The 222,111-nt window shown below is 37.5% G+C and overlaps 1 protein-coding gene, 1 non-coding gene and 1 pseudogene across 5 annotated transcripts; 1 reads left to right on the top strand and 2 right to left on the bottom strand.

Moving 5' to 3' along the window:
• Positions 1-22,634: 22,634 nt before the first annotated feature.
• On the bottom strand, positions 22,635-22,705 carry TRNAG-CCC (transfer RNA glycine (anticodon CCC)). The gene has a single exon. It is a non-coding gene; the product is annotated as a tRNA-Gly (tRNA).
• Positions 22,706-40,856: 18,151 nt separating this feature from the next.
• On the bottom strand, positions 40,857-87,120 carry LOC139671433 (coiled-coil domain-containing protein 178-like; annotated as a pseudogene).
• Positions 87,121-89,884: 2,764 nt separating this feature from the next.
• On the top strand, positions 89,885-221,668 carry ASXL3 (ASXL transcriptional regulator 3). Of its 4 annotated transcripts, XM_071554596.1 has the most exons (13): positions 89,885-89,979; positions 115,610-115,692; positions 116,439-116,441; positions 147,561-147,669; positions 149,027-149,138; positions 158,582-158,703; positions 170,995-171,112; positions 172,008-172,127; positions 176,447-176,610; positions 202,053-202,149; positions 202,619-202,724; positions 208,462-210,403; positions 212,894-221,668. In XM_071554596.1, exons 1-13 carry the CDS (start codon positions 89,926-89,928, stop codon positions 216,560-216,562), a joined length of 6,699 nt encoding a protein of 2,232 aa, XP_071410697.1. In that variant the 5' UTR covers positions 89,885-89,925; the 3' UTR covers positions 216,563-221,668. The 4 variants fall into 4 exon arrangements, with proteins under 4 accessions (XP_071410697.1, XP_071410694.1, XP_071410696.1 ...); XM_071554593.1 differs by lacking the exons at positions 89,885-89,979; positions 115,610-115,692; positions 116,439-116,441 and adding an exon at positions 145,711-145,720; XM_071554595.1 differs by lacking the exons at positions 89,885-89,979; positions 115,610-115,692; positions 116,439-116,441; ... (1 more) ...; positions 149,027-149,138; positions 158,582-158,703 and adding an exon at positions 163,434-163,715.
• Positions 221,669-222,111: the final 443 nt, after the last annotated feature.

The following is a 222,111-nucleotide window of genomic DNA, read 5'->3' as shown; positions in this document are numbered from 1 at the left end:
TGTCTGAAATTTTTCACTTAGTTCTTCAGCTCTCAAGCCTATACATATCATGCAGCTGCATTCAGGCATTAATTACCATTTTTCAATACGCATGTTTCAGACTTGCACTAGACTTTAGATTACATTGAAACAAATTCTGAGAAATTTTGTTTAAATTCCCATATCCAACACAGAAAATGCAGAAAAGAGTTTCTTCCAAATTAGAACAGCATCCTTAGCAAAAACCCCCAAATTATTACTAAAATACTATGAGTGAAGAAATTATAATGAAAGCTGGTTTGTAATCTTAGAAAAAGCCTTTGCCTTTGTAGAAAAATAATTACTAATTACTTTAAAAGAAAAATTTAGACCTTTACAATAATTCTCACTCATGCTGTTGAAAATACACCAAGGGTTAATTTGCTTTTAATTATTATGTATATGTCTTGTTTTCAATGAAGAAACATAAAACTATCCCTTAAAATTTCTATTAACCTTCTACTTTTACATCCATTTGACTTTCACTCAGAGTATTATTACTGTCATTGCACCCAACCTCTAACTATGCATATTCCTCAGAAGACAAGGTATGTTACTTCCCTATGAGCCAATAAAATCAGTGGGATGGTTATTTGGGTAATTCTGCCGGCACTTCCCACAGGACAGCATATAAGTTGATATGCTAAGACTACCCAGGAGCATGGAGTAAGATTCAAAAGTCTATCTTGTAACATGGGAGTCCCACAGACCACTGTAACACACTGTTGGAAGCCACTGAGTCAACTAATTAAAGACAATTTTATAGCCAGACTATTTGTTATCCATAGCCTACACTAACATGGAATAGCCTACAGGGAGCAATGGCTCTCTAGCTTTTAAACCCCCCCTCTATTGTCATGTATCTTTAAATGTAATTTGAGTGCTTACACAGACATGCAGTAACAAAGCTCTTCAGTAACATAAATAATGATTAACAGTATTTTTTGAGAGATGGAAACTGCTCTGAAGGTATTAGTGCAGCAAGACTGAAAAGAATGACTAGAAGGAAATATAACCTAAAAGATGAATAGCAAATGATATAAGAGACCCAGTGGATTTTACCCAATACCATGATGATAAACAGGCCCCTGGATCTAATTCTGTTTTTTCCCTATTTCTTAATTCAGCTTTCTGCAGTAAATTATCATATTTTTATAACAATCCCTTCTGAAATATACCATTTTGTAGATTATTTCATTAGTAATACTTTCAATATCTGATGAAACAACATATCACAACTAGCTGTTAGAACCGGACATGGATTTTCTGATATATTATCCCCCAGACTGAAAATGCTTTTCTGTGAAAGTACTCATAGGAACACAACAATTTGTTTTAAAATTAAAAAGATTTAACTTAAGGTAACAACATTCTCATCAAACATTTGCAGACTAAATGTTTTTTAATAATAATTCATAAAAAGCTTATCTTAATAGCTATCATTTTTAAAGTAAATATTTTTAAAGTATATTCCTCCTTTTTAAAACTTTCTGCATTATGATAAGGAGACACTACAGTTGTTCCATTACGGGAATTTCCATGTGTCCTTTTATATAGAGGAGAAAGTCTCGTTCAGTTTTAGAAGAAACATTGCTGAACTTGGTGCAATTTAAAGGGAAAATGCTAAAGAAATACCAATTTATTCCCATCTTCTTTCCCAGTATCTGCAACAGTCAATTTTTTAGCAGAAGACTAATGTTAATTAATAGAGTTAGGAAGTTATGATATTGCTACTATTTCAAAGGAAAAAGAAATTCAAAGTATTAGATATTTGTTAAAGTTTTGGTTATTATTTAACACGTTTATCAATAGTACAAATCTGTATATGCAGATAACTCCAGTTAAAGATTTATGAATCTGCACTTCAGAAAAATATTATCATGTGTCCAATAGCAAATACTAATGAGGACAAAGTTTAACATTTCAAGACAGTTTTGGTCATTCAAAATGTCTTGCTCAATCTTCAAAAAGCACAGTAATCATTTTTACTGTTACTTTAATTGAAAGTACAATAATCACATTAGCAGCAGAAAATAAGCACAAGCAGACTTGTTTTGAGGTTAAGAAAACAAGGCACAACATAATCATTCTGAACGTGATCCAACACTCATTACAAATTGTTATGTCAAAGAATTCTTATCTGTGTGTTTAATACAACACATATCAGCACTGAACCAAATGGCAATATGATAGTTTGGGGACTGTACTGTCTCTGTAGAACAGGAGGTAATGAAACACTGTGAGAGTAGTTACAAATAGCACAGTGATAAAATAGGTCTATAAGGTAAAACTTCCTCATTATACAAGTAAATGTCACCCCATTCAGCAGCATGCCTCTAGTAAATCAAAAGGCACACCTTGTATTAACTGTGACTTTTGCTACATTTATGTGCCACAGTGTTATCACTTGGCAGTCCTCTCTCCTGTGAGCAGACAGACTCCAGAAGGTCTGCAAATCAACAGCTCAACTTTCCATCCAAATCACACATGATGTGTGCTCCTGCAAGAACCAGGCACACAGATGCTTCTGCTTCACATCCGTTTCATTCCTGATCATGAATAGAGGATTTCTATCCCTCTGCACTGTAAAGAGTTAACCCACAAAATTTCTTCCTCTGTCTGTAGCTGTGCTGAAGTATCTGGTTCCTTATGAAGATTCTCTCATTATCAGGACCACTCTTCATTTCTCTTCACACTTCAACTCCATTTCCCTTCATGATGCCGACAAGAACAGTACTCAGTTTTCTCACCACCTACTTTAGGATCACCTTGTCTCTTGACAAGAGATTGTTTAATTTCATTTATGGATTTAACAGTCCCATCTAGTCTCCAGGAGAGAGGGATTTCTTGCTTGAATAAATATGTCAGTCTCTTTCCCCTTCCTGTTAAGCTAATTCCAAACTTCTCTTGGAAAAAAGTTCTTCCTTCCTCTTGTTCTTGCTTACTAGCTCTTACCCACCCTCACAAATCCTACACTTTTATTGCAGGACATTTTATTGGACCTTTTCATAGACCTCAGACTGGGATTTTCCATCTCACTGGTCTTTCCATTTATTACTGCATCATTCTCTTGTGCATAAGGTGTAATGGTTCATACCTGTCCATCTTAAAAATGAGATAATGAGGATGACTTGTAATTCTGACCTCCAAACTGCAGTGCTAACTGTGCACCTCTAACTTTTTGTACTGAAATGTACATGTGCATTTCTCCTTAAGTAGGGAACTACAAACTATTCATTTTTCAGAGTTAAGAGTTTCTTGCTTAAATCTGGCCCTGAATGCACCAAAGCAATCAACAGCACTTCTCCCAAACTAAAAGATATAACTTATGTTAAGTTGCATGAGATTTTGTGTTCACCTTAGCTGTGAATATATATGGCAGTACCATATATACTCACAGCCTCTATAGGAAATATCCACTTCTAGGTTTTGCAGTTCAAGAGACTTGGAACAAGTATTCTAATTTTTTCAACTATCAAGACAGGCAGTTCTCATTCTCTCTTGTCTCACTAGAATTTCTAGAAACCCTAGGTCAGAACCTCTTGAACTGCTTCCTTTAATCTGTACTCCAGAAGTTAGAGCATTGCTTTTTTCTTTCTTTCTACCCTTGGGCAGAAATTATCCATGCCTTTTCTTTGTGCTTTAACCTTTTCTCATACTGTGCCAGCTTATCAAGGAGATTATTAAACGCCATCTGAACATTTTGCTGCTTAAACATCACACCACTTAAAAGTTTCATTTGAAAGAGAAAAAAATCAATGAAGTAATAAAAATATTCTGCTACACTGTTGTTCAGTCTTTACTTGTATACTTTAATTTTATAGTAGATAAAATAATGTCTTCTCACAACTAAAGCTACCCTTAAAAAAAAAGAGCTATATTATAGAGCTCATCATGAATGTTTAGACCACCTAAAGACATTCTGCCTATCAATTCATGTCCAGTGAGTCTATTGAGATACATAACCTTCACAATTTTAAGAAACAGCTTGCACTTTTAGAGAACAGACTGGTTCACCACATGTAAAATATCTGCTTGAATAATGATATAAGATATAGAATGACCCTATAGCCAGTGCTATATGAGTTATTTATTTATATTTGTTATTTATTGGGACTGAAAGTGGGAGCTTTCACACCATTTGTGTAATATTTTGTTTCTGTCTCTGTCCGTACCTAGTATGGTTGCTTTAACCTGTACAGACTGAACATGCAAAGTTCAGCCATTTTCAGAGATTTTCCCTTTGTACTGTAATGTAACAGTTAGCTGCATGATAAAGACCATATCACAATGTGCACACCAAAAAGGAAACTCAAGAGGCAAGTTTAAGCCTACTTTTTCTAATTTTAAGGTTTTGTTATGCAAAAGCAATGTTATTTTAACACTCAAATTTTTTTTTTTAATTTAAAAACAGTCTGAGAAAGGGAAAAATCTGTCATGTACTATTCGACTGACTGCTCAGGAGCCATTCACAGTGTCAGGAGGGCAACAGCTGGGACCAATAACAAGCTCTTAACCTCCTTAGTGATTAGCTGATACTTGACAGAACAGATGCATTTAGGACTTTCATTTTTAGTTCTAAATTCTGAAGGTCACAAGTCTCTTCTGAGAGTGTTCAGAACAAGAGATCTCTTTGTAGAAAATTGAAGCACCTAAGGCCTTCTCTGAATCTAAAGAGGAACTTAGTTAACCTTCCAAAATTACCTAGAGCTCCTTTTCACTGAAATACCCTTCCAGCCTTCCTAATCTTAGTACATCCCCACATCTCACTTCCTGCCCTTATTTCTTTTCCTAATGGAGCTGTGGACACACCATACAGAAAGTGATGCACATAAATAGTGTGGGCTCAAAAAAAGCAAAGGTGCTTCTCACACAAACTTTGAATTCACAGGGTTTGCTCATCATCCTCCTAATTTAATTAGCACCAAACTCCACTGAGATAAAAAGAACTGAGTGAATGTATTTCATGTTCATTCTTAACTTCAGATATAAAGACATGTCTTTGTCTCCTAAGAGTGCAGAAACAATTTTTCAAAAGCCATTGGTATAAGACGATTTCTAGATGGGATACCTGTGATACGTCATTTTCCCTTGGTTAGAGTTGTTTGCTAGTAAACTTTATTGTGGAAAAGTATTTAATTCAAGCTGATGCCATTTTGAAACCATTTTTTCAGTGTTTCTATATCACTCTAGTAGCTATTAGTCTTTTTATTGGATTAATCGTAAGCAATAGTAAGTCAAAGAGCTGTTATTCAGAGAAAGATGCTACAAAGTATCCATAAAAGGACAACAGTGAGAACTGAAAGCAGAAGTAGGGACTAATTTACTACAAATTTCTCCCCCAGTTCAGGCTGCCAAAAAAATGAAAATACAAGCCAAGAGTAAATGTTAAAACAGGTAATCTGTTGTTCCCAGTTCTTCTACCAAGTCAGACAGGTATCAGCACTTTTATGAAAAAAAAAAAAAAAAGACAGATTGATTCAAATAAATAAGAATATTTGATATTGAACTATATGCATGACACAAAATATAACAGAGAATGGCCAGTAGAGCAGACTTTGTTAAAATAGATTGATGAAATGCCATGTGATATATCCTATAATTAAAAACATTAATAGAAGAATAGAAGAATAATAGGGTAGCCTGAGAGAATATTTTTTCTGCATATTGTCATCATTAATCTTCACTAATGAATAGCAGTAAGCAATGAAAAAAGACTAGCAACAACCTAAGTCTTCCTCTCCTTTCCCCCTTATGCACAGAGTCTGCTGTGACAACCTGAAGGTATAAGTGCACTGTCCATTTCAGCATGTCACATGGTGGAAAAGTTTCTCTGTGCTGTGCCTTTTGTATTCAAAGAATGACAAAAAGTAACACTAGCCATTGGGACGCATAATAAGAAAGGCAGAGGGAGGTTTGGGGAGGTTTTTTTGACTGTAGAGTTTTTAATATTAGATGAAATCCCCCAAACCAGGTTCTTAAAAAAGTCAAGTTTTCTTCACTTTACAATTTTAGGTCTAGAAGTTGTAGAGTTTGCAAGAAAATTCCACTTTGAAGAGACAAACTTCCTGACTACAGAGAAACAAGGAATTGCTGGAATGAACTTTCATTGCCACTTTATGTTGGCATTATCCCTTTCTTCTCTGAATCTGAAGAAAACACTGACTACAGGCTAAAGAGCTATGAAAAATGAGGAGATTTTTCAGTCATGGAAAGATGCCCTCAGTTCCTGAAGTCCACTAAGTTCCACTGCACATTGGGTTCCTCTGGATCATTCTGTTTGAATCAAGTGCCTGCAAGAAACATATCCAGTCCCACATATTCAGCCAAAAGAATTACACAGATTTTTTTATGGAATAATCTCTCAAAGATCTTTCAACATCTACAGTACGTAAGTGAAGGACATCACAAAAAGAGAGCTGTACTATAATAATGTAAGAATCACTTTTTTACTATTTAGTCACCCTGTACAATTCAACAATTCGAGCTGTTTTCTTTTGACACTGCACAGCAGGTTCACCTTTATCCTTGAAGACTGAGCCTGCTGTGCAATCAGCATATACAGCCCTCCAAGGCTTGCATGGCCTAGAAGACAGCCTGCATTATCAGTTGGATAGAGCCCTTTGAGACTATTTTCAGGAATCATCAGTCACAGTAAGTTTAGGTCCACACTTCTTAAACCAGAGAAGATACAAAGTGCATGGAATCCTCCATTAACTGAGGATGTAACTGACCATGAATATTATCAGATTTCTGAAAGTAATTTCAAAGCCCAAAATTCACTTTGGTAGAGAGACAGTCTATCATGAATAACTTATACAGGTATGTTTAAACTACAAGCACTGATCAGACAAAAATACTCTCAAATTATTAAGGAAAAGTGCATATTTCCTAGAAATAATACTGAAAATAACAACACCATCTTTAGTAATGAAGTAGAATTGTTAATTTATTTTTATTAAAGTAATTAATTATCTCTTAAAATTCATACATTAGGTAGGTCTAATTTCAAATTAGCAAAAGCTTTTTCTGTATTGTCTATCTGGACTTGCTTCATGTTCCATAAGTAATTTAAGTCTTCGAGTTCAGTTTTTAGATTTTTCATAGTGTGATAGTTTTTAGCAATTTGACTAGGAATTAAAAAAAAAAGAAAAAAAAAAAGGAAATGGAAAAAAAGCATGTAAATTAATTCTGGCAAGATTTCCAAATACTGTATTTTAAGCACATGGTTATGGACAACAATTGATGTCATTGTATACCCAAAGAAAAGAAAATTCTTTCAGAAGGGACAGTTAAAACAAGTAAGCAACAGGTAGAATTGCATTTCTGGAAGAGAACAGCTTCTCAAATCCAGTGACAATTCTCCAACTTGTTGCACAAATATTATATTATATATACACAGATTTTATTATGGCACTTGTATTTTCGTAATTGTCTATGTTCTGTGTAGGTGTATGCATAATTGTAGACCACCATCTTCATAGAATACATGTCATTTTTATTTTTGCCACTATATATAAATTTCTTGCAAATAAGCACTGGCTTGCTCAGCAAAATCATTATTAATAACAGCAAAAAATAACAATTTTTGCATATGATTCAAGTCTTGGACTATTTATTTCAGTGTATGCAGAGTCAATGCCTTAACTGGTAGCTTTCATTGCAACTACTTACAAAATGTAATACTGTTTTAGGCAGATACCTAAAACACTTGACTTTCAGGAAAAATCAGTATTTTTAGTTGTCATTCCCCAGAGCACTTCTTCATTTAGTTGCCTAACCAGAGAGTTGTCCTCTTTTAGATGTCAAGTTTTTCATAACATAGTTTCCTGTACTCCAGTGTCTTGGGTTCAGCTGGCAAAACGCCAACTGTTCAGGACAGAGTGAAAAGGGTTCTTCCTCCCCCCAACCAGCCAAGGGAAAAAAGAAGAGGGAGAGAGAGAAAAAACCACTTCAAACTAGGTTTATGCTGAAACAAACTACATGTATTTATACAGAAAAGAGAAAATTAAGAGGAAACTACAATATAACACACACTTACACAAGTTATGTATAACAAGAAATAATTTCCTACTTCCCAGTAAACACAAATTCTACCATTTTAACTACAAATCATTCTAGAGAAGTCAATTCTTCAGAGACAGACTTAAGCATAGAGAAAAGCTAGGAACAAACATTTTACTTCCTTAAGATAACATGATGTTAAGCCGGTGCTCCGGGCTTGGGCCTCCCCATCCCTCCTGGGACAGCAGAGTGTCTTGCTGGGACCACAGCTGTAAAGCAACTGAACAAGCCACACCCACACACCAGCTCTTACCCCTTTTGAGATGATGCAATATGGTATGGAATACAATATTACTGGCTAGAAGAAGTCAGGTGTTAGCTAGCTCAGCTCAGCTCAAGTCAGCTGACAATTCCCAGGCCTAGCTGAACTTTTAAAACCTAAATTTAGGCCCATCTGGCCAAACCCATAACATCCAGACAGTGGAGGATTAAAGCACAGAGAATGACACCTGAACTCCTCCCTACTTTCCTCAGGTGCAAGAACACAACTTGGAGAGATGCTGACATTAAACTGATTAAAACCTTTAAATTAAAGTGTTCTTACTGTCCACAGAAGAGAGGTTAAATTGCTATGTGATGAATGTGATGAATGGCTACAGGACACAAAAAATGTGAAAATTCATGACACAAGAAAACTCTACTTTCAAAAGCAAGAGTATCTGGTAAACAAAGCTGCAGCTTCCCTACAATGAACAAGGTAAACATAAAGCACTGTAGCAGTTCAACAGTAATAAACAGGTGGGAGTCTTCTATTTGGGTGATACTTGTAAAGTGGTCTTGCTGCATTAGATTTTGTAACCCAGACTAATGGGCTGTAAGCAGCTATGTAAATGGGTTAAATTAAGGGGGAGAAAAATACCTTTTGATTATCCTTATATATACAAATATCATTTAAGTGCACACATGTATAAATACAATATAAATTTCAAGACCTCACAATTCTGTAGGCAAAGAATGCATCACACCATTTTAAGATCAGTATTTTAAATAATTCTTCTTCAGATACTGCTCCATTTTTCTGGAGGTGTAGCCTCATGCGTAGTCTAAGGATCTTTTTCCTTATGAAAAGAGTGCTTCTGAGAGGTATACCTAAAAGGTACCTATAAAAAAAAGGGAGGAATCAAAGCATTTCTAACAGAATATGTGAAGGTGTGCTTGGTTTTGCAAGAATGAGAGATTTTGAAGACCTTTGAACATTGTAAAAGTATAATAAGTATCTGTATGGGATTAAACGAAAATGTCATGTTTCTGGGAGGAACACAATCATTAGAAAGAAAATGAAGATATGATAATTAATGCAAATTCCGGTGTAACTGAACTGCCAGTAGAGAATGTCAGACCACTGAGGGAAAGCTTTAAGTTCAGTACCAGGAATGCTTGGTGAAATGTGATAGCCCATGATATACAGGATATCTGTATGATCTCTCCTGGCCTAAATTTTGCAAATAATTAAATCTTAGATTATTAATATATCAGGGCAAGATATAAATATGCACAAAAAGAAGCCATGGCATGTTTCTTGTCAAAGACTTAGGTTCATATTTCAGCTGTGTTAGAACAAAACTGCCAATGAAGAACAATTTTGCCTCTTTGACTTCCTGCACCTGTTTCAGGACTTTTTAACCTGAAAATGCTGGCTTTCAAGCATATGGAATACCAGCCATGGAGACACCGCAATCTGGTACCTGTTATAGAAGACAGAGAGTTTGCCACCCATTTTCAGAATAGACAAACAGGAATGGTTAGATAGTCTACAGTCTGTGATCCAAATATTGATTAACTGAATATCTGCACCTTATGGCTTGCATAACAGTCCAGCATCCTGCTTAAGGTGAATGAGTCCCTTGACACTTGGTCATTCAGCTGTTCAATAAATGGGCAATATTCTTCACTCTTCCTAACTGCTGAACAAAAACTATTGTTGTATTATGAGGTAGAATTCATATGCTGTTATCTAGGTGTCTAGCTTTTAGACATTTAAATGTCAGCTGACCAAATTAAGTCACTTCAAGTTCAGTCACATGACAAAGAAGCCTCCACATTGACATTCACTTTGCTTTAAGATAGGTAAGCTATGAAGCATTGAGTGAATTGCTTGAGCAGTTGAAAGTTGGAGACTATATTACACATGTACCAAGAATAATATAGAACTGAACTAATTTCTTTCATAACATCATTTAAGTTACACACTGGACAAGCTTTAAACAAGCCAATGTCTAAATCATGGGAGACCATTAATATTTCTGACTATAGCTTTAAATAACTTTTTCTTAAAAACAATAGCACATGATTATCAGAATCATATCATGTAATCCTGCACAACTAGAAATAAGACTTGTTGTTAAAAGTAAAACAGCCATTTTTATAAAGCCCTGCTTTTAAAAACTTTCAAATTCTATAATAAAGAAACTGTATCAGGCTCTAGGATTGCAATATTTAAGGTATCCAAGTACTGTTACCAGTTCAAAACTCTACAAATCTCATAAAATAGGGTTTGTATGTTGATTTACTTCACTTAACCAGGACAGTCCTCTAATACTACTCCAGAACAGCAACTCAAATATTGCTCAAGTAAATAGAGGTTACAGTTCTTTACAGTTACTAGGAAAGGCAGCATTAAAATGAATAATTAAAAAATCCAGGACATGAATGCCCTGAGAAACACTGTGGAATTACTGACTATCTGTATGCTGACTCATTAGTCATTTTCACATGTTCCAAGATCTATTGGTAAACCTGCAGTTTGGTAGAGGACAGTCTTTGACAGGAAGGGATGTATAAACTCCATCTTCCCTGTCAAATTTATGAACCTGTGTGAATCAAGTATTTTCCCAATGTTTTGTTTAAGATTCTGTCTTCTATAAGAAGTCTTGGAGTTTTTCAATATAAATTACAGGATTCCAAAAATCTGCTCAACATGAACGTGCTTTTTTTCTTTTGTAACCTATGTGACTCCCTTTTGATGCTGTAGTATCTAACAAGTTTATATGATATACAAGTACAGGAATTATAAAAATGAACAGAATCTTAGAAAGAAAATAGTTGTTTCTTCTAATGCTTATAACCATATTTATAAAAAGCAAAGTGTTCAGTAATGAAATCCAACCCCTTTCATGGATTATACAGTTTACTGATACAGCAGATATGAGCTATCATTTACAAGAAGATGCCATCTGCTGAGCAAATACACAATCAGCAGGCACTTCCTATTACACTGGAATTTTTTGTTCTTTATTGATTTTCTTCCTTGCATTTCTAAAGTCCCTCAAGCAATCTGAGCCACTGCAGCAAATGAAGAAAGCGAAGGACTTCTCAATGACCCCAATATCAATTCTGCTTTGTACTTTATGCTGTCTCAAGGCTACGCGCCTCATAGGTTAGTTCAAGCAAGAGAGAGAAAGTAGTACACACAGTGTACGTGTGTATATAGTTCAAAGGCAACTGTGTAGAAAGGGCAGCCTAACGTTTGAGATTAAACATACTACAAAAAAGTATTACAACATTAAACATACTTCAATACAAGCATTAAATTATTCACCTTTATGTCATTTAATTGTTGCTGTATAATACATTTTTTGTTTTTCTTTTTCAACTTGTTCAGTTTTTTCCTGCTTTTTATTTAGCTCATGTACTTGCTGACCTGAACAGGAGAGCTTCTGGAGAATTCATGCATAAATATATGTGTTAGTATTCAAAAGTTATTGTTCTACATTTATAGATAGCAGAAAAAATATTGGTCAGTAAATACTACAACAGTTGCCATTCTTAAGCTTACTTTTATTTTCCCTTCCATACCCATTTTTCCATCACGTAGCCTTACATACTTCATTTGAATGAAAAAATAAGCTTTTCAAAATAGAAAACACCTCTGCTACTTCACGTAGTGTTTCTCATCTTACGGGGGAAAAAAAAAATCTAAAGAAAAAAGTCACTGCTTACTCTGGTCCCCATGTTTCTTTATTTCTTTCTGCCAAAGAAGTAAATTTCTGAAATCAAAACATGTATTTAGAATCATTTTCATGGAATGCATATAAAGGGCAACGTAAAAATTTATTAGTTATTCTCACTACCTCTTGCAAGTCTAAGACAGCTAACAAAAGGAAGAAGAAAATAAAATATTGCAATATCTCATTTTTTCTTTTTCATTAAGTCACTCTATTATTAATTGGCACCTCAAGAAAAAAGATTCTAATCTATTTTATTAATTTCATTTGCATCATTAATATGAGCAACAAATGTTAAATGAAAGAAATTATTATTAATACATGTAGTAAGGAAATTTTTACATGAATTAATAGGCTTAAATAAATTGTATAATATTTACATTATTCAATATTTAAATTCCATTTAGAAGATATAAAAATATTAAAATAGGTGTTTATATTTTCATTCTAAAACAGTAAGTTAAACCTGTAATCATGAGAAAGTTCTCCCTGAAAATTGCCAGTCTCTTTTGGATATCATTTGCATACAAATCTGCTTGTGCAAACTCTGTTTGCAAGCTTTTAACACAGAAGCAAATACACGGGTGTAGCCCATGATGTATAACTTACACCACACCTCTCCAGGTTTCCAGGAAACTAATGATGTGATCTTTGTCACATTGTTTCTACTTACTTTCAGCTGGGGAAGGGCTCACAACATTAGTCATTGCCATTAATACCTTGTTTTGAAAATACTATTAGCTAATAGAAGAGTTTTTAAAAAAAATTTTCAAATTGACTTATTAAATCTGCAACAAAACTACCCATAATCCATTATTGAACTCAAACTATTCAACATCCCCCATCTCGCCTCCAAAAGTGAGGAACTATTGCAGATTGTGTCAAGAGACCTTTAACAAAGTAACACTAAAAATATCAAGATGATATCCCATGACAAGTTATGTACTAGTAGTTGGGTTGAATAACAAAATGATTAACCTACAGACCAATTCTCCAAGAAAAACCCCCTCTTGTTGAAGCAGCAGCAATTGCTGCACCTGGGCTTTGAGAAAAAAATAAAAAATCCTGTATCTAAACTGAACAGGCTCAATAGATGTTGATCTTACTTGATGGTGAGAATGTTCTGTAAAAAGTATATGGCTTACAGAAAACTCCTTAACTAATAGCTAGTGTTGCTTCCTATTGACTTGGAAATGAAAATGAAGGCACTTTGGTTTTTCTTTTCTGGCAATAAGGTCCAGTGAAAATGTCCTCTTCTTTTAGGTACTTATGGAATAATCACTTGTTTCACACTGATTACTGTATTTTTATTTTCAATTCTGGTCCCTAACACTTTTATTTTCTTGGGGGGGTGTGGAGGGGGGGGGATAAGGGCAAGGGGAGGGAGAGGAGAGAGGGAGGCTTCAAATACCTTTCCTATCATAAAACAACTTGTTACCATGAATAATGCATGCCCACCTAATAGATGTCCACCTATTCACAGGAGGTGGGGCAACTCAGTCAGAAGGACTCGTTAGCAAGGATTTGCATGTTTCATCATGGAATATGGAATAAAGGATTTAAGTAGTAGGCAAAGCTTAATCTACGCATAGTGATAGAAGGACAGCCTCAAAATTTAGTGTTGCTTATTTGTACAATTACCAGTGCAAAAGTCAAACTCTGTTTCACTTATGATAGAAGACTGAAAGCAAATGAAATTTTCCCCACATTTCCAGTTGTTTTCAGAGCCTTTTCCCAAAAGAAGAAAAGGAACAAGGACCTGTTTAAGAAAATGACATACAAAAAGTCTAAAGAAAAGGTATGGAAATGCTCATAATAAATAAATAAATAAAGGAGGAATCTGCAAATAAAAGTTGAGGGATATGGTTCTCCATGCCTACTCCACTCTGGGGAGGCCTCGCCTGGAGTTCTGTGTGAGGTTCTGGGGCCCTCAACAGAAGAATGACATAGACCTGTAGGAGTAAGTCCAGAGGTGATGAAGATGACCAGAGGGCTGGAGCACCTCTCCTACAAAGACAGGCTGAGAGAGTTGGGGTTGTTCAGCCTGGAGAAGAGAAGGCTCTGAGGAGACCTTATAGCAGCCTTCAGTACCTAAAGGGAGCCTCAGGAGAAATGGAGAGGGACTTTTGACAGGGGTATGTAGTGATGGGACAATGGGCAATGACCTCAAACTGAAACAGGGAAGGTTTAGACTAGATAGTAGGAAGAATTTCTTTACTGTGACGTTGGTTAGCTACCTAAAGTCTCATGTTTATAAGACTGCTAGTCAAGCTAATCCACATACTGTCAAGCGTTTTTCAAAAGTAAACACTTTGTTTTCAAACTAACTGATTTAGATAACATTGTGCAGTTTACCCTCTGCTCTCTGTTATCATTGATGTGGCACTCCATAGAAGTGAAGCTTTCAAAGATCTAAAAGACCACCAGATATAAAAGAGGAAAGTTCAATTAGTATTCCATTGGAGCAAGTCTAGACAATAGGTTATTCCTCTGAAATTTTTCCCATAATTTTTACCTCAGGAGGGTTAATACCACTGGTTTAATCTGCAAATATGAGGAATAGGCTATTAGGTCATCACTGGAGAAGTGAAATAAAGTGGCTCTCTTGCCATACTCTAAAGATGATAGAGGGAATAAACAAAAAAAATGTCATAACAGTAAGAATGCTGTCCTAGAAGTAAAAATAAATGCTTGGAAGAGAAAAATGTCCTTAATTAAGCCAATGCAAGTAGGTTGAGGAACAGTTTTTAATACAAAAATCTTCTGTTTCATTTTTTTTTATTATAGAAAATGGATTTTTCATAAGAGGAAGAAAAACTTTGTAACAGTAGCATCTATAAAGCAGGGAAGTGAAGAAGGTCACCGGCACACCATGACTGGGGGCTTATCCATGAGTTGCTATCTTCACCTTGAATAAGCAAAGAATTACACAGAAAACAAGAAAATATTCCCTCTTCTAAGAAAACAGAACCCCACAGTTAGACAGAAAGATTTTTCTAAAAGAGGAAGCAAGAAAGGCCAAAAATAAGGTTGGAATTTCACTATCCTACTCTCCTGACTATGGACTTCTTTTTCCTCTTTCTTTTTTTTTTTTTTTCTCATAATGACAAGTAAAAAAGCGCTATTGAGCAGTGCAGGCTATTACTTTTGCCCCATGGCTGTTTTCAAATGTATCTTTATTTCTAGATCTCTCTGATCTCTCAAACTCTTCTATGCTCTTCACATCTCCATAGAATCATACAATCACAGAATGTTAAGGGATTGGAAAGGTCCTTAAAGATCATGTAGTCTTGACCTCCCATGCCATGGGCAGGGATACTGTGGGAAGATGCTGAAATAAATTCCAAAAACATCGCTGGGCAAACGCCTTTAAAAACTCACGAGACTACGTTTTAAAAAGCAGTTTTTCTGGTTCTGTCACCCTGCTTAGTTCTGTTACCCTGTCTGTGCTGGTTTGATGACCACCACACCCTGTCCATTGTGGACCTCGAGCTTCTTTGTTAATGTAGTTTTCAATCCCCTGATTCTGTTCCTAGTTCTGTTACACCACACCCAGCCAGTCCTCTTTGTGTTCCCTGGAGGCCTTTTGTTCCCTTGATGACCCAGCTATTGGGCTGGATTCCTCTGTCTTGGGCCGGGCAGTGCCCGCCCTTGCTCAAGAGCCCTGGGGTTCTTGGGGTTTCCAGGCACCCCTTCTCCCCTCTCTGTTCTGTTACCCCGGTGCCTCGTGACTGGTGGGGGGGAAGGGGCAGGCCGGGGCCCCAGCCAGCCCTGCCCCTGTCCCAGTTCTATTGGTTAATGGACCTTTAACCCTGCCTTTTCCTCAGTTTTCACCCAATCCTGCCAGACCTGGGGACTGCCCCAGGACTGGACATTACCTCGTGGTTTTTTGAATAAACAGTTTTACCCTCCTGCTTGCAACTGCCTGGAACTCCTTGTCTCTGTCTCCCGTCTCTGCCCCCCTTGGACAAAGGGGAGAGCAGAGAACCCCTTTTTCTTTTCCCTTCAACGCTGCATAGGACACTTCCCACTAGACCAGGTTGATCGAGGCCTTATCCAACCTGAACGTTGCCAGGGTTGGAGCATCCACAACCTCCCTGAACAACCCATTCCAGTGTCTCACCACTGTCACAATAAAGAATTTCTTCCTAATATCTAACCTAAATTTCCCCTCTTTCAGTTTGTACCCATTAACAGTTGTCCTATCACTACAGTTCCAGATGAAGAGTCCCTCTCTGGCTTCCCTGTAGTCTCCATTTCTAAACGGGAGATGTAGATACAAGATTCTGTTATTGAACTCTTGCACAGTTCAAAGTCACAGAATGGAAGAGAACAAGTATTGTAACAAAAGGAAATGGAGACTGTCACTGTTCAAAAGCAAATAAAAAAGGTTTGGACTTTTCTCTCTCTCAAAAAAACCCCCCAACTAAAAAGGAATTAAAACCACAGAAGGACTTCTGGTCATGACAGTAAATCTTACATTCAGTTCTAAAGAAAAATAGCCTTTGGCAGCCTGGGAGTAAATTTCTCCTATCTGAGACCTTTGCCAAAGGACCCAAGGGGGGTTCTGACTCAAGGACTTAAAGACTGCAATGCCGCCCTCCAGTTTTGAACCTGTTCTTTTGATCCCACATGATGTTGGATCAGAATCCAACATCAGAACACTTGCAACAAGGGAGTATTTATTTCAGGATGAGCAGGAAGGAACAGTGGAGCCAAAACAGCCCTGTATTTCATAATGGTAAGAGTGGGAGTGTTAATAGTAGAGGTATTTTTCCCAGAGGTATTACAGGTCTCATCTATAGGAAGGAAGAGATGATGAATCTCAATGACACTCACCTACCAGCTATGAGAAGGTTCTCAGGACTCATTATGTGGTGGTGCGCTAATGATGAACCACAGAAATATTTTCCATTTATTAAATGGAATGTAATTAATTGTACTGTTTTACCTAAGAAAAAGGCAATGCTTTTACTTTATGTAAGGGATCTCTGTGCAGCCAGTGTGGCTTGAGAATTGCACAGTCATTATCACTGAATCCTGACTCCTCATAGAACGTGCACAACAATAGCAACTGGAAATCTATTACTCGCCTGTCTTTTGTGGACAGGCACCACTACTGACACATTCAGTACAAGGTCAGTTCAGAAGCTGCTGATTTTTCCAGGTGTATTGGATTTGTGTGGTAAAGTTCTGGTAGCAGAGGGGCTAGAGGGTTGTTTTCTGGGAGAAGCTCCCAGAAGATTCCTCCATATCCAATAAAGCCAATGCCAGCTGGCTACAAGACAGCCCTTCTGCTGACTGAGGCCAAGCCCGTCAGTGACAGTGGAAAATGTAGTTACGAAGTGGGACAAGAAAAACACCTGCACAAGAGCAAATTCAAGCCAGAGAAAGAATTGAGAATAAGCAAAAGCTACAACTCTTCAAATACCACGATCAGTAGAGAAGGTGCTTCAGGGACAGAGCAGGGATTCCTCTGCAGGCCAGGGGGAAGATCATGATGAGTCAGGCTGTTCGCCTGCAGCCCATGGGTGCTTATGGAGGAGCAGATATCCACCTGCAGCCTATGGAGGACACACCATTGGAGCAGGTGGATGCAAGGAGGAGGCTGTGACCCTGTGGGAATCCCACACTGAACCAGATTTGATGCAGGACCTATGGACCCATGGAGAGAGGAGCTCACAATGGAGCAGGCTTGCTGGCAGGACTTGTGATCACCCAGGGAACCCACACTGGAGCAAGCTTCTCCTGAAGAACTGCACCCTGTGGAAGAGACCCACACTGGAACAGTTTGTGAAGAAGTGAAATCTGTGGAAAGAACTCTTGCTGGCCAGTTTCATGGAGGACTTTCTCATGCAAGAGGGACCCCACAATGGAGCAGGGGAAGACTGTGAGGAGTCCTTCCCCTGAGGAGGAAGGAGGATCAGAGACAACATATGATGAACTGACCACAGTTTACTCACCATTCCCCATCCCATTGTGCTGCAACAGGGAAGGAGGTAGAGAAAATCACAGGTAAAGTTAAGCCAGGGAAGAAGGAATGGGTGAGGGGAAGGTGTTTTAAGATTTGGGTTTATTTTTCATTACCCTACTCTGATTTGATTGTGAATAAATTCATTTAATTTCCATGAACCAAGTCTATTTTGTCCATGATGGTAATTGCTGAGTGATCTCTCTCTGTCCTTATCTTGACTCATGAGCCTTTTCCTTCTATTTTCTCCCCTCTGTCTGGCTGAGGAGGCGAGCAACAGAGTGGTTTTGATGGGCATGGGATGCCCAACCTGGGTGAATCCACCACATCAGGAAACTTTGAGGGCAACACTGACTCTGATTTTCTGGTATCATAAGGAAAGAAGGAGTGGTCTCTGGAACGTGGCTGCTCAGACAGAAGCTGTATCTTCCTTCTGACAACCCCACTTTAAGGCCTATATCTCTTGCTAGTGATATGAATGCAGAGATTAAGGATTCCTTCTGATAATGGTCCTGGAACTTTCAGTTTTGCTTGAGGCTTTAAGACCTGGTAATTATTCAAACAGTTTTGATATAGCCACTACCCATGCTCTTGCAGAAGACAGCTGATGGAATCCATCTGCCAAAGGATGGATGCAGGTGGAACACTCCTTTTGGTGATGCCAAACTTGGGATTTCAGGCAGAGAAGTGAAAGAAATATCAACACTTATGTGAGGATGCTTGAATCACTGAAGTTCAGAAGAAAAGAGCTACATTTGACAATCAAACGGACACCAAACTCTGTTGTGTGAATTTAGCAGTTCCTATCAGGAGAAAATAAGTGGTGTAAGGGCCACCTAATTTTACATATGCCTACATCAGTATAAGGTATGGTAATGGTTTTATTGCAGTCTCTACAGAAACTGAACACATATATACACATTCAAATAATGTTATATATGGATTATCAATAAAGGCTTTTTATCTTTTAAAACAAACTGTAAATTATTTTGAATAACTGGATACAAATAAAGTGTTTCATGTTTTCCTGAGTATTTAAATTTTCTAGCTGTTAAACAGTAGCCATGATTATTTAGCAAGAGCCATAATCCTTTTATATGATTTGCTCACAAGGTACCCAAAGCTAATTCATGGTAGAAAGAAGGTAGAAGAAGAATTTAGAGTTGAAGCAAAATGGTTACTGTCATAATTGCCAGGATCACTTTTTAAACTCCTTTTTGATCTTGCACTTCTATTTGACGATTCTGCTCCAAATTCTTGGGGAGAAAAAAGCCTTATACAATGCATAAGAAAACAAGTTAATGGCCAACAACAACAAAAGGGTAACCCTAACACCACAGTAAAGAGTAGCATAGCTTTTAATTTTTTTCTCAAGTATCATGAAATTATATTTAAAAAAAAGAAATTCCAACAGAGTCTCAGCCACAAACAGGTAAATAAATAAAGACCATACTATAACAAGTAACAGTATTTTCTAGATTTAATGTAATTTTCTTTTGGTAGCTTAAAATAATTATTTACAGAAAGAAGCTGAGCTGTCTTACCACCCATACTTGCACTTTGGAAGTACATATGCTATCAGCACTTGGAGAGGGAGGTTTCTGCATAGGAAGTCAAATTTCTCCCAAATGCCACATACCTAAGAAAATACAAAAGCAGGTGCCAAACATCCACCCATATTCACAAACTCCAAATCCCAAAGATTATTAGGAAGTTCAAGGAAATAGAAGTGACAGAGATCATTGTTCTTGTGGAAAACACACTCTGTAATCAATGATAAAATCTGTATTTCCAGATGAAATTTTATACATTTATTCCAAGGATAACTTATGTCCATGGCACAACCTCCCCCCTCACACCTTCTTGCATATAGTGCATCTGAATCCAAATCCTGAGTCTGTCAGACAACATGTGGCATCTGGACTGCTCTCCAAAATGCAGGAACATACTAAATGAGTACTGACAGCATTTGCTGATTGCATGAGTGTATTTTGACTCTATTCAGTAGACCAAGTACATAGTTGAACTGGTGGTTAAAGACATGCACTTTGTTCAGACACACAAGGGGGTAATTGCTCTAATAGAATACTGGCAGAGACCAAGGTGTCAACTATAAATTTTACCCTCATTTATATTATCATATTCAAAATTCACCACTATCCAACTGCTGCTTAGGTAGAGAGGAATCTCAGTCTCTGTGCACTTCAATCACACTTACCTTTAGCTTGCAAATAGCTCTTGCAATTGGTCGCCTTCCCTGTGTATGTTTTCATGCGTATATGTATGCTTTAAATACATATATGTTTTATATATAATCCATAGTATATAATAAATAACTTATATATTATATGTTGTATGTTATACAGTATATATTAATATAAACCCCATGCTTTTGCTAGTTCATTGTAACTAAGAGTTTATATGTAAAATATAGCAAGTTACCTTAAATCTGTTGGCAGACTGGTCATCCAAGTGACAGGAATGGAGTTGTTAATTAACTAGGACACTGAAGTAACATAAGTGGTGCAGGAAAGTAATTTTATTACTGAAGGTACAGCCATTAGTAATGGCTTCATGTAGAATTTAAGTTGGCCACCAAGTAAACCACATTATCTACAGAAAGAAATTCCATCTCTTACTAAAAAATGTATAGCTTTGAGATACATTTCTGACTGACTATACCTGGGATGATAACACCAGCTATGTCTTGCGGTATTGGGTTTGTGTGGCTAGGTTTCAGGAGTGGGGCTACAGGGGTGGCTTCTGTCAGAAGCTGCTAGAAGCTTTGGGAAGTCCATACTGACTACTCTTGATGACCTTCTTGGCCTTGGAAAGTGTTCCTGGAAAGGATTAGCTGCTCCATCACCTTTCTGTAGGCTGAGGTGAGTCTGACTAGCCTGTAGGTCCCTGCATTTTTCTTCTTGCTTTTCTTGAACATAGGAGTAACATTTGCCTTCCTCCAGTTCCCAAGCATATATCCCAGTCACTCAAAGATTATTGATAGTGGCCTCACAATGACATCAGCAAGCTTCCTCAGCTCTCATGGGTGCATCCCATCAAGGGCCATGGACTCACATATGTCCAGTTTGCATAAGTATTCTCTGACCTCATTCTCTTTAACGAAGGGTATGCATTCCTTGCTCCAGCCTTCGCCTTTGGTCTCTGGGACCTGGGATTTCTGAAGGATGACTCTTGTAGTAAAGACTGAGGCAAAGAGGGCATTCACTACTGCTGGCAGCCTTTCCCATATTCTGTGTCATTAGGCTCCCTGCCTCATGCAGCGATGGGCTCATATTCTGTATCTTTCTTTTGTGATCTATGCATGTACAGAAGTCCTTCTTGTCGTCTTTGATATTTCTTGACAGACTCAATTCCGTTTGGGCTTCAACTTTTGTAACTGCATCTCTTCATGCTCAGACAATGCTGTTGTATTTCTCCCAGGTTACCTGTCCCTGCTTCCACCTTCTACATGCTTCTTTTTGCATCTGAGTTTTAGCTGGAGCTCCTTGTTCATCTAAGCAAACCTCCTGGCATTTTTGCCTGACTTCCTACTCATTGAAGTGGACTGCTCCTGTGTTTGAAGGACATGATATTTGAATATCAAAGAGCTTTTTTGGGGCCCCTCTTCCCAAATATAATATAAACCCAGCAATAATGGATGAAAGTGGTAAGAACAGCCCTTTTACCTGAAAGTGTCAAAATTTTTCACAGAGTCTCAGTTCATCTTTCCTATGATAAATGGCCTTGTACAGGATACTTCATACCAGTGCTCTGGTACAGGTTAGTTGTATAGCTCATGAATTCAAATTACAAGTATTTGCTCTTTGTAGAATTCTTAGGTCACACAAAAAAATTTTAGTTCATTTGCATACAAACAAACTTTCAGTAGAAATTAACTGTTTAACAGAAGTGAATTTAAAACACCACTCAATTACAGTGTTGGATTACACAGAAAAATCCAAACTGAATCAACTACCAAAAACCTACAGATAAACACTGATACTGCTTTAACTGACAGAATAAAACTTCTATAACCTCAGAACTTAGTATTTTTTCAACTGAATGTTTCTTTGAAGGAGAATGGGGTCACTTAAAAATAAACTGCTACTACCACTGATTATCTTCTGAATTAGAATGATAAGCCTAAATGGTATTGTAAGGACCTTCAGGGGACACACAACACTATTTCTGATACCTATTCTGCAAACCCAGAGGAAATTGGCACTTTTCACACATTTCCTTAGCTGAATTAGTGGTCAGAGTATTTCTGTCAAAGATCAGCTTCTTTAATACAGGGCATCATTAGCATAGTAAAAGAAAGGAAATTTACAAAACCCAAAGACTGGTCAAGGACTAAGCATTATGGATTATTTCATACTTGCACGCAGACACATTGGATATTTCACTTTCAGCCCATGTGAACTGCTAGTTGTTAAATATACAGTTTTGCAGTTTAAATAGTCCTTGAAACACCTGTAAGAGAGTGCAAGCCCACAGCAACTTTATTACCCTTCCCAAAATTCAAGTAACAAAAAGCACAAAAGAAGAGAGAACAAAACACATTGCCTATATGCATCTTGGTGAACTACACCCAACATGTATAGGCACTACAAAGGGTGGGAGCTGGAGGTTTCCCTTGCACCAGCTGGGAATCAAACCCAGGTCGCAAGAATGGGAATCTTGCATGATACCACTACACCACTGGTGCTTCCCTTCAATCTCCAAATAATCTAATAATGAGTCATTCAGTGTCATTTCACTCTAATCTACCCCAAGTGATGGATTAACAAGAACTTCAGTTACGCTGCCTCAAAGGCGGGTCATAACAAGGACTATGTAGGAAAAAGAAATCTCTACCAGAAACAGATTACCTCAAGACCACACTGAAAAAAGGTCACTGGACAATTAACTACTCACCTTGCCTAGGGAAGTTTTTATTACAGAAAGTAGGTCCATTTCTACGGGCCTCTATTTTCTCACTGAGAAAATATGATATCCATTTAAAAAAAATGGAGAATGTAGAACACACTCTCTCTCTAACACCAAGAAAAAGCACAGGATAGGAAATGAGACTATTCAAATTGCATATGCCTCTGGAATCTCAGATGAGCATGAGATACATTTCTTGTTTGTACTGCATGCTCTAAATGCAAGTATGCAAGGACAGATACACTGCCAAACTTTCTAGGAGGAACATCAGAAGACAATTCTGTATTTTGCAGCCTCATAGGAAATGGACAGTCACTCTTTTTTAGTCTTGTTGAAGTAACCTGCCAGGGCTCTGTTAGGCTACAGTTAATCAAAATAAGCACTCAAATTCTTAGAATAATATGATACAGTGTGTTGACTTACAGAATCACACGCAGATGGAATCTAGCAATTCCATACAACACTGCAAATCTTCTCCAATATGAAATACCATACATAAATCACAATGTACTCAGAAAGGAAAATTAAAAATAAAGTGAGATTACATTGAGAAATTTTGTGAAAGGTTCGAAAAGTCTCAGAGTATCAGATTAATGATCTGACATGCAAAATATCTCCAATATAAGGTAGGAGATTAGTGGCAGACCAAAGAATTTAAAGATTTCTGAGCAAAGCCAAACATCCAACCTCTCTCATAGCACTGAATGGCAGCCCCTCAACTACATTTAGTTAAAGCCTTTGCTTAAAACACCTCTTATGAAATAAAGAACTCCAAAAATATAAAAGGGGACTTTCAAATAAAAGGCCTGCAAACAATCCTCTTCCTTTCTCCTTACACTCAGCAACACTCAAGAGGAACGCACACAACTTCTAATTTTCACGAGGGATTAGCATTTGCTTTCTCCCCAATATGTTATGTGCTAGGTCAGTGGTCTTGAGAGTAGAATTGAAAGTGTGTAAGGGTTCCCATAAAATAGCATTCCAGGAAATCCTTCCAGGAATTAACTTAAATTATCATAAGAAAGTAATAGATAGAAATCTGGGATTGTACCAGGCTGACTGAGAATCCTTTTTTTCCCACTAAAACAAGATTTAAAAGGTAATACTTCTGAATTGAATTCTATATTGTCTACATTCATTATTTCAGACTAAATGGCAGCCTGAAAAGATACTTCCTCTTCAAAGGATGGCTTTAGATCATCTTTTAAAGAGATAAATAGATCTAGCTCCTGGAATCCTTCATTACTGGGAGCTTGTCATAGCCAGTCTCTGGGTCTTGAATCTGAACTTTCACATTCATTTCTTGAATCCTTGAAAATGTGGAAGGACAATGATCAGGATGTACTCACAATACTAACTATGTAAGAAATAGACAATTCTCTAAGGATCTCTCGTGAATATGCCCAGTCTTTCTAGAACCCCTGTAAAGTTTTAGTGCACAAGATGGTCTCAAGTAATAATGTTTCTCTAATCTGTTTTCCAAGAACTCCCCTCTCAATCCTGATTCTCCATATTTGTCTGTATATGTTCTTACAAATCTGAGTTTCTTCTCTCGGCTTACCACTTAATACTTCCGAAAGGGGAAAGATCTCTCTCCATTATGACAGGTATGACGAAATAAAAATTTTATCCTCCAATAAAGATATCAATGAAATTGAAAATAATAAATTTGGAAAGCTCTGTCACTAATTTTAAAATGTTCTAATAATCCCTTAAGTAGCTCCATCAACATCAGAAGTAATGAAGCTTGGTTTATTACCCATTTGTGTCCCATCATTGATTTACTTTGGTAAGTTAAGGTATGAGTTCTGACTTAGACCATTAATAAGAAGTTTGAACATAGCTCCTCCTTTCTTTCATCTTTTTATCCCCTCCCTTTTCCCACACCTTTTTGTATGGCATTTTTGGATCCAGTAAGGAATGTTTTCATGCTGACAGGATGTATTTATTCAACTAATTCATCAATTTCTACAAATTTGTAAGAATCTAATTATCTTCAAGAAATTTTCTTTTCAGATAACTTTGCTGAAACCAGGCAATAAAATCCAAAGTTTCTAGGATAAAGAAGATAATGTGTCAGATACATAAAACCAGCATATACCTATTGTTCAAAGGAAGAAGTAACTAAAAAATGGGGGGTTTTGCCTGTGATATTACAAATACATTATTATGTACAATATAGTTTAAAGCATAGCTATTTGGAATCAATACACTGAAGAGCTGCAAAATATGTGTGCATAATATCTTACTACTTTCAAAGAAAACAGAGAAAAGTGGTATTTCAGATTCTATGTTTATAAACATCACATATGGAAAAAAATCCTAAAAGCTTGTACTGAAATGTTTCTATGACTGAGGTCTCTGTTAATGAAAAAAGAATTTCAGAATCTTCCACAATGCATATGTTTTGGGATTTACATAATTTTAGCTATTTTTCTTTCAAGTAAATATAAAAAGTTAGATGATAAATTTCAGCCTGAAATGATTTGAAATTATTGGAATGTAACATTACAGATAGACTTAAAATAAAATTATGGTTCACTTTTACAGGCATGTTTTCAGTGAAAAAATTAAGCTTGTTTGCTATATTTATGTTGCAGGCATTACCTATTTCTTATTTTTTGCAAAACTCTTCATTTTCTCCCTCAAGTTCTTATTTTTTACTTTTCAAAACCCTCCAATGCTTCATTAATATTCAGAATCCTTTGCTTTATATTCAATAGATCACTTTCCTTGGTGGATTTCTAATGAACATTAAATCATTAAGATACCTTTAGTACGAGTTCAAATTATTTCAGGTCAACACAGAAAATTCAACTATGCAAGCATTTTTACTTAATTTATATAAAAACAATTTTTAAAACGTACTAATTCTTCCACAGCTTTTATAATTTCTGAATTAACATCTGATATTTTCACACTCTCAACTCCTTGGGCTGCTATTTTATTATTCCAATAGTCTATCTGAAAAAGATTTTATAAAGAAAAGTACACACTCACAGCCTGATAATTCATAGGTGATGTAGGTGGTATAATTAAGTGGAATACCTTAAGTTTCTCAGCCCTAAAATTTCCCTTAATATCTCTCTTCCTTCACAGAATCCTGCAGAGATTCATAGAATGGTTTGGGTTGGAAGTGACCTTAAAGATCATCTAGTTCCAGCTCCCTCAGACATCTTCCACTAGACCAGGTTTCTCAGGGCCCCATCCAACCTGGCCTTGAACACTTACAGGGATGGAGAATTCACAACTTCTCTGGGCAAATCAAGGATGGAACAATCACTGGAGCTTAAGGAAAAATGAGGATGTTAGAGAAGGAACCATCTACAAGATAAGGAAACCATCAAAAGTGGCTTTAGATAGATAAAGACATAGCTGTTCAGCCTAGTGAACTTTGTTTCCCTCACCTGTCCTTCCTCTGCAGAGGCTGGAACAACATTGCTATCCCAGCAGAACTTACCTATACAATTCACATTCACATAGTGATAAGAGTGTACTGGAATATGCCCAGACAGCAAACAATTTGTTTGGACTATCAGTATCAAAGTTGACAAGGGTCTTAGAGACTACATGAGTGAAGACCAGGACAGAATTAGGACACAAGTACTTTGAATGGTATATAATTTCCTACTGTTTCTTCTAGCATATGACAAAGAACAGATTTACATAGGACCACTGGTGACTAACTCCCATCAGCTAGGGAGGGAAACAATACAGGCTTTTTCTTGTTATCCTGACCAGAATATCACAGCTCTGTTGTACTTCCTCAAGATTCTGCCAACTGTTCTTCTATGGCTGTACCTTCCTAACTAGCTGGATACTGAAAGTCCTAACCTGAGTGGTTAGGGATCACAATGCGTGATCTGTGAGAAAAGAATGGCAACAAAACATCTTTACTAATCTAGAAAAAGGAGATGAAAAAGCAAATTATTAAGGCTCTCATTATGTAAAATATTCTAAGAAATATAATGCTCCAATCCTGGCAGCGTTCAAGGCCAGGTTCAATGGGGCTTTCAGCAGCCTGGACTAGTGAAAGGTGTCCCTGCCCATGGGGCTGGAACTAGATGATTCTTAATGTCCCTTATAAACCCAAACCATTCTGTGATTATAAATGTACTTCAGGGGAAGCATGAGAAAGACAAAGATAAATTGGCTACACCTACAGAGGAAAAAAACCCATCTGACTGAATATGAGTGAAATGTCCCAGTTTTTAAATTGCAAGTATATAGGAAAAACATTATTCAAAATGTTTTTCCCTCTTTCAATGTTTTCAGAAAAAACATTTTTGACAGGAATGACTTGAAATAATGTCACACTATGCAGGTAATTAATGAAGACAAAAGAATAAAGGAGTAATAGTTAAGTAGGAGATCAATTTTATAAGAAGGGTTTCTTCTTATCTTGGAAAAGCAAAGCCCATGTAGATACAGAAAATAGATTTAATGCATACAGATATCTTTTGTAATGTAAATCTGAGTAACATCATAAAAAGAAAACTCAGAGTCGTCCTTACAACGTCAAAAGTTGAAACACTCCTAATAGGTCATATATAAAATTTTAAAACCAGCATGAAATAAAACAAGAAAGAAGAGTAAGGAAAAACGATGTTAAAAAACATGAGTTCACATCACTCATTCTGTCTTCAAACTTGTTGCTGTGTATGACAATTGTCATGTTATAATTTGAATCCAATTCTAACCCCACTAAAGTCACTGAAAATAATCATAATATGTTCCTGATTTCTAAACTAACTCCATGACCTCAGCAACTTTTCTGTGATGATCAGAAGAATCACTTTGAGCTTTCTGAATATTCAATATTATTTATAACTATTTATTCCATTTGTTGCTTTAGCCATGTTTTTGAACCAAATTGACAATAACAAATCAGCTTGATGCTACACTTAACTCTGGCTTACCTTTAGCATAAACTTAGGTGGTCACCTAATTGAACAGTCCCGTGTTACACCTTACCCCTGTTGTGCATGTCTCTCTTTCTCTTGCCTTGGTCTTATACCCAGTTTGTACCTGCTGAAGTATGTCAGGGCATCAAACCCAGTTGAAAATACAGGCAGAAAGAAAAATAGAAGGGAAAAGAAAACAAGACTTACTAATAAGTATTGGTTCTATTTGAATATAATTTTGTTCTAGATATCAGTTGGTAGCCATTGCTGGCATCAGTAACAGGAAGAGTACTGTAATACACATCTGGACAAAGAAGACAAGAACATGTCATTGGTGCATGTAATATGACTGTATCTTTACTTTTGCAGGGGAGTGCTTTGGGTTTTTTTGTTTTTTTGTTATGTTCTGGGCATGTTTGGTATGTTCAGCTTCTCAGATATCTCCACCTATATGCTGGATTCCACTGGAGCATTAGCAAGCCCTAGCACAAGCCACAATGGTATTGGGCATGTACAGGAGAATGAATTTCATACTTTTGTTACACTTGTTTATATACGCATACATACGTGCACATTCTGTTGTGGGCATCTAAATCCTGCTCTAGGCCTTTTCAACTAAAACAAAATAATGAATGAGTGGGTTCCATGGAATCTACCACTCCTTATTTTAAAATCCATATTTGTGTTTTTACTTTTACAGAGGACCTTAACTCTTAAAGATACAAAATATTCAGACATTCATGTACTTTTCAATAAAAGATACTCATTTACTTGTGTGTTTATAAATATTCAAGACTCACTTTGCTGTTCCAACATTTTGCATCTTCCTGGATTTCTGCTTTTTGCTTCACTAACTCCTCAAGGTGTTTTTCATCCTTTATAATCTTCTCCTCTGTTTCTTTTAACTTCATACAGTATTTGGTCCAAATAAATTCAGAATGCTTTAACTCGTTCCTAATAGAAATACACAGAAAGTGAACTCATTTATTTGGAAATATTCCAAGGTAGTCCCTCTCCATAAAGGAAAATGTAAATCAGACATGAATTAGTAAAGATTTATTTTGATTCTCTACTACATTTCTTGAACAGGTAAGCATGAGAGAATTTCAAAATATCTACCTTGGCAGGTTCATGTAATTTCAGCCAGATATCAAAACTACTCGTGCTACCAGTTCACTTACACTTATACAGCCTGCCAACATTGGGTCTCTGTGCAAGTATTGGTGTAGTTAAACACAAGGCTTTGTTTCATACCTCACACAATTACAAAACAACACAGAAGACAACACTCTGCTAGTGGCTGAATCTACTTCAGAGCCATCTTCACTTAGTCAACCCACTTCACTGTAATTTTTTGTACGAATGTCAGTTGTAGGGTAAATTTTTTACTGACCTCAATTTTTCATGTTAAAAGGAGCTTGTAGGCAAGGTCAAAAGAGGGGATAAAGACTTTACTTTCAATCTGAAAAGTGGATTTAACAGCATCATAAAAAGGAGAATTTGCCATAATTGCAGAATAAGATAATAAGAACTACAACAATTGGCAGGAGAACACTCCTACATGACATATTTAGGCCTTACTATAGGCTGAAAACAGGTATTTTGTTACATCTGTGTATGGGAATGGATTTAGCAAAAGGCAAAAGAAATAGAGGCATGTCAGGTTAAAATTTGACAACATCTGCTAATGTTTGTACCTTACTTTCATTATTGTTTTAGCAGGCAGAAGAAAAGTTTCCTCCATGCTCCTCAGAGAACTATCCTGGTCAACAGCATATTCCAAAGTGTGCCTTAAATGGCAAAATAAACCCACCCCAGCAGAACAAGGACCAACAGTAGTTGAGTTTTACATCTATCACATTACAACCCTAAAAAACCAACAAATGTTGCATACTTAAATGCAGTAAGACAACAGAAAGCAATCATAATGAGGGTTCGTCACTAATTCAAGAGCCATTACTACAAGACTATTTGATAGACTTTCTTCCTTTACTTGCTTCCAGGGTTTCCTCTAGTGATGAAGTAAAGATTTACTTCACCAAGTGTCACAGAATATATATTTAGCAATTTTCTGAGTTGCAGTTGTCTCATGAAAAATTACAGCACTATCAACCACAACATGTACATGTAAAAGTAACAGAGTGTGCTGTATGATGTACAACAGCCTCAGTATTTTCAGTTTTGTGCAATCTTCATCATTTTCTCAGTGATGGCACTGAATATAAAGAAAAGAATATGAACTGTAGAACAGTCTTTCAAGTCTGTGCCACCACAAATCTGTCTTTCTCACACCTATCGATCCCACATGTTATTCTAGTTCTCCTCAGATGGCAGCTGAAAGGTCTACTTCCTCTGTAATGCAAGCATGACTTTAACTACCAGTCTAGCAGATAGCTGGGGAAAAAAATTTAAAAGACACGGTAAGAAAAATAAATAAAAATTCTTCACTGAGGGACTAAAAGAACGGATTTCTACTTGACTTTGTCCTGAAAATGCTGATATTCCTAAAAACATCGGTATCATTAGTATTTTTAGTTTAATTCACAGTCACACAAAATAGGTCACAAGGTGCAGTCTACATCACTCTCATGTGGTATGAATAGGAAATCATGTAACTAGGTGAAACAGAAGACATACATGGCATATTTCTGTCCGTATAGATGAGTAATTTCTGGTGTTATTTACCTATTGCCATTATTATGAGTATTTTACTTACATTATGATTTCTTTCAAAAGAACAAAGAAATTTTAATGCACCTCAGAACAAAGGCTTGTTACAGGAGAACACCACACTTCCTTTCTTGCAAATGAAACAAACTCTAGAGCCATGATTTGCACCAAGACTACCAAAACAAAACAGAAAACACTGCCCTATAACTGCTAAGCCAGCTGACAGCTATGACAGAGTTACAGAATTCTAGAGGGAACTGAAAAAAACTTAAATAAAAGACTTTCAAAAAGTGAAGTAGTCATAAGGCAAGATAAAGAATTCAAATATTAATAAAAAATGCAGAAGTTAAGATTAAATGATCAATTTTCATTGAAAGAATAGTTCAAAGCATGGTATCTCAAAATCCCATGTGTTGCTTTGATATATTTACAAATTATGTGAAAGGGCAAGGACTAGTGAAATTAAAACTCCGCATACAATGTGATTACAATAGGCAAGGCCAAAACAAACTAAAAAACTTCAGAAAAATTTCAAAACAAGCTAAATAACTCAGGGACAAAACAATACATACTATTTAGTGTCCAACCTCAAAGCCAAGGAAAAGATCAGAGAAATTAAGTACATATTAATATTTTAAATGAATGTTTCTCACTGAGAGAAACATACACATATTTCCACAAACAGCCAGAGAGTCTACTCAATCTTTAGTGAAGTTAAAGTAACTAAAAAGGTTAAATTAAGTAAGAAATGGGATGGGAAATATAAGGAAAAAAAAAAAAAAGAGAGTAATAAGTTCCTCTTAAAGCCAGTGCCATGGCTTAATTTGGAATATTGTTTGTAATACCTTTCAACCCATTTCAGAAAAGTATATTGCAGAAAATAAAAGAAATCTGAGGATATCCTGAAAAGGTCATAAAATACAGAAGTCTTGGAAAAGCACATTGAAAAGAGCAAAAGTTGCTTTAAAAAATAGAAAGGAAGAATGAACAAAGTAAAAGCCCTAAGTAGCAGAGAATATAGCCTGATGAAGGAGGTTGGTGTGCTGGTTTAATGTAAACCAACAGGAGAAATGAACAAAACACAAGTTTATAAAAATATTACAATACATGCAATGATACAGGAGAAATTGGTTTTAACCCACAAAACCTTGATGTATAACCCAGCACCCTGGGGCACAAACAGAATGGTGTTTGTTAGCCTCAGTGCTGAGCCCAATGTGGTTCCACTGAGTCCAAAGCAAAAGCACAAAAAACCCCCTGTTGGTGAGGATGAGGGTTGCAGACTGGTTAAGAGTGGCAGTTGCAGCCCTGTTGAGGTTCTGGTCCTCCTCTGGATCTGATGAATCGTGCTAGAAGTCCCCAAACCAAAAATTATATCTGCTCAGGTTCAGGTGGGAATGCCCAGTACCTCCCCCAGGGTGAGGAGTTTCACAATGGGTGATTTACTCTGTGAGTCATGGAATATTTTTGGACTCCTTGATGGCCCATTAGCAGATATGCCCCTTCAGGCTGGGTGTGAAGGTGCTAATGCCTCCCCAGAGACAAGTTATCACACCTGAGTCTTGGTGTGAAGGCAGGAACACTTCCTTGTCTCACAGAGTTCTCTAACACCCAGCTTGTAGCCTGAGGGGTCAGGTGTGCCCTGGACAGCTGCTGCAGATGATCCATTATTAACTGTGCATCAGAAATGACATAAAAGATGTAGAATACACGGTTTTGTTTACACTCACACAGTAATTAACTGGTCCTAGCTGCTTTAACTAGGACAGTTGGCAATACATGGCAGTATTTATCATTGCATACATTTTAGGGCTTAGACTCCAAAAACTACAGCCATTTGCCTACAATAGGACAAAACCAAAGAGCTGCTGATCACACTCTGTAAATGTGAATTGATAAGGAAAGAAGTTTAATAGTAGGTATATGATGGAGTAGTAAAAAAAAAATAGAAAAGAAAGTATGCTTTTAACAATTTTTATTCTGGTATTACATGATAAAATCACCTCCAGCAATGGTCATTATAACCATTGCTAACAACATCTACCAGCATCTACTAACTCAGATGAGCTGATAGAATACTGGATATGCCAGTGGAACACTAAACTGACTTGCAGAGTATCTGAATCCATACTAATAAATCACACAACGTTTTTGGTAATACTACTTACTCAGTACCTGATCTTTCCTATAATTAAAATCAACATGAGGTTTACAGTGAGCTTAACCAGTAACAGAATAAGGGTCCATGCTGTCTGATTTCTCTCAGATGGAACTCATGGAGGAGATAATGAGTATTTGATCAGATCATCTCCATATACATATTTAAGCTATAATTAAAATTCCAAACATTGTGAAGACATTGTGAAGCTTGCATTCGCAGGCTCAAAACATCAACACAAGCATTATTTCACACATCTCTTCTTTTGTTTAGACATACATAGTGACATTAATTGGAGAATTATTTTCAGAAGTCACTCCCGCTTTGACAAGTGTTATGACAAAATTCTGGTTTTGGATTTTGTATAATAAAATGCTTCCAATTTAGCTATATATCTGACTACAATTTTAATTTGTCCTATACTAATATTCTTTCCAGAGTCCAAACTTTGCTCTGAAATTAAAAAGTTAAGCTTTAGTTACCTAAAAATAAATGCATTGACTGTGAATCTACCTTAGAGGTAATAAAATATAATGAGCACAAATACCTCTAATATAATGTCAGAATTAACCTGAACTCAAATAAAAACAAGACCAAGAAATTAACTGTAAATTTTTGAATCAAAAATGGAAAAATTCAGACATGAGGACAGAAGAAAAAAGTCAGAGATGTCTAGTGTTGTTATCCCTCTTAGAGAAAACGAATTTTTTTTATCCTATACTGACTCATCTTTTCTGAGGCATAGAGAGTTTCGATCATATTAGAGGTGCATACACTTTGTGAGTGCAAAACTGGAAGTTCTTGAGCAGCAACATTGTTTGAGTAAATGTGTGTTACCCAGGATGCCTCCTGTTTCCATATTCATGGATAGGCTTCGCGAACGAAGATTTGAGAAGGGCACTACCCATGCTTGCTGCAAGCATGCTGGTGGCTAAAAAGGCCAATACGGGATAGGCAGGTTCGGTCACAAAAGGCACAGCGGAACGTCTCCCTAGGTGACACTGGCAAGGAACGGTTCTTTCTGCGTTGTCTTTTCTCCTCAAGACTGACTCTCCGTGCATTCTCAAAGGAAGCAGCAGTGTTGTGAATGGTGTGTCTCCATGAATCCCGATTGGAGGCCAGAGTGGACCATTGGTGGCAGTCAATATGGCCCAGGCTGAGGTGTTGTTTCAGGGAGTCCTTGTATCTCTTCTTCGGGGCTCCTCTCTTGCGGCAGCCGGTGGCGAGTTCACCATAGAGCACAATCTTCGGAAGGCGGTGATCCTCCATCCTGGAGACGTGCCCTGCCCAGCGCAGCTGCGTTCTCATCAGCATGGCCTCGATACTGCTGACCCCTGCCTGTTCAAGAACAGACACATTGGTCACGTAATCAGACCAGTGGATGTTTAGGATTGAACGGAGGCAGGCAGCGCTGATGGAAGCGTTCGAGAAGCCGCAGGTGGTGGTGGTAGATGACCCAGGATTAAGACCCATATAAACGAGTAGAGAGTACAATGGCTCTGTAGACACTAATCTTTGTACTTTTCTTCAGGTGTTTATTGGACTAGACTTTTATATGGAGTTTTCCGAAGGCTCTGTATGCCTTTGCCAACCTGTTGTCTATCTCTTTGTCAATCTTACCGTCTGAGGAAATGATACTTTCCAGATAGGTGAACTGCTGGACTGACTTAAGCTCTGAATTGCCTATGGTGATGTGAGGATGATGGAAGACTTCTTGAGGTGCAGGTTGGTAGAGAACTTCCGTCTTCTTCAGGCTGACTTCCAGACCAAAAAGCTCAGCAGGGTGTTAAGCGCTGCAGAGCTGCTTCTGTGTGAGCAATGAGGGTGGCATCATCAGCAAAAAGCAGCTCACGGACAAGGTGATTCAGGGTCTTGGTGTGGGCCTTCAGTCGCCTTAGGTTGAAGATGCTTCCATCAGTACGATATCGGATGTATATGCCGTTTTCTTCATCGAGGTCTGCTGTGGCTCTTTGGAGCATCATGCTGAAGAAGATTGTGAATAGAGTTGGTGCAAGAACGCAACCTTGTTTCACACCACTGGTTATTGGAAAGGGCTCAGAGAGTGCATCGCCATATCTGACTGGTCCATGCTGATCCTCATGTAGCAGGATGATCATTTTGAGGAACTTGGGGGACATCCTAAATGTTCCAAGATCTGCCACAGGCCTTTTCTGCTCACAGTGTCGAAAGCTTTGGTGAGGTCAACGAAGGTTACATAGAGACCTTTGTTCTGTTCCCTACACTTCTCTTGCAGTTGTCTGAGAACAAACACCATGTCTGTGGTGCTCCTTTTGGCTCTGAAACCACACTGGCTTTCAGGTAGAAGATCTTCTGTAACAGTGGGTACTAATCTGTTCAGAAGTATTCTTGCAAGGATTTTACCAGCAATGGAGAGCAAAGTAATACCTCGGTAATTTGAGCAGTCTGATTTTTCTCCTTTCTTCTTGTACAGGGTGATAATGACTGCATCACGGAGATCTGGTGGTAGTTCCCCTTGTTCCCAGCAACACACAACAAGCTCGTGGAATTTGGCATGGAGTGCTTGACCTCCATGCTTCCAGATTTCAGGTGGAATTCCATCAACCCCAGCTGCCTTGCCAGTTTTCACCTGCTGTATGGCCTTGAGTATCTCTCCCATAGTAGGGGCTGCATCCAATTCATGTTTCACCGGTTGTTGTGTAATGTGCTGAATTGCTGAGCCTTGGACTACACGGTTGACACTGAAGAGAGTCTGAAAGTGCTCAGACCATCGGTTCAGGATGGAGGTTTTATCTGTTAGAAGCAGTTGACCATCTGCACTGAGTAGGGGGCTTTGAACCTGGTGTGTGGGTCCGTACACTGCTTTCAGGGCCTCATAGAATCCTCTTTGGTCACCCAAATCTGCGCATAGTTGTGTCTTTTCTGCTAGGTCGAGCCACCATTTGTTCTGGATGTCTCGAAGTTTCTGTTGGAGCTTACTGCATGCAAGATGAAAGGTGGCTTTTCTTATATGGCAAGATGGCTGAGCAACGTGTGCTTGGTGAGCAGTTCTCTTCTTCTTCAGCAATTCCTGGATCTCTTGGTTGTTCTCATCAAACCAGTCTTTGTTTTTCTTGCAGGAGAACCCTAGGGACTCTTCAGAGGACTGCAGGATGCAACTTTTAATATGTTGCCAAAGCGCTTCAGGAGAGGGATCTATGGGATTATCTTTAAGTCTAGTTTGAAGGTTTCCCTGGAAGCTGTCTCTCACTGTGGCTGTTTGAAGATTGCTGACTTGGAGCCTCCTCCTTGGAATGCCGCCTCTCTTTGGTTTGGACTTGAAGTGGAGGTTAAGTTTGCAGCACACAAGGTGGTGGTCTGTTTGATATTCTGCACTCGGCATCACTCGAGTATGACGGACATCACTGACATTTCTCTGTTGTACTAAGATATAGTCAATAAGGTGCCAGTGCTTGGATTGAGGATGCATCCAGGTTGTCTTCAGGCTGTCTTTCTGTTGAAAGATAGTGTTGGTGATGGTGAGCTGCCATTCTGCGCAAAACTCTAGCAGGAGGCGTCCGTTGTCGTTGCAGTTTCCAACACCATGTTTGCCCAGGACTCCTTTCCAGGCTTCAGAATTCTTACCTACTCTGGCGTTGAAGTCACCAAGGATTATGATCTTATCATCTGCAGGAACATTTTGGGTGAGGCGGCGCAGGTCTGTGTAGAATTTGTCTTTTTCCACTGGGTCAGCTTGGAGAGTTGGGGCATATACGCTAAAAAGAACAACATGTTGCTTGTTGTGTAGAGGGAGGTGTAAGGACATAATGCGATCGGAATGACCTGTCGGCAGATTTTCAAGTTTGGAGGCAATGGAGTTTTTAATCATGAAGCCAACTCCTGAAAGGTGTCTTTCGGTTTTGGGTTTGCCTGACCAGTAGAGTGTGTAGCCAGCACCATGTTCTTTAAGGTTGCCTTCCTCATGAAGACGAACTTCACTGAGAGCAGCAATGTCAATGTTGAGCCGTGACAGTTCGTGGGCAATTAGAGCAGAACAACGCTCAGGACATCCACTATCCCCAGTATCAAGCATGGTTCTGATGTTCCAACATGCGAGTGTTAGTTTGAGCACACCTTTGCAGGCAGGTGTATGCCTTTGAAATCTCTTTGTTTTTGTTTCACCGCATAGAAGATGCCGGTTGGCCGCGGTTATCCAAACGGGTGTGGAGATGAGCTTTGTTTAGGCCACCTTTGCTAGGACCCTCTCTGTGTGGAGCAAGCAGTGCTGTCCCTAGAAAAGGCTGCTTGGTCATTCAGGATGCTGCCGCAAGAGGCTGTCATCTCCGGGGTCAAGTCTCTAATGACCCATATCCTGAACCGCCTGCATGCAGGGTTGGGTCTGCGGCTTCCAGCTGCTTCCTATCACCTGCCGTTTTCGACCCTCACCTGTCGCTACAGGGCTTTGCAATGTGGGTGAACCCTTCAAGCCTGTGCAATGGATTTTTTAGGTGAGGCACAGTGTGCGCAGAACTGGCCCCACTCTTTACTCCTAAGGTTCATCTGCCACGGCCTAGCAAGCTTGGACGGTGACAGCGAATAGCTCAGGACGTAGGTTTGGTTAGAGTATCCTTCTCTTAGATGGATGGCCTTACAGGGCTAAGCGAGCTCCATCTGCCTGGGTTTGGGGTTGGAGTTGTCCTTCTCCTAGGATGGTTGCCAGATGGCTAGCGAGCCCATCCTGCCTGTGGACACACTTTGTCTGACCCTTCAGCTGAGACCTGTCTGGCACGGGAGACCCTACCGGTGGCACAAACCACCTCCAGCATAGCTCTCAACCTCATGAGGGCATGCAAGCTTCTCCGCCACGACAAGGGGGTGTCCCCAGGGAAGGTTTCCATATTAAGGTATAAACATATTACAGAAAGAGTTACGATCCTTCTTTACTTTTACTGTTTACTGCTGAAGACAAAGAGATCCATAGTAATGTGAAATCTTGAAGAAACAGGAATATTGCAGCTAAACAAACTTTCTTTGTTCAGGAATGTGTCAGTGAGGTTTCAGCTCTAGCTGACTCTCAAGCACAGATTTCCCTGGATAGCAGACAGCAAAAGCACCAGTCCTAACAGCCAAAGTAAAGTTTTCCTGATGTTGATACCTACCACAAAATACATGGTAAGAATGCTCTGTTTTGCAAAAGTCAGTGTTACTTTGTACTTCAAGGTTTAATAATTTGTAATATTCTGAGGTAGGCACCAAGTATTCCTCCTGTGTTACTGAAATAGGTGTTTCAAGTTCCAGAGCACTAAATAGGTTTTGAAATAAAATTGCCAAGGTGTTATGATCTAAAGCAACTGGAAACAATACAACTTACCCCCTCTATTGTAATCAGGCACAGCTCTTTACTATGGCATATTGAGTACCATAAAGGGTAAGGAAAACAGTCACATTTAGCAATTCCAACCATTTCTTGAAGAAAGAATTCAAAAGATAATTTAAAACGGGGAGAAAATGTCTACAACCACTGTAGCCTCTTCTTTATGCCCCTTTGAGTGTGGGTCCTTTCACAGAGGGGGCCAAGATACCTTACCCCCAAATTCTACTGTGTGCCTTGTTTTATTCTACCATATATTAACAAAGCACTTGACATATAGCTTAAATAGTATAAAAATTCTTTCTATTTGGTACATCAAATAAAAAGGTCACTCACAATATCCCAAGGTCTCTCACATGCTCGGTTATTTGAAGTTTTGGCTTTAGCCTTCATGGTAGACAAGCCTACAGAAGATGTTTCACTGACTGAATGCAGGAATTACAGTGGGCTGTGTCTAAGTATACTGGTTTTGGCTGGGATACAATTAATTTTCTTCATAGTAACTTTTATGATGTTGTGTTTCGGGTTTGTGCTGGAAACAGTGTTGATAGCACAGGAATGTTAGTAGCATTTACACAGGGTTAAGGCCTTTTCTGCTGTTCACACCACCAGAGAGCAGGCTGGGGGTGCACAAGGAGTTGGGAGGGGACACAACTCAGACAGCTGACCCCAGTTGACCAAAAGAATATTCCATAGCATATGCTCAGCATATAAAGTTGCAGAGAGGAAGGAGAAAGGGGGTCATTTATTCAGAATAATAGTGTTTGTCTTCTCGAGCAACTGTCAGATGTGATGGAGCTTGGCTTCTGTGGAGGTGACTGGACACCTGCCTGTCCATGGGCAGTGGTGAATGAATTCCTTGCTTTACTTTGCTTGTGTGCATGGCTTTTGTTTTTTCTGTTGAACTGTAATTATTTCGGCTTATGAGTTTTCTCATTTTTGCCCTTCTCCTCCACACTCTCCTGGCTCGGGGGAAGCGAGCAAGCACCTGTGTGGTGCTCAGCTGCCTGCTGGGGTTAAACAACAAGCCATTCATACTGCTTACTTTTTCTATTTTTAGAAAGTCTGACAAGCCTGTAAACAATGAAAATGACCACATTTATTTCTGCTAGTAACAACTTCTAGAGTTCGATGTTTTCCTGGCAAAGATGGGTTGACACATGGCATAAGATTCTTAGATACATATAGATGAGAAACATCTTTGGCAAACAGCATTCAGTGAGCAGAAGTGAATAACAGCTTTTACAGATATTCCACCTGTGCTGGTTGTAAGAGTAGCTCTTGTAGTTCACAGTCATATTTGGAAGCATAAAGAGCGTGACAGCATTCTAGAATCACCTAGTTATCTAGCAGACACAGAGCATCCCATCTCTTTGAGGAATGTAATGCTGCTGCCAGGAAATTTTTGGAAATCCTCCTCTACAAATGATTAGGGAGTATATTGTGTTCAAAGTACTTCCTGTCAGCTGAGTGGATAAGTGCATGGAAACTGACATCCTGCAGTAAGAGAATGGCAGTGCCTTCATTTTGGCACTAACCTGAGATGCTAAATGAATCTTCAGATAACAGACATTCTTCTAAAGTCCTCATTTCTTTAAAAAATAAGAAATTCATCTCTGTATTTCTTCATCTCTGTAATTGTTCCTTTACAGCTCTTAGGTAAACTAATGAGGCCAGTGCTATGTTGGTACAAAGAAATTAAATGTGAGCAATTCAGATCTATATGGACCCTGTGAGATTGGAGCAGCTACCAGCTGAGAATCAACAAGGCCACAGCTGCTGTTGACCAGGAAAGGAGAAATCACTCCCTGGGAGTTCTCAGCGACTCCCCAGAAGTTTCTCATGAGAACTCCAACTTTCTCACAGGACTCTGGAGGTGTACCTGAAAACAACCAGGATGAGTTCATCAAAACATTGGACTTGTGAGATATGGATTATAACCAATTAAAGTTTGTAGTTTGATGGTGTGAGGTTCAATTTAGCCAATATATATACCTATATAAACCGTGTGCAGTGTATAATAAAGGTCTTTCACTTTAAACCATAATGGCTTGTTGGGTGAAGTCCTTTTCCTCCCCTTATAATTGCTTTAGCACTACAGCGAATTTGAATGAAAATGATCCTTTAAGGAGAAACAGCCAATGGGAGTTAGATGGGACAGTCCCTTGAAATGATTTTGCTAGAATGGGAAATTAACATTTACTGATATGAGGTTAAGAAGGACACAAGTTTGCACAAAGAACTCAACCATTAGCATTAGTCTTACTGCCTTGAATGCAGCATCAGTGAGCAGGACAGGTTTTCAGCCATTGCTGAATATGAGGCACTTTATAACATTAACTTTCTGGAATGTCAGAACAGTGCATGCTGACCCAACACAGGCAGTGCATAGCACAACTTGACTTATGAAACCAGCATATAAATTCCTACCAAATCCTGGTAGTTCTGAGTGAATAAGATGGATTAAATTTCGTGATTTACTATGGAATTTGCATATTCCAAAATTACCATGCAGAGTTTTTGAAATACCTGATACTTGCTGTGACATGGTTGTGGTAGAGAAATATCTGCTACAACCACTCAGGTTATTCTGAAAATATACTGATGTCTTTCAATTATGCCTGTAAGTTTTCCTCATGTCAGATGAAAAAGAGCCACTGTGTTATGTGCTTCTTTGCCAAATAAACATGGCAACGAGCCATAGGCACATGCAGCAAAGTTGAATGCAACCTCCTACCAAATATAAAAGTACTTGGTATTCTTGTTCTTTGGTATAGTTATTCTTGGTGCTGACTCTTTGTATATTCAGCGACAGAAAGGAGACAATACCTGTCCATTAGTGGTGTGTTATTCTTACTGTAGCTCTACTTCATAGTCTGTGGGTCAATTTTTTCATTGCCTATTGTATTTCCATAAGTTCACAATAAACATCACTGTATATTTTCGATGTCTAAGAAAATGAAACAAGTTTTATAAAAGATGTTATATAATAATCTTATATAACATTTAAAATAAAATATAAATTCAGGATTTGACTGTTTCTTGGTAGTTTAAAAATTGATGCTTAAACATTAAGTCCCAGCAAAAGACAACAGAATGTGTCGTAAAATTGCATAATAAAATGCTAGCAAGAGAGTTTTCATTCTGTTACAAAACTTTGAAGTTATTTTGAAAAGGTGGCTACTTTCATGGGAAGATAGTGACCTCTGGAGCAGAAAGAAAGAAATAATGTGCAAAGAAGTAACTGAGTTTTCACCCAGTATTCTGACAAAATCATCACTGAAACATCTCACAGAGACTCTGCAAGTCTGTCAGTCACCTCTGTAAAGGAGCCTGAGAAAATGCAGAAAATGACCACAATTTTCAGCAGTATAAATAGTATTGAGATACTCAGTTTGTAACAACTCTCAGATAGAGACCTGCATGTTTGTTGCCTCTGGTTTTTAAAATACTACAAATATAAAAAAATAACATGATATAAAATATTTGCTGTAATCTATCCCTTCCCTACTTATACTAGTTTTTTGGATATTAAAAACTAGAGATTCAAAATTAAATAGTTGTTTTAATTGCAAAGAAAACTAAGTACCAGCTGCTTTTTTTAAGGCCGAGGGACAAAACCCCCAAACCTGAGTAGCAAACAGTACACAAATTAGAACACAATAAAGGCCACAAGTAATTTACTTGACAATTAGTATTTCTGTTGAAAGTAAATATATAAATAAATACATATATAAATACATATAAATGCAGGAACACCAAGTCTATCTTCTTATGATACGTAATGTCACTTTTTTCAAAGACAGAAAAAAACTGCTTTGAAAAAAAATTATTCAAAATAGTCTTTAGAAAAAAATATTTGAAGTCTACTTTCTATGTTGCATTTTAGTACATCTTAATATTTTAACTGCATACAATATATTTTAAGGCATGAACAAGAAAAAAGGATATAAAATTAAAACAAAACCAAAAACATTACCAACTTGATATTTAATTAGTATTTCAAATATATCTCATAGCACTGGTAGAACTGTGAACTGTTTCCTAAGTCAGACCTAATTCATGATAATTCTCATGTTTGTGTAATAGGCAACTAACTTCTTCATTTTAGAAATATTTTAACATGACTGTGAAGCCTTCCAAATATGAATTTAAAATAAAACAAAAGAAACAATATTATGAATCACCTACAGAAAAATAAGCCATTTTAAACTGTAAGTACCTTTAAAAAAGAGACATATTTTAAATTTGGTTTACAGAAAATATATAGAAAACAATAATTATTTACTAACATCTGAACTTGAAGGAACACAGTATCCCCCAAGTTTTAAAAAATCAGTTTAAACTAGATGAAAATTTGCTCCACTTTGATTATTTAGTCTGGCATTATCCACATAAGGCATTTATTATCAAAAAGACTATATTATTATCGATATTACAATCAACAAATACCATAAATAAATTAGGAAAAATGTACATCAGCATCTAGGAATGGTTGAATGTTACAAGATTTTTTTGACAGCTTCTGACATCTCCATATTCTGAAACACAGATGTCTGTGAGAAATGTGAGCAGAATCTATGCAAATATTAGATATGTGCCTTCTACCTTTCCTGTGAAAAAGCTTACACTAAGTCAACTTACAAATTTAGAATTACTTTCCATGTATGCTTAAGAGACATTTATTCAAGGCCATCAGCATTATCCTTCTGTCTGCATTGAGGGCCTGTACATAGTGGTACAGGCACAGAGTCCACAGTCTTTGCCTACAAAACTTAGAACAGACTTTGGTACTTCCAAAAGACTACTGTTCTCTGAAAGGGTATGCACACGTGTAGTGGAAAGGCTCTAAAAGAAACATCTTCATATGGTTTGTATTTACCTTTTAATACACCAGTAACGCATCCTTCACAGCTTCATGCTCAACATTCAGCTTTTCTTCCAGCAGAGGGCTGTGTTTCTTCATGAAGTATATATCCTCCCGAATCTCTCTCTTGGCTGTTTCTTAAATATTTGGGTTTTTACCTGTGGCAGCTGACAGTTTTACAATCGTAGCTCCAAGGTACCTTGAACACACATTTCATATTCCGTTAAAAAGAGAATTAGCACAACAAAATATGAGTATCAGAATGACACCATAAATACCCAGTGAGATTAGGAAATATGTTATCGTAGTACTAAGACTGTAAACTATTGTGAAAACCAAAAAAAAAAAAATCACCAAATATTGCATTAGGATTTGAACTGTTTTATAAACCCATACTTAATTATCCTAGTATGTAAAGCCAGGCACGGGTTTGGTTCCTGAAGGAAATGAAAACATTTAGCCTTAAGGCATATCTATTAAGACACAAGAACAGCTCTACCAAGCTTCCTAGCCTCCAGCTATGTTGATGTATGACATATGTTGATGCAGAAGAAGAACAGGGCAAATATAGATTCCACATCCTTTTAATACAAAAACTGTTTTCCGTTCAGGGACATTTCCTGAACCAAACGTGGTTTAAAGAAAGCTAAACTAAGGACACAAACTCAAAGCCAATAAAAAAACAAACAAACAAACAAACAAACAAACAAAAAAAAACAAAACAAAAAAACAAACAAAAACCAAAACCAAACAAATCCAAACAACAAAACACATTCGTGTTGCCACACAGAAGTGTGTCAGCCTTAATTCAGTTTGTTGCATTTACTTTTCTGACTTTAGCATAAATTTCCTATGGGTGTTTGCAAGAAAATATGTGACTAGACCATTGGTTGCTGAATAACAACATATATTTTATCTTGCTTAGAAAAAAACCTCTTGTTAGACATGGTGTTCTGCAGCAGCTGGTGGCAAATTTATTGGTATGAAACTAGTGAAAGTAAAGTAAGATTATCAGATGACAGGGAAAAAAACCCAGATAATATCTCAAGAGCAGTAAACTTGGCCATAAATATGAGAGAGAAAAGCACATTTTACTGATGTAAAAAATACTTTGAAAGAAGTTGTGGAACATTCAGTGAAGTCCCTTAACACTCAATAAATTTTGCTATGTTAACAAGACATAAATCACAAATTTGCAAAATTATTATTTTCTACTAAAATTTAGAAAGACATTGCGTGAAAGTGACTTTTCTACTTTGTGCAAAGTGATGCCTAACATTAAGATGAATAAAATGTGGACTACATTGGATTTTTGTTCTGCTACAAAGAAGGTAATTTCTGAGGAGAGGTTACATCACTGTAATTACCTCAGTGTGCTACAGGACATAGAAGCAGCAGGAGCTAGGAGCGATGGAAATCAAGGTAAGTTTGAAGAAATAAAAGGATTTAGTGTCTACTCTGAATGGGTCATGCAAACTCTTAATTAATCTCCTGTGTTTTTAATAGTTAGATTAGGGATAATTATAACCTCCCTGAGGGTCTTTTCTCTTTATCCTCAAATCCATGTTAGCATATTTTTTATCTTACAGATAACACTATGAAAAGTTATAATCCTGAAAATTACAAATTCACTCCAAGGACATTACATCATACTGGCATAGCCCACTGATAAATCAAGGGAGAAGAAATTGGTAAATTTTCACAGCCAAATTTCATGCTGTTTTATTTCACTTAAAAATATAAAAATAAAAGAACACTGTATCATTAATTAAAGTAAACAAACTTTCGCGGAGAGAAAGGACTTCACCAACAAGCTTATGAAGTTTATAGTGAAGATCTTTTATTTCACACAGCACACAGTTTATATAGGGTTAGAGGTACATCTTATTGGCTAAAAAGGTCTCACCCCAACACCCTAGAACTTCTAATTGGTTAAAAGCCTATATCTCACAAGTCCAGTGCTTGTATTACCTCATCCCGATGTTTTGAGGTCCATGTCCAGAGATCAGGAAGGCAGTTGAGACGTTCTCATGAAAACACTTGCAAGGAGTAACCATTGCCTACTGGACAAACAGCAGGTGTGTGTCCTTGCAGGCTGAAGTATCTGCATGATTCTCACAGAGCTGAAGCAGTTTGGATTGCTCAGAAATTCACTTTTTGCAAGCAATCTCACAACAATTAATTATATTAACAGAACTGAAAAAATGGTAATTATATTTTACCATTCTAAACTTTTGATGTTTGTAGGAAATGCTAAACAGTAAAGTAAAAGCAATAGAAATGCATAGCAACACAGAAAGATGATTTGCACCTGCATTCACTATAGGTAAGAACATCAAATAGTAAAAAGTAACACCTCTGCAGCTCAAATCCCATCTCACTGTGCTGAAGAATAAAAATTATAGTATCAACCTTCTCCTATTGCAGTCCTTTACTTCTGTAAAACTGACCTTTCAGTTGCTATGGGATTTGCTCCTGAAATCATCTTCTATCCTGTCAATGATTTTTAGTTCTGATTCTTTATTCAATCTCCTCCTGTTTTCAGGGCTTCATAAATTGTCCTTAAGATGCAATCTCTACAAACTGCTGTACCTTAACACAGGTTTCTAATTTCCAAGTCAAGAGCTAGCCATTTGCTAAAACAAACAAACATTTTTCTCATATGTTGTTAAGGATGTGCACTATTTGACATTTCAGCTTCATGGGCAGGGGCAGGAAGCATTTGGGACGGTCTTGCCTCCATTATACACTGATCTTCACTTCATGTTCACCCATTAGTAAACACAGTCATGGGAAGTTCTTGCACTGTCGCCGCACTCTGGATTGTGAGATATTTGTCAAAAATCTCAGGGTGATGTGCCCCAGAAAATGCACAGAGTACAGCTGTGATTTTACATCCAGCAACTTACTAAAACAAATTGAACCATTTTCTATAAGCCTAGGTTCAGACAGTACCCATGAGCAAGAACACAAACAGCAAACTAAGTAGCTTCTTTCTCCCTTTTATTCTTTAATTCTATTGTGTTCACCTGTTCACCACAACAATCTCAGAATCTGGAAGTTCAAGGATACCTATCAATAGTTATGTCAAACAGTTTCTATGAAATATTTGAATACTTTGTTAAAATTTATCATGTTTTAATTTTTCTCAAAACAAATTATTGATTTATTTATGGTTGATTCTATACCTTAATTTAAAGATAGTTTTATAATTATGTCTCATCTTCTCATTTCTTGTCCCAAATTGAGTACTTATTATCATCTTAAGTGTCTTCCTTACACTTATGTTATTTCTCCAGCAATGCTGAACAATCCCTAGTACTTCCTTTTTCTCTTTTTTTTTTCCCAGATATTTATCCAAGCATACCAAATTCAGAAGGAAAATATTGTACTCTTATTACAGTAAACAAAAGTATAGTGATATCATAATTTTTACTCTTGGTAGTGAACAGACTGAAAATAATGTGTATTCTTAGCTTCAATACCAATAGCACTTTGCATGACTGCAAGGAGTTGCTGAAGCCTCCAAAGTGACATACAATCAATTTTCATGCCAAGCTTTTTCCTTCACTATTTCTTAAACTCCAAAGCTTTTTCCCCCTCCTCATGATCAGCCTAGAGCTGCTTAATTAGCTCCATAACTTCCAATAGCAAAGATTCTCTTTCCTGCTTCAAAGTTAACTTCTTTGCCATCTTTAAAAATACATTAAAAATATTTTTTATGAAAGCTTAATCATATGCTCTTTAGTCAAACTTCATTCTCAACACAAAGATGGCCTGTTCACAGTAAGCACAACTTGTTAAATTTCTGTCTTTAAAAATACATTATAATTTTTCCTTATGAAGGCTTAAACACACACTCTTAATTCCAGCTTCTTTTTCAGAATAAAGCAACCCTCTTCACACCTATCAAGAAAAGCACAACTAGTTACAAATGTAATTTTCACATTCAATAGCATTTTCATCGAGCTTATTTCCAATGCAAAATGCAACTAAAATGTATTAATATACATGGTGCAAAATTTTCATTTGCCTCTTTGCTTGGATAGGTAATCATCCAAATAAGAGAACAGGCTCCCAACTGTCTCAATTTTTCAAGAATACTTATGTAATTTCATTTTTCTAAGTAAGTTTCAAATACTTCAATAAAATCTTTGGAGACCTAAGAATATTCAGTATAATATCTCAAAAGCACTGTTTTGCTTGTGATACACAAAACCATCTTTGCAATCTGTGACATTTGCCAATCAAAAATACTTGGATTTTTTGTTGCTTTTGTTTTGGTTTGGTTTTTTGGTTTTTTAAATAAAATATTATTTGAGGACATCATCCCTTGTCCTGATCTACAAAATTTGGGAGTTACGTAAGCTAGAGTCCAAGACATTTCTGATTTGATTCCACAGTTAATTAATTAATTTCCTAAATTATTTTGATTAAAAACAGCAAGCATTGAAAAGAAGAAAAACTATTTAGTATCTGGAGTGAAATATTGTCCTCACTGCTGTCAACAAAAATTTTATCACACAATTTACTGCAGATGGGATTGCCTCAGGCTAGTAGTACTTAAAAGGTTGCACACTGGTTTAAGAAAAATTGCACACAATCTCTTTAATATTTAAAACTTAATTTAAAAATGTATACTCTGACTAAAGACGCAAACTGTATAAAACAGTATTCTGCATTGGGAATATGCTACAAATACTCCAGTACAGCAGTGGTCTTATCTCTTTTACAGAAAATAAGGGCAAAAAAATAAAGTAATTCTAGAATTTCAAACAAGCAACAAAAGTAGCTTAGCTAGTTCAAATCCTGGACAGGTTAAAATACAGTCTGGATCTAAATACAGAAATGTAAATTATCTTCTTGCAAACAGGATGGCTGAATAGCACTTAATATAGCATTAAAATGTATATGTGTTTCAGCTTGACAGATGACACATACAGATTTCAAAGGATACTCACATCATTTACATAAGACATAGAGCTGGGAACAAGCAACCGCTATTACAAATGCAAAGCACATATTAAAAGAGGATAAGTAACTTTTATCACTCTGACTGAGCAGTATGAAATATTGTTACTCTCACAAACTACATCAGGTTCTCTAAAATCCAACTTAGTGGATAATCACCACCAGGTATCTTCAACAGATTGATCACTGAACTGTTTTGTTATCCTGTGTGAAAAAGCCAACTGTCATTAAAAAAAATTTAGACTGAATTTAAAATAGCTTTGTTAAGTAAATAAGACAAAATTTACTTCCTTGAATCTTAGACATTTAGATGCTGGTTAATTAAATAGAATAATTGCAGAAGAAATACTAATATCGCAATTCCCATATAACCCTCATACTTCCTTAAAGAAATACAAGAAACAGATTTCTTTACATCTTATACTTACACACTTTTGTCCTCGTACTAAGAATTTGCCAAAGGGAAACTATTGCAGAAAAGCTGGTATACTTTCCAAGTTCTAAACATACAGGAGCAATACACGCTACAGTTTTCAGATTCTTCTAAGCAACAGAAGCATTTAGTGCTCTACCTGTGTAGACACAGGTACACATCAGATGTAGTTTCAATTTTATCAGTTTGAGGGAAGTCATCAGTTGAGGGTCAACAATGAAAAAATAAGATTTTTTAGATATGGGAAGGAAATACAATCAAGGCACAAGGATTAAATCAATTTCCAACAGATAGGCTTTTGAAACCTGACACCCAAAAGCAGAGAGGAGGAAGACTTTGTTGAAATGAGATCAGGACAAAAATCTGGAACTGAGAGAAGAATGGAGTAAAACAAGAAGTCAAAGAGGAACACAAGCAAATTATAGCCTCATGCAAACTTAAGAGGCTCATTAGCCTACTTCAGCTGAAAACAAGTGAAGGAAAGATAACTGCCACCCACTTATGCCCACATATGCAACTTAAAGAGCACATGCAGGTCCTTCATGTGCAGCTAAGAAACAGAATCTGTGCTCAGTGTTACATCACATGTACATGCTTGAACATATATCTATCTATTTGAAAGAACTCCACTTGGAAAAACTCCACTAAATAGTCCATTTACCATGAAGAAATAACAAGCAAAAAGCCTATGCCAAAAATAGACCAAGATAAATACTACTGAAGCTTTCTCAGATCAGCACAAAATATATCAAAATTACAAGGATTAGGAAAAAAAGCCCTCTGTGCAGGACTGGAAAATAGTCAGACATTGGGCAGGAAAACTGGGCCATGAAGAGATACCAAATTAGATACAGAAGCCGGAGTTTGATAAACAGGAATTGGATGAGTAGGCAAATACAGAATAACTCAATAGGTCTGTCTTACATGAAGTAAAAATATGCAGGGAAATACAGAGTTTGTTGAGCAAAACAGCCGGCACAACAAGCTCAGTCCATGAGATATAAAGATTAAAAAAGGAGTTTGTAGATGAGAATGTAACTAGAACTACATCATAAAGTACCGTGCATCATGAAACACTTAGTCACAGACTCAGACTTATTTTTTGCACTTTCTGAGTACCTACTTTGAAATATACTTGCATTGTATTGTATTGAATCCAAGGCTTAGGAAAAAAATATGTAACTTTTAGAAAAAGCCTGATTTAGTTTTTAATTTTAAAATCACGTTTTAAATTTATGTTTTCAAATTAATTTTAAATTTATAACCTTTATAGATTCTGTATATATTCTACATTTCTCCACTCCAAAATTATCTATAAAAAACCTCCCAATTCTTCAGCTTGCTATTTTTCATTAGGATCTACATTCTATTTTGATTTTAACACGCATTTTCTCTTGCTCTCTAACTTTACTAAAGTGTGATTCAAGGGAATTTTTTCACTCAAACACAAAAAAGTTTTTTGAAGTAATCACAAATAGCTAGCAAACTACACTGACAACAGAAAAATCATGCATTTAATAATGGTAGGAAGCACAGAAAAAATCAGGAAAGAAACATATTTTAAAATCTTGGGGTTTTTTTCCACATCTTATTATAGCATGTGATGAAAAAATGGCCTGTCCATTCCAACATTTTTCCTACTTGCTTTCTTAATCCTTGTGTCTCACCAAGCTGAAATGAGGGTAAACTGATGTCACTATTGAAAGGCCTCAGAGTATTGTGAATCTTTGTATATTAAGTAACAAAAACTTGGAAGAGATTTGGAAAATACACACAAGACTTACAGAAACAATTTTAGCTAACATTAAACATCTGGACATGTCAATGATTATCCAATTCACCTATACTGATGACAAAATTATGACATTGAAATAATTTCACTATTTTCTAATTATTTTAAATAAAGGTGAATGAGGCAATATACATTTTCCAATCAAATTAATGTCTATACTGTAAATCAAGCTGTGACTAGTTCATACACCTTGGATTCTTCTAACACATCTTCTGTAGTTGCGGAAATTTCCCTGCAGAGTATTTAACAGCATTTGTGGAATACTAATCTAATACAGCTTTCCTAATGTATTTCCAGCTGCTGTGATGACTTTACTGCCAGTATTGGAGATAAATTATTTAAATATAACTTGTCTGTGCAGGCAGCTATCAGATCTTTTTGCTGCAGCGTAGACATATGCAAAATTTATTAACATTTGGAAAACACTTTTCCAGTAAAAGTGAATTATTTAAATTGTACTAATCATGTTCTCAAAGAAGTTAATGGGAAGTTTTTATAGTACTTTAAAATTATATATACATTGGACTCATTCTTCACCTACTGACCCATTTTTTTTAACTTTCCTTTATTATTGTTTCTATTCGTCTCCATTTGACTCTCTACTCAGAAAAACTATTTTGCAGATGATATCACTGAATCAGTTTGACTATGAATCATCATACATGAGTCTATTAATCTTAATGATACATGGATATTACATTATGATATTGGGCTTATATTGATTGTGATACAATAGTTTCATTTGCCAATATGGTTAAGTAGATGAAAAACATATCACGACCAGTAAATTAAATTTCTGGGCACTGTTTTGGGAAGTACATTGTATATAATTTTTTTTATAAAAATCAACACAGTAATTCTAATTAACTGTATATGTTTCTATGAAGATAAAAGGCACTTGGCCATTTTCAACTATAAATATACCTGTTGAAAGCATTTTTCCTCCTTTAACTCTAACTCTTGAATTTGATGAATAATTTTGTTAATATAGGGTAATGGAATATTTACAAAAGCACAGGGATGTTGCCTTGTGGTGATCCACTTGTTCTTGTCAGGAGAAAGAAAGAGAATACAGGTTACTAAACTTCAGGTGCAGACTGATATCAGATTTTCTCATACCTCCTTTGTTTCCTTTAATTAGCAAATTTGTTAGCTTTGCTCTTGAAAACGACTACGAGAATGTAACAGCCACATCTATTACTATGCAACAACTTGCTTAAAATCTCACTCCTTTTTAATACAATCTCAAATACAAGGAGGAAGATTAAAAAAATGCTTGAACAATATGAAGGAATATTTTTAAAGAGGGCTAAGGTCAAAATAAAATTTGGTATCACTAATTTTACATAATTAATCCCAAATGAATCAATTTTTACAATTTTACATTAGTCCTCAGCAAGGATTTTATCCGAACAGAAAAAATAACACAACCCAAAAAGGCAAAGATGGCAGCTACTATAGAAACACCCAGAGCAAAACTGAAAAGGTCACAAGGCCTTAGAGACAAGCTTACAATACTATTATGTACACAATATTTAGTTCCAGCAAATGTTTGATTCAACCTTATGAAGGGGTGAAGTTCCAGAACAGTAATTCCTGTGATAGGAATTTAAAGCCACATGTCATAAATGAACTGTTTTACGAGAACATGTGGATTCCACAATTATATTTTCTTTAAACTCTGTTAGCCTTGTAACTACATAAATAAATGATGCTCTGTCACACTATTGAATGTTAACCATTGAATTAATACACAGAACAGGAATCTGATTGCAGAGGTCACTAATGAAAGGTGTCAGGAACCAGAACAAGACACTGAAACCTAGCAGCACAGCTATTAAAAAATCTAAGAAGCTGTCCTACAAACATGAAACATTAACCTAATTAAAGTCAGGGGGATACAGTGCTTCAATGTGCCTTGGAGATGAACCAAAAATAATAATAACAGTAATAGGAATTAAATAGTAAAAGAGAACCAAATGATCTTCCTGTGTGAGGATTTTTAATTTTTTTTTTTTTAAGAATAATCTCAGTGTTTTAACTAAAGTGTCAGCCTAAAATATTAAAAGTCTGTATGTTACATAACAGTCTTTTACTTAACTTTAAAAGTAAATACCCTACTGGAATGGAAGAGATGGTTTGCATATTTTGTTTGAAAAGACGGCCCACTAAAATGGATAAGAAAACCTATTTCATAGAATATTGCTCTGCCTGTTTCTAGAGCCAGAAACCTTCACAGGATGTCTGCACAGCCCAATACTAACAAAACATATATAAACTTTGTATTCTTCTTATACCCTGAGGCCCAACACAGTTCAGATTTTAAGATCAACATTAATTTCACTTAGTTGCTTCTACTGTTATGTGGTTATATTTATTTTGTTTACATCACTAATGAAACTAACAATACAGCTATTTAAAATTTAAAAAAAGAGAAATTTTTGAGGCGCTTTAATTAAAAAGCATTATTCTCTTACTGCTTTGGTCTTCCTTGGTATATGCAAGCAATTTTACATACAAGTCTAATCTCTTTATAAAAGCAAGCTAGAAATATAAAGTGGAATACGTCAGTGACATATCAAGGTTAGCAAATCCATTTTCACTTTTCCTACTGAGGGAAAAGCAACAAGTAAAAAGTTGATGTCAGTGCAAATCACAGAGTGGATCCTATTTAAGTAATGAAATTATGGTTAAAAAGCAAATAAAAGTCAAAACAACACAATTTCAACCTATGCGATCTGGGGTTTTAAATTACAGATTTTATTTGGGATCCTATCATGGCAGTGGTAATCAACAGTAACTGGAAAAATGTGAAAACAAAATGGATAGCCTATGAAACAAATTTTAATTAAGAAACTGTCAGTTGAAGGGATGTTCTTAAGCCTTTAGTCTGAAACATTCTTATCTCGGTGGAAAAGAGATATTTAAGAGTGAAAAAAACCCCTACCTATTTGCATGTAAACATATAACTCAGATTTACTACAATAAAAAAACCACCAATATTATTTATTTGTAATTTACATAATTCAGAAAATAATACTGGCTGAAAGTTTAGGTAGTTAAGTCTCAGGACCACATATTGAGGTAATTTACCAAAATTCTTTATCACCTTCCAGGAAGAAACCTTCTGGATGGTGCAATTGGCATATTAGTGGTTCCAAGTAAATTGTGATTTCCAATGATTATGAATGTACAAAAACTGACCAGTAAAAAAATCAAAACCACCCCACACCTATGTTACAGTCTTCATCAACTTCAGATAATGAAAATAAATTTCAGATAAATTATAGATTTTAGCATTCTGTATTTTTGTGGGAGCTCTATGAAAAAAACAGAGATATGTTTATTCCCAGCTCTCTGAAATGGAAAATAGCTGCCCAACATTCAAACGGAATGGACAGTCAGAGAAAACAAAGAGAAAGATCAAAATATGCCCCTCACATTCTCCACAGCTCAATTTACTGTTCCACCAAACTCAAACTCAAGTCTGTTGCAAAGAAATGTTAGAAGAATGAAAGCGTACCGAGCTTGCCAAAAGAAATGCTGATCTTTTACATGCACTCTCATGTGCTGCAATGCAGAGAGGGTTATTACCACAATAAACTAACTGACTTGGAAACTCTGAGCAATACCAAGAAAATGTTTCAAACTAAAGCTATGAAAAAGGTATTTTTAAATTAAATTTATAATTCATGTAACAAAGTTTCAAGTCACCATATTTTCAACTATGCAATTCTTCTCAGTATATGTATGGAAAATGCATTATATGAATCATTCTTGCATGCCATTTGCACATTGATACTTTTTTTTCAAGTTTGGTGGCTTTTTAAATTTTATGAAACAATTATTTTCAATGGCAGAATTCAGTGCTGTTCAAAGAAATATGCTGATTTGGCAAGCAGGAATTTTTAACTGTATCTGTGACAGGATGTCAGCTTCTTGGACTCTGCAAAGTGAAATTGTAATCTCCTAAAGGCTCATCCTGACAGTCAGACCAGATGGACCAATAAAACTCCAACAAGGAATACAAAAGAATCTGAAAAAAGTATTGACAGACAGAATAGCTCTAGAGAAAGGAAGAAAGCTGAGAAAAATACTACATATGAAAGGCTGAATTCAAGAAGAAAAGCTTAAGAAACAAGTTTCAATTTGTTGTTGCTTATATAGCCAGTAATATGTCCAGGTCAAGATCTGAACAGACTATTACCTGGTAGGAAAGTGAGCATGTGTGAAGGAAAAGGTGAGAACATCACTTGCCTGTTAAGCATTCAGTTATGCAACACAATGTGAGGCATTTCACTGTACATAACAACACATTTAAAAGCAAAAGATAGAGAAATTCACTGCTGATGACAAAAGTATCATTTCATTTAACCAGCACATAGTTCATTTAGAGTCTGTTGACAATCTCAGCTTCAATATATATAAATATTCACAGAATCACGGAATATGCTGAGTTGGAAGGGATGCCCAAGGATTACTGAGTCCAGATCTTAGACCTGCACAGGACCATCCCCAAGAGTCACACCCTGTGCCTGAGAGTATATTACATTATTTAGGTTGACAGTTGTAGCTATCAAAATACAAATAAAATATATTTTATATTGTCTTACACAGAAAAAATAGGCCAAATCCAGTGAGTTAGCACTCACACTTCTGTAACATATACCTCTGACCTTGGGGAAGTGTTATTCTGCACAAACTATTTTACAGAATTCAAACTAACTTTCTTACTCTGACAAAGATAAACAGTAAACAAGTCATATTACTACACTACAACATTTAAAAGTCATTCTGTGCAACACTATAAAGAAGAACAAAATAATTGAGAATGTTTCGTTACACATGCATATTTACATACTTAGCAAAATATATGTACCTGATATATTACTAAATATGAATGTAATTAAAAGCAAACACATAAGATATTTTAATTACCTTCTTGGTACTTTATTATAACAGAAATAATTTGTCAGCTGCTAAAAATAAATTTCTAATACCAACACCTCAAACACAAGGATGAGAAACTAACATAATTTTTGTTAAAAACAAAATTCTTGGTAAAATTTTTCCAGTGAAGAGGACCATAATCCAGATGTCAGTATTTCTATTCACATAAGATAAGCTTGTTCTACTGTTTCTCATCATAAATACCATTCCTCAGGCACAGACTTGGGATATTCCTAAATATGCTTCAAAAAAACCCTTATTCTGTAAGAACCTTTTTCTCACTGACTTCCACACTTACCTCTTCAGCAAAAGACTAATTCACCATGAAGTAAGTAAGTGCAAATTGAGACTATCTACCTCATATGAACAATAGCTATGGCCAAATATTTGTTTAAAATGTTCTTATCAATCCCTGCTCCACTGTGACTATGTCATTTGTGTTGAAATTTTTCCTCCTTCCACAAAATGCAGTCAGGCTAAAGAAAAATTATAAATTAATCATAGTTAAAAGGAGCTAACATTCCATGAACAATCTTCACTTTATCATTTCCTGACTTCCAAATGTTCACTTTCTGAACACACAGTATTTTACCACTTTATTTTGGGTTCCTGGAATTTCTTGTGCAACTTATGCCTGTCCTCAAGTGATGCAGTGAATTCTTTTAACCACTTCAGAATACACAGAAAGAGATTAATATCTCTGAAATTATTCCCCCAAACCACAGTTAGTGCAGATATTTCAAAATAGTACATGGTACTGCTTAAATAGAAATTTTAAGCGCTAAAATCTCTTATAGTCTGGCCTCCCATTTGATAACAAGGCTTCATGGAGAATTTCATGGGGTTAATATAAACCACCAACTATAATAAAACTATAAGAACTGCTATTGGAATCAACAAAGAATGGGAAAAATTCCTTAAGTCCTTTCTGTGCTTTATTCTTTTCACAGGAACAAGATCCCAAGAACTAGCTCCTTATACCAGTCACTTTAAGCTTCAGGAAAGGAATTAAGATACTATAATACACTCTCACAAACTTCTAACAATATTCAAAACTAAAAATATTATAGCTGAGATCTCAATGCTATCATTAAATACCTGAAATAGTTCTGCATCAAAATCAATTTAATTTTTTTCTCAGTATTCCAACATTCTTGTGATTCTTCCCAGCTAGTCTGCCCCTCCAGTAAACTTAATCCCTATACTTTTTTCCACACAACTAAGCGGAACTCTGAACTGCAAACAAACAAACCGACTCATAGACAACTACATAGGATGAAAATCAAGGACACTGGAAATTTGTAATATATAAGGAAATTCAACCCAGATATTCAGTGCCATAGGCATGAATGATTCACTTTGGCTTTGTCTCTACATAATATTGACTTCCACCTTTCTGACATGAATTCAAAAAGATGAATTATACTTCTATCAAGAAAATAAATACCTTAATACTAAGAACATATTTTATGACCTGGGTTCATATAAAACAACTATCTCTGACAAAAGATGCTACTTAATCTTCTGTTTCAGTGTCCTTCTTCGCACATTCCAAGGCCAGAAACCAAACAACTAGAGAAGTACTGTTCTTTCTTTTTATTATTCCTGGGAGGTCAAAGATACCTCACAGTAACAGGAGAAATCTCCCTGCTCAGGCAAAAAAATCTTATGCAATTGTTAGAAATGAGCATTAAATCTGCTATTACCACAAGAATCATCCAAATAAGTTTTAAAGATGATTAGTACCAATGTTCATGCTACTAAGCATGCTAGTTTTTTTGATCTGTTCCCTTACACATAATTAAAATATCATGTATTATAGCACAATATTTTTGTAAAGGTTATTTAATCTTAAATCTATCATCTTCTATTCTGTTGTATATGTCTAAATGAAATACAGTGAATTTCTGTTACCATAGCAACCACAGAACTGAAGAAATTTAGTTTTGGCATAATTGCTGCATATGTTCATACAAATCACATCTCTTATTCTGAACATTAGAAATGAAGACACTTCTTAACTCCATTTTTTAAAAATAGAGTAATGAAGAAACAAAAAATGAGATTATTTATAGACATAATGCAACTTACTCTTGTTTAATTCTTTAATTTGCTTTTCTTGTATAATTAAAGTATATTCTTGCTTCTATGAAACCATTAGTTAAGTATTGTGTAAGTTATCTTTTTATACTGATAATTAAGCCAGTTGTCATTAAATTCAAATTATTATTTTAGAATAATAAATATATTATTAGTCATACATCCAGAAAAAGCTAAAGAAACTCCAGCAAAAATAAACACACCCAACAGCCTGAGCCAAACTTATTTTCCTTTTGTCACTTGCAATGAGATTCACATTGAATAAAGACAAATTTATTTGTATCTTTAATTTCAAGAAACAATAGAAAAGGAAAAAGCACTCCAGGCATGCTGAATCTAAGTCTTACAACAGCATAATTTTCTCAACAGCATTAAAAAACACGTATTCAGCAGGAACAAATTAACTGAATTCAACCAGTCTATGAATGATCTAATTCCTCTCCAGTTCCTTATCAGCTCCCAGAATGAATCTTAAATGTCTCAAAAAAATCCAACCCCAAACAAACCCACAACCCCATGGGACAGATGAACAGTAGGGCAGTGGGTCTTCTACACTTTTACTTCAATGCTAGAATTTTTTCATCCTTTCCCTTCTCTAGCTTTGTTTGCTCAATAATTTAGTACTGATTGTATTGTTTTAGAGCTACCTTATACTTAACAAGTTTATTATCACCAGTACCTCTCATTTTAATATTCAGAAATACAAACAAAACTAATTTCAGAAAAAGTTTGGTAACACAGGACAGATAAACAGGCAAATATATCATAGTTAACATCAATACAGATCAAGCTTTAAGTCTTGGAAACTTAAGTTTTTTTCTAAGCTGTCATGTACATTGACCAAAAATGTGCAATCATCCAATACACTGCAACAAAGAAATGCAAAGTAGAAGTCCAAGAATTTGTTTAGCACATGGTATCATGCTTCTAAATTGAAGTACCTACACTATCCTTTTCAGTTCACCTTATCTCCTCAGACTTTCCTGGCATGAATGGGTCAAGATCTTAATGTACTTGTGTAACTGATCCACACAAATTTTGAAGGATATAACAGGTTTTCAGAAAAAAACCCAATAATAAAACAATGAAAATGGACAAATGAAAGTTCACAGTACTTGAAATAGTCCCTGTTTTTAAAGAGATTACCACACTGATGTTGCAAATAACGGAGAAACAATGCTAAAAACACTTTATAGCATTCCTATAACCATTAGAATCAGTGAAGTCTGGTTTTCCATTGATGTATGTGCAACATTCCCTCACAGAAGCACCAGCTCCCTTCAGTGCCACTGAGCCTGACCAACCTAACTTCCTTTGCTATTCCCTTCTGGGCATGTTTGGAGCTTGACTGGCTGTCCAAGACATGTTTCAATTAGTCAGATGACTGCTACCCTACAGAATATATAAATGGCTCATTTATAACTTCTTTCTTTCTGATAAGGACATAATTTGGGTCTGCCAATTTTCCTGAAACTTGGAAGAACTTAACATCTTTGAGACTCCTAACCATCTGTCAAATCTGGTTGGAATAGACAAAAGCTATTGGAGTACAGGCACATATATAGGGACAGCATATACTTTGTTTTCTCAGATACACAAAAAAACCCCTCTCTTTATTTGGAGGGTCCTTACAGTGACTGCCCTCATTTACTTAATAATCTTCCCATCAAACTCTATTTCTCAATGTTCTTAAGCTTCACTATTTTATAAGTAAAACACATACAGGCCAAAAAGAAAAAAGATAAGATCTTGTACATACATAGTAAAGAACAATACAGAAAAAAAAAGACAAAAACAAGTGAGAGAGCAAAGCAAGAGACTGCTGGCAACAGTGAAGAAAAGCATGTGGGATAGTGTATTCAAGGAATTAAAGGTGCTTGTAAGCAAAACTAGAACACATATTACACAGTAGGGAAATAGAGCAAGCAAAAAGATTCAAAGGTGACAAAGAAAATGAGAGCTAGATGGGAAAAAAATAGAGAGACTGACAAAGCCTAATTGCTAAAATTGGGATGGGACAATATGAGTAAAAAGTACAAAGGATCTGTAAAAGAAAAAAAGAAATTGATAATTTAATTAAGCATTTAGGAAATTCCATGGGAGAGAAGAAGGGGTGCAACTAGGCCAAGAAAGAATTTTCTCTTCAGTGATAAGTGTAGACAAAAGTGAAAACTGATTCTATTTGCAAAATAATGCCTCGATGGATTGAAAGATCCAAGGCAATTTCAACTAAATAAACCATTTCTGACAGATGCATGTCAAATCTGTTTTAAAATCTTTTAGTGACAGTTTCTAAAAGATGTCTAGGCAAGCTTAAACCAAACTTCACCATCTTTGTGATTAGTTAGCCAACCTAATGTATAATATAATCTCCTTGTCACATCTGCATGGACCCAGAAAATAACAGATTGCATTCATCTTGTAAACAACTTCCTAAGCATTTGAGAACTGCTATCTCTTTCCTTCTCTACCCTAAACAGAACAAATTCTTCCAATATTTTGCACACACATCCCCCTGCCCCAGAGATTATACTTTCCAACTGTTTTCCTACTGGTCTTTCTCCAAGTTCTCTCCAGCTGGTCCATACCCTAAGATAGCCACTCCATTTCTAAGCCTTCCACGCTGAACCTAAGAAGAATGGGCAATGCTTTTGGTTTCATATCCTGATAAAATTCTTTCTTCTATCACAACAGCAAGACATTGGTTTTCAGGTTTAGCACTGCAACCTACAAAACTTTTTGTATCTTATCTAGATTTTTCTTGTTCTCTGTACATATTATTTCTGCTTATGGATAGTACTTTGTACTTGTTCTTACTGATTTACATCCTATTCTCTGACTTCTCAAGATTAGTCCAAACTCCAAATGACCTTGTCCTTCAGAATGCTTGCAGCTCCCATCCATCAAGACATTGTGTCCCAACTGAGAAAGAATCATGTAGTTAGTGCTTGCAGTCAGCATTATTTCACTGTTACATAGTGTCATGCATAAGACATGGTTTCAAGGCTTCTATGCTCTTTTGAAGAAAAAAAAAGAGAAATAAACATTTTAAAATGCTGATCCATCTCTATTTGATTTCCCATTTTAAGCCACATGTATTTTATTATTTTATGTTTCAGAGTGACTTGAAGTTAAATAGCAATTTTATCCTTTATATATATTATATAAATAGTTTATTTGAAAAGATTGGAGAAACAAAATCAGTTGAAAATTTGGCACGATCATGCAATCTATTTAAAATAAAAAAAGGAACACAACACACCACTAAATAACATGAAATTGCATCTGTGTGTTTTCTAGTTTGAAGAGAAGATCTTGCCAAATTCCAAATTGAGGGCTGAGTAACTATAAATGCATTCTTGTTCAGTTGGAGTTAAATGCATTTTGTGGCACTGCTCAGATCCTAGCACCTAATTAATTCTTGATGCTATATAGACATCTTGTTTTAAAAGAAAACTAACAGAAAAATATTTTTAAATTATACAGTCTCAGACTCCATTTTTATAAGAATTCAACATTAAAGGAAAGACTAACTTACACTAAAGAATAAAGCTACATTAAGAATACATTCTTGTAACTGTCATGCAATACAACCTTTAGAAAAGGAGAGCTCAGAGAAAAAGCTCTGCATGACAGGAAAATAAAGCAAAATAAAATAATTTTAAAAAAAGAGGAAGAAAAAAACAGCTAGAAAAGTAGAAATATCCCCAAGTTAAGTGAAGGTGCTGCTCACTCAAACCAATTCTTTCTCACCATGTATCTTCCAAAGTGAGACATCTTAAACCATAAAATTTTTTCTCTAGGAAATGTGATCATTATCTTTACTTGGTGTTTGTGCCCCATTTTAGCAATTCAACTTAAATTTTCAAACAAAGCTAAAAACACAGTAAAATGAATGCTTAAACAAGTTTTTAAAGTTTATATGAGATTTTGCTACATATTTGAGCAAAAAGAATATGAGAAATACTTTTTTTCTGTATTTACTTTGTCTCTACATTTCTTCTTCACCACAGATTTGCTCTCAAATAGCTAACAGTTCACACTATATACACAGTTCAAAGGTCATGTAAACATCCATTTTTTGCAAGAGAAAGAATTTTAACTTCTTCTCCATAGACACAAACTGTTATAATGTATAGTGATTTTACTCTCCTTGACGGGAGTGATCCACCATGCCAGTGCAAAGCCCTTTTAGATGCATACGGTTAGCCTACAAATTGAAATAAAATTCTAACATCACCCTTCAAAAGGGGACACCCTCATTCTGTTGTCATATCAACATTCTCAGATCCACCTGTCCTATTATGCAAAATATCAAACCTGAAACAATTGTCCAGAGTGTAGTTACTGCTATCATGTTTTCTTTTCACTTATATGAAAGCTCTTTACAGAAAGGCTTACAAGAGACCGCCTTGTACTGCTGACTATCATATCTACACTTAATACCACATCTTAAAATCAGGTAAACTGTAATCTTACACAGGCTGTATGCTCTGAAAAGATGAGAACATTTGCAAAAATTGAGAGCCCTGCAGTAGGCGAGCAGGCTTAGGAGACATATGTGCCATTTTTGTACATGTAGTGGCACCATCTCGCTAGAGACAGCCATGCTGCAACTCCATGAGGAATAATCTTAGAGGACTAAAAATCAAACACCTCCAAAACCTTAGTAAATCTCTCAATTCCCAAAGTGTACTCAAAAAAAAAAATCAGTTTTTCAATCAGGACAATTTGAAAGAACATGACCAGTCCCAAAATGATTACATACTGGATTGTCATTTGGGATCATGACCAGCCCCGCAAATTTCAATATACATTTCAAGAAGGGATTTCTGCTCAGGGTATATTCTGCTGAAGCACAACAGTCAAGCCCACAGGTGCTGGTCCCATAAGCACATCCCTGGGAGTGTTCAAGGCCAGGCTGGGTGGGGCTCTGAGCAACCTGTTCTAATGGAAAGTGTTCCTGCCCTTGGCAGGGTGCTTGGAACTAGATGATATTTAAGGTCCTTACTAACCCAAACCATTGTATAATCCTTGAGGGAACCTTGGAACCTGCTCCCTTCTCCACTTCTGCCAGATCAGAGCTTTCCAGCTTGCAGAGCTTGCATGGCCAGTGCTCTGAAATCATCTCAATTTTACATATTTCCAGTTATAACTTTGCTGCTGAGGTTGATTGCACAATGAAAAGTTCTAAAGGTCAACAGTGCTCCATGGTCCAAAATTTGGTAACTACTGTCTCAAAGGAGAAAGTCTGTCTTTGTTTAATTATTTCCTATATGCATTATTAGCTACTAATAGACCTGGTCCACTTCCCATGGTTGCTGCCAGTCCTGATTATTAAAATCCAGCCCCGGAAATTCTTGCATGATGTGAAAAGCATTTTCACACAAATTTAAGTACAGATTAGGACTCATTAAGGGCTCAAACAGCACTCAATGAAATCTGCTTCCCTCATGAGAAGTATGTGCTCAACCTTCCATACTTCTCCTTTACTTTAAAGGCAGGAGGTTAAAATTAAGTTAAAGGAATAGGTGAAGTGTGTCTTGCTTGTATTTACTCCTAGATTGACCTTTGTTTTCTCTTTCAACACATTGTACCATATGAGGTAAAAAAAATTAATAAAAGAAGAATAGACATTTAGGAGACAATCCAAAAGCCCCCAAATCACTTTGTCTTGCATTCTGGATCTTTCTCATCACTTTGAGTAGTCTTAATTTGAATTCTAACATGTATGACTTCAGCTTGTGTGTTTTTAATGAGAAAAAAAAAGAGAGATGATGAAGTCTTTACCTTACCTGACTTTATTTTCTCGGTGTGGTCTTGGTAAAGACAAAATGGGACACCTCTAAAGTAATCACATAAAAGCAGGGGATTCAAAAATCCTCATATTGTTAAATCTAAATCATACAAAGACGAACTATAACTGTATTCTGTTGTCCCAGCAACATCTGGGTGAGTGCTGAAATACTGGAGTCACAGATGGCTCCCAAACCTGAAGGAACACCGTCCAGTTTCTGTGTACTATTACTTTCATGCCCATTTAAGTATCAAAAGGATAAAAAATTACAGATGTGTTATTATTACTAAAATTATTGCAAGTAAATTTACATCAAGCTACAAAGCAAATCTAAGAGCTATTTGTACAGGTGTTACAACAGCATCTGAAAAGAATGGCAATATCAGCTACACATCTTCCTTCACTCTTCTGATGGGCTCCATTAGGGGCACATGCCAGTACTGCCATTAATCTCTTGTATTATATTGTGGGTTCAGCATGTAGGTTCCTCATGGTAAATAGAGGAGCAACTTGAAAAGCAGCCTAAACAACATTTATCTCTCCTATAATGTTGTATTGAGATAGATATCTCAAAATAAATACTCTTACGGAGAACAAAAAACAACCTTCAGTACCCAAGAAAGCTGTGAGGCAGCAGTTATTGGGGAATAAATAACACATTTCAATATTTTACAGGCTTTGAAATCACAATTTTACCCTTCACAAAAACTAAAGAAAGGAGATAAGTACAGGTGATAGATACCGCATTTTTACTTTTCCAGGCTAAATTTAGGACTTCAGATCCCCAAGCTGTTGCACATATTTCTCATATTTTCATTTATTACTTCTTATTTGCAATACACAACATTCATTTTCATCTAGGCTTTTCCAAGGAAAAAAGAAACTACCTGAAGCAATAAAAGCCACTCTATTGAGTCACAAATATATGACAAGTTTCACCATTACTATGCTTGACCTTGTGGAGTAGTTATTGATCTTAGTAACCATTGTGAAACAAAGAACATTATGTCTAACCTTCTGATTGCTATCATAAGAGTACTGTGATCATTCTTATTTGTAGATTTGCCAAAAATCTAAGAAAAAATCATTTAGATAGATGCCAGCCATCAGTTGATACTTTTGAAAAATTTAGATGTTGTTACTAAAAACTGGATTTATCCTGAATTTTAGTGTCTTTGTAGCTAGGTGCATAATTTATTCATAAAAGGGAATAAAGCTTCAAGAGTGTATTAATATATTCATTAATCTCATACAAACCATTGTCTGGTGCTTTTTTTTTCCTTAGAATAGCATTAAGATTACTCTTACAGTTAAACACTGAAAGTTAGGATTTAAAAATTGCTGAAAAGAAGCAGGACTAAGTACATAATGTTTTAAATGTGTAGAGGTATATTAAGAAAAAATATAAAGTTTTGCAGTTATGGAATTAAAAGCATTAAGAAAACCCATGTAGATCATCAACTCCTAGTTAGTGTGTTCATCATCATGGCTAGGCTTCGCGAACGAAGATTTGAGAAGGGCACTACCCATGCTTGCTGCAAGCGTGCTGATGGCTAAAAAGGCCAATACGGGATAGGCAGGTCCGGTCACAAAAGGCACAGCGGAATGTCTCCCTAGGTGACATTGGCAAGGAACGGTTCTTTCTGCGTTGTCTTTTCTCCTCAAGACTGACTCTCCGTGCATTCTCAAAGGAAGCAGCAGTGTTGTGAATGGTGTGTCTCCATGAATCCCGATTGGAGGCCAGAGTGGACCAGTGGTGGCAGTCAATATGGCCAAGGCTGAGGTGTTGTTTCAGGGAGTCCTTGTATCTCTTCTTCGGGGCTCCTCTCTTGCAGCAGCCGGTGGCAAGTTCACCATAGAGCACAATCTTCGGAAGACAGTGATCCTCCATCCTGGAGACGTGCCCTGCCCAGCGCAGCTGCGTTCTCATCAGCATGGCCTCGATACTGCTGACCCCTGCGTCTGTTCAAGAACAGACACATTGGTCACGTAATCAGACCAGTGGATGTTTAGGATTGAACGGAGGCAGCGCTGATGGAAGCATTCGAGAAGCCGCAGGTGGTGGCAGTAGATGACCCATGATTCAGACCCATATAAATGAGTAGAGAGTACAATGGCTCTGTAGACACTGATCTTTGTACTCTTCTTCAGGTGTTTATTGGACCAGACTCTTTTATGGAGTTTTCCGAAGGCTCTGTATGCCTTTGCCAGCCTGTTGTCTATCTCTTTGTCAATCTTACCGTCTGAGGAAATGATACTTCCCAGATAGGTGAACTGCTGGACTGACTTAAGCTCTGAATTGCCTATGGTGATGTGAGGATGATGGAAGACTTCTTGAGGTGCAGGTTGGTAGAGAACTTCCGTCTTCTTCAGGCTGACTTCCAGACCAAAAAGCTCAGCAGCCTCTGCAAAGCAGGATGTTAAGCGCTGCAGAGCTGCTTCTGTGTGAGCAACGAGGGCGGAATCATCAGCAAAAAGCAGCTCACGGACAAGGTGATTCAGGGTCTTGGTGTGGACCTTCAGTCGCCTTAGGTTGAATAGGCTTCCATTGGTACGATATCGGATGTAGATGTTGTTTTCTTCATTGAGGTCTGCTGTGGCTCTTTGGAGCATCATGCTGAAGAAGATTGTGAATAGAGTTGGTGCAAGAACGCAACCTTGTTTCACACCATTGGTTATTGGAAAGGGCTCAGAGAGTGCATCGCCATATCTGACTGGTCCATGCTGATCCTCATGTAGCAGGATGATCATTTTGAGGAACTTGGGGGGACATCCTAAACGTTCCAAGATCTGCCACAGGCCTTTTCTGCTCACAGTGTCGAAAGCTTTGGTGAGGTCAACGAAGGTTACATAGAGACCTTTGTTCTGTTCCCTACACTTCTCTTGCAGTTGTCTGAGAACAAACATCATGTCTGTGGTGCTCCTATTGGCTCTGCAACCACACTGGCTTTCAGGTAGAAGCTCTTCTGCAACAGTGGGTACTAATCTGTTAAGAAGTATTCTTGCAAGGATTTTACCAGCAATGGAGAGCAAACTAATACCTCGGTAATTTGAGCAGTCTGATTTTTCTCCTTTCTTCTTGTACAGGGTGATGACGACTGCATCACGGAGATATGGTGGTAGTTCCCCTTGTTCCCAGCAACGCACAACAAGCTCGTGGAATTTGGCATGGAGTGCTTGACCTCCATGCTTCCAGATTTCAGGTGGAATTCCATCAACCCCAGCTGCCTTGCCAGTTTTCACCTGCTGTATGGCCTTGAGTATCTCTCCCATAGTAGGGGCTGCATCCAATTCATGTTTCACCGGTTGTTGTGTAATGTGCTGAATTGCTGAGCCTTGGACTACACGGTTGACACTGAAGAGAGTCTGAAAGTGCTAGGATGGAGGTTTTATCTGTTAGAAGCAGTTGACCATCTGCACTGAGTAGGGGGCTTTGAACCTGGTGTGTGGATCCGTACACTGCTTTCAGGGCCTCATAGAATCCTCTTTGGTCACCCAAATCTGCGCATAGTTGTGTCTTTTCTGCTAGGTCGAGCCACCATTTGTTCTGGATGTCTCGAAGTTTCTGTTGGAGCTTACTGCATGCAAGATGAAAGGTGGCTTTTCTTATATGGCAAGATGGCTGAGCAAGGTGTGCTTGGTGAGCAGTTCTCTTCTTCTTCAGCAATTCCTGGATCTCTTGGTTGTTCTCATCAAACCAGTCTTTTTTTTTATTGCAGGAGAACCCTAGGGACTCTTCAGAGGACTGCAGGATGCAACTTTTAATATGTTGCCAAAGCGCTTCAGGAGAGGGATCTATGGGATTATCTTTAAGTCTAGTTTGAAGGTTTCCCTGGAAGCTGTCTCTCACTGTGGCTGTTTGAAGATTGCTGACTTGGAGCCTCCTCCTTGGAATGCCGCCTCTCTTAGGTTTGGGCTTGAAGTGGAGGTTAAGTTTGCAGCGCACAAGGCGGTGGTCTGTTTGACATTCTGCACTCAGCGTCACTCGAGTATGACGGACATCACTGACATTTCTCTGTTGTACTAAGATATAGTCAATAAGGTGCCAGTGCTTGGATTGAGGATGCATCCAGGTTGTCTTCAGGCTGTCTTTCTGTTGAAAGATAGTGTTGGTGATGGTGAGCTGCCATTCTGCGCAAAACTCTAGCAGGAGGCGTCCGTTGTCGTTGCAGTTTCCAACGCCATGTTTGCCCAGGACTCCTTTCCAGGCTTCAGAATTCTTACCTACTCTGGCATTGAAGTCACCAAGGATTATGATCTTATCTGCAGGAACATTTTGGGAGAGGCGGCGCAGGTCTGTGTAGAATTTGTCTTTTTCTGCTGGGTCAGCTTGGAGAGTTGGGGCATATACGCTAAAAAGAACATGTTGCTTGTTGTGTAGAGGGAGGCGTAAGGACATAATGCGATTGGAATGACCTGTCGGCAGATTTTCAAGTTTGAAGGCAATGGAGTTTTTAATCATGAAGCCAACTCCTGAAAGGTGTCTTTTGGTTTTGGGTTTGCCTGACCAGTAGAGTGTGTAGCCAGCACCATGTTCTTTAAGGCTGCCTTCCTCATGAAGACGAACTTCACTGAGAGCAGCAATGTCAATGTTGAGCCATGACAGTTCGTGGGCAATTAGAGCAGAACAACGCTCAGGACATCCACTATCCCCTGTATCAAGCATGGTTCTGATGTTCCAACATGCGAGTGTTAGTTTGAGCACACCTTTGCAGGCAGGTGTATGCCTTTGAAATCTCTTTGTTTTTGTTTGACTGCATGGAAGATGCCGGTTGGCCGCGGTTATCCAACCAGGTGTGGAGATGAGCTTTGTTTAGGCCACCTTTGCTAGGCTCCTCTCCGTGTGGAGCAAGCAGTGCTGTCCCTAGAAAAGGCTGCTTGGTCATTCAGGATGCTGCCGCCAAGAGGCTGTCATCTCCGGGGTCAAGTCTCTAATGACCCATATCCTGAACCGCCTGCATGCAGGGTTGGGTCTGCGGCTTCCAGCTGCTTCCTATCACCTGCCGTTTTCGACCCTCACCTGTTGCTACAGGGCTTTGCAATGTGAGTGAACCCTTCAAGCCTGCGCAATGGATTTTTTAGGTGAGGCACAGTGTGCGCAGAACTGGCCCCACCCTTTACTCCTAAGGTTCATCTGCCACGGCCTAGCGAGCTTGGACGGTGACAGCGAATAGCTCAGGACGTAGGTTTGGTTAGAGTATCCTTCTCTTAGATGGATGGCCTTACAGGGCTAAACGAGCTCCATCTGCCTGGGTTTGGGGTTGGAGTTGTCCTTCTCCTAGGATGGTTGCCAGACGGCTAGCGAGCCCATCCTGCCCGTGGACACACTTTGTCTGACCCTTCAGCTGAGACCTGTCTGGCATGGGAGACCCTACCGGCGGCACAAACCACCTCCAGCATAGCTCTCAACCTCATGAGGGCATGCAAGCTTCTCCCCCGCGACAAGGGGGTGTCCCCGGAGAAGAGTTAGTGTGTTATCAACTAAGTATTTCCAGTCAACATCTCTACACCTTTGTTACAACCTTTCACCCTCATTAACAAGTGAACTAGGAGTTTGACAGAACTAGGAAAATCCTGCAGATGTGCTATATGTCACTATTGCATGAATTTTTCACAGATTTATTTTATAATCCGGAGAATGTAAAATGAGACAATAAAGTATACTGCAAAACCACACCATATTCTGAAATACAGATTATTTTACACTTCTGTAGGTTTCTTCCACTGTCAAAACCTGCTTTCTTTCCCTTTCTTATTGTCAGTAAAATATATGCTAGATCAGCCCATAAAGGAAGTGCAGATGGTCTGCATGGTGTGTGTTGCAGAGTATGAAGAGTTTAAGATATGGGACCAATTTTGCCAACACATGCTGCATACACTGGAAACAGAAGCTGCAAGAAGCCACGCTCATCACACTGAATGCTGAATTGTGATACTGAAATTCAACGTCCACTTCTATAATCTTCCCTTCTGCAACATAACAGAAATTTATACAAGAATGACAAAAAACGCCTATGAAAGGAAACATAGCGTTATGCATCTTCTCCACTAATGGAGGAGATAAGAAAACAAATATTGGAGAGATGTTAAGCCACATCACAAGCAGCACTGGGCCAACATCCATAGCAGTATTTACATACCTAATTGCTAACTAGGAACTTAATGCTTTCACTTAGACTGAAGTGCCTAAAACCATCTACAACTCAAAATTTCAGCGCCTGAGTTTATACTTCTCTTGTGCCACCTCTCTGGTCTCCATCTCAAGAAATGGAATGGAGTTGCTCAGTCTGATTTGTCTAAGTGGCTGAAATTTACTTGAACCAAAGCATTGCTAAAATAACTCAGCTTTTATTCCCTTCATTTTCTCTTCCTTTTCATGCTTCATCACCAATAATTAGATGTCCAAATTGTGTCTTCAATTACATAGATGAGAGTGTAACTGACTTAACACAATAAGAGCTTAACACAAACTTATTATAATTTAACACATATATAATAGCTTAGCACAAATTTTGACAATGTATAAACAGAAGATAGTCCTACTCACCCTCAATGCTAATAGGAACATATAAAGTTGACATTCCAGCTCAACTACTTGTTAAATGCATTGGAAATGTTTCAGCAGATTCAAGAAGAAAGTTTATTTGTTTAGCAGCACCCTATTTTCATTAAGTACATTTTCAGAACAAAACCTGAGGTTTCCTTTTAAAAAGTTTTTACATTTTCAGCCTCTATGCAATATTTTAACAATACAGGATTGTCTTATGTGGGAAAATAGAATGCCCCAGTTTCACTTCATAATGCCTACTTTCTACAAATGAAGTAGTGCAAAATTAATTGTACTTAGCATAATGAGTTTCCTATTCTGCAACTTTGAGAAACTCCTAATGTGATGCAGGAACATTTAAGTTATTCCTATATCACACTTACAGCTCGTCATATACTAAGTAGAGTGAGAGAAAATTAAATGTACTGTAGGATATACAAATGTTGTCCAATCTCCAGTTTTCAAAGTACATTTCAGGGTAAAATGTGAATAATACCTCAAAGCAGCTGTATTACTGGAAAGAGCACTAAACAGCAACAGGGGTTTTTGTATAAAAGTTCAGGTAAAAGCATTAAACAGAGATTTTTTTGGAAGGGTTTTTTTACTAAAGATGTGCTGTTTTAAATGTAAACTGACAGAAGAAATGAAGCCAACACAAAAGAGATTATAAGTCAGAGTTACAACTTAATAAAAGTATTACAATAAATGCAAGGATACAAAGAACTTTTTTTTACCAACAAAACCCAGAAATATAACCCAGCACCCTGGGGCACAAACAGAATGGTATTTGTTAGCCCTTGTGCTGAGACCCCTGCATGGTTCTCCTGAGTCCAAAGTAAAGGAAAAATCTGTTGGTGCAGATGATGGTCGCAGTCTGGCCAAGAGTGGTGGTCACAGTCCAGTTAAGGTTCTAGTCCTCCTCTGGATCCTGCAAGTGGTAAGGAAGTCCCCAAACCCCAACATTATGCACCCTCAGACTCAGGTGGGAGCACCCAGTACCTCCCCCAGGGCGGGGAGTTACACAGTGGGTGATCTGACTCTGTGAGGGGGTGTTTTTGGAATTGTTACTGTCCCATTAGCAGACACGCCCCCTCAGGCTGGGTGTGAAGGTGCTCACGACTCCCCAGAGGGGAGTTATCACAGTTCTTATCTCACAGGCTTCTCTAACACCCAGCTCACAACCTGAGGGATTGGGTGTGCCCTGGGCAGCTGCTGCAAATGGTCCATCATTAACAGTTCACAGAAAATGACAGAGAGGGTTTAGAATACGCAGCTTTGGTCACACCCACACAGTGATAAACTGGTCCCAGTTCCTGAACTAGGACAGCATCTTACAGACTACTCTATGAAATGTATTTTTCAATTTTATAATGGTGTGCTACAATTATTCAGATTACATTAATAACTACAAAAGACTAGTCAGATGCAATCAAAACAAGCCATTTAAGATCATTACTCTAGCAATGGAGACAACTTTCACATGAAAACTGGAGGGAAAAGATTTTCTAGTGAGTTATAAAACTCACATTTTTTTATTATGGTCTCAAAAATGCTGTATTTAGCCATGCTTAAGAGGCAGGTAGAACCAGAAGACCTCCAGAGGTTTCTTAAAACCTCAACTATTCTGTGATTCTGTGTGAAATGCTGAAGTATTTCAGTAAAATTTGGTGAGGCATAGTTTTAATACCTCAAGGAATTACACATGTAAGTTAGAGACAAACACTAGGTATTGGTTTCGTGCATCTGGGTTGGTTGCTTCATTATTGGGTTACTGAATAGAAGCAGTCAGCTGTATGAGGATGTCTATAAGATTTTATTTTCTTTCAATTGCTGTAAAACAAAAATTATGTTACAGCACAAACAATATGTTTAATTTAGCATAAACCTTTTTTTTAGTATAAAAAGACACAAATTTGCTTTTTATGTCTCATTCCCACCACATATATTTTTCACTTTGGCTGAGAAGGCAAATAGTCAATTATTTATGAAACTCTCTTTAGAACACACTGCAGCTATGACAATGCTGGAAAGCCAAATATGCTTAAAAACAATATCTTGGCTGCCTAAACTAATACCCTTGTACATCATTGTTATTGGGGCCCCTCTCAAAACTGCAACATTTCATGTGCAAAACACAAGCTCTTTTACCAAAAGGGACTTTTTTCCCCAGGGTTAGCTTGTCTATATACATAAATGCCATTTCTGTTCCATTCTCTATCTATAAGAGGGATTCTGGATGACACTTACATACTTCTATCCAACATTTTTTTTTAATTCCTGTAATTCTAAAATAATTGTCACTAAACAATTAGAGTTTCTCACTTGAGTCAAGTTGGTTTGCATTGAACAGCTGCTAGAGATCATATCTGGTATCAAAATACATGGTACATGAAGACAGGCATTGTCTTCTGACCGTTATGAGGTGAGAGATGCAAATTTTTGTGACAGAGCTGTTGAAACTCAGAAGCTGTTGCTATGAATTTAAAAAGGAAAATTCCCCACTCATATCTGAGCAGGAAAACAAGATGAAGCATGTGAAGATAATACACACAAACGCAGGCTACAGGCATAATATACACAAGGTAATTTAAAGTAGACAGTAACAACCAAGACATTAATAATAGATTTGGAAGTGTTTCACTGTGTAGAAGAACATAACACTGCTTGTAAAACTATGGTTGACTTTATATTCATTTAAAGGTAATTTATGAATTGGAAAATTCTGAACTTAAGACTTAAAAATAACATAAAAATCAATTTTTGAAAAATAAGCAAAACCAAAACATTAATTAAAACCAGCTGAGCATTCCTTCACAAGAAATACATCTGTGTAGAAGAAATCTTAACATATGAATCTGTGTTTCTACATAATCCAGAACATGTACATTAATTAATGATTTTCAGCACTCCTAATTAAAAATTATCCATCCACTACTAGCAGCTCTTCCTTTGATTCAGTGTCATTACTTCCCTTTTTAAAATTCTTACTTTGCAACAGTGTAGTATCACCAATCTTTATCTGAAAAGGCACACCAATACCACCATGGACAAATGTTCCACAGGCTTTAGTTGAGACTAAAGTGTGAATTAAAGTACACACACTTCAAAACATAAAAAGAACACATACCCTGCAAGCAAATTTTTAACCTAGAGGAAGTTATTAGAATCAGTGCAGAAAAACATATGTATTCTTTCCTTTCTGGTCCCCACTCAAGATCATCACTTCCTTGACTAAGCACTCCTATAAGATGATACTGAGCCAGGAGAGGATCCTGAATATATCTTAGATTACCATAATTATACACAGCAAGCAGCTGCATGGTACTGAGTTGTCAGCAGGGGTTAAACCATGACAATATTTATGCACAGTGTAATAATAACAGCAGCAGAAGGCAGTGGTGTAAATTTGAGATGCTTTCCCATTTTTTAATAACATTTACAATACATTTAACAATGAGAAAAATGGCAAATATAAACACCTCCCAAAGTGTGCTCCTGGCAACCAGAAGTGGTTATTCACTTGGAAGCTATATAAAAGCTGAAGTCTTGCCAATAATTTCATCTTATCTCTCACATATGGCAAACTATAATATTTTAATTATTTATTATATGTCTTAAATTAAGCTTAAGGGAAATACTTAAAGATGGATAAAAAGAATAATTGTTTTCATCATATTCTTCATTATTTTTTAAACCAAAACTGATATACTCAAACATTCATTTCCCCATTCTGAATTGTCATTCAAAAGTTGTGTCATAGAAACTCTAATGTCTTAAAATTCTGTAGTTTTGATGAGCTACCAAGAAGAATGCAGATTAAGCATCTTCCACATTAGTGACTTTCAAGAACACAATTGTGTTTTCGAACTATCAGCATGTAGTCTATATAATGCAAATAATTAAATCATATGTACTGACAATAGTCCAGGTACTTGCAGCAATGATGCTCTTAGATCTAAAATTGTATTTTACAGTTTGAGCTCTCATTAAAATAGCCTCCATAGAAAAAGTTATAAGGGATCCAATAATAAAAGAGACTTTTCCAGAATTTGAAAAATCTGCAATGAATGTAATGAATTTTTAATCTAGTGAAGAATTCAGATAAGTCTAAAATGCATGTTATCTGTTAATGTTTGTTTCAGTTGGAGAACGTGGCATTCTTATTTTGGATCATTATCTTCACAGATACTACTGAATAATAAAATCATATTTTTCTATTCGTTTCTGTTTTCATGATATATTATCTGGGAAGAGCACAAAACTAAATAATATATACGTAACAGATTTTGAGAAAGCATTCTAAAGGGTTTTGTTATGTTATGGACAAAGAGCAGCAGAATTTACTTATTTTGACTTTTATGCTCATGAATGCTCACTATCTATATTGTCTAGAAGTATATTTAATAAAAGAACAAAAGAGAAAGGAAAAAATGGACCTTGTATGTATATTCACACATTCAAGCATGTGAACTACTAACCTGCTGTCTTAATACTTGCAAAACTTGTTAAACAGATTCAGAAGTAAAATCATATGTTTATCTCAAAAGTGAAAATGAAGCCATGTAAAAGTTTATTACATGTTAAAGAAATGTTCCATTTCTCTACAGTAAATAGGAATGTACTTAGTAGTTTGGCAATACCACTGCTGTAGCTTCCTCGTATTTCAAACAAAATTCCTTTCCTGGATAAAAATGTTCCAGTGTAAAAGCCTCCTAGGACCTTTCATTTAAAAAACGCTGCAACAGATACAGATGAATTAAAAGCTGCTCTAGATTGAGTAAAATAAAATTATCTGACAAAAACTACGTGCTCTCAGAAACTGCTAACATTACTTGGACTTTGATAGTGGAAATGTTTTTCCAGAAGTTCTGTAGTGGTATAGCTAGAATTTTTATTCCATTAAGATTCACTATTTTATCATCTGGATTTTTATGTTTGTTGAAGCACAAGTGAGAACTCAGAGGCATCCTGAAGATTCAGTCTACAGGAAGCCCAACAGCAGAGTCTTGGGAAGAGGTGTTTGGCTGCTGAATGAGTTATCTGAAATAAAATGGGAAAGTAAATGCAGCTGGAATCTGAAATATCTATTTCAAATAAAATGTAAATTGGCAGGGAGAGGGAATGCCATTCTAAATCAGAATCTACAAAACCTGAGTTCATATTTCCACCAACATGGTATTTAAAAATATAAATCAAATTGAAACCTTTTCCTTTAATAAAGTCAATTATTTTCTGTTGATGATACAGACATCCATTGCTTCAACACCAAAATGATATTTTCAAGTCCCCAAAATATTCCATTCTAAATTTATCTTTTCATTTCTCAAAACAGCTCTTCTGTAATGTTTTCACAGTCTACAAAAACAATATCTACATAAAGTAATGCTCTACTGGTTCCGTGAGCATTCAGAAAGAAATACGTTACCTATCACATCTTCATTTGTGGGTGTCACAATTTAGTAGTAATATTTGTTCTGCAATTTGTTTCTAACAAAGGCTAGTGTTCCCATAATAGCACTGTCCCTGCTAATTTTTAGAGCTGTTATATATATGGAAATATATTGGTACAAGAAGTTTATGTATTTTTATATTTGATGCATGAAGTGCAGATATATTTCTGCACTGCCTATATTTCTGTTACATTTAAGCAATGAACACTGCCCCAAATCACAGAGTATCTTCTATGGCTTTCTACAATAAAATTTCTGAACAGAGAAAAAAATAAATAGAAAGAGTTCGTAATGTATAAAAATTACATTAAATAATCACAATAAAATTGGTCAGTATTCCCTATTCTGCCATTCCAGATTTAAGAACAGTTCTACCTACCAAATTGTATTTAACCATGGCAGTAGTCTGTCTCTCATTCTTCTGTTTTAGCTGGGTTGAGTATTTAATCAACAATCAGAGACTGATTATGTCTTATTTCTGTGAATAACAAATAAGATACATTTTATCAATACTCAAAGTTTTAAAATATTCCAATATTATTAGGATTTTCTTGTTAATCACTGAAAGTAAGACCGTGTTCATTCACAATGAAAGAAAATGAGTAGTGCACAAAAACAATTAAAAATGCCAATCTTTATCTCCCACTGATCTGCATTTTTATGGTACCATTATGAAATAGTAATTTATAATTAATAATTAATTTTCATGAGAAATTAGTTTAAATGAATTATTGATGGTCTTCTAAAGAAAATAGTCAATTTAAACAAAAGAGAGTCTGTTAATTAAGTTTATTACTCTCAATAAAACCAACAGTGATATTTTAATTATATTTTCAGTTTCCCAGTTCAAACAACATGACAAATCTGTTATTTTCTAATGAAATTTTTTGAACTAGTTGTTTTCATGAAGTGAATAGCCATGACACTTCTGATGGAACTCTGCTTTTAAATGACAATGAAACACAACAAGCATGTAGGTTTATAACGTTATGCGTGCCAACGTGTTAGTTTTGCTTTTTACTTGTTAACATTGCTGCCCTTGCAAATTCTAAGGCTCATGGAATTATACCCATGATCTATGTATATGGAAGCATTAATTTCAGCAGGATGTGTAAAATCAACATTCTGAGAGTATATAGTGAGGGTTGAAAAAATCCTGACCTCATGAAGTCAATGGGAAAATTCCTACCAATTTTCTTCTTCTGAGTCTAATTCCCCATTTTTAAGCTGGCATTAATGTCATTTGAAAGTTCTGTGCATTGTTCTTTGAAATATTTTTTCTCTTTTAACTGGAATGACACTTTTTAGAGTTTAAAAAACATGCAAAATACAATCATAAGGAGAATTATCAAAAACATTAAAGGGAGAATAAGTTTATACCTTTGTGTAGTTCTTTTAACTGATAAAATTAAAATCTGAGAAAATTATTAAAATAAGGCTAGATATTTGAATAAAATCTGGCTAAGCTATTGAAGATTTATTTCCATATATGTACAATGCTGCCTACACTCACTTCATAAAATAAAGCACTTCATATATGTATTATCAGAATTCTTCAGAGGTTTAAAAAGATTTAAATAATGACTCAATACAAATTATCATTTGTGGTCTCATGGACTAAGAATAAAGGATAGAATTGCAGAATTCCTTCATTACTAACCAAATGTGAACTGTAAAGGTCTCATGGAGAAAGTGAGCTCCAAACAGCTGTTACATTTTTAATGTATTTGTCTGGAACGAATTGCCTGTCTTTATTCAGTCTGTACAATACACATGAATTACAATAACATTGTCAAGATGTATTGAAGGAGGACAAATCAAAAATGTAGGGAACAGATATATCCCAAATATGGTCATAATTATTCTATAAATTACTCGAAGGCATGTCAACAGCACTATGAATAGTATTGACTTTCATTCCTGAGTTACAAAATGTAATACATTTTCTGAATTATTTATTTGGAAGAAGAAAGTATCAGTTTCCAAGCAAAATGTAAGGGAACTGTTTGAAGTGTTATACTGAGTTTGTGTGGCCAGATTTTGGTAGAGGGAGGCTGCAGGGGTGGCTTCTATGAGATGCTGCTAGAAGCTCTTTCTCCATGTCCTATAGAGCCAATTGCACCTGGGTCCAAGATGGCCAAGGCCAAGCCCATCAGTGATGGTTACAGCACCGCAGGGGTACTAGAATTAAGAATGGGGAGAAAAAAATGTGCAATTGCAGTCAGAGAGACGAGTGAGAATATGTGAGAGAAACAGTCCTGCAGACACCAAGGTTAGTGGAGAAGGAGGTGGAGGAAGTTCCCCAGGCACCGGAACAGAGATTCCCCTGCAGCCTGTGGTGAAAACCATGATGAGGCAGGCTGTCCCTCTGCAGCCCATGGAGGTCCATTGTGGAGCAGATCCACTTGCAGCCCATAGAGAATGCCAAGCTGAAGCAGCTGGATGCTCAAAGAAGGCTGTGACACCATGGGAAGTCCATGCTGGAGCAGGTTTGCTGGCAGACCTTGATACCCTATGGAGAACTGCCCTGGTGGGAGGGACCTGAGCAGGGGAAGAGTGTGAGGAGTCCTCCCTTTGAGGAGGAAGGAGTGGCAGATACAGAGTGAGATGAACTGATCGCAATCCCCTCTGCCTTCTGACATCTCCCTGCCCTTATCATGACACGAAAGCCTTTTGTTCTATTTTCTCTCTGCTGCCCAGCTGAGGAGGGGAGAGATAGAGCAGCTTGGGTGGGAATCTGGTTTCCAGACACTATTAATCCACCACAAGTATAAATACCATAGGCATAAATACAAACTATCTGCATCTCAATCTTTTCACATTTTATAACAACTGACTGTGGAACAGACTGAGGCTGTTAAATATGGAACAAATATTCCACACAGAATTATTGAACTCCAGAAAGCTATTGAAATCTGGCATTTAGGAAGAAAGGTCAAAATCTAAAAGTTCCAGATGGAATAATATTCTGTAAGCTGAAATCTGAAACTGTATAAGATAGAATACTACTGCCAGTGTTCAAAGAACACTGACAATTTACATTTTAAAAGAATAACAGTCTAGGAAAAAAATGAAAGATTGGCAGCTTATTTCACATTTTAAATGTAATTATATTTATATCTCATTTTTTGTTCACAAAAAATTATTTAATGTTGTGAGTGTCTCCTACCTTTTCCCTTTCATTGCTGATGAAAACCCCACATTTTGCATTGTAAATTGCATATATTCATTTGAGGACAAAACAAACAATAGGAAAAGTATTGTGTACCTCTCCCTGGAATTACATGAAAATAATGTAGATCTATTTATTACTTCAGCTTGTGCAGTCTTAATATTGGAAAGCAGAGGTATAGGAGTTATATAAGTAAGGCAAACCATGGTGGCTCCACAGTTCCTAATAATGGAACTATGACAACCCATGGCTGAATTTTACTTCACTATCTCTCACCTAAAAAAAAAAAAAAAGTTACATTTTGAAGAGTAATTTTCCTCAGGTTAAACTTGACGAACCTCACCTCAATTTAAATATTTTGACTATATTTTACAATGTTTGGTATAGTGGTTTTTAGTCACAAAATTGCAAAAGCTTAAGGAGATCCAAGTTTAAGGAGCCCTTTCAAACTGAAAATGGGTATTAAAATTTACCTCACTGTTCTGAAATTCTCAGAAAATGGAATTATTAGAAAAGAAAAAAATCCAGCCATAAAATTAATATTTCTTATTTAAAAACGAAGAGAGAAAGATAATTTTACTTAGTAAGGATATACAGCCCCTAGTGCAATGATTTATCCTTATGCATTCATCTGTGCTGGAAACAATTTTGTACAGAATTGCCAAATTCAGTTAGTTTTGTAGTCTGATAAAATTATTGCTGGTTCGTATCTTCATGATGTTCCACTTGTGCAAAATATCCATAAAGCTGCTGTCATTGGTCATCTGATAATTTTCTTCCTCTCAGTCTGACAGAGTGGACTGTTCACATGCCACATTTCAACATCTGCCTTTCCCTAGATATCTACACAGAAAAAAGAAAAAGGTGAGGTAATAATTTTACACTAGGAAAATTTATTGTTCAAATATCATTCAACTGGCATTTACCTTGCTATATAAAGACATATATAGAAATTCTTTCATATAGTAGCCTTACAGACCCAACCAAGATCAGGTTTCCTCTTTATTCCATGATGTATACATACCACGAGATTTTCAGTCCCTGTTCTGACAAGCTTTCAATTTGAATATGCAAGGAAGACAAATGGAGGAAGAAATGAAATACTAATATCTCTAGTTTGAGATGCTGAACTGTGCTAGAGAAAAAAAAACCAACAACTGACTTCCAGGGACTGAAAGACAGAGCAGAGCCAGGATCTGAGTGTACAATTTCTGCAATAATGCAGCATCTCAATTGGAGCATTTTCTTTCTTCTTTGCCTCACAGGATTTCACATATGATACTTTTTAAACCAAATTTGGTTTGCAGTCCTGACTACAGCAACCACAGTTTTGCTTGTTCAGACCAGAATAACCATCCTCCATTTATTTTGGAACTTGAAACTCTTGTTCCAACCTCTTCCCAACATAAGAAATGCCAAAGGAAAAGAATGTTTTAATAACGTATGGATAACCACAACAGTAAAGCTAAAGTAATTTGATGTGAAACTTGTTATTACAAAAGAAAATCTGTATATTTTAGCTAGCTTATGCACTATTTTAAAAAGTATAACTACATTAACGTAAGTAAATAAGGTAATGCCACGCTATTTTTCAGAAGCAGAGATGGAGTATTAAGTGCCTTTCTAGATTCTTTCACTACAAGTAGACTGTTTTCTTTCAATAAATCACTAGATATAACCAGGACTCCCATCGTTCTCTGCTTGTTACCTTTAAAGTAGAGTTTCCTGGCTGCTCACAGAAGGCATGCACAGAAGCAGCATGGTAGCTAACATGCATGGAATGGGCAACTCCACATGCAGGTACCATGGCACTTCATAAATTTCCAGGAAAAGAAAATCTCAGGGCATAGCTTTGGGGTTTGTGATTTTGGATTAAGGCATTCGTGCCTGAGAGTAATTCAGGCATTTGAGACTTTTCTTGGTGTGTAAGCATGAGAAATATTTCTTTGGATTACCTCATGGATGCATGAAATGAATTCATCATGTAAATGTTTACAGGCCTTGAACTCAGAACAGTTAACTAGAAGAATACCATTGTATACATCTTAGTAACCTTAGACTAAGCCTGATATGAAAAAATGAAAATGAAAAATTTTTCTTTGAAATTGCCAGGACGCATTCACTTACAGGGTGGGTGGACCTGGGATAAGATGTGGCTGCAGTGCTTGGAGTTGGGCTGCTTAGTGAGCATTGATCAGCTGAAAGAGAGCAGCAGTCTCTGTCATGTGGTAGATTAAAAACATATCTTTGTATTTTTGCTGTAGCACACTCCTGCATAATAGCTAATGTATAATGTCATGCAGCATGCCATGTAAATGATGTATAGGCTGTGAGCTGGCCCCTTCCTCAATGGCAAATTTCCATCTTAGAATTAAGCCAGCATATGACGTTGTGTTTCGTTTAAGGAAGGTTTACAGTAGGCCTTTTGCTGCTGAGCTGGAACACTCCAATTTATCTACCTGAAATATAATTTTAACTGAATTGGCGATGTTTTCATTTCCACAATGTTTATTAATAACGAGCATTGTCATATGCTCTGTAAACTACTTGTAATGTGCTCCTTGTACCAGTTACCTTGGGTTTTTATAAATAACCAATTTAGATCTTTTAAATCAAATAAAGGCAACTTCTCTTTTTTGTATAAAAAGTCTTTTATTTTTGATATATGTAAATGGCTAGCCTTCATAAAGGCAGGGTACATGCTGTGCATGCAGAATATTATTCTTTTGCAACCATTTTCAGTAATTATACATAACTATTTTGTTTCCTTTTTCATAAGTTGTAGCAGGATGAATGCAGCAAATTATAAGGTTATTTTAATCATCTCTTAAATGCAAATTGAGTAACCAACCCAGTCAGCTATAAAGACAGTCATCAGAAATGATACTCTCATGTTAAAACCATGTGTTAGAATCTTTCATTTCCCAAAATAACTTCTTAGAGGTTTTCCCCCTTGTAATTATTGAGTATAACCTAAAAGTCAGCTATTTGAAGTGATTGATCTAAAAAGCTCACAGTCCACAAACCTTTATTATGAATTGTGCACTTACTTATAATCTGCTTTGTAACCTTTGCTTCCTGTCCCTGCCCCAGCCTCCGGCTCTAAAAAGAGGAGTCACCCGCAATGCAAATCCTTAAATTTTCCAGATTAGCCTTCCAGTAACTTGTCATAATTTGTTGAAAGTGTTTCCAATCCATAAACTTCACAAGGGCCATATAAAACCCAGTGTAGTTATGTAGTTAAATGGTAGTACTAACAGGGAATATCCATAGGTACCAATTCTTCTAAAAGAACATACAAAATCATCTGTGTCTGTGTTTAATTAAATTTTAAATGGTTACTTAAAATTAACTTTCTTAACTTTATAAACTCATCTATTAAAAGGATGCTTTAAAAAGTATCTGGAGGCTAGACAATTCAAAAAATAATTTCTATAAATTATGCCAGTATCTTGCTACAGGATCTGTTACTAGAAAAGCACTACGCTCACCTTCAATTTTCTAATAATTTACAGGGAAACAGCAGATCCAGATGTCATAGGCATATCTCCTCTAAGTGCCCTCTGCAAGCCAGCCAAACAGTTTCCAGTACATGCTGGAAGCCTGGTTCTACTAATGTTTAAAATATCCTTAACACAACTAGTCTTACGAACTTCAGTGGGTTACTCACATATTTTAAACTGAAAAATGTATAGAACTGGGAATAGTCAGGCCTTCAGACTTCATCTTGGTTTGAACTTTGAAATGTCATTGGGTGGGCCAATACCTGACAACTAAACTGTGATATTTCGCATGCTCAGTACTGATATTTTCATTTAATTTTGTAGCGTATAATGACCATGATGAACTGTATATATGAATAGAAATGAAAGTTTTACTTCTTAACTATAATGGGAAATTCTTTCTTACAAAAGGTAGATGGTGGTATCAAATATTAACTTTCTTTATTTTTTAAAGGTCTAAGTGATCTGTGGTTGAATGGCTGGAGTACAGAAAAAGGATGGCTCACAGGAGTAGAACTGATCTAGCATGGGCATGCGTTTATCCAAGATGTATAGCAGAGAGTAGATGAGGATGAAAACAGAAAAATTACTGAAGAAATCAAGCTGCAAAAACTCTAACACTAAAATTTTTAACCTCATTTTTCTGACTAGTATATTTTTAATTAAGATTCTTGGTTTCTTGTGTGAGATTCATAGAATTTTTGAACTTATTATTTATTAACATTTTAAAAACAGTATATAAGTCAAATGTGAAAAGGTTTAACTAGTGTGTGTATGTGTATATATGTGTATATATATATTTGTACTGTTTCTCTTGTGATGAGTACAAACTAATGTTTGATGTGGTTACTCCACTATATTCACACTCCCAAAGACCAGTCCCTACCCCAAATTACAACACATCTTTATAGATAATAAGAAAATATTATCACTTGAATAACTATGTTATTTGGTCTTTATTTGTCTTCCATTATTTTTAAACAGTTAATACAAGACAATATGTAAAATGGCACCAATGCTGCAAGTATTGGTGTGAATGGAGTGTCTTGCAGAGCTGAGGCCTTGATCAGTAGAATTCAGAATAACTGAATCATTAAGGTTGGAAAAGACTTTCAAGGTCATCGAATCAACTTTTGACTGAACACCACCTTGCCAACAAAACCGTAACACTAAGTGCAACATTCAGTCATTTCTTGAACACCTCAAGGTATGCTGACTGCACCACTTTCCTGGGCAGTACATTGCAATGCCGGACAACTCTTTCCATTAAAAAAGTCTTACTAGTGTCCAGCCTGAACCTCCTTTGGTGCAGCCTGAGGCTATGTTCTCTTGTCACTAGTTGACTGGGAGAAGAGACTGACTCCCACCTTGCCTCCTTTTCTCCAGGTTAAACAACTCCAACTCCCTCAACTGCTCCTTGACCCTTCACGAGCCTTGTTGCCCTTTCCTGGGCATGCTCCAGTGTCTTTCTTTGCTCCAAGCATGTGTAGATTCCTCTTCTAACTTCAGGAGAGAAGATAGTTGTTCTTCCTGCAGAACTGGCACAGATCCAGTAGAGAAATGTAACATAATATACTTAGACCAGAGTTGTTTAATGATCTGTGCTGGAGCATCATGTGATGTGTGGTGTAACTGATGGTTCTAATCACAGCCATAAAGAAGCAGCAAAGGAGAAAACACATCACCACGTCTGCAGCAAGTGCCTTGACTAAACACAAAAGAAGTTTTGTCAGGTTGAAGTATCTTTTTCACATCAGTACACCTGAGAAATGTCCTCTGCTGTTTTTCACTAATAATCTCTCAACCAAATTCTCCCTCTTAAGAATTTTCTGGTGCTAATGAACTAATATTTTATTTCTCTGTTCTTTTTTTGTTATTGTCTAGAAGTTTCCGATTCATGCAGATAGTTACCTGCAAGTAGCAGAAAGCTGGGAAGAGTGACTGTTCATTTTTCTTGTAACACAGAGAAGTTAAGGAAAAGCAGTCTGTTATGCACAAAAAATTCAAAATATTTCTAAATTGCCCTTGGCAAGAAGGTGCAAGCAGGTGTGTATATATTTCAAAGACAGTTTCTATGTGTGTAGTATTTTTCCCCTAACAAGCTTAAGAGGCAACCTAAATCCTGACTCCTCTTTTCACAGGATTCCAGGGATTTGCACCTACAAAACCAAACTTGAATTGCAGATCTGTAGTACAACAATGATCTTTATTATTCTTCATGCTGTTGGACTGTGTGTTTTGTAACTGATTGTGCTACTACAGCAGGTTCCTCAACTTAGCAACATCCAGCTCAATGTGTGTAGGTCTCCAGGCATTAGTTTAGGAAATTATTTTTGTGATTATATGGCATGTTACTCCTTAAAGTTGTAATTTGTCCATTGAGAAGGTCTTCCAAGCTTTTCTTTTTTTTTTTTTTCAGATTAGCTGTGAAGTCTCTTTTAAAATTCTTCTTTAAATTCTAGTTTTTCATCAGCTTCACTTGATGATGACCTTTTATATGTATTTCCAGAAAAAAAAAATTACTCCTTGTAAGAAGTTAAATGGTACTAATTCTTATAGCTTTCATTTTTGGCTGAAAACAGACAAGAAATAAATTGTAGCAGCAGATGTCACACAATGTAAATGCTCTGTTTGGTCATTTTATGGTTGTCTATTACAAAAGATAGCTAGATAGCTAGAATAATTGCCCAAAGGCGCTGTGATATTAGCCATTCACAACCAAAAAAAAAAAAATGCAGGGGTAGGCTGTAATGGTACTGCATGAGTCACTTGCCTTAATTTTGATAAGTAGTTTCAGTTTTAAGCTCCTTTCCTTCATATCAAGTTCTGACCACAAGTACTTGTCTTGTAACTGTTGGTTTGTTGTGACAACTTGAGATTTACCATTAGCATGTTGTATAAATTTTGCTTGTAATTCCTCTGGTACACCTTCAAAATTCCTTGAAATCCCATTTAAGTTGAGAAGATATTTCATTACATATCTATCTTGACAGAGAAGTTCATTCTGCAGGCTGAAATATCGTATTAGAATAGCATCCACACATTTGAAATTCCTGAATCACTTTCTGGGTAGGAAGATATGTAATTTCTGTTAAATCAGACACTGCAAGTAAACAGTTTTAAATTTTTCTCCTGTAATTGCATATTTATAACCCATGCAGCAAGTTCCATATAATCATCTAGATAAGCATCTAAAAAAGAGCAGATGAGATAAGCTATCAGCTGCTGTGGTTTTGATTTGACTAAACTGTGTCATATAAAAATGAAAGTAATCTTGCAAGCCATCTGCAGACAGTTCCTACTCCTCTGAGGTTTACAGAACTGCCAGGAGGTGTGATCTGTATGCAGTTGGAGTGCGATGCCTCAGAGGCAGGTTCCCTACTCTTCTGTTGTGTATGCACAATGAAATGTTTTCTTTCCAACATTTTCATGGCATCTTGTAAACTGTTCATGTTTCAAAGACAATGGTCTTCTCATAGAAATTGTCCCCATGGATTTGGGAAAGGGTGGCTCCACATCATAAAAAAATGATGGCTAGCATGGCCAAGGGAAGTGCTGCCTGGAGGCAGTTTGGAAGGTGACTGGTTGGTAAGCTCTCCATGATGTGGGCATCAGTACTCACTGTTGAGAGGGCAAGGTGGATCTCAGGTTAGCTGCAACGAGGTTTATTAGATCAGCTGCAATGCCATTAAAAAGACCTGAGTGTTTATCCGGCTGCAGGAGGGCTAGGAGGAAGAAAAGGAAATAACCTTGTATTTCAAGGATTTGGCCATTCCTTGTCTGAGACTAAAAGTAATGACCATTGTGGTGAACTCTAAAGCCAACCGAATAAATCCAGGGTATACACAGTCAAAGCTTTCATTGCTTGAAAATTTGCAATGATGAGATATATCTTAGGTAAATTTTAGATTTTACAGTGCACTGTTATTAATAGTTCTGCATGTATTGCACAGTTAGAAATAAATGTACATCATTGAGGTGTACATAAATAATGTACTCCTTGATTTGATTTGGTTGTGATACTTTAGTCTTTTTTTTTGTTGTTGTTTTTTTTTCCCCCTGGGAAGAGTGAGATCTACATATCTATGACTGTTTGCAATCCCAAAGAAGAGATGGCATGCTCAAGAAAAGACTACTCTGTGCATCTGATTTAGTATTTAGCAAAATTTAACTTTCACCCTCTTGCATTGACATGTTCAAGTATAGCCTGCAGGGTTTGCTTTTTTATCAGCTTCAGGAGACTTTCCAAATACTGTAACATCATCTGGATAATACTAGATTCTAAGCTTGTTATTAAAAATTATTAACATATTTGAAAAGCTCTGGATGTTGATTCAGGTCCATATGGTGTATAATTAAAAGAGAACAGTTCCATTAAGTGTAATAAATGCAATGCAACTCAAACTGTCTGGATACTTGGTAATAGATGTTCTTTAAATCAAGAGTATAAAACACAATCTACAACTATGACAGCAGTATCTATAAATGGTTGGCTGTCATTCCCAATGGATTTGGCATCCCTAAGTCCACATAAACTCAAATATTCTGATTTGCTTTTTGTCACCACTGTGCCTGACACTAATATAAAAAATGCAGTGTGCCCATTAGTATCATTCTGCAATATTTTTTTAATTGTCTTGTTACTCAGCATCTCTTGTTTAATTGTAGAGAATATAATTTCCATTGTAAAAGTGACACATTAGATTGAATTGCCATGCTGTGAATAAATCAATCTGCACACATATGGCATTTCCATGTAACAGCTGATACCACTTCTTTTGTAAGAGCTGAAACTGGAATTTGTACTGCAGCTGAGTTTCATTGTATTGAAGCAATGCATATTTATATTTACACCTATATATATTTACTTGCATAAGTAATGGAGTTCACAGATTACTGTGTAACAGGAGTATTACTGTAGACCAAAATAAAAATCAGCAGTACACATCAAAATTAATTTTTTCTATGCAGGAAGCAACAAGAACAATGTTCTTCAGGTAGCTCACTAGATAATGTCAAGCCTCAAACTTCTATAGCATTCCAGGTAAATGCATTCACTGGGTACTGCAGCTCAGAATCAGCCTCCAATGTTATTTTAGTATCATATGACCGTTCTACGGACACAAGTAACTAGACATAAATGCATCCATAATAAAGAAGTGCTTCCATTCATGGCCAAAACAGTAACATCGGGCACTGAAACATCACATATTGCTTCGGGAAAAATTCATTATATGTTTTAATTTAACATTTTTCTGTAGTATTTGCAGGTTATCCAATCTAGTTTACAATGCGCTGTAAATATTTACACACACACATACATTTATATGTGTTACATATGCTGAGCTTTTAGCCATAGTTTCAATGGCTGCAGTTTGAAGGCAGTTCACCATTTATCAATTTTCCTATTGCTGATTCAGTTAGAGAAGTCATGATCTCCTGTAGCGTCAGGTTCAATTCATGCAGTAAATACTATCTATAATCAGTAAAAAATGCTTTCTTCCATAAGATGAACTTGACCTTTTTCTGCTGTGCTTCTAGACTTACGCATGATTCTTAACTCCCTTAAAGCAGAAGCATACTGTTCTGTTTGAGGCACTTGGTTTCTGTTTATGACGGCAAACTTTATTGGATTCAGCTACAAGATTTATTGCAGGAAAAACAATTGCGTTTCAGGTGCATAGATTTCTTTTGAGGTTTTTTTTCCACATAATGAAAGCATAGAGAATACACAATGCTCTGATACAGCAAACAGTGTAAGTGGTTTCCCTTCTCCTACTAAGGCAGTGCCACTGTCAGTATATGATTCCCAACCGTTTTCATGTGAACAACAGAAGGCATTTTCAAGTTCAGATTGGATGGGGCTCTGCACAACCTTGTCTAGTGGGAGGTGCCCCTTCCCAGGCAGGGGCATTGGAGTTAGATTATCTTTAAGGGCCCTTCCAACCCAAACCGTTCTTTATGAACTCTGTAGGAATGCTGTAAATAAACAAAATTACAGCACAACACTGGTCTTGTTTATTCATCAGTCGAATAGAAAGGATGCAAAGGATTATTCCAGGTGTTCAGAGAAGTACCAAATGAAACTCTAATTCTGATTGCAACAGGCAATAGTAGAAATCAACCAAATCACACAAAAAATCCATGAAGTCAGATGCGCTTTAGGGGCTCACTGAACTTTTTCCTGACAAATGTACTCCTCTGTCCATCACCAATGCTGCAACACCAGAGGTCTCATGAGTAACAGAAGTTCATGTAACGTGTGTAAAGCAGCTAACTGTGAATAGATGGGAACTAATGCAGAATATTTAAGTCTTACAACAGCCAGTTATGATGGGAGTGACTGATAAACCTGCCTAAGCTTTTTTATTTTGTTGTAGTTTCAATACTGAAAAAGAGGTTATTTTAAAGGCAGTTTTAATGAGGTCTTTAATTACTACAGATTTATGATTTTAGCATGGGGGATCAGATGTGAATAAAACCTATATGGTTTGGAATAGAAAGTTACTAAAGGTGAAGAAATGCAAAGGGAAAAAATGGAAGTAGGACAGAGACATCAAAGGTTGAAAATGAAGTCAAAGAAATAAAACAGACAAAGAAGTGATACTAATAGTAAGCATTTCCTTTCTAAATGTTACTAAGGTGACAAAGAAGGCATTCAGTAAATAAGAAAGGAATATGGAGCTATTTCGACAACTGGATGACTGTAAACGTTTTTACATGACCTCACTGTCGAACCTGAAACATTGCAGTTGCAACAACGTTTTTCTCAAGAACATTTCTGAGGCATACTGAAATCCTCAGATCAATACTACAGTGTCTGGAATAAAAACTAAATTTAGAAGCAGCTGTTTCAATAGAATTTTGCTTTGCTAATGTGGGAGTGAATTATAATATCTGGAAAGGTGTTATGGTCAATAACTATCTTCCATGCATCATTTCCCATTAAAACATAGAGATGAATAGCCAAAATACTGCAGACAATCTGAGTGATCTTTTAGTGTTTGGGTAATGTTATCAGGTTATCATTTCTGCATCTTTCAGGGGCTGAAGATCCTCAGGGCGGCTCCAGTCCTTTTCTTGAGAAAACAGGCTGAGCATTGTGGTAGCTGGGTGAGATTTCTTTTCCCCCAGCAAACTGTGTATTTGTGGAAAAATAAGGTTTCATGCCACCAAACGAAGAAGGCAGGGCGGAACACGGGTGCTGCTCAGAGAAGGACGAAGCAGGGAGCAGGCACTGAATAGATGGATACATAAAACCCTGAAAATTTTCTAACTCCTTTCAGTCCAGACAACAACCATCAAATATATTTCAATAATATTTCAAATGAACTTTAACATCTGAGCGAGGGGAGGAAACAGGGGGGAAGAAACCACTCATCATCCTGCAACTCGGGAAGGTGTGCCAAGTCCCTTTGCTTCTCATTTCGTGGGCATCTTAATCCTGGGTCATCCAATTAAAGAAAACCTCCTTCGGCGGTTTTACGCGCGCAGCACATCAACTCCCTTTGTTTACACACTGGAACAAGATGTTCTTTCGGGTTCCGACAAGAAAGGGGCTGAGGCGCTAACGCGGGATCGCTGCGAGCCGGCAGGGGCTGGCTCGGTTCGGCACGGTTCGGAGCGGGTCGGCACGGACGAGGAGGGCACGGCGGGCACCGCCACGCCGGGGGCTGCCTCAGCCGTAAGTACGGGCCAGCGAGGAGGTCGCGCCCCGGGAGAGGGCCGGGCGCTGGGGGCTGTTCGCACGGAGGGCGGTGCGGCGAGAGGCGCCGGCGGGTCGGCCCGGGGTCCGAGGGGCCGCCCCCGCCGCCACCTCCGACCACCGCCACCTCCGACCACCGCCCCCGCCCCGGCGGCGCCCCCAGCGCCGCGTCCCCGGGGAGCCGCCCCGCCCGCCGCGCTGCACCACGGGAGCTGTAGTCTGTAGTCCGGCCCGCCATGGCCCTCCCCTGCCCTGCCCTGCCCGCCGCCCCCGGCCCGCGGCTGCTCTCGCGAGGCTTCGGGCGCCGGGCGCGCGCTGGGGCGGGGGGCGCCGCCGCCGCCGCCGCGGGGATGTTGGGCGCGGGCGCGGTCCCCCCGCGTGACGTCACAGCGCATTGTTGTGAGCGCGGCGGAGCATCCCCCAAGCTGTCACAGCTGTGCCGCCGCCGCGGGGAGCCGCTCCCCCACTCCTCCGCCTCCGCCTCCTCCTCCTCCTCCGCCCCCGCCCCTCCCCTCCCGCCCCGGGGGCTCCAGCGCTCCGTGTCACCGTATCATTGTCCGCGCGGAACCCCTCCGGGCGCCCCCCCACTCCCGCCCCGATCCGCCCTCCCCCCGGCCCCCCCGCCCAGAACCACCTCAATGAGATGCAAACATGAAAGACAAGAGGAAGAAGAAGGACCGCACCTGGGCCGAGGCTGCCCGCCTGGTAGGTGCCGCGGCGGCAGCAGCAGCAGCAGCAGCAGCAGCATTGTGTCCGTGTGTGTGTGTGTGTGTGTGTCTGTGTGTGTGTGTTTCCATGTGTGTGTCTGTGTGTGTACACGTGTGTGTGTGCGCACATGTGTGTGTATGTGTGTACACGTGTGTGTGTGCACATGTGTGTGCGGTGCGGCGCGTCCCGCCGCCGCCAGCCCGGCGCGCTGCCCGCCCCGCCGCTTTGTTGCCGGCGGTCGGGGCCGGCGGGGAGGGACGGGAGGGGGAAGAGAGAGAGAGAAAGAGTGTGAGAGAGACTGAGGGGAAGAGTGTGCGAGGGGCTCCGAGTGGAGGATGAGGGAGAGGGAGCCAGGGCGTGTGTGCAAGGAGCGGGAAGGGGTGCGGGAGTGCCCGTGCGGGAGGGAGCGCGGCCGGCGGGGAGGGAAGGGTCGGATGCGAGTGCCGGGGTGAGCCCGGGCGGACGGTCCGGGCAGCCCGCGGCTCTTCCTCCCGTCCCCGCCTGCCTGGAGAGGAGAAATAGCTGCGTCTCTTCCGCGGTGTGTGCGTGAGGAAATTCCTCTATTCTTTTCTTCTTTATTTGCGTGAGTGTGCGTGTGTGTAAAATGGCCAGGGATTGTGCCTATCTCTGCAAAGTTCGTGCATCAGATATCCCAAGGAAATGCCTGCTTTTAATCTAGAGAAAAGTGAAATAGACGGGAATTGCCTTTTCATCCCGTTAGTGCGGACAGGAGGACCGGGGTGAGGGGCGTTAGAGGCAACTCTGTCCTGGGATTTTGCTTCACCCTCTGTACTTCTCCTACCGAGCCGGTAAATATCCAGGGCAATCAAACCCGCTTCTGGAAGGGCTCTGTGGCTCGGGAGAGCCAGTCCATTCCCACTTCATTAAGAAACTGTCTCCCTTACCCTACTGTATCTGTTTTCATGATACTGTATTACTGTTTCCTAAGTGTAACAGCACATTATTTATGTTGTTTTTCCGTTTCAGAGTATGTTCGGGTTCTCTCCATTGTAGGAATTTTAAAACAAATAGTTATCCACAGTACAGCACATATGGTTGTACACGTTCCTATGTGTTTCTTCTGCAAAGTTGGATCTGGTTCAGCTTCAGCCGAGTGTGTAGTAAGATGATGAAGCTGGAGATGTTGCTGGTTATGTTGCTTTTTGTATCTACACCAACTTTATCTTCTGTTCATCTCTGATACAGACTGAATTGCTTAAGTAACATGCCAGTACTAATGTTGCATCTGTTTCTGGTAATGGGTAATGATATCTTACCACTATTATTTGTTTAGTTTATTTGTGAAGCGCTTTTCCTGTCAAAATGTTTTCACCTCGTTATATGAATTCCTAGATGGAAGTTCAGCCTCTCTCTCTCTCCTATATAAATAATTATAAGGTATTAAACAGCCACTACCTATAGATGTCTCTGTGAGCTGTATCAAGGTATTCTCGTAGTCTTGGGCAGCTCTAAATTCAGAAGTGGCTCACTGTACATCCCCCAACATTTTGTAATAATGCAGCATTAGTGAAGATGTTCTGATATGGTGTCGCTGCTGTCCGCTTTTATTTCTCATGACCATAAGAGAAGTTTAACTGCAGTAAAACACTCACCTTTGCCAAAATAGTTTTGGCAGTGGATGTTGCTACGGTACTTGTTTCTCTGTGCTTTAAACTGACAACATGTATTCAGAAGTCTATAAAATACATCCATGGCTGTTGTAACTTTATTCTCTCAAGTTGCTGCTGCATTTATCATTATAAGCTGTATTTTGTTTGACAAATGTGTATAAAAGAATTTATTGTGTATCAAGTAAAATTGCTTTTCCCATGTGGTCAAATATATGGAAAAGTTTAAAGCCTCTGGAGAACAAAAACATTGCTGTGGAGAAGGGCTAAGACTCTTATTTTCATGATGTTGTATCACCTCATATTTCCCTCAGAAGAGTCATGATTTGCTGGAATCACGTAAAATGTAAGATGTTACGCTGCTGTATATAAGTGGTGAAGATACACGAGGTCCCCAGTGTGGTTTTGTCCAGCCTCCTGGAATTGCCACGTTCTGTAGAGGTTGTCCCAAGTCTCTCATGTGAATTATATGTAGTGCTTCTCAGAGCAACTACAGTTTTGCACTGGGCTTTACTACGTTTGTAGTCACTTTTGTTTGCAAGTCACAATGAAAGATTGAAGCCAAAATTGCTTCTCCTTACAGTGTTTTATGTTAGGACCCTGATGGTTCATTATTACTTTATTTTCTTGGGTTACATCAATAATGTATTACTGCTAGGTTTGATTAAATCAATTTCATTCCACAGACAAGTAAACAATGAAGTGATTGATACCTGCTCACAAAAAACGACTCATGAGGTACCTAGATCAATATGTTGTAAAATTCTATGCTGCTGAATTATTTTTAGGAATAAGGCAGTGAATTAATACATATGGCAACTGTATGAATATTTACATGTTAGTTTTTTTACAAAAGTCCTTACATTGCAACAATATTGGGCTTTCAAAGTGAAGTGCTAGAAAGTGTGAGATGACAGAGGTAACTTTGCTGGTATTGCTTTATCACTCTGTTGTGCACTTTAGATGCTGTACTTGCATGTTAGTTTCCCAAGTTCACTCACTAGAGCTGCTGAATTTTAATTTTATTTTCTTTGTTTGTTGTGAGATGCCATACTTAATTTTTATACACTTTTCAGACAGTGCTGAAGCAGATTTTTCTTTTATGTTTCAGTGATACATACACAGCTATTATTAGCAGTACCCAGTAGTTTTACAAATGCAAATGTTTCTATACTTGCAACATGCCTATGAGGTTAAGTATTTTGACCTCTGCGTTACCCATGCTGAGTTGAGGCATGGAAAGATTAAGTACCTTACTCAAAGCTGTTCAGGAAATCTGTGGGAGAGGTAGTTACGGTACCAACAACGTCTCTGTAGTAGTTCTGTTTCATACTCGTAAAATCATCTTCCTTCTATGGCTACACTTTTGCCTATTCATTCTCTATTACTTCTTCTCTCACAGTAATTATAAGAGAAATGGATATGGTCATGTCTCTGTATTCAATCTGTTTTGAAACTTATAATGCACCATGTAATAATCATGGATAAAAAAGAGGACAAAAACTGGATTTGAGCCTGAAATTGTTACACAGCTCTCCAATTCCCACATTCACAATGAAAAAAGCAGAAATACTTCAGAAAAATATTTTACATGACAGCCTTAAAATGCATTGTAATGTGTAAGTGTTAAGGCTCCAAATAGACAGTGTTGTATTTGCACATTTTCAGTATTTGATTATGGGATCTTTGAAGAGTTAAGTGCCTGCAATGCAGTGTTTTTTCAAGCTGTTCCCTTAATTTTTAAAACTCAGGCAGGAAAGGACTGCCATTATATTAATCTCTTGCTGTAAATACCACGTATGTGACACAGGCAGTAAAGCAGGAGCCACTGGCATGTTCTGTATCAGAACTTGCATTTTATGGAAGAAGTCTCCTGCAGAGAGTTGAAACTTTCTGTCTGCGACACACTTCTTTTTTCCTCATGCAAGTCTGCTTATCTAAGGGCAAGGCATAGCCCAGCTTATAAGCATTCCTGAGAAATGAACGCATGTGTGGGATCAATGGAATGGTGGCATACCATGAACAGTTCATGTTACAGAACCCATTTTGTAGAACATACATTTTTATGAACAAAATTGCAACCTGTCTTTAAAACTTGCCAAAGAGTGTATCTCTGGTGTAGTCCTGATATGTCCACTTACTTTGCACTTCGCAGCAGACTACAGCAGTGCTTATGTATGACCTGGGCGTTATCTTGATACCAGTTTTTTGCTCTTTGTGTTTGATAGACTAAGATAGAACACTTGAAAGAACAAGAACAAAAGAAAATCTGTCAAGGAAGGAAGAGAAACATCCTGTCTTTCCTCTGTCTTTTAGTTGATCCTCATTTGATGTAACCGTATTGTTGTTTTCTGGACATATATGAAACTCATTAAAATTGAATAGAATGGTTAAACACTTGAGTAGTTAAAGCAATTTGTAGTGATTCCTTTCAGTTGAAAAAAACTTTTATATGTTTAATTTCACAAGGACTCTCAAGCTGTTTCTGAAAGTCCTGAAATAGTGAATTCTTCCTCTGAGTAATTGCGTACCATAAAATTCTGCATAAAAATAGTGAAATGAAGAATACTGAGAACAAAACCTACCCAAGGATACCCTGCCACACACGTGGCAAAACAGTTTTAAGTAGGTTGCAATGATCCAGCTTTTATCGTTTGACTTCTAGACATGATTCTTTTGTTACTTGTAGAAGTGGGAAAGAGGCCTGAACAAAATGAGTGGAGGCTGCTCACTTTGGGAATGCAGAGCTCAGAAGCGTAGACCATCTGCCTATGAGGGGTGATAGTTTATGGTAGCATATAAAAAAGATTTTTTCTTTTCTGAATAGCTTGCCCTTTCCACTTTTCTGTAAGTGGTATTTTGAAACACAGTTCAGTTCAGTCTCTGCCACTAACTGACAATAAAACAAGAAAATCCAAGAGTAAGACCAGTAGTGCTTGTTTGGTTATTCGTGTGTTGGATCACCTCACTAGTATTTTTGCCCTTTCTTCTCAAAATTTTGCTCTGAAAGAAAGGTTTGCTTGTGCTACTGAAGACTTAATGCTGTATGGTGCTATGGAGAGTCCTTGTGGTTCAGATGATGTGTGTATATTTGGTGCCTAAACAACAAAAGCCCATTGGAATTATGAGCTTGCATGCAACTGTTTAATGTGCCCAAAAGCTGATTGTTGCTTCATCTGGTATGCTGAGATAGTGTGGTTGAAACAGACCATATTGCAGTATGGAAATGTTTTTGTATTGCATCTTAGTATTTGAAGACCACAAATGAAACAAAAAAAGCAAAATAGTAACTTGTGTGTAGCTAGACTAGAGATGACAATCCCTTTGACTTTTATGTTGTCTTCACTTTTGTTACTATAAATAGCATTTTAAAGCATTGTGTGAAAGGCTCTTTGTGTACCTTTAAAAGTGGGAGATTTGACATAACTTTGTTTTATGGTATTAAACATTTCTTTGTTGTTGGCTTAACAGAGACCCACTATTTTCATATTTGTTCTGAGTTAATTCTTTTTCAGACATGCAGAAACATTGTGGCTTGGGAAGTTTTGATGGCCTTTCCCTTTGATCCACAGTCAATGCTGCTTTGAAGAGCTATATTTTATTTTGCTTTGCTCTAGGGTTTCCTTGAGTTTGTTTTATTCAAAATAATTTTTGCACTTGTTAGACAAGGTTAAGCCTGCAGGTTTTGGGTTTTTTTGTAGTACCTTCTGTGGTTTTAATTGTCAATATTTTATTCTGTTAGTATGAAATAATACTATTAAAAAGCATGGGTTTAATAATTTTTATCTTAACAGGTGACCTACAAACAAAATACAAATTTCATCTATTTCAGCTCACCTTTTCCATTTTTCTGGGGTAGATTGAGAGAAAAGACATTTTAACTCTTTATTTTGAGACAGCCCTTTAACCCTTGGTCTTGCAGACCTTCAGGTGGGCAGCAACCTGACACAGGAACAGGACCTGTTCTCGTTAGTGTCACGTTACTTCTGTCAAAGCAGGGTAACATAGGGGAATACTTTTACAGGAACCTAAATATGAGCATTTCTCAACAGTGTGAAGGTGTTCTCAGTGCCTTAAGGTATGATTTAATGTTCACTGTTATAGTGAATGTTTCCAGTGGCTTCTGACTTGCCTTTCTCTGTAGAAGAGGCAATATTTTCCTGACATACTGCATGCTTCTGTTGAAATAACTGATGTTTTTTCTTCTTCCAGTAGATTTGGTCAGTTACATATGAGCCCATGGAACCATAGTGAGGTAGTTTCCACCAACCCCACCCAACACCCTACCCACCCTTCATAGCTAGGTTGCTTTGGATTTGCTAGCCCAGTTCACTAGTTCCCTGGATCAAAACATGTCATTGCAGAATCCTAGTCTGGACCAGGTAGCAAGGTGAAAAGCCAAATTTACTGTACTTAATACTGGAGCTTTTCTTTGTTCTTTGTACAGTCACTTGGAGAGTGATTTGCTAAACTTGACCTCTTGCTTTGGAGGGATAGGATTTGATGGTTTTTTTGTTTGGTTTTTTTTTGTTTGTTTTGTTTTGGGTTGTTTTTTTTTTAATGCTGTAAGATTCAAGGTATTTTCCCTTTTGCTGGGTATGATGATGATAATCTTGCCATTCCTTGTAGTTAGCCATAACTAAATAGAGGCTTCCTTTTGTGGTCTCAGGACCTGGGAGAAGATGTGATTAGTTGAAATTATTTAATTATGGTTCCATGGGTTCCAGTTGAAATGGAGCAATTCCTCCTTCTGAGGAATGTGCAGACTGAAGGAATGAAATACCTTAGCCTTCGCTCTGGGTCTGCTTCCAGTGTAAAAGCAGAACAATAAGCAGCATATCCTGGTACAGCCCATTTGCTCATCCTGTTAGTCCAGGTAGCAAATGCTCCTGCTGTTCAAGTGCAACAGTTTGGTTGGAAGTGGCCCATTTAATCACTTGCCAGCTTTGAATGACAATTTTCTTCCTCCATATCTTATACTGTCCCTCTGAGGCTGCTCTGTTTTTGCAAAGTTCTGCTAGATAGTTTTCTGTTGCTGGATTTGCTTTCTTGGGAGGAGATGTATTTGCTGGGAATGGAGAAGGTAGAGGTGCCTCGAGATTAGCCTTCAGCTAATCTTCGTTTGAAAGGGTGACCTACAACTTTCTGAATGGCAGTAGTGCTTTAGCACAGACATCGTGAGTGTCAAGAAACAGTTAATAAGCCATCTGGCAGTGCATGCTGTCTTCATGGAGCTGCTTTGGTGTCAGAGCACTGATTGCGATTAGGGGTAGTACTTAGTGTTGAAGGGGTCTAGAGCAGCTCCATTTACTTTGGTTCAAGCAAGTTCTGGTATTCCTGATGTTGGAACAGAAATCTCCGGGTGATCTGATGTTTCCATCCTTTGACTGTTAAAGGCTCAGCTCTCTTTAGTTGCTTGAGCTCAGCAGGACAGGATCTGTGTGGACTCTGGCACATAACTTTCCTCACTGTCTGAGGATCTTTTACATGACTTCTTAACATATTGAATTAAGCTGTTGCATGGCAGGTTGTGCCTCTGATGTGGCATCCTGTACCTCAGGTGTATGAGAAGACTTGCTTTGTAGTGTTGCTTTGAGTTTGGTTTCTGTCTTTACAGAATCTACCAGAATCTGAACTGCAATTCAGTCTGTTGTCTGGAATCATCAGACACATCAGAGGGTTGGGCTATATAGTTCTCCATAGAAGACATTTCAGGTCATGTCCTAGATTATTGTTCATGATTTTGGAGTGTCAGAAAGTAATTTATTTAAAAGGCACATATTGCATGTTCTATTTTAAAATTGCCCTCCTATATATATACACTGGTCTAGCCAAGCCTGTGGTGAGAATCTACTCACTGCTTGTAGAGGCTCAGCTCTAGAGATCATTATCCTGTGGGTGACAGTTGCATCCTATAGAGCATAATCTGATTTACAGATAACATTTCCTAAACTTCTAAACCATTGAAGTGTTCCTTGAGAGACAAGATCTTGAGCTACTAGATTATTTGTTTCAGAGAACTCAAAGCTATTTTCTTTCTTTCTTGTGATCTTGCTTAAGTATAAACAGGATTAGGAATTCAGTGAAGCAATTCTTCCAGGTATAGTTTGTTTGTTTTATTGTAGTTAGCTTCCTGTGTAACTTGGAAGGGAAGAGAGTCTTCTCTGAACTATGTATCAAACATTGAAGGTCAAAGTTTTACTCTGTTTCAGCTGACACTTCACCTAGAGAACCTGCCTAACTGTGTGTGGTGGATCACATAGTGTGTGAAATGCCTTTTGAAATGTCCATTGTGTAGTATCTCACAGTCAGCCATCATGTCCTGTATGATTTGTTCTTGCTTTTGTGATTTGAATCTTCTTTTTATATGAGACTCAACCACTATTGTATTGCCAAAGTACTTTATTCTTCATAAAGTTTAAACTTTCTGGTTTGATTATTTTTCTTTCTGTTCCATCAGTTGTAACTGAACAACTATTAATATCATTTTTTGGGTAAATGTTAATTCTTTTTACATCTCAAAATTCCCAGTTATCCGTCAGCTGGTGACATTGCTGTGTTAGAGAAGGAAGTGACATTCATTCCATGTCACTATGCCTGCCTGCCAATATTGCCTACCTAGCAAGGGTAGCAGGAGAAAATAGACCTCTATTGTCCATAGCCTGATGACATTCTTCTGGAGCAAGATTCTGACAGCTATCTCAAAATCATGACATTCTCAGGTCATACCAACTTCTTGAACCTAATTTGGCATTTCTGTCATTTAGAAATTCTAGACAGGTAAGACCAATGAGAAATTCTTTGGAATTTGGTGTTGAGAGTGAGAGAAGCATCTTAATTAGAGCATAACTTTAATAATTATAGGAGATAAAGTTGGAGAGGGCCTCCAGGTCACCTTGTCTGTTTAAACTTGAAAAGAAGTCACATCCCCCAAGTTAGTTGTAGTTTTGTGAAATCAATAAAATTGCTTGCTAGCTTTCATTCCCCATGGAAGCTGGGACTTGTCTGTCTTTGCCACAATCTGAACTTTTTTTGTGGAAATTCATATTCTACTTTAAAAATTGAGAGAACTAGGAAAATAAAATGATTATGAAAAGTTGTCTGATGGGCATGATTTAGAATTCAGATGCATTGTCTTTTTTTCCTGACAGTGACTAGACAGAAAAGAACAATATTCTTGTACAAATTGAGAATTCTGTGTCCACTTGATGGTTCTCATTCATATTCTCTGGGGTTTTTTGAGGCATTTTGCAGTTAGTCTCTTGATTTTTTTGCGAGTTTGATGCAGCAATACCACAGCAGGTTTGTGTGTAGAGCAGCAGTGCTTAGAGCATTCTGATCTATTTCATAACTTGTTTTGTTCATAATGCAGATTGAGACATCTTGCTAGCGCTCGTTTTCTGTTTTGTAAAGAAAAAAGAAAAATAACTGAGTGAGACTCACTGTCTAGCTGTGGAATAAGCTCCATAAATCACTGTTGGAGAACTCTTCAAATAAGTTTCTGTTAAAAAGATGGTAATACTTTTTTGTTACTGGTTTAAAGATGATCCATGGCTCCACAGGTGTCTATCTTTCTGAAGATGTCAGGGGTCAGGACTGTCAAGTGTTTGCCCAGGTTATTGTTCTTGTATTGAGGTCTATTGGTTTTAAACTTTGGGTTGGTTGTGTTTTTTTTGTTTGGTTTGGTTTTTGTGCTTTCGGGGGTTTTTGTGGTGTGGTTTTGTTTGTTTTGTTTTGATGGGGTTGTTGGTTGTGGGGCTTTTTTGGTCAAGAATAAGAAAAATCTTTGTAGCCCATTTTGCTACACTGGCAATCCTTGTCAAACAGGTTGCTTGTCTTCCTTTCTTTTTGTTCCTGGGATGCTGTTCTGTCAAGTTGTGTTGCGTTGTTAAACATCTCCTATCTGTTAAGCACATGTCTGCAGAATGGCTGGACAGTTCCGCAAACGCTTGGGTCCATCAGACCAGGTCATAGAAGAGAAGCGGGCAGTGTTCCTTCCTCTAGAGCATGAGGTGCCTTTAATAGGTCTACTGATCTTTTAAAATAATGGTGGAGATTCTATGATGATTTAGGTCGCCCTGCCCAGTACATCTGTGCAGCTGGAGACTTTGAATAGAGATCACAATACAACAGTGGCCTCCTGGGCAATACTTAAAGTGCTTTTGCCAGGCATTCCAAAAGGAAATATTTGCTAGGAGGATAGAGTAAGGATTGAATGTTTTGCTGTGATCTTTTGAATTCCTGACTTAGCAGCCCAAATCTTATATGTATATGCATATGTATATAAAACAAGTATTCAAGTGTTGGGTTAACTATTGGGTTACAGGCCTATCAAACTGACTGGAAGAATCATAGAAACAGGGCTTCATGACTGGGACATTTGATCTGCCTATAATGAGCCTCAGCATCCTTTGGGGAGATAGCAAGAAGTGGATGCTGCTTCCAGCTCTTGGGTGGGTCCAGTACTGTGGTTGTTTCATCCTGCCAATAAAATTCTTCATGCTAAAATGCTGTTCCTCTGGTCAGTGTTCAGGGATCAGCTGGCTCAATGCCAGTTTCCCCTATTGGTTTTGGAATGAGAGCTGCCCTTCTGAGTGGAATGTAAAGGGTAATCAGCCCTATGACTTTCTCTTGGATTGATGCCCCTTGTCTTTAGTAAAAGTCTGTTAGTGAAACCTGTGGGGTTTGGAGCATGAGATGGGCACCCAAAGACCAGACACTGAAATAAAATGGAATTGCTGCTTTAAGGTAGCTTGAACATTGCAGGTTTTTTATGAAGAAGGATCTTTCCTTCGTCATAATGATGATCTTTGAATGATGATGAACCCTACTAAGTGGTTGTGATGTTAAAATATGCTCTGGTTTAGATTTGTAGAACCACTTAAGAACTAGAGGGCTGTGGCTTCATAAAGTAAACTCAGAGATTTTTATCAATCTGTCTGTGCTAGTTACAGCATGCTTTTTATTCATGCATCACTGATTGTTGCATTTACTAAGTACCTGTACTATTGATCAAACCTTCACAGTAAATGTTTGATGTTCACTGTAACCATTGTGGGTTGTTAATTTAGCCTCCAGGCCCACAGCAGCATCAGCACTTGAGGAAGGAGACTTCAGAACTTGTATACTGCTGTATGGGGAGTTTTCCAAAGAAAGAGATTATAAATACAGGAGAAATGAACAGATACATGAAGGGTGCAGGATACAGTGCAAGAGAAAAGCAATATTAGGAGTGGGCAGAGTAGACGGCCTTGAGGAAAAAGTTCGTGTCTGAGCGATGATTTGAGCTGTTGTATTTCATGGACTCCAAAACAGTAGCCTTCAGGTCTTTGAACGACACAGTGAAAACATCAATAGTAGATGGAGAACTAGAAAAAAATCTAAGTAATAGAATCAGAACAGTTGATCAAAAATGTTTTGTATGGATTGCGAAAGATTAGAAAAGCATTGCTATTTTGCGAAAGAAAACACTGGTCTCCATGAATTCATAGGGTTACCTACTTTGCTTGGAAATACTGTTTGACACATCAAAACATTGTCATCATGCTGTACAGGATGTCCAGAGAAGCTGTGATTCCCCAGTCTCTGGAAGTGTTCAAAGCCATCTTGAATGGGCTTTGAGCAATGTGGCCAGTAAAAGATGTCCCCCTGCCCATGGCAGGATATTTGGAACTAGGTAATCTCTAAGGTCTCTTCCAACCCAAATCATTCTGTGGTTCTATAATTTGCAGAGCCTTTTACACTTCTATTAACTAAAAAAAAACAACTCCAAGAAAATAAATATCTGTCTGTATAGTAAATTTTAACTGTCCTTAACAATGACAGACTCAGTTTCACACTATAATTTCCATGTGCTAACTCATTATATTAGTGTCTGAGCTGTAGGAGAAGGTTTCAAGCTACTTAAAGTAATGTTAAATAGACTGAAATAATGCTCCTGTCTTCATTTTGAGCCAGGTCTACAAAACAGGCTGCCTAGATAAGTGAGATTGGTATAAATGCATGGTGGCTCGGAAATGGTTCTGAAAGAGCGGCAAAGAGAATAAGAGATTTAAGAAGATTAAAAAAACACTGCACCTGTTTTCTGTTGTCAGCATTGCTGGAGCTGTTGTGACAAGAAGTTCATGTGTTAATTAAAGTACTGTTAAATGTTCATTTTATAGAAAAATTTGGGTGTGGAGGAGGAGGGAAGGGATCTGCATCCTGAGATTTAATTTTCTGGAAAAAATGAGGTTTTAAATGCTCCATACATACATAATAATAGTTATGAAGCTTAGTACTTTTAGTACTTGCATACATTTTCTGGGATTAGTAGAAGAGAATGAAACTGGGTTTGCATCTGTTGGCATGTCATGCGGTGAAAGGAGTGTGTGCCTGGGTGATACTGATGTAATCCTAAGGAGAAAAATGACAGGACTGCATTGAAGAAAATGTGAAGCAGTGAAGAAAGCGGAGATGTTCTTATAGCAATGAAGAGTAGAATAGCAAAGATACTAAAGGAGGAAAAAATCAATCTCACTGACAATGAAAAAATGGGAAAAAACCCCACCTTCTCAATTCAAGGATAAAATTGCATTTAATTTGTTTATTTATTAATTTTGCTACCATTTCACTTAATTAGATAATCAGCTGAAGTCCCCAGACCTTTATCTTTATAGTTTGGATTTTTCTCAGGCTTTGGGAGTATAAGGATTGCAAGGAAACACCAAGATGAAAAACCATAATCTGTCTTCTCTCCTTTGTAAGAGACAGGGTCTTGTCTTGGAAATGAAATAGTATGTTTACATTATGTTGCATTCTGTTTCTTTTTAGAGCAAGTTACACTGTGCTCTATCTTGGCCAAAGGATTATTGTTGAAATTACAAATACTCCTTTTGAAATAATGGAAAGAAACAAATTTGTTGTCTGAAACAGTTTCACCTTCATGTGGTAGTAAAAACTCCTATTGGAATTTTCAGAATTGTTTTCAGATTATCTTGCCTAGGTTATTTGTAGAGCAACAATAAAAAAACACCTTCAGGATGGAGATTCTAGGTCTGAGGCTGTCTTGACCATGGTATGGTAGAAGTTTTCAATTCTCAGTGAAGTAGGGAAAAGAGTCAGCAAAATTTCTGCCCTGGACTTCCAGAGCGCAGATTTCAGCCTGTTCAGGACACTGGTTCATAAAGCCTTATGGGAAATAGTTCTAAAAAACTAAGAAGACCAGGAAGGCTGGATATACCTTAAGAAGGAAATCTTAAAGGTGTGGCAGCAGGCCATCCCTGTGTGCTGAAAGATGAGCTATTGGGGAAGAAGGCTGGCCTGGCTGAATAAAGAGCTTTCACTGGAACTTGGGGGAGAAAAAAAAGTTTATGACCTTGGGAAGAAGGGGCAAGCAGCTCAGGAATAGTACAGAGATATTGTTAGGTCTTGTAGGAGAAAATTAGAATGGTGAAAGCTCAGTTAGAACTCCATCCGGTCACTGTGGTGAAAGACAATACAAAGTGTTTTTATAAATGCATTAACAAGAGGGACAAGGAAAATCTCCATCCTTTACTGGATGCATGGGGATACATTGTAACCAAGGATGAAGAAAAGGCCAAGGTACTTAATGCCTTCGTTGCCTCGGTCTTCAACAGAAAGACCCGATATACTCAGGGCAGCCAGTCCCCTGAGCTGGTAGACAGGTGTGGGAAGCAAAATAGACCCCCTCCTCCAGGAGGAAGTAGTGACCTGCTGTGCCACCTAGACAACTCAAAAGTCTACGGGATTGGATGGGATCCACCCAAGGTTGCTGAGGAAGCCAGTGGAAGAGAGTTCACCAAGCCACTCTCCATCATTTATCATCAGTCCTGGTTCACCCAGCAGGTCCCTGAAGACTCGAGTTTGGCCATTGTGATGTCCACTTGCAAGAAGGGTCAGAAGGAGGATCCAGGGAACTACAGGCCTGTCAGCCTGACCATGGTGTCCGGGAGGGTTATGGAATAAATCATCTCAAGAGGCATCTCATAGCACATACACGTCAACTAGGGCCTCAGGCCCAGCTAGCATGGGTTTAGGAAAGTCAGATCCTGCTAGACCAAGCTGATCTTTTATGACCAGGTGACCAATTTAATAGTTCAGGGAAAGCTGTGGGTGTTGCCTTCAGTGAAGTCTTTGATACTGTCTCCCTCATTCTTGTGTAGAAACTGGCTGCTTCTGGCTTGCATGTGTGTACTCTTCACTGGATTAAAAACTGTCTGGTTGGCCAAGCCCAGAGAGTGGTGGTGAATGGTGTTAAATCCAACTGGTGGCCCATCTCCAGTGATGTTCCCCAGGGCTCAGGTTGAGGCCACTCCTCTATAACATGTTTATTGATGGTTTAGACTAGGGGGTCAAGTGCACCCTCAGTCAGTTTGCAGATGACACCAAGTTGGGTGACAGTGTTGTTCTGCTGGAGGGCGGGAAGGCTCTGCAGAGGGTTCTGGACAGGCTGGATCGATGGGCTGAGGCCAGTGGTATGAAGTTGAATAAGCTGAACTGCTGAGTTCTGCACTTGGGTCACAACAACCCCCCACAGCACTTCAGGCTCAGGGAGGGGTGGCTGGAAAGTTGTCCAGTGGAAAAGGACCTTGGGGTCCTGGTCAACACCCAGCTGTGAACATGAGCCAACAGTGTGCCCAAGTGGCCAAGAAGGCCAATGACATTCTGCCCTGTATCAGCTCTAGTGTGGCCAGCATGACCAGGGAAGTGATTGTCCCCCTGTACCAAGCACTGGTGAGGCCACACCTTGAGTACTGTGTCCAGTTCTGGGCCCCTCATGTTAGAAACAACATCAAGGTGCTGGAGTGTGTCCAGAGAAGGGCAACAGAGCTGATGAAGGGTCTAGAAAGTAAGGCATATGAGGAATGGCTGAGGGAGCTGGGTGAGGTTGGTTAGTTTGGAGAAAAGGAGGCTCAGGGGTGACCTTATCACTCTCTACAACTACCTGACAGGAGGTTGAAGCCAGGTGAGGGTCAGTCTCTTCTCCCAGGAAACTAATGACAGGACAAGAATAAATGGTCTCAAGCTGTGCCAGAGGAGGTTCAGGTTGGACATAGGGAAGAATTTTTTCCATGAAGGGATCATTAAGCATTGGAACAGACTGCCCCATGAGGTGTCGGAATCATCATACCTGGAAGTGTTCAAGAAATGACTGGATGTGGCACTTAGTGCTGTGTTTTAGTTGGCATGGTGGTGCTTGGTTGAAAGTTGAACTCGATGATCTTGGAGGTCTTTTCCAACCTTAATGATTCTGTAATTTTATGATTGTTTCCAAAGTACAGTATGAATTCAGTAGTTAGACTGGATGTCCAATTTGAGGCAGTGTCATTTTTCCATACAGCTAAAATTTATATTATTATCAACTTATAGAACATTAAAATTATATGCCTAATCCCCATAGACATTCAATTTGTTTGCTGGTAGCATTTCCTAGGAACTGACAATTTTCAGTGCTGCATTTGCTAAAGAGATGTGACTTTGGGAAAACTCAGATTGTCATGTGTACCTATGTTGTTTCACATAGAAAAAGAATAAAACCTATGATGGAATATACTGTATAACAGACATGTTTTACTCTCTTTGTTTGCTTTTCTTGGGTTACAGTTACCATCCTGACAGGTAACAGTTTAATCTGTTCAGTGTATAGTGAGGGTCTTAGGATAAGAAATGTGCTATGGTATTAAGGACCCTTAAAAATGGAGGCTTGTCTTGAACAGGAAGCCTATCTTTGTGAGAATTCTCTGTATTTATATTCCCTTATAAAATTGTCTGTGATTCCACTCTGTTGACCAATTACTTGGTTGTGATTATGGTGTTTGGTGATGGTAATGCATGCTGTGTGTGGCTGATGGCCATCTTGCACTGTAACGTGGTCCTGTGCTTGTCCAGCTTGACTTGGAGGGGTCAGCCAGTCTCATAGCTTGAAATAATTCCTTCAGACAGGGTCAGGAGTTTGGAGCCTTCACAACAATTGCACATTATCCTGAACATTTTCAGGTTGTACCCCCATGGGGGAAGCCATGTTTAGTATTTTGTTTCGAGATCTGATTACAAAATGTAGGTTTAACAATCAGTATTTTGTCTCTTCACAAACTCCAGCTTTTAAGTCACTGTTCACTTGTATTCTCCACGGGCTGGAGGTCCTATTGAATCTGTACACCTGTGCCAAGTGGTTGTGCCTATTGGTTTTAATCTCTAAGGGAAATCAGCATCCAGCTGGTAGACAGTTGTACTGATGAGGACCCATTGATTTTTCTCTCCTATCCACTTACCATCAATAAGAAATGTCCTTAGCTTTCACAATACTTTTTCCCTGCCATAATGTTGCCCTCTTACCTGGCTGGTCTCACTGTCAGGACTGGTCTCGGTTGCTGTTCACATTGAATGTGGTTGTGATTAATAGCCTGATAAAAACATTTAAGTCAATATTTGAGAAGCCTAGATAAAGATAACACTTCATCGTGAGAGCTTTTTAATAATGTGTCCTGTCTGATGTACACCAATGGTAAAGAATTGCTGTTTAAAAAGAAAGCTTTTATATCAAGGACATTTATGGTTTAGCAGTATCCAGAAAAGGAGAATTTAAGAAAATGAAGACAATTCATGTTCCATTTTTTGAGAAAAATAATACTTTCCTTTTTAACAGAAATTTTGCTTATCATGTTGGTAGTTTTTTTACAGCACAGTATTACTTGAAGTATTTTCTTTCACAAGAAGGAGCAGGCAGCACGTAAACAAAATATTCTGTGTGTATTTCTCCAAAGTGATAGGCTTTTGAAAGATTATTTTCTTCAATTTAGGATGTTTGGATTATTTTACAAGGTCTGGGAAGATGTAAGCATGTAACTTTTCTGAGATAGTGAGGAATGCTGTTTATACAGCTTTTACAAACAGAGATACAGAGCCATTATTTGTTCTTTATAATCTGCCTGTATTGTGACAAATGTTTCTTAGTAATAGTTGTTAAGTAGTGTATCTTTAAACCTTTAAACAGATGCTACCAAAAATTGCTATAAACAACCAATATGGACTTCAGTTCTACAGTAAATGGTGTATTTAAGAGGACAAGTGTGGGTGGAGTTAGGTGACGAGATGGGGGAAAGGACTGTGTGGAAACACTGCTAAGAAGGAGTGAACAAATAAATGACACAAAATGAATGTGAGTTAGTGAGCTGCAAAATATTATCCTATTTTTGAAGATCTTAGATGACTAATTGTCAGCCACACTATATGCAAGTAATGTGGGCTTCCAAACCTGTGGCAATTAAAACTGCCTAGCATCCCACTCTAGCCCTGTATTTTATTCTGTGTACAAGGCAGTACTGAAAACTAATCTCTTATGACATTAATCGTCTCATGAGGAGAGACGGAATAAATTACAGTAGCCCTTCCTCTCTTTACTCATGAAGATAAATGCCATAACACAATGGCTGATCTTTGTTATGACACTAACCATTATATATTTAACAGAGATAGCAAAATCTCACTGACAGCTAACAAAAGAATTCTCTCTTTACACATTCTGTGAGAAGGCTGTATTTCTTTAGTTCAAAAACATGACTTGCCATATCTGTTCTCAGAGCAATTTAAGCAGTAGATCTGGATTGTGGCAGTGAACTCTATTCTGTCTATAATGATGTCATGATTCAGACTAATAAAACCTGATGTGAAATTATTGTGCAAGCTTTGGAAGGAAATGGTGCATAACACCCAAGGACTCTTAAGACTCAACTCTATTCTATTGTCTGTTCTGACCAGAAAGAATAGTTCTTCTATTTAAAACAAACAAACACACGCCCTTCACTCTTAACTCTCCAAAAAAATTTCAAAACCAAACCAATACCAAAATCATAATTTTTCATCATGTGGAGATTTTGGTTTCCTCTTTTACCATCAACACTTGAGCAGGTAGGCTCAGAGAACTTAAAGAACTAAAAGTGCCTTTTGTTGTGTTTGTGATTGCAAGGGACTTTTATTTTTTCCAGCTTTATCACTTGCTGTATACCTCTCAGGAATTTCATTCCAGGTTTTCCATGCGTTAAATACATTCTGTTCTTTCTTTCTGGGATAAAATTACTAAGAAAGGTTCTTAGTTATTTTATCCATCTCTGGTTATTATTTTGAGGGGAGTATGATCCTGCGAGTAAAGAACAATCCAGATAAATGAGTTGTGAAGTTTATGGACTTCCTTTTGAGGTAAAGTGGATCAGTGTGACTTATTCTGGCTATTCACCCTAAGCATCAAATGTGTTATAAATTTCATGAGTTAGTTTCATGCCATCTATCCCACAAAATTAAATGGAAGTATAATTTTTGCAGTTTAATGTTTGCTGTCATTAAAGATATTTTAGAAACATAAATATATTTATGGTGCATTAATGGAGTCAATGTCAGTTGCAGCATTAAACTTCTCTTAACTTTTTAGTGTGTGCGTTTTATCAAGATGAAATACTTAAAATGGCCCAAACTAATATGTAAGAATGTTTATGAAGAGTGCATGGTTTAAAATATTTTTTTGTGTTTCATTTTCTCCTCTTTTTTCATTTTTCCTATTTTGTTTTGTTTTGTTTTTTCCTTCTGGAAATCTTAGGTCTATATCTTTAGGACACTGTCTAACAAGATAAACTCTGATAGTAAAGCAATGGCATGAAAATCGGCACAACTGTCACCTCCTGTTAAATTTGGTACATTCAGAGAGTAGCCAGTAGGAATTTTATTTCTCACATTAAAAGAAGTAGCCCTTACACATTATGTTTGCCTGAGGAAATTAAGTGATGAAGGCTTCTGAAACAAAACACACATTCATTCTCTCTTGATTTTTCTAGGAAGTTTGACTCTTTGTAATTCCTTTTTTTTATGCTGAAACAAATTATAGAACAAACCTTTCAGTGTCTCAGAAAAAAATGATTGTGTTATCTTTCAGTAGAGAAAACAGCATATATGAAAGCAAATATGTTTGAGGTTTGGTGTTACTTAATTTTAGGGTTTTTTCTTTGTTCTCTTCGTAGTGATGAATGTATTCACGTGGTGGTAGTTCTTTCTTCTGTTATCTGTAATATAAAGGCAGCTGACATATCCATTCAGCTCTATTAGTTCCAGTCACCTAAGCATGGTTTCTCTTCATTTTATACAGGGGTAAGTGCCAAAGGGGAATTTTTATCCCTGCTGGAATTAGAGGCATTTCAGGATCATGGCCTTTGTGATCACTGAATGAGTGCAGATTTCTGTAATATTTTTGGGTGGCAGAGCTGTGTTTTGCCCCTTGTCCCTTCTCTGGAATAATGATTCGTAGTTTTAAAACTGCTTTGACCCATGTTTTTCAGTTGGGTGCACTGATGAAACTTCTACTCTGAATTAAATAGTCAGAGAATATGGTCCACAGGCCACAGGAGATTGACAACCCAATTTGTCCTGTCACCACCTAAGAACTACAGTGTGCTGCTAGCAAGGTATTCAGTGCTGACTACCTGGGCAGCACTTGTGTGCCTGTGTGCAGGGTTTGGGGGACCCATGGCAATGAACTGCATCTCTGTGAATGTGCTCATATTTGAGGAGCTGTAGGGGTCTTAGGAATATACTGTAGGCTTGTACTGTGGTAAGGACTAGGGAAGAAGGGTATTTTGGTAGGGATGCATAAAGGTGGGAAATATGGAAGTTAAGAGTATTACAACACCTCAGGAGATGAGAGTATCACTTGGAGAGTGGGGAAAGGCTGGGCTGAGGGAAAGGCAATGTAATGTTTGCAATAGAATGCAAGGAGAGGTGTGGCTTACATGGCTAAGCAGAAGTCTGGAGGCTGGACTGCACTGTCAGAACTGAGCAGTCATTCTGGGAATCTGGATGCTCCATTGCTTGAACTGAATTCATCACTAGTAATCCTCTTCCTAACAGTGGAACCCATACTGGGGTAGCAAGTTTGACATCATGCTCACTAGGATATCTTCTAATCTTACAGAAATCTGGTAGGATTCTGTGTGCTCACTACGTTCATCATGTTATAGTCAGAGGTGTTTATGGATCTGTGCTGACAGAGGCTTTAAGTGGAAGTTCCTGGTTGCTTGGACAAGGAGATTGCCTTAGCAAAGAGAAAAATGTGAAGGTTTCCATTTGTTTCAGTATGTCAGACCAGATCATAAGTTATTATAAATCAGTTGTTTAGAGTTGAAAACTTTATGCTACATTTTCCAGTGTGATCCATGAGACCATGAGCAATGGCAAGATATCACTGATGTTAGAGTTTGTGCCTTTTAAAGGAATAACCCAACTGTATGTTTAATTTTAAGTGAATTGTAATTAAATTTCTTTTTAATTCAAAATGTCAAGTGTACAGTTTATCTGGAATTTCCAAAGTGCTGTTGCTGTCTTTACATCGGTTGGAAATAGGACATCATAAAATTTTAAAAAGAACAGTAAAAGCATTCAGACATCTCAGAACAAGCCTTAAACAATCCAGTTAAAATAATGGCATAAACAAAGAAATCATTCAGCTTCTTTCTTGCTCTTTCCTTTCATTCAGTAGTTTAGGAGTTGATACTGCCTTACATATCTGGCAGGTCAGCAAAGCTGGAAGGTTTCAGACCATCTTGTAAGCAAATTCTGTAATAGAAATCCTCCTTCAGGAAATGCTTTCCCAGTTGTTCCATGTAGACTGGACTAAAGTACTTCTGAGTGAAAGAGAGTTGAAGGAAGTTACTTTATGAATGTACTTTAAACTATTTTAACTCTACGGGTCAGCAGCACTATCTCTGAAACTAAAAAGAGTGAACTAGCAAGTATGTACATAACTGCTGTTAAAACTTAATATATTTCAGCAGGTTATGGAAATTTTTTGTGTTGCTTTCTTATTCATGTTACATCCTTGTTTCTTTACGTGCTTAATTTTACTTTTCCTGCTTATCTGTAGTGTCACATGGATTACAAAGACAAATTCATAGTATGGAGCATACTATGAAAGACATGTCTTATGAAATGCACTTTTCCTCTACTTAGATTTTATAATTTCGTTATTGTAATTGCAACTGCTCAAAGACAAAAGTCCTGCCAGGTGAATTATTACTCCCATTTCAGCTTCTTTGAATATTTTAGTACCTGGAAACTACTCTTTACCTTTCTCTTGATCACCATCAGCAAGAGTTCTACGAATATTTATTTCAGAATTTGTGTTAAAATAGATCATAGTGCATCTTCCCTTCTTCTTATCATCCCTCTTTTTCATTTATCTTGTACCTCTCCTTGCTGTTTTTGCCTCTTCATCCACCTCTATGCACTTCCTTTCTTCCCCTACTGTGTACCCTCCCCTCCTCTCTGAACCATTTGCCCATCTTTCTTCACACAAAGGGCTTTGAACTTTTACCAGGCTGCTGCTAACTCCCCAGTGACTAAAGCTGTTAATCAAAAATGAACACAAAAGATTTGAGAGGGGCATTTTCCACAACAGAAGTCAGTCCTCCTGTTAACCTAAAATAAGCAGCTGGATAGGACAATGCTGTTTTTTTCCAGGACACTGTTCTTGTACCCTCTTCGATACTCCATCTTTCAAGTCATTAATTTAGTAATGGGTGCCTAGAAAATATATTTTCTGCTTAGGAGAGGGAAAGTTATTTTTTTTTTGTTCTTCTATTCACCCTGCTGTCTTTGGGCAGTAAAGATTGTCCATTGTGTAGTTCAGCCTGACTCATATTTTAGCTGACGAGTAGGAGCACTGGGAATAACTGTACTGTTCCTCTTTCTTCTCCCCCTGAGTTAATTTAAGTAATGTTCTAAGTAGAATTGCTTCAGTTTGTGACTAGTGGCTCAGCCTATAATTTGACCAAGCACATGCAATAAAGTGATCCTCATTTTTTTTCAGCTATCTGACCTTCAGATCCCTTCCAGCAGCTTCCAGAAAGGGAAGTTGATCTGGCTGCTTCCAGCTAACTATGATCTGGTCACACAATCAGCATCATCAAGCCCGCTAGAGTGATCTGCCTGCTGCTTTTGGACTGCAACACAATATCAGACCACACTTGGTTCTTGTTTGGAAGAATCATTTTCTGTCAATGTAACTGCTAGCTGCAGGCAAAGTTTCTCACTTTCTGCAGGAATATCTGTGTGTGGCAAGAGGGCCAACTCTCTGGTTTGCCTTTCTTCACTCTGTCCCTCTGCTGTGTTCCCTCCAGTGGCTGAAATGCAAACAATTGAGCAGATTTGATTCAGGTAGTCACAAGCAGCTGTGTATATAAATTAAACTAACAATCCCATCATTTATATAGAGGGTCTCTTCTGATTTTGTAGGTGAGCTGAGAATTCAGGATTTCTTTCTTATGCAAAGCTTAGTCTTGACTCTGCACTACAGTCCTCTTGTTAGCAGTTCACTGGAAAGTGTTTTTTCCCTGGTGTGGTAAGTGATTTTTTCAAGCAGTTGTCAGAAGATGATAGATGCTATGATGAGAAAAGGAATTTGTATTTATTCCTGTCCCCTGTAACTGACAGGACTTTTCCAGTGAAACTGGGAATACATGTGTTCATGGCATCTGCAGGCTTACTTAATCTGAGGTTGTGAGTTGATACTTGTAGGTGAGACAAATACAACTGGCTGCCACCATTTGCTGCATGGTTTGATTTCCACTGTCCTTGTTAGGATCCGAGCCATCTTCTCTTTGAGCCATTAACTTGGGTTGGAATGAACACTGAGAATGTGTTCTGTGCAATGACTACTTCTGTTCTCTTTCAGATTGTCCTGATGGGTATCACATTATTTGTCCCAGTTATTTAGTGGCTGTTCCTTTCTGAGGCTGTGGTTGAATGGCAGGAATAAATAGAGCATATTTGATCCTCTGTGATAGAGGTTGCAGTCAGCGCAAACCATTCTTCTGCCATTGTCCTTCTTAACAAAATACATCGAAACAGTCATATTCTTCATGATGGTTCTTTGGTATGCTTTAATTTCATCATTATTAGTCACTGCCTGTATGCAATATGAGTGTTGGTGAATGAAGTGGGAGGAAGGAGAAAGATATTTAAAACAGGTTAGGGCTTTTCCCCCTGATGTGCATTACTTTTCTGACCAGGAAGCCTGTGACTTAACTACGCTACTGCATTTCAGTATGTTATTTGCCTTAAGGCACAGTTAAGTTATTCAGCTTGAATTTCTGATACTATTTTTAAAAGTCTTAGAAATGCAAAAGAGATGGCAGGCGTTTAGTGATGTTAGTGGTGAGATACAGAGGCAAGAGACGCTGGTGTAATTACCAGTTCAGTATATTCATTAGCTCACAGAATCTTAAATAATACTCTGATGCTGTTTTCCATTACCGAGGGAAGAAAATTATATTGTCATTGAAATTTTTGTACAAGTAATTATTTTTATTTTCTTACTGTGATAAATGGCTAAGTTAAAGTTGGGGGGAGGGGGAAGAATGACTGTAAGGACAGACATCATGATGGGAGAGGCAGAAAAACCTCCATCCTTGCTAAGGTTCTCTGCTGAATTAATCTTCATTCTGATAAAGAAAACTTAATAATGTACACAGTAACGAGACTTTCAACTTAAGCAGTGTTTGAATTGGAGAATTAATGCTTTTTAGTTAGGGTATGAACAGTTCTTCAAATAACAGGGTTTAAAGGGTTAGACGAACAGAACTGAATTCATGGGGTATATGAACTGCAGCCCACGCTACATGTCCAGTATAAAGCAAGTCCACACAATGGGCAATTGTTTACTCCTGCGCTTTCAGCCTGTCTGGCATACTCTACATTTCAGTTTGTTATTATACCCTGAATGTGTTCACTTCATACTGTGGTATTTGAAATCTGCCCTGGGGGTTTCATTAAACTTTGTGTATTGGTGTTTCGCATCCTGCTTGTTGATTTCATTGTTGTTTGGTGAAGATGATCTTCCCTATCCGTATGTCTGGCCATTGTTTCCACAGCCAGTTCAGTGCAGCTTCCTCAGCACAAATTGCTCTCCCTTCTTCCATTGTCCAGGACAGGGTGACTTCTGATGTTTGCGTAGCTTTATTGTTTCCTTCCCATTATTGTTGAACTCTTGTGGTAATACTTGTCACTTTTACTGACTTTATAGCGTAGGATGTGATGTCATAGAGAAGGGGACAGGGCTACCCAAATTTTCTCAATTGCAGGGAGGAGCTGCCCAGGTGTGCTGAGGGGCCTGTACTCAGGAAGAGAAACAGGGAATCCTCCACAGTGAGTAACCCCACTTTCAAGTGCACACAGTTTCCTTCATAGCCGTGTCCAGTACAGTGTAGTATCCTCTTCCGTCCTTCCCAGTTTGCCCTCTGGAATGTTCCCAGTTTGCTTTCTTTTTCCTTTGTTTTGGTAAATTCTCATTTTACCTTGCCCTTTGTCTTCTTCCTGGAGGTTAAAGTTTTCATTTTTGTTTCTTCACATCATTAATCTTTTCTCATCCTAGTCTTAATCTTTATACACATTGTCATTTTTCCAATGTGTCATTGTGGTTCTGTCACTAATACATCATGTCATTTCTCTTCCCTTGCTGTGCAATGGCCCTTTTCCCAGCCCTGTGTGCAGTTCCTTCCATCCTTACTCATTGCTGTACTCTTACTCTTTCCTACCCTCTCTTCTCTCTCCTTTCAAATCACCTATGGGTTTTCCTTTCCTGATGGGTCCCTTTTGAATATTGCCTATTGATGTACATGAAATAAGCTCAGTTCAGCTCTCAGACCTTTCTAGTGCAGCCCTGACTTGCACATTTTCCTTTGTGGAACTGAGAAATAAAGGATACAAAGCTCATCTCTAAAAAAGAACTGAAGGATTTGGTAAACTGTGTTTGGCTGTGAAAGAGAACAGGCAGTAAATCAGAACTCTAAAATGGCAGGAGAGGTCTGAGCTGGTCAAGTTGTAGTGAGTAGGGAGGCTTTGGCTTTAGGTGAGCTGCTTGAATTACAGCCCTGGCTAGCATCCCTCACAGTTTGCCTTGGCGTGATAGGATGTGGTGTTGTCTCTAGTTTCTAGTGGGCAGGTATCCATATAGTAGTAGCTCTTTTCAGAATTGCCATCGTTTGGGAACTACTAGAGAGAAGCTCAGGATTGTATTAATCAGATCAAACTGATTTTACATTTACACAGGTTAGAAATGGAAGTTCTGGCTGAGATACCTTGGCAAGGTGCTCTGGGAAGCTTGACTGCTGTAGCCTGTGCCACACCTTTTACTGCTGATGGAAAGCTTTTATTTTTCAGGGCTGTCAGTCTGGCACTTTACATGAGCTGAAGAGTGGCTGTTTGTTTAACAGCATTAAACTGATGGAGTCAAAAAGGGAGTGGAAAATCAGAAAAATCCCTACAAGATGGTTCTATCTGTAAAGAGGAGTGACTTACTTTGGGCTCAGTTGGAAAAGGCAAAGGAGTGTAAAACTGAGCTGAACTGGAAAAATGTACTGCACTCTGTCATGTAGCATCTTATGTGCTGTGACTGTTCTGACTTCTTAATTTTTCATTGTTTTTAGAAACAAAAAGCATTTTAAAATTGAAATCTCCCTGTGTCAATTCTCACAGTAGCTCCTTCTCTACAAATGGAAGGTTTTAGCCAATTTTTTTGGAGGTGATAGCAAACCCCAAGTTTAGAATATTCAAATGACCTTGAGTAGTTCTAAAGAATGAAAGTCAAAGAAAAGGCTACTCTTTTTCTATTATTTTTCCCCTTTGGTTTTGGTGCTTTTTTTTTTCCTCCTTGTGCCTGAAAGAAAATCTGTTGCTGTGTCATAAAATTAGTTGTATACTTCAACTCTCTTACTTGGAACCTGGTAAAATTTTTTCCCAGGCAGATGTAACAGATATGTGCAAAAGCAGCAAGTAAATCTTTTTCTTGTTGTGGTTTCCTGGGTTGTATCTGACCTTCCAACAGACAGAGGACTTCAGTCTCAACACTACCATTCCCTGCCTTTCACAAATGACTACATAAAAACTGCATGATCACATAACCTTTCAGATTCACAGGACTACTGTGTCTTGTCACTTACATATTTATTATTTCTTTCCAGGCATTGGAAAAGTACCCCAACTCACCAATGACTGCAAAACAAATACTGGAAGTCATTCAGAAAGAAGGGTTAAAAGAAACAAGGTCAGTGTTTATATGTTCTGTATTTTTGCTATCTCTTTGAAAAACATCCAGGAGTGGTATATAATCTTTACAAAACTTAGTGCTGACTGAATTGATTTCTGGTACCAAATTGGGAAATATAGCTGATAGGTTTATTACTTCAAGTCTTTCAAAATGATTATTGACCAGCTTAACTTTGTACCTTCCGAAAGGAGTCTGGTGGCTTTGTTTTTAGGAAAGACAGTTTATTCTGCTCAGACAGCCCAGTGCTACATCTCATTTTTGCTTAAGGACTGAGGCTTGACTGCTGGGTTACCTCTGCCACCGTGTGCATGGAAGAAGTGCGAGATGAAACTCATCGTACTTTTCTCCCTTGGGTTTGTGGTCTGGCACTTAAATCACTGTTAGGACATGCTGGTGTTGCCTGTGCTAATCAGGAGCTGTGCTGATAAAGAACTGGGAGTGGAAGGAGAGGGGGGTGTTTGAACACTGGGAACTTATCTGTGTGCCTGCACAGGATGGACACAGCTACTGATAACTGATACAGCAAGTCCACTGCTGAGCTGCTTAATAACAGCATACTCTGGATGTAGATTTCAGTGATAATCATTAAGCTTTTAAGGGATAGATGAGATATCCAGAGCCTACAGAAATCAACAATAGTCTTCCTTTGACATTGGTTCAGATGGACATGCAGCTTCTTGTTCTCAGAGGTGACTGTCTACTTGGTAGGTCCTCAAGTGACCTGTAAATGGAAACTGGGGCAGGAAGTAAAAGTAGGAAAAAACTCATTGGTGGTGGGGGGGTGTCTCCTGCAAAATGCACTTTCCTCTTCTCTAAATGTTATAGTAAAATTTTTCTAGTTCAATATATTGCTTTAATACTTTTTGCTGTCTCAAAACAGAGAGAGACATCTGCTTTTATTTTCATTATTTTCTGCTAGTAGGGAGCCTAAAACCTAGGACAAGAGAACTTCAAATGCCATGTAAAGTTGAACCAGAAGTAACCAAGGAACATGTTTCTAATGAATTCACTGTTGTTCCTAAAAAAAAGTACACTGTGTGTGATTGTTTGCACTGCATAACCGTGCACTGCTTTGTTGGTAGCCTTATAACATTCTCATAATGGCTGTACTTGGTAGAATTACAAAAGAGATGGTGTGCAAGATGAATTTGAATTTGCTACCTTTTACAGATTTAGTAAGTGCGTTAGTTCCTGTCAAGAAATTGCTTCTAGCATATTTGGCAATGATGCCAAGGAAACAAGGGAATGAAAACTTTAGAAAATGAATGTCCAAACATGCGTTATGCTGCAATGATTTGCATACAACAACAAAAAAGCAAGAAAACTCAATTTTGAAAATCTGTTTTATTAAGATACTGTTTCTCACAGCAGTGATTAGACTGCTTTCTTTTGCTTACTTCTTGTGATATGAGACAACTGATAATAGCATTTCGTTGTAATTTTAAAAATCCTTGGTTTTATGATCAGTACATGAATAAAATTTGGAGTGGTAAACCTATGGGGGGCAACGAATGCAATGTTTTATGTTTTAAATATAGAAAATGTCAAAGCCCTTTTTAATTGCTGCAAAATGAAAAATAAGATAAAGATTTCTTTAAAGAGGTTCAAAGCTACATCTTCTTTCATTTCTTCAGTTACTAAGAAACAGAACTCCAGAGAAATAGGAAAGGATTTCATATTGTTATTCATGGTATGATATGTGCAGATATGTGTGAACATGTAGTAGATTGCAGGATTGCTATATGTGATCCTGTGTATCTAGGAAACTGAGGAGGATAAAATCAAATGTTCTTTTCTTCATACTTGAAACATTGTACTATGTTATAGATTAGGTAGTCATCAACTCCTTGGCCTAAATACTCTAAATTCTGCAGTTGTAAAATTTAAAAAATGTTGATTCTGTATTGATTTTTTAAAAGTATTTGGATTTTCATTTAACTTATGATTTAATGTAAAAGGTGTTCCTGCTGTATTTCAATATTGATTAGGCACAAACCTGCAAAGTTATCTTAGAGCCTAACTCTTAGTAGGATCCACTAAGGTATTTGACTTCATACATATATTTGTTGATTTGGCGTCTGTGTTTAAGTAATGTTTTCACAGTACTTGAATTTAGGGTCTTTTGTTCGCTTTGTCCTGCTCTGCAATTTCTTGTAGTACCTTTCTGCCACTGTGGTGCCTTTGCCGTTACTAAAGATGGTCTTTCCTGGTCTCTCTGCTGCAGCCAGCTAAGATGAGCAAGGGATGTAAATTTATGATGTGCAGTCACCTGGCCATAAGCAGTAGAATAGCACTAGCATATTTTATGCTGTATTGATTTGTGTTTTCTTCCAAGTCTGATCTTGTGCCAGGAATATATTACTACTTTAATATACTTTACTTATTCCTTTGTAGTGATTATTATTGTCAGGAGAACCTTGGTAATTCTAAATGAGGTTCTTCAAAAATTCTCCTCTCTACTGTTCTATTTATAGATGAATGAAATGAGATTAATTGGCTTAGTCATTTTTCATATCTATTGCACCATTAATTAATCTAAAGCTTTTTGCTGTGGTAGTAAATCTGAAAAAATGATTTTCAGCAATCTAATTGTCATTATGTGTAATCTTTAAAAATACACTGTCGGACTAAACAGCCTCTTTTTTCCTTTGTTTCCCATAAGACATCAAGCTGCACATTTATTTTTGTATTACTCAAATAATTAAATACAAAAGGAAGAAAATTTCAAAGTTACAAAGCAGATATATGTTAGAAACAAAAATAAAAACTTGACTGATATGTCCTGTGAGAGGTTATAGCCTACCAGGTTTCCTGTATCTTTGGGGAGGTGCGTGTTAAGTGTCTTTCCTGTTATGGTGGTTGGTTTTAAAATGGCTGGCAGGCAGATCTGCTACCTAGAAGGGATAAAATGTTTTAAGGCAAACATTTTGGGGATGTAGAAAAAGATAATTTTCTTCTGGGGATGGTGGGGAGGAGGGGTAAATGTTTATTTTACACTCATACTTGTGCTGATAGTGAACAGTGTCAACAGTCCCAGACACTGAAATCTCTTTACAAGGAAAGTAGACAGCACCTCAGTTCAGTGCACAGTGCTCTGCATTTTCTGTCCTAGCACCCACTGTCCCATTCTTTTGAAAATATTTCCTATCCCATTGTAAATTTCTAGACTTGCAACCTGCTCTTTATAAATCCAAGCATGAGATGTTTCTGATTTTGCTAGTGTGACACAGAGTATGATCCCCTCAGTGCTTCTTTTCACTGCTGCTGCCTCAATAGTTGTTCACCATCTTGTAATTCTGCTGTTACTTTTTCCTATTAAGGTCTAGAATTTCCCTTACTGAATTGCATTCAGGTTTTCTGCAGATCGTTTCTCTAATTCAATGAGATTGCTTTAACCATGTACTCTTGTCTTTCAGCATGCTTGCAGCTCTTCCAAGTTTAGTGTCATCTGCTTATTAGGACTTGTTTCCTTTTGCAGTGTTATATTTCCCTTCTTTGCTTATGGAAGTCCCATGAAAAACAATTTCCAAACAATCATTCTCAAGCTATAGTATACCTGCTTGGGCTATAGGATACCTACTGCTGCTTCTCTAGCTACAGGGTCTGCTGCTATGTCACAAAGAATATTTTGATAGACTTGAAGTAATTTGTTCTTGACAGCTCTATGTATTAATCAACTTATTTGCTAGATACTTTGAAATAATTTTTATTCCGTATTGGGTGGAGATCGAAATTCAGTTGTTGCATCTGTACTTCCTTGGACTAGATTTTTTCCTTTTTTTTTTTTTAAGCTAGTCGCTAAGTGTTTTGGAATCATGCTGTCCTCTACAGATTCTCAAACATTGCTGTTGGTAATTCTGAGATTGATCCAGTCAGCTTTGGTTACCTATGGTGAATTTCAACAGATTTAACTGATTTGAGAATATATAATTTATTTAATTATCATCTAATCAATTTTTCCATGTTTGTTCCTGGTGTTGGTTTTAGCAGCTGTCTAATCATAGACACCTTAGTGATTAGGCAATAGCACTCCTCTGTATTTGGTATGTGCTCAGTGCTGCCCCTTTATGGAAAAGCAAGCCAGTTTCCAGTCTGCTGCGTGCTTACAGAAATGTCTTTCTGCATGTTGTGGATGAGTTTGCTGAAGTTTTAATTTCTTGAAGCTGATTTTCTTCTTTTTCTGTTCTCCCTTATTTTCGTAAATATACAGAATCATCCCTGCATGAACACTCAGTGTTTTCAGCTGCTTCTTCCCCATGGGTTCAAGTCAAACCTAGTACTCCCTTCATTTCTAACTGCTCAGAAACTTGCCAGATGCTTCTCTGTCCCTGTCTTTCTTTTCCCAAGAGATGCCTCCGTGGTCATAATTGGTATATTTCACTAGGTCTTATGTCTTAAAAGTTTTTGCTGATTCTCACAGAAAAAAAAAAAGCTGCTCTGTAATTCTCCTGGTTTCTTGTTGTATTAAACTCTGACCCTAGTATCATCCTTGGTTTTGTCGGTTTTTGTCATTACCTGGAAATTGCCGGTAGAACCACCAGAAATAACCTTTCTGTTCCCTTCTCTTTGGGGCACTGCACCTTCACAAAGAATAGGACCCATCAAAGATTGCTTAAAATTATTGGGGAGATAAAAATAAGACAGAAGTTGGTATGATTCATGTGTTTGGATTAAGGAAGAAAAGATTGAGTGTAGACATAGTAAGTCTTTAACTACATAAAAGACGTGAAAGAGTGAGGAAATAAGTTATCTTGAATGTCTGCTATGGACAGGACAAGAAATAAAGCCTTTAAATTGGAGCAAGAGAAGATTCTGATTAGACAGTACATTTTTTTTCTAACAGATATGATTGATTTCTGTCATAAGCTGTGGGAGAGATGTGAGAGATCTCTGTGTCTCTCCAAAACCGATTTAGATACATGCCTGTGAGATATTATGTAGATTTGGTTGAACCTGCCTTGAACTAGGGGAATGAACTAGCATATCTCTTGATCCCTGTTTTCCTATGAATTTTTGTAGATGAGTTTTCAGTACTTGGACCATACACATTGTTTGAGTCTTAGGGGAGAATATCCAGCCAAACTCTGATAAATGTTTGATGCTAATAACCCTAGATTACGTCTTGGCTTTCTGTAGTTCCCTTTGTCCTTTGCATGGTGAGGCTGGGAAATTGACTTGTCTGGATAAGATTAAAGCCAAAGTTTCTCAGTACAAGTTAAAAGCCAATAAAATTTCAAAATGGGACAAGCACTGTTTAATTTCTTGGAGTGCAACTTTAGTCCACAGCTATGCTAGCTATTTGCCTTCCTCCTCCATTAGATTCAGGACTGTGAATTCTGGAATGGGATAATTTCAGAGTGATTTTGCTGTTCAGCTAGAGTAACAGACCTCTGTATGGTCAAGTGACTTTGATTCTGTTCAGGTAAATCATAGAAGAGTTTTTAAAAATTTCCTTTGTCTCATTCTGTTTTTCATTTTCTAGGAGGAATCTCAAACTTTTTTCCCTTGATGTTTCTTTGTTTATCTTAATTTCAGCTACAGGAATCACAGCATCACTCCTATCTCCTCCTCCTCTGTTTTTTTCCTCTGCGTATTTTGTCTTTTGCTCCACAAGACTAAGCCATCTCTTGATTTATTGTTGTGACAGTAGTCTTTCAGAAGACTAAGGAGAGATGCTTGCCATTGGCACTAGCAATAGTGCTGTTTCTCCTGCACTCTACAGTGTTGATAATATTTATCATGAATGATATCATAACATATTAAGTCCTCTGAGCCTAGGAAAGCAGCAAAGTGTGACACTAATAAATCTCAAAGACACTCTTACTAGATTTACACGCTTTGTACAGAAATATGAAACTAGTGGGTTAGCTAGAATTAAAACCACTTTGAACTGCTGAGTGGAGTCATCAATGGAATAAAACACACGATCTGTACAGGGTTTGTATTTAACTTTGAAGTTAGAGGGGACTCATGAAAATATTACCGTCACTTGTGAATCCTTTGATCTTTTTGACAGTATCTCTTTAAGCCTTTGCATACTTCATCCTTAGAGCTATTGACTTAAAAATAAAATCCCTTCTGAATGCTGCTGTTTCTGTAAATAGGCTAAATGAGCTGACAACTGTCTTCTGTTGTTTATCATTTTAAGGTTCCTTGTTTTATTGTGTATGCATGTAGACAGAGAATTTTTTTGCTTTCTTTGTCCATTAAGTCATTCCAAGATGTCATTCTGATTCTTAATTAAGTCATAGTTTTTACCTTTCACTGAAAGGGGGGGGGGAAGGCAAATGCCCTCCAATTAGGAAAAAACCACTTAAAAATTTCATTGAAAGAACCGTAGTTTTTGTCTTAAGGCTCTGGTTGTTAATGGAAGAGCACAGACAGTTAAGAGGCTTCTGTGGTTGCATATGTCTGATAGAATTTATTTGGGAGCCTCTTCAGCTGAAGGGAGTGCATTGTTTTGTCTGAAGATAGTTATTCGCTGCAATGTACTGAAAGGAAGCCTTGATGGAAAGAGAGAGAGAGAAAGCTTTTCAGACTCTTTTGCCTGGCATTATTAGGTTGATTTTCATGCTTCTACAGATGTGGCTTTTGACTGTAGAGCAGCGAAAAAAACAAACTTTCAGTACAACCTGTCTTTTTGCATAAATTCACTTCAGACACCTCTTTGAAATGCAGCTCTTCCCAGTGTAACAACAGACTGCCTAATTTGGTAGGCAGTTTTGATAGCAGCAATTTGCCAGCCGAAAATCTCATGCTGACTCCTTCTTGCTTAGGCATTCCCAGCATTGTCATGCACATTGGAGTTCAGCCTAGGAAAAACCAGTCAGTTTCCTATATTACTGCATTCCAGCTTTGGCACTTTAACTTGAATAATCACACCCCTGTCACATCTGTGGTAATTGTTTCAGTTTTTGGAGTGATGTAGCCCTAAAACAACTATAGTATTAACTCAAGCCTAAGATCAGGATTGTGAATTCTTGATTCCATATTGCTGTATTGTGATTACCCTACTGTTCGTTTAAAGCTAACCTGCTTATGTGTGGACAGCAGTAATCCCACCTTTGTATTGATTTGTAAAACTGGTTTTGGGCGCAAATTAAAGAGATGGAAAATTAATGGAACCTCAAATGTTTTCCATCTGCTAATTGCAAAGATGACAGAATTTTTATTTATTAGTGATGGTGAATCTTCTATTATGTATAGTTACGCAAGATAAATTTCAATATAAGACGTTTAACTGCCTTGAATATATTTTTTTTTCCACCTGAGCCACCATTATCTTAATTTTTTCTCTGTGTTTTAGAAAGTATCTGTTGTATTTGTTTTAATGCTGCTCTTCTTTCCTTCACAGGACAGTTGAGTCTCTGTCTAGGGACTTTAATTAGTCCAGTAAAATCAGACTGCATGTCAGCATTTTTTATAAAATTACCTTTGTTTGATTTTGGTTCTTTTAAGTAGCAAGTGCTCCAGTTGTTACAGGCAGGCTAAAAATCACACTCATGTCACAGGTGAAAAGTCCTGTATTAGTTTTGTTAAGCAGAGGATTTAATTTTAAAAGTATTTCAGATGATAAGTGACACACTGTAAATTGTAAGAACCTTTTGAGTATGACACAGAATCCTTTGGAGGATACTGTTCTTGCTGTAAAGAATATTCATTGAACATTCCGTGTGCCTGCAGTTTTCTAAAGTATTACAACGTGGATATCCCAGTATTTATTTCATGTCCTGACTTGGGACTAATCAAGTGTCCTTCTTTAGTTTGGTTCCAGGACCAGATATGAGAAAATAATAATTCCAGAATTTTATCTTGTCTGGAACCTTCAATTGATGGTTTACAACAGTTTAGAAAAGTTCTTATGGCTTCCTTCCTGGATTTTGGAACAGCTGATTCTCTGGGGTTTTTTTAAGATGAGCAAGTTGATGTTTTGTTTCCACATGCATTTTTGCTCAGGAAGCGTTCAGGACTTCAGTTTTCCATTTGGTATAATATTTCTCTGTGTTTGCGTTCTAAAACATACATTGTAACCACCTTTCCACCTTCATTATAAGTAAGAGGAAATAGTGCTGCTTGACTTTTTTAAAATTCTTTTAAAGATCTGCCAAAAAGTTATTTGCTTCACGTTTGTTAGCAGTTCTGTAAAATGCATCTGCAAAGATTGGGAAAACAGGGATCCAGTATGTGTGACACTTGCTTCCTCAGTGCTATTAAAATAATTTTACTTGTGAAGCCATTTAGTTTTCTACTCCTGCCACACAAGCCTAATCTGTATAATCTGTATATTCTCAAAGAACATTATGCTTGTGCATTGTATAAAGCTTTTTACTTTTTTTTTATGCTTTTTGGTAAGGGAGAGTGACCTGTACAATCATTAGATATTCAAGTTATGATAATTCAGAAGATATGTGAAAAAGTAAAAGTTTAATTATTTAGCTGTAATAGGAAAAATTGTGGTAGGTAGATTTTGTAATGTGATAAGCATGTTTCACATTCTAAGTATCTCTTTTGCAAAAATCTTTTATGTTTGAATGCATACCAAGTCCTCTTTATCACAACCTAATTTGCTGAAATTAAGATCTCCATAAAACATTAATGTAATGTTAAAGATATCCTTTTTTAATACAACTGTAAATCCAGCAACTTAAATGTAACAAACAATGGATAGCAGTGCAGATAATGACAGTCTTAAAAGATTTACTAGTTATTTTGTGCAGTCATGACAACACTTCCTATAAAGGAATTTTGAAGTAGAAGACAACAGCTGTGGCTAAATAATGTAAATTTGTCATAAATTTCAATGTTGCTTTTCATAGTACAGTGTTTCCTTTATCAATATATTTTGATATTTAATGTAAGAATTTGGTTTGTCGTTTGCCTATGTTGTGTCTTAGTGTAGACTACTATGGGAAGAGTCTGAAAAGCAATAATGTAGTTCAGGCTGATGAAAAGAGAAACCTTCTGCATTATAAATTGGTGTTACCATATGCATAGCATTATTTCAAAAGAGTTTATTGTGTCATATCTCTCTTCCCACATTTCTCCTAGACAGTGTAACTACGCTGTATGCTACAGATCTTTTTTCTTTAATGTTTCAGTATATCAAAGAGTAATTCTGCATTAAAAATAGTGTCTCTTTTTCAGAGAGAGAGAGAAATTAAATAAAGATATCCAAGAGACCTAAACACGTTCAAAGCAATCAGATACTCACAGAAGTTGCATTAGGAAAGTTTCACCAGATCTTTAACCTATCCTCCCAGCAATGGTAGTTTTTTTGGTTGGTTTATTTGTTTGTTTGGGGTGGGGGTTTTGTTTGGCTTGGTGGTTGTTTTGTTTTGTATGTGTAGTGTGTTTCATGTAGTGTTGTGCTTTAAGCCTGATTTCTTTTTAAAAAAATGACTGAAGAGAGGAGATCTTTCAGTGCACAGTGTTTTCTTATTCTTTTATCCAAAGTCTGTCTGCAGTTCTATAAACTGAACCATGACTATGTGGACAGTAGGTAGATTAAATACATTCTTCAATTTTACTGCCTTTATCAGATTGTTTTGCTAGCATCTTTTTAAGGGAAGCAAGGGCATAGAAGAGCTTCCCAATATTTGGCCATTGTTGCCCATACGCAAAATTTTCAAAAATATTTTTGTGAAACTGAGTTTTGACAGCATGTGTTCTTCTTTTTGTCATTGTTCTGAAATGAAGATCTGCCACATATTAACTATAGTACATAGGTTATAAACTAGTATTTTAAAATAAATGTCAGAAGTAAGACCTGCAAGAAAGCTTAATATCAGTGTATGCTGACTAGGGGTAAAATGCAAGACTCTTGCTGAGTAGCCAGCAATCTTGTTCAGCTCTCCTGTGCTTGGAAAAGGCAAAAATAATCTACTGTATTTACTTTAGGTAGTATTTGGACAAATGTGATTCAATACATAAGCCTGTCAGGAACAGTCATATATACAAAAATTTCAAACATAGATACAGACACTTTAGCTAGAAGGAGTCACCTTTTGAATGTACACTCTGGTAAAATATTCTTAGGAAGAGAGTTTAATCTGTTGGTGGCTTAAAACCAGCAGTGAAAATTGAAGTCTGGCTGGGAACATGAAGACATGCCTTCATTTAATGGATTTATGAACTTTTGTTGCACCATCTGAGTAACCTAAGAAGCTGCTTTTCCTTGCAGGTGTAAAATGAATTACTCTGGGTTTCAACTTACTAGTTGCTGATTGAGATTTCTTTGTTGGGGTTGAATTTTTTTGGCATTTCTGTTTTGTAGTTCTCTGTATTTCTCTTTTGCATTGAAAAGTTAGTATTTAAACCTATTATTTATTACTGCTTTGCATTTCATTTATCCCTCAGCTGACTTTTGTCTTTATTTCTGAGCATTCTGTCTTAAGGGACATGCACAGCATCCTACAAAATAGTATAATCTTCTTTATGCTATTTCTAGTATTCCATAGCAACTAAGGAAAAAATGAGCCTAAACTGAACACTACAACACAGGCAATTCATTACAGATTTTCCGCTTAGTATTCAGTAAATTGTCAAGTCCTTATTTTCATCATTAGCATATTTTTCACAGAGCAGAAGCATAGCTGTTTCTGGCAGACTGAATTAAATCTGTTTTACTTGAATATGAAAGAAGAAAACATTGTCAGGCTTTCTATGAAAGCATCATTTTCTAGTAATAATTTATTTTTCTGGAACAGTTTGCTGTGGATGTCTTTGTTTCCATAAAAATATGGATGTATATCCTTCAGTATACCTGTAATTATACTATTTCTTAACTGAAGGGCAAAACACATGGAAAAATCTGAGATTTTTTTTTTTCCTTTTTCTACTATTCGTATTACATGAGCTGAGAAATTTACTTAGTTCTCTTTTAGACATGTACTGGCACATTTCATTTAAAATTTTGAAGTATATTTTTTAGAATTGACCCTTCCCCCAAAAAAGCCTCGGAATTCCACTAAGGACAATGAAAAAGATCAAGTGTAACTGTTCAGAGAATTTGTTACATGATTTCTTTTTCTGTCTAAAGCTAGCTGATAGCAATTCCATTTTATTCATTTTGAGTCTCGTAGGTAGTCTTCATTACTGTGAAATTAAGTGAACACTCGTCATTTCAAAAGAGAATTTAGAAAGTGCCTGAATGTATTTTGCTTGCTTATGTACTGTCATGTGAAAGAAGTGTTTTATTCAAGGTTTGATTTTCTTTCAGCAGTATAGAAAGCTCCCATATTCAGTTTGTAATCCCAATAAACTCTGCATTTGTCAGTGAGTCTGTTTTATGATAGCTGTATGCTGGAACCAGTAATTGTGTGGGTGGCAAATATTTACAATATTAAAAAAGAACTGAGAACCAAAACATACACCTCAAATCAAAATATAAATAAAATAACTTAAAATCTGTGTGCATGAAACTTGTATTTGTGGGCTTGTAAATACACCTGCAGACACAAATTCACCTCTTTACATGTACATTCGTTGTTATGTACATATAAGGTTGTAAATTATAAAATTATACTCAAATACATACTTTGCTCAGTTATTCCAATAGCAAAGAGTATAGGAAAGAGCTCAAATGATCCCTAAGAGTTGTTTTGCTGTTTACCCTCAATAGATAAGAGTGGACAGATTTATTTTTTCCTCTAATTTCTGTTGGTTTTCATTGTATTCGTAATAGGAGGAAAGGAAAATGGGAACTAGTAGTTCTTTTTAGTAAGTACTACCTTCCAGCAAGCAAAAAAGAAGCAAACATAGCTGAGTCATACTATTTAGGATCTTACAGCATTCATAGCTATTGCTGTATCATTTATATTTTAGTAATCTTAAGATATGTTTATTTGCTATCAGGAATCCATCAATATACACCATTCAGAGATTCACTTTCATGCTTTTATATTTAATTAGAAAATAAAAAAGTGAGGGATCCAGAGAACTAATCTCTCTCGCAAATGGCCCCCATTACTTCCTTTCTTAATTTTTATGTTACCGATACACCTGAAGTTTTTGTCTTCTAGACTGCTAAATACTTTGAGGAACCATCATCAAATGTGAAATCAATGTGTAAAAAGTAACATGTATCCCCTATAGTTATCATAAAAGAAAAAGCCTGACCTATAAGCAAGAGCAAGGAACTCTTTGGAAATTGTTGTTTAGGTTTTATTAAAGACTGCTTGCCTTCAGTCAAGGAATCTTTTCTTGGCCAGTGAAGATTAGGCAGTCAAACTGTATTTGTACTCTTAGCTTTCTGTCCCTTTCATCCAAAACCCACCACTGAACCTAATCCAACCATTAATCTTTCTCTGTAGTAGTAGCTTAATGGTATAAATGTAAACTATTCCATCAAAACATCATTCAGTCAGATGTTGTACTTAACTGTATCAACTAAAATGTGTTGGTATAAGATTATTTCTGCCCAAGCTACAATCCAGGAATTAATTACATGATTTGTACTGTTAGTTAATTTAATATTAAACTTTACATTGAAATCTTTACTAAAAACAGTAAGCAATTTCTGGTTGAGTGAATTTTTTTGTGAGCCATATTATTTTTAGGTTCTTTGGCTCTCTTTGGCATTTGTGTCTCAGCTCCTACGTTCAGAGGGCCTTTATTAATGGCTTCTCTTGAGATGGAATGATGTGCCTATCAAGAATGGCCAGTCTAAAACTTTTAATTATCAATGCTATGTTTTCACAAAATATTTGGTGGTTTCTATTGTTGTATAATTTGAAAACATTGTGTGTGACATTTTGAAATTAGATTGACTTTTATTTATAAGTTAAATTGATACTTTAGTCTCCCAGTTCCAGACTTAAGGAGCTGTTTTAAGTCAAAAAAGAATAAGGAGATCTTCTAATAGACTGAATTGCAACAGCTGGAGTAAGTTAAAACACAAAAATAAAATTATTTGCTTTGTCCTTTGAGGGAAGGAAAGAACGTTTTGCTGTGCTGTTTTGCCAAATTAAACTCCCTGATGTACAGCAAATATAACTTAAACATTTCACATCCACACAAATATTTTAATTTGACACAATACAATAAGTCATATGTTGCTATATTTTTAGTTACAGAGTGTACTGTGATTTGCCATTCTGCATTTATTTTTAGGTTTTTCTTGCAGGTAACAGCTCTTAACAAAAATATTTTAAGCACATAATTGGCATTTATTAGTCAGCCAAATTGTAGGAGTTACATTTATTTTAATGCTGAAGGTGAAAGCATGGTCTTGCTTATACAACCATTTTTGCAGGAATAAGTATTACTAGAAAAGAGTAATTTTGTTTTGGGTCTAATCTTTATTTATTTGTGACTATTCCAAGCTTCCTTGTTGTTTATATCAGTTGGATTTTTCTGGCTCTATTTGTGATTGAGTAAAACTTTCTTAAGTGCTGAATTACTCTTCAAATACAAAGGTATTGAGAAAAATCTTTTATACAGGAAAAAATGTTTCTTTTTATTTGTTCATTCTCTCACATGATACAATAGATTTTAAGAGTTATTTTTTTGATTGGGTAAGATCTGAAGATGTAGAAACACATTGTTCTCATATGTTTTAGCTTTTTCTTTTTGGATTAGATGCAATGTCTTGGATGTTAAACATGTCACTTTTAAATAATTGTCCCAGAATTTGATATTTTGTTTCAAAATTCTCCATTCCTTCAGTTAAAAGTCATATATCCTAATTGAAAAATGGAGAGAGGGAACAGAGAAGCTGTGGAAATTTTCCAAAAAATTCTGAATGAAAAGGCATAAGATATGGTGCACTTTCTTTGGTTTTGAGTAAAAATGAACAAAACTCAAATTGAATTTTGGGTTTTTAGTTGATTTTGGTTCATAAAAAGGTTTATTATAGTTTTATACTTCTGCTTTAAAAGAAGTATGTTTCTTCTAACAGATTAAGATATTGTAGGATGGAGATGGGGAGGGTAAGAGAGAAAGAGAAAAGAGACTAGGAGAACAAAGAAGAAAGTGGAGATTGAAGACAGAGAAGATGGGTGTGCTGGTTTAAAGGTAAACTGGCAGACAAGTGAACCCAACATGAAAGAGATTATAAATCAGAGTTACAATTTAATAAAATATATTACTATAAATACAATGGCGCAAAGAGTAATTGGTTTTAACCCACAAAACCCAGAAGTATAACCCAGCACCCTGGAACACAAACACAATGGGGTTTTGTTAGCCCCTGTGCTGAGACCCACGTGGTTCCTCTGAGTCCAAAGTAAAAGGAGGTGAAAACCCTGTTGGTGCAGATGACGGTCACAGTCTGATTGAGAGTGGTGGTCCCCTCCTGTTGAGGTTCTGGTCCTCCTCTGAATCTGACGAGTGGTACCAGAAGTCCCCAAACCCCCAAGATTATCTATGCTCAGGTTCAGGTGGGAAGGTCCAGTACCTCCCCCAGGACAGGAAGTACCCCAGTGGGTGATCTAACTCTGTGAGTCATGGGGTATTTTTGGAATTGTTGATGGCCCATTAGCAGACACGACCCCTCAGGCTGGATGTGAAGGTTCTAATGACTCCCTGGAGGGGAGTTATCACAGCTCTTATCTCACAGATTTCTCTAACACTCAGCTCACAACCTGAGGGGTTGGGTGTGCCCTGGGCAGCTGCTGCAAATGGTCCATTGTTAACAGTTCATGAGAGATTACATAGAGGGTAGAGAATGCACAGCTTTGGCCACACCCACACAGTGATTACTGAACCAGGACAATGGGAAAGTAGAAAGATAAAGGAGACGGGGAAAAAAAAAAAGAGAAGAAAGAGGAGAGGTGTACATGACGAGGCACTGGGGGACTGCGAGACAGCCTCTGTGCAGACACAGCTGATGCCAACAACCCCACCACAAAGCACAGCAGAGCCCAGCAGCCAAGATAGTGGTGCCTTTGTGGTAATATATTTAAGAAAGGACAAAACCAGGACTCAAGCAGAAGAGAAGGGTACAAAAGAATGTGTGGAACAGTCATGTAAACACCAGGGTCAGAGAAGAAGGAAGGGAGAAGGTGATTTGGGCACCAGAGCAGAGCGGGGTCCCTTGCAAGCTGTGAAGGGCCACACCAGAGCAGATAACTTCACTGCAGCCTGTGAAGGACACTGTGCTGGGACATTGGGATACTTTCTGAAGGAGGTGTTGCCCATGTAGAGCTGGAGCAGACAAAATGTGTGAGGAGGAAGCAGCAGCAGAGAAAAGCTGCTGTGGACTCACTGTAATGCTCCATTCCTCAGTGACACTCAGTGAGGGGAAGGTAGAGGAATCAGGGATGAAAAAAGCAAAGTTGAGCCTGGAGCAGGGAAACTTTTATTTTTTTGTTTTTGTTTCTCTCTACCCAAATCTATTTTAATTGGCAATAAATTAATTTTCTTTAAGTCGAGCCTGTTTTATCACTTAAGGTAACTGGTAAGCAATCTGCCTACCTTTACCCTAACCCATAAGTTTTTCATCCCCTTTTCTGCCTGCTTCCTGTTGAGGAGGCGGGAGTGGATGACTGGGTGGGCATTTGGCTGCTGGCCAAAGCTAACCCACTACAAGAGGAAAGAAAGATAAAGAAAGGGGAAAAAATAGGAAAAAGAAATACAAGATAAAAAGAAGAGAAATGAGAAGAAAAAGGGGAAAGAAAGGAAAATAAGTGAAAACAAGAGAAAAAAGAAAACTAAGAAAGGAAAGACAAAAGGTGAAAAAATGAAGAGAGAAAAGAAAAAGAGAAAATAAATACAGGTAGAGAAAAGACAATGAAAAATGAGAGAAAGAAAATAGAGGGGAGGACATAGGAGAAGGAGAGGAGAACAGGGGTAGGGAGAGAAGACATAAAGGAAAAAAAAGAGAAATGAAAGGCGGAGGAGAAGCAAAGACATGCAAGGTGGGAGAGAAAAAAAAAAGAGGAAAAAAGAGAGGAAGAAAGAAGAGGAATAGAAATGAGAGATAAGGAAAAGAAAGGTAAGGACCAAATAAAAAGAGGCAAAAGAAAATGAGAGAAAAAATAACAAAAATTAAACAAGTCCAAGCAAGTCCACTGTGATTGAGGAATCTGTAACTGAATGCTGTTAGCAGAGAAGTAAAAATTTTTAACTGACTGGGAGAGCTTGTATGCAGTAACCAAGACCCTGGAAATTACTTTCCCTCAAGTAAAAGCAGTAAAATTCCTATATTAAAATAACTCAGCTTTGATTTCAGCATTGCCATTCAGTGAATAGATACATCCTTTCCAGGTAAAAATTTCCAAAGAAATTGTAGTAAGCATTAAGAACTTTCTTACTGATTTGGACAATTGATTAGTTAGGCAAGTGGGTGGTGAGGCTGAAATGACACAGCATAGCAATCTCTGGCAGGCCAGCATGTTGGCATGTGCCAGTTTTTGAGGAATGGGCAAAGTTAATAAGCCAATTTAGTTAGGATAACTCAGTAAGAATTTTGCTAGTGAGTGTAAAGAAAGAAAAATAAATCACTTTAATTCAGCATAGGAATATGTGTTAGTGATGTTTTTTCTACCAGAGAGAAATATTACTTCATAATGTCATATCATATTACAGTCTGGTAGCTCAACATTAGGTAACATATTAAAGATGTAAAGGTTTCTGATATAAAGAAATAAATCCATAATTCTTATAAAATATGAGCAATAGTTTTAAACTCTGTAGTACTTACTAAAGCAGTTCGTACAGTACTTTCCTTGGGAACACTTTTTTATTATTTCCTTAAATGGTTAAATCTTACCATAATTTAAGCCTTTTTACTGAATTATGCTTGCCTTTTAAAATTTAATTCTAATAGGTCATAGTAGTATGTTGTGTTTTGCCTCTTCTGTTTTCATTACTGGGGGAAGGCAGAAGGAAATGTGTGTACATAGGCACCTCTTCCAGTTTTATAAATTTAGTTGCAGTTAGTTTTAATGGCAATGACTGGAAAACTTCACAGATATCACATGAGAGAGCAGAGACATGACATTAGGCTTGAGTGGGAGAACGTGTGGGGATATGGAGCTCGTTCAATCTTGGTAATTCGGCTTTCTCTCAGCAGGGTGGTTCCTCCGCCTCTCGCCTCCTCTGCGTCCAGATGTAGCAACCCAGGGGGTTACGGCTGAGGCGAGCCAGCTGCATCTGGCATGTAGGTTCAGGAGCGGCTGGAGGGAGCGTGTTGTGTTAACTGACAAAAGGTGAAATGCAGGCCTTGTGCTGAGGAGTCTGAAATGGGAACTAGTTGTGTCAGTCTGAGGCCATCCTTCTCCAATTACTGTAAACCAATATTGTAGCCAAAAGAATAATCCCACTCTCTCTGAGCTGCTTTTCCTGTTCTGCACTGCCCACCTCCCTGGCTGCTGGCACAAGTGTTCACATGGTTGTTTGGGGAAATAATCAAGAACTAAATAAAGAAAAAAGTAGGGTGGGGAGAGAACACGTCATGGAGACAGGAACATGTGGTCTGCCTTAGAGGGAAGCCATTCAAGCTGCTTCTTTGAGTGGCAGAGCTGGCAGAAAGTGACATGAGCTCAGTACTAGACTTGGTGCAAACCTTGTTGGTGAAAGCAGAAACTACTCCATGGACTTACATAAGGTACAGAAATTGCTGGCACTATTGCTGGCATAACTGCAGAGTGGTGCCTTGTAACCATTACAGCTGTGGTAACTGAAGTCCCTGCTGTGGATGATAAAAAAGGCTGGAAATTCTTCTGATCAGTTGGGGAGAAGTGTGGCTGGAAGCTGTGACTACATCAGGATTACGTTCCTGGTACAGCATGATAAAGTAGGAATCCTACTCAGCCTTCTGAACTAGTCTTGGCTGACAGCGGTTTTCTGGCAACACTTTGTTCTTCTTTTCCTTTTTCATTGTGCAACAGAGTTAATGAAGCCACTGTTAAGATTCTGCATGGGCTTCCTCATGGGTGGTGCAGCAGCTCAGAAGTCCTGTTGTTCTTTTGCAGCGTATTTTGTTGCTCCATTCCAGATCTCCAGCAGAGGCAGCTAATCAGAGATCTGCAGTTTACAGCAGTTTTCAGTCATCTTGAGAAAGCTTCAGGAAAACTCTTCTGAAAGCTCCACCTTCTGAGAACTTTGGTGGCATGTCATGGCAAGTCAGGGCCAACCTAAGGAGTCCTTTGACTCTCTCAGTTCTGACAGTTTTTGTTGGCTACTTGCTGCTTATGGACTACCTACATAGCAGTCTCAAGCTAACTGTAGATAGAGACTCATAAGATTGGTAAGTTGGAAATTATGACTTGGGCAATAGAAGGAAGTTTCTCTACCTGCAGAGAAGGATAGGTCTAGTGCAGAGGAAGGAGATCAGCAAGATTGTCAGGGGAGACAATCAGACCCAGCTGAGGCTCAGCCAAATGTGTACATGAAGAAGAAAATGGGGTTTACAGGTATTTGGGACCATGTCCTGACAGTCACCCATATGCCAACCTGTGGAGGTTTGCTTATTTTGGGGTACTTTAATCACAGATGCTGCAGGTGGACATCTGTAAGGCTTGTCCAGCCTTCAGACTGTTCATCCATGTGATGGACATCCACCTCAAACTTCATCCATGTGACTTCCATGATATTCCTGGGGTGACCCCAGGTATGTTAAAAGTGACTGCAGAGCCCTGGGGGCAAGGGTGAGGAGCATAAATGTCCAGGTGGTGTTTTTCTCAGTCCTCCCAGTGAGGTGAAAATGCTTAGGTGTCAGAGAACACATCCGTCAGGTCAAAGTAGCTGCATGACTAGTGTCACAGGGAAAGCTATGGTACCCTCTTTGAGGAATAAGGATTGTTGAACAGGGCAAGATTCATGAGATTCTGTGCTGACAGTCTCAGTCACCTTTTTTGAAGGGCTTTGATGTAGCTACTTAATGTGAGGGTTGGTGCAATTTCAAGAAAAGTGAAAGTGTGGGGAGCATCAGGGAAGTGTCCAGGGAACAACAACATGATGGAAGAAACCTTGCACTTTCTTTAGGCAGGCAGTATGCCTGGGGTCTCCATTTCAGGTGTCAAATAAACATGGGAAACAAACAGAAGGAATTGCAAGTCTCTGCGCACTTTCAGAGCACCTTAGAATTACTAAGACACTGGGAGATAGTGCACAAAACAGGGTGCTGCTGTAGATAGATGGATGGATCCAGCTGGAAAAGTGAGGCAGTGCACGTAAAGGAGGGGTGGGAGTGCACAATGCTTTGCCTCGAAAGAAGTACAGAGCCTGCAGGCAGAACATATGAGTAATGTTGTGGTAAACATCTGCTGTCTGGCCAAGAAGTAGATGAGGTCTTTAAGTTACTACTGGGCATCTTGCAAATATTGCAGACCATGGGAGTCAGGAGGGATGCAAGCAAGCCAGGACATTCCTGGAAGTCTATTTCTTGATGCAGGTGATTGATGAGCCAACTAGGGGATGTGCTGTCCTAGTCTTATTAGATGTGAACAAGTCAAAACTGATTGAAGATGTGAAGATGTTGAAGACCATCTTGGCCACAGCTGATCATCAAATTATGGACAAAAGGGCCCAGGAAATATGTTTTATCTTCCCTGATAAATGAGAATGGCCCATTCTAATGCACAAAAAGTCAAGGAAGTGTGGCAGAAAGCTGATATGAATGAGAAAGGGCAAATCATGCCTGACTGGTCTCTTCACCTTCTGTGTTCAGATGACTGGTTCTGTGCATGAGAGGACAGCAGTAGATGCTTTTTACCTTGACTTTAGCAAGATCATTGACATGATTTCCACTAGTATCTTCACAGTCAAATTGGTGAAATAGGAACTCAGTAGGTGGACAATAAGGTAAATGGCAATTTGACTGGATTGCAGGCCCCAAAGGGATTTAATCAAACATGCTAACTCCACTTGGTAACCAGTTAATAAGCAGTGTTGCTCAGATCATGATACTGAGACTGTTATTGTTGAATATTGCTATTAAAAACCAAAATAATGAGACAGATATTCAACACATCCACAAGTTTGGAGGAAGCAGTTGGTATACTGGAAGACTGGGCTGATGTTCAGAGGTATTAAGACAGCAGAGAATTGTGCCAAGAGGAACCTCATAAAACTCAACAAAGGCAAGAGCAAACTTCTCTAGCAGGAACATAGTGATCTATGTAGTGGTATAGGTTAGGGGCTAACAGGCCAGGAATCAACTTTGCAGAAAATGACCTGGGAGTCCTGGCGGCTAACAAGGCATACATGACTCCATCAGTGTGCCCTTGCAGCAAAGAAGGGCAGGCCCATGTTGGGCTGTGTTAGCACGAGTGTGGCCAACAGTTGGTCAAGTGAACTGATCCTTCCCTTTCAGCACTTGTGAGACCCCATTTGGAGAACCATGGCTGGTTTTGGGTGCCCTAGTCCAGGAAAGAGATTGATATATCAAAGTGAGTCCAGCAGAGGTTCACCAAGGTGGCTGGAGGTTAGAGTATATGATGTACAAGGAAAGGCTGAGGCCTGAGCTTGTTCACACAGGAGAAGAGAAGCCTCAGGGGGATCCCATGGCACTCCACTGCTCAGTAGTGAGAGGATGTAGAGGTTACAGAGCCAGGCTTTTCTTGGAGGTTGCGTAGTGACAGCATGAGAAGCAAAGAATGAGAGGCAGCAGACACAACATGTATCATGGAACATGGGATATTAAAAGTTCAGATTTGGTACTACGAAAAATACTTTTCCAGTGAGAGCAGTTAAGCACAGGAGGAAGGTTGTCCAGGGAGGCTGTGAAGTTTTCATTCTTGGAGATTGTACAAAACTTGAGTGGACGAGGCCCAGATCCAAGTGGTTCTGCTTTGAGCAGAAGGTTGGACTTGGACTAGGTAACTTCTGGAAGTTCCTCCCAGTGCAAATTATATTAGTGTGTGAACCTTGGTGGAGCTGAATGTTCTTAAAAATAGCTGTAACTTTTTTTTTTTTTGCAAGGGTGGGTTATATTTTTTATTTTGCATTTGACTCATGTGTTGTGTATCAGTAACACATATACACACAGACAAGATATTCTTAAAACTCTACAGCAAAAGTTGTGGAGAATGGCCAATTAAAAAGCCAAATTAAACAAAAGAACTTGGGATAAATTCATAGAAGTCCTGGTGTAGCTTGATTAAATTTTAGCAGCCAAAAGGGTGATTACTGACTATGTCCTGTTTAGCACAGTTGCTTGCTTTCCACCTTAACTTCTCTTTTTTTTTGAGGAATAAGCTTCACCCACCTTGAAGCCAAGAATATTTGGAAGGGTGGGGTGTTATTTTTCATTTTATACATTGCACATTTTGTGGCAATGTTTTTCTTGGGTTTATTACATTTTTGACTGTAGCACAGTCATTACTTCATTTTTCTAAACATATGTATTTAAAGCCCACAGGGGTCTGTGAAATCTGATACTAAAATAAGACATCGTATATATAAAACCCACGGTTTCTGTAAGAAAGCCATTTTTTAACCTCTACTCCAGAATTCCTTTAATGTGGCAGGAATTCATTTTTTTTCCTTTTCTTTATAGTTTTGTGCTTCATAGTGATCATTGATACTGGAGTAGAAAATGAAAAATCTACTACTGCTTTTTAATGAAATCAATTAAAACTATTAAAAGGAAATATTTTATAAAAGAAAAAAGAAAAAAAACATACATTTTTGAATGGGGAATAGCTATCAGAGAGAACAGTATTATTTGACCAGTATAAGAATTTGTTACACCAAAAAAATCAAATAATTTCTTCTAAGTGGTGTTGAATGAGGAGGCTGTTCTCAGTCCAGGGGACACCTTAGCTGTCATGACTATCTGACACATCCTGATTTCTTGTTCTTTTGGGGTAGTTTTCTTTCTGAAACATTTTTCTTCTGGGGTGATTTCAAAAGGTACTCTTTAATCTTTGCCTGTGTCTTTCAAAAGCATGTTCAAAATGCCCTTTTTTTTGTTAGCATTGCTTTTTTACTTGTATTATTTGTACTACATCTAATGAAGTGGTGAGGACTCAAAAGTGCAGAGACGCATTTACGTGTATCCTTTCTTTGAGATTTTTCTTCACAGAGAAGAAAAACCTTGGGTTTTCCCAGGTGTTAAGGAACACAGGAAAGTGTAAACAGTCTCTATAAAACTTGTATTCTCATTTCCTTTCTGGTTGAGGAATGCTTGTTGCCATATGTGAATATCATTTAAAGAGGTGTCATGGTGTCTCAAGCATACTTTTTAGAGCATTCAAAGTATTCAGAGAGACTTACTCAGAGGCATGGCTGGCAAAGGGCAAAGGTAAGCAACAAAATTATTAGGTAGAGTTATTTAAATTTCAGGAAAATTTGTCAGTATCTTCCAGTCTGTAGTATATCATGCGGCATCGGTGTGATAGGTTTGTGTTGGGTTTTTTTTTTCCTTCTCAAATTTACCTACTATACTACTGGCATCTTGTTTTCAGACACATTATAAATATTTTCAGGGGAAAATCCATGACAGTTGCTCCATAAAATTCTGTTCAGGAACACTTTCATTTCGCACAGGTTCTGGAACTTTTGTAAATAAAGTCTTTCTTCGGAGAGAAAGCTATTAAAAAAAAGAGGAAGCCTTACCGGTTTAAGGGTACTGAGATTTGTGATGAACTTTTGTTCCCAGGGCTTTTCATTTCATAGCCTTGGAAAAATTGTGATAAAGCTCCATTTTCACCAGAGATGAACTCCATTTGTTCTGTTCTTCTGGAACATTACTGTGGCTATTGTCACCAGATTTGACATCATCAGAAGTTTTCTCAGGCTGCCAGCACCATGAGATAACATATGCTTTACTCTAGATAACAAAAAGATTCATTATCAGTGTTGTAGGGTATCAGAACTTCATCTACTGTGGCCTCAGACTACTGAATGCTCTAAAAGTAAGGGTGAAAATGCTGAACTTGATTAAAATGTCTATGAAAGAGCATTGCACAGAGCAGAGGGCAGGATCAGATGTGTTTTCAATAATCTTTACTGAAGGAAAAAAAGAAATCAGGTATGTAATAGTGCTGCAATACAGCTAAGAGGCAAAAAACCCTTGTAAGTCGATGCCATCATTTGCAAAACTGAGCCAAATTTGTGGCTACAGAGAGGGAATTAGAATAAAAATTTATGGGTAGTCATGTATGAGAGCTTTGCTTTCCAAGAAACATCCTTAGATTGTGTGGTCAGTTAAGTTATTTGTGACTGACTGTGGGTGAATGCAGACTGTCTGGCAAACTCTTCAGCAAAGAATCAAAATAACATTTTCATACCAGCACCTCCTTTCTTTCTGTCATGTTTGCCTTCAGCTTGCAGTTTCATTCATTGTCCTCCTCAGTTTTTCTATGACGACAGATGGCTAAAGGTTTATTACCTTTGGGCTTTGTTGTATGTGCTAATGCCATGTAATCACTGCACACAGTGACTGTGTGTAGATGTACAAAAGGCCCAGAGGGAGATTGCTTCATGCAGGAGGATCCTAGAAGTAATAGAAATAGGTTTTAATGGTAGTGGTGTAATTTCCAGTATTTGTTTATTATGTATATATTTCACAGAAGACTTTAAAATAATTTTTGTATGTCTCTCTTCCAAGGAGAGACAGTGTTGTTTAATGCTTCAAAGGTGGTCTGGTAAGACTGAGAACACCTGTTAGTGCTGTGAAAGCAGCTTCTCTTCCAAATCTTTCCCTGATTCCAGTTTTGGTCAGTTGAAAATGTAAAACTGAACTTTGATGCATTTGTGAATGAGATTTTCTGCTAAGAACAGCAAAAAAGAAAAGTATCCTTTCATGATACCTACCTTGAATTTAAGATCCATGTTGAGCTTCTCTACAGTATTGCTTCAAATTATTTTACATTTGAAGGACACTGAAAAGTTCAGTTTCTTATTGAATTATCACTTTAGTCAACTGTGATTCCAGCTGCTTGTAACTCCCTCACAAGCTGCAAAGGGCAGAGTTCAAGTTCATGACTAGGTTCTTCTGCTTTACATATTTGGGGTTCACTGCTTTGGTTGACTTCAGTGAAGACTGGTAGGTAAGTCCTGCTAGCTTTTGAGACAGACATTGGGTACCTATAATGATGTGTTATGTTACAGCATGTCTATACTGGTCCTTGATTTTTCCATCATACTGGTAATAATCTTACCTCTATCTTCATCTGATTTAGAAAAGTAAGAAATCTATTTGAAGGTTGAGTATTAGTAGTACATATAAGGGCTCTTTTCCCCTGCCATCTTTTGGTAGTTGTTTGCATTTTTTGAGACTATAGGCAAATGAACTGTTCTAGTCTGTCTTGTTGCCTGATAGCCTGGCTTATTAGCTCTGCTCAAGGCGGATACCATGTGTGAAGCATAAGTAGGACCAGAAATGTAAGAATTTTCTTGGGTGCTGCCAAAATGAGAACAAAACTGATACAAATTTTGGCTAACATGGATAAAATTGATTAAAAATAAACTTAAAAAATTACATAATTATGTTAAGAAATTTAATTTAATCCTTTAAAGTGCATTTAAAGATCTGAAAGGGAGAGCTTATATTAGAAATAAATCTTAAGTATAATTTATTCAAACTGTATAAATAGTATTCAAGCTGTAGGTACTTCAATTCCTATAAAACTTTAGCAAATAACTTAAGGGTTAAGACTTTATTTATTATTACTCTATTTATTATTTAAATGGTTGACTTCATAAGATAAATAGTTTAGACAGTCACATCAACTGTAGGTATCAGGAGTATTTTCTGTAGTTCTCATTAGTAGTCCCTTTAAAATTACAAAGCCATTTGGAAGCTCAAAAAGGAAAATGCTTTTTTCTTGTTCCAATTTATGAATAAGTACTTTGTGTGAGAGGCTGATATCTTCCAGCTCTACAGTTTCACTAGTCTGTAAATATAGAAATAGTAGATGGTTCCCTAGTTACCTACTACCCATATATTAAGTGGTGGTTCTATTGTTTAGTAAATTATATTGGATATGTGATATTTTGGAGAGCCTCTCTTTTTTCCTTTTGTATCTAACACATCTAGTATATTTTCATTCAGCGTTAAAAAGCCAATTTCTTAATCAAATTCCAGTTTCTTTCCAAAAGTGATTTCACAGAAATAAGTACACTTATAATGATTTAGTAAATAAGATGTCATTGCTAATTTAACATCAGAAAATACAACCTGGATTAATTTCTGTATGTTAAGTTAGATAATTGCTGGATGTATTTGTAGTCTCCAAATTATCAAAAACGCCCATGACATTAAAGCTGTATTTGTTGGCAGATTGGGGTATTTTAACCATTTTAAGCAATGTATGAATTTTCCTACCTTACAGTAGGAAAATAAATGGAAAAAATCAAAAGCGAGATTTTAATTGATTGTTCAAATTAGATTTCCTGTTTGAAAGTTTAAATTGGTTTAGTTGGGATTAACATGTTTAGTCTATGATTTTCCTGTTGAAAGAAGGATGGCTGAATGAAACTGTACCTGGAATACATAGTCTGTATTTAACATTGGCTAAAAAAGCAAATATACTGCTTGCTGTCTTCCTGTGTGTTTTGGGATTGCATGGCCAGGTTTTGGTAGTTGGGGGAGCTACAGGGCTGGCTTGTGTGAGTAGCTGCCAGAAGGTTTCCCCATGTTCTAAAGAGCCAATGCCAGCTGGCTCCAAGTTGGACCCACTAGAACCCAGAGTAGAACCCATCAGCAACAGTGGTAGTGCCTCTGGGATAACTGAGTTAAGAAGAGGGAAAAGAAGTTCTTCACAACAGTAATAGCACCTCAAGAGAGCAGTGAGAACACGTGAGAGGAGCAACTCTGCAGACACAAAGGTCAGTGAAGAAGTAGGGGGAGGAGGTGTTCCAGTCACTGGAGCAGATTCCCCTGCAGCCTGTGGTAAAGACCTTGGTGAGTCAGGCTGTTCCCCTGAAGCCCGTGGAGGTCCACAGTGGTGCAGATCCACCTGCAGCTTATGAAGGACTCCAGGCTGGATGCCCGAAGGAGGCTGTGACTTCATGGGAAGCCGGTGCTGGAGCAGGCTCCTGCCAGTGCCCTTGGACCCACGGAGAGAGGAACCCACGCTAGAGGTTTGCTGGTAGGACTTGTGATTCTGTGGGGGACACATGATGAAGCATCCTGTTTTGAAGGACTGCACTTCATGGAATTGACCCACTCTGGAGCAGGGGCAGAGTACAAGGAGTCCTCCCCCTGAGGAGGAAGGAGAGGCAGAGAGAAGGTGTGATCAAGTGGACACAGCCCCCACTCCCCATCACCCCCTGCTGCTGCGAGAGAGGTAGAGAAAATCATGAGTGAAGTTAAGCCCAGAAAGAAAGGGTGGAGGGAATGTGTTTTAAGGTCTCATTATATTTTGCGTTATCCTGTTCTGATTTGATTGGTGATAAACTCAACTAATTTCCGCAGGTTGAGTCTGTTTTGCCCATGACAGTAATTCGGTAATTGCTGAGCGATCTTTCCCTGTCCTTATCTTGACTCATAAGCCTTTCCTTATATTTTCTTTCTCCTATCTAGTTAAAGAGGGGAGTGATAGAGCAGCTTTGGTTGGCATGTGATGTCCAGCCAGGCTCAACTGGCTGGTTTATTTGAAACTTTTATTGCTTGAAAAACTTGTAGGTGATTGGCAGGAACTCTTGCACTTAGCAGGATTTTTTTCTGTTTACCTGTGCTCTGTATTTCCCTCAGTGCCAAGGGAAGGATCCTGTGCCATTTGAATATAGTAAAATGTCCAGGTCTTTTTCAGACTTTACTTCACTGAACCTCTCCTGGGTATTCCTTCTGAGTTCAGGCTGGAAGACCTTGCCTTGGCCCCAACACTAACTGCTGCTGCACCAGCACTTCAGCTCAGTCAGGGATGGCTGTGGGAAGAGAGCAGCTCTAGACTGGTTGGCAGCAGTTTGCTTGTCTTCTTCAGATAAGGCAGCTGTCTTGTCTTGATATAGCTGCTTAGGTTCCTGGTGGTTTTGTGTGTCATTCATAAGCTAGGTCATGGCTATAATCTTGTAAGGCAAGTTGGGACTTTTGCTGGCACTTGACAGCAAGACGAAGAGCACACAGCTCTGTGAAGATTGTGGGGAAAAGCTGCTAAGTAGAAGCCAAACATGGCTTCATCACACTGGGCATCCAGTGCTTCACGCAGTGCCCTATGGAGCACTTCAGCAAGCAATGCAAGTCTAGACATCTAGTCAATTTTCCAGCATTTGCAGCTGCTGTATATGTTGGGAAAAGTGTACTTAGGGTGTGTGATTGACCTCAGTCTTAAGAAGACTTGATTTATTGAAGAGATGAAACATCATAGGTTACAATGCTGAATGCATGCTCAAGAGATCATTCAATGCAAACACTGGGACAGGTTCTCATCTATGCACCAGCCAGAACAGTGTGGATATGAGCTTCTCAGTTAGGTCATTTTACAAACTCCCCTGCTTGGTTCTGGTGTTGATTAAAACATCAACAGCTGCATTCACACTTTTAGACTATCTGTGAACTTTCTTTTTCTTCCCCCAGTGGCCATGAAGAACATTTATCTCAATTAACTTCAAAAGCCTTTTACATGTTTCTGGAAAATAACAATTATGCCTTCTTTTACTTTTCTGTTTACTGTGCCACACAAATGGGTTTTCTACGGCCTTCCTCATAGGTTTTATTTTCTTTCTGTTACCACTCTGAGACTGGTTTAGCTTACATTCATTATAAACATATTTTATTCTGTGTGACTTCAAGTCACAAATTAGTTCTGAAGCCTTTTGGTTTTACTTTTTTTCCAGTAGTGTGTAAAAATTGTTGCTCCCTTGTGACTATTTATGAGTCAGTATAAAATGAGCAGATTATATCAAACAAATAAATAGAGAACAATTTACAATACCTAAGCGCTCCTCTTATGGCAGTTGTCATTAGATTTGGCAACATATCAGGAAGGGGAGGTTACTCCACATACAGTGGGGCTGAGTGGCTGAAATGCTGCCTTGCTTGCAGGACCCGAGGGGCTCCCTCTGCATGTTGGGGAACTTTTATGGTCTGCCATGCTATTTTGCCTAGACAAATTAGCTTTAGTCTTTTTATTTTCCATATTTGAAACTTTTTTGGGCCAAGATTGCCATTTTTGTCTCTTGACAAGCAGTCTAGCAAAGACCATTAAAACTGGAAGTATAACCATAGAAATTTTCAGAGTTTTTCTGACAAAACTATCAAGAGGTTTACAAGAAATTTACTATATAAAAATAAGTAGTGTTTTTGCTGGTGTTTTTACAGATTTTTGTAGGCTTCAGGGGAGGATGGCAGAGGAGGAAATAACTGAAATGTGTACTTCCCCTACATGTTTTTGCAGAGGTCGTGTGTGAAAACTGTAGTCTGGCATTTCGATTTAGGTAACATTGGCTGCGTGACCAGAAGAGGGAGCCCAGAATCGCAAAATGTTGGCGATATTTTTGACTGGGAGAGTTGGGGGTGGTTTACTAAAGTACAGGGGTTTTGAAGGGATGTGCTGAATACTATCAACTTATGGTGATTTTGGAAATGGAATTTATGAAACATTGAAATGCCTGATGTTTTTTAAATGATCAAACTGTATTAGCAATTTTTATACTGGAAGGCTAATGAGTGTTGTTTTTTGATTTTCTTCTCTTTCCTTGTTTTCTTCTCTTTCCTGGTTGTTGTAACATCATAACATCACATCACCTTTACAGAAAGTAAGTAACTTTTCATTTTTTAAACCTATTTGAAAGTATGTTGGGGGGGGTGGTATACTCCTTGTGTATAGATGTATATGTATATAAAAGAAACTTGCAAGCAGAAGAATATCAATCTGAAATATGTACTGCTACAGATGGTAACTCCTATGTATGAATGACTTTTAGAATACTACAGTGGTTTAAAGCAGCCTCATCCAAAAGATGATAAAGAGTATGAAACTTCTGCATCTGAAGGCTGTAAATGGTAAACATATTCCTTGTGTGGAGACCATGGCAATAAAACTTGCAGCATATTGGTTTAAAATATATTGTGGTTCTTAAAATTCACAGATATCAAGTTGCAAAGTAGAATATTATTGCATCCAACTTCATTTAACTGAATCAAAGTTGAACTGATTTGGAATGTTTTAAGAACTTAAATCAAGTTGTGCCATTTTTTATATTTGAAGATACTTAGCCTTCTATTTGGCAGACGTTGACTGCTGTATTAATACCTGCCAGGAGCTCTGAGCAGAAGGAACATGTCCTCAGGCTGTAGGAAAATTTAGAAGGCATGTGATAAGTAGTACAGATCTCTCAGAAAGTGCTCTATGATTCAGACTCCAGTCTGCATCATGAGATCTCTGATTGCTAGCTTTTTGAACCACAGTCCCATGTGTTGTGATAGCATGTGTTGCAAATGTTTCCAGTATCAGTTGTGGGTAACATCTGGGAATTTTAATATAGTGTTTTAAGGATGCCGGTGCTGACAGAAGAATAATCAAGTCATTAGTTAACATGGGTCAAAATAGCAGTTAAAAAGGGCATCACAAAACTTCAGTTTGATCTGCTAGTTTGAAATAAATCCCACTTCGCAGTGTCCAGATGATTACTTCATTTGCACTTGGGTGTGTGGGTGTGTTACGTGTGGTTTATTTTGTGCTCGTTATAGACATACCCAAGTCCAGTTTTCAAGAAGGGTGGCTATGACCCTTTGGTTGCATGCCATTAGGAGTTGCAGATATCCATAAGAAACAAGTATAGCAGTAGTTAAAGTACTTCTTGGCTCAGTAACCAATACGGATTTCTTTGCAAAGAAGTCAGAGAGTAGTTTCTATTGTCCAAATGCCAGTTGTCTAGACTTTGAAGATTAAGATATCTGCTGTGAGCTCAGTAGTGGTCATGAGAAGTTGCCAAATCCTCTATTTTGGGTTCATTCATCTTGCATCATTTTAATTGGGTAATGATATCTAAAAATAAGTGTAGATTCCAGAATAGAAGGATACAAATTGTGCATATATGTGCATGCAGTTTTGTTTCTTGTTGACATAATGAGTTTATCTTCCAGTGCAGAGTCAGCAAGTTCTTTCTATCTTGCAGAGGAAGTCTTAACAGTGATAATGTTTCACTAAAAAGATCCAAGACTGAGAGAGTTGAAATGGCTTCACGTTATGTATGTTAACATATGGAGAAATTGCACAACTATAGCTGCTGTATTAAATGCTTTGTGTCTTTACTTGTCAAAGTAGGGAAAATGTGTAAAGAGAAGTATTCTACATATTACAAAAGTGTTCTAAGAAATCGTTAATTTCAATGAACTCTCTTTATGTTTCCCACTACTAGCAGTATTGTTTCATTTCTAGCGTATTTAGGTTTGTATTTTGTTACAATATTAAATCAAAACCAGATGTGGTATTAGATTTATTTGCTAGGGGAAAAAAAAGACACAAAACAAACTTTCCAGAATGTTCATATTGCGTGATCATATTTAGAATACTCATAAAATAGATGCCTGTTACATATGTGAAGTGTTTATCAACAAGCAGCATTTTTACCTGAAATTTTTTAGTTTAGATTTAGTAATGTGATATATTAGGTGACCTATAGTAAATAAATTATAACGGACAGGACTTTCTGGCCTGAGGACATTTTATAGTTTAATTTTTACCGGAAGACCAATTACCACACTATTGATCTTGCCATTAAAATAATACATGTACAATAAAAATGAATTTGCTTGTAACAGAGCCATGGAAATCAACAGAAAAGATCACCATACAAAATACAATAATTTCAGTCCAGTTATGTTTATAAAAAAAGATCAGACATACAGTTTTCAACAAATATTGGATGTTGTGTTATAATTCTGCAGAATAAAGAATAGTATTCTCTGATGAACTTTGAAGCCCTGTTTCTGGTTTGTAGTTGAGTGTATAATTAATCGTGAAATACTTAGCAACATACTTAATTTAATGCACAGGCATTGTTCCACTTAACCAAGTGGAATATATTTACGTGGCTAAAGATAAGCATGCGTGCAGACTAGGGACCCCAGGGAAGAAGCACAGTTTCAGATTCAGTCCCTAGTACACCATGTACATTAGCCAGTAAATGGGGACAAAGATGTGATAGTATCTCTATAAATCTTGTACTTATATTTTTAAATTAAAATGAAATAAAATAATTTACGACTGCCTCCTTCCCCACCATTTTTAGATCAACTTTTCGAAATAGTATACATCTAGCTAGGATTAGAAACATTTGCTTTCTCTTTCTGATGTAAACTTATCTGTACTACAAAGACATCTCTCTCCAAATACTCCTTTTTTCTTAATGTTTTGTGTTTCTTTTTAATAGCCCTTTAAAATGCATTCCACAATGGTATTACAATTACTACCTTCAGTAGGTCAATCTCTTAATCTCTAAAACAACTCTAATTAGAAAAGATAATGCTTCATAAAAGACACAAATGTGTTCATATTTATGTATAATAATGCATGCTGACCATGTTAAGCCAGAAGACTTTACCATATATCACTTTTAATTTTAAATGTGTTCTTTCTGGGTTCTTTATTATTCTTTTGTTGCGTTTCATCCTATGGGATGCAGCTGCCCTTGAACTTGGTACTGTTTTGATCATTCATGTGCAGCAGCCACATTGTCTGTAACATTTTAAAAACGAGGCTCCGTGGTGTTATTTATGAAATAATTTCACATAAATATTTGGACTTCAGTTTTCTCAGAATGTGGAACTGGTTGCTGTATGAAGAAAAGCATAATTGTAATTCACAGACTTTTTGCCTCAAGCCTAGGGGACAGATGCATATGATTAAGTTTGAAACTGGCCTGTTATTGTAATGTAGATGTTTTCAGGGTTGAGAGAATTAAAAAAAAAGGGGGGGGGGGGCAAAAAAAGGAAGCAAAACAGGCAAGCATGAGTTTTAAAAAAATAGACTGAGGGAATAGTTTTGCAAGAGGCACTCAATCTTGGACTGCACAATTTTATTTTTCAGTGGAACCTCTCCATTAGCTTGCCTGAATGCCATGCTTCATACTAACACTCGTGTAGGTGATGGAACATTCTTCAAAATCCCTGGGAAATCAGGACTCTATGCTCTCAAAGTAAGTTTAAATTTTGTATATGGAATGTACATATAGCTATTAATCCATTTTATGAATGCCTGAATACATATAAAAGTAAACAGATTAGATTCTTTCTAGGGGAAATGACCTGATAGTCCTTCTAACTGCTTTCAGATGTCTTTTAAAAGGATTTATAATGAAAGTAAACATTGAATGTTTTATCCTAGAAAGCATATACATGTTCTTGAATGTGGCACATGGTATAAAAAACATGTAGCTTAGCTAAAATGCTGCTTTGTCAGAGTTGTTCACAGAAAGGCCTTTGTTTTACGAGCTGTGAGCTCAAGAGGATCACTGACTTTCTCATTAAGTAATTGTACTAATGTTTGATTTTTGAATAGTGAAAAATTATTTGCAAGTCTAATATAAATCAGCTTTTAATTTACAGGTTGCATCATTGCTTTTGAGAAGGAGTATAATTATAGTGATAGAATTTTGCCTTTATACTATTTTTATTTCTTTTCCTTTTTGTATTTTTTTCTTTTTTTTGTGAACATGATGTTTTCTGTGGGTGGAAATTTTTTCTTGGTGTACATGATCAAACTTAGAGGGGTTTCACAATAGGAGTGGAGGAATTTGAGGCAGAGATGAGAAACAAGAAAGTGAGATTATCTACTTGGCAGTCCAAATGTAATCAACTGAAATTTGGGGCTGAGGGAAGGATCTTTTGTAATTTGTGACAGATGTATTTGGTGTAAGGGTATAAAAATATAAAAATATATAGATTTGCCTGCTCCTGATAACTAAAAATTCTGTACCTGAAATTGAACTAATAGTTTTCAGAAGCTCTGTTTCCTAATGCACTAGAACAAATGCTGTTGTTTTTCTTTAAATCAGGAGATATTCTTGGCACAATTCCAGATATTCGCAATCACTCCCATGCTTGTGAGCTCCAGGTTGCTTCAGCTATTTGAATTCAGAAAACAGGCAAAGGCAGAAAAGAAACATTAAAGGATTTGTGGTTTGCTGCAGTGTTGTAGACACTCAACTGGAAAACTCGGATTTTTAACAGCCAAAATTTTTAACAGCCAAAGAAGCCCAAAAAAGAAGAAGAAAAAGTGGAAGATTTTGCATTTTATTTGACTTTTTTCTTTTTAAAAAGAGCATTTTGTGACTTCACAAAACAATTTTTTTGCTTTTGGTTTGCAAGCTTTTTCATTAAGGTCTGTTTTTTGGCTCTCTCTGAAGTAACACACAAATTTTATTTTATTCTTTTTTTTTTTTTTTCAAATCTAAGCATGAGGGTACACTGCAGTAATCTATTTTCGGAGATGCAGCAGGATCATGATTGATTTTTTTTCCTGTTAATTTTAGTTTTCTTCTTTTTTAACTGTAGAAAGAAGAATCAACATGCCCTACTGATGGAACATTGGATTTAGGATGTGAATCTGAGTTAGATGGCACTGAAATGGCTGAGACAAACAATAGTAATGGAGAAGAAAATGGTGGTAGGTATTTTAATTTTACTATTAGAGGGCATATTTTGGGAAAAGAAAAAGTGTTGTTCAGATTTTTGTGGTGTGATTTCCAAGCAGTATAAATAATATATTTTTTGAGTGACTCTCACTCTTTTTTGGCCTTATAAAGAAATCAGGAACACCAAGTGCCTTTATTTGACTTAGAGTTTTAAAACACAAAGAATTTAGTGCTGTTGGGTATGTTTTCAGTAGGTAATTTTTTGGCTTACAATTTTTTTGTTCTTGGGCCCACAGCTAAATTTGCCTTTACTGTGCTTCAGACTTGCAGTTGGCAGATAGACATTTCACTGATTTCAGTGTGGGCATGTGGGCTTGGTCCCTCTGTGGAGTTCTGCGCAGGACGAAAGTTTGTATTTTTTTCATTTAAGGCAGAGATTCCCGATTCTCCTGTGTGCCATCCTGACATAAAAAGTTGTTGAAGTATCAAATGCTGTGGGGTTTTTTTCTCCTAGATAGTGACAAACTGAAACATTGAAAGAACTTGAAAATAGCAACCTTAGAAATATTTTTTCTTTTTGAGAATTGGTAATTGGTTGTAAAGAAAACGTCAGTCACCTAAAATTACTTGTAAGTAACAGAAGTGAATATTATTCCTATTAAAACTAAACTCATGTAATGTTTATAAAGTGAATGTTTTATTAAAAAAGAAGTCGAACTTCCCAGGACCTCTGAAATAAACCTTTCCTTGATCAGTTCTCTTCTGCTGCCCCTTCACAAGCTTTGCCACTGCTGGACTGCAGTCTACTGTTTTGGCTTACTTCGTGTATGATGAGAGGGTGTCCTGTTTACAACTAACTCATGGAAAGGCTCAGCTCGTGTTGTCTTCTACAGACTTCCTTTTTGATCTTGAGTAACTTACTCAGCTTCTATGCTGCGCCTGTACAGGACTGATACTGCAATTTCAGTATTGATCTGTAGCCCCACTGAAAATCACAAAGAGTTCAGTGATAGATGTAACAGAACTATTCAAGACAGGTTGTTGTGGACCTATCTAGTAGTGAAGTTTTCAAGCTCTGTGGAAAAACAAAAGTCAAGAATTATTAAATGGCTTCTGCTTTTTCACTTTCTTTGATCTATTATGTCTGTAAGTTAACAGACTCTGCATGTGCAGTGGTTTTATGCTCATGTAGTGTATGCTGCATGTGTAAGTGAACTTACATGCTTGCAGTTCTTTAACAATTCCTGTTTGATACTCAGAACATTTGTTGATAAGAATAGAGCAGAAAAAAAGCAGTGTACATACAGTTACAAATATAAAGCAAAAGTTGATGTCACTTGTTACAAACAAATAAAAATCATGGCATAAAAAAAGGTCAATTATTTAGGAGTGTTAGGATGTACATAGGGTGTCATAATTTCAGAAGTAGAAAATTGCTGGGTTTTTTCTGGGAGAAGGCTGTGTAGTATTTTCACAGTTTACAGTAATAAAAATAATTCTAGCACTTGTGGTGACATAAAAGACAGGCTGCTAAAATTTAAAATTCTAAAATATTTGTAGAGCATTATCTTACCTAGATTGATTCTAAGGCTGAGAACTTTCCCTCATGTACTCTTTAACAAATCTTGAAAAGCTGCAGTATATATAATTTTTTAAAAACAGGACATTTTAGTTTTCCTTTTGTTATGCAGTGTTTATATTAAAAAGGAGTAAATGAGATGGTAATAGTGAGTCTGTATTGCATATAGAAAGGTCAATGCTGGATGTGATCAATAGAGAATTAAAAGTTGCATATATTTCATAAATAACTTTGCAGTCAGCTAATACAGAACATTGTTTTGTGAAACATGTTTGATAATAGCTTTTCCTGAGACTGAAAGGTTTGTTGTAAAAGGTATCATTTATATACACATAGAATTCTGTAACTGATTTCATTTACAGTATAGAAAGCTTGGCTTAAAAATAGGTCCATATCCAAGAAATATAGCCAGTTTTTTAGTGGATTGAACTTACAAATTATTTAATCTGTGAAGGCATAGAAATCACCATCCGCGCTAGGCATTTTTACTCTCGAGGGTATGAGGTGACTACTTTTCATTCAATGTTTTTTTTGTCAACACTATTAAATCCTTCTTATAAAAATAATTTTGGGACTGCCCTTAATTGCCTTGTAAATTATTACAGTTGAACAGCATGAGATTTTTTAGACTTTAAAGTGAAGAAAAAGTTCACATTTGCGCAGGAGAAATATATGTTCAATAAGTCAGTATATCTGAAAAGCATTTAAGGATCACAAAAGAAAATGAATGGAACATGAATGAGATGCTTTTGCTAATTAGTCCAGTGCAGTTCTTAGACTACAATTCTGATAGTACTGATTAAAGAATATAAGCACAGTGTTTCCTTTGGGTATAGCACTAGTTAAATGCTTACTAGCATATCACATTCATTAGAGCTGTAAGAAGGAGTTAAGGAAAACAGGAAGGGATTTAGAAAAGACATACAAGAAGTCCTGCGTGAACAAATACCTCCTTTGTTCTGGGAACTTTAATAGGGACAATCTAATTAGTTTATCAAAGGTGAGGTGATAACCTGATCAGTTTGTAAATATTTGAGGAAAGGTATTTCTATGGAAAATATTTGTTCTAACAGACCAATTACACTTTTCACACTAAAGCTGACATTTTTTCTCTTTCCAAGAAACTGTTCTGTTGCATAAAAGTGACATTCAATTCAGTGCAAAAAATCACTTTGTGAAATTCTCTGAGTCATGTTTTAGAATTTATGTGATAATATGAAGATGGGCATTGCTTGCACATTGAATTCTTAATTGCCCAATTGATTGCATTTTTATTTGCTCGTTTTCACTGTAATAGAGTCCAGAAGCCCCAGTTCTGACAGAGTGACCAAAAGTTGTTTAGCAAGAGTTTAAAAAATGCCTCTTTAAATGTAGCTGGAAGCAGAGGATTGAACTGTAAGCAACAGCCTCAGTCCATTTGTGGGCTTTTAGACAGTAGTTGTCTTTTGGAATTAAAAAAAACAACTAGCACTCAAAGAGAGAAGAATCATGTCCTCAGCAGGCACATTTTTCCCAGTACAAAGGCAGGCTACTGAACAATTTTATTAGCATAATAATATAAAAAATCCTAAGTTACAAACACATGTCTTGGCAAAAGCTGTTATTCTACATTAGTATTGCTAAATGAACAAGTGGAATGGTCACACTTCAGGATTTTTCAGAGACTATGGAGAATTTTTCTTTCCCCACCTTCTCCAAATGCATATGTTAAAGAAACTCTTCACACCACAGTTGATTTTGTTTGGAATGAGATTTCTAATAGAAGCTCTGTAGCAGTTTCCTATCTTTAAAATTCCATTTCCCTCAAATACAGGAGTAGCATGTAAAGATGCTGTGGGTAAAAGAATTAAAATCCCAATTACCGTTGCCTGGGAAAATGATGGCTATAATATCCTTTTGCCCATCAATAGGATGTTCTGTTCTCAAAAAGCATTTTTCCCTAGGGTTTCTGAAGCCAGGGCTAATCCATCAGCCACAGAGCGCAGTTGATTAAAAATTGTCTTCACGCAAGCCAGTGGAATGCACAATGATGTAACTGTGGAGGAGACAGCAATTCCTATGGTAGCATGACTTCCCTCCCCACCCCAGCCCAAAGAGAGATTCTGGTACTTGCCCAAATATGAGCAATGTATGTCTCTTCTTGAGACACTTTGGTTTTCAGCACTTCCTAGAACTGTATGTTTTTCAACTAAGAACATGGAATGGCAGAATTAATTTCTTAGAGGGAGTTGACAAAATGATGGGCAGCAGAGGATCAGATTTGTGCTGAATCCTGAAATTTTGCTTTGTAGCTACTGGGCCCTTGAACATCTTGTGCTTTTTGGATTAGGAAGCCCTAGGATAACTGTGTAGTGGGGAATATATGTTCACAACTGTTTGAAACCCGAGTCCATGTTTAGAGGTTTAGTTCCTTTCTGGGAATGAAATTTTTTGCAATTCAGATAAACCTGTTACCCTTAGTATTATTTCTCTTGGGAATAATGTTGGATGATTCTACTGAAAATGTTTGTGACGTGTGGCAACTTCTGGATATGGGATACAGTCTTCTAAAAACAGAAGAGCAGTAATGGAGTAGCAGCTCAGACATAGAATTTTGGCTGACACATCAGTGAGAGATAGTTTTTCACTTTGCTTTAGAATTTTTGGTGTATTTTTCTTTCATCTCCATGAAAGTAACTATAAAATAAAAATATAGTACCCAGGATTGAGTTTAACTTCTTTTGTTTCATTGCCACTTGAGGGGAGTCATAAGAATGAGAGAAGATAATGTGGAGCTTGAGAATCTTTCTCATCTCCATTTTTTTCCTGGACAGTAGTTAATGAGGCCTAAGAAATTGGTGGCTCAGTGATGACAGGATATTTTTAGCAGAAAATGTTGACTTCCTTCGGAATAGGGATTCACAGTTTTCTAAGCTTTGTGACATGTTTGGGCTCAAAAGCATGCTGTGAATATAATAGGATTCAGTGCAATCTATGAAGCTGATGTGGTATTTGATGTCTTTTTCCAAAAAATACTATTCAATACTATTAATCAATTCACAGTACTAGTATTGCTTTTCAAAAAGAATATTGCAGTCACAGTAGTACCCTTGATATATACATCTGGTTTTGCTTGCTTTGGCAAACTCATACAATTAACTAACTCCCAAACTGGTTTTCATTTTCAAGAGCTGATGGCAACAGCCTAGCTCAGAATTGTTTAGATTTGGTAAGTTGGGCTCTAGAGATCAAAGAGTGATGGAGGTGACTTACTCGATACATCTGTGTTGGCAAAGTGTAACCATTTATGTCAATACAAGTATAGATCTGTGTCACACAAAGAAAATACTGAATTTTATGGGTATTTTAGAGAGAGATTTTATGTGTACATTTTCCTAAGGGAGTTCTCTGTGAAGTTTCATATCTCTTGAGTATGTGCACACATTTTATGCTTGAGATAGACTCTAGTCTTTAGCATATGGTACCAATATTAATTTGTGTTTTGTAATGTGGCCATTAGTAAACAATCTTTCTCATCTGCTGTGGTTTCTTTTAACAACAAAGGAAGTGAACTGCTGTTGATTTTGCTGTTTGCTTTTAAATCAGAATGGTCTTACTGAAATCAGAATTAATTGTGCTATTCATTTTGGGAAAATAAGACCCTTACACAGGAATTTCTCTGTCCATCTAGTTACATAAATCTCTTTGCAGTTATTCCTAATAACTTTCAGTGACAAGGAGACAGAATAATTTTTAGTTATATTCCTCTAAAAATTGTTTCTTTGAAGAAACATGTCTTCTAATATGTTTTACATAGATGTCATTTCTTGGGTGGAGAAGGTAAGAGGTAATAAAAAATTACAGAGATAGGCTATAAAATTTGGAATTTAAAGACAAAATTGTTGATTTTTATAAATGATAGCCTTTCATAATAATTAACAAAACTCATACTGCAAAAATGGAAGAGAGGAAGTTATTTTAAATGGAATTTGTGAAAACATTTTTAATATGCTCTTTTTGCTAAGTAATTCTAATTCTATCATTCATGTTAACAGCCTCTGAACACTCACTAAGGAGGTCTTATCTTCAGAAGCCCAGCTGCTCTTCCAGCTCATGACCTAACAGTTTATAGCTTAGTAGTTGCTTTTTGCTTTATTCCTTCACTGGGTCCTGGCCCTTGAGGAAGCCGATTTAAAGAATGGAGCCTAATTACTCTCCAGTAAATGGAAATGCCTCCTGTTGGCTTAAAACTGCCCTTGTTTCCTTTTCCTACTGTAGCAATAATGGTGAAACCTCTTTATTTGCTACCCAAATGTTTTCCCTTTATCTGTCACATTCCAAGGTGGGTTTTTTTCCTCCCCAGCATCCAGTTTATTTTTAACGTTCTTTTCTGATTTAGCTTTTGAAGTGAACATGGATCTGATAATATTCATGGATCTTTAGTGCTTATGGACAAAGTAGTTGCAAGCTTTCCAGAGTTATATATGTACAAAGAACACTATCTCTTCTTGAATTTCTTTTGCTTTTACTGTGTTGTTTGGTCTGTATAGCAGAAATACCTGCTTTGTTCTTAAGGCATTATTTTTTTCACTAGTATCCTCAGTGTTTATTTCGAGCATGTACATATTTTTCTGTCATATTTTTCTCTTTCTTTATGTCTGACCAATTCAGAGAAAAGCAGTTAGACTTTATCCATGGAAATTAATAAATAAACAAGTGGTCGCAGCCATTTTAGCATAGACAGATTTTGGCACAGATGGATTCAAATTACTGAGTAGCAGAACATTTTTTTAAAGATTAAATTTATTCATTGTCTCATATTTGTATTTATTTCCTACAGAAAAATCAGTTCATATTGTTTTGTAAAAAATACCATGATTATCCTCTAAATAAAGCCTGTATGTCAATTCTGGTGTTATTTTTTGCTAATAAAGTGAGTAGACAGTGTAAGTTATTAAGCAATTGTATAAATTAACACAGTGTATATAGATTTTTAATGTTTGTATCTTCTATTTTTGGAAAATAGTCAATGACCTTCTATTTGCTAGATGGTTAAATTTTATAGCCATGATTTGTATCAAGCTGGTTTTAAAATGGAAATTTAATTAAAACATAGAAAGTAATATTTAAAATAGCTACTTACTATTTAAAGCTACTAGATACATGAGGGAAAATATAATGTACAAAATAGGTTTTAGAAAGAAAGTATAATTTGTTGTAAAAAAATGAGGTTGACTTTTTCTAATCACAGTGTCATTTTAAATTGCAACCTATATCTATTTCTTTAATCATAGACTACAGGGAAAAGTTTGGGGTTTGGTTTTTTTTCAAAGCACTGAGGAAACTAGGTTTGGGTTGTACTAAAGAACCAGCCTGAAGTGAGGTATTCCTTCTGTACCTGAAGAAGAGAATACAGTGATGGAAAGCTATTTATTTTTTCAGTGAGTTTCAGTTGCAGTTGTTTCACCCATTTGAACAGTCCTGATCCTTGGTTTAAATTTGTTGTCAAAGCTTTAAAGAAACAGAAAAAAAAATAAACCAATACACTGGTAATACGTTTGTGCAAAATTAAAGTAATGATAGAAATAAAAAGTATGATCTCTAATAAATCCTGTTACAACTTCAGGGTTTATTGTTAAAAGAGAAATGAGCGAAAGCACAAAATTAGTATCAAGCTATGCTTATTTTTATTCCTGCTGTATCATGACTTTGACATTAATGGTTATAGTGTTGAGCATCATCACTTAGTGTTTTCAAACCTCTTCAGGGTGAGTTTTATCACTGAAATAAATAGGGGAGACTCTTGGATAACACCCTAGATTACCATAATGAAAATCAGAATTTCCCATTTGAACAAGAAGGTAATAAAAGTAGCAGTCATCCTAGAGAACAAGAATAGGTTTTTCATGACAGATCGTGTTGTATCTATCCTCTTTTATGAGGGACAGTTAAGTGTGTAAGAGTTTCCATGCTTTAGGCATTTGTTCTGTTCTCCTCTCCTTAACTCTGAAGTTTGTGGGCCACACTATTTCTGGGGCTTTTTATTCAGTTCTTTGACTCTCTCCAAGTCTTTCTGACTCCCAGAAAACAGTAAAAAAATTCCCTTTGAAAGAGAAGACAAAAGCTGGGTAATTTGAAATGTCAGGTTTTTATTTTAATGTAGGTGTTCTTTTTCTCAGCAGCTTAGCTATTGCAGTGATTTAGATTATATAAACCAGCTATCATTTGTTTTCTGCTGACACTTTGCTACTCCTTTAAGTTGTCTTTTTTGATAGTAAGCTTTGCTCATCATATGGAAAAGGTTGATCCAAACCAGGTGATGCTGTAACTCAGAACCTGGTTTGTCTTGCAACTTTGTATATTTTGACAAATCCCTCAACAAGAAAAAAACAAAAACAAAAAAACCAAAAAAACCAAAACCAAAAACAAACCACCAAAAACTAATATCAGTTAATATCAGTTATAAATCTTGTGACAAAACAGCACTTTTCTTATCCTAATGAAAATGTTTAATATGACAATTGTCTTATAACACCAGTGCCATGGAGTGCATTCTCTGTTACTGTAGTTTTAATTATTTTTTCTTTCAGTATTAAGAGTTTGATATCAGATGCATCTTATGATGGCCATTAATTACTGATATCTAAATTGTCTGTATGTTTTTTTCTTGCAAACACAAAGATAAATTTATTTCTTCTCTGAAAGACAAAGGAGTTAGAAGGCTGCTTCAGGTGTTTGCTCATCCCTCTGAAGGATGGGAAGAGAAAATAAAGAAACATTGGGGTACATTATTGTACATTATTGTAATGTATTGGCATGTGTCTGTGCAGCTCCTTTGAGTGTCTTCAAACTATTATGGTGGTGTGCAAAGTATGACAAATCTTGGAAAACCATTTACTGCTGCAAAGCATTATAAATAAGGTATGTCAACACACAAACCAGGTGGGAGCAATGCTGGAGCACAGACTTGAACTGAATTAGCAGAGAAGAATGGAAAAAAAGCTACTTCTTTTCTGGATCGATGCAGTGCTAATTTAGCTGGGCAGTCTGAAGGACAATAATGAGAGTGAAAGTAATAGTAATACAAGGCATTAAGAGTGTAAAGTTTTCTACAGCACTTTAAGTTGTGCTTGCTGACTACTAATAGGATCCTTCAGCTATTTTCACAACTTTTGTATCTGTTTAATAAAGCTGGTTTTTAAAATAAAATTCATTATATTTCCTTTTATTTTTAGCCAGGAGACTTTTTTCCTGTGTCTCACACAACATTTATTCAAGAGGCTGTTTAATGTAAGCACTGTAGTATTTGTTCATTAAAGCACATGTTATTTAGAAGGCTGGCAAGTATAGCAGCACATATTACCTGAGAGACCAGAACTCCTCTTTGCAGGAGGTTTCAGTCTACCCGTTAAACAGGAAAGTGTGTGTTCTTAGCTTTACCAAGAAGTACGTATAAAATAGATGAGTCTGGCTCCTAATTACAATCTGGTATTAAGTTACATATGTATAAATATTTCTAGAAGCAAGGATCATCAGTGTCTCTTGTATAAATGCACACTTTACAATCTGTTAAAATGTGTTGGTGAGGAAGATAATTTTTCCTAGCTTCTGTCTGAAATCCGTAGTTAAACTACTTCAGTTACCTTTCAGGACCTGAAAGGCAAAATATGCAAGGCCTCCAATACTGCACAGAAAGAGTATAATGAGGTAAAAATATTTGTGAAGCAATCCATTTACTTGGAACATGGATTTTCAGCTCATCTGACCTTCGGAACTGGCTGAATTTTTTACTGAGAGGTTTTTGTTTTCCAGGCATTTGCCTGTTTTGGTGGGTTTTTTCTGTCTCTGGGACTCTCCAAGACATAGGGAAGCTAACCTCCATCACAGCATTCTGATTTTTTGTTTCTTTTTATAAAGTTTGCCCAAAGCAGACATCTGAAGAAATGTCTTCCAATCGTGATTCAAGCCTTACTAATGCACCGGTGCAAAGCAAGCTAGTATCTTCCTTCCAGCAGCACACAAAGAAAGCGCTTAAACAGGTAAGCTTGTATTGACTGACAATCAGTTGGCATCCCTTTAGCATGTGTATCATTCCTATACAAATAGGATCTCAACAGAATTTAAAGGGTCTTCTGAGGATTTTTAGTGCTTTGTTTAGTGGTGTATTGCTGGAGTTTTTTCTCTGTTTTTTTTTTTTTTTACCAATGATGCCATCCTTTTATCATGAGTTTGATGGTTTTTCAAGTGCTTTTCAAGTAATTGGAATTGTTTATATTATCACATTGCTGCTTTTCCTATGTAAGCATTTATGTTGGAAATTTTATGGGAGTCTTAAAATAAGTAAGAGAAAGTATTTTGAAGACGTGCTGCAGATAGGTAAGAATCTAGGTATACTTGTTCCATTTTTCTTTATGATCTGTTCAGTAATTTTTCCTTCATACTCCATTTGACGCTACAAGGTATAGAAGTGGGGTAGTTTGTTTTTAAAAAACACCTTATGATTTGGATGATTTACGTTCCAAAATAAGTGGTAAAGCTTGTAGAAGTAGCTGATTATTCAAAGACAGCTATTAACTGAATACATAACAATATGAAAATTATTTTTTTAACAGTGCCAAATTAGTTCAGCTTACAGCCAGGCAAATGAATAATTAGAATTTCAAAAAAAATTATCATTCTCTCTTCTCAGTTTTGAATTACAACTTTTCTAAAATGTTAGCATAATGAGGTGATGTTGTTTTAATTTCTCTCATAACTGCTGTCTTAGTTATGGTTAAGAGAGATTTAGTATTTCATGGGGTAGTTTATTGCAGAGTTCTTGACTTAGGCTTAAGTTAAGCAAAGTCTGTCCACATCTTCTCTAAACACTTTAGTTTTTCATGCAGGCTGAGTTTAAATCAGTAAAATTAGTAGACCTTTATCATTCATACAAGGTTATATTGTACTTAGAGGTTTTGAGGACTGGAAAGGATTATTAGATTTAGGTCTCACATGGATTTGGTCAGAAAAATTGAGCAGTGGGCCCAAAGCAGCTCAGGAACCGCGAGAATAGTTGTGAAAAAGACACGCTTCTTGGAAACTTCTATATAGGTCTTTTGTGATGTCTGAACTTCCCTAGAGGTGGAGGAAGCAGGCAAAGGGGAAAGAAGGGGAAAAAAAGAGCAAAGCCACAGATGTTTGAACTTCTATAATTGTTTAAACTCTACAGTTTGTCACTTAGCAGATATATAGCATTGAGAATAATTTTTAAAAGGGCAAATTAATCAGAATAGCTTAATTAATATAAAACGTCATAACACTGATGTAAATCTTTAAAAACATTCCCTAAGGCTAGGGTTAGAGCACCATCAGAAAGTTAAGTAATCGATAAAAAAAATTAGTTTTAATTAGGTGGATGGCAATTAGGTCCTGTACCTCAGAGTATCAGAGTAGCATTACAACTATCAGCAAAATGTTTTCTGTAGGTACAATATTAGACAAATGGACATTTGAATGATGGAGTAGTATGTATTTGCTTAGTTCTCTCTAAAGTTTCAGATGTTGGCTACTGCTATATATACACTACAGATATGATTTGTTGTTGTAGCAGAGGTGAATAAACTTTAACAGTGATTTTATTTATAAAATTGCTGTTGGAAATTTATTCTTTCACTTTTCAGTCTTTATAGCTTTTATGGATACATACTGCCTAGAATTTGTACAGAGAACCTGTAGTACCTTTGAATACTGAAGAAGCTGTTTGATAGTTGTATGCAACAGGCTTTCAGCTGATACAAACTTACTAATTCCATGCTAAAGTAACAGAAGATGAGGCATCATCATACTCTCATCGAGTGCTTTTACTATATAAATATATTTGTATGTATATATATATATTGCAATGGAGTCTTCCTTAGCTATTGCTTTTTATCTGTTGCTACACAATCTTCACAGAGTGAAAACCTACAAGATAGTTTTTAGTTTCCTACTCAATTTATTTAAAACCAGTGGGTTCTTCATATTACCTTGATCTTGTGTGTATTTGTTTTGTAACCATTAAAATCAAAGCTAAAAGGAAGTTGATAATGTGCAATTCTGCTTGAAGATCTGAGCTGGAATTAGACGATTTTCTCCACTGTTTATCTAGTTATTAACCACTCTACTTATATGTAATTCTCTCTAAATTATTATATGCTGGATTTGAATATGATTTGTTTTTTAATGGATTTTAGAGATATATTCCTGGGTTTAGATTGCAAAAAGCAATCTCATGCTTCCTTGTAACAGCCTTCATTTTAGGATGTTCCCATGAATCAAATTAGTCGCAACACTGCCTTTCTTGAGCTATGCGAGGAGCTTGGAGGAAAGGGCATTTTCTGATCCCTGGCTCTTGATCTTGATTTCTCTCAAGTAGGAGAGTACTTTTCAGGGTAATGAGGTTTGCAGTTGCAGTGGACTTTCATAAGGTCTGTGTCACAGATTAGACCTTATCTCCTCACCTTTCAAAGGCTGGGCTCCCATTTTTGTCCAGAAACTTTCTAGCTTCACCACCTTCCATGATGTCCTTGTTGGGAGAGAGATTTTGAGTGTTTTATCGCTGAGTGTGTTTCATGCTTCTTTTTTGTTCCTGAAGGAGTTTCAGTTTTGCTCTTGTATAATGCTTACACTTTGCCCTGAGTGTGATGTCCAACAAAATAGTTCCTATTTATGAGGGTTTAGACAAAAGAGCCTGTGATGTAGAGCTGCCTTTTATGCTTGGCTTTTTGATGGCAGATTTTACATATTTCTGTTTCCTTTTGCTGTTAGAAGAGCTTGGGTATGTGTGTCCCAGCTGTTGCTGATCTAGTACCTTTGAAAAGAAGGCTTATGGCACGCTGTCACATGCTGATTTCCTATCAGTACTGATCAGTTGCATACTGATTTACCTCACTTTCACACTCAAGAGTTTTGGTATGCAGACTCATGTAAGGACCTCTTCCTGGGAAGGTACTGAACTACATCTGCATCTGCTAGCAGTGGTACATGGTCACACTACTGTGTGAATTATTCTTGCTTTGGACAAGGCTAACTCAAGTATGGACAATCAAGGCATGGCATAGTATCTACTGCTCCCCTCTGGTCCAATTCTGTTCCATTGACTTGAGGTAATAATTTTTTTGGAAGTCTTCGCTATATGCAGATTTGTCTGTATCTGTCAAGATGTTCTCGGAACATTTCTCAGAAGAAACAATCATATCTGCAAACTGGCCTCACATAGGTAACACTGAGAATGTGTGAATATCCAGGACATTGAGGTGGTATTAGTGTCTGTTGGACTCTGATAGCCAAGTATAAGCGCACCTTGTCCATCAGTTTACCAGTTGGTTCCTGGGTCATTACCAAGAGAGGATAAAGAAGATACGTTATAAATGGTGTCTGGGATGATAGTAGACGTCCCAGACATGGAAGACAATCCTGCCTCACTTTTGGCACTTTGGAATCAGCACCAAGAAAGGTACCCATAAATTTTCTGTTGGGAGAAGAGAAGGATACTCCATTCAGACTCAGGATCTGAATACAGACCAGGACATGTCTGAGACTGTGCTGGGCATCCAGATCTCTTTGTAGAGACAGAAACTCCAGAGACAGCAGCCAAGTGGGTTTGGGAGGAGAGAAGCGCAGGAAATAAGGGAATCAACACAAGGTATGTTACTGCCATGGTTTGTTTTGTTTTTCTTAACTTTGGGCTTTGTCTGCATGCTTGGTGGCTGGGTTCATATATGTGCCACTGTTTGCTTCATAAAGTGGGTAGATGCAGTTTTTTATTGAGAAGGAAGGCACCCATCCATATGATTTGTTCTTATAATAGAAATGGCTACTCCACACCCCTTTTTTTTTCCAGTGGATGCTGTCAGGCCCCAAGCACTAATAAAGCTATGGGAAGTTATCATTTAGCTCATATGTTGCTTCGGAATTATAGGGCAATAGACCTGTACAGCTCCAAATAACATTTCAGGCTGACTTTTCTGCTACAACTGTCTTTATTGGTAGAAACCAACCTCCAAGAGATTAAATTTCAGAGCAGAATGGTTAACACTGTAATATAGCCCTGATTTACCCAAATTCACAGAAGTCGTTTATCAAGATTTCTTTGTTTGCTTCTTTTTTTGGGCACAGGTGTCCAAGTGCCTAGGTTGGCACTGAAGGTAGAATTCTGATCTCCCATGATGCCATGTGAATTTGCTTTCCTGTCTTCAGCTCACACTGCTTATCTTGCTTTGAGAGAAGAACAAGAGCAAACTCACCAGTCTTGCTCCCTCCACACTCATTCTGTTAGGACTTCTTTCCTTGACTACAGCCAGATGCAGGTTATCTTGAAGCATTTTGCTGTCTACAGAAAGTAATCCAGTATGAGTCTCTCCATGGTGTCTCTCCTTTGACTCATTTGAGCAACTACTCACTAACACACTCTGGTATAAGCCTAATAGATTTGCCTACCCTCCTTTCCCTTCCTTGCCCCAAAGAAGCAAAGGTGACAGAGAAGATCATTATGATTTTTGTCCTTATCACTTAGAATTAAGTGCAGGGTGTCTTCCTGAGAGGCTCTGAAAATCCCCTGAACTGAGAGGCATTTTTTGTACTGAATTCCTCATTATAGAGAGTTTGCTGCCATTTCTCAGTGTCTCTGTTAACCATTTTCCTATGTTTCATTTCAGATGCTACAAATTTACCAATGCCACAGTTGGAGAATTCTGGCTCCCCAGATGAAGCAGTTGATCAGATGTCTGACAACATAAGTGATGAGTCGTGACAAAGTTTCCTGTCAACAAATGAAAAAGAAGGAAAACATGTTGCTTTCTGACTTCTAGAGAGACGTGGGAAGGGACAGTGGAATTTACAAAATGCATTCAGAAAATGGAAGTTCGAAGATGATAAACTAAACTGATTTTCTGATTACCAAGACAAATCTAGGGAAGAGGACAAAGAAACTATGGCAGGGAGACTGCATAATGGGGAAAAGAAGCTGGAAGATCAAGAGTTGCAGCGGAAGCTGTTCAGGGAGTACATGCATTGCCCGAAGGCTGGCTGCACGGTATGTCCCTCTAAAGGTCCATATGCATGGGCAGCATGTACCAGCTGCTCAACACAGTGCTTTGGTAAGACGCAAGACAATGTTTATGAGACTCTCTTCTGGGTCATCCCCTTGGTCCTCAGCCCTTACCTGTGATGGAAGGAAAGGGACAGAAATCTATACAGTCCCTTTAATCTCTTCGTACTGCTTTTTAATAACTAGCTCCCAGTTGCTGGGGTGCTCTGCTTGTTTGTTACTCCTCTGGGGTTGTTTGCATAGCATGCTTTTTATAGTGCTCCTGCACGTTTTCTGTTTTAATAAATGTATTTTACAGAATTTCTTACTCTGAAAAATAACTAAGGAATTCCAAAGCAACTTTAGAACAGTACTGTTTTGAAGAATAATTGTCCCCCTACCTCACTGTAGGATGGTGTCCTTCACTTAAAATATGGCATGAGCCTTACCTTTGGTTAAACCTGCCACTGCTACATAATGGAATCTTCTTCCCAAATATGGGTTGAAAGTGCTCACTTTCTTCTGTTCTGTAGTCGCTGTTGCTTTTTCAGGCTGAGGATAGCAGCCTAGTTCTGAGCAATGCATTTGTCTGATAATGTTTTTCTTTAAGTAGCCTGGGGAAATGTTTAAGATGGAATGATCATTGCTATTGCATTAATGACAAATATAATCCAGTTAAGCTTTTCCAACGATGCTACATGATTTTCCATATAGAGGCAGTGAATGTCTAAGTGAGTATCTTCTGAGCCATGTGAAAAGAACAGCTTTTGATTTGAATAGTTTGTAACATGCAATTCTACCCAGGTGATAATGAATCAGGCCTTGATTTTGAAGTGCATCCTGGAAATTGTTGGCCTTTTTAGGGAAAGACAGGAGTTGGAAGAGCTCACAACTCTTCAGAGCTCAAGGAAGCCTCCTACAAAATGTTGACAAGCTGTTGCATAAGCTGTAGGGTAGGTTCCCAGAAGGCTGTGTGCTCAGGATTTGTGGGCACGTGGCAGAACCCAGGCCGAAACAGGATGTCTGGCAGAAAGGCATTACACTGCTTACATTGGTGCAATGTGTATTCTCTGAGAGGTAATATGACAAGATTTTTTTATCTGGAGAATGGTAGTCTAGCCATGAAACCCCTGCTGTATGCTTTGGACCCTGTGCAGAGTACGCTTCCCTAATGGAAAATGTTGATTACTGTTTTAAGATTTTGTATTGACATGGCTATCTTTATTTTAGTTTGTTTCTAAACTGCGTTCTACAAACTGTTTCCTTACCTATATATGCTTTGTTGTGCCAAAAAACACATTTCCCCACTTTTCAGCTGATAGATGTTATTAGTTCAATTCTACACAAACAATTAATAAAATCTGCAACACTTTGGAAAAAAGCGTTCACTGGGTTGATGAATATGCCATCATCATTCCCATTCACATGCAAGTCAGAACAGATGTGGAACACATTACATGTTTTTTGTACTTCTGTTGTTTCTGTGGTTGGGAAAGCAACAAAAATGTTTACTTTTCAGTATGTGGTGATCTGCAGCAACTGTAGCTGTGACTGCATTATTGTAATCCTATAGAAAGCAGTGCTGGCTTGCGAGTGTACAGACATGCACATAAATACACACATCTCCCTTTCTCTGCCCCACAAACATCCAAACACTTTAGTTCAGTGTTGGTTACTATACAGGTAAATGTTCAGTGTTAATGTAGACTGTAGTCCTACAGAAAGACCCTGAGCACTACTGAGATTTAAAGAATAAATATGCAGCAAGAGTTTTTTTGTATTCCAAATACAGATGGAAGTGTCATAAGGTAGGAGGATGGCATGGGAAAAGAATAGATGCTTATTTGAGAAGTTATTAGCATTTATTTGAAAACAAACCCCAGGTCTCCAAATTTCCATCCTGGTGATTCCAGCTCTGCTCTACATCTCCAAATGATCGATTGTATCCACTTGGCACCATACTGATGTGTTTAGTGTAAAAGTGTGCTTGAAAGTAAATTAATTTATTTTGGAAATGGCACTTTGTACTTGTAGTTGTTTCCATAGGACATCTTTATTATGTTTTAATCTTACATTGTTGTGCTTATAACCAAGTACGTTTAATGTATGTTTAATGTAAGAGTTAGTAGCATCCTGAAAATAATAGTGTGTTTATTCTCCATTATTTTTGGTGCTTACTGTTTTAGTTTAACTGCTTTGTCCATCCATAAAACAGGAAGCCACTGAGAAATTTTAATTTAACAGAGACACAAGAACTAAAAGCTGTCTTAATTTTACTAACAAAATGAGAGTGTGAGTGAGGACAAAGACTGAATTTTATGGTGGTGTTAAGTGAATCAGTGATAAACTATAAATCTGTTTCATCTTTGTCAATTTGTGATCCATGACCATGATGCAGAGTTATTTATTTTGTGCAATAGACTTTGCTCAGTGTATCATAGCTTGTGTTCTCACATGGCAGAACAGAAGAATTCCATAACTTTACATTTCTGATCCGTAATGTGTGAAAATTCAAAGGTTATGTTTCATGATACATGTTTCAGAATGTAGTCTTGACATTTGTGGAACAAATAGACATCTGGGACGATGTTGCTTAATGCAACCAAGTGTTACATGTCTTTGTTGTTAATAACTTAATTTTTAACATTCTCAGCATGTCATGCATTTAAGCTCAAATGAAAGTGGTTTTCTGCACTAATGGTTTATCTGTATGCTGCATTTTTGCATTCTGAGTTGAAAAGATGTGGGAAAAGAAAATATTAAAAAAAAATTCCAAGCAGCAGTGAAATCACAGCATAGAGCTTGACATTTTACTTCTGGTGCTCTTCTGGGGAGGTGTTTTGCCCCTCTTTCCAGCTACCTTTTAGTTCATATTGTTTCCTTTCATTCCTACTTAAATGATGACTTTATGAGTTCTTACTGAAGAAAGTCAACTATTTTGTAACATGGGTGAAGAAGTCTTTGCTGTGTTAAGATCAACTAAACATGACATTATTATTTTTAAGAGCATATAATGGCATTCATGAAACCTCCAACACACTGCTATATTCCAGTAGGAACAGAAACTCCCTGAAAAATTGAAGTATACTTGCTCTTGTCACCTTTTTATTAAAAAGCTGCTTGGAATTAGAAGTTCACTGTTAATTTCATGGTGTTTTTCTTTTGCCATCTATCTTCAGAGTTTATGTTTTCTTAATTCTCATATTTTTATTTTATTTTGAGTTCTTTGGATGAAAATGCATTGATAGGTTACTTAAAGATTTTGGCAATAAAAATTATTTCCTGAAACAAAATAATTATGCCAAGCCCTGTATAATGACCATGGCAGTATTATTCAACAGATGGTCAAAGGTTCATTTTTATGAACGGGAATATTGGGAATTCTTCATACTCATTATGTACAAGAGATTCACAGATGTCCTTTGCAAATCTGCTTGTGAAAGGCTGGATGTAAGTATTATATTTTGGTGGTAATTTTAAGAGAGCTTTTAATGTTTTGACTTGTATATCACATGAGCGCTTTTTTTCCCATCTTTTTTTATTTATTTGTCATACAAATAGGATGGTAGAAATGTTTTACAGAGTACTTCAACAGTGATAAGTTCTAGGTATTTACAACTTGCAGCTTTTTTAACTCAAACATTTAACACAAAGTAATTAAATGCATTTGAAATGTAAACATAGAGTCTCAGTAAAGGAAAATATATGCTTTAAGTAAGCTATCATATGCACTATATGTGTTTTTCTCTAACTTTCCTTGGTGAAAATGAAACCTTACCATTTGGTAAAATCATTGGCTGTTTCTTGCAGTTCTGTAGAAAGCTTATCTAGGAGGTTATATATCTCTAAATATGGATGAGACGCAAAAGACTATGTTGGTAAAAGAAGCCAATGGAGTTTGTGTTACTTACTGTTTCCATATCTAGGGTGAAATCTGAAACTTGTTTTCTTTGGAATAAGTTATAACATTTCTCATGTTCTTCAGTGCTAGTTACAAATTGACTCATCTACTTTGTGCTTATTCCCATCACCAGCAGAGCCAAAACTAGAGATTTATTTGGTCATGGTGACTAGGAAAGCACTAAATTATCTTGCTGCACTAAAAGCTTAATATAACAAAGCGTTCGGTGCATGTTTCACTTGGAGTAATCTCATTGACTTCCCAGCTAAGTAGAATCAATCTTGGGATACAAGATCCTTGTCTTATCCTACAGTAGTCTTGTATCCTAAAATTAATATCCCTCAGGGTAAGTGTAAAGAAGTTATATATTTGTCCTCAGCAGAGACTGTACAGTGTCCTTCGTTTATACTTAACTCCTTCTGGTGTTTGGCTTTCCTTGTAACTAGGTGTCAGTCAGTAGTTTCTCCTGCTGCTGGATTGCTTCTAGTGTTCTCTTGCAAAGACTTGTCTATCCAAAATTTCAGACCCTGCAGCTTCAAATTTAAAGGAGAATTTAACACAAAATTGTGATTAGCTGAGCATAATATGTCCCTCTAAACAGAATGTCTGCAGAGAATCACAGCCATCACTTTACCCTGTGAATCATATGGTCGATTATGTACTTGATGTTTTTGTACGGTCCTCCCATGCCTCATATCCTTCTTTTGACAAATGAAAAGATGGAGAGACATAGGGAAGATTATTTCTCTAATCTCAGTACACAGGGTAATTCATTAGCCCTTTGTATTCTTGTATTTTAATGTCCATATGGTTTGGGGTTTTTTTTCTTTTTTTGTTCTACAACCCATCTTTTAGGTGTGTGTAGCTTTACTGTCAGCTTAAGCCATCCCACACGAACTGATTTTCAGACTTAACTATGGGCCCTGTGTGCTGATCAGTTCCTTGTGTTGCTAAACTGGAGGACACGGGGGAGGGACTTGCAGTGAAAAAGTGGATGTTAGGGAAAAAGAAATCCTGGAAAACAAATGTGCATCCAAGGAAAATGATATCTTTTAAGTTTTGTGCTTGATCCTCACACACTGGAGAGGTTAGCCTGTAGCTCAAGAAGTGAGCTATACTTCAAAGTAGTTCTGGTAGCTACCTTTGTCTGCTTCCAGCTGTGTTCCCTGGTTTGGTGACTCTGACTGTCCATTAGTGCTCTGTGAGCATGGGGTGGCCTGTGCTTCTTGAAAATTCCAGATCACCTGCAAAAATGTGTGCTTAAGGTCCACAAGGGGCCTTCCTGTTACACAAAAGAAGGTAAGTGGTGCACCTGACAAAGACTGGGTTCCGCTGCCCTCACTCCAGCAGCCCATGTGTCACCTGAGGTGTAGAAACGCTGACTGCCTGTCAGTGGTGGAGGATACACTCCTGTTTACTTCTTCTCCTTCGTGGGAGTTCAGTCTAAAGCATTGAAAAATTAACTGTGAGGCTTTACAAAAAAATCGTCCTTTGTTACAGTGATTGTATAAAACATTAAAATGGTATTTTCTTATGGATGCTACAGCAAGGTAGCATGGCAGAGGTGGAAATTGTCTAGGAGTGTCAGGAAGAGGCTGAAAGAAAACATGGAGCATCGTTTGGGCTATAACCATTTGTCTAGGGAGGATGACAATGAGGATAGTTATTTCTTCACTTTGCTTTTCATCAGGCAAATAAGGCTGTGGAGCACAACAATACAAAGTTTGGGTTGTGGTTATATTGGTGTGTTGTTATGCAGGCATTGCCTTTGTTTTCAGTTAATTTTTAGTGAACTGTTTGCTACTGTCTCAGTGGTATTACTGTTAATTAAGGATCACCTGTTTTGACAGCTCTGCACTGAGGGTCGTTTTTTGAAATTTGAGGAATTTTTAAGAAATGTTAACATTTTAGAATTTTCTGGCTCCAGGTCTGGCTGTGCTTGCTCAATACCAGTATGAATTCGCTGCCTCAAAAATGTTTGTAGTATAGGCTGTTCTTAATGGATTTCTGTTTGTTTCTTTGGTTCAGCGTGGATCTGACCAGCTTCCTCTCTTTGTTTGATTTCAAGTGTTCTAATTTGCTTTTATTGCACAGTGCTTCTGTGTCTTTCAAGAAGTACTATGAAAGGGGTTAATCGATGAAATAGCTTCTCTGTGGCTTGCTGTATTTTATGTTGTGTAGTGTGTTATTTAGAGGAATAGACCAATATTGATTTGTTTATTTTCAGAGGGATTTTTTTTCCCATTATTCAGCTATGTGAACATTTTGGAAAGATATTACAGACTCATTAAAGTTACAGACTTAAACCTTATAAGTTATCAGTCATTCATACTCATAAACCTACAGGGATAATTCATAATAAATATGTTCCTTGTTCATATAGTATAACTTTAATAAATCCCCCCCCCCCCCAAGATCATAACACAAATCACAGTTGTAAAAAGAGAGAGTTCAGTAAGATTGAAGAAAAATAGACAGGAGGATAGGAGAGATCTGCATTAAGCCTATCCCATTCTAATGAATTTCAGAATTTTAATGTTTGCAGATATATTAATTGGTAGGTATTTGTATTTGTATAAGATTTTTTTGATGAGATACAATTTTTCATATAAAACAGTCTGATGGGTATTTGCTATTTCTAATCTTTAAATATTTTATATTATCTTATCAACCCAGTATTCAACAAATTTATGAAACACAAAGCACTCCCATTTTTAGAGATTTATTCATGTATCATGTTCGTGTTCTGAAGGTTAATGCCCAAAGTCAAACAGACAGAAGCCAAATGCTGCAAGGTTTCCAAGATTAGGACTGATTCCCTTCACGAAAATAAATGATTCCTGCCATGTTCAGTGATTTTGTGCAGCACTACTCACGGCTGAGTGAGTGCATCAATACTGTAGTCCTTACATGCTGTACATACTGATGACACTCTGTGTTAACTTGATTGACTGAGCAGTATACTGGAGAGGATGCACCTGCAAGTGATGTGCAGACATATATATTTTTTTTTCTGGTTTTGAAACATTTTGGTTTTACTTTCTTTTTTTTTTTTTGGAAGTCTTAGTTTCGCATTCCATGGGTTATCACGTTGTGCTGTTAAGGTAGAGCAAACAGTTATGTGCTTCTTTGTTGTCAAAACTGGATTGGAAAATGATCTACGGTGCATCTTCTTTCTCTTTATAAAAAAGGAAAAAAAGCATGACTTTATATTTTAAAGGAAAATGACATAAAGAGGACAAGTGTGAAGTCTGGCAAGTCAGTAGCTATGTAAATTATGCTTATATTAAGGGATTCAGTTTAATGGTAGAGAAATGTCTTGTGTAATTCACTTATAAGCATTATTTTTTGTTACAGTTTTATATTTTGTTATCATTTTTGTAGGCTTTAAGACAACAGCAGAAAAGAAGAAATGGAGTCTCAATGATGGTAAACAAGACTGTTCCTCGTGTTGTTTTGACACCATTAAAGGTGTCTGATGAGCAGTCGGATTCACCTTCAGGTAAATAGCTAAAGGACCGTTTGCAAGATCGGCTCTAGCCACATAGCCTTCCTCTGAATCAGCTGGGTAGCATACAGAATTTGGAATTGCTGAAATAATATTTCCTCTGGGTGGCTTTGTTTAACATCTTTATTTCCTTATCAAATCTGATGTCTCAAGGATGGAGACACATAGTAAAATGACAATTGACAATAGCAGCAGCTTTATAGGAATGCAAACATTTTGTTTGGCTCTGGAGCTCTAATGGAGGACCACATGCTGGTATTCAATGCCATGAAAAGGGAAGGAGGGGGAAAAAAGAGGCAAGCTTCTCTGTGAGTGTGAATTTGTGTCTCAATTCTGCATTGCAATACTGGGATCCTTTTGTTAGCTTTTCTTCTGATGTACCATGCTTATCACTGCAGCATAACCTTGACCTTTAGCTCTGATGGTCAAGTTGCTTCATTTTAAGAGATTTCTGTGTCTATGTTTAACACAAATTGGCACTTGTATTTCCAAGCATAGCTCTTCTATAAATGTTTCTTCACAAAGAAATGATCTTTTTTCAGTTTCGATTGTTTTACTGCCCCACAACTTGAGGTTAAAATATTTTTAAAGATACCTCTTGGGCATTATAGAACAATGTTATTTTTATTAGATCAGTGAACATTTTTATTGATTACAGTGTTCAGTAAACTTTAGTTTTCAGCACTTAATTGATTTATTGAGCTTTTACTTCCATTGCCTCTGATGATGAGGAATTGTATTGTGACCAGAAAGGTATATTGCCTTTCAGCAAATAGATGTCAGTTTTTAAAAATCCTATTTCTATTCTCTTTATGGTGTACAGGATACCGGGGGGATGTTGGTAAAAGTGCAAAAGCATCATGTTTGAGGAATTTTATTTTTTCCTAAGGATCTGAATCTAAAAATGGTGAAGCAGATGGTTCTGATAAAGAGATGAAACATGGTCAAAAGTCTCCAACTGGAAAACAAACAAGCCAGCACTTAAAAAGGTTAAAAAAATCTGGTTTAGGTGAGTAGGAGTAAAATAAATATCTTCCTTGTAATACTCATTTTTTTCTAAACTATGTTCTTTTTAAAAGTTTTGTTTTTCTGGTTTATCTGTCCCTTTCCTGACTCGGCAGCTGACCCTCTCTCAAGAAGACATCTTTTTTGATACCCAGAAAATCCATGATCATTTTTTTCGCCACAGAATGATTTTCTGTAGTTGCTTTTTAGTTTGACAGACCTAAGCAACTGCTGAGATAGAGGTGATTTAGCAATTAGGTTCTGATTGTCATGTAACGATTTTTTGGGTGGTGGGGGTAGGGTAGAACAGATACTCTTTCTTCACGGTAAATTTGCTTACCCTCTAATATGCATTTATTCCCAACGATAATGACATATTTGCTTACATGCTTGCCCTATTAGAAATTAACCTTATCTTTCTTTAATTTACATTATTCCATGTTGTATAGAGATTTGGTGTATAATTTTTGATTGATTGTCCTTCTTTGGTTGGTTTATTTCTTCTGTTGAATCTGTAATTTATTTTGAAGCTACAGCTCTTCGGAAGACTGTAGACAGCTTCTGGTTTTATTTACTGGGTTTTTTAGCAAGATTCATGGATGATGTTCTGTAATTAGTGAAGAATTTTCTCTGAAGAAACGCTAAGAGTAAATTCTCAATCTCCATGTGATAGGCAGATTTTCCTGCTCTGCATGAAATTTAATTGGAAAAGTTCCCTAGGGAGCACAAAATGTAGTGTTCACTAAGACTCTTGTCTTGGCTGAAGTAAAGTCAAATAATGACATAACTGTTCCTTTATCTTTACAAAGTACTTTTGCATTCAGCAGACTGCTGAATTATTTAGAGAAGTATTTTGCAATGTGGCCATTTTGGAAAAGTTAGCACACAAGCTTTTTGTAGTGGCTAAATAATCCTAACAGTTATTTTATGTCTCTTTTTGTGTTGATAACATTATTCTTCGTTATTAATCATCCAATCTAGTCCTATTTTTATATATAATCAACCTGTAAAATCCAAGATACTTTGCTTCCTAAATACCATAGCTGAGTTGTTAAATATGCTATTGCAAGTTCCTGGCAAAGTGTTTCCTACAAGCCTTATTGTATCACAGCCTACCATGAAAATTCACTTTGGTTTCATACACGATCTTTCAGCATATTATTAATCAGTTCCATATGGATAGCTAGTTCTTTTTTTGATCCATTAGCATTATCCAAAACTGACAATACTGCTTCAATATGTGCAAAGTGTATTCAATTTTAGATGTTTTCCTATAACTTTTCTCTACATTTAAGACTGAGATGCATAATTTCAAATATACATTCCTCCCCATCTCCAGATATTACATCAGTTGTTGGCTGATGATATCAAATGTAGGGTGAATTCAATAGGTTTTTTTATGGAGTTCAGTAAAAAAAAAATCCACTGGCCTTTTGGGACACCACACATGGAATGCAGGGAATTCTGTATAACTTTTAAGGGTTTCTGTTCTTGTAGCTGCTGGAATGTATCTCTTATGACATAATATTTCTTGGGCTCCTAAGAGTACAGTTGTTGAGCATCTTAGAGAATAAGTCCAGCATTCTATGTATTGCACAATTCTGTTCCAGATATTGTTTGATTGTCTGAAACTTGCTGATCTGCCTCAACATTCACTACACGTCATGTCTGGGAGACTTTCTGAGCTCTGATTAAATATGATGACTTTTTTTTCCCTTTTAGTTAGCAGATTCTGCCAAAGATGTGATTTCTGTCCTCCTCCTGTTTTGTTTTTTATACTTTGAAGTAGAATCAGGGTGATCCCATCTATTCATAGTTTATTCTCTATGTTGGAGACTAATCTCTTATTTTCCAAGGCTGTAAGCCTGAGTTTCTCTCTTGTACAGATTCTGTTTCTGACCTGGACAATGATGCCCCAGAACTCTGATAGCCACTAAATATGTATTCAAAATGTCTTTCTCTGGGGAAAACAACATAAAAAATGTTGGCACATGTTTTGCCATAAACTCTCTGAGTTATGATTAGTGATGCAGTAGTGGCATTCTTCTATGCTGCTCCCAAACACTTCACTAAATCTGATTACAAACTTGAGACCTGCAGTTATAGGTCCTAAATTAGCCATAGGAAGGATGCAAGAGAGAGAATTTGTTGCTGTTTGGAAGAGATTATGAGGGGTTTTTTTAAGTATGGCTATGCTAGGCATCCAGTTTGCTTCTGGCCTAGAAATAATACACTTATTTTTTCCACAAGTTGATAAAACCTCCATAATAGTCTGTAACTGGTAGTAGCTCAAATAAATCAGAAAATGTGTGACCCAGGCACGCAGAGTTAGTTTTGACTTTCTCTCTTGGGCTTTTCATGTTACTAAAATATCTGCTACTGAAAGTTGTTACTGACTTTGCAGTTATATATCTTGGTTTAGTTTGTGTTATCTCTATGTGTATGTATTTCCATAGAATATGAAGCATTATTTGGAGAAAGTGTTGCTCTAATTTGGAGTCACTCAGAAGATGGAGAAACATATTTTGTATTGATTAAAGAATAGAGTTACATACAGGCATTAAAATTGGATACATTATACTACTTGTGTTATGTTTGGGGCCTGTGTTCATTTTGCATTTATATTTAGTTGGTGGAACAGATGGTGAGGACAGTTTATTGTGATGCATTCATGAAAATGAGCACTTCTTCCATACAATTGTCCTGTACGACAGGGCACTGATTTGTTTGTAATGGAGTCTTTGCTGTGCTGAAATACAGTATGTTGAAAATGCATGTTGGAAAAGGTTATCCTGTGCTGAGTACACAGTGCCTTGTCTCATTCAGTTAGTTTTGTCTGCTGAAAAATTAAGGAAATTGCAAGAATATGTGAGGCTCTAACTGTGAAGAACAGCTTTTAGAATTTAAAAATCTGTATTTTTTTTATTTGTACATTTTGTGGGTGGTGATAAAGCCTTTCAGGAAAGAGACCACTATAGATCTTCCAAGAAATCTAATGTGTAGTTGTATTCTTTTGATTAATGTTACTGTTAAGTAGCTTGTAGCATTTGAGACATTTCTAATAATCAGTATGCTTAAATTCCCCTATTTGTAAAACATTTATTCTTCTTAACGTGTCAGTTGTAATTTTTGTTGAGGGGTCTTGTGTTAATGCCAAGTGCCATCATTGCTCATAGCAGTGGAATATTGTTTTAATTTCTTTTTTAGAGATCGTGGTATTATTTAGTTAAGAACACTTTTGTAGCTTCTTTGAAATATTGGGAAATACAACAGACCAAAACCTAAAGGAGATTCCTGGGATGGGTAGAAGCTTTTGAGTTTTTCCTGCCACCTGGACTCAACTCTTTCCATTTGCTCTTTAAGAAGAAAAAAGTATCTTATATTATCCTAGAAATAATAATAAAATCAGATGAGACAGAACCTCCAGTCATAGGGCAAAATCGGTTATGCCCTTGTCATACCTGGCAGGTATTTGTGTAACATTCTGAAAGATTTCCACTGCTGGAGACTGTGTATCTAATCCAGTATCTCCTTGTCCTTGGTGGTTAAAAGTTTTTTTTTTCTCAGATATATTTCTTACTGTGCAGGAGTTTAAGCTCATTACCTTTGCTATTTACTGTGTACAGTAAGAAGACATTATTCTGTACACCTGTGCATCAGCTATGTATTTTCCCTTCCTTCTGCTGAGTCTCTATCTTATTCTTGGGTTTGTACTGTTTCTCACAGACCCTGTTTTCTAAACCTCTCAGAATTCCTGCTGCTGCCTTCTGTTGTGTTGATCATTTTAGATCATCAGTTCTTTTGAAAAGGCTGAAAAATGCATGTTTTCAAACACTGATTTAACACATTAAATATTCTTATCTCTCTGCTCACTGTCTATTCACACAGGTAGTTTTTCTCAGGTGCAATGAGACTCTGCAGGTGTGGAGCATGGCAAAAGAGAAGCTGTCCATAATGATTGATTCACATCAGCCTTGTCAGGCAGCATTTTTCTTGAAAATAGATGCTTATAATTATTGTTGATGACATGATAGGAATATTTTCTACTGCTCTGGAGTTGAGTTGGTCTCTTGAACTGGAAGTAAGAATATGTGAGCTATGATGTTGACTGAGACATGGATTATGTAAGAGCTCAAGAGATAAATCCAGGGAATATAAAAAAGCTGTTAAGACACATAGAAAAGGCAGTGTTACCCTTCTCAGAGTACCATTTCTCTGGAGCTTACTGTATTATACAATAAAAACTAAAAACTGAAAAAGAAGACTTGTTCTTACTCTCTTGCTTTATTTATGTTTAAAGTTATTTCTGTTTATTTACTCCAGGACATTTGAAATGGACCAAAGCTGAGGATATTGACATAGAAACACCAGGATCTATTCTAGTGAACACTAACCTGAGGGCTTTAATAAATAAACACACCTTTGCTTCTTTACCTCAGCATTTTCAACAATACCTCCTGCTTTTGCTTCCAGAAGTAGACAGGCAGGTAAGTAGCATCCTGTAATATTTCTTTCTTTAATGAGACATTTTTTATGGTGTGTTTGCATAGGCTGATTTGATTGACTAGGATTTGTTCCAGGAAAGAATAAGGAGAAAATTTCCGTACTTTCTTAGGTAAAACTTTTAGACGTAGAGTGACTGTAAAGTTTATCTATGAGCGTCAACCAGCTCCTCCTTCTTTGCTTCTTGAAAACTCTGCAGCTCCCTGATTTGTTTCAATGGAAACTGGCCAGTAGATCCTCCAAACTTGCCAAAGCTCTTAATTAGCTGTTCTACCTGTGGTGCCGAAGATAAACTTCTCATCCTCAAACTCTATTTCTGTTAACTGTCTTTTTGCCTGTTATCTTCCTTGGCACTCTGCAAGCTATGTCTGACAGTATTAGTTCTTTTAGTTTCTTCTCCTCCTCCTCCCTTTTTATGCAAGCCTCCACATGCTCTCTCAGATACAGTGCACTGGATCCATTCATTCACACCCTCAGTAAAGAATTTCTTTTCTAGAGCTTACAGCTGTAGGCTCATACAGGTCATGAATCAGTTCTGTTGAAGAGAATTATTTAGAGAAGTAACAGGCTGGAAATAAAATTTCAATTTCATTATCTTTCCTACAATGTTTGTTGATCAGATTGCAGGGTTTCTTAGAGAAAGGAAAAAGGCTTTCCAGCATGTCTAATAATTAAAATAGCAAGGAGATCACAAAGCCACTTCATTTACTCACTCGCCTCACTTAAGAATTTAAACAGTCTTAACAGTTTCAATGGGGAATACTCATATACTTAATTCAGATTCATTAACTTACACAAATAGATCATTATATTTTTTGCAATTGGTCAGTATCCCTCTGTTTATGTAATAAATAGAGAATGCATATCACTTAAATGACTAGTTAAAACCTGCATCTTAAATCAGGATTTCATTATTTCAGTTTTCATTTCTTAAATTGTTAGCATTTAGTCTACCAACAAAGCAGGGGAAAAGAGTGCAATATGAGACCAAAAGAGAAAGAAAAATTGTATTGATGTACATTTACTCAGCCTCATATCAAATTAGGTACTGTATATTGTGGACTGTAATCATGCACTTAATAATGGAATGTTTGAGAAGAAACCTTCAAACCAGAGCCACAGGAGAAACAATGTAAATGTATTCTCAAGCTCGCACAATGCAGTCAAAGTCAGTATTGACAAATTTTAAGAGAACTTTTTTCCCTGCTGTGAAACAGATTTTAAGTTAGTGCCCAGAAAATATTTTCTTGATAATTTTGATTTTTGTTCTTTTTCTATTTATTTAGTCAGAAGAGATAAAAAATATACTAGTTAAAATCATGTTTCCTCTCCAACCGTCAAAAATTCCAGTGTTCATATATTATATTTCAAGTAGAGAGGCTTTATTGAGAAGTTTTTTACTTTAAAATTTATTTTTAAAAATGGAGACTCTAGAACTGACAAACTGCTTACCTTCTTATCAGTGTTCTTACAGCAGAGTTTTTGGCAAGAATATCAAGACAATATTTGTTGAATTGACAGAGTAATCACTACTTAAAAGCAATGAATTTCTTTTTAATTTTTATTTCAGAAACCATTCACATAATGCATATAATGTTATTTTGGAGGTTTAACACTACATAATTGTACACTGTTACTTTGCAAGGGAACTAATCACAAAAAGCAGTTGTGAGGAGACATTTTTAAATGTCTTTCTGTCCATCATACCATGTTTTCATGTGCATTTGGAGGGCAGGAGTCACCATTCATCTCTGGAAATTTAATGGAAATATTTGGCCTCTAAGTGTGATAGTTTGAAATTGTTTTCTGGTAGAGAGCGGAACAGCCATGAACCTTCGCTTTGCAGAAGTCTTACTATAGAAAGAAATGCGTCCCTTTTCTTAATATCTGAGAATATGCCCTTGGCTATACCTAAAGAGTGGCATCCCATATACAGACTGATGAAAGCAATTGAACTGTTGTTCTTTTCCTTCCTGTGGCAATGGAAAATCCAGTGTAGTGCTCAAGGATCAAGTGAGAGGAAGAGAGTATTCTATCCAGGGAGCTCTGCTGGAGACTGTGCTGTTGGTTACTCTGACTTGGCAAGGCAAGGGTATTCAGTTTTCCTCTTTTATTTCTACTGCCTAAATCAAATGGGGCATTGGGCCAACAAAAATGGTGCAAAATTTTTCTTTGATTTAGCTGCCCATCTCTGGGCAAATCTTCAGTTTCATTGTATTATTTTGTCCTTTTCTTGTTTTGTCTGAGAATTGTAATTTCTGCTCTTCTGGCTCTGAAGTGTTTCTTCCCAGTATGCTGCTCTGCAGTTGGCTGCTTTGTCTTCCCCAGAGAAAACTGCATTTCTGTGTTGTCATGTGAATATAGTATGTGAAGTACTGTAATAAATGGCACTATAAAAATGTAATAGAGTTATGCTATTTGTGTATATATAGTGATCTGTGAAATAAATTACTAATGAAATGCAGTCTCATTTAGGCTTTATTACTGCTCCACATAGAAAAACCCTGTGATGAATGATTCTTTGTCATTTCTGTCATAAACACCATTTTTCTGGGCGTTATAACTCCTCCTCCTTAAATCGTACTGAGCTGAAACTTATCATGCATGTGTCAGTTTGAATAAGCATTTTTAGAAACCATTAGTGAAGGGAGTTGAGGTTTTCTATTTTTTTGTGTGCAAGTGTTTATTATAAATGACTTTTATCTCAACCCTGGTTAGTCTAATGTGTTCAAAAAAAGTTTGGGGCCAAGTTAGGAGCTTATTAGGATCTTTCTTTTGTTTTCAAGTTCTGTGCTTGCTATCAGGGAGCCATTGGAGTCCATAGAATTGAAAGAAACATGTACCAGAATGGAAAGAGTTGAAAACAACTCTGCTGATGTTAGTGTTGTCATTTTTCCTACTCCAGCTAGATTTTTGACAAGGAGGAAGTGTGGGATCATTGCCAGTTTTTTCCTTGGGAAAAAACAAATTCTATCATCAGTTATTCACAATTGAAATTTATTTCAGCTTGTATATTAGTTTATATTTTATTTCATAGCAAGGAGACCTGTGTGTAACTTTCTGTATTCAAAATACCTCTAAAAGAAACAGGAGCAAAATTGCAGTTATGGTAGGTACATTTTATCAAGGATTTTATTTGTTTTTGTTTGGATTCTGATCAAATTAGTATGTAGATGTTGTTTGAATCACAGAATCATAGAACATTCTGAGTTGGAAGGGACCACGAGGATTGAATCTAGGCACAGGACAGCTGCAAGAATCACACCATGTGCCTGACAACATTGTTCAAACGCTTCTTGGACTCTGGCTGGCTTGGTGCTGTGACCACTTCCTTGGGGAGCCTGTGCCAGAGCCCAACCACCCCTTGAGTGAAGAATCTTTACCTAGCGTCAAACCTAAACCTTCCCTGACACAGCTTCATGCTGTTTCATTGGGTCCTGCCACTGGTCACCAGAGACAAAAGCTCAGTGCCTGAGTAGCAGCTGTGTCCCAGACTTGTCTGTTTAGGAGACTACTCCAAAATCTTGCATCACTGGATACTGGTAACCTCATGACTGAAATTTGAACATCCAGATTTTCAGCTCTTTGTTAATCTACATGGACTCTAAGACTCAAAAACCTTGAAGCTCAGCTGAAAGAGAAGCCTGTTGAGTGAACCCACAGGAGACATAAGTGACTGAGCTGAAAATACAGAAAAATGCAGGAAGGCAAAATCTCTGCACAAAGGATTTCAGTTGTCACAAATTCCACACATTCTGTTGTCACAAATTCTGCTCTGATTAGAACATGCTACAGCTAAAGAGCAATGGAATTTTCATCCAAAAATACCTGCTTCTAACATTGATACATAAAGCTGATAATTAACAACAGAAGCCTTCTTGACCAACTCTCAGCAAATATTCATTTCAAAGGAAGAAGTTTCTCTCTGTGTCTAGATTGCTATGCAGCATCAACACCTCTATAAATATTAATTAAACAGCATACATTGTGCAAGGATGAGTAACAAGTCTGTACAACAGGTTGCTGAAAAGAAATGGCATCTGGCAATATCATGCCTACACCAGCTTTTCTTATTGGTGCTACTAGGAATTAAAATTCCTGATATTAGCACTGGGGAATCGGCAAAAGGGAAATACACCCATCTAGTAAGCTTCCAAGAGGAGAAGTGCTGCCTCATCTGAAGAGTAGCAGAAAGCTGAAGTGATTTTACTAATCCTTAGCTAAAGAAAATATTCTTTTCTAAGTGCTCTGAAAGAAAATGTGTCTTTCCTGACTCTACAAATGCTTGACACAATTTCTGATCTTTGAGAATTTAACTCCTTGTGCTCTATTTTCTCTCTGGTAATAGTGGGATCTTCTGAGCCTTTTGCTTTTTGCACCTGCCCTGCCCTTTCACATAGGATGGGAATTTCTTCCTAGAAAAACACCTCAAAGCCTCCTCAGACGTGTGTAAGATGGCAGTGCCATTTCATCTGACCAAACCTATTCAGGAAGACTATTTAAAACAGTAGAGGAAATCCTAGGAATAATTATATCTTGTCTCACCCTTACTTCTTTAATGGAAGAAATGAAGTAATCTTTTATTTACAATTTATATATAGTCAAGTTAGTTAATTAAATTAAAAACTTCAATATTATTAAGAAATTACTTAAGCCATGTAGTATTGCAGAAGTGCCTGTGAATATTTCAGGTTTATAGTAAGTCAGTCAACTAAAAAGAAAAACATGATGTACAATTCAAAGGATTCTAAAATGGGTCACAAAGCCCACCTTAATCTCTTCCTTTTAATTTCTAAATCAGTGAATCCTGAAATAATTACTCTCACTTGGATCAGTGCCAGTATTGCCATGCAATAACATTACATCCTTTTATTTTAAGGTCAGCGCAGGTTCTGTGTTTCCATCTTGGCTGGTTCAATTTAGGTTGGTGCTGTCACCTTGGAAAGATTCCCTCTCACCTTGCTTTGAAAAAAGGCACAGCATGATGTCAGTTAGTGATATAATGTGTTCTGTTTAAAATAGTAAGAAGTAATTTTGTCAAAGTTATCTACAGAATTCCACTTCTAAATCTACTTGTTTTCAAGCAGTATAAGTCAGCTTAATATTGTTCCTAGCATTTGAGCAATGATAGCAAAAGGTAACCACTGTTTTCCATGTGCAGAAATTACTCCTACTCCCAAGCACATCAGTTTGAATTCTACGGTGGAGAGTAGGTAACGAATAATGCAAAATATTTTTAGGCTTGTAAAAGACAAGAAGAGAGATCTGGTGTCTGACATTCTGAACACTGAGTATATAGTATCTCACTGTGTATTAGTTGTATATTAAGAGAGGGTAAACAAAGCTTGATTTTCACAGTTCCTTTCCTTTAGCAGTATAACCATCTTCCTGTTTGCTTTATTACCTTCATCAGTGCTTGAGGATTATATTTCCCATTGTTCTTTTCGAGAACTTCCTTTATAAAAGGACCAACTGCAGAAATAAGTGCTGTATATATTATATCCTCTCAGGTTTACTTTATGTTTCTCTCCATGGAATTATTGTGTAGCAGTAGCTAAATGGTTACCTTATCTTACTTAGCTGCCTTTCTGCTAATACTGCAACCTTTTAGCTCTGTCCTTTTCCATTCTCTATCATCAGTAGCTTTCAAATATTTATTATTATGTTCCTGTAAATGTTTAAGTTTTACACTGAAATAGTTTTAGGGTTATGACAAAAGCATTTCGTTCAGAGGAGAACATTTGCAATTGAAGGTTAAATGTAACATATGTCTTCTGCACCTAAGCATATTTTAAAAGCTGTTAAATTGGCACCCCTGTGTGTGCAGTAGTTGAAGGTCATTTTATGTCACATTTCTCCTTTTAACTGACATTTTTCCTTTGGTTTTACTGGTTAATGTGGACAACATGGTGTTGTTGTATTGTGTTTTATTTTTACAGCTTTATTAAGGTAGTTTTAATGCAGTTAAACTCTTGCAACACAGGTCCTATCTTTTTTAAGGTAGTTTATAGACTAGGTGGATGACAAAATTCCAAAGCATTTAAACTGTCTTTTCATTAAGATTCGGGGGCTCTGATTCCTGAGCTGAGCTAGGCAAGGGTGTTCAGAGAGGTTCCTACCCCCAGCTGGCCCTTCTGCCCTTGTGCAGTGAGTTAATACCCTTTTTCCTTAGCACATCAGTATGGATGGTGTATGTGCACATTTCACAGTCATGCATTAACAACAAATACAAGTTTCACTTTACATGAGTTGAAAGCTGAAGGATCTTACTTCAAAATTCCAGTTGTCTTTAGCTACATGAATACTCTTAGTTTCGCTGGGCGGTCTAGTAAGATTCACTGCAATTGCATTGCAATCTGGCTGCTCTGATTGATGTGGTAATGAAATTCTTGTTTGCTTGTTTGCTGCAATCCCTAGACATCGCTCTCAGTATCAGTATGTCTACATATGTGAATAGAAAGCTTCACATTTTTGATTAAGTGTCATGTTTTTGTATTTCTGCAGGCTTGGTCACTGTATTTCAGCAGTGTGAATCAGTGTTTTCCACCATGCTGCATCCATGTCGTAGAAGTTCTTGTTTGATTTCTAAAGCCCTAGTTGCAAACTCTTGTCACACTTAAGACATATCTCACCTTTACAAACAAGTTTTGCAGAGTGTTAGCAGAACTATTGCATTGCTTTTGTCTGTATGAAGTCTCAACTCAATTGGAACATCTCATAGAACACAGCACTGGTGCTGTGCCCACTGAAAGCTAAAAATACAAGAGCCGCAGCCATCTCTTCAGCATCCTTTTCCATAAGTTCTCCTGATGTGTGAGGGGCCCTGCACTCAAGGTTGTTCTTCTGATGCAGACTATTGAGACTTTTGTTTCCCTCTCCTTCCTTCCAAGCACATTTTATAAAGTGTGGTGCACAGCTGTTAGTGCTTAAAAAAAAGGGAGCTTTGTATGTAATACAAGTTTCATTTACATTTGATAGAATTTTTAGTACTTTAAAAAGAGAAGAGAACTGATAAAACAGCTTTATTCCAGTGGGAAAGTACTTATATAAGTGCCTTTTTAAAAGACTGTGCTAGGAGCTGTGTTGCAAGAGTTTAACTAATATGTGGACATAAATGGTAAATTATATGGACACAAGGGACTGGCATGCTTCAAGTTATGTAGCTATTAAGGACACATTACAGTACTGCAACATGTAGTGTTTCAACTGTTCCACCCTTACAAAGTGCTAATAATTAAGTGATATGATTTGGTCTGCAGTGCCTCCAGTGTTGCCACTATAGAGTCGCACTGGAATTAGATTCCTTACAGTTCTGCATCTGAAGACAGCCAAGGACTTGAAAGAGGATGTTGGATGCAGGTGAAGGGAAAGGAAGAGCAAGAAGTGATCTGTCTGTGCGTCTGCAGCAATCCCTCTTCATCCTTCCCCTCGCCCTCTCTCCCTCTCTCTGCCTCTCCCCTCTGACTTTCCCCCCTCCTCCTTCTCCCTTTTTCAATATCTTTGCTTTGCTTAAATAAAAAAAGGGGAAAGAAGCTAAACCTTTTGTCCTCTTTTTTTTTAGAACATTACTGTTCTTTGTCTTTGAATTATTTAAACTCAAATTTCCTTTAGTTTGTTCTCAAGTAAGCAGCCATTTTTTTGCATAGGAGGGCAGTGTTTTCTAATGCCTAGAAAAAAGGGATTGAATGCACGCTTTTCATTTATGATACTCATAAAAAAATGACTGACTAATTTTAGATGCTTACATATAACTTCCCTCACCTTCTGCTTCTCACGCTTAAAGGTATATATCCTTCATTTTTATTAAAAGCTAGGTGAATACACCCTAATTCTTTACATCCTTTTTTCTGCACCTTCCCCAGCATATGAACATTCTTGGATAATTTAATAATGTTTTACTTTCTTAAAGTCTCCGATCACCTTTTTTTAAACAAGTTCCATGCATACTTTTCTTGATGACCTTGTGCCTTTTCTGCTACTTTATAAATGTTTCCTGTTTGCTGTGTGTCCTGGTATCAGGACTTACATGAAGGACTTATATGACATATAGAAAGAAAACTTTTAGTTGTTATTTCTAGAATTTGAATGCACTTAGAAGGTACTATTAGCTGCATGATCTGGTTTTTCTTCTATATTACTTGGGTTTTACTTCATTTTAAAACATGTTTTATCTTTTCATTTTGCCAGATTTATTACTTGCCTTAAATTCTTCATTTAATTTCTTGCATCTGAGCTCAAACAGATTGAATTCTATTGTCTTTTTTTGACACCAATGTATTGGAATGAATATAGCTATCCCACTTGTCTTCTTGATTTAGACAAGGTCTAAATTAACAAGTCACGTTTCATTTCGAAAACATATGTTTGCAATTCTTCAGTCTTACTCGGCATATTTCCCACTTTAGTAAAGATAGAAAAAGTCTTTTTTTCTTTCTCTAAAAGACACTTCTCCTCTTATCTGAAGCAATTATTCCTAAAGTAGTAGATATTTTCTTTTTCATCCTTTGATGTTTAACTTCTGAGTTTTGTCTGGTTATTTTTTAAAGGACTAAAGCAATACTCATAATTACTTTTACCATCTGTCTTCAAAATCTGTCTTCATTTTGTGTTTGAAGACAAACTTAGTATTACGTTGAGGATCAGTTGGGAATGATGAGAGCTTTTCTTATAGGGACTGATAACCTCCTAATCAGAACTAAGAAAAATTAGCCATTTTCTGCATCAGGTTATACAGTACTATGAAGGAGTAAGTGTGAGACCCATGGAAGAGCTTACACAGAGTAAACATGAACACTCAAGTCGTATTACATCAGAATTGCTGTGAGAGCCATAGTGTGAGCTGGTATCTTTCTGTGCCACCTACCCAAACCTGAAGATGTTGTGACTGAGTTTGTTGTACTGGCAGCAATTCTTAAGTCGTATCCACGTATTGCTGTCTTCTGTATTCCGTAGTGTTGGATGTGTCTCTTTTCATTCATGTGCTTCTCAGTGTTACTGTAGCTATGCTGTGTTCACAACAGCAAAAAGGTCCAGATCATTGCATCTTGTCAGAAGCATTTTCCTTATACTCTTGTTTATATACTTTCTTCTCAGAAACTCTTTTATTGTTGGCTTTAAATATGTGGTAACTTTTAAAAATAATAGATTTTTCATCAGATTCATAGCACTGTGTGTAAATGTGTTTTTGTGTTTGAAATGAGTCTCTGAGTGTTCCTTAATCTTCAGGCAAAGAAACCGTTGCTATCCTTTTGTCTCTGGGGGTTTTTGCAAGCCCTGTTTTTTTAAAAAAATGTTCTATGTCTTCGACTGCATAACTTCTTCCACATTCCTACCATCTGTGTTCTCAAGTCCTGAAATCATCAATGTTTTGTATTAAACTTGGTAATTACCAACTCCTTAACTATTCATTCCCCTCCCTCCTTTTGCTTCTCTCCAATATTACACTGTGCCTTTCTCTGCAGGTTTCTCTTTTTTTTTTAATGTATATCAGAACTGTTGACAAACCTTTGCTTCTCTTGAGAAAAAAGACAGGCAGAGAAGAAAAGAAGAGTGTTTGTTGGCCTACAGGGGATGAGCATGTGTGTATGGACCTCTTCTATTAGTGGATTACAGCCTGGTTCAGTTCTTAGGGTCAGGGTCAGTGAAGAAGCAAGTGGCATGAATGCCATTCTGATGGGAGTTCTATAGACTGTGATCTAACTCAGCACTGGTAAGACCGCAGCGAGTACCTTGTCCAGATCTAGGATTTAGCCTAGAGAAGAGAAGGATCAGGGGGAGTGTATAAACACAATGTGTATAAATACCTGAAGAAAGGATGTGACAGGACCAGCGGCATTTGGCACAAACAAAAAGGCAGGAGGTTCCATACGGACATAAAGTAAAACATTTTTTACTAAGGGCACAGGCTCTTTAGAGAAGTTGTGGGTTCTCCATCCTTGAACCTGTTATAGACTAACTGATTTTTATTCCCATCTGAAGTGTATTGTTATAATTCAGTAATGCAGACATGTTAGTACTTTCAAGGTCTTGGAGATTAATGAAAGGCTTGTGCTTTAACTTGTTAGCTTATTTATCACATCTACAGGTACTTCCTGTGGACTCTTGAGCTCTTTGTATCCATTTGCCTTACAATATGGGGTTTATCCAAAAGTTCAGAAGTAATACAATATTGAGGAGTTCCACAGTAAGGCAGTCTAAGCTAGACATTGAAGCTTAATGATGGCAGTGGGGCTGCTCATGTGTCACTTGGAGTACTGTGTCCAGTTCTGGACCCCCAGCATAAGAATAATGTGGACCTATTGGAGCAAGTCTGGAGTAGGGCTGTAAAGATGATGAGAGTAATGCAACACTTCTCCTATCATAGAATCATAGAATTGATTGGGTTGGAAAAGACCTCCGAGATCATCAAGTCCAACCCTTGGTCCAACTCCAGTCCATTTACTAGATCTTGACACTCAGTGCCACATCCAATCTCAGTTTAAAAACCTCCAGGGATGGGGAATCCACCACCTCTCTGGGAAGGCCATTCCAATGCCTGATTACTCTTTCTGTACAGAATTTTTTTCTGAAATCCAACTTAAATTTCCCCTGGCAGAGCTTGAGCCCGTGCCCCCTTGTCCTATTGCTGAGTGCCTGGGAGAAGAGACCAACTCCCACCTGGCTAGAACTTCCCTTCAGGTAGTTATAGACAGTGATGAGGTCACCTCTGAGCCTCCTCTTCTCCAGGCTAAACAACCCCAGCTCCCTCAGCCTCTCCCCACAGGACTTGTGCTCCATTCCCTTTACCAGCCTTGTTGTTCTTCTCTGGACTCGCTCCAGCACCTCAATATCCTTTCTGAACTGAGGGGCCCAGAACTGAACACAGTACTCAAGGTGTGGCCTCACCAGCACAGGGTACAGGGGAAGGATCACTTCCCTGGTCCTGCTGGCCACACTACTTTTGATACAGGCCAAGATCCTGATGCCTAAGGATTTAATGTACTGGCCTTCTTGGCCACCTGGGCACACTGAAGACAGGCTGCAAGAGTTGGAGTTGTTCATCCTGGAGAAAAGAAGGCTCTTAGAGGACCATAAAGCAAACTTCAAGTACTAAAGAAGGGCTACAAGAGAGCTAGAGAGGGACTTTTTACAAAGATAAGGAGGAATGGATTCAAACTGAAAGGCGGTAGGTTTAGATTAGGTAATATTAGGAAGAAATTCTTCCCAATGAAGATGGTGAGTCGCTGGAACAGCTTTTCCAGAGATGTTGTGGATGCCCCATCCCTGGAATTGTTCAAGGCCTGGTTGAATGAGTCTTTGAGCAATTTTGTCTACTGGCAAGTGGCCCTGCACATGGCAGGGGTTTTGGAACTAGATGATCTTTTAAGGTCACTTCCAACCCAAACCATTCTATGATTTAGTGTAGGAAAATAAACCATTTTGCACTGGAAATTATGTGGCTTATTCCATTGCTCATCTCTAAGTCAAATTTAAAAATAAAGTATGCTCCTTATTTTGCCAGGTCAGCAGAAACATCTGTTCAATCAACCTTTAATCAACAACACCAGGGATGCTGCACTGAAGAAAATACCCTTTCACTAAATAAATAGTTTTAAGTCATCATCTTGAATATTAAGCATGGCCAGTTCACTTCAGAAGCTGTGGAAATAATCCAGAGAAGGGCACCAAAACTTGCATGAGCAATAAAAATTTCCAAAAAAAAATTTGCTGGAGTTTAGCTTTTTAATCTACCAGAAGAAAAGTGAGGAGCATCTACTTTAATACAGTCAGCTGCTGTGTTTCATACGATAGGTGACTAACCCAGGGAAGTCTTTTGCACGCTAGAAGTTGGCATTGATTGCTGGCACAGTTTAATTGATATAAACAGAAGATGGTGGATTCATGTATATGAGTAGTAACCACAATTATATCAAATGGACTGAAATATTTATGGAAAATAAAAATCTCCTTTTTCAGTCTTAGGCCAGCTAAGCTAAATAGGAATAGAAATCTTTCATTTGACAGCTCTTCTAGTAATTGGCCATTATGTGGCCTTTCACAAGCTTTATCTGCATGATCTGTTCCTTGCAATTATCAAGGCTTAGTTCAACCTCTGCTTTGATATGATAGTGTTACCATATGGTACCTCTCAGATATGACTAAATGCTGAAAAGCACTAAGCATCCTTGCTTAGCATCAAATCATGGAGCAGAAATACTATCATCAGAAATGCAGCAATTGCTTAACAGAACTTACAGATTTTTTTGTGACAACTGCAACTGCTTTTCCTTTTCTTACCCAAGTGCATTCATACTCATTTTGTATTACAGACTTGCCAACTGTCAGAACATCCTTTTAGTTTGGTCCCATTTATCACAATCTCTTTGAATTGTAGTTGTATAAGTGGAAAAAGTACTTTTAGATAGATAGTGGCATACTCGAACAGTCAGTAGTATTCTATGGCAAGTGAGAAGCTTCAATTATTTTCATGCTAGAAATACATGCAAGTTCATTTAGAAGTATTTTTCAGAGGGATAAAAGTTAAATTTTATGATTGCCAACTATTACTTCACAGGGAGGGCTCTAGCTGTGGAGAACTCCTTGACATAATTGGTTCCGAGGTCATAGCCAAAGTAGTGAATAGGATAATGATTATCTTGCATTACTATAGAGAATTTAGGCTTTTATAAGTGCAAACAGATCTTGTTAGTGTTTCTGAAGAATATGTCAGTCAGAACATGAACAGCCCAGAGACTATCAAGGGCACATATAGTAATAAGTTCTGTTCCACTTTTTTGTACTTTTGTCCATTTTATGATGGAAAACATTGGTATGGAGAAAGTATATGCCTTATAATACTACTGTCTGCAGCCATTCTGTATCTCCCAATGAGAATTTCTGTTTCTTGGCCTTAATCAGACGTCTGTTCTGCAGGGATGCCACACTTAGCCTGAAGGCAGAAAGTGTCTACCTTGACTTTTAACATGTCTCAACCTGTCAACTGCTAGCAAAAAGGTTGTTGATGAGTGGGTACAGATACTTCCAGTCACCATGAAGCATAACTGGTGGTGGATACAACAGATCTGTTTTTGAGAAGGATAGTTCCAAAAACTGATGGAGTGTGTCCCCTGTACAGCACAATGTTCCAAGCTGTGACATCCATTTAAGACACTTTGAAACTAGTTATAATCTAAGGTTTTAATTACATGCAGGCAAGATGAGCCATTATGAAATCAGTGTTTCTGAAGGGTATTCTGTCTAAATGAGGGGTTGTTTCAGATATCAATCATGAGCTGTGGTCAGTTAATTTACGTAGCGTAGAGTGACTCCATTGGAAAGGCATTAAGAGGCTAGAGGCCTGGAAGCCAGAATGCAAGCACTGACTTAAGCACCTTTCTTTGAAAGTGGAGGCTGGGAACTAGTCAGAAGAAGAATGCAGGTAAGACCCCTTTCAGTTTTCTTTTTAATGGTGATATAATAGATGGCAATTTGATATGCCATCTTTTAGCTTTCTAAACTGTGAAACTCTTCTTACTAATTTATTTTTAATTTTTTTAAGCATCTTTTATAACTTGATGTAGAAAATATACAAAGGAAATTTATCTAGTCTTCTCTACACTAAGGCAGAATCAACAGTGTCTACTTTTCTTTAAATTGTCTAAAAGCTTTTTTTGGCTGTTCAGTGATGGAGAATTCACAGCCTCTCCAAATAAGTCTAGTGCTTCATTGTTTTCACTGATAGAGAGTTTTCTCCTCAGGGTCTGATCTGAATCACTCTTGCTACATACAATTCTGCCTGTTACTCTTTGTTCAGTTCAGCATCTGCAAGTAGAGTGTGGAGATTACTGTGTCCCTATTTGTTATTTTTTCCTTGAGAAACAGCCCTTGTTAATACAGTCTTTGTACATCTAGGACCTTAAATATGTTCTCGGCCTCCTTTATCTCCTTTGCATTTTGTACCAGTTTTGAGTTGCAACAGTCAGAATTGAACATACTACTCAAATTCAAGTGATAAGTAACACCAAGGAGCACAAAACTAATACCTGTGTGTTTACACAGTACTCCTGTTTGTCCTCTTTACAGTGTTGTACTCTCCTTCTTTGCAATTTTACAGTGAGTTTGACTTATATTCAGTGTGTGATCAGTCTATGTGCTCATAAGCTACAAATACTTTTCCGCGGAACGATTGCATAGCCATTTAGTTTCTTCAGTTTGTAATTCTCTAGTTATGTATTACTACAAGAGTCTAAACTTTGCATTTGCCACTATAGCAATGCCCTGCTTATCCCTAATGTTTCCAAAGGAATTCACAAAGCCACCAAGAGAATTCTGAATTTAAGTTCTGGTTTTAAGTGTACTCAGTCACTCTCTGACATGTTATTGCCAGTTATTTACTTTTTATCATGCTTCTGAAATAGAGCCTCCCAGTTGATAATAAACGAGCAATAGTTCTTCAAGTAAAGAGTTCTGAGTAGTTCTGTGGTGACCTAATTACAATTTCTGTATCCTGGTTTTGCTTAAGAAAATGCTATGCATTGTTACAATCAAGATATAAAACTTATGCTGCTTCTCTTCTGTTGCAAGGGCTTTTATGCTGTCAGAGAGAAAATAGACTGATTTGACGTGACCTATTCATGACAAATCTGTGTTGGCTGTAGCTCAACTTTTGGTTAACTTCCAGGCAGTTGTATATAGTGTTACATCTTACATGGTTGGCAGTGCTGGATTAACAGTTGGACTTGATGATCTTAAAGATCTTTTCCAATGCAAATAGTCCTACGATTCTATCTTGTGCTTTAACCATTTCACCATTTCACATATTCCCTGGAACATGAAGACAGGGGGAAGAAGGAAGAGACTTAAATATAGGCTTCTTGTGTCAACTGAGATGTGCTGTGGCATGTAATCTACTACCCAACCTTTCTTCAAAATTTTATAGGTCCCCTGTAGATTCTGAGTTGAGTCAGTCCAGAATGTGCCTAGGGTATCTCAAAAAAGAATCAGTTGTCTGTGTGTAGGCCATAGAGTTCATCTGAAGCTGGCTTGGTCTGTAAGTGCTTAGCTATGCTTATCCCATTCTCTAGACATAGGTGATACATATGTGTTATGTGTGTATAACTAGCATGTATAATTTTGCATGTGTCCTCTTCACTACTTTAAAATCCACCTTTTGACAGTTCTAAAATAGATGCATATCTGGCATTTTAACAGGCTAGTCCATCAAGCCTGGATGATTTGAATGCATTTAGTAATATTTATTCATCTCTTTACTTTTTCAAGGTCAGTTCTTACCCTTTTGCTATTGATATTAGTTGTTTTAAGCACTTCAATCCAGTAGATTTGTGGTGAGGATGTATGCAGAAAAAGGCAGTCTGAGCATTAGCTTTATCTTTGTATCCCTCTAGTTTTTCTGCTGTGTTGTGCAGTGAGCTTTTTCTTTAATAATCTTCTTCCTCCTTACAGAATTCTTCTAGAGTAAAATGTGTCTAATTTTGGCCCATTATACTGTGTTCTGCTTTGGTATTCTTGCTTCGTAAGTTGACCTGGTTTCCATTCTCCACATGCTGTGAGATCAACAGTGGGGCCCTAACTAAGACAATGTGGTCTTATTGTACAATCCTCATTATTCCTTTGCAGGAGATTTTGCACTCCATGTGGTCAGCATTGTTTACTCAAAGAACTGTGAGGATTTTTTAGCTCCTTTTTCACTAACTCCACATTCTTAGGGATTCTTCCAACTAATTCTGCATTTATGAAACTCTGTCTACTTGAAACACATTTTTTTATTTTGTTGTCATTTCTTCTTTCTTTTTTTTACCTAAACAAACTTTAGTCTTTTATATTGCTATCAGCCATATGAATTATCAGATTTCCATTTTGCCAATTAAGGCAAAATGTTGGTTGTCAACTAAATCTACCAAGTCCTCCCACGTACCATTTGTAGTTGTTGCATTAGTGTTCAGCCATCAAAGACTGAGATAAATGTACTACTTTCATCACATTAGCCTCTTCTTTAACCCCTTCTTTTATAAATAAACTTGCTTTGGCAGTGGTCCACAGAATCAGATTTATTGTGTTGATTTGCCCATACTATTGGGCTGTGTATAAATACAGCATACATAATTTGGTGAAATTAGCAAGTTTGTCTTTTAGAGCCTGCTCCTTTCCTCCAGGAGGGCCATTTTCCATGTTTGCTTATTTATTGCCATATCTCTAAAGCTTGGGCCATCACCACAGGGGTGAAGATGGCAAAGCCATTCTGCCTATAGCATCCATTAAACCACCACTTCCATTACAGAACCACAGAACATACTGAGTTGGAAGGGACCCACAAGGATCATCAAGCCCAACCCCTAGCCCTGCACAGGACCATTCCCAAGAGTCACATCATGTGCCTGAGAGTATCATCCAAATGCTTCTTGAACTCTGTCAGGCTTGGTGCTCTGTCCACTGCCCTGGGAAGCCTGTTTCAGTGCCCAACCACCCTCTGGATAAAAACCCTTTTTCTAATACCCAGCCAAAACTTCCTCTGACACAACTTTAGGCCTTTCCCTTGGGTCCTGTCACAGGTCTCCAGGGAGAAGAGATCAGTGCCAGCCTCTCCTCTTCTTCCCCTCACAAGGAAGTTGTAACTGCCATGAGGGCTCCCCTCAGTCTCCTCTTCTCCAGGCTGAACAAACCAGGTGACCTCAGCCACTCCTCAAGTGGCTTCGCCTCAAGGCCCTTCACCATCATATTTGCAGTTCCCAAAACTGCACACAATATTCAAGGTGAGGTCACACCAGTGCAGAGCTGAGTGGGACAGTCACCCAGTATATGTCTGTCTCTGCTGCTGAAAACATCAACAGATCCTGAGGTTCCATGATGATTTCTAGAGTCTCTTTTTCACTTCTGATCCACTCAGTCTCATTTCTGGAAGTAGTCTTAAAGTGAAGATGAGTGACATTGGTGGATTTTACAGGCATTATACCTACCAACACCTTTGTGACATTCATCACATGGTCTCTTGTCCTCCTTCCCTCATTTCAGATGATGCAGATTGAGTCAACAGAGCCTGAAGAGCTATTTGTCTCACTGCAAAGTGGGTGCTGACTTGCTGGTCAGCTCAGTAGTCCTCTAGGCCCCAATGACTGCATCTGCTAGATCTCTATTGACTGTCAAAGAGGATTAGAAACCTAGGCCATATCTAGATATTTACATTATTGACTTTAATGTTAAGCAGAGTGCCAGCCAGTAATACCACAACCCTCCATTACTTTCTAAGCTACATTTGTATAGAGCTGTAGCATCTAGGCCTGTATGCCTTCAACAGAGATCATTAATAGTGAATATTCATTTTCATCATCAAACATTAGTTGGAAAGTAGGAGTATGGATATTGTTTTCATTATGATTGCTAGCAGTCACCCCTTCTATTCTCTCTCTCAAAGAATCCCAGCAGCACCCAGTAGCCATAAGCCACTAATCACAGGTGGCAAGTATCCAGTCTTGGTGCTATATCACCTGGGTACTTGCTTGTGAATTGGTGTTGTGTTTTAAGCCTGGCTGGCAACCAAACCCTACACAGGCACTTGTTCTCTTCCCCATAGTGGGATGGGGGAGAGAATTAAAAGAGTAAACATGTGAAAACTCATGGGTTGATATAAAGACAATTTAATATGTAAAACAAAAGCCACAGGCAAGCAAAGTAAACTCAGGAATTTATTCACCCTTTCTCATGGACAGGCAGGTGTTCAGCCATCCCCAGGAAAGGCAGGCTCCATCATGCATAGCGGTGACCTGGGAAGACAAACATCATCATGCCAAACATCTCCCCCTTGTTCCCCCAGCTTTATACGCTGAGAATGCCATCATTTGGTATAGAATATCCCTTTAGTCCCTTGAGGGACAGCTATCCCAGCTGTGTACCCTCCTGACTCCTTATGCATCCCCAGCCTCTTGTTGGTAGGGTAGGATGAGGAGCAGAAAAGGCCTTGGCATTTGCAAGCCCTGCTCCACAATAACAAGAACATACCTGTGTTACCAACGCTGTTTTGGTTACAAATCCAAAGTATAGCCCCATGCCAGCTATTATGGAGAAAATTATCTGTATCCCAGACAAAACCAGTATAAATGGGCTAAGCTTATTTTTGCACTTGATGTTTTCCATTCCACATAGTGTTTCACAAGCCTTGGAAAAGTCTTGAAAAGGCCCAACACTGAAGGTCAGTGTTTCATAATAGGATTGTTGATAGCTATAAATAGTTATTGCTTACAACTGTATTTGAGTGGCTAAAGTAATCTGACTAGGTATACTGACTGTTTTAAAAAGTAGTAACTCTGAAAGAGAAGGCAGTTCCATTGTGTTACAGCATGAACACCTGGCTTGGTGTAAAGCATTGTGAGATCTGTTTTTTTGTTGACACTGTGGCAAGAAAGAGTAATAAATGATCAGACTTCATGATCACGAATAGGAAGTGCTGGAAATCTATAGGATCAACAAACATGAATTTGGGCATGGTTGGCATAACAAATATAATGGATGTATAAGAAAAGGACAAAAATCAGTCAGCAAACAATGTGTTCCAAAATACTCACAGTATCTGCATTCAGTGAATGTCCAGTCAGTAAAAAATCATGCACAGAGAGGCATTCATTCAGTTTTGCAGCTGTTCTAAAACTTACTATCACTTCTTACTAGATTTGATAGCAGTTTTTAATCCTTTGTGGATTTTGTGGATCTGGATAGCATCTGGTACCCTACAAACGTATCTATTGATGTTCTCTGTGGATTCAAGTTCTGAGTGGGTGTTTCATGCTGTAGCAAATATAGAGACCCTATTTAGGAGTCTGATCTTCTTTAAGCTTCCTTTAGTGTTAGTGGAAAAAGAGGGACTCTTCCAGAGTGATGATGCAGAGTACCTAAATTAAGTGTTTATTTCTGTCTACTTGAACTCAGGCAGCTCTGTTTCTTGTAGAGAGTTCTGCTTAGTATTAGAGGGGTTTAGGGAAAATGCAGACACTGGTCTTCTCTGTCACCTGTTAACTTTTGCTCAGTGATTGTCAAGAGCAATATGAGGCAGGCCTGGTGTGTTGTCTAACTCTCCAAAATCTTTGCTCTCAGAAAGTCAGTCACTAAGGATGCTACATTTGCACTGTGCATGCATCACAGGTCAACCTGATGCTGGTGCCCAGTACTGCAGAATCACATTTGTTAAAAAATCATATTACAAAATGGCAGTGGTGTCTCTCCGCACATATAAATAAAATGTAATTTTTCCTGTGTGTGATATAAACGCTGCTAAATTTTTCATTTTTAATATTTTGGAAGATTTAATGGAAAAGCATCCCAATGTATTTTCTCATATTTTCCCTTTTTTTGCAGATATTTTCTTTTTCATACCTTTGGGAGAGTATGTGAATGATAGGATTATTCTTAGAATCATAGAATCATAGAATCGATTGGGTTGGAAAAGATCTCCAAGGTCATCAAGTCCAACCCTTGGTCCAACTCCAGTCCATTTACTAGATCATGGCACTCAGCGCCACGTCCAATCTGCGTTTAAAAATCTCTAGGGATGATGAATCCACCACCTCTCTGGGCAGCCAATTCCAATGCCTGATTACTCTCTCTGTAAAGAATTTTTTTCTGATATCCAACTTAAATTTCCCCTGGCAGAGCTTAAGCCCGTGCCCCCTTGTCCTATTGCTGAGTGCCTGGGAGAAGAGACCAACCCCCACCTGGCTAGAACTTCCCTTCAGGTAGTTCTAGACAGTGATGAGGTCACCTCTGAGCCTCCGCTTCTCCAGGCTAAACAACCCCAGCTCCCTCAGCCTCTCCCCATAGGGCTTGTGCTCCAGTCCCTTCACCAGCCTTGTTGCTCTTCTCTGGACTCACTCCAGCACCTCAATATCCTTTCTGAACTTAGGGGCCCAGAACTGAACACAGTACTCAAAGTGTGGCCTCACCAACGCAGAGTCCAGGGGAAGGATCACTTCCCTGGTCCTGCTGGCCACGCTATTTTTCATACAGGACAGGATCCCATTGGCCTTCTTGGCCACCTGGGCACACTGTTGGCTCATGTTGAGCTTCCTGTCAATTAGTACTCCAAGGTCCCTTTCTGCCTGGCTGCTCTCCAGCCACTCTGTGCCCAGCCTGTAGCGCTGCAGGGGGTTGTTGTGGCCAAAGTCAGGACCCAGCACTTGGCCGTATTGAACTTCATCCCATTGGAATCAGCCCATCTCTCAAGTCTATCCAGATCCCTCTGCAGAGCCCTTCTGCCTTCCAGCAGATCGACACTCCCTCCCAGCTTGGTGTCATCAGCAAATTTGCTGATGATGGACTCAATCCCCTCATCTAAATCATCAATAAAGATGTTAAACAGGACTGGACCCAATACAGACCCCTGGGGAACACCACTGGTGACCAGCCGCCAGCTGGATGCAGCTCCGTTCACCAGCACTCTCTGGGCCCGACCCTCCAGCCAGCTCTTAATCCAGGAGAGGGTACACTTGTCCAGGCCATGGGCTACCAGCTTTTCCAGGAGTATATTATGGGAGACAGTGTCAAAGGCCTTGCTGAAGTCCAGATAGACCACATCCACAGCCTTCCCCTCATCCACCAGGTGGGTCACCTGATTGTAAAAAGAGATCAGGTTGCCCCAAGATAAAGTATAGCATTAGCAGCAGTTTCTAGAAAGTGTATAAAAGTTAATGGTACTAAACACTTCACTTGGATGAATCTTCACTTCTTGTGCTGATTTTTTGTTTGTTTTTATATTTTTTTTGTTTTGTTTTTGTTTGATATTTGTATTGTAAGGCTGAGAGAGTTGGGATTGTTGGACCTGCCTTATTTTCAGAAGAGAATTCTCAGTGAAACTTGGAGGAAAATAATTGAAGTAGTTGTTTTAGAAAGGTTATTCAGTTCCTTTTTACAAGAATATTTGACATTTTCTTTGTAATGCAAGCAGATGCTGGGGTTTAGCAGATATCTTTTGAGGTTGGGTATTTTTTTGTTTGCTTTCAGTTAAAAGAGAAACTTACAAGCCACGGTGAATTCTTCATAGAAGAATTCTTTAGAAGACATAATTCTAGCATTGTACTTAATCAAAGAAAACAGAAACTTAAAGCTCAACAGAATAAAACATACACTTTCCAAGAAATGTTTGTTGTTCCAGCTCATTAATATACTGTCTCTGTTGGACAGCAGTTTTTAAATACCATAAAAACTAACAGGGTATTTAAGAACTGCTTTATTGGCATGTTCCTTCAAATACTAATTTAGCGCTAGTGGTTAATTGTGTTGTTGCTGTCATCAGAGCTTAGAGAAGAGAATATACCCCTGGGCTTCAAAATTTTCAATTTCACTTTAACTTTTTGACTTAAGGTGAAAATGCATTCTCCAGGTAAGGTAAGAAAAGAAGGTTTCAGTAGAGATTGTTAGCTAATATTGTAGAATGATGACCTCTTAGTCCTTCCAAGTTTAACAGAGCACAGAAAAATATCAGCCTGGTTTCTCATGACTAGGGTATGTAAAGTAAACAATTTATAAACGGCGGAGGAACTGGACTTCACCAACAAACTCATGAAGTTTATAGTGAAGACATTTTATTACACAAAGCACACAGTTTATATAGGGTTAGGACTACAGCTTATTGGCTAAAAGAGTTAACACACCACCACGCCAGATACTTCAATTGGTTAAAGCCTATCTCTCACAAGTCCCATGTTTATATTATTTCATCCAGACTGTTTTCGTGCACCTGTAGAGTCCTGTGAATTCCTACTATGTGAATTCTTGGGGAGTAAACTCCTCCCTATCAGCCAGCAGCAGCTGAGCTCCTTGCTGCTTCTGGCTGATAGCTAAGTCTCACAGGGTTTTTCTATAGATCTGAATTGCTCACTTTTGATTTTACTGTAACAACAGGTATGGAGAAAAGGGATAAAATATCCTTGTTAGCTTTGTTGTTTCTGATAGACCCTTTCAAAACAATTAAAGTTGCTTGTCTGTTCTAACTTGTTCAGACTATTTTTCCCTGTGTAGAAATCTTTAAATTTGTTTAAAAATAGCTAAATGATTGAACTTCTTGTTAGTTTAGTCTGGGTTGTCTTCCTCCTTTGCTAGGGGATCTGCTTTCTGCTTAGTGCTTTTTCCTTCATACAATATTTTGAAGATTTCTGTTTCTTTCACTTTATCTCTTTGGCTGTTTAGAGTTCCTTTAGAATTTTGTCCTCATCCTTTTCTCTTTGAACTTTTATTGATTGAGTAAATTCTTCCTGTTGCATTCCCAGCAAATGTTTTTTTTTTTATCTCAATTTTCTGAGCAAGTTTGGTGAATTCCCTGGGGCCGGACAGCTCTTTATTTCCATAATTTTTTCCATTGGTATCCATATGTGTACCAAGCCTAGATAATGATGACTACTCTCATGGATCCCTCCATAGTGTTTAAGCCCGAAACGATTCTTCATGTCATGTTAAAATAGATCATTGGAAGCTTCTTCTCCTATGTCTAGGTTGCGATTGTTCCAGCTCCATAAATCCTCCATGAGTTATGTGGTCCCATAAACACTGGTCTCAGGAAAGGTCCTCTTCTGCCAGTTTATGAGAGGCAATGACTATTGTGAATTCAAGCAGTGCCTTCTTGTAAGCTGCTGCTGTCTGTACCTCTAATGGTCAGTGCGGTGTGCATCTGTTTTTTGATATGGTTCACAAATGAACTGTTGTTCCATTTTTAGTTGACCTATATTGTTTTTCTGTCTTAGGTAACCCACTTTCATCTTTTAATTTTTCCTTTTTCCTATGTTTCAGGGAGCTTTCTTCCCCCTTTTTTTTTAATTTCACAGATACTTCCTACTTGGCATTTTTTTCTGGTCCAAAAGAATTCATGAACCTTAACCATAACCTTACTAACATCTGCCTTCTGTTCTAAAGTTCTAGCCTGTGCTTTTCTCTCAGATGAGCTAGTTCACATTTGAATTTGTTTGAACCTCTCTCTAGCATTTAGTTTGGAGTTTGCAGGGGTTTTTTCAAACTTTATAAGGAATTTACACCCAGAAACTTGGGTGCACTTTCTTCCCAAGTATATTAGCCAACAAAAATGAAAGGTGGAGTAACTCTTCCTGCAAAGCTTGCTTTTCTCATGTCCTTACAACTACAGGGCTACAATGAAGCTAATACTTTTATCCTTGTATTGACATGGTAATAAAACTTGGCAGACTTAACTTACACAGCCTGTTGAAATAGTTCAATGAAACTTGGCCACGGTTTCATGTTATGTTTAATGCAGTCTGATAGTGGATTGCTGCTGAAAAGTGGCATTCTCTTTCCACCTCTTGTGGTAAATTGCAATTTTCCATGAGATCTAATGACCATATGACTTTAGGATAAGTTGGATCATCTTGCTCATTTAAGAGAAAATTATTGTCTGGTGTTTATTACTTTCTTATGACATTTATTGTTCTGACTGGTGATGCTGCTACACCATTTGCCATCAGCTGAGCCATGAAGTTTCTGGAGGTGCAGGCCTTTCAGAGATAGCCTGCAGTTAAATGTGGTTAAACATGATAATAAAAGGCTTTCATGTCTCAATGACTCTTCTGCAAGACGCTGACAGGCTTAGAGACAAAATCTTGAATTTACTAAAGGTTGAGTAGAACCTGTCTTGACACGTGAGTGTTTCTATTTCATCTCCTTTTGTATTGAATCTGAAGCTCGCTTGAACACCTTTCTTTGAGGAACGAAGATGTGTTTATTTAGTAATTTGTGATTCTTCTCTTTGTAACTTCTCATCTGACCTTTTTAGAAAATTGTAAGTGCTAGGTTTGACCACATATTGGTTTGTTTGTTCAGGTGCAAGAGGCGCTGGTATTATCTCACTTTAATATATTAATTCTGGAATTTAAATGCTTCTGGCAAAGTTGATTTGTGCACAAAGAAGATAATGTATCATACCAGTATGATTTGTGCGATACATACATGTTCCTTCTGGCCTCTCTAACCTCACTGTTTGTTTTTTTCTTGCTACTTCTTCTGCATGTTTCCCTATTTCTTTCCATTTTTTCTCTAGTTTCAGAATTAGTCATAGCCTACCTGTAATTAATATGTACATGTTCCACAGCGCACATCATAAGAAGCATAGAAATATTATATATCCACCCCACTTAAATGCAAATCCTGTGACGTGTTGGCTAAAACAGTGTTATACAGCAGGAAATCACTGACAGCAGTACTGTGGGTTCAAATCCTGCTGAGGGACCCTAGTACCATGCACATACTTATCAAATGTCATTAGCACTGCCTGTTTTTCAGAGTCCATGCTTATCATTCTTCCTCTCTTTACTACTTCACATCTTTCTGGTTTACTCCTTTGAGATAGTTGTGGGACAGAATGTCAAATAGGCAATAAGTAAGTTAGCAAAAACTGTTTTCAAAGTAGGACCTGTGTTATCAGTGAAATATAGAGGGCATCAGGGGATCTACAACTAAATATCATTTAATGTTTCTGACATATCTGCATCCTTCTGGCTGTTGTTTGAAACAAGCACTGAAAATTAGGGAATATTACTTAGGTAAATATATGTTAATATGCTGGAAAATGAGCTAGAGTTTACTGCTAGTCTTGTCAAACATTTATCTCTTAGTTTCCTTGAAGGATGTGAATAGTGAGAATGTTTGTTCTAGTAACATTACATCATCTGCCATTTCCTCTTTTTTATTTGCTGTTTTGTTTTCAGTGTTTATTTCTTATGCTAGAGGTGGTACTCACTCTCATTTGTTTTATATAATTACTTTTTTCAGTTATTAGAATTTCTTCTGTATCCACACTTATCCACACAAACCTGAAAATAATGCATTAATTTTTGTGGTAAAAGAAAGCTCAATACCTGCATTGTTTTTAAAAGTTATTGTAGAAAATACTGTGAGTGAGACTTTTAATGTTTTATCATTAATTATGTGTATAGCTGTCTTCAAATTCAGTCCTGAGTTTACATGAGTTCTTTTGTTAAGAATACCTATCATCCACTCTTTGGCCAGTACAGCTTATTAGTAAGGATGAGTGTTAGGTTTATTTGGAAACAACAAAATTAATCTTCATTGCTGTTAATTAATTTGGTTTGTACATATTACAGGCAGATGCACAAGTACAATAATGATCTTGATTTTTAATTGTGTACAATGCCTCTAGACATAGGCTCAAGACAGAGGGCTGTGATTAAAACACATCAATCAGTTGTAACCTGAGTTATCATCAGTAACACTTATGACTGAAGAGAGCATGTTAATGCTGGATTAGTTCACTTCCATTTACAGTGAAGTCTATAATGAAAATGGTATTTTAGTAGTAGTCCTTTTCTTTGTTATCCCAATCCTTATCCCTCCCCATTTCCCCTAACTGAAACTCTATTTTGATGTAATCTTAGCTGACACTATTTCTGACACTATCTTTTGCTACCATCGGCTTATTTTCTAGATGGGGAGTGATGGAGTTTTGCGCCTCAGTAGTTCCGCTCTAAATAATGAATTCTTTGCATATGCAGCACAAGGGTGGAAACAGCGATTGGCAGAAGGTAATGCTCTGCTTTTTCTCAGGTTTACCTGAGAATAATTGTTTTTGTGAAAAAATGTCTCTTTTTCTACATTTGAGAAATACTTTTAGAATGGAAAGTGTAATACACCAGTAATTCAGCAAAAGAAAAAATGCTGATTCCATTTTGAATTAAGACTACATTTTTACAGCTTGCTGTGGCAGCTTATTTTGACAGTTTAAAAAATCCCCAAGCATTTTCATCACTGTCAGCTTTGGTAGCATAACTGCATGCAACTAAATCCTACGAATATACCTTTGAAATACTGATGTTATAGGGTAAATTACATCTTTCTATGTCACACTTTCGTTTTTCATCATTTTCATTTGACATTGTTGGATGACTGTAACAGAAGTCACTGTATCTCATCTATGTATCTATAATTTATAATGACCCATACTAAGCTAATCCTTGGCAACTTTTATTCAATATGTTAGTATTTGTTTTTTAGGAGAATTTACGCCAGAAATGCAGTTGCGCATCAGACAAGAGATTGAAAAGGAAAAGAAAACAGAACCTTGGAAAGAAAAATTCTTTGAAAGGTTTTATGGTGAAAAGTAAGTATTGAAGCAAATAAAAGGATTTTTTATTTTCTTTTAGGAGGAAATGAAAACATAATTCTATGCTTCACATAACATGGTTATATGCAGTAAAAGTTAATAAAGCAGTTATCAAGGGCAGTCATTCCCCAAGAAGCTGTGGGTAGAATTATAGCCATGTGTCTGCATTTGCATTACAATTGCATTTTCAGAGAGTCATACTCATCCATAAAAATTCATTCCAAAGAGAGCTGAAGACACAAGACCCAGGCATGTTAGTATTTTTTAATTGTCTTTTAAAATATAGCATTAGGCTGTTCTTCATCCTGCAGAATATAAATACAGTTTCTACAGACAATCAGACCAGTAGCAATATTTCTGTAACATGTTTTTAATTATTTTATTTTTTCTAAGCTAGTTTCAAAGTTTCTAAAATCAAATTGTGTTTTTTATTTTTTGACTGAGGTGGCCCATTGGCTGGTGAAGAATATATGACATAGAAGAAATATTGGCTAGAGAAAATTTAAGTGACTAATCTAATTTTAGAAGCAAGATCCTAAGAATAAATAAATACCTTTAACTGACTAAAATTAATTATAGTATCACTCCAGGTGCACAATTGGGGTGAGTCAGCACAATTTCACTGATGAAGATACAGAGATGGCATTCTGCAGCTGCTGAAGATTCAGTTTTTATATTTGTGATGTTTTTTAAAACAAATTTAAGGAGATGCACCTCTTCTTAAAAGTCAAGAATTTTCCTTTTAAAAATTGTTTTTAAAAGTTAATTCATCAATATTTAAAATTGCATCTCTCTTTTTAAAAATATTAAGAATTTATTATAAAGTGTAAACTAATTATTTAAAGGTTAATGATTTTTTTAAATTTATTTTCAAGTATGTTTTAATTCTATCACAGAACCACAGAATGGATAAGGTTGGGAGGGACCACAGTGAGTCATCTGGTCCAACCTCCCTGCTCAAGCAGGATCATCCCAGAGCACATTGCACAGATTTGCATACAGGCAGCTTTTGCATCTGTCCAGTGAGGGAGACTCCACAGCTGCTCTGGCCAGTCTCTTGCAGGGTCACTCACACTGTAAAGAACTTCTTGCTCATATTTAGGTGGAACATCCTGTGCATCAGTTTCTGCCCATCAACTCTTGCCCTGCTGCTTGTCACTACCAAGAAGAGCCTCGCTCCATTCCCTTGTTACCCTTCCTTCAGATACTTAGAGACATTGATGAGGTCCAGGCTGAACAGGCCCAGCTATCTCAGCCTTTCCTCACAAGAGAGATGCTCCAATCCCTTAACCACCTTGCCCTTCACTGGAACTGCTTCAGAAGCTCCATGTCTCTGTTGTACTGAGAACTGGCACTCCCGATGTGGCCTCCCTAGAGCTAAGTAGAGGGGCAGCATAATCGCCCTCAACCTGCTGGCAATGCTCTCCTGAATGCATTCCAGGATACCATTGGCCTTCTTGTCCACAAGGGCACACTGCTGTGTCATGGACAGTTTGCTGTTCACCAGGACCTCCAAGTCCTTCTCCACAGAGCTGTTTTCCAGCAGGTCCGTCAACGGACTGTACATCACTACAGACGTATGGTGTTACTCCTCCCCAGGTGCAGGACCCTCCACTTTCCTTTGCTGAATTTCAGAAGGTTCCTCTCTGCCCGTCTCTCCAACCTCTCAAGGTTGCAGGGACTCTAAAGTATCTACCACTCCTCCCAGCTTTGTGTCATCAGTGAACTTGCTGAGGCAGCATCTGCCCCTTCATCCAAGTCATTGGTGAATAAGTTAAACAATACTGGGCCCAGTATTGAACTTAGGAGGACACCACTAGTGACAGGTCTCCAAATGCACCCAAATGTGCCACAAGGAATTAATGTAAAGATTAGGCCATTAATTAAAATCTTTCTGTAGTAACAATGCTACTTCTCACAATCCAATGCCTTGGAGCAGTGGAAAATGTAATGAAAACAAGGCAACAAATTGACAGATCCATTTTAATGTTTTATTTTGGACATCCTTGCTAGGTGCTTTCCCTCAGTGTGCATACTATTTGTACACCACTTTATATATACATTTAATGGAAATTCTAGGGTGGCAGACTTTCTTATTGTAAAGTGCTTAATTTCTTACTAAACAGCTTTGAGACCTCAGTTTAGTCTAGATGCTGATCCCTTTAGTATCAAAAAATATTAATTAAATTTTCAGATAAGGAACATAACAGCTTTTCATTCTACATGTCAAGAGAAGAGTCAGTTACCAACCTTTCATGGAAGAAAGGGCTATGTAGGGTATTGGCACAGGGTCTTCCACCAGCAGCACAGGAGCACCTCAGTCTAGCTAAAGCCTGTTCCTCAGTCACAAATGACTCTCACATGCACAGAGAAAGATGCAGAGCCAGCAGTCCTGCCGTGCTGCCTGAATGCTGGACACTACAATGGTTGGCAGATAATTACTCAGTCTGTGGTCATACATGTCCTTTGGGTTGATAGGTTTCTGACATCAACATTGTTATGCAAAATGTCATATTACACATAATTTACATTTTGACTAAACTTATTGAATTGGGTCCCCCCTGCCCTTTCCCCCACTTGTATTGTTTCACTTCAACTCTTCTGCCTGGGTATTATGTAGGCAGATCTACTTTGCTGATTCTCTTTGTTTGCTGACTGGTAGTTTGTGGTGTAGTTTCCACCTTGTGTAAAGTTCATGGGGCGGTCCTGTGCAGGGCCAGGTGTTAGACTCAATGACGCTTGTGGGTCCCTTCCTACGATTCCATGATTCCCTCATGTTTTTTACTTTGTTTTTTAAACAAGCTTTCAGTATCATTGGGCTTTGTCCCTTTTCAGCTATGTTGATTCAACCGAAAGAGCAAAATTTGTAAGCTTCTTGAGCTATTCCTCACATGCAATGTCTGCAAAATGAATCTCTCTCACGGGCTAACTTGATCCATTTACAATCACTGTAGTATTTTTGCTCTTACCTTGGCTAACTTGATCTTCTAATATTCCATAAGCAAATTCACTTTTCACCTAATGCTTAGGGAATAGCCATTGATAGATGTGGAATCTTTGTAAACATTTTTTTACACTCCATAGTTCATGGCATTAAACGACTTCACAGTGCTTGCTCCCTGTTAGCATTGTGTCTCGTGTTTGCTCTTATCTGTACCCAGACAGTTTATCATGACACTGTCAGCTGTAGTTCACCTCCATCCATTTTTGTTCTCTTTCTGTTTCCTCATGTTTGTTCATTTTTCCTCGCTGGACTTCCTTCAAAATACAAAAGCTTTATTCCGCAGTCATTTATCTAGGATCAGCTGATACATGTTGCCAGAAATTCACACTCTTTTTGCTTGTTGCCCCAGGATTGCAAGAGTTATAATCTGTTGTCTCAATAGAATTTTCCCACCTTTGAGAAAGTTACATGTCAGGATACCACTACCAGCTCACTAAATCAAAGCTTTAATTTGGGGTAGACATACACTAAATTTTATTGCTGATTTAATCCTCAGTTTTTTTGGGGGGGTTGTTTCTTTGGAACTTTTTGGTTTGGGTATTTTTGGATGTTGGTTTTGGTTTTGGATTTTGTTGTTGTTGTGATTTTTTGCCTTTTTTTGTTGGTTCTTTTATTTTTTCCTTTTTTTCTCCAGTACTACTTACCTCAGCAGTAGAATATCAACATTCATATATCCTTGAGTAGGTGTTTGGGGTTTTCTTATTGGATGACTGAGTGCTTTATCAGTTGAATCCTGCCCTTAGCACTTTCACTGAAGGCTGCTTACTGCAGCCTCACGTTTGTGCTGTTTTGCAAATTTTGGGTGTCTTTTTCTCTAAGAAAGACGACAGATCAGCTGTTTTTCTTGCAATTTGAGATTGCCGTACACGTGGTCATCTTGAGACTTTTTCTTTAGAAGACATTTTTCTTCACCGCAGTGTTGTCTTAAACATAGTAGTATTTCTAATACTGAAAAAATCTATTAGGATTTAGCACATGTTCTGCTGGCCTTAATCCTAGTATATCTTTTTTATTACAGTTCTTTATCTTCATTATGTTACTAGAATGTGTGTATTTGTGTAGTGTCTGTGTGACAGTTGCATTCACCTTTATCCTGTCCTTCATCCCTTTGCTGATATTCAGTCCATAAAGATCACTGTCAGACAATATCTTTTCATGATGTAAGCCAGCTGGAGAAAATAGACTACTGATTCAGTTTTCAGTAATGCAGTGGATTCATTTTTCCTCATTTTTGTCATAACTTTTGCTCCTTAATGCAAGGAGTATTATAGGAAGTTACTCATCTAAACCTAAGTATACTTAACTTTACTCACCTAAACTTATAACCTAAACTTAGATTATATGGGCAACCTATAGTCTCTACAGAGGAAAGACACATCTTCTGAAATACATTCAGTGTGGGAAATGTGAATTTGCTGCTCTGAGTTGCTCTGTAGAGGATCATTCCTCAGCTTATGGATGGCATAGGGAGACTGTTCATGTTAAGTAACTAGTAAAAGGCAATACTAATAATTACTCTGACAGTTCTTTTTTGGATGCCAGTTCCAGGCTGAGTTTATTTGGGGTTTTTCGTGTTTACAGCTGTCAACATAATACATCTGTTGAGTGTTGTAGAAATGCATAACTGCAGATTTTGGTATTTCACCTGTTTATACTTTCATATGCACAGGCCTTTGTGATCTCTGTATTCCCTAGCTGCACATTAACAATCCATCTTGTTTCCGTAACTTCTGAAAATATTTTGTGCTTACTTATTTACATTTTATTCTTTACTTTTTGATTAAAATGATCACAGGTATCTGTTTATTAGATTAGAAGATCCTTAAGACCATGACATTTCTTTTAAGGCCTCCAACCAAGCCTTTGTATATTTTCTATTGCTATAGAATTGTTGAGGCATAAAGTCTACTTGGAAAATCTTACTAAAGATGCTGAATGCCTGTACTCCCACTGGCCTTAGAAGGAAATGAGAATACCAGAACATACATCTTTTTTTTAAATAACGAATTTTTTTTCAGCTCTTGGCTTTAGTTTTGTTTTGGTTTTCTGTGGGTTTTTAAATTCTGCCAAAGTAATAAAACTTTTTAGACTGGTTATTTTCAGGACCAAAAGTAAGAAAATCTTAAGAAATATACTGAGAATAGTCCCTTTGCTCTTCATCCCAGAGAATAAATGCAGAGATTATAAAAATGTGAGAATGTTAAACTTCTGTCATATTGCGGGCTGTATTGACTCTAAAAGCAGGTGTAGGAGGCAAAGTGGGAATTCCTTTAGAACTATTACTGCTAGAAGAAGATAAAATTCTGCATTTACCCTGCAATGTGTGCTGTATGAGTGTTGCATTGTTATGCTGCTATTAAAAAACCCAAAAACCCACAAACCTAAACAAAAAACAAACACAGAAATTTAAACAGGGTATGAATAGTAGTGAATCTGTGTAGCTTACTTTTTTGTTTCATTCAGGTGCTAAGTAGTTAAATAATTAATAATAGATTGCTAATTTAAAAAATATTCATGTTTTTTAACACTTGTAAGAAAATCTGAGTAATTGGTTTCCAAAATATATAAAACCGCATATAAATTAGTCAGCCACTACTTAAGCAAAACAGTGTTTTAAACTAGAAAATATGTCTTTTTTGTAAGTAAAAGATGCGGGTGGGAAAGGTGATCTGATTCCCTTATCCTATCTGTGCTGAAAACACGTTTTTTAATTTGTGTGTTTTTATTTAGATTGGGAATGTCAAGAGGGGAATCAATGAAACTCACTGCAGTGCAGAACAATGATGAAGATGAAAACAATTCTTTGTGTGGATCTTCTGGCACACCTGGTCCTTATAAGCAAGCAACCTTTGAGGATCAAGAAGAGAAAGGTGCTAAAATTCCACCTTTACCAGAAAGAGATTATAGTCCATCTGTTTGTAGTATGGAACAGGTTCCTGTCAAGGATCTAACCGCAGACTCTGAGGATATACTGATACCTGAAGACTCAATCATTCAGGAGGAAATTGCTGAAGAGGTTGAGACAAGTATTTGTGAATGCCAAGAGGAGAATCATAAACCAGAACATGACTTTTCTGAGGAGTCTGTAAGTCCAGCTGCTACAAATGAGGAAACAGAGGCAGTAAAGCTTGCAGACAGCACTGAGTCCTGTGTCATGATGAATGATGTAACTGATACTGTATCTCACATTGAAATTAAAGTGGAGTTGAAGTCAGAATGCCCTCAGGAGGAAATGTCAGTTATGACAGATCAGCTGGAGGATTGCATATCACCAGCATGTTCAGCTTCATCTACAAACTCTGTCAGCAGTACAGCAGAGAAGGATTCTGAGTCTGCAAAAGAGCTAATTGTGCCAGAAACACAAAATGCTGCTCTGGAAGACTCCTTGTTCAGTGGTGGAGGCATTACAGTGGATATGGAGCTTCATAGCGACCCTGAGGAACCGTTGTCTGAGAATGCTTGTATTTCTGAAACTTCCTTTTCCTCTGGAAGTCCAGAAGTTTGTATTACCTCTCCTGGAGGAGACACTCAGTCGACTTCAGAGGAGCCCTGTACTCCAGCATCTCTTGAAACGGCTTGCTCATCTGAAGTGTCCAGCACTGAAAACATTGAAGGTGATATTCAGCAAAAGGCCAGTGATGACAACTTGCACACACCTTTAATGTCAGAAATCTCTCTAATGTCCACCTCTCCTGTAACTTCAGAAGCATCTCTGATGTCAAATTTACCTTTAACATCAGAGGCATCACCAGCTTCTAACTTACCTTTAACATCAGAAACATCTCCAATGTCTGATTTGCCTTTAACATCAGAAACATCTTCAGTATCTTCTGTTCTTCTAACATCTGAAACATATGTGACAAATAATTTGCCTCTTCCATCAGAGATATCTCCAGTTTCTAATTCTGCAAGCAATGAAAGACTTACTCTTCAACAAAGGAAATCACCGTGTTTGTTGGAAGACTCCCTTCCCAATTTGAAAGAAGAAACCTCTGCCATTCCTAAGGGGGTTCAAGAAGAGAAACTTGTTCAGCCAAAGCAACATCAGAGTGCCCCTGAAAATATGAAAGTTAGTCCATTAGCAATTATACCTGATACTTCAGTATTGGAAGAACCCCAAAGCAAAAACCTCAGTTATCAGCCATGTAAATCACATTCTGAAACTGAGAAATCTTACATTACATCCATTCCAGAACACACGTCTCCAGAGGTGATCAAAAATAAAAATCACAATGTTCAGCAAAAAGGTGACAAGAAAGGTGCACTCTTGCCTTCAGAGGTACCTGTCTCATCAGAAGGATCAGTTGGCAAAAATATTGAATTGCTTCCATCAAAATCACATGATAAACTATATACCTCATCTCTAGAGAAAACTGCATTCTCTGAAGTGTGCAGAAGTAAATCTCATAAGCTAACAGGCAGCACCCAAAGTCGTCTAGAGAGTTCACATTCTTCCAAGTCACTAGAACCCACAAAATCACCAGAAGCAAGGAATGAAAGTAGAGACCCAGAGATCCCAAAGAGGAAAACAGCAGAACAGCACAGTTTTGGAATCTGCAAGGAGAAGAGAGCTAGAATAGATGATGAACAGCCTAACCGTAGTGCTTCATCAACGAGTCCGTCTGATAAAGAACAGCCACCCAGAGAGGAACCCAGAGTTCCACCCCTTAAGGTAAAGTAATGAATAAACAGGGTACATGGAAAATAAAGGCTTGTTATCTCCCTCCTAACTGCATACACAGTGAATGGTACATTTTTTTTGTGGAGGTATAAGGGGTGTTAGTACTGATGGTTTTGCTTTACTATTACATTTCTACCATACCAAATTACTTCTGATATAAATATACCTATAGTTGTTCAGTCAGGGTCTTTATGCCAAAATTGATTTTTTGTGCAGGGAAGTTTTCTAGGCTCTGTGGCTTAATGCAATTCAAGAGCTTCCCCATCATTCGCACAGCACTCCACTTTTTTCAAATTGCCGACTGTGTTATCTGCTTGTTCTCCTGTGGATGTCTTCTCCAGCAAGCATGAATAATAACTCTGTTACTGTAACCAATGCATGTAAAAACAACCAGCACCTTAATCGAGCAAGTAAACCTAGACTCAGAGTAGCTGAAGATCCCTTTACAAGCCCAAGGATTGGGATAGGCTGAAATATAAGATTTCCTTGTAGAATTAACAGGAAACGGAGACCTAACTATCAGGGAAGTGTCTGATTGATATATTCATAGATATCTCAGTTAATGGCAAAGCAGAAGGTAAAAAAAGTGCACCAACTAAACAAACACTGTTATGTGTATCATTCTACTATATGTAAGAGAGGATATTGCAATTTAAAGGAGTTTTTTCTTAACAGAGAGTTCTATAGATTTATTTATGTGTATCATTCTACTATATGTAAGAGAGGATATTGCAATTTAAAGGAGTTTTTTCTTAACAGAGAGTTCTATAGATTTAGTTATATATAGGCTCAGTGTTTTGACCCTTTTAATTTTGTACATGATGACATCAGCCAAGTTTAAGATCCATTTTACTGAAATTAAGCCATTGACTTTGCATTACTAGTTCCTGATTATTCCGAAATGCCCTTTTCTACATTTATTTTTAACTGCTGCAGTCACTGAACATTGTTAATATGGCCAGGAGGGCAAATAGGCTAACTCCTTTAATCACTAGTGCAGAAGCATATTTCAACTAATTTATTTTTATGAGCAGTGATGCAATTGGAAATTAGCCCCACTCTGAGTTTAGTGATATTCTTTCATATTTGAAAGATATCTATCTAGTGTAATAAATTCTAATAACTCTCTAAACACAAAGGAAAATAGATCACTGGAGAATAAAAAAGTTCATGACAATAATAATAATAATTATTATTATTAATAATAATAATTAATAATAGTAATAAAAATAATCAAGCACTTAGAGTTCTAGCACTTCTGGTAATGCAAAATGGAAACTGAAAAGAGTTAGTGCTGAAATAGAAAGCAAAGTGTTTTTAAGAATTTTGGACAATGAATTCTAGTACATTTTTTGTGCAACAAATATTTGGCTCTTGTGTCATCTCACCAACAAACCCCTATCCTATGTTATTAAAAGAGAAAGAACCCCAGTTCTTCTAAGTCATTCTGCTATATGGCTGTCACTTCTCATCATATCCCATTACTTCTTTGCTACAAATATTACCTAGTTTTCTTCTCAGTTCCTTTCAGAAGATAAGTCACAGCATTAAGTACTAAGTCCTATTGCTTCATACAGCCAGTAAATATATGTCCTTTTAAGAAAATTATTTTTTTGCCATCCTTGTATTCTGAGTGAGAGAGTTATAAAGTGGTTTGAAGACTCCTATCTCTAATCCTGAAAACAGATAAGACTAATTGAAAACATCCTAGTAATTCCAGTGATTTTACAGGTTGTTATTGTGCTTAAACTGCTAGGTATTTAAAATTTTAATATTTTGATTTTAATATTTACGAGTTTGAGGATTTCATTTTTGAAATGGAGTAGTGTAGGAGTTATCCCAGGGATTTACTAAAGCAAGTCCCTTAAAATTGCGAGTGAGGAAGGGAAATGTGCATCCTTTAGTGACTCACTTCTTTTATACCACTGATCTGAAGTACTCTGGGATGGAACTTGGAAAACAGACTCAGTGGAGGCACCACTACATCCTGTCTGAAGGCAAAATTTGTTGTCTAGTTTATATAAGCAAAACACAGCCTATTCCTAGTGTCTTAATCATCAGAAACCAAGGAGAAAAGCATTACATGATCAATATTTTTTCACACATTTGCAGGAAGTGCTTAGTTGTAGGCTCTTTTCCAGTACCATTAAAAGAGGCTCGTTGGTCTTCTCAGTTAGATGCACTGCGTATGAAACAGGTCTGACAAATTGTATCAGATAAGCATGATGTTGTCATCCCATTCAGTCTTTCTTCCTGTCAGAAGGATCAGTGTGAGAAGGCTAGTACAGGTGTCAGTTATTCATGCTGAAGGACAATAAAGTATTGAAGCGTAAATATCATTAATTTCTAGCATTTTTCTGTTGAGCTGCACTGAACAGTAGTTTCCTTTGTTACCTTTCTCTGACCCTTTAAAAGACAGCTGATTATTTTAGTGAATCGATGATCTCATGCAAATTACTGGGGTTTTTTTTCTTCCTTTAGATTCAGCTTTCAAAAATTGGACCACCTTTTATCATCAAGAGCCAACCTGTTTCTAAACCGGAACCTCGAGTTTCCCCAAGTACATCAGTCAGCAGTGGGAGAAATACTGGGGCTAGAACTCTGGCAGATATCAAAGCAAGAGCTCAGCAAGCAAGAGCCCAGAGAGAAGCTGCAGCTGCAGCAGCCGTGGCAGCAGCTGCAAGCATAGTCTCTGGAGCAATGGGGACCCCATGCGAAGGTGGAAAGACAAGAACACTGGCACACATCAAGGAGCAAACAAAGGCCAAGCTATTTGCAAAGCATCAAGCCAGAGCTCATTTACTCCAGACTAATAAAGAATCAAAGTCACAGTTCAGCTCAAAGGAAAGTACCTCATCTCTGGAGATACCAATGTCTGCTGACACAAAGATTGAAGGTTCTACTGGTGTCATTATAGTTAATCCTAACTGCAGGTCCCCTAGCAACAAGTCTGCTCATCACCGTGAGAACACCACTTCATTGCAGCAGTCCCTTAATACAGCTACATTACCAGAAACTGCTACTGAGATACCTGTGCACAGTTCTGATGAAAATATACCTGTGACACAATTGTGTGAGAAAATTATTTCATCTACCTCTACTGAAAGTAACAGTGTGCCAGTGCTTTATAATAAAAGTTCAGTCTCTGTGTGTGTTTGCAGCACTGCTATGTCTGGTGCAATTAAAGAACTTTCTTTTGCAAGTTCTGTTGATAAATCCTCTGTGTTAATGTCTGTTGACAGCGCAAACACAGCAGTTTCAGCTTGTAATATAAATATGCTGAAAACCATCCAAGGGGCTGATACTCCATGCATAACTGTTGGACCAAAATGTGTTGATAACAGTAATGTACCAGTCTCCATAGACAGCATGGTCTTACCAAATGCCATCGATGACAAAAGGTTGCCGCTACCAAGTAGCAATGTGAATAACACAGTCTCCAGTCATTATGCCACTGTGCCAGCTTCATCTATGGCAAGTAATTTGCCAAACCATCTCTCTGGTAGTTCTGTACTGATTCCCCCAGTGGGGGCTGCCAACAGGTTTCCTTCTGATAAGATAGCCATAACCGGGTGTAACGAGCAGAGCGCTGTCTCCATTCAAACTACCGTCAGGTCAGCTTTAAGTTGCAGTGAGGCCCTTGCAGCTGCAGATTCTGTTGCAGGGCCACCCATTTCAATGTTTACTGGTAACATGGTGACCATAAGCTCTTATGATAACACTACTAAACTGAACGCCGATCTCTTAGAAAAAAGCTCTGGAGCACGAAATCTGATGGATCTCCCTGGTAAATCTCAGCCACTGAGCTTTACACAAACTGCCATGAATAGGTCTATACCTTGCAAAGTCATTGTTGACCACACTACAAATCAGAATTCCAGTCTGTCGCTTTCTTCTTCTATTGAAAACACAGAAAACAGCATTGACCTGCAGAGCAGACCTGTAAGGACAGAAGCTGCCTTACAAAGTATAGCCTGTTCTCAGGTGTCTGTCATAAGCAGGCCTGAAGTAGTCTCTAATGAAAACCTTGAGCACAGTTCCAGCTTTATCACCAGTACAACAAAGCAAGACAGCAAGAACTTGCAGGCAGGTTGTTCAAGTCTTCGAGAAGTGCCTCTTGCTTCTCAAGATAAAATAATTGAGGTGGTTACTCGCAGCCAAGGTTTTCCTGAGCAATTAAGAGGTCCTTCAGCACTGAAAAATGAAGCAAATGCTGCCTGTGTCAATCAGTATAACACTAACAACAGAATTTGTTGGCATGATGAAGAGGCAATGAATACAGACCAGCCAGTGGTCAGCCATATTTCCTCTAGTAAGCATAAGGAATATGCAGAGCAAAACTGCTTGAAAAATGTCAAAACTGAACCTTCCAGTTACACACAAATGTCAGAACTGAAATCCAGGAGTCTTTTGACGAGCATTGCTGTTCCTCTTAAGTCAGAACCTAATGAGTCTGACAAGTGCTTCAGGATGGACACTGAGGATTTTACAGGACCTGAAATGCCTGTCCAGACTGCACAAATAAACACGAATATGCAGCCACCTCAGACCTCCAAGACATCCATTGCGGACTCCATGGAAGACTCCCTATCCCTGACAACAGAAACCCTGAAGAGAGTTACAAGTGCTGGGGGCTCTAGCTGTCGCTTGTCGTCAGTGGAGGCCAACAATCCTTTAGTGACACAGTTACTGCAAGGCAATCTGCCTTTAGAGAAAGTGCTGCCGCAGCCCAGATCAGGAGCCAAACTAGAAATTAACAGGCTTCCCTTGCCTTTGCAAACTACCTCAGTATGTAAAACAGCAGTGTCCGAGAGAAATATTGTTGAACATGCTTCCAACTCTCCTAATCCAGATGGTAAAGGATTTCCAGCAGGCAGCATAGCCCCACTACAAATCAGAAAGCGTGAAAACCATCCGAAAAAGAGGATGGCCAGGACTATAGGGGAACATGCTCAAATTAAATGTGAGCCTGGGAAGGTGTCAATGGACACAGATGTTAAAGTGGCTCCTTGTATAATTAGTTCCAGCATGAATCAGCTAGGGCATGGACAGCCATTTAAGCAGGAGTGGCTGAACAAACACACCATTCAGAGCCGAATTGCTCACAGCCCAGAGATCAAGCAGCAGAAGAGGCCATTGCCTTCATGCAGTTTCCAGCAGAGCTTATTTCACGTTGATAAAAATGGCAGCTTTCATGCAGAAGCTAGTACCTCACATAGACAGCATTTTTACCAAATGTCCATGGCTGCAAGAGGCCCCATTCCTACGGCAGCTTTGTTGCAAACTACTTCAAAAGGCCCACCTGGCTGCAACACATTTGCTTTTAGCAGACAGCTGGAACAGAAGGGCTTGGGAGATGTGAATATTTCTACAGCAGCTCACCAGCTGAGGCTAGGAACTGTGTTTTCCCCTAATATTCAGATTAAGGAAGGTGATGACATTGCCAGTGCCTCTCAGACTCTCCAGAGTAAAACATTAGTGCATCCCCCTGCTCCCCCTCCACCCCTGCCACCTCCTCCCCCTCCTCACCCAAATGCAGAAGTCCCTTCTGATCAAAAACAATCGACAGTTACTATGGAAACCACTAAAAGACTTAGTTGGCCTCAGCCAGCAAGCATCTGTAGCAATATAAAATCTGAACCTATTTCTTTTGAGGAGGGTTTAAGCAGCAGCTGCGAACTGGGCATGAAACAAGCTTCCTACGATCAGAATGAAGTGAAAGAACAGTTAAAAGCATTTGCATTAAAAAATGCAGATTTCTCTTCCTATTTACTTTCTGAGCCACAGAAGCCTTTTACTCAACATACTGGTCAGAAAATACAGACGCAGCACCCACAGCAGCAGCAGCAGCTCTGTGGAAATTATCCAACAATACATTTCGGTAGCACAAGCTTCAAAAGGGCAGCATCTGCAATTGAGAAATCAATTGGGATTTTAGGAAGTGGCTCAAACACTGCCACAGGCCTGTCTAACCAGAACACACAGATCCCAGTTCAGAAATTTGCTGACAGCAGCAATGCCGATGAACTGGAACTGAAATGCTCTTGCAGGCTGAAAGCCATGATCGTGTGCAAAGGCTGTGGAGCCTTCTGTCATGATGACTGCATAGGGCCTTCCAAACTCTGTGTAGCTTGTCTCGTTGTGCGGTAGGAGCTGAATCAAAGATGCAGTATCCCTTATCAGCATGGGAGAGCAGGACAAAGGAACAGAGAAATTGGAACAGTTCGGGCCACTAACAGTTAGCAATTAGTGGATTGATTTTTTTAATTTTTTTTTTCTTCTACGTGGTGCTTTCAGAATTTAGTTATTCCTACCTGAGTGCCATTTTCTGGGAAGAAGAAGAAACCTGTAGAAGTAGTTAAAAAAAGATAGCATTGATACTGAAGTTTCTATGAGCTCTCTTGCTGTGCTAATAAAAAAAAGGCATTAATGCATGTCATTCATAGCTTCTATTTATTTGCACAAAGTGCAGCACATTTTTTCTCCACTTGTTGATAGTTGATACAAGCTGCAGGTTAAAGATCAGTGGAAGAATTGCATTCTAAGAAGTGGAGTAACTATGCAGAATGAATAACACTGAATAGCAACTGTTTTGAGTGGGATGGTGACATGGTGTGGAGTATTGGCCATCTTAGCTTCTATGTCAATTTGCAGTTTTTCTGCTGATAAGATTGTTTTCTTCAATTGTCATTCACTATATAAGGATAAAATACAGTCATTTCACCCAACAAAAACAAGGACTTAGGTTTTTAGAGGAGTTTCTTTATGTGCCTGCCAAGGACTGTGGAACTCAAATCTTAATCATCATCTCTTCTGGTTGATTCCTTGAGAAAAATTTGTATATGCAATGGGTTAGTGGGGCCAACACTGGAATCACATTGGCTTCAGTAGAGTCTGGATATAGTAACGTCTCTGCTGGGGTATATAAACCTGTTTTCCTGTTTCCCACTTTTGTGGTCTTTATTTGTATTTCTCTCTCTAATCTGTTCACTAAGTTTGCCAGTCCTAAATATATTGATATATATATGATCAGACTTATGTAATTGGTTCTTGAGGTTTTAGCCTGATGAATAATAAGGAAAGATTTTAATTGCATGTTGTTTGAATGTTACAATATCAGTTCTTTTTCCTCTTATGTGAGTTATTCTATTTAAGTAACATCTCAGAGTTTTGCCATTTAAAGTAGTTCTTAGAATTATTTACAACACTGAGGGTTTTTTATTTTTTTCTCAAAGGAATTTAGACCCTTTTAGAAATTTGGAAGCAAAATGTGTTTTTAAAAGGGATACTGCATCTTTAAGTAACCTTCAGTATTTATCCAGTACTGTATTTACATTCAGGACTAGAGCTGCATTCCAGATGCACTAACCACTATAACAGCAAAGAAGAAAAATCGTAATTTCGGGCCCTATTCACCTAAAAGGAAAATATTATAAAGGGATAAAGCACATGCAGTTGCTGGGGAGATGAAAACACCTTGGGGTTTTTTCACTCTCACTTCAAAAACATAAAACATGGAGTGCAAGTCATCCATCTGACAGTATGTGGTTGGGTCTGCTCAAACGTCAGCATCAGAGAGAAAAACTCTTTTTACCATTACAGTAGAACCTCACTAATACAAAGACACTAGAGCCTGCTCACAAAAACTGATTTTCCTTCCACAGTTTTAAGAGCAGTGTAGTAAAAATGTGTGAAATGTAACGCTGCTTGGATTTCGTCATGCATTTACTGTTGCATTCTGAAGTATTAATGTGACTGCTAGGACTGCATTTGCCAAATGAAAAGTATACTGCATTTTACATTATCCTTTTTTTATCTGATAATTTCATACTTACTCATCAGCTTTAACCAATCTCCATGACTTGTGTGTGTATTAGTGAGGTTCTACTGAACAGAGGAACCACATTTATTTTCTCGTGGAACCATTTTCACAAACATGATAAATGCCGTTTATTGTCTTAAAAGTGAGCTGGAATATCTACAACATACATTCCTGTCATAGGAAGCTCTATGGTGCACCTTGATGTTCTCTTCTATTGTAATTAGCAACATATCAATATTATTTTTGACACTGTGTGGGGTACAAAGGCCATTTGTAATAACTAAAAAATTTGTTGCTGATACAATAATATATTTTTTCTATACAAAAGTGCTCCTTAATGTGACATAGGAACTAAGGAATGGCTTCTCAGCACTTTCAGGTCTTCTGGTGGGAAAATAAGCCAGCCAAGCAAAAACCTTAAAGTAACCATAAGAAAATTAGCATCCAGTCCTATGCCAGCTGCTGACAAAACAGCAGTGGGGACATACTCATGAGTAAGCATGAGTGTAGTCAGTTAATGCATATCAAATTCATGTTTGAGGAGCCTTTGTATTGGAATTGTATTGCATTGTATTTATACTCGGTAGAGGTAGGATACTTCTATTTAAAAAAAAAAAAAAGAGAGAGCAACCAGTCTTAGACTTCTATTTACCTATGTTTATATAAGCCTGCTGGGAATCTTTATTTCTAGCTCAGGTTTTCCTGTCCACAGCACATAAGTTGATATTTGTTTGTACTTGCATCTTGAAATAGTTCTTGTATTGACTGCCATAATACAGAAATAAATGCCCACCACAAAACAGTTTTACTTTATTCAAAGGGTAAGAGAGTGACTGATGTGGTAGGTGAGTCATTCATGTCATATTGTCATTTTTGTATCAGGATTGCAACTTGCATGTGTGAGGTCATCATAAAATGTTATTTAAAATGGCATTGGACTGGATGGTGCTATGTTATATTACACAACTGACCAAACTCTTCCTTAGTGCAGTTCCAGTCCTTTCATTCCTGAGTCATTGGAGTTGCACCAGGAATAAATTCGGCCAGTTAGTTAGCAACAGTGGTGAAGTGTTGTTACAGATTAGGTTTAGGGTATTAAAATGCCCAAAACCAAACAGTAATATGAGAGCCTGACTGAACCCTAGTGTGACTGAAAACCTTCCTTGGATCCTGGTATCACACAAATGCATAGGAGAGAGTGACATTAGATCCTCAATAAAAACCCAATCTGGTTAATTTGGAATGACTTTTTTGTTTGTTTGTTTGTTTAATTGTTCAGGTTTCAAGCCCTATGTCATCATATTTTTTAATGACCATGCAGTTTGCACCGTGGGGTGTTAATAGTTTATGCACTGAAAAGTGGTGAAAGAAAACAACACACTGCTCTGTGTTTGTGTGTACGTACATATGTGTCCCAGTGTCCAGCATGTATAATTTACCTTTTTTTAAATTCCAAAATTTTTCCCCCACTCCTACCCCTGGAGCAGCACTTTTGGGTGAGAGGGAGAAACACTTTTTTTCTTTTATCCCTCTTTATTGTTTTATTTGCATACCTGTGAGTTATGCAGATAATGTTAGGGCATTTGCTGTGAGTGTGTTTGTGTGTTTCTGTTCTGAAATAATTTTTCAGACAGAAACTCCCTTTGAAATAATGTTAAAAGAAATTAATTAAGAAATGGTGAACTGGATGCTCCCTGTTTGCATTTTATTTATCTGCTGAGATCTAGGACATAAAATAGCATTTAAAAGACAAAAATAAAGGTTGAGCCATAAAGTGAAAGGCATATTCTCTGTTCTATAGACTTTCTTCTTGAGGGTGGTGCATGTTGTCAGGGTAAGCCACAGAACGTGTAGATGGTTTTTCAGGGCCCTGCAATTCCTTGCACAGTTTTTAAGCTGGTGCATATGGTGCTTTATAATGCAATTTCTGAAATAAAATTACCTTATGCTGCACCCCGTTCCCTCTATGAACACACGCACAATTTCAGAATCGTTATTGTAGCCTCTGGTTTAGCAGTTTCTCCAAGGTGTGGTGAAGTACCGGGATAAACCCTCAAGATGAGCTGAGAAGTGTTGCAGAAAGGGATCATTTTAGCTGACACACATGAAGGGCCCTGCTCTGAACACTGAATGACTTCTGCAGTCTCCTGGCAGCAGCGCAGTAGTTCATCTGTGGCTCTGCACAACACTGGGGGAAGCAACGTAATATTCAGTGGATTTATCATGGACCTGTGCGGCTAAATGTTTCTGAATCTATGAAATCCTGTTGTCTTCGGTCATGCTTTGTCACTGTAAAACCAACTAAAAGGAAAAAAAAGCATTTTTTAGTCTAATTTAAGGAGCTGCTTCTTTTATAGCACATAATATTTCGCTTTGTACTATATTTGATAGTTAAAGAATAATTTAGTCTGTAGAATAACTTTGTTGTATTTGTACTGTTCATGAATGTTACAAGAAAAGTGCTTTACTTTGTTGCCATAATTCTCTTGTACTGCTGTAAAATATTTTTTCTGCTTTACGGAAACTTAATTTGATTCACATTTTCAGTACAGGGTTTTTTGTGTGTATGTATTTCTTTTTGTCAGTATTCTGAATGTTTACATCTGTTCAACACTAGCCATTCTATGCCTTTATAGGGCAGTATTACTCCTGCAGTATAACAGCAATGTGAAATCCACTCGTACCTAACATGCATGAGAAATACAGATTTATTGGGGAGATCCTTAACGTGCATAGATATCTTTTCTATCCACATTCAGTGAAAACCCTCCTTCAGTCCTCTACCAAAGAAAATATTATTCCCACAGGACAAGCTTGGAAAGTGGTTCTCTGAATCTTCAGAAGGGGGTGTAGTTGGTTTCAGCAAGATTGCTACAGTTTAATGCTGTTATGCTTAGCTTTGTTACTCCACTAGGTGTGACTGGGTGAAACAAGCATTTTAGCAATTTTTTTTGTTTCAAGACAGTGTTTTATTTAGAATTCAGGGATCATGCTTTCTTTAATGGTGCTGTTCGGGGTTTTTGTTGGTTTTTTTTTTTTTTAAGAAAACAACCTTTTGTTGCCTACAGAAATGACCATTCACAAAACCATAAATTGAATAAAATAATTTGTCTTCATAACCCTTCTCCCTTTCCCCCTTCCCTATCCCTTGAAAATAACAACTTGGGCTTCAATATTAAAATATTCTGGAAAAAAAAATAAAGAGATAAAATAATATTTGTCATTTGTTTATTTATTTTATGTTCAGTGCCTTAGGCAGGAGATCCTGCTTGTGCACGTCCATTGTGTATGTACAGGTTGATGAACTAGAAATGTGCGAGAAAAATCAGCCCTTTGTAAAGGATTTTACAATTATGATGATGTAAGACATAGTTTGAATGACTTCTGATGTAATTCAAGTATTAATCTTATATGAGTAAAATAAAACTAGGTGTTGTATATTAAGTTGTTGTAAGTAGAATAGTTTGTGGATGAAAGTGATTGTATTGCTTTGGATAGTTAATGCTGGGTGTAATTTATTGCTTTGCCTCTGTTCTGCAGCCTGTCCAGAATGCCCTTAACAGCAACCGTCCTGGCACAGATCCCCTTATTTCTCCATCCCACAGAAGAGGAAATTAAATGTCCGTGGTACATAAAAGGCAACCAGCCCAAGTTATATTCCTCAAAGCACTTATCTTTTCAGATCTGGACGCCTTTCTGGGATAGAAATTAAGTAGCAATTATCAATTATATTTAAATTTAAAAAAACAAAACAACATAAAAACTGGAAACAAACAAACAAACCAACCAAACGAAGTTTACGTCATGTTGCTCTCCAAAGAGAGCTTTGAGTACTTCAGTACTGTGATGCAGGTGCAAGTGTTACAGGGTGGGCAAC

The sequence above is a fragment of the Pithys albifrons genome, chromosome 4 (genome assembly GCF_047495875.1).
Source record: "Pithys albifrons albifrons isolate INPA30051 chromosome 4, PitAlb_v1, whole genome shotgun sequence".
Classification (NCBI taxonomy): domain Eukaryota; kingdom Metazoa; phylum Chordata; class Aves; order Passeriformes; family Thamnophilidae; genus Pithys; species Pithys albifrons.
Note: the sequence above shows the minus strand (reverse complement) of the source record. Positions and strands in the feature narration are given on the sequence as shown.

Bases quoted from the DNA above. Each gene is read 5' to 3' on its own strand.
- ASXL3 (XM_071554596.1), top strand. From the start codon at position 89,926: ATGAAAGACAAGAGGAAGAAGAAGGACCGCACCTGGGCCGAGGCTGCC. The intron at 89,980-115,609 runs GTAGGTGCCGCG...ATTTCTTTCCAG, and splicing joins GGGCCGAGGCTGCCCGCCTG to GCATTGGAAAAGTACCCCAA. The intron at 176,611-202,052 runs GTAAGTAGCATC...CTTATTTTCTAG, and splicing joins TTCCAGAAGTAGACAGGCAG to ATGGGGAGTGATGGAGTTTT.